This window comes from Tachysurus vachellii, chromosome 4 (genome assembly GCF_030014155.1).
Source record: "Tachysurus vachellii isolate PV-2020 chromosome 4, HZAU_Pvac_v1, whole genome shotgun sequence".
In the NCBI taxonomy this organism is placed as follows: Eukaryota; Metazoa; Chordata; class Actinopteri; order Siluriformes; family Bagridae; genus Tachysurus; species Tachysurus vachellii.
Genome location: NC_083463.1, coordinates 21,108,140 through 21,335,639, shown reverse-complemented (window position 1 = coordinate 21,335,639; position 227,500 = coordinate 21,108,140). Strand labels below are relative to the sequence as shown.

Genomic DNA, 227,500 nt, shown 5'->3' with positions numbered 1-227,500 from the left:
TTGGTTGATTTCAGCAATGTTTCAAAGTTCAGAATGGCTTGCATTTAATGATTTGGTCTTTTAGACACTTGAAAGATATTACAGTTCTTCTTGGTTCTATCAGTTAAATGTACAGATGGCAAGACAAATCATAGGCAGTTGTTTTTCCCCCTTATAAGCTGTCAATATTGTTTCAAAATGACTTGGGTTTATTTTTAAAATAATGTTCACATGAAAATTTAAGAGTTGCTGCAGACTGTTAACATTAAGTGCACATAAAATTTTCACTTATATTTATAAGGCATTACAAAGGAAATTTTGCTATTGTACTCTCGTCTGCCGAGACAGTTTGTTTGAATGACGACCGAAAAATGTTCTATTGTTGCTTGTTTTCTCTTTCTTGTTTGTGCAATTTCTGCCTTGTTTTTTCTGAGTTGACATGGAAACGTAAAGCTTTTTCCCATGTGACCATACTGTAGCACCATGTGCCAAGATATATATCAGAGAACATACTAGTTACATGCTTACAGCGGCCAGCTAAGCTTGGCAGCAGACATAAAGAATTTCTCACAAGAAGAGTCTGGAAATTTTCACTAGCCTGCCCTGTTACTAAAGGAGGCAGATATAAATGACTAAAGCTAAAGACATGAGATAATGAAAGCATGCCTTGTGATATATGCCTTTTAGGGTTGTCGGCTTTGACACGCTCGGCCCGTATTCTTTGCTTTAAAGAGACTTTTTTTGTACTGGTTTAGCCGATTATATATATCCAGAACAACTATTACACACTTTTCAGAAAAAAAGACTTCATCTCTAAAGTCTTATCTGCTTTTAGTGCTGATCGTAGAATTGTAGTTAAACTGCTCACTTAAACATTTAAAAGATGGTTGTAACTTGTTCGGCTGTACATCATGTTGTCAAATACAGCCAGAGGTTCTCAATCAAACGGTACGGAGGTGTGTTATTTTATGGTGGAAAAGAAATTTTAATCTCAAGAATCTGACTTTGATTAGGGCAACACTGACAAAGAAAACAAGAAGCTTTTAGGGGATTATCTCTCGCTAACACTCCCATCAACATTCTTATAGACGCCTAGTGACTAGACCACATCACCATTTGTGTGTGTGTGTGTGTGTGTGTGAGTGTGTGTGTGTGAAGCTGAAAACTGACTCGACCTTCACGAAGAGGAACCCTGCCAGGTCAAGTCAGTTTTCAGCTCCGATGTGTCGGCAAGTTGAGAAGGGAGAGATGCCACTGTCTTTATCGCCCCTTTTCACATTACATGCCGTCTGGGCCGGCAGTGCATCCAAAGAAGCCAAGATAAATCACGTCTCAAGCTTACGGTCTCTGGCTCCTATTTACAGGAGTTTCGATCCCTCTATCATCTCACCGCCAGCTTAAGTTTAGGTGTGTGCCTTCATGCAGGTTTGGATTTCATGTACATTCCTTCTTCTTGCTTTCTCTCCTCTTTCTGCACCCTGAGCACACTTTTTTCCTCCTCCCTGCTTCCTCCTTTTGTTTCCAGAATTCCCACTATTTTGCTCAAAGATAGCCCAGAGGACTTTCAGTGCCCCGCTGCGACCTAAGAGTGTGCTCGTCCATGTAACCACTCAGTTTTGACACGCTGGTGGATTTATGGACATGTTTCTGCATATCATATCCATGTTTAATGGTTAGGAAAACACCTAAGGCGAATTCAACAGTTTGGCAGAAAGAATTCTTTGCTGGTGATTGAAAGCGTCGCTCCAAGCAAATCTTGTGTATGTTGATTTAATTCGGATTCCAGCACTCAAAACGTAGCAGTAGACTCGCATGTTTTAGATGTTGTATTCTTGAAAAGGCAGCATTGAGATTTGCACAGATGTTTGCAGAGTGTCCAGAGCAATGCATAGATTATCATAATGAAAGACTTTGCCTGCTGCAGAATTTCTTTCTTAAGTGCTTGTCTAAGTGTGTAAGTGTTTCTGGCTTCTCCAGTGTAAGCTTTTAATGTGTACGGCAGCCTGAGCTTGCTTAAGTGCCCTGTCTGAACCACGTTGCCGTACATGAAGGTCCCTATTGTTTTTTTTTTTAAGGCGTGGGAGTGTTGAAGCCGCCGCTGTATTATCATCTGAGATATAGGATATGTGAGAAGTTGAAGGAATGACCACACAGACTGAGACTAACACCATGTCTGAAATCACTTGTTCAATATTAACTATACAGACTGTTCTGTATAGAGTGCTATATAGGGCAGTCACGACTGAATACACTGTTAGCTAGTCTAAATGCTCTAAAAGCACATCATCGTGACCTGCTATTACATAAACAACGTGTACATTACAAATTTCATGCCAAACCACAGAAATCCAGACGTGATTTCTTCATAAAATGCACGCATTGACGATATGATGTCCACCCTGACAAGTATATTTTTTAAACTGAAAGCAGTCATTGTGTTACTTAGCGTGGAAGTGTGGATTTGTGTGTGGTGCATTATAGGTAACAACAGTGAACTATTCAAGGAATATAATTTGTCTGTCGAGAGACAACACTGCAGAAAGGCTGTAGACTAACTAGTGTACTATATGGTTAATAAGGAACAAAATTGAGTTGTGTATAGTGTTAGAGTTAGACATAGAGTTGTGTATCAGAGTTGTGTATTTACTCGTCTGGTATATTTCTACCTTTTTGCTTTTGATGGCATTTTGTCATTGATTACGTGTAGGTCAAGAATATAAGAGGGGCTCCAGTGATCTTTGTGTGTGTGTGTGTGTGTGTGTGTGTTTGGGGGGGTTATATATAGACTTGTGTGAGTTAGATCCAAATGACCCTCTGACTTGTGTTGCAGGCAAGATAAGCCCTGATAATAGATTTATAGATTTCTAGCAAAAGCTGCCTCAACTTTTTGCCCTTTGAGAGCTTGTCATCTGAGATAAGTGGTCAGTCTTTAAAGGTTGTTAAGGACAGATTTAAGGCTTGCGTATCTTGCATGTAGTAGCACCCTGTGTGTCTGCAACTCCAGGGCTAATTAAAATAGCACATTTTTTGTTTTTTGCCATAGACTGAAGATATTTGTGTCTAGATGTGTTAATCAATTTAGAACATTGCATCTTTGGTGGAACACCACAAAATATTTAGGTGAGCAAAAGAATTGGAACAGTTAAGTCTTAAGTGCATGTATATCCCTTACTTGCTATAACTGCATCAAAATGTGATTCACAAACAAAACCGACCAAAACGTTAGTTTCTTTTATTGTGATGCTTTTCTAGGCTTTTACCACCACTTCTTTCAGTGGTTGTTTGTTTTGGAGACTTTCTCCCTTCAGTCTCCTCTTCAGGAAGTGAGATGCTGTTCAACTGGGTTAAGGTCTGGTGATTGACTTGTCCAGTCTAAAACCTTCCACAATTTTCTCCAGATAAAGTGTGGGCAGTGTGTTTTGTATTATTGTCTTAGTGCATGATGAAGTTTAACTTGAACGCACTTCTACAGTAAGAATCGATTCTTCTGCAACCATCATGCGTTACGTCCTCAGTAAAGATTAGTGAGTCTGTTCCAGAAGCAGCCATGCAAACCCAAGCCATGACACCACCTACACCGGGCTCGACTGATGAGCTCGTATGTGTTGGATCATGAGCACAACTTCTATTCTCCACAATTTGTGCTTTCCATTGCTTTGGTAGAGTTTCATCTTGATTCCAACACTTTTGTGGTTTCACTATGAATTCCAATCTGGCTTCTGATTCTTTATGTTGATAAGAGTTTTGCATCTTGTGGTATGGCCTCTATATTTCCCCTTTCAAAGTCTTCTTTGAACAATTGTGATATATTCTGCCCTGTGGATGTTCTTGCTAATGACCCTGAATGTTGTTTTGGGTTTTTTTCTTCACAGCACTCACAATGTTTCTGTCATCAACTGCTGTTGGCTGACCTGTTTTGGTGTCTATTGCTCAGTACACCAGTGGTTTATTTCTTTTTCAGGACATTCCATATTCTTATGTTGCCCAAGACAAATGTTGGTGTAACGGCCCTGATTGATTTTCCCTTTTTTCTCATGTTTTTTTTTTTATCCATAGGCAGCCTTCTTGTATTTGTGTTACTTTTTTTCATGTTTAGCAATAAATCTAGTCTTCACAGGTGAAACCCAGGGCTTAAACCAAGAGTAAACATTCAGGGATATTTAATGTTTAAACAATCACTGTAACAAGACACGTCTGGCAGTTACATGTTCTAATATAACTAGTTACTCTAAAAATTATTAGGTCTTCTAATAATTATGAAATATTATTATAATGAATAATTATTTCATTATTTCAATTATTATATTATTTCATAGTAATTATGAAAATGTGTTATGATCCCAGTATGTTTGATTTCAAACCCAAATGTCTTCAGTGCATAGTGAAAAGAGTTTTGGCCTTTCTGTCCTAATACTTTTGGATGAGGCTGTAAAACCAGTTGTGTAAATATTTGTATTTGTAATTTTGCCTCTTGATTGTGGTTGTACAGCAGGACCAGTCTGCTTCTCAGCACAGACAATAAATGATGTATTATCCCTCAGCAGTATGTAAGTTCTAATAGGCTTAGGCAGAATACACCACCTAGGGTTTACATCTGTGACCCCTCTGTCAGGGCTCCGTGTGTGTGTGTCAGAGAGAGAGAGAGAGAGTGAGAGAGAGAGAGAGAGAGAGAGAGAGAGAGAGAGAAAGAGAGAGAGAAATTGGGGTCCACAGTTTACATGTGTGACCTTATCAGGGCATTATGTGTTTGTGTGTTTGAATTTAAGGGGCACCCATTTCTATACCCAAACAAGCACTAATGACCACCCATTTATGTATACCAGAGCCTGGGATTCAGTGTCAATTGCTCCCGGTTTCTGTTTGTTCAAAGTCACTTGAATTCAAAACTCTTAACTCATCTTTCTCCCCCCGTTTCCTGTGTGGTCACTGAAACACCTGGAACCGTAATCTGGCTGCAATCTGAAAAGAGACCCAGCCATGCAGACCCCCAGCTGAAGCATTTAAAAATGATTAGAACATTATTTAAAAATTGTTATTGCCTGTTTCTATGTTTTCTCTTTTGCTTTCTTTATATTAAAACATTGATCGATTTTGAAACTAATTTTCAAACCAACACCTGAATAAATCGAACCAATAACCTCAGTTTTGTCTGGCTGTTTTGCCTGTGTATGGAAAGAAAAGGTCCCAGAATGGGTAGCATAATGGACATATCTGGTGTTCACACATTCTTCCTTCTTCACTAATCTCTTTATCCTGGTCAGCGTCACAGTGATATTGGATGTAGCTTTTGTTAATTGAATCAAGCTAAAAAAGTTTCTGTGTCAGTCCAGACAGTCCCCCGTGGCCATGTTTACGTTTCGATGTATCCAGTTATCCAGTTTCAGCAGTGTATATTTCATGACTTAAGTCATCACACATACAAAAAACTATATTTGTTCCACTTTGTCGCAGCGCTCCTTCATCGACAGACCACAATTTCATCTTCTGTAATATTTTGATGATTTGCTTTTATTTCGGTATGACATAAAAGAGCCGATAAATCCTAAAACCTCATCTGTCTCCTGTCGTCTCTGGAACACATTGGACAGGCAGTTGACAGCACCACTAGCTGTGTCCTTCACACCTTTGACTCTCCAATTATCCTAATTTACTATGTATTAAAATGCCACAGGGCAAAATATACTCATCTGCTTTAGCTGCACAGCTTTGAGACCGAATTGCCTGTCTTTGGCGGCTGTATCTTCAAACTAATAGCGCTATTTTGATACGATCCCACCGTGCGCCTTCTAATTGGCCTGTTGTAATGGTGATATTTATGGAAATGTATTTGCCCCGAAGCGTTGTATTCTCTCTTGCTTTGATGGAACAAGGTGGTGAGGAAGAAAGGAGAAAATGCGGATAAAGTTATTTTGAAGGCATGAATGTTGAGAAAATTGTCTTTCCGTAATAAGCCAAAGGAACAATGAGAGACTCAGTGAATAATGAAGGTAGTTTGTGGGTAAGGAAAAATACTAACAATACCAATAAAGAATATGAGAGACTAGTAGCTGAAAAGATTATACACACTCAGGCACTTTGTGTGCGTGCGTGTGTCTCTGTGAAAGACAAATCTCTGTATTGCTGTTAGGAACATTTCAATAGCCCCTGGTCTGTGAGAGTCTTTCTATCCTACACTAAAGATCTAGCCACAGCTTAGTTAGCTCTCTTTTCACCTGCCTCATTTCAGAAAAGGTGTTACAGAAAGAAAGGGATTATGCTTGTGTTTGGGTGTTTGCATCCGCCTTTGTGTATCTGTCTGCCTGCCTGCCTGCCTCTCCGCGTCTCTGTCTGTCTCTTTGTCTCGGGGGAAAGTCTGGACAGCGTGAATGAGATCCCATTATATCAAAAATCTTTTCCTACACTGTCGCAAATCATCTTCCTTTTGAACTGAACATATTTGCCCCGGGTGACATCATGATTGCCCATCATTAGGCTCCACTTACAGGCCCGGTCGGGTTCTTGCTTTGTAGCCGCAGCCACAGAAATGTGACAGAGCGATATTAATAACCCTGGGAGTTGGGAGGCATCTCTTGCACATTTTTTTGGGGTCGTCCCATGGGCTGCACTCTAATGGAGCTCTTGGCAGCATAATAAACTTAGCCTGCTGACCCTTCCAGGCTCTCTTTCAGTTCTCTCTCTCTCTCTCTCTCTCTCTCTCTCTCTCTCTCTCTCTCTCTGCTAGCTCCCTGCAAGAATCCCCACAGCTCTGTCAGACGTACACGAACACAAGTTCTCTGGATCTGTGTTATTCAGTCAGAAGTTAATTGTTTATAAAACAGGCTCTTTTTCATCCTTGTAATCACATTTAGAGAAAATCAGATTACCTGTCGAGAAATAGCACCCGAATATGTGCGATTATTAGGCGTGGATGGAATGGTATCATTCTGTATTTCCTGGTGGATTTTAGATCTGTATCTGTGTGAGCATGCGAGTTTGAAGGTGGTAGTGGTGCATCCTGGGATCCTGTTCTGCTTTACTGGATCTGAGCTGTCACAGTGAGTCTGCTCTGTGGAGGAAGAGTGAAGGTGACAGCGGCACGGCTAAATATAGAGACCCTACTGTCTCACACCCCCTCTCTTTCTGTCTCTCTCTCTCTTTCTTTCTTCCTCGATCTGTCAGACTTTGGCATTTTATTTGTTTCTTCTCCCTGCTAAACTTCATTTTTTGTTATCTTGGTCACTTTATATTTTATCTTCTATCTTTCCACCCCTGTAACGCCCATCTGTTATCCCAAGTCCTGCGGGACATGTCCTGCCTCTGTATGCATGGGGACATTCCCATGAGAGGAGTTCGGACATTCATTCTGGGTAAGGGCACTCATCCCGGGATGAGTCATTCCAAGCATGTGTTTTGTGGACCACTTTTTAAAAAAAGAAACAGTGAAAGAAACTGTGATGGATGAGAAGCTTTCAGACATCCATCATTTCCAACATGGCCCCATTAATGCTGGAGGCTGGTTGTTTCATCCATCGGAATAAGATCTTTGCTTTCACTGTGCACTTTTGATACTCATGGGAAAAAATAATGAAGTTGGCGTCAAGCGAAATGTCAGTTTCATGGACCCCATGCATTGTGTGCAGACACTGTGGGCTTTGAACTTAACTCTGGCAGATGGTTTATAACAACACTAAAAACGTGTCTTTCATCTCCAGATACAGATTTTTTTTCCACCAATAGCTTTTAATCAGTTCTCTTTGTCTCTTCTTCATGAAGACAAAGCATGCCAAGATTGAACATGTTTCAGATTAGGATGTGGCAATCTGTTGGAAATATTGTATATCAGGGTATTTGGACATGCCAGTTTTGCAGTACTGTGCAAGAACAAATATATCTGTGCTGCCAAGATGGAGCAAATCGTCCAATGAACTACACAAAATAAGTGCTGACAGCTTGGTTTTTGCAATGTGCTGAGACAGAACTGCTTATTATATATCCATTGTATAACTATATAAAGGCTGTATCTAGTACCATAAAGGGTTACTTTTTTTTGACAACGAGCCACATAAAAAGTGATGCGTATGCAATTATTTTTGATAACATTTTACAATTACAGCGTATGAATAATCATGTCCTAATACCTGAATGAATGCTTACTTAAATATGAATTAATGAGGAATGTGCCTTAACTGCCCCTTAACTATAAAGCTAACCTTATCTACGATGATGTAGGAGTAAACTCTAACTTAAACATGCCTCATTTATAGAGTTATATAATAAACAGTTTATATCATTTGTGTACACAAACATCATTGGATAACTCTGGACTACTAGTTTACATTTATCCTTATTAAAAGTAGAAAGACACACCAATAAAAACAGTAATTGTTTCATCTCGACATGGTTTACATCATTTCCCTATTGCACTGGAGTACTAGTACAGTATGTGCTCTGTGTGGCTCGAACCCCAGCGCTGCTCCTTCACCAACAAGAATGAACAACTTGAAATATTTGTTTGTTTAGAGCTTGTTTGATGCCGTAGCTTAGTGGTTAAGGTGTTGGTTTACCGAGTGGAAGGTTGTGAGTTTGAATCCCAGGTTCACCAAGCTGCCACTGCTGGGCCCCTGAGCAAAGCCTTTAACCCTCAATTGCTCACTTGTATGAACTGAGATAAAATATAAGGACGTGTGCCGAGTGTTATTAATAGTCTATTTAATTTACTCTTAAATGTTAATTAATACATAGTTACATAGTTTATAGCTATATATAGTTGAAATGACAATAAAAGAGTTTTGACTCGATTGTTTACGTGCCGTTAAGTTCATGGGTAACGTTTCTAAGGTTGTACCTGATGTTAAAATGACAAACAAAATTAAAAACTTAACTAAAAAAGTAAACCGCATAGGATAGTAGCTTACTTCGCACAGGTCTGCATATATGTACATAAGGCTAGACATTTAATCTTTGTATTGATCCTAGTTGATTTAATCACAAAATCCTGTCATGCTATGTCTCACACAGCATGCATTTTATTGTTATTCCCTACTCTATGGAAGGTGCTATCTCTAGCAGATAGATTTTGGAAGTTTACTACCATGTCAGATTGAACACTAGCATAATACAGAGGAAGGAAATGAAAAATGACCGAGCAACATCACAGGAAATCATGACGTAGGACCAACAACCAATCTTTTAAATTAAAAATGAACAAAGTTTTGTCTGTGCTCAATCCTTCAGTGTGTATGTGACATTCATTCATTCATTCATTCATCTTCTACCGCTTATCCGAACTACCTCGGGTCACGGGGAGCCTGTGCCTATCTCAGGCATCATCGGGCATCAAGGCAGGATACACCCTGGACGGAGTGCCAACCCATCGCAGGGCACACACACACTCTCTCACTCACGCAATCACACACTACGAACAATTTTCCAAAGATGCCAATCAACCTACCATGCATGTCTTTGGACCGGGGAAGGAAACCGGAGTACCCGGAGGAAACCCCCGAGGCACAGGGAGAACATGCAAACTCCACACACACAAGGCGGAGGCGGGAATCAAACCCCCAACCCTGGAGGTGTGAGGCGAACGTGCTAACCACTAAGCCACCGTGCCCCCCTTTGTATGTGACATTATTATTATAATTATTTAGTTGGATCATTTTAGTGTAATAAACATGTTGACCATTTTAAACAAGACTAAACTTGATACTACAATATACTAGTATACATTTACTCCAGACTAAGTGCGGAACTCCATCTGTAACAAAAGACAGAAAACTTGCATCAAACGTCCATAAGGCTTTCTAGGCAAGATAATATTCTATCCCCTACTCTCCAGTAATACTTCATCTAAATCCCAACTTGAGCAAAACTATTGATTCATTTCATGCATGAAGTATTTTTTGGACTCGTTCTAAAATCCATAAATGATCATGGCTTATTTTCCCATGTTCTTTCAGTCCACAGTGGATTTTCAACAGTTTTGTGTCGGTTATCTGCTCCAGACAGATGCTTTGTGTCATTCCGTGTAGCTGTGATTAATTCAGGAAGACAAGAACGAAATGATAAGGCAAGAGTCAGAATTCCGGGTCGAGATGAAAAATCACCTGTAAATGAAAAGTGAGTGTGTTGAAACACGGCCCCTTCATGATGACGGCATTTTCTATCCAGATGGTATCGTGTCAGGCACAATGTAAATAGATTCATGTGCAGTTTTCATCCTCCTACTTTCTACTATTTTTTGCTAGACATCGAAATGACTTGAACCATCAGTGTTTCTCATCCATTTGCTGGTCAGATTAGGGAAATATTTCCCACAGTTGAGGATCATATGTTTTTTTTCAACATCCCTGCTTTTTTTAATACCAGTCTGATAAAATTTCCCAGACGGCCATTCTGCTTTTGCTCAACGTTTCGTTCTCGGCTCCCCTGAATTTGATGTCAAACAATTGTGAAATTGGCTTGACTTTCCCCATTGTAGCCTTTTCTTTTTTGTATAAAAATAGAAGAGCTGTGGGGTCCAGCACATTGCAATTCAATCAAACTCACCCACATTCAGGTTTATTTGTAAGCCAGATTCACAAAAGGCATTGGCACAAAGCAGATGCATAGGGAGTCCCGGCCTAAACCACTGTGCCCTAGCAAGCAAAGACCTTTGTGTGAAACCTTTTGTGAGGAACTAAAATAAAGAACCGGTGTAGAATATAATATGGTGGTGATTGACAGTTCAGTCCAATAAATGTGTGTAAGTGACAAACGTGTTGTATGTGTATCTCTGTCTGTCATCGATCTAGTCATAATACATCTCAAAGTCTTGTGAGAAAATGCCAAATATTCTGTATCTTGATATCTGTCATTGCTTTGTGTGACATTTTAAAAGCTTGGCAATAGTTCCATTTCCATACAGTAGTAAGTGTGCACCAGTCAAAATTATTAGCAGCAGGAAGACCACTATAAGCATTACTGCAAACATCAAGCAAATTATACACATAATCTGTCATCACGGGGGCCTCCTGACATGTTGCATGGTTGGAGGAGTCGTAGCATTGAGGTCAGCAAACTGGGCTTGACCTTGGTCCTGAGACTGGGGTGGGGTGCCAGGGTCAAGGGCACCTCTCTGTGTATGTTGTTTTTGGCTGCCACCATTTATTACCATCTGTCAGTCAACACTGGATGCTGTAACCGTAGCGGAGCGGCGGCTCGGCCAACGATGCATGCCAGTAGACCGAAAACATTATTACATCCAAAGGAAAGAGGGGGGTGTTGACCAATCCACAAGCTGTAGGAAGACAACTAAGTGGTAGCTAACAGCAGGGGGTGAAGGATGGTAAAAGGAAAAATCTGTACTTCCGTCCCACTATGTGGAATTCATTTGACAGGGAGGGAAGTGTTAGGCAAGATAATGAAGAGAAAAATTATACAACAGGGAGACAGAAATGAGCAAACGCTAATGGAGTGTAGGTTATCATTACAGCGGTGAGGTGCAGTGTTAAAACTATTGGAGGCAATAAGCGGGGCTCTTGGAAATACGCAATAATCAGCAATCACTGAGTGACGGATGAGACACACTCTTCTAATCAGAGCTCTGATGCTAAAGAAGGGAGGAGTGATTCGCAGGAGAGAGAGAGAAAGTGATAGAGAAAGACAGAGAGAGCTCAGCAAGCTGTTTGACTGTGAACATTAATGAGCATACACGGTGACGAATTTAAAAGAGGAAATCATACAGAATAGTCAAAAAGAGAGGAAAGAATGAACTGCAAAAAACATATCATATGAATTAGAACATTAAAAATATTAGTGCATATTTACATTTTGGAAGCAAAAGTGCATGTGTCTATATGTAAGTGTTGGCGCGTGTGTGCGTGTGTGTGTGTGTGTGTATGTGTGTGCAAGTCCATTAGCTTGGATGGAGCGTGTGCCGGCATTAAACCTAAAGTCTGTATGTGCATGTGTCTATATGTATTTCTATGCATCTTCCAGGTAATATGCCTGATGCTGTCCAGATGGTGCACTTCAATTCAAGCAGCTGCGCATCTGCATGAGGAGAAATGTGAGCTAGCATGGAGCGCCACATGTGGGCCGGAGCTCAGGCAGCCTGTCTATGGGAAAAACGGGGCTTGCGGTTAGGCCAGATTGAGCTCCGGGTCTCTAGGGACGATCTCAACGATGTGCGAATGCCATGTTTATTCTTTGTGAGCCACATGGGAGTGTGTGTACGAGTGTGTGAGTGGTGAGGATAAAATCATGGGTGTCCTCTGTAATGGCCAGGGACTATACTGGCATTCTCGTGTTCTGTGTACAGATGATGTCACCCCCATTTGTGCAAGTGTGCTCGGATATTCGCAAGGTGGTCTTATTTGGCACATGTTGAGAGTCGCTTATTGTTCTTGTAGAGCTCTTTTTTTCTTTCTTTCCCTCTCAGTCTCACACACACTTGTCATTGCTTCTCAAATCTCTGCGTCTGGTAAGTTCATCTCCTCTCCATAATAAAGTCCAAACATCAGAAGCGATAATGACATCCTTCTGATGGGCTTCATGAACTTTATATACACCGAATAAAAGCAGTGCAGCATGCTTCTACACATTTGGGGTCAGGTTGCTTGCACACTCACAGAGAGAGGGAGAGAGAGAGAGAGAGAGAGAGATGACAGGATTATGTTTTTTTCTCTGGAGAAGGCCCGGCTCTAGTTACTCAGAAAATTCACTTTTAATGAAAAAGACACTGTCAGTCAAAATTTCATGCATGATTATGTGAAGAACCACAGGCTTGGGTTTTAATAAATCCTGAAAGGCCAGCTATCAAAACCAAAAGCATTGTGAGGTAAAAATTAGTTCAACACTGAACAATATAAAGGGCCTATGAAAGTGCTGATGATGTTCTAAAGAGCGAACTATGCTTGCAAGGAAAAAAGTGTGAGAATGTACTGCTTTCATGCTCAAGTAATTTAACAGCAGAGAGCTACTATTCTGAAAAGTGTATTAAAAACAAGTCTGCAGGAACAAAGGAGTCTTTTAGAGGACGTCTGGAAGGTTGTTCTATAGAGATGGAAAGTAACAAGTGACAAGGAGTTTAAAGGTGAAATCCATTCTTCTTCCAGACATTTTTAGGCTGTTCGCATGAAGGTAGTGTGAACGTGTAATGGTGGGATTTTGAGAGCAGCACTTTTCACTTTGAATCATGAGTCCGTGTCACATTAGTCCTTGCGGGAAATTGAACCTCAAGAGAGATACTGTAATATAATGGATAGATACGGTGTCGAAAGGCACAGACAGTAACAGATGCATTTCCAGAGGCAGTAAAAGAGAGTCAGGGATGAGAAGAGAGTAGTAATAACAATATGATACTTGTTATGAAAGTGGTCAGACGTTATAAATATAGACTAAAGTGAGTATTTGGCTAATGATCTTCTTAAAATTGTGATGAACAGTGGCGGAGAGAGTATAAGGGTGATTATGTGGTTCGATGACATCGGTTTTGTCGGATTTTTGAACAGACAGAATGGTCACAGACAGAATGATGTGAAAATGACATTTGTGTGTGTATCGGCAGTTTAGTCTGAAACAGAGTACAGTTTGCACGATAAATTGGTTGTGTGAAAGCTATCATGCAGTCCACGAAGCACACAGCAGTACTGAACCAGAGGCCTCCTATAGGAGGAGGTGCGAGTTCGGTTGTCCTGGAACTGTGGTGCGATTCCTGTGAATGTGACACAACTCGTACTCGGGTACGTACTTGTACAGGCTGTAACTAACCTCCGCATTGGTTTTTGCTGATTACAACATCATCATTTCCACAACACACATGTTCCATAAGTGCAACACAGAAAAGGTGAGATGCCCTACTGGACACCATAGCACCATAAAAATAAAAAAAAAAATAAAAAATGTTGTTACAGTTTTGACCTTTTGTGATATAGACCTATAATAATAATAATATCATTTGTGGTCCAAACTTTACATTCTAGGTTTTTCAGTTTATGCATTTCACACAACATTTGGTCACATAAGCAAAGTTTTGGTACATGGAGGTTTTCTAATCAGGGCTATGACTGTGTACCAGTGTAATTATTACATAGTGTGTTAAGTACTTCACTTGAAGGAAAGATTTAGGGTTTTATAAAGTACTTATTATATGTATGAAGTAAAATACAGAAAAACAGAATTTTAACATTTACACAGATTGCAATAACATGTATAGGATTAACAGCTGCTCTACTGTTTAAATCCATACACATAAAAACTGTGTGAGAATCCTTCATCATGCAGATGCTTACACTATTCTCATTTCTGTACATTATTTCCAGTAAGTAATCATGACCGATGTCTGGTTTATGCCTGATATTTGTTCTAGATATTTATGTTATTAAAATTACACTATAGTAATCACTTTCAATTATTTCCCCATTAACAGTGCCGTATTCCCATAACGCCGTTTCCTCCTTCCTTCAATCCCGGCTTTATCTCTTGGCAAATTTGTTTCACTTGGCACGTGAATTCAGTTAGTATACTGAACAAGTGAAAATCCTATTATACAATTTCATGGCTGCTTTGTTGATAAGTCTCTTCAACATGGATGAATCAGTAGGTCCATTAAAACCGCACACTGGGCCATTTGCTATAGACTAGCTAAAAGGGCATAGCAATCAATCATAGTTAATGAAGCCTTCGAATTAAAAAGACAAGCTGTTTCTGAATTGACTTTGTTAATGATCTTTTTTTTTTTTTCATTAAAATGAAAGGACATTTTGTTTGCTCTTCTTGAATACTCACCCCGTCATGCTGAAACCACAAAGTAATCATCTAATTGACTGCAGCTAATTCCAGATGAATTTATTTTATATAGCTGATTGACTTCTGTAAAATATATCCTATCATTATGTGTATGACACAACAGCAGGATTTATGGAATGATAAAACAAAATAAAATCAGAAAAGGCTAGACAGAAAGGCTGAAATCTTAATCATATCAGTTTTATTTTTCTAAGGTAAAGTGGGCTTTTTGTACCACATGTATTCCATATAAGTCCTAAGATTTTTTATGCTTTTAACTAGGCCAAATAAATGTCATCCTGTTTTGTTGTGTTCTTGTCCAGCACCAGGGGCGGTTCTAGACCTTTTTTAGGCTGGCTCCAGCCCCCCTGTCTGTGATCTCAGCCACCCTAAAACTATAAGTATAATTTTTACTTTAAAAAATAAACAATAAAAATTACGTTAAATGCAGGACATGTCGTCGATGGGAAAGAAAATTATTTATCAGTTTGATCCAAGAGCAAATTTTTTTACTTTGCGTTTACGCACGTGTGTTGTAGTCTTTCAAAAGTGCATCATCAGCTGTCTGCTTTATTAGAACGGAGAAGCATCTATAACGTTAATCAGTGGAAAGACGCAAAGACGGTTATAGAAGGTATTTTATAAATGTTTTTACCTTGTTAGCCTGCCTGGCAGCAGTGCTTTCAGTGTTGTGAATATTTTTTATTAATGACTGCATTCATTGGACACAGTGTTCGTAGAGAATGCACACATACATGAACTGATTTGAATGAAGACTGGCATCATTACATCATGCATTTTAAATAATACCATAACTTTTGGCTTACTATGTAGTCATATAATATATAATATAAAACTCTTCTTGTTTTAAATTCTCACTGAGGGCTAAAACCCCCTAAAGATGACATCCTAGAACCGCCCCTGTGCAGCACTGAATGTCTTTGTCTTTGTCACACTCCACAATGGTGGTTTTTATTTTGTAGTTTTGCATAAATATTTCTGTTTTTTTTTCTAGCCGACAAAGGGCAATATATTCATAGAAAAATTATTAGTAGAAAATTATTCTTTTTTCCGCTCTCTGAGCATCTAAAATTTGTTGGGGTTATCTTCATCCATTAAAATACCGTGTAAGGTTATTCAAACCAAGGGAAAAACATCTCACACTATTATCCAACACTAGTGTCCTGACTAATCATATAGATCAGCGATGAAATAATTCAGAATGTAAAAATGTAAAACAAAATGTAACACCAGTTTACTCATAAAAAGGGTTCAATTCATTTGGAAAGATTCCTGCAAACTAGCCCCGATTACAACTACAACATGAACATTACAAGTACAGCCAGCGTCTTTTGTATTTTATTATACCGTTAAAATGCTTAAGTACAATTTTGATTTATTTGTAGTGGAAAAATTCTGATGTATTGATAGAAAAAAGAACCAACATGTGGTTTTAAAGCCTTGGGACTTGCTTGGCCTCTTGACAATCAGTCTTGTTCATGCTTGAATTTAACATCTGTCTCAGGTGATCCAACCATACATCGACTGCCAAGACAAACAGCTATTCATATGTCTCAAATAGGTCTTTGTTGTCCATTTACAATCGCATTTCCACAGTAGGAAGCTTGCCAAATCTGCCAGAAACAACTAAATGGCACTTTAAAACAAAACCATCAAAATACTAAGCCAATCGCAAATGAAAACTGTTTATGTTTAGCCATCAGATGTCAGTTGCTCAATAGATTGTGCAACATGACAGCTTTATTATAGAAATCCAGTCCAACAAATCCACCTGACAGCTGAATATACAGTACTGTACACTACCCAACTCAACATATCCCTTTCAACCCTATACACTAGTCCAAAATCAAGACCTTTATTGCAAAACTGAATTTTAAATCTGGATTTTGGTTCAAGGTGTAAAAATTAGCATGGCATCACTGGGGACTACGCTGACTTTTCACATTCAGTTCAATTCAGTTTTATTTTTATAACACTTTAATCAGTGGACATTGTCTCAACGCAGCTTTACAGATTATTAGAAATATAGCACAAAAAGTTAGAGATTAATATTAGACTTATATTTAATTGTATGTGTATTTATTCCTAATGAGCAAGCCTGACTCAACTGTTTCAAGGAAGAAACCTTGAGAGGAACCAGACTCAAAAGGGAACCCATCCTCATGTGGGTGACACTGGAGGAGAGTGTTAATTATGAATAATGTCCTTTCTACAGTCATATACAGTCAGACAGTTGTGTATCGATTAGGAGGTTGTTGTCCTTAATGTCCACATGTACATGGCATCTACTCTTTGAATGTCTGAAATGTCTGGAATCCAACTGGAGTTGGTACATCTCTAGGTCACTCAGGATCCTCGCATGGTTGGCATCTTCTCACAGAAGGACTGAAATCTTCATGACACGGAACACAACTGGAGCTGAATGGCTGATACAGTCCGGGTGCATCACAATGCAATTCTGTTCACACTACAAATGCTTAAGAAAACACCTTTGCATGCACTCTGTATGATCGAGTCACAAGACATTTCACAAGACACAAGATCTCGCCACATCTGTATTTAGCGCTGCACTCTCTTGATTACCTGAGACAAATGTGAATACGAAGAGACAATGTGAAATCACACACAGATCTAATGTGGACCTTTGTGAGTCACCAGAAGAAATCTTTCAGACAGAATTGTGCACTGGGTTTTGTGCATGTAAACACAGAAGATCTAGCCAACCACTTAAGCATTCATTCATTCATTCATTTTCTACCGCTTATCCTAACTCTCGGGTCACGGGGAGCCTGTGCCTATCTCAGGCGTCATCGGGCATCAAGGCAGGATACACCCTGGACGGAGTGCCAACCCATCGCAGGGCACACACACACACTCTCATTCACTCACGCAATCACACACTACGGACAATTTTCCAGAGATGCCAATCAACCTACCATGCATGTCTTTGGACCGGGGGAGGAAACCGGAGTACCCGGAGTAAACCCCCGAGGCACATCCGAGGGATGTGAGGGAGAACATGCAAACTCCACACACACAAGGTGGAGGTGGGAATCGAACCCCCAACCCTGGAGGTGTGAGGCAAACGTGCTAACCACTAAGCCACCGTGCCTCCCCTAAGCATTGAATCCTGAATAATTAATTATTACTGGTACGTTTTTTTTGTTAAATTAACATAGATGGATTTTTCAAATGTGTCAAATTGCAGTGTTCAGCTTTGGTTGCTTGCTGTACAACATAATCCAAAGTGTTGCTTAATGACACTTTTACATCTGAGAATTGAGTTGCTTTTCTAGAAGATCAGTTTTCTCAGCACATGCAGTCCCAGCCTGCTTGCATGCTCCATATGGGACACCCATTTGTTGTGGAACAACGACGTATGGGATTGGACTATATAATTACTGGCCTTTCTGAAGGTCCATGACAAATTCTTAAGGGCAGTGGAACCTCATTCATCAGCTGTGACGTCAGCGCTTCTTCCTGATATTTGTTTTTATTTTTACAGCATCGTAAGTGTTCTGTAGCTTATTTCAGTTTTCAGGCGTTTACGTGTGATTACGCAAGCTAGCATCTGCCAATCCTTTCCTCATTAAGGAACACATCAGCAAAGATCCCAAACCAAACGCAGGCAACCCAAATGTTACAAAAGCTTGTGCAATATCGCACGTTAATAGTCTCGACATGATATTCCACTGCCGTGATATCCAGCGGATATTTATTCCAATTATATTATATTATCAGACCTGCCAACTTGTGCAAGAGCTTTGCAAAAGAATGTCAGACTATTCTAGCATTACTCACTCAAACCATGAAGAAAACACATGCACTATAAGACATATGAATCTGGAAAGAGCAGGTGTTTTGAACTCCCCCCTCATCTCATCTCACATGCTGTCGGGACTCTCGGGACTCCCGGGACCTTGATTTCTGTCAAGGTAAATGTTCCTTAATGTGAAATAAAATCCATCAACTTTGTTCAGCTTAGCACACATTAGAAAATGATAGAGTTAATGTCAGTCAAGTATATTTAATGGATGCTACCAGCCAGTAGAGAAAATGGTTTTTGACTTAAAAGGGTTAAACACACTTACAATGAAGTATGTTAAGAATCATATGTTATACTTTAGAGATGTTGCTAAAGGTTGAAGGAATTTAGAGAGTGAATAAATATGCTCTTTTTTTTGACATTGTTGGCAAACTGTTTCAGTTGCATTTCTGGACACTCTACTTGCATGTAGGTGTTCACTGGTAAATCATAAACACACTGGGGAAAAAAAACGTGTTTACGTAATTAAAATCCGTACATCAGATACACTTGATTGAATTGAGGGAAATTAACGATATTAGTTTGCTTACATCCAACATGATTTGAGCGTGTATTTTCGCGGCCCTCAGTGAAATCAAGCACTGAGCAGTCACTAAAACTCACAACACATTTACAACAGACACATTACCGCTGCGCCATTCTACCATGCATGCACAGTTATTCCCAATCAGGGCCAACATCCTCGTGAGAGACCACAATGGTCTTGGTTTAAATTAATGCTACAAGAATTGATCACACTCACTATTACGTATTATTTTTACATAAACTATGCGTAAACTATGAGTAGTATTTTTTCTTAAATCCGACGGACCACATATTCCTTTTTTTTCAGTTCAGGGAAAAATCGATTTTTTTTTTGTTTGTTTTTTTTTTTTTTTTGTATGACTAGCTTGTGTGTAGAAGGTATGCATCTGGAAGTCTAGCCCACTTCCATGCTGAAAAGAAATATGAGGTTTCGTGTTTTCGTAATACTTTCTGCAATTATTTACGATAATGGGATTGTTCTTGTCTTAGAAATTTTTGTAAATTAATTTGAAGAAATAAATGTATATACTGCATGTATTATAGAAATTAAAAAGTGTTCTATCAATATTATAGCATTATTCCTGCTTGCTTAGACATTAGATATGTAGTCTTGCCTCATGGCGTTTAAGAAGTGGTTCGATTTTTGTTTAATTTGCAATTTGCGAAAAATAACTAATTGTCTGTTTTTTTCCAAGCCACAGTCAAGTTAATCTGGTAACAATTTCTTATGGAGTGAGTGGAATAGGATTTTGCCATTCATGTGCATTTTTACTCTCATCTCCCATGAAGAAAAATGCTATTCTCTCATGTGTCCCTTTCCCTGAGGTGTGTGTGTGTGTGTGTGTGTGTGTGTGTGTGTGTGTGTGTGTGTGTGTGTGTGTGTGTGTGTGTGTGTGTGTGGATAAGAGCGACGGAGTGAAAAAGACAGATGCGTTCCTGATGCATTGTGCTGCTCTGCATGCTGTGTTATTGAGAGTTTTTACTCTCTCCTTTTGAATAATGCATGACCGGACAGCTAAACCCCAGCTGATCATGGCTTTTTATTCTGCCACTGATTATAGAATAATATTTTATACAATAACCAAAATGAAATCCCAGTTTTTAACACATCGAACATACCATTTGGTTCACTTATGTGAACAATGCAGGATTTTTATTTATTTATTTATTTATTCATTTATTTATTTATTTATCTTGAGGAGACTGGGGAAAAAAAGCTAATTGTATTAACTTCATTAAAATGCAGACATCGGTTTCACCGGATTGAATTGAGGAACATTAACACGATTACTTTTCGTACATCCAAGCTGAATTGAGTGTGTATATTCAAAGCACTGAATAAAATCTAAACCCAAGCTCAGAAATGAACCCAAAACGCTGGTATTTTGCAGCAGACGCTTTACTACTCCACTATTTTGCATGTTTTGAGCATCTAAATTTAGTCCTATAGCAACATCCTTGTCAGACTTAATAGTGTAACCGGTTTATAGTCGATACTACATAAACTGATCGTTCTCACTGTACATCACTGAATCTAGTGCATAATCCAGTTTAACTGACACAACTGTTTAACTTTAGTTAAGTTTAACCATATCTGTATGAATGCAAGTAAATGCTCAAGTTCAGTTTAAAGATTAGCATCAAACAGCAAAAAGACCTTAAGTACCCTTAAGATTAGGGCATGTCATGGAGCATAAAGGCCACTCTGTGAGCGATTGGACCCTCACTTGCTACTTAAAAGCTCACATGCACCCAGCTGCCATCGTAAAGTGCATGTCTTTGGACTGTCAGATGACATTAGGCTCGACTCCCGGGCTGTGCCGCATTCTGACTAGCAGGCGGTGATCCTTCCTTTGTTTCCATTTGACAGGGGTCAAGTAGGGTGTTCGTTGAGCATTCATAAGGGGTTGGGACAGCACCTCCAGGCCTGATGTAAACAAACTGAGGAGGGACGTCTGAGCTGAATTCTGTAGCTAGTGGTTTGTGGGCTGTGATAACACTCTTGACCCTTGCTCTTGCTAACCAATTTAACCACTAGTGGCTGGATTGAGTGAGATGCTTGTGCTTAGCTTATACCAAAACGTTTGCTTTTCTCTTCTTCACAGAGTTGACATATGAAAAATTGCCTGCTTTTTTAATAATTTTAACAAAAACTTATTTTAACTCTTTTTACCATCGACCAAAAAAGGGAATTGGTGCCTGTTTTGTTGTGTATGTTCAGCATTGAATTTCTTTGTCATGTTACATTCCACAGTGGTGATTGATGGCTCATATGAAATCAGACACTCAACGCTTTAAGAATTTATAGTTTTTCGTATGTTTACGTAGTTCTGTTTACCTAGCGTACTAGGGGCAATATATTTATATAAGTAAAAAAAAAGGTTAGTGTATTTTTTACACAAAGGTTTATATTTTCAAAGTAAATGATGTTATCAAGTTTCTGCTCTCTGAGAGGCTTGAAGTGCTTGCTCATAAGAAAATTTGAAGGCATTATCTTCAACCACTAAACTTCTGTGTAAGGGTAGAGAGAGAACAGAGGGGAAAAAAACATCTCACCCTGAAAACCAACAGTGTTCTAACTAATTTCATATCAGACTTTCAGCAATAAAATAATTTGTTTAATCTGATTGAAAATGTCTGATAAGTCGATTTCCATTTCAAACTGGAACACCAATGTACTGGTACTTAAATAGGTTAATATAAAAGTGCATATATATATATATATATATATATATATATATATATATATATATATATATATATATATATATATATATATATATAAATATATATATATATATATATATATATATATATATATATATATATATATATATATATATATATATATGTATATATATATATATATATATATAGACCTGTTTCTGTTGATAGAATCCAAACCCTACTGAACCCCTTGTTGGAATCTTGTACTATAGCACTTTTTTAACCATATACACAGTTATAGAAGAGAAATTATTTATAATCCCACTATCCAGTGTCACCCAGATGAGGATGGATTCCCTTTGAGACAGGTTTCTCCCAAAATCATCTAAAGAAAGACAGCACCATGGCATCGTCAACTCTAGCTCACAGATTAAGGATAAACTGAGAAATGTATCATTTATTTTCTGAATTTCTATATTTCTGTAAAGCTGCATTGTGACGGTATCCAATTTTAAATGCAAAATACAAATAGTATTGAATTGAAGCTTCATTTGAAGCTTTCATGTGCAGAAAAATGATTTCAGGCAGCCAATAATCATTAAACACAGCTTTTTACAGTTTTATGTTTAACCAGCCTGGTGTCATCATTCATAAACAATTGTACTGATGTAAATTTTGGCATTGTTAAGCAATAACCTTTAGCTATCAGTAGACATAATGCTGGCTGAAAAAATCCATTTATATTCCAGTAATGGTTCCTGTGGTCACACTCACTATTACGTATTATTTTTATATAAACTATGCGTAAACTATGAGTAGTATTCTTTCTTAAATCCGACGGACCACATATTCCTTTTTTTTTTTCAGTTCAGGGTAAATTTGTCTATCTAATAAAAATATGCATAGAGTAGTTTGTGTCTGCGGTAAAAAAAAAAGAAGAACCTTTAAAGAAGAATCAGAAGAAGCACTAAATAAATCAGTGTTGCTTTTTTCCTTTTGCCTTTTGGTTAATATGAGCTCTAAATAAAATCCCAAATCTGATACTAGGCTCGAAGTATTTTTTCATTTGGCGTCTGTCTGCTGTGTTTGTTAATCAGGTTATCTTGCCTGAATTGTGGCAAATTCCTCACTTCTGCTCCCCATCTCTAAACCAGCGACTTTAGGAACATCTCTTATTTTTTTTCTGAGCCAAACTAATCTGTGTGTACTTCTTTTATTAACTTTACACACCTAAACAGTATATATTAATAGCATTTAGAACTACGTTTTTTTAGGATTTGAAGGCACATTTGAGCACAATTTGAGATACAAATGCAAATTTGAGTGCACCAAATTTGAGGCAACATAGTATTTTTTTTTTTTTTTGAGGTAGACGTTTGTTTTTGTTTTTTTATGTTTTTTACCCAGGTAAAGATGGGTTCCTTTTTAAGTCTGGTTCCTAAAAATGTCTTCCTCATGTCATCTCAGGGAGTTTTTCCTTGTTACTGATCCATCTGGCACTCATTATGTATAAATATACATTTAAATTGTAAATTTTAGCATTATTTATTAACATTATATTCTGAATTTTTATATACCTTTACAGCTGCTTCGCAACAATGTCCATTGTCTAAAGCGCTATGCAAATAAAAAAGGAATAAATAGAAATGGATCTTTATGGATGTACACTAGCAAAGTGTGGCTTGTTTAAAAAAAAAATCTTAGTCCCATCACCTTCATATTACTTCACCTAACACTCACGTCTGCTATCTTCCCCTTTTCCAGTAAAAAAAAAAAAAGCAAGCTGATGGAAAAGATGAGAGCGAGTTACAAAAGAAAGAACTTGGCATTACCTGTAATCTGTGTTCTGGTATGCAGAGCAGGGTGCAGAGAAAGCGAGGTCTCAGCCAAGAATGATAACCCTTAAGGATTCCTTTTAATAACAGCCATGCTGCTATGAAATAGGGGAGGAAAGAAAGGAAAGAAAGGAAAATGAGCCTGATTACAAGAAGTACAAACAGGTCAGAGATGTTAATTATCTCCCAGACTGCTCGCTAAAAGATTTGCCCACCGCATGCCAGTGAATGATAATAGAAACTATAATCCGAAAAAGGAAATCGACCCTGTCGACTTCCCTATTTAAACATGAAAGTCATTTCTAGGATGCACCTGAAAAACGTTAATTCATGCTACATTAAATCAGCTGTCACTGAGCTGGTACATCTTTTGTGTCCTGACTTATGGGAAGATTTATTATACTATAAAAACTCATTTAAAGCTAAAGTGCATAGAAGATTGTTTTGTTGTTGTGATGATCAGGGAATAAAAAAAGACTTAATATACTGTAAAGTTTACAAGCTGTTCTGAATTAATCTGACAATCCTGAAATTGCGATTAGTACAAGTACAACAGGAGACTGACAGGAGAGAGAGAGAGAGAGAGAGAGAGAGAGAGAGATACAGAGAGAGAGAGAGATACAGCGAGAGAGAGAGCAAATAAGCATGAAAGAATAAGATACTATAATAGAAATAATGATTTGTGTTTTTTACTTGATGAGCAGTTAAAGCATGTATTTGTTCCCTAATTTGATTAAAAGCTAGCAATCATCAATGCTAGTCAACCAATTTATCCATGGCATGGAGTTTGTATTGTTGAAAGAACTACTGATAGCTGTTGTTAAGTCTCTTTGTGTTTTTTGTATTTTTATCAGGAGAAACAGCGAGTTATCTGAACCCTCTGCTTGCATGACTTCTGTCTTTGCTAGACATCTAATGCTGTCCAGTTCAAGCCAAACATTTTTAAAAGGATAAAATAAACAGAGAACCTAGTTCAGCGTTTAAAAGAATACATTGCAGAGGCTCCTGATTTTTTTTAGTTTGGCATCTAACCAGAAGTGCAATAGGCAGCAAGTGCAAGATGTACAGTATACAATATGATTACAGTATTTACAGTGGGAGCTTGCAGTGTTTTCAAAATTACAGGAGAGTTTACACACATTTGGGCCAAGGCGCATCGTGCGATATCATCACAACACATTCAAACAGGTGCATCAAACATGAGTACAGCTCTCAGCGTAAGTAATCACGTGTGTCTTCACCGGTAGGGGTTGAAAATAAGAATCATGTGCTTTAAATTTCACCAATTCAGTCAGTTTCAGTATCAAGCGTTTTTTTCCCACAATAATGACTATAAAACTTAGCAGTATCCTGGAGGGACTGTCTAGTGCATACAATCAGTATGAGATTATAACAAAGCAACCCCATTTCTTTTTAACCACACTTCTATTTTACTGCTGCTATTAGCCAGTTTTTGCTTTTTTTATGACAGATTCTACCAAATACATTTCATAAGTATTACATCCTCTAATGTTACAATACATCATTCGATTTTATAGAGTAGAAGCCTTTATCTGTCAAATGTGCATTACAATACAGTGACATTCTTTTGTCACATATAGGAAACTGGTGTCAGAGCACAGGTTCAACTATACATCAGCAAACCTGGAACAAATGGGATATGGTTGCTTAGTGGTTGAGGTGTTGGATTACTATTGAGAAGGTTGTGAGTTTGAATCGCAGGTCCACCAAGCTGCCACCACTGAGCCCATGAGCAAGGCCCTTAACCATTACTTACTGAGTTGTATAAAATGAGATAAAAATGTAAGTCGCTCTGGAAAAGGCCGTCTGCTAAATGCCAGAAATGTAAATGTTAAATATGGTTTAAGGGCCTTGGCAGCTTGGCCATGCTGGAGTCTTTAAGTGTTGAGCCACTGCTTCCCACCATGGGTTCTGCTTTTCCAGTGAAAGCACATCTCCATTGCTTGTACAGTGCTGCATGAAAATGTTACCTTAGATGCTGTACCTTAGATGCCTTAGATGGAAAAGCAACAATTCCTGACTAGTCGCTTTAAAAATATTTGGTATTAAACGTCAGATAATTCTTAGCAATCTTGTGTTTATATCTTTCCTGATTTATTGCAGTGTTTTGGGTTTTTGCAGGTGAGTTCTATGTGGTAAGAGGTGGTTATGTGTTAGAGTTACAGAATTTATGCGAGTTACTCAACCTACAAATCAAAGCCTGCTTCAGTTCACATATTTAATATGCCCAGGCTTTTACAGTTGTCTTTTTTCAGGTATTCTAAAGAAATATATTCTTTATCCACTGGTTAAGTTATAGCACCACCCATCCATCTGTTCAACACACTTGATTAATTTGACACCTTAAACGATATGAAGAGAAAAATTAAGATGTTGTTCTTGGCCACATTAAAGATGAAACGCTGAAGTCTAAAGGCAGGAGCTGTAACTCTTGGAATCCTTAATGAAAAATAAATACACGTCACCCCAGCTTATTATTGGACTGGAATCTTGTTATAACAAAACCTGACAACTTCAATAAGCTTCTTCACAGTGCACAAGAAACTGTAGACCACTTTGGGTCATCATGCCAAATGGAGTTATAGCTAATTAGTGCCATGTTTATCTGTTCTTGGGGCTGTTGTTTGAGCTAGAAGCTATTATAAAGGATCAGAGAGGTCAGAGAAATGTGTGATCATGGATTTGCTTAAGACTGTGTGTGTGTGTGTGTGTGTGTGTGTGTGTGTGTGTGTGTTCCTATGAACCACAAACTCCCTGAAGTCAATATTCAAAGCAAACAGTGGCTTTCTCTCTCTCCCTGAGGACAGACAGATGACAGGGCACCTGTTCACACACTTCTCTCTCTTTTCTTTTCTTTTCTTTTCTTTTTCTTTTCTTTTCTTTTTGCCAATTCTTTTTCATCACACTGGCAATGTTTACTCTGTTATGGTTCTCTGCTTTTTAATAATAATAATAATAATAATAATAATAATAATAATAATAATAATAATGATAAATAGTTCCTGTCTGGTTTCTTGGACTGTTTATTTATCAGGGATAAACTTATATTTTTCCTTTTATTTGAAAAAAAACCCTATTTGTTTTGTACTAATTGTGTTGTTTTTTTTATTATATATGTACCTTTATTTTTTTTATATTGTATATCAATATCAAGTGTTATTCATGTAACAGTGCTATATTTACAAGTCCTGTCATTTGAATTATTCTGCATCACAACAATACTAAGCAAAATCAAGCAAAAATGTACACATGCAAATGTAATATTCAGAATCCTTTCATCTCCTATGAAGGAAAACAGTTCTTGCTTCATTCAAAAGATGTGATTTTCATTGTTAATTAACAACCTAAAGCAATTTTCTTTACTTTTCTTGATAAATGATGAAACACTTATTACTAATGCATTTTATAACTTCTTTAATAAGCTGTAAATGTCTGTTTAACTATTCTGTTTGCTTTGCTCTGAATTTCCCGTCTGTGCACGTTGATGGACAGGAGAAGCGAGGGAGAAAAGTCATGTTATCTGACTTGTTAGATTAAATTTCTCAGCTTTAATCGGGCCCTCCTGTCATGCGGAGAAATCAAGGAGCGATAAAGATGATGTGCTAATCCTTTGGCAAGGATGAAGGCTGGTAAAATCGATGTCTCATATAGACTGTTTACTTTGAAGATCGGCGAACAAGCATGTAACAAGTACTAACACACACATACGCACACACATACAAAAAATAAATAAATAAATCTCCCATAACCTCGCTTTCTCCTTCTTCTTCCACCTCTATTTCTCTTTCAATCATACATAGTGGAGTGACAGCTCCTGGAAGGCCAGAGATAAGATCTAATCCTGCGGTGATTATGGGCAATGAAAGCTGTGTGTGTGTGTGTGTGTGTGTGTGTGTGTGTGTGTGTGTGTGTGTGTGTGTGTGTCTGATGCTCGAGTGTCCTCCAATTGTCCCAGGCTTTATCAGTCTTTCCTATCAAAAAAGTCTTTCCTCTCAACCTTTAAAATACGTTGTCTTTTTTAGATTTGAAGGTAATTACGCTGCTTGTATAATGAGCTAAAAATCTAATGTAATTAACTCGATTGACAATGATTGATTAAGTCAAGATTTATTGATCTGTTCTTTATAATAAAGGAACTATTGGAAGTTCTGTTACAAAATGGCTTTGTAATCATCCATGTACAAGCCTTGGCATTGTTTGTCTTCAGACTGACTACATGTTAAAGATTTTATAACCAAATATTTCCTTAAATAGCATATTTTCTTTGTTAGCCCGGGGTAATATTTCAATGTAAATTTCTACCCAATGCCTCAATGCATAAAAGGCACATTTTTAATCAAAATGTCCCGCATTGCATTTATTAGCACTGTAATGACACACTCATGGTATTGGACTTGTTGGAACAAGCTTAATCTGTCCTTGTTTTTAATTGGAATGCTGCAATGAGAGCAGGAAGAATTTTAACTATGCTCTTGAAATGCCCGTACAGGTAAAAAGAGGGTTTTGTGTCTGCTGCTGCACTTTAAATGACTCCATGTGTAAAGATGCTGTCTTTTGGTAGTGCTGTTATATGCTGGTGTACATTTTCCTCCAATTTTATTAGAACAGCAAGGCCAAGTCATATTATATGAGGCAAGAGTTTAGGATTTCAGCTTTTATTTCCTAGTATTTACATTTAGATGTGTTAAACAACATCAAACGTAGAACCTTTTGTATCACATTACCTAATTTTTAGGTGAGCAAAGGTAAAACTTTAGGTCAATTAAAGTAAAACAAATCCATTGCATATCCCTTGTCCAGTATAAAACCTTCCACTTTTTCCCTGTTAAAGTCCTGTGTTATGTTGGCAGTGTGTTTTTCTGCATGATGAAGTTCATCCTAATTTAGAACTAATTCATCACGAGTTACATTATCAATAAAGCTGATGTCCTGCTTCAGAAGCAGCCATGCAAGACGAGACCATGACACTACAACCAGCATGTTTCACAGATAAACTTGTATGTTGTGGTTCATAAGCAGAACCTTGCTTTCTTCAAACATTGCACTTTTCGTTACTTTGGTAAACTTTCATATTGGTTTGTGATATATGGTGCTTATTTTTAAGTAATGAACTCTTGAGTAATGAATTGTGTTACTTCATGCCCTGCCCCACTGACTATTGCAGGGTTTCCCGCAGAAAATTTGTTAGTAAATGCGGTAGGGTTGGGCGGGGCCCGGGGGGGCGGGGCTTCTTCGTTTAACAATTATTAAAAACAGGCACGTGCAACCTAGCTAGCAGTTGAAGAACTCAAAAAAAATCACCAGCTAACTTACTTTAAATTTGCAAGAACTATAGACTAATACAATATCAGGCTTAAATAAACCCAAAACATAAGTCCACTTACAGTTCTCACGGACACGCGTTTTATCAACTGACTAGTTATCCTCCAGACAGTGACGGACCACGTCTTTCCCTCATTTCGGCCATGTGGCGCACGTACCCGCTCGCGGTGTGAAGCGTGTCCGCGCTATTCTCCAAGATGCACTTGACGGCCTTTTGTGCAGCGGAGTTTTTTTTTTGTTTTTTTTTTTGGCGGTTGGGTTTCCCAGCTTAGGCGGGCCGCCCGAACTGCAAAATGCTGCGGGAAACCCTGTATTGTTTGTTTGGTGACTGTTGCTCGGTACACCTGTTGTTTAACAGTACAACAGACACCTGTGTTTGCCACATTGCCGACTCCATCCTCGACTCTTGAGTAAGGATGCTCCAGGCATCGCCTCAAGAACGCTCACTTCATGTTGATTCAGATAATATACATTCCTTTACCAAGCTGGAAAAAAATTCGCTACGATCCAGGACTGTGAATGCAGTGGGAGAAATATTGTCTATACAAGTGACAAACTGTTCTTGGATGTATGATATGCGTATGGTGGAAGTTGACTTTATTGCATAGAACATCGTAGGGGCACATTTCCGTGTCTTGGGTGGAAAGGAAACTGAACAAGGGCAGTTTTTGAATAGCAAAGGATGGGACATTAAAAACTGATGTCAGCATTGCTAGTAAGCCCCTGCTTCCTGCTCCCCCCTTAGGCCAGGGACTACCACAGTTGCTCTTTATCCTGTGAGGTTCCTTCCTGTACCACACATTTTGTTTAGACTGATACCAAAGTCTTCGTCAGACACACATTCAACAGAGTCAGGATTTGTATCAAGCTCCATTATTCTCTGAACAAAGGCATTTGTAGATTCTCACTTGTACATACATGCATCCCTTTCACAAATTCAGAATTCCCCTCAAAGGGAACTATACACGTCTGCTTTATTCGTACTCAGTGTTTTTCAGCCCAAGATCAATAGTTAAAATTGCACGGAGTGACTCTATTATAAAGAGAGTTGATTGGATAATTGTGGTGCGTTGTGTTTACACAGGTGAGATGTGTGTTGTTTTTCTTTTTTATTAACACACTGAGTTATTATTTGACTCAAACATTCATAAAAATGAGACATGATAAATGTGCCAGTGCTTTCACAGGTGCGTGTAGAGTTTTGAGAAAATAGTGCATTGTTTATAATGAAGACAAGACATTTTGTGATAAAATTTACTGGAAGGAATTGATTAGTTTAAATAACTATTCATTCGGTTACAGAGTACATCCAAATGAAAAAAAAACTGTAATAGCCAAAATGTATTTTTAGATTTGATTATATTAATGGTTTTAGAAAGTTAGAAGTAAAAATGATTAGGTCATTTACAGGGCAGGGGTTGTAAGGCTCTGGGTTGTTGATTGGAAGGTTGGGATTCAAGTCTCGCCGTGTAGGATAAGAGCTACAGGAAATGGATTTAGTTATGAAGGACCCAAAATTTTTGCTTCTACTTTTAGCTATAAAGTTTAAAGCTGATTGATTGATTTTGTTTCATTTTTGGCTCTATGTCTGTCATATTTTGATGAACATTTGTCTTCTCTAGAGTAGTCTGGGTTCCCAGACTTTTTTGGCTACTTTTTTGATGAGTTGGACTTAAAGTTATTTCAGTGTGGTGGAACACCACTGGCGTGAAATTGAAAAATATCCTGTTATCTCTGGAGTTTTAGACCACAACAATTTTCTGTAATTCTTCTCCTGATTGGGTTTGCAGGTTGTTATTTGCTGTGGCCCGTTACAGAAAGTGTGTGTGTGTGTGTGTGTGTGTGTGTGTGTGTGTGTGTGTGTGTGTGTGTGTGTGTGTGTGCGCTTTATAAGACAGCTAACAAATAAAAGGTTCAAGAGGTATTGCCTAGCTTTTTTGTGAAGTTTTTTTTTACTGATCAATGAAATTAAAACAGTTCTTTTGATGTACAAGTTAAAATAACTTGAGATTTGTTTATTGTAGCAGTTCCTGATACCGTGCCAAATAGGTGAGAAGAGTCGCTGTATTACGTTTTTTTGGCTTGTTATTTTCTCTTTTGTCTATGAACTTGAATGTAAAATTAGTCTCTGATATGAATTGTCAGGATTATTTCCCAGAATTGAATATGTGTGTTATGTAGCGACTCTTAAATTTGCTCTCACATTGCCTTATCAGGTTCGCATTTTCCACCCAGGACAAGATGTTAGATGATGTTGAGTTACAGTAACATGAGCTGCAGCATTCCGTTCTCTTTGTACACTGTTTCCCTTGCAAGCTGTTGTGCTCACAAATGAGTTGCAATCCAGAATGGACTCTGTGATCTCCATCATAATGTCAGAGCACAATGCAAGAATTGTTGTATTGCATTCATGTATTTAGCCTTCATTTAATGTAAGGTATGGGTTCATTATAATTTAAGATTTAGATATTAACTTTAATGTTCATATTTAGTAACATTGCATCTGTTATTAATAAGAAAAATTAATGATAAAATTATGGCATTCTTGTAAATATCACATTGGGTTCCACTTCTGTCAACCGAGAAATCTGAGGCTATACCGGGCACTGGCTCACCCAAACTGGACAGTTTATGATTGGAAAAGGACTAGGCATTGTTTTACTAGTTTCTGTTAGCCCGTGCTCAGTGTAGCCTCAGATTTCTGTTCTTGGCTGACAGGAGTGGAAACCGATATGGTCTTCTAGCCCATCCACCTCAAGGTTCAGCATATTGTCTGAGATGTCCTTCCGCTTGCTGTGGTTGTAAAAAGTGGCTATTTGGGTTACCGTAGACTTCCTGTCAGCTTGAACTAAAACATTTCTTCCAGGTGGCCAATAGGAGTTTTATTTCTGGCATCAACAATCATGCCAATTTGCCTGTTTAGTGACCTATAACTGAATAATTTGTTGCATTATTTTCCAATAATAATAACCCAATAATTTGCAATGCTACCACACAATTGATTCACTGATTCATTGATTCATTGGATTTCTGGAATTTCAGGAATAGCCAGAGCTGCAAGTGTTCATTTTCTTGCTAACCCTCAATTTGAAACCTTTCAAACATGTTTAAATATTAAGTCTATGCAAGCAAAGCTACATTTTATGATATAATTACATTGTCAAGGTTTCTTGCCAATCACAGATTTAACCTTACAGCCTTCAAGTTACTAGCACATAACCTAAACATTGAGCTGCCACTGTCCTAAGGGTCACTTACACAGGTCACAGTGGAGTTTATTGGAAAATGTTATGTAGTCTTATATGAATATTTGTTTATTATTGTTTTGCTACACAATGAGAGTGCATTCAGATTCCCTTATGATTTTTAAAGATGAATAGTATTCTCTTGGCAGGTTCTCAGGTCCCTCAAAGTGATTAGCTATTGTGTGAAATCCATCGGATCTTTACAAATATTCCACAGTGCAATAATGATTTCACAGGTTTTTACATTGAAACCAAGGACGGTTCATTCTCACATCTTACCAGATTGTTATTGAACAAACTACTTGTGGTTACAGCATTTAGTGATTTGTGCTTTTTCATGGCTCCCCAGTGACAGCCAAAGCCGCTGAGAAAGCTGCACTACAATTACGTTGTTACAATAATAATAACAGAGGATTTTGGCTTTGTTGTTGGCCCTGAGGGAGTCACAGCTGCCAGGGGTGTGTGGATTGGAAAATAGTCAGGTATAGGCAGTTTCAGATAAATAGTTTTATTGCAAGGGTCCAATTACTTGGCTGCTGTTGCTCAGAGGCGAACTTCTGAGGTTTGTACTTGGCTCAGTTTTCTGTTTTTAATGACATGAAGGAATGAAACGCAATAGCCATTATCATGATCATTTATCAGTAAACAATCATCTCTGAGGTGATGATGGATGTGTGTAGGGTCACAGATGCATATTGTTCATCAACATCCTTTTATAGCATACATACACAGATTTATTCATAACAAAAGGTTTTCTAAAAGGCCTCAACTGGCGTTATTCCTAGTTTCTATTAAACCACTTGTGAACGCCAGTGTTTGCTTCTCTTTTTCTTCTCCTCTCTCAGAGCTAAAGTCTACGGGCACGGCACATCACTTTGCCTTCTTGCTCAACTCTACTGACTATAGGGTCCTGCGCATGGATGAGGATCATGACCGTATGTATGTGGGCAGCAAAGACTACATCCTCTCCTTGGACCTAAATGACATCAACAAAGAGCCCCTCATAGTAAGCAAAAGCTTTCTTTTATTCTATACTTACTGTACACTGTCTAACAAACCAAAGACATATGTAAGTTTCACAGTTGATGTTGCATACACAAATACGTTGCCTGACCAATTTCATTGCTCCACTTTTATCTTTGATATTGGAGTACCAATGTTGTGATATTGACTATGCAGCGTTTATGCAACTAGAGTTGCATTCATTTTTGGCTGAGATCTTTTGTTGAGGATGGGAGACGTTAACGTCTTCTCGAGCACATCCTAAAGCCTTCCAAACAGTTTAACATCAGGATTATTTGATGCCCAATTCATGTTTGTAACAATTCAAGATGCTCCATGCTTCAGTCCTTTGTATTACTGTATAATGTTGCTGAGACCATTCTGACCATATCATAAACACAGCCTGCAGAGGCTTGTAGAGTAGGCATAATGCATGACAGGTGCATCTCTTCATGTGCTTCCCTTCTTACCATTAATAGCCCATCACTTTTGGATAGGGTAAATCTGGACTCATTAGACCACATGACCTCCCATTGCTCCATAGTCTAATCTTTATGCTCCCTAGGAAGTTTAAGTTGTTTTTTTTCGCTTAACCTCACTGTTTTGTGGCCACGCAACAGTTTAGTAACAATCCTGTAAATTCTAGTCAAAGTCTGTGTTTTGAAATGCTCTTATATATAGATTATTAACCAAGAATTTTAAGGATCTCTCATTCCGGCCACATTTCTCCTCCCAGGTTTTCCACTATTCTTCCAGGTTTTAATAATGAAGTCCGTTGATTTCAGCAACCTAATTTCGTTCTTCTGAACCACATGGTTGTTTAAGACATGAGAAGCTAATCAGTGCATCAGTCAAGGTTAAATAACTTGTTGCCAACTGAAACATATTAATCACTGGAATAATGATTCAGTCATAGTTAAGCACTGTTAAGTGTTTCCTTATTTAAATCCATATAGCAGCCTGTTTTTTGGCAAGGTAAAGTATGTAACAATTTGTAACTACATTTATTTTTGTCCCAAATCATTCGCTCAGTAGTCCACGAGGCAAGATGTTGCATCGTCCAAATTTCCTGAAGAATATGGGAAGAAGAAAACCTGCATTTTGTTATAGAATTGCATCTGATTAGCTGTCAAGGTTTCTTTTTTATTGATTTTCAATATTGTGATACTGACTGAGTTGATCAATTTGAAAGTGCAACCCTGTTACCCAAATTTTGGAAGTTAAATATTGCATATATATATATATATATATATATATATATATATATATATATATATATATATATATATATATATATATATATGCAATATTTAACTTCCAAAATATATAAAAAAATATATAAAAAAAAATAACTTATAGATATATATATATATCTATATCTAAAGAATTGCATACACTATTAGAATGTCTCCATGTCACTAGCAAGGATGCTACTGTAGATCACCACATTCTGTGTATTTCAAAGTTGATGCAGCCCTGTTCCTTTCAGTCCAGTTACTCATTTAAGAGCAAAATGCAGCCAGGAAAATTTGGAGAAATGGGATTATTTGAATGGTTAAAGGCAAGTTCCATCATCGTGGAAATACCCTGTATGCTTGACTGCAGTGAAACTATTTAACCATGTTTAATATTTGTGTCAATTCTTATCATCATTTTCTGTAATCATTTATTTCTCCCTCTCCTTTTTCAGATCCACTGGCCTGTGGCTCCTCTGAGGAAGAATGAGTGTGTGCTGTCAGGGAAGGACATCAATGTAAGTGTCAATCTATGTTCAGTCATCTTCTTAACATCTTGTTTCATGGTATGTTGTCTGCATCCTAAAGGCATCACTGCATGTGGGTGTGAATTTATTACTATGGCAATACTTCCAAGACCACACAGAAACTTAACAAGACTGTTTGTCAGTAGGAGCCAATTTAAAGCTTTCAACATTTTAAGAAAAAACATAAAACACATTAGTATTACAGCAATTATATAATACAAATTATTCATTCATTTTTGCTGTAGTGGTACATTTTTATGTTCTCTCTGCTTTGCTTCTCTCTGGTTTCCTCCAGGTATTTTGGTTTCCCCAGTGCAAAGACATATGCATATATCTATAAATTGTCTGTAGTGTGTGAATGTGTGTGTGTGGAACTGGCGCATACCCCTATCGCAGGGACCCCTGAGTGCCAACCAAGGCAGGACGGAATAATGTCCTCTGCAATCCTGTGTAGGATTAGCACTACAGAGGATGGATGGATGGATGGATGGATGGATGGATGGATGGATGGATGGATGGATGGATGGATGGATGGATAAATAAATATAGAATTTAATATAATTTTTGATTAAGGTTTGTTATTGTTATTTTGTTGTAACACATTATGTGAAATCATTTAACTTTATTTTATATTCATGCTGATTTAGGGAGAATGCGGAAACTTCATCCGGTTGATCGAACCATGGAACCGGACTCACCTATACGTGTGTGGAACTGGTGCTTACAATCCCATTTGCACCTACGTGGACAGGGGTCAAAAATCTCAGGTAAAACATTGGCCACAGCTGACCTGCTGTCACATCCTGGTTCATGAGATCAAAACTTTCCTCCTTGGTCACAGAATATTATAAAGGAACGCATTCTCTCTGGATTTTTCTGACTCAACACTAACCACATTTGACCATGGCACAGTTTAAGTACAGTCATAAAAACATTTTCATTGGAAAATGGCTCCTGAGAAACTCTACTGCAGGATTTGAATGTTCCTTAAATCCAAGTCTGTGATTTTTAGAATTGGATTTGTTTAGATATTTTTGGTTACTTTACATTGCTTATTATTATTATTATTATTATTATTATTATTATTATTATTATACAAGGATGAGGCAGAGAAATATCTCCCTTTACTTTAAAGTTTGCTTAATTTAAATAATTCAGTTTGATTGTGTATATGCTGTATCTTCTTTTCCCTAATCTAGACAAACAGTACAAACAATCGACACAAACATACACAGAGCGCTTCTTGAAGACACAGAAACTAAGTAATGCGATGTAGATGCCCTTTTACGGTCTTGTTTTTGCACTCTGCTTCCTCACATAACTACCCAAGCTGATAAATCAGTGTGATTTTACACAGAGCTTCAGACACAATTTCCGCAATAGAAGCATTCCCATAACATCGACGATGACGTAGCATCGAGTTCCCTCAAAAGGAAACAGTGCTTTTTATATACAGTTTCCTATAATAGTATTGGAATAGCATGGTCATTTCTATTGTTCTTACTGTATACTGAAGTCATTTGGATTTAAGAGTCAAAGGATGAATGAGCTTTTATTCCTTGAAATGTATATTAAGATATACATAAGTGATAACTGAAGACAGCACCTTTGGTCATAGTGGTTGTTTGTTTTGTGGATTCTCCCTTAGATCTCCTCTTCAGAAGTTAAATTTTTAAATCGGATTAACTTTCCACATTTTCTCCTCTGTTGGGTTGGCAGTGTGTTTTGGATCGTTGTGTTGCTGCATGATAAAGTTCCTCCCAATTAATCTGGATGCATTTCACTGTAAATTGGCAAACTGAATGTTTCTGTAAACTTCTGAAATGATTCTGCTGCTAGCATCATGAGTTACCTCATCAATAAAGATTAGTGAGTCTGTTTCAGAAGCAGACATGCAAACCTACACCATGGTAAGCTTGTATGCTTTAGATCACTAGCAGATACTTTCTTCCTTCACACTTTGGCCTTTCAATCACATTGGTAGAGGTTCATCTTGGTTCTTCCAGAATTTTTGGGATGTATTTCTGTCTTTCTGAATTCTAGCCTGATACTTACTTATGGTGAAAGGCTTTAAAAAAGGTTGACTTGTGATACATTTACCCCTACCATATTGTTGGTGATATCACTGTTATTTTGCAGATTCTGTCATCAACTGCTGTTTTTACATTGGCCTACCTGTTCCAGTAGTTTCTTTTTTTTTTTTTTAGGAGAAATTATTGTATTTTCCGAGTGCTAATGCAATCGTGATTTTTCCCTTTGTCTCAGCTTCAAATGCTGTCTTCACAGTCTAAACCAAGGACTCAAACCAATAAAAGTTATTTATAGCTATTTATCATTTAAACAAACAGTCTAACACCTGGACAACAAGGAACACCTGTCACTTACATATTCCCATATTTTCGACTTGGGAAAAATGTGGGAATAAACAAAAGGTGTCGTTTTCTAAGACATTCAACACCTAGAATTGGTCTTACTCTTCCAATACTTTCAGGATGTGTAGCCTTATGTGTGGTGGCCTGGTGAAACCATTCACATTGTCAAATTTTGACAATTTTCTTCTATGTATACTTCTAAAATCTATTTGCTTTTAGAAACTGAAATATGTTTCTCTTTTGCAAGTATCTCAACCAGTTACTATTGCATTTACAAATACTGTTATGCCAAAAAGTAAAAGAAAATAAAAATAAAATATCAAGATTTCATTCCAGCAACAGCGACATCACAGACTGATTCCAAAGACAGTCTGATTACAAGATGAACTGATTAGTTGCCACATATCGTCGCTGTCGGGCGGAATCCTCGTATCTCCAAAACCATTATTTTTCAGGAAAATAAAAAAACGCCGTTTTTTTTTTTTTGAGTTATTAAACATTGTATCGTTAAAGTTGTTATTATACCTTATATTGCTATCATACTGTTGTGTACCAACATTAACACAACATTTTCCCAAAGTCATGTTTTATCAGAGATACAAGCTTTATGACTTGGGAGCAGGGAGATACGAGATTATGCTGTCATTGATAAGAACAGTACAGACACAGACATCGTTGCTGCCATCAGTGTTCAATAAAGTCTGCGGTCACGTTGAGCTTTTTGACAAGTTACATACATCTTCCTAAATTGTTTTTTAAGGTTTAAGAGCGATAAGTGATGCAATACAAAATAAGATACGATAAGCTGATTAATCTGTCTAATAGGTGGAAATTAGTCTAATCTGTTCGCAAACTTACCTTCGTGGCTCACGGGTTTCCTTCTGCACAAAAGCATTACAGCTATCCAATGGAGTTAGAGATTTGCGCTCAAGCTATTTTCAAGACTTTAGATTGGTTAATAACTTGTAAAAATAACAGACCCACGTGGGAACTGACCAATAGCATCAATATGTGAAAAAAATATGAAATTGACAAAATTTGGACATATGAGGTTTCCGCCCGACAGAGTGAGAGACACGATATCTATCCAGCATGCTGATCAAAGCATGACATGTAGTGCGTGTAGAAATCTTCAGGCGATCTAATGAATTGTATCACTGCTTTTGTAAATATGGCTTCTTACTCAGTAGAATGCTTGCAAGGCAATAATGAAAAGTACATAAATCACATTGTGCACATATCCACATTGTGCTGTTGATATATAAATAATGTAAAGAGGTGTTAACATATGTTACATGTAAACATAATTTCGGCTAAATTTTCTAGTGTTTGGCCACGTGCAGTGGATTTTCCCAGTCCATCATTCACATGTCTGCATGCTCTGCATCTTCAGGATGACAGTAACATTCAAAACCACAGTTTGACAAAGCATGTAATTAGTCACCAGTGTTCTTTGTTTATTTTCACTAAGTACACTGCCTTGTCACTCCTAAACAACAAACTACGGTGTGAAGTGAAAGCTTAACCCACTAACATTGCTTGTCTCTTAGGCTTTGCTCCTGAATCAAAATCTTCGAGCAGGAGGCCGAACAAGTCGTGCAGCAGAACCCAGTGCCTCACCTGAGCCTTATGCACCCAAGGTGGGACACAATATCCTTGCTAAAGCAGGAAAGACACATATTTAACTCTCTTTAAGGGATTTCTGTACATTTTTTGGAAGGTTTTTGGTAGGACAGAAATATTGTTTGAATAACTTCAATGTTTCATATAGACTAGTGTCAAATTTGTGAAAACAAAGAGACAATCAATTTAAAAGCAAAATTTGGTTCCTAATATCATTCTTGATGTGGCACTTGTCTTAATTCAGTGCGGTAGGAAAGGAGACAGTGAGTGTGCACAGAGTAGCAGCTGCTTTCAGGCTGCTGTTAAATGTGTCAGTGGGAAACATAAATAAACATGGAGTAAAAATGCTGATTTTGGATGCCTCATCCTGTCAGGTTTGCCTCCACTTGCCCAAACCCTGCCTTTAGAGACAGTGTATAAAAAATTGCCAAACCCTCATGACACCCACTGATTGTAGGTTATTACAACCTCAAAGAGATGAGTCAGCCAAAAAAATTAATCTGGGCTAAGTGTTAAATCTAAAGCATGCTTGTAAAGTGTCAGAGCAGAGCAAATCCCAAATGGAGGCATTTTCCCCTTATTCAAGGGTGTAACGTAATAGACGATTTGTCGAGACACGAATTTCATGCATAGCAGCTTCTGAATTGTAGATTCACACCGAAACCCACTCGGATGTATGCTTTTATCTTGACGTCGTACATTCATCAAATTCTACATCTCCAACATTCACAACAGATTCTAATCTTATTTTGGAGGAACTTCCATTCTGACAGCTGTTTGAATCATGCAACATCCAGATAAATCTTTATTTACCTCATGGGGAGTGTGCTTCAAAAGCAGGGCCTCTTAGATAACGTTTCAATAGATAAAATTTGTTTTGACTATATGTGTATCCAGTAACACTCAACCAACCACCAAGATCTCATGCTAGAACCAGGATGTGGTGGCAGGTGGGAAAAATGTCTCTTCTAGGTATCTGCACATACGAAATGGACATTTACTGAAAAATGAAACTGCTGCTAACAATATTAATTAGACGAAAAAGATACGTGTGATATACGTGTAGTCAAAACACATTTTATCTGTGGAAAATACATATAAATTTTTTTTTTTCACAAATCGTTTTCTCTAGGATAGATTTTATAACAGCTTGATTTCATTCCAGTGACTCACTGAGGTCATGTTTTTTATTTGCTATCAATTTAAAATTTGGTTTTACTTTTGATTAGTAAATAGATTCGTTGTTGATATAATAATTAATAAGTATATCTATATTATTATTACTAGATTATTACTAGATTATTAATTATAATAATTATTGATTGTTACCAACCCAGGAAGCATGGTGAATTGCTTTATACGCTGTGTTTTTGATATTTGATAGATCAATATGTAACCTAAAACTTTTATCGGTGCTACTGATGAGGAATCTTAACAAAAGACTGGAGTATTTTGCATATGTTTTATGGATTGTGGTTTGCAGAGTGTATTTTGTGCTGCCACATTATGAAAATAAACCTTAGTAAGTAAATAATGAATGCAGTGTGGCTTCATCCAACCAGCCAACCTCTGAACGCTGGATGCATTGCTTTGTCTTATTGAACGGTGTAACCTTATATGTAAAATGTCATACTGAATTTGTTGGGGCTTTTTTTTTTAAAAAAACAGAGTGCAATAAAGTCCAAAAGTTTCTGTGGAAAATATTCACTGAAATGTTACACTTTCAATATGAGACATTATATTATGGGATGTCAGATGGTGACAGTGGGTAAAACAGCAAAGCTCTATGAAGCTAAGACAAGATAACAATCAATAATGTTTCTTCTAATGTACACTGTAGACCCATTAATGTGGACTCTGCATGTTTTCCCTATTCCAGGAATACATCTTTCGTCTGGAGCCGGGTAAAGTGGATTCTGGGAAAGGAAAATGCCCATTTGACCCCAAATTAAACAGTGTGTCTGCGCTGATCAGTAAGGACCTGAGCCATACCTGAGCACTCACTTTTTTTCTTCATCTAGGCCTGCATTTATAGAGCTCTTTACTCATATACTGTAGCTCCACTCGCACAAACGTGCACGTTAATTCATCCTGTGCCTGTGGGATCCAGTTAGAACGTCTTTAATGCTTGTGTATCCATTTCTGTTTCCTCTTCTCTGTTGGTCTCTGTGTCTCTTTGGACAGATGGCCAGCTCTACGCCGGAGTGTATATCGATTTTATGGGAACGGACTCTGCCATTTTCCGTACACTAGGGAAACACACGGCCATGAGGACTGACCAGTACAACTCGCGCTGGCTCAATGGTATGCACATAACACACTGAGGTGCCCTGTGCATGATGTGTTTTTGCATAATCTAGCCTAAGAATTATATACAATTTTATTTTATTACCTGATCAGAGATGCACAGACACGTATCAAAGTTTCTCTCTCTGTGAACAGTACCATAGATATACTACACATAGATACAGTACATACAGTATTATACATACATACATACATACATACTGTGGATGAATAAAGGAATATCTTATCTTATCTTATACATACATACATACATGCATACATACATACATGCATGGACAGAGAGACAGACATATAGACATATAAATGTCTTCACCACTTCTTTCTTGTCATTTTTTCCGTCATGTCTATTTTCCCCAGATCCCACATTTGTCCATGCACAGCTCATACCAGACAGCGCGGAAAAGAACGACGACAAGCTATACTTTTTCTTCCGGGAGAAGGCTTCAGAGATGGGTCAGACCCCCATGACTCAATCCCGAATTGGCAGGATCTGTCTGGTGAGATACACATACATGCACATCACACATCCTATACTAAATACACAGACAGGCATATTCTACATTTAAGCATTTTTTTCATGTAGACATCCCGGAAATTTCACTATTCATATCCTGAGTCAGCTGCTCTAATCTGGTGTTTCACACCTATATAATGAGTCTTAGAGTGATAGTTATCCATGGTCATGTTTATCAGCCATACTGCAATAATTATTCTTATTCTTATTTCCTCAAAAACATTCTTTTCCGCTAGAATGTTTGTAATGAGTGGGTAGTTGTTGGCTGCTGGTCACTGGGCATTGCCATGTCTCATTATTGGAGTTGGCGGCCGTCCATAGCAGATGGGTCTAAGCAGTGCTCAGAGGCAATGTTTACAACCATACCCCACCCCACCCAGGCAGCCCACACATATACTACACCACATGAGTGTGAGAGATTCCTATATAAAACCCTTTGTCTTGTTTTTAACATTAGAAACACAAATGGCACGGTTTGTCTTGGCTCATGAAGATTGGGTCAGATTACTCTATAAAACCTATATGTGCGTTTTAACATTTTAGAAAATGGATGTAAATTCCCTTTCTTTTTTAATAGAGATTTAATAAGCTATTGAAACCTCTGACTGATTCTCACATGCACGTGCAGCCGAGTCCAAAATCTGAGACCGCTAGTGAGTATGAAGGGATAAGACTCATGGAAAATCTGACCTTTCGTACAAAGGAGTTGAAGATGGTCCAAATGACATTTATTTTAAATGGTGAATAGAAATCTTGAATAGACTTGATGTTGCACATTACATGCACATTTTAATGCTTTTAAATGGGATTTTCAATGTTTTCAAAGCATTCAATGACTATAGTATACACCAACACGAACATAACTTCAGTGTCATTATACCAGACCATTTTGTAAAACTCTCTGAATCATACAGAGTGACAGAATAAACAAGCGTAGTGTACATTCAGTTTAACTATATATTGTTATACATCTTTTAACCTAACCTTGCATTTCCCTTGTGTCTTTACAGAATGATGATGGAGGTCACTGTTGTTTGGTTAACAAGTGGAGCACCTTCCTGAAGGCCCGACTAATCTGCTCCGTAACTGGTGCTGATGGCATCGAGACACACTTCGACGAGCTCCGTAAGTTTGTCTCATTTTTCTGCTGTGGGAAGTGGTTGGATTTTGGATCCAATAATATCCAATATAATAATATCAAATATTTTGATTGCTATAAAAAATCTAATTATAAATATATATACACTAACTTCATCCACTTAAAAATAGGGTGTGGTTCAGATGGATGCAATAGATGTGGATGGTGTGTTGCTCAATCCTCCAATCAAATCAACTATTGAGGGACATTTTTTGCTTTAGCTTACTTTAGCTTTTACTTAGAATTTTCATGTCAATTTTTCAGTGGTATTTTACTGGTTGCCGGCTGGCTGGCGTGGATTGAGACATGCGAGGCATGAAAACGTTGTATCAGTGAGGAAAAAGGTGTCCCAGCAGTTTTGTTGAAACTCAATGTGGGTTTTAAAAAAAATCCCAGTGTGCCAGAAGACCTTGAGCATCGCTTCCTCTTGTCCCGCTGCTCCACCTACCTTAGTAAAGAGTCAAAAATAGCAGCTAAAAAAAAAATCCTCTCACAGCCATCAAAATAGCAATACATCCTAATATGTCCTAATATATAATAGCAAGAAATCACGCAGGACAGTAAAACACATATAGCTGATAAAGTGTTTGTGCTATTTGTACTGAAAATAAAATAAAGCTATTTGCTGGCTTTTATATTTTCCAATCCTTCTCAGAGTTAAATCACACATATCTCTCGGCTGTGTGTGTTTTTTTTTTAAACTCATTTTCACATTGTCACTGTGGTGATAGTCATCATCCTACAGACCCATTTTTTTAGATCATTCCTGGAACAGTGCTTTCCCAGTTCAGGAGGTGTTTCATATCTGCTAAATATCTAAATCAGAGGCTATGTGTGTGGAGTTTGCATGTTCTCACCTTTCTTCCGGTATTTGTGCCATGTGCTCCGGTTTCCTCCCCAGTACAGATACATGAGTTATAGGCTGATTGCTGAACTTTAAATGGTCTGTAGGGTGTAAACGGATGGATAAATGGATATCCCCATTACCCATCTGTTCATTTTCTGTACTGCTTATTCAACACAAGGTCTCAGGGAAGCCTCAGTCTATCCCATGTGAGTCAGGGCTCAAAGTGGGGAACATCCTGCATGGGTTGCAAGCCAAATTCAGGGTACAGTCACACACACACTCACACTTATGATGCATGTCTTTGCACTAGTTCAAGGAGTCCCCTGCCCCAATCCCCTGGTATAGACACTCCTCTGAGACCTTGTATAGTTTAAGCAGTACAGAATGTAATTGCCACTCCGTCCAGGGTGTATCCTGCCTTGATGCCCAATGACGCCTGAGATAGGCACAGGCTCCCCATGACCCGAGGTAGTTCGGATAAGCGGTAGAAGATGAATGAATGAATGAAAGAATGTAATTGCTCCCAAAGGTGCTTCAACTAAAGAGTTTGAATGTACTTATGTACATGTCATATTTAAGTTTTTTATTATTCATTCATTCATTCATCTTCTACCGCTTATCCGAACTATCTCGGGTCACGGGGAGCCTGTGCCTATCTCAGGCGTCATTGGGCATCAAGGCAGGATACACCCTGGACGGAGTGCCAACCCATCACAGGGCACACACACACACACACACACACACACTCATTCACTCACGCAATCACACACTAGGGACAATTTTCCAGAGATGCCAATCAACCTACCATGCATGTCTTTGGACTGGGGGAGGAAACCGGACTACCCGGAGGAAACCCCCGAGGCACGGGGAGAACATGCAAACTCCACACACACAAGGTGGAGGCGGGAGGCGGGAGGCGGGGATGCAACCCCGACCCTGGAGGTGTGAGGCGAACGTGCTAACCACTAAGCCACCGGGTCCCCCTTATATATATATATATATATATATAGAGAGAGAGAGAGAGAGAGAGAGAGAGGTTCCACCAAAACCTTGTGTAGGATAAATTGCACAGAAAATAAATGGATATATATGGAGCTGTTTGAGTTCTGCCCCAATTCATTTTTCTATTGAATTGTGTGAATTAAGAGATCTCCAGGGAATAAAGGAAGCCCTGATTCAGCCTCATTTATGTAAAGCATTACAGTTGAATATATTGACTGCTAAAGCTCTCCAGAGTCTTCCATTTGGAAACAGTCTTTTTTGTTCTTTTTTCTCAGGTCAAAGTATTTCTTTTTCTTTCAAGTTAAGTGCTGGAAGTAAAATAACAGGCCAAATGGGTTTCCGATGTCAGAAGGAAATCTCTGGAGTGATCTCCATTCAGTTAGAAATGTAAACCCATAATAATGAAGTACACTTTGGAAAACTGGGTACAGACCTGAAACAGCATAAGCCTTCTTTTACACACTTTTTAATGTGTGTATGCCATTTGTATGTGTTGTTTCTGTGAATGTGTATATGACTGTGTGAATCTGTGAATGTATTTCTTAGCCAGGCTTGCCAGAAGGTAAGGGAGTCTTGCCCAGCTTTTGATTGACAGGGTGAAACAGAATTGGGCAATAAATCCAGCAGAAACAACCAGTCTTCCTCTCTTTTAGCCACAATTGAATCCAAATGTGTGAAGCATGGATTTTTTATCACTTCTGCAGGCGCTCAAATCGGCGAAGTGCTTGCTTCGGGCCCGGTTCATTTCAGTTATCACATTCCATGCCGACTTTTCTCTTCCTCCTCCCTCATCTTGGCCTCCAGCTTTCCTCCTTGCTAGTGTTTATTCTATTTCTGTGATTGTGTTGAAGGAATTCACTCCTGAAAGGACCGTTTGACCTCATGTTTTCCCAAGTCGACTCAGGGCCAGTGAGGATTTTATGTCTGTTTGCTTTTTTGAAGGATGCATTAGCAAGAGTGCTACTTCATATAATGAGCCTGGAGCTTTCAGTGCGGCCCAGGTTTCTGATTAATATGGGTCTGATTATCCGTGACAGTCTTTGCGTCCGTGGTCCTCTCTTGTCTTAGCCTGATAGAATGTCTCAATCTTCTGACTCCTCTTTTTGTCCTTCTGTTTTGTGCCTTTGCCCAATTTATGGTCCTTCTCTGAGAATAGATTCAAATAGATTCCATAATTTGCATGTACTATGATCTGACCCGACACACAAAATAGAGAATATAAGCAAAAAAGCATATGGAATTAAAACAATAATATTAAAGTGACTGCAATGGGGATCCTTGGTTAAATTGGTAGAACCTTCTAGATATTACTTACCCACCCCCATTCTTCATCTCTGTCTCTCTTTCTCTTTCCCTCTTTCTTTCCTTCTCTGCCTCTTTACAGTCTTGTAGCACTCGAGCATGTCCAGCAGTATGTACTTTTCCCTTCTGTCATATTAACCTTCTTTTTTCATTTTGGCTCAGTATACCTTCTCTAGCCCTCAGGGGTTAATTTACTGCGTCTATATGTACCAGAGAGTCAGCAAGAGAGAATATATGAACTTTATGAGAACTTTATAAGATTTTTTTTTTATATTTCACATTTCTTCCTCAGTTCTTTTCCTTGTAGACTCATTTGGCAGTATTGATCCATATCTGATCACAGAATACCTCAAACTAAGCTTGTGCACTTTTTTCAGGGGATGTCTTTATTCAGAAGACTCAAGACACCAAGAATCCAGTCATTTATGGAGTCTTCTCAGTGTCTGGGTAAGTATCAGTGAATGTAGCATAGTCTCGTAGGCTTGAAATAACACTACTCAGTGATCAGACTTATCAGATTGGCAGAAAAGCCTGAATTGGGCTTTCTTTCATATCAAAGCTGCCAGGACAGCAGATTTACTGCAAATGTTTGCAATCTAATATGTTTTGGCCAATCTAGTAGTTTTATACAGGAAACAGTTCGCGTGTCATCAATGGAATGAGAAACAGAATATTTCTCCTTGTATGTTATATCACGGCAATCAGTGTAATGAATGACGTTAGAATTCAGCACGAGCACAGAGGCCTCCAACGGGAACAGCAGGCAGTTTAAGCAAGGTTCACATACGAAGATATATAAATATACGGCGAATAACAGGGATCAGTGTTAGAGAGTTTATTTACAAGTCCTTACATTTCAGATTAAATCAGTGATGCCTTCAGGCTTTGTCTAAGCTTTGTAAAGCCAAACACACACTGCTACATGGTAATGAAAAATGTGTTGTCTTTCTGCTGCAGGGCAGGAGTACTTTCACAGCTTGATTTCTCTCTCTTTCTCTCTCTCTCTCTCTCTCTCTCTCTTTCTGTCACTTTCTCTGTTTATTTCATAATGATCTTGTGTACCTTTCTGCATTTTTTTCTCCTTAAGACCACAAACGAATGTGCACGGGTGAGCAATAATATGTAAACCTTTAATAGCTCAAAATGACTAATGATGAGTCATTAACTCTCTCCTCTACAGGTCAGTGTTTAAAGGTTCAGCCATATGTGTGTATTCCATGGCTGATGTGCGTATGGTCTTTAATGGCCCCTTTGCCCACAAGGAAGGTCCAAACTACCAGTGGATTGCCTACCAGGGAAAAATCCCTTACCCACGGCCTGGGACAGTAAGCATCGCTCTTTTTTTTCTCTCACACATATTTCAGAACACAAAAACAATCCAACAAACCGTAATATGTTTTTTTTTTTTAAATATAGTTTTCCAGTTTAGTGGAACAGCTTGGCAACTATTGCAGGGAAAATGCAATTCTTTCTGTTTTTTCCCCATATGCTACCTTTTGTTTTTCTTTTTTTCCCACGTCATGTGGTGTTTTTTAGTTGTACGTTCTCTATTTTGTTTGTACATTGTTCGTCGTTTGTCTCTGTGCATTGTATAATACAAATTTTGTCATTTAGAAGTTGTCAATGTTGTTTATCTCACAGAACAGCCTTTTTTCTGTTGACAGTTGTTTAATTTTCTAGGGCCACACATGATCTCTAATGATGGTATACATTTCTGGAGATGCCCCTATGAAATTTTGGCTTAAGGGCAGGCTGGGAGCATAGTGAGGAAGCTTGTGTTTACAAATATCCAAATGCATCAGCAAATCATAATAGAAGCAGCGATTAGAAAAAAGGTGACTTGTCCAACCAACAAGCATATGGTAGCATGCCAGAGGATTTTAGAGAGAAAGCCTGTGGGTGTAGTGTTGTTTGCTCTCATTCTCACCACAATTTACTACCAAGTTTTAGAAGGACTGTCTCAGTGAGAGACATGTATTCCCAAGAGAGATCAAGCCTGGAAATGGGAGACTAAATTAGTCTTGTTAGGCATCTAATATAAGTCTGGGTTTGGACAGCATTTATGTGTTTCTAGACTAAATCCCAAATTCCTCTCCTCCTTCTGACAAATGAAAACCAGATTCATTGTGTGTAAGCATCTGAAGCATATGAAAGCATCTGTACTCTAATGTGACATTCAGATATTTTACATTTCTATTATAGCTACCTTTATCCTACATTCTCACTCATTTCCTCTATCTTAACCTGTTTTCTGATGATTTTTCATGTATTCTACTTCATTTGTGCTACTGTAACAATGCTGTCTAATAGATATGAATATACAAGAAGGACACACATACATACACACACACATTGTAGTACACAAACCACTTAGCTTTTGTCTTCTCCACACAGTGTCCAGGAGGGACGTTCACCCCCAACATGAAATCCACTAAAGATTACCCAGATGAGGTGATCAACTTCATGCGGAACCACCCCACCATGTACAATGCCGTGTATCCAGTGCACAAGCGCCCCCTGGTGGTGCGTACCAACGTCGATTACGAGTTCACCACTATCACTGTGGACCAAGTTGCAGCAGCAGATGGCAGTTACGAGGTGCTTTTCTTAGGAACAGGTGAGACAACCGAATATATAAGCATGAGAAATACGATGAGAAATATATGGAGTCGTAAAGAAGCTAGCGTTGACAGTGAACACTAACAGTTACCGTCCACTTTAGCCAGAACAGCTGCTCATTTATCCTGTCAGCCTTTATCCTGTCAGCCAGCTAAATAAAACCGTACAGATACAAGTCAAGAGCTTCTGTTAATGTTCACAGCAAACATCAGAACGGGGTAAAATGGGGTGATCTCAGTGAATTTGATCATGGCATGTGTGTTGGTGCCAGACAGCCTGCTTTGTGTAATTTAGAAACTGATCTCCAGAGATTTTCATTTTGATGAGAAAGGTCAGAGGAAAATAGCCAGACTAGTTTGAGCTGACAGGAAATCTACAGTGACTCGACCAATCTCTACTCCTGGAGTGAGCAGGAAACCATCTTAGATCACAAAATATGTCAAACATTGAGACGAATAGGCCAAACCGAGACGAAATCAGGTTCCACTCGTGTCAGCCAAGCACAGGAATCTGGGTCCACAGTGAGTCTAAACTCACCAAAAACTAGACAGTACAAGATATAAAGGAAATCTAGTCTTTTTTCAATATTCTGTCGTCATCATCAAGATGTTTCCTCTGACAGAGCTTCGCTTACCGGATGTCTTTTTGTTTTCCTCACAATTTTGTGTGAAATCCCAATAGATCAGCGGTGTGTTAATTATTCAAACCAGCCTGTCTGGAACTAACATCCATCAAAGTCACAAAGATCACATTTTTACCATTCTATTGTTTCATGTGAATATTAACTGAAGCTCTTCATCTGCTGGGATATGGTAGCTCAGTGGTTAAGGTGTTGGACTACTGATCGGAAAGGTCATGGGTTCGTACCCCAGAACCAAGCTGCCACTGTTGGGCCCCTGAGCAAGGCCCTTAACCTTCAATTGCTCAGTTGTAAGTCACTCTGCATAAGGGTGTCTGCTAAATGCCGTAAATGTAAATGTAGACCAGCACAATTTTGGACTAGTTGATTGGACAAGTGCAAAAGTGAGCAATGAGTGGCCAAAAAATGGCTGTATTGGACTCAATTTTAATATTGTATTGTTAAATAAATAAAGCAGTAGATTGTTAATACTGGTTCCTTCTATCCTAACGATCAGTTAACCTACGTTCACACGTTTAGTGATTTTATCTCTGCAATTATCCATTCACTGTAACCAGCATTCAACATGACATCAAAATCACTTTCTTGCTGCTAAAGGGAAACATTCTTGATGGAGAGAGTTTGGATATAAATTCAGCAGTGTATATATGCATCACATTATATGAGATGAAGGAGAAGCAGTGGTTGCTCTCTGTCTTCACTCACATTGCTAGTCACTGCACCGATACCTTATTGAAGGTCAACTTTGCTCAATTTTGTCACATCAGTGGATGTGAAGGATATTGTCACTCATGTTGCCAGAAGTCGTCGGCTCTCATTGAAAATGAATGACCTCCTGCTGCTTTGTGCAGTGAGTCGCTGTATGTGTGAACATAGCAGACTTTTCATGGTTTTCTGAGTCATATATTAAAACCACAGACTCTGTTAAATTTCAAATGTACTTTGTTACTACTGTATATACAGACAAAAATATACATAGGTGTATTTATAATTCTTGAAAACCAAAAAACGCCATTAACGCCAATTGTCTATGTACAGTCTAAACCTTCTCATGTGTTACAGACTACTAGAAAAAAAAGAGTCTATAAGTCATTATGCCTCTATATACTGAGTTTTGCTCTGTACAACCACAGACAGAGGTACAGTGCAGAAGGTCATTGTTCTTCCTCGAGATGACCTACAGACTGAGGAACTGGTTCTGGAGGAAGTGGAGGTCTTTAGGGTGAGTTTTTTCCTCTAACACTCTTTAACTATTGTATTTCATGTTCCAGGATTACAGAAAAGATAATAATAACATTATTACTTTATACTGTAGGTCCCAACTCCAATAACCACCATGAAGATTTCTCCAAAACGAGTAAGTATGAACTCTATTGAAAACAACTGAAGTTCTGAACTTAGAGTCTTAAAAGATTTGTTTGTGCACTGAACAGTTATCAGTGAATGGTTAGAGTTCACAGGGCTTGATAAAAATTCACTTTGTAATCATAACAAGGCGATATGGATGAAATAATAGTGGAGTTGGTGCAGGGACAAAGAAAAACAGGAAGATAACACAAAGATTCTCAGCCAGTAAACAACGTGTGTGTTCTGATATCTATAGCAACAGCTATATGTGAGTTCAGCAGTGGGAGTGACTCACCTGGCATTACACAGATGTGATGTGTACGGTGAGGGTTGTGCAGACTGCTGCCTCGCCCGAGACCCTTACTGTGCTTGGGATGGCAAGTCCTGCTCCCGCTACTCCACCAATCACAAGAGGTGAGGGGTGTGTGTGTGTGTGTGTGTGTGTGTGTGTGTGTACAGGCTCTGTAAAAGTGATGACTGTGCGCATGCCTCCTTTACTACAGTGTTGCTCTGGCTGGGTTTTTTATTGACCCTTTATTCCATCTATCCATATTTATTTGTCGAGTCAAGTCAAGACGCTTTTATTGTCATTTCAACCAAATACCATGGGTGCAATACACAGTAAAATTAAAACTGTGATCCTCCATGACCATGGTAAAAGACGGATAACAGCACAGAAGATGTACAAACAGCATTTTGTTTTTGTGTTGTAACAGCCAAAGGAAATGGACAAGAAATTTTAAAGGCAGTGCGATGAATGACAATTGATTATGAATGGGTGGATGCATGGATGGATGGATGAATGACTGTGGGTGTGGGTTTGGGTGGTGTTAGTCCAGTCTCTAGGTATATTATTCAATAGAATTAAATGTAAAGGATAAAAAAGGATTGAACTTAGGTAATTTAGGGGATTATCACTGTGTATACATTAAACAGTATACATTCATTTGGAAACTTCTTATTTTTTACAGTTTCAACTTTACTGGAATACATCAAATCATCAGTGGAAGCACTTTAAATCCATTTTGGGATGCACAACATCTCAGACTTGTCCAATTATGAAAGAGATCGTTGACTTTTTTGTTGATCGGCTCTTATTCTCTGTTCTGCTAGGCGCAGCCGAAGGCAGGATGTGAAGTACGGCAACCCGATTAGACAGTGCAGAGGCTACAATTCCAACGGTAAGGAATGAATTATAGGTAGCAGTATGAGTTACACAGTGTAACTCCTCTTCCATACTTGGCTCTACTAAGCCCTCTTCTTTTCTGTCCTAGCCAATAGAAACACTCTGGAGGCGGTGCAGTATGGAGTAGAGGGAAGCACAGCGTTCCTGGAGTGTCAGGCCAGGTCTCCTCATGTGTCCATCAAATGGCATTTTCAGAAGGAGAACAGTGACAGGAGACGAGAGGTTTGTGTTGTTTCCCGTCACAATCCCATTGCTGCTTTATAAAGTTCACATTTACATAATCCATCATGCTCATTTTATATAGTTATGGTTAGTCGTACATGTGTGAAGGATCTTGGTGACTTCAAGTCAAAGTAATAAGCTGTGTTCTGCATGTGTTTTAAGCATGCTCTTATGACCATGCTTGTACTGTAGCTCTTCTTCTAGCCAAGTTTGTATGAGATTCATAAAACTCACACAAATTTTGCGTAAATACTGGTGATGTTTTTTGCTTTTTTTTTACAATACAATACCTTTATTAGTGACTTTCATTACTTACAATGTGTAGATTCATACACACTGGACAGTGTTGTATAAAGTACTAGAAAACAATACTTGAGTAAAAGTACAAGTATCGTACTAGAAAAAGACTTTGGTAGAAGTGAAAGTTACCTTTTTGAATATTACTCAAAAGTCTTAAAGTATCTGATATATACTGTACTAAAGTATCAAAAGTAATTTTCTGATATTTAATGTACTTAAGTATTTGAAGTATAAGTAAAAAGTAAAATTTCAGTCATTTTTGGTAGGCATAAAAGCAGGGGCGGTTCTAGGATTTCATCTTTAGGGGGGTTTAGCCCTCAGTGAGAATTTAAATTTTATGCATGATGTAATGATGCCAGTCTTGAATCAAATCAGTTTATGTATGTGTGCATTCTCTACAAACAGTATGTCCAATGAATGCAGTCATTAATAAAAAAATATTCAGACAAAGACCAAATCAATAAATGTTATTTTTATTTAGTATTAAATGGATTGTTTGCATTAATATTTTGTTTGTGCCATCAACTCTGGTAATAAGAATAGTGACATTTCACTGCTTTGGTTGCCGTCTTTGCAGCTTTCAGCCAATTAAGGTTATAGATAAACGCCTCCAGCTCTGACTGCACGTGCACGCTGCGCGTGCCTGAGCTTCTCCGTAGAGCATGTGGAGCGTAATGCAATCAAGGAGCAGTGATTTGCCAAAGCTCCCTTATTGCAGTCGCACACATTTCTTTTGCAGTACACATTTTGCAGTAACGAGTAAAGAAGATGCTTAGTGGAAATATAACAGAGTAAAAGTATACATTTTATCTAGGAAATGTAGTGGAGTAAAAGTGAAAGTTGACATAAATTTAAATAGCGAAGTAAAGTACAGATACGTGAAATTTCTACTTAAGTACAGTAACAAAGTATTTGTACTCCGTTACATTACAACACTGACACTGTACTATACCTGCTTGAACTAATTAATAGTTTTTTAACATTTGAATGCAGTCCAATTCTGTCAAGAAACAAAATACAAAGGACCTTGCAACCACTACCTATAGGATTAGACATAAGATAATAAACCATCTAGTGAGATCATAGCTAAAATCCCAAAATACCAAATTACTACAAAAGTACATGTTGGTTGAATGAAATCATAAAATGATGTTTTATGAAGGGTGTTATATTAATACATCTTTGTCAATTATTATTATTATTATTATTGTTATTATTGCTATATTGATATCTTTACACTTTGTTTTACTGACAGATTCGTTCAGATGGTCGTGTATTGCACACAGATCAAGGCCTGCTTTTACGCTCCCTGCAACTCTCAGATGCTGGCACCTACCAGTGCACAGCCACAGAGAAGAACTTCAAGCACACACTGGTCAAGCTGCAGCTGCTTGTGCTCTCAGTGCGCACTGTCAACAACATCCAAATGGAAACAGGAGCCTCTATACCAGCCATGCCTGCTGTTCCCCTTCAAACCAGTGCCTGGACACCCAGTGCTGAGCAGTACAAAGACCTCCTGACCATCCTGAGCCAGCCTGAGATGGGCTTAATCAACCAGTACTGCCAGGACTACTGGCAAATCACTGAGAATGACAAGAAAGACCCATACGAAGCCAAGGAGCAGCGCAAACCACGGAACCGGAGACACCACGAGACCCAGAGGAGCTCAGCCGAGACATGAGGAGGCGGCTGACGAGGCAAGGAACAGAAACACAGACACAAAGAGTACATGCATCCACAAGACTCAAGCAAAAAAAACCTCCAACTCGCTGAAACACGTTACACATAAAAAAAAAGTTAAACCACAGCGTGACCGATGGACTAAATGGACACATTAGAGCAGCAAGAGTAGGCAGTATTTATTGTAGTTTGTACATAGTTAGACTCTGTGGATATCTTTGTACTGAGAGCACAACAAGAGAGAGAAAAACAAACCGTTTTGTGTATATGATTCTTCTGTGCAGATATTTTATTATTGTTATTCTTCGTATAGCATATTTATTATAGTGTTCTTGTCCTAATGAACTGTGTGACTGTATTATGTGGGAAGGAGAAAGCACAGTTGTATATACCGAGTGGATAAACACTCATGGCGCCTCATTTATAAATGAGATCTTGATAAACCACCAGGTAATATACAATAAGACATTAGCTAACACCAACGGTTTTAATTTACCAAGCCATTTCCATGGATACGAGCTGTATTCCTAGTCAGTCACACTTTAGGTATGCTTTAGCTCATTAGGTAACGGGGCACATTACACTTCCTTGTCCAGTGTCCAAAGCTAGACGAAAAACGTAGTCGGTTTGTTAGACCAATAACATATGAGCAGCTCGTCTTCAAGGTGTTTATTCCATCAGCTTTTATTCAGCATTGGGAATGCACAAATGGTTTGAACATGTGCCTCATACAAACCTAACAAGCAATTCATTAAATTTCAGCAATTTCTTTTCCAGATTATGTTTTTTTCATACAGTAGATTAGATACATTTTCACCCTCCGAAACTTTTTCACTTCCCACTGTAATGTTACAATCTGGAACCGAAATAGATTTTATTGATTGATTATAGGACACATTTTAAGCATGCTGATGAAGAGTTTCAAATCATTTTGTCAATATAATATTTTATCAGTAGTTGATGGCCATGAGTTCATTGCTCTATTTTGCCCCCTAGTAAAAAACTATGACTAAATTTTCCAGTTCAATTATGTTTCACAAGAAGATTTCCGTTTAGTGCGAGACTTTTCAAGACAGCCTTTATCCACACCCCTGCTTTATATATCCGTGTAAATGTTTGAATATTTATGTAGTCATAACTAATGTACAATAATATCTCTCTGAACACCTGGCTGAGGAAAGAAAATTCACACAGTCCTTACATGATTAGCATAACACTGAGTACACTTGATCAGCTCTACACAGAAGGTTCAATACATCGGCTTTACGTCTTCGTTATGGTCTTGATCTTCCATGTCTATATGACTACATGTGCAGTAAAAATTCTTAGAAGTCACCAGGTCAGCTTCGAACCCAAATAGACATCCCATGTAGTAACCATATGATTTTACTCATGTTAACAGATGATTTGTAAATAGTACGTACAATTATTGCACGCACAAGAACGATGTACATTAAATTACAGGATGCATAGGATTCAAATCAGGACGTTGGTTTTTTGTTTCCTGAATAAAAAAGGATAATGAAAGACTACACCATATTGTGATAACCTTGTACATCTTTATAACAGAAATCAAGGAAAGCACTTTTAACCACCTAATCCGGTCAGTTAGACTGTCGTCCCAGAGTTTTAGAATTGTTCTCATTTTTGCATGAAATGGTTTTGTACTGTACAGCTTTATTAGTTTAAAACCAGTTACGTTGTTGTGTAGATGTTTATGGATGGTCTTTTATGTAAAAATCACTTTATTCGAAAAACCACAAAGGAACATAGAGATTGATTTAAAGGAACAGAGTACTACTTTATGCACAAGACAAGGTGTTAAGAAGCTAAGTGGACTTCACTCTCATGTCTCTCTTGCCTTAGTCTTGTGTAATTGCTTGACTCGAGGTAAAGCAGGCTGCTTCATATGACTGTTGTACAATATCGGGGGTTTTGTTTGTAATACATTATATACCACTGTGGTTTGTCTATCATTTTGTCTTTTCTAATATTTTTTGTGTATAAAATATTATTGGAAATAGATGTACTTCAAAGTTAATGTTATGGTACTGACTTTACTGTGCTTTTTTTTCTTTTATTGTTGTTGTTGACTAAATAAAGTTCTATATTTTATAACAAAAAAAATCATACGTGTCGTTAATTTGATAATTTGTGTACATACGCGGCTAGGCCCATTTCTGAAAATAATGAATTAATAATATTAACATTTGCAATGGGAAACAAAATTCTTTGTATTATTAGTCAAGGTGTGATAGTTAAAGGACTAAACAAGCAGTGTTACATGTTAGACACACAGATTCACTAAAAAATGAAAAGACATTCTTTCAGAACATGCTTTATTTGCCCTATATATAACAGAGTACGGGCTTGATATAATGTGTAAGACTTGGCACACAATGCACAATATTATGCTACTTTAAAATGCTCTTCCGACCATAGCTTTAAAAAAAATAATATTTTTAACTCTCATGTTTCATTTGAAACAAAAATCGTGTTTCAACACAAAAACACTTCCTGGTTAAGTATCAATTTTTAAAAACATGAGCACATCCTGCGTTTGTCATCCAGCTCCATCTTGTGGTCATGTTTGTTCAGTGCATGTAGGTTAAAATAATTGTCTACTGATCACAAAACAGCAGAACATTTAAAAAAACAATTATTATTATTGTTATTATTGCTGTTGTTTCAACATGATGGCGATGTTGGTGGTGGTGGTTTGTTTAAACGTTGTCCAAAAGGTTATGCAAGAAAATGGAAAATCTACCCAAAGATATAGAAAGAACATCATTGCAAAAAAAAAATAATAAGGAAGTAACGCAACATGAAAAATTCCTGCTCGTGTTACTGCTGTTTTATTGCGCATGCGTGAAATCATTAGGTTTTCCCTCAAAGTTTTGCATTGAGCCGCTTGTGCGTTTATCATCATGTAATATTCATCCAAATTAGGTCTATTTCGCGTTCTTTGTTTGATAGTTTGCAATTAAACACATACTTTAAAGTCTCCATAGGCTTTAATGGCTTATAAGATGTTATATAGTTTTATGTTGTTGTTATGAGTAACTAATATATTCTTCAGAAACATTCTCTTGTTCAGACAACCTGAAGTTTGTTGCAGTCACAAATAAACAAATTGTACGGCACAAAATGCAGTCTGTGTTATTTTATTACTACGTTTTTACAGTTAAGAGGTTTATTTATAAAATTGGTTCCATACAACACATTTTACCCATACAGTACTTCATTCTCTCATACAAGACCACCAAGAAAATTGGTCATTAATTTGTGGAAAGGATGTATCCATGAAACTAAAATTATTCTCTGCAATAAAGTTGTGTTTTTATACAGAAACTGTAAATAATTCATAACTTTAGTTTCATGGAATTTGGTAGACAGCATAATTCATGGTTCCATTTATCACAATAAGTCTTCCTGGTCCTGAAGCAGCAAAACAGACCATCACACTACCACCACCATATTTTACTGTTGGTATGATGTTCTTTTTCTGAGATGCAGTGTTACTTTTACACCAGATGTAATGGGGAACACACCTTCCAAAACATTCAACTTTTGTCTCTTCAATCCACAGAGTATTTTCCCAAAAGTCTTGGAGATCATCAAGATGTTTTCTGGCAAATCTGAGACGAGCCTTTATGTTCTTTTTGCTCAGCAGCGGTTTTCGTCTTGGAACTCTGCCATGCAGGCCATTTTTGCCCTGACTCTTTATGGTGGAGTCATGAACACTGACCTTAACTGAGGCAAGTGAGGCCTGCAGTTCTTTGGATGTTATTGTGGAGTGACTTTTGTGACATCTTTTATGACATCACTGCGCTCTTGGGGTAATTTTGGTCGGCCGGCCACTCCCGGGAAGGTTCACCACTGTTCCATGTTTTCACCATTTGTGGATAATAACTCTCACTGTGCTTCGCTGGAGTCCCAAAGCTTTAGAAATGGCTTTATAACCTTTAACAGACTGATAAATCTCAATTACTTTCTTTCTCATTTGTTCCTAAATTTCTTTGGATCTCGGCATGATGTGTAGCTTTTGAGGATCTTTTACTTCACGTTGTCAGTCAGGTCTTATTTAAGTGATTTCTTGATTGCGTACAGGTGTGACAGTAATCAGGCCTGGGTGTGGCTAGGGAACTTAAACCACGGTTATGTTTTAACAGGGGGCAAATACTTTCTCACACAGGACCATGTAGGTTTGGATTTTGTTTTCCCTTAATAATAAAAACCTTCATTTAAAAACTGCATGTTGTGTTTACTTGTGTTATCTTTGACCAATATTTAAATTTGTTTGATGAACATTAAAGTGTGACAAACGTCAAAGCACTAAAAAATCAGGAAGAGTGCCAACACTTTTTCACACCACTGTATATGACTAACGACACCTTATTTGGATGAAAATTACACGATGATAACAAACGCACGAGCGGTTCAATGCAGAACATTGAGAAAAAAAAACACCTCATGATATGACGCATGCGCACTAAAGGGGAAACTGAATTCTCCAGACCCGTCACTCTGTAAGATTCCTGACAGAAACGAAAGTGAAATATATAAGCTTGCTTTCACTAAACACAGCTGTAACACAGCATATCATTCCACAACCATGGAGCAAAATGACATAGACGAGGGGTTATATTCACGGCAGCTGTGAGTATTATACAATAATATCAGTACCTTCCGTAAACGTCGAATCATGTGGTATCCCAAGTGAATCGGTTCATTTTGAATGAATCTTTTAATGTGACAGCGCACATTAAAGCCACAAAGTTCTTATTTTTCATTGCAAAGGCTTGACGTTCATGATTATCAAGTGTTTTTGAGTAGAAGTTGAGTAACTGGGACTGTTTAAAGCACCTGCTGATATCTGATCTGAGGTCAGCTGAATGGTGTAATTGAGGGTGTCCACTAAGGGTCTGTGTGGATGCAGGTTTTTATTTCAAACAAGCAGAAACCACACATGGGACTAATGAAAGCCAAAAGATCAGTAGCCAAGATCAGAACGGCAGAAACACACACTGACTGTTTACGGGTGCGATTAGACACCCCTGGTGTAATTTATCCTTCTGAACCATCCACACAGATATGTCCTGGGCCATGATGCAATGCGACGTATGGGAGAAGCCAATGTCCTTATTTGTGGGATGAGAGGTCTTGGTGTGGAGGTGGCCAAGAACGTCATTCTGGCAGGAGTTGGTTCAGTCACCATCCAGGATGAGGGGACGACTGAATGGGCCGACCTGTCCTCTCAGGTAGTGAAATTCTCTAATTAAGATTTCATCTAAGACCAGAGAAACATTAACATCCAGAGACTAGCGATAAATGTAGTGATAAACGTAGACGTTGTGACCAAAACAGTACAACAGTATATTCTTTATGTATTCCCATCTTTGTTTCTAATTGTTTTAACTGCATTTTTATCTTCTTTGATTCTCTGTAGTTTTACCTAACAGAAAGTGACCTGGGCAAGAACCGGGCAATTTGTTCTGAAAAACACCTTGCTCGCTTAAACAGCCACGTTCGTCTTTGCACCTATACCGAACCTCCAAATAAGGACTTTTTGCACAAATTCCAGGTGGATGTGTCTTCTTACTTTTTTATGTTTGGAATTTAATATATAGTCCAACAGACATGTTGATTAGTATTAGATTAATATTGAAGATGTTTGCAGATGCAGATAATGTGACTCACTGACTCACTGACCGTGCCAAGGTTATTTGTCCCACCTGAAGAAGAACAAATTACAATTTTACAATAAAAATAGAGCCACAGTGTTATTTTATAACAGTGAACTGAAAATGAATTGTGTACAACTTCTTTCCTTTCTTGCCACTAAAATAAATGACAATAACTGGGTTATTTTGTCAGTGCATGTTTCCATATATAGTTGCTTAATGATTACTTTCATAAAATGTGATTTATTACTTTAAAATAAATAAACAAATAAATAAGATACTATTACAGAGTGTTGCTGCTCCATACTCAAAGGCACCACCATTATTTCATAAGGCATGCAGAAGAGGATTAAAATAATATAGACATCAGGTATGAGGATTGATTTACTAAACCTCTACAGAAGAGCTCACTATGTATATTTACAAGGAAGCTTGCTATCTGAACCTTGGCTAAAGAATTAATAACAAGAAATAAAAGTTTAGAGAGCCCTGCGATGGGTTGGCACTCCGTCCAGGGTGTATCCTGCCTTAATGCCCGATGACGCCTGAGATAGGCACAGGCCCCCCCGTGACCCGAGTAGTTCGGATAAGTGGTAGAAAATGAATGAATGAAAAGTTTAGAGATTTATCTGTGTATAAATTCTGTCCATAATGATTATAGGTGGTGGTTCTGACAGATTCATCATTAGAAGAGCAGCTTTCAGTGGCTGCATTCTGCCACTCCAACAACATCAAATTTATTTTGGCTGATACCAAAGGACTTTGTGGGTAAGGATAACAGTTATTATTATTATTATTATTATTATTATTATTATTATTATTATTATTATTATTATCAAGAATGACTGAGCAAAAAAAATATTTTTAAATGTATGGCCAACTACATCTACATTGTTAGTGATGCATTGTCATTATTTTTTTAGATACCTTGTTTTATTTCATAAGATGAATGTATTCATTTATTTACTTATTTAGTTCCTGTATATTACTTAATTGTAGGCAGTTGTTCTGTGACTTTGGAGAAAATTTTTTGGTCAGAGACACTGATGGGGAGCCACCAAGTGTGTCCATGATTGCCCATGTTTCCAAGGTAAAGGCACAGGACTTTTCCACCATGACACTGCTATATCTGAACGTCAGCCTTACTTTATTCAGAGCCTTCAGGCAAAACTAGTGAGCATACGGTTACTTTAAGGTAGCCCGTGTATTCATGGAACGTACTCATGAGCTGAGAATGCTCCTTAGTGTTATGTGGTTCTATCATTGTTCAGGTCAGCAACAGTATAAACAGTCTGCAATGCAAACAATACGATAAGGAATTCCAAAATAAAGCCAAAATACAGGAGAACAGGTCATGATTGAAAAAAACTGAAGAATGTAGAAATGAAGAAAATGTAGAAAATAATCACTAGGGTTGAATACTTTTTGGAGTTTCTATATATATATAGAAAATATAATATATATATATATATATATATATATATATATATATATATATTTTATTTTTTTTTCTATACATTTCACTTTTTTAAATCTCAAAACATTCCTAAAGAAGATATTTTTACCTAAAGCATTTACCATTATTAAAACACATTAGAACATACCATAAATATTTCTGCGAAACCACACAGACACGTCTTACAAGTCTGCTAACTTCATCTTAGTTACACTGGAAACTTGCAGTATATTAAATATACCGCATTTAGCTAGGTTATGTCAGTAATATTTATAATGCTACTGTTATCTGATTCACCCAAAATATTATATTTTGCACTGTGCCTGAGAGTTAAGGCACAGTAAAATCAGTGAGTACTGATTTTTTTAGTAGAAAAAAATCTTCTTTTTAGAAGAAAAAGGTAGAACATTTATATCTAAAAGCTACTTTCTCTGTTGGCTCAGCTGGTTAGTTTTGTTTTTCAAAATGACTTATTTACATTACATTTACTTATCCAGAGCGAAGTACAAAAGTCCCAAAATTACAGTAATTACAAATAAATACAATATATATTTAAATATATACATATATAATATACATATAACATATAAACATTTTAAATATATACATAAAAAAGAAAAACAGGGAAAATAAGTGTTAGTTTAAGTGTTTCAGGAAGAGGTAGGTCTTCACCTGTCTGTAGATATCCAGTGATTCGGCTGTTCGGACATCCAGGGGAAGTTCACTCCATTTCCTTGGTGCCAGAACAGAAATGAGTCTTGCTGTAATGAGCCTACCTCTTACCCTGAGAGATGGTGGGACAAGTTAAGCAGGGCTAGTAGGTCGGAGGGTGCGGGTGCAGTGCGAGGAGTGATAAGAGCTTTGAGGTAATAGGGAGCTGGTCCATTTTTGGCTTTGTAGGCAAGCATCAGTGTTCTGAATCTGATGCATTGAGCTACTGAAAACCAGTGGAGGGATCGCAGCAGCGGGGTGATATGTGAGAACTCAGGCAGGTTGAAAACAAGTCGTGCAGCTGCATTTTGGATAATTTTCAAACTACGAATTGTGTTCAGTGGTAGACCTGCCAGCAGTGAGTTGCACTAATCCAGTCTTGAAATGACAAGAGACTAAACAAGTACCTGAGCAGCCTGTGTGGATAACAACGGCCGAATCCTTCTGATGTTGCAAAGAAGAAGCCGACATGAGTGTTTCACATTAGCAGCATGCAATGAAAAGGACTGTTGATTGTCTATAGTTACCTTAAGGTTGTGAGCCATGTAGTGATATTGTGTGTAGATGAACTTACTGGAAGTGTGACCTCTGCTCTGCGTATGTGGACGTCTATAAGAGGTGACTAGAGATATGGGTTTGAGGCACATATCCACTGTCAAACAAAAGTAAGATTAAAATATGATTTGGGGAAACAGAACAAGAAGAGTACTAGACACTTATTTAGAATGTGTTAAAGGTCCTGGGGGATAATTACAACCGCTGTGTATATTATATATATTAATGTAATATTATTGTATATGTGTACTGTAATTGCATAGACTGTGTAATGAAATGATGAATAATGGAAAGCAATTCTGTTTTCGCCTTAAGTCATTAATATCGAAGTGCAATTCCAAGTCAGTCTGCTGTATTTTTGCCATTGCTTGGCGCAGTTCACCAGTCACACATAATGAACACACAGGCTAACATTGTGAATTGAGAAATTACTTTGAAAGAAAAATGTCTTTAAGGTGGATTGCAGAGTGTTCCAAATCAACACAATAATAATTCTCAGAAATTAACCACAAATATTTTTGTGTAATTTGCTCTCAGAAAGTGACTGCACCCAAAAAAGGTAACATTCAAAAGGCAATATGAAACCAATCGTGGTTATTAAACTACATGTATACCAGGCAGCTATGGATAGACAAGGTATTTGAGCTAATTGCAACTATGTCGTGAGATGAAAGATAGTGCTGTGAAGTCTAGTTATATATAATTGCTTAAGAAATCAGACTGTAGCAGACAGTGTCACAGAACTGAAGAAGGGTTTGTTGAGTCTGTCATTCCAGTGACTACTGTTACTGATATTTTGGCTTTTATAGTTGGGTCAGTTTAGAGTGGGCTAAGTGGGCTCGTGCTGTGGGTCTGACCGCTGATGGTACTCCCTCAATGTGCGGAATGAAAGCCGGGGTTTTTGTCAAATTCAGGGGGGAAAAAACAGTCCAGTCATGTGCAGGCATTTGTTCATCAAAAATCATGAGTGTGGTTATCAAAACAATGAATTTTATCCATGTGAAAGGACTAAACAACCGTTATTTCTCTGCTTTGCATGATGTTAGACGTGGCTCAATACAGTCAGTACGGTTATTGCTACTGAAGTGTAGGGTTGCCAACTATGTTGACAACAAGCAAAGAGACATGTCCTTTAGACCAATGGCTTTGTGCTTTATGAAGACAGGTTGTGCATAGTCTCAAATATTTTTGTCAGGAATTGGCCTGAACTTTTTCTTGTCTGGACACTAGGGGGACATTGTGCTTTTGTGTCTGTGCCATGTGCTTTTGTTTGTTTTTTGTATCACGTGTATTATCCCCGCTCTTTCCTTCCTTCCTGCTTCTGCACACCTGTTCCTTGTGTTTCAATTATTGTCACCCCTATACCGGTTGTCTTGCTTCTGTTTCTTGACTTTGGTTTGCTGTCTCTCTGGTTTCTTGTCATTTGTATTTGTGTTCTGTGTTTCTAGTTTCCTAGTGTTTCCAGCCCTTTGTTATTTTTACCCTTCAATAGACCCCCTTCATGTTATCCCTGCATATGGGTCTGAATTTGATCTGTGAAGACACCCCTTTCCCTGACAATGTTTAAGAGACAAACATCTGCCTACCTGATTCGTAAATGTTGGTGTGTGCTTTGCTTGTGCTTGCTTTCGATCCCTCTTGTCTAAAGAAATAGGGGAATGACATTGGAGTTGAGTTTACCATTCTTACACTTGCCTACACCTAATCTATAGCCATTTACAGCAAAATACTTTTTAGTTATGTGCCTCTATCACAGACTACCTTTAACTTATAAGAAATATTACAAATCTTAAGACTTCTCTTACTTGGCACTTCCCTTTGCTGCAGCTACCAGAGGCCTCTGTTCTTCAATTAATGACTTCAACACCGTGCAACTCGAATCTGACTTGAATCTCAGGCTTAACCATTGCAGCAGACAGTAACAAAACACTAGAAACACACCTCAATTTTAGCTCCGCTTCATGACAAATTAGCTGCAATATTATTAGAGTCACTGAATATTTTTGCACTGACCTTGTTCCCACACTTAGCAGACAGGTAGTTGTGGCCATGTTGCACAACATTATGACGAAATTGCTTTTGTTTGCCTGGTGATTTGATTGCAACTCTGGTGTTTTTGGTTTAATGTGGTCATCCAAAGTGGTTTAACCAGATTTTAGCTGAACATGAAGAGCATGTAGGGACTTGGCTTGAGCTATGCGGCATAACTTTCATTTTTTTAGCCAGTCTTTATTGAAACAAGATGAAGATTTTAGGTTAACCTCTTTAGTAGGATAATCTTTAGTTCAACACATTCACTGGCACTTCCCATAGAACGCTACTTGTAGTCGCCACCAAGGCTGAGGCGTTACACTGAGTCACATCCCAAGAAAAAAAATGCCCCAGGCCAAATACACAGACAGCATTCTAAATGTGAACAGAAAAGTTAAATATCGATCTAGCCTATTAAAACCGAGACATTCAATTTTCCAGGGGGAGAAAATAAATTTTCCGGGGCTGACTACAGTATAAACAAGGAGAGTCCCAGGAAAACCGGGACATTTGGCAACTCTATTTAAGAGGCATTGTGACTCAACACAAATTAAAAATATCAGGCCTTAAGACTGAATTTCAGCAGTGTTTTCAAGTACTGATTTCAAGTACTGAACTTAAAATCTGTCAGTTTACCTCACCGCTCAGTATTAACCTGTCTGATGGTACTTTGTTGAAAGAAATATTTTCCAGGACACCATTTTACCATACAATTTTACACATTTCACTGAGTAAAATACTCAAAGTTGAGAGCTTTTGCGTTATTGATTTTGTTCGTGTTTTTATACATACTTACATTTGTGAACAAAGTTAAATGACACTATAAAAGTTGCAGTGGCTCAGGGCTAACTGGTTAAAGCGTTAGTTAGAGTAGAGTTAGTGTTAGAGTAAGAGTTAGCTAACAAGAAGGGCTGAACCTCCTACAGTGTACATGCTTGGACTATATAATGTTTTGTGATACTCTGACACCTTACTTCTTTTTCTCAGCAGGCAGTCTGAACTTCATAGGTTATATCAGTTTGATGTATTTGTCAGTTTATTTTCATTTATATAAAATTATAGACAGTAGTAAATCCCGATAGATGTCAATTAATTTGCACTATGTTTGTTTGTCTTTACAGTGAATAGATATGATGTAACACCTAATCTTAAATGATTGTGCTACCCTTTGTATAAAGTGATGCCTTTTTCCTACGTAGGAAAATCCAGGTATAGTCACGTGCACAGATGAACAGGCTGCCTTCTCAGATGGCATGCGTGTTGTCTTCTCTGGGGTTCAGGGCATGACCGAGCTCAACAGCTACGGACCTATTGAAATCAAAATTCTAGGTGAGTACTGTGTAACAGGAAATGGAGTTGTTGTGCTAAACAGCAATGAAAATTAAATATGAAGCTAGTCATTTACCTAAAATAAGGATTGGATTGTATATCTGTGCCTCTCAATTGCTTTTTTTTTTTTTTTTTAGACAACTACTCTTTTAGTATTTGTGACACCTCAAATTTCACTGAATTTGAGAAAGGTGGTGTGGCAACTGAAGTCAAAGCAACAAAGATGCTTAATTTTGTGAGTTTTTTTTACAACAACACATCAGAGCCCTAACAATATCCGAGTTATTTATGATGTAAAGTCTTATACAATGTAGATATAATGTCTCCACTTTAATAGGAACATGTGTACTCATGCCTACTCATTTATGCAGTTGTGTGTCCCGTGGCTGAAGCACAATACATAAATTCCAGCAGATGCAGGTCAAGAGCTTCGGTTAATGTTCACATCGAACATCAGAATGAAGAACAAGCTCTCTGTGACTTTAACCGTGGCATGGTTTGTGTTGCCAGATGGGCTGGTTTGAGGATTTCAGAAACTGATGATTTCCTGAGATTTCTACATACAACAGTCTCTAGAGTTTATTCAGAGTACCAAAAAAATACAAAAAGATTCTGCAGGCTGAAACACTTTGTTGATGAGATAGATCAGAGGAGATTTACCAGACTGACACGAAGTCTGTTGTCATTCAATAAAGCACACTATTTATCACCACAGTGAGCAGAATAAATAAATCTAAATACACAACATATAAAACCTTGTGATGGATGCGATAATCTTCATCTGTCCAGTTTGGGTGAGTCTGTGCAACCTTCATCATCATAGTCTGCATCATCACAGTTATAAAGAGTGATTATGTGAGTTACTGTATACTTCCATGTATCCAGCAGTTTTCCTCTGATTTCTCTTATCAACATAGCATTTTCTCAGACACAGCAGTTGCTAACTCAATGTTTTTAATGTGTAATCAAGAATGATAACATTCTGTGTAATATCTGGAGACTGCTGTGTGTGAAAATCTTAGTAGATCGGCTGTCTCTGAAAAACTCAAACTAGTACATCTAGTATTAACAACCATGCCACAGTTAAAGTCACAGAAATCAGACTTTTCCCCCATTCTGATGTCAGCTGTAAACATTGAGTTCTTATCCTGCATCTGTGTTGATTTTATACATTGTGCTGCTGCCATATGATTGGGTCCATGGATATCTGCATAAATCTGCAGGTGTTTCTAATAAAGTGGAAGTTTAAGCATGTGTATGTGTTGGACATGTCAGATACCTCTAGATGTTGCTTTGGAGAAAGTGATGCAAGATCAGGAGCTACTGGTGCCCACTGATCATGGAAAAGTTCAGAGACATCAATCTCTTCACTTGGGCTTCCGTGCACTGCAAGAGTTTCAACAGAAATACAATCGACTGCCCAAACCTAGGAACCAGGTCAGTAGTGAATATTCTGATGAACTGCTAACGTTACCCAGATGGACAGCGTGACATTTCATTGTTTATGGTATTGTGACATTCATTTCTGTCCACTGATTGCTTATAAGAACTTTTTTTTTTTAAAAAAAAAAAAAAAAAAAAAACAGACTTGGCTGTTATTCTAGGATTCATTAGCAATGATCATATAATGTAAATGAATTTTATCAGCCTGGATTGATCTCCAGAGAAAAGTTCCAAAGTACAATGAATTTATTACTGTATTTTATTCTGGTTTCAGTCTCTAACGTTTACTACATCTCAAAAGTAAAATCTCTTCATTCTGCTCTCTACCTATTCAAACACCACAACAATACTATACAACATAAACTATGCTATTTCTCTTTAATCGTATACAGTATCTGTAAAGTCCTACAGTGACATTTCAGCATGAGGAAGCTTCAAGGAGTCTATCTCAGTTTTTAACAAATGCAAATCTGTTGCTTTGTATTTACTCTTTATTTAGTAAAACTACATACAGGGAGTGCATAATTATTAGGGAAGTTGTATTTTTGAGGATTAATTTTATTATTGAACAACAACCATGTTCTCAATGAACCCAAAAAACTCATTAATAGCAAAGCTGAATATTTTTGGAAGTAGTTTTAGCTATTTTAGGAGGATATCTGTGTGTGCAGGTGACTATTACTGTGCATAATTATTAGGCAACTTAACAAAAAACAAATATATACCCATTTCAATTATTTATTTTCACCAGTGAAACCAATATTACATCTCAACATTCACTAATATACATTTCTGACATTCAAAAACAAAACAAAAACAAATCAGTGACCAATATAGCCACCTTTCTTTGCAAGGACACTCAAAAGCCTGCCATCCATGGATTCTGTCAGTGTTTTGATCTGTTCACCGTCAACATTGCGTGCAGCAGCAACCACAGCCTCCCAGACACTCTTCAGAGAGGTGTACTGTTTTCCCTCCTTGTAAATCTCACATTTGATGATGGACCACAGGTTCTCTATGGGGTTCAGATCAGGTGAACAAGGAGGCCATGTCATTAGTTTTTCTTCTTTTAGACCCTTTCTTGCCAGCCACGCTGTGGAGTACTTGGACGCGTGTGATGGAGCATTGTCCTGCATGAAAATCATGTTTTTCTTGAAGGATGCAGACTTCTTCCTGTACCACTGCTTGAAGAAGGTGTCTTCCAGAAACTGGCAGTAGGACTGGGAGTTGAGCTTGACCCCATCCTCAACCCGAAAAGGCCCCACAAGCTCATCTTTGATGATACCAGCCCAAACCAGTACTCCACCTCCACCTTGCTGGCGTCTCAGTCGGACTGGAGCTCTCTGCCCTTTACCGATCCAGCCACGAGCCCATCCATCTGGCCCATCAAGACTCACTCTCATTTCATCAGTCCATAAAACCTTAGAAAAATCAGTCTTCAGATATTTCTTGGCCCAGTCTTGACGTTTCAGCTTGTGTGTCTTGTTCAGTGGTGGTCGTTTTTCAGCCTTTCTTACCTTGGCCATGTCTCTGAGTATTGCACACCTTGTGCTTTTGGGCACTCCAGTGATGTTGCAGCTCTGAAATATGGCAAAACTGGTGGCAAGTGGCATCTTGGCAGCTGCACGCTTGACTTTTCTCAGTTCATGGGCAGTTATTTTGCGCCTTGGTTTTTCCACACTACTTCTTGTTGACTACTTCTTGTTGACCCTGTTGACTATTTTGAATGAAACGCTTGATTGTTCGATGATCACGCTTCAGAAGCTTGGCAATTTTAAGAGTGCTGCATCCCTCTGCAAGATATCTCACTATTTTTGACTTTTCGGAGCCTGTCAAGTCCTTCTTTTGACCCATTTTGCCAAAGGAAAGGAAGTTGCCTAATAATTATGCACACCTGATATAGGGTGTAGATGTCATTAGACCACACCCCTTCTCATTACAGAGATGCACATCACCTAATATGCTTAATTGGTTGTAGGCTTTCGAGCCTATACAGCTTGGAGTAAGACAACATGCATAAAGAGGATGATGTGGTCAAAATACTCATTTGCCTAATAATTCTGCACTCCCTGTATATTGTATCAGCTAGTTAGTAGCGTTAGGCTGTGTGTGCGCACGTGCGTGTGTTTTTCTGTGTGTATGTGTGTTTCAATGTGTGTGTGTTGTGTGTGTGTGTCCGTGCACATACCTGTGTTTGTGTGTGTGTGAGAGATTCTGTGTCTGTGTGGGTGTTTGTGTGTGTGTGATTCTGTGTCTGAGTGTGGGTGTGTGTGTTTGTGTGTGTGTGTGTGTGTGTGTGTGTGTGTGTGTGTGTGTGTGTGCATGCACATACCTGTGTGTGTGTGTGTGTGTGTGTGTGTGTGTGTGCATGCACATACCTGTGTGTGTGTGTGTGTGTGTGTGTGTGTGTGTGTGTGTGTGTGTGTGTGTGTGTGCGTCTGCATGCACATACCTGTGTGTGTGTGTGTGTGTGTGTGTGCGTCTGCATGCACATACCTGTGTGTGTGTGTGTGTGTGTGTGTGTGTGTGTGCGTCTGCATGCACATACCTGTGTGTGTGTGTGTGTGTGTGTCTGTGTCTGTGTGCGTGCGTGCGTGTGTGTTTGTGTGTGCATGTGCGCATCCGTGCTTGTGTATGTTTTCTTTGCTTGCTCTTAACACCACTGATTAACACCTCTCCTATTAAGCACTACACAAGAATTGTGTTTATTGGTCAATAACTTTAAAGTCAAGCCGTTATCATGTGACTGAGATACAGAGGTAATGAGGTAATGAGGAGATATTGATATACTATATATCCACTATTGTATACAAAGAGGGTAAAGAATTACAGCAACGTCAGTGTTATGTTGTTTTCTTAACCAGTCGGATGCTGAGCTACTGCTTGCCATGACGAAGCAGCTCAGTGCAGCTGTACACTTTGACAGTCTTGAAGAAGATGTCGTGAGGAAACTGTCTCTTACAGCCAGGGGCAGTTTGGCTCCCATCAATGCTTTCATTGGAGGTCTGGCTGCCCAGGAGGTGATGAAGGTGAGATGGTATCGGGAAAGGTTTTAAATAAAATGTAATTCTTGTCATTTTATTTTCTGTACCTTTGTTAAATTGCTGTTTAGTAAACTTTTGATTATGTTGTGCAGGCTTGCAGCGGTAAATTCACTCCACTCAAACAGTGGCTCTACTTCGATGCTCTGGAATGCCTTCCTGAGCAGGAGAACTGTGATGGAGGACTGACAGAAAATGACTGTGCTCCGGTAAGCAATAATTCCTCTTCTTATTCATATTGCTGAGGCAGGATATATACTTACTGAGTTCTTTATTAGGAAACCTCTCACTCACACACTCATTTTCTACCGCTTATCCGAACTACCTCGGGTCACGGGGAGCCTGTGCCTATCTCAGGCGTCATTGGGTATCAAGGCAGGATTCACCCTGGACGGAGTGCCAACCCATCGCAGGGCACACACACACTCATTCACTCACGCAATCACACACTAGCCTACCATGCATGTCTTTGCATGGTAGGAAACCGGAGTACCCGGAGGAACCCCCGAGGCACGGGGAGAACATGCAAACTCCACACACACACAAGGCGGAGGCAGGAATCGAACACCCAACCCTGGAGGTGTGAGGCGATCGTGCTAACCACTAAGCCACCGTGCCCCCAGTTAAAGATTAGAAAAATACAATTACCAGACTGTCACTCAAATCAATTTTCTCTCAATTCTGATATTTTATGAAAACATTATCTGAAGCTCTTCATCTGTATCTGCATGATTATGCAAATGTGTACCAATGTTCCTAATAAAGTGCACTAACCTGTTGTAATCAATTCCCATTGGCCATTATATGGTGTGATTACCCATGAGCTGCATGGTCAAGCTGATGGTATTTGATATGACATTATTTCTGTTATTTCCTTCACAGAGAGACAGTCGCTATGATGGACAGATCGCTGTGTTTGGCTCTGAATTCCAAGAGAAACTCAAGAAACAGAGATATTTTCTGGTGAGTGCTGTTCCTCCTTTTCTCCACAAGAGAGCACCAATAACCTTCGTTAATCTACTTGCTTACAGTACAGTTCCTAAAGATTGTGTGAGGGGAGACATTCATGGAGGAAACGGTTCTCAGGATGCAGATCCTGTACTTACAGTTCACAGCAGGATGCAACCACAGCTGTAGAAACGTAGTGAAGAGTTTGAGTCAATAGCCTTTTTTTCCTGCTGAGCACTTAGCACATACTTCTCAAGTATTATGACACTCACACCTTGTTCAGAATGTAAATTATGAGAAGATTACATGAAGTATAAATACATATAAAATAAAAAGTAGAGTCAAATATGAATAAAACAAAATTAAATTCCAGTTTCCTCTTCCAGTCCAAAGTGTGTGTGTGTGCGTGTGTGTGCGTGTGTGTGCGTGTGTGTGTGTGTGCGTGAGTGCATGTGTGCGTGTGATTGTGCCCTTGTGCCCCAAGTCCCCTGGGATAGACTCCAGGTTTCCTGTGACCATGTGTAACATAAGCAGTACAGTTCATTGCGAAGTGCTTGTTGTATAACTGTTGTACCGACTGCTTTCAGAGAGCATGTTATGCATTAGTTGTAGTTTCATGAATTTTCCACCTGAATATTTTGGAGAAGATTGCACTGACAGAGATGTTTATGGTCACTATGGTAACACTGTTGTTTAATAATATTAATCTTCACACTGAATGCTCCTTGTATGAAATCTCCCCAACCAATGAAAAGATCTTGTATAATGATATAATGAGTTATTTTAAGATATTATATTGTTATTTTGACTTAAGTATTTAGTTCACTCACCATTTGCCCTAATTCAGCATACGCTCACTGCATTTAGACTGCAGAATGTTTTTGTATTCACTAGAAGAATATGACATGGCTTCTTTTTCATTCATTAAAAACAGAAATGTGTCTTAAATTATGTACTTTGTCTGATTTGGCTACACACTGTACTGGTAATAGTTATCTGAACCAAAATATTTGTGTGGAATAAGGTGGGTGCTGGTGCCATTGGCTGTGAGCTTCTGAAAAACTTTGCCCTGATTGGCCTCGGTGCTGGAGAGGGCGGGCACATCACAGTGACGGACATGGATTCGATTGAGAGGTCCAATCTGAATCGTCAGTTCCTGTTTAGGTCAGAGGATATTGGGGTGAGAAAATAAGAAAATCATTATATTTTATTGTATGCAGGACTTATATTACCGCAACATAAATATGATGAATTTATAATAGGGTTGTATATACTGAACAAAATTATAAACGCAACACTTTTGTTTTTGCCCCCATTTTTTATGAGCTGAACTCGAATATCTGAGACTTTTTCTATTTACACAAAAGGTCTATTTCTCTCAAATATTGTTCACAAATCTGTGTAAGTCTGTGTTAGTGAGCACTTCTCCTTTCATCCAGCTCACAGGTCTGGCATATCAACATGCTGATTAGACAGCATGATTATTGCACAGGTGTGCCTTAGACTGGCCACAATAAAAGACCACTCTAATATGCCACACATTTAGACCAGCTACACTTGGATCAGCTGCTCAAAATCTGCATTTTTTTCTCTCTTTCTCATCTCCCTCTTATACAGAGGCAGAAATCAGAGGTGGCAGCTGAGGCCGTGCATGAAATAAACCCCAGCATAAACATCACGTCTCACCAGAACCGTGTGGGTCAGGAGAGCGAGAGCATCTACACACACCAGTTCTACAGCAGCCTGGATGGAGTGGCAGCAGCTCTGGATAATGTGGAAGCCAGTGAGTAATATTGCAGCAGTGTTGCTGTTCTAGAGAAACACTGCATCTGTGCATAGTTTGAGGGAGTCATTTGGTCATGCTATTATGAATAATAACGACAGATGTGGTGTCTGCAATCGGCTCAGGAAGTACTTAAGAATGCATTTTAGATCAGTTTATGACTAATATCAAAAATTATGACCAGCTGGCTGTCAGTGGCTTTACTTATAAAAGTTATTAATCCTGCGTAACATACAATATTTATAAAAGCATGTATATCATTTTACTTTCAAAGTGCATTTGACAAAATGAGAGTAGCCCAAGCCATAGCATCTACTGACAGTTCACGATATGAGCTTAATATATTATACAATAACCGTTAACATGATACTGTCTTTGTGGATGTACAGGAGTGTATTTGGATGAGCGCTGTGTGCAGTACCGGAAGCCTCTGTTAGAAGGGGGGACTCTGGGTGGTAAAGCTCATACACTTGTGGTAGTTCCACACCTGACTGAATCCTATGGACCAGCAACATCTTCCGGACAGAAAGCTATTCCGTTGTGCACACTGAAGCACTTCCCTCATCGTATAGAACACACACTGCAGGTAAAAAACACGTCCCAGATCACATCATTATATTATAGTCTCAAGACACTGATCATCCGTCTCCATAAAAAAGAGGATAGTGTTTGAGTTAGAGTTACACATGCTTGTGTTACAGTTCTAACTTAAACAAAAAGAATTTGATCACATGCCCTAAAAAGTCTAACAACATTTGTGTGTATTTTAGTGACTTAGTAGTAATGATTAGTAATGATTTGCAAAAATTTACACTCAACTTTGCTTTTATTTTTAATTCCTCCCCCTGCAAAGCAAAGTGCAATACCACAACTGTATTTATTTTTTAAGCTGATTGGACAGAAACTGTTGATTAGACAAATCTGACACTGACAGACAAAACACAAGTCTATATTATATTAATGCATTCATTCTAATAGGCTATATTGAATGTTAACAGTTGTGTAGCTAATAATTCTACACATTTCTTTGTTAAAACATTTAATTGATGTGTTAGGCCATTTATTTGGACACATTTTTTTTTTTTATCTTTCAAGAAGTCTCCAATTTCATTGTCTTGTAACAATCAGCATGTGAAGACTGCAGGACAGAATAATCTATGCTTTCCAGCTTTTTTTTCATAGTTTTAGAAAAATCTAAAACACTAAAATGGATTCAGGTGAAAATAATACAAATATATTCACAGTATTTGGTAGACACTCATTCAGAGTGACTTTTATTTGTACAACTGACCACCTGAGGGTTAAGGACCTGGCTCAGGGGCCTAGGAGAAGCTGCTTGATGGACCTGGGATTGAAACTCACAACCATCTGATTTGTCCAGCACCTTAACCACTGAGCTACCGTTTTCAAACAAGATCAGGCTTCTCTGAAAATCCCTCATAGCATAAAAAATAGTTTAATAAAGTAAAATGGAATTTTTACCTTCCTCACAACAAATTACAAGATAACGCAGCCTGGCACAGGAAAGATGTAGACCAAATAACACAATGAGGCATTTAATAAGGCTAATCATCACCCAGTGTCTTTATCACTCAGCCAGGCCATATCCCATCACTCAGTCACTGACTGCTGTAACAACACATCTCCAAGTTTTATTCCTTACCTAGAGCATGCTGAATGTAGCACTTATGATGTGTGTAAATATTACTGCAGATTGATAAACTCTCATTTCAGTGGGCCAGAGAACAGTTTGAGGGCCTGTTCAACCAAACACCAGAGCATGTGAACCAGTATCTAAGGTATGTTGAATCTCTACTATTCAGTAACTGTTAGAAGAATACAAACAGACTGCGATAAATAAATAGAAGTAGAAATCTGCTTGTAAAATTGCATATTATTCACACACACACACACACACACACACACACACACACACACACACACACACACACACACACACATAAACCTTCTGACCTGTGCATGTCTGTAGCTTAATAACACTGATAACACTTAATAACCTCAACACTGATTATTAACTTCATTAACTTGAAGGAAATCTTTTGACTTTCAAAATATTGATATTTCTATCACTTTGGAACAAAAAGCTAGATTCTAGCATCTCTCACACACATGTATGCTAAAATATCCAGATAAAGCGCTTAGCTTAATTTGGACCTGTTTTCTGACTTCTTGTGATAAATCTTAGTACAAACCAGATCTTTAAAAGTAAAAGAGGGAAGTTTTGTAAGAAAGGAGCTCACACATTTGCACAGGAAGAGGTGGCTTATGGTGCATGCAGATAATGCATGGTGACTGCTGCAGTGTGCTTCCCTTAAAGGCAACTACTTCCTGTTAGGTAACTGCATCATTTACAGCAATACCTACATGCAAACTCAGCCAATATTACGCTTAAAGTCTTGCATTAACATGTAAAGTGTAGGCCAAGAATCACCGCATTTCTTTAGTTTACTCTAGAGAGGAGTTTTAATGCTCCTAGTACCAGTAGTGATTTGGCAGTGTTTGCAGTTACTTCTTTTTTTTTTTTTTTTATTGCACTTTGAACAATAGATATCGTCATTAACAGTTTTACAGAAATCAGGATGTAGATTTAGATCCCTAATGCCAGGAAGAACTTCCCGAGATGACATGAGTAAGAAAACAGACTCAAATAGGAGCCCATCCCCTTCAGGGACGGAAAATCATTACAGTATACATACAGCTGTAGAAGAGTAAAGTCAGTGCTGGGTCAGTATATAGGTACGAATGTACAGTGCTGAGATGAGAACTTTCAAAGTCATAATGGGATTTGGACAAATACAGTTCTTCTAGAGATCCAAAAAAAAGTTTACAGATGTGCAGTTCATCTGTTATTTGTACTTGAAAAAGCATGTGTCTGCGTATAACTATATGTCGTATACAATGCTACAGCTATCTATCCATCGATTTTCGCTATCACTTATCCTACATGTGGTTATGATGCACCTGGAGACTTTCAGATCGTACTCAAGGTACAGGACAAACTGGGCAGGGTGTCAGTCCATCACAGGGCACCATCACACACTATTGACAATTTAGAGATGCAAATAAGCCTACAACACCTCTTTGCGCTTGTGGATGAAACCCCTGCAACACAGGGAGTAATCCAAACTCTATACACCTTGGAAGTGTGAGGCAAACATGCCATCCAGTAAGCCACCATGCTCCCAGCACATGATGTATAAACTATCTAGAATATGATTCTGATAGAATTCTTGCTTTTATTCCTAGCTTGGGGTACTGTTATCCAGTTATCCAGTATACTTAAATCTCCCAAAAACATAGGTAGATTCGTGACACTACATTGCCCCTAGATGTAAATGAGTGTGAGAATGTGTGGTGCCATCTGGAGTGAATTTATCTACCTTGTGTCCAAGGTTGCCAGGATAAACGCTGGATTCACATGGACCCTGAATGAATTACACGTCATATATTCCACTGTGCTGTTGTTAAACACAAGGGCTCCATTATAACTCGTATAGTTCAAATTTCAGCCATTAGAAACCATGATAATCACACCGTTTCCTCCTGTTGTAATATTTGCCATGTTTTCCCCTGACAGCGATGCTGATTTCTGGGCTCGCACTGCTGGCCGAGGGGAGGCCGAGGCCGCCGAGGTGGTGGAGGTGGTGTATAGAAGTCTGAAGGACAGACCCCGTAACTGGCAGGATTGTGTGGCTTGGGCTCGTTTGCAGTGGGAGAGCTTTTACAACAATGATATCGCACAGCTGCTCTACTGCTTCCCTCCTGACCATGTATTACACACACACACACACACACACACACACACACACACATATATATATACACACACAACTACATTCATTTAGTATAATGTAAATGTATGTTGACAGCCTGTGTATTAGAGTAGAAGATGACTATGAACAGTTGGCTGGTTCTTAGGTTGGTTCAGTGCCAAGCTTGCAGCTGGGTTCAGAGCGTCCAGTTTCAATGTGAAACCTGCAGAGGGCGCTGTGGCCTACAAAACCACAACTGATATACTATAAGGTCATTCTAGCTCTGAAAGATGTGGTGCTGTTCATTATATGGCTTACTACATGCCACACCAGAATACACACTAAACTGTATACTATTCCTCTTAGCAATATGTAATAGTTATAGTTCATGTCATGCTCTCTAGTCAGTACCAGTAAGTGAAATTCATGTGTGGATGCAGTTAGCTCAATTATATGAATAACCGACTTAATTTTTTTTAATGAATTCTTCTTATTATTCTATGCTAACAAGGAATAAAAACAAGTTAAGGTATTTAGTCATTGATACAGATTATTAATTGTTTATTATTACTTTGCTCTTACTTATAACTATTACCTTAATAATAGTAAGGTACGTTTCTTTAACTTGCCTGCAACAACAACAAAAAAACAACAAAAGAAAGCACAAAAACAGATTAAATAAATAATAGGTGCCACTGTTGTTGTCTTTGCTAATGTTCGGCTTGTATTTTGGTATATTAACAAATTCATTAGGAACTAATATTAATTAATTAACATTAATATTGTTCACATACTGCATACTACCTACGACTTATGAGGATGGTTTTTAAACAGCAGGAACAGTACCAGTAAACTATCTATATAGACACAGCATGATAAATACAACAAATAATTGTGTAAGTCTTATTTCTTATGGTACAGTTTACCTACATTATAAACTTTCTTAATTTTTAGCAGCGTCATGATCTTGTGACTTTGATGAAGGAATGTCCTCTCTCTCTCTCTCTCTCTCTCTCTCTCTCTCTCTTACATACACACACCTTATCTTAACTTAACTAGATGTAACCCTACAACAGTAGGTTTGTGGGGACTCCTGCTAGTTTCATTTCACGACTAGATGTTATTTGGCCATATTTTGAGGAAGCTTGTCAGGGCTGCAGCTGGAGATAAAGCTTGCATGCATCATCACTGCTTATAACTATTTAACATATAAGTGAATAAGCAAATAAATGAATCGGTAAGGGAAGTTGTAGTGACATCTCATTCAGCAATTGTAAAAGTGTTTCCTTTTGTTCATGACACAGCGTGATATAGTTCAGTAAATAAAATCGATATGCATACAGTAGGTGTCTGAGCAGAAGACCAAGCCACATTCGTTATCTCATCGCTCATCTTGCAAGACTCAGAAAATCTAGGTGACGGCTCATTCTAAAACTTTTGTAATACTGCATACATTTGTAAACAGAGATCAGGTTTGTAAATGCTGGGAGGCAGAGATTGCTTAGCACATGCAAGACTATGAAGAGACAAAGGACTGTGTGATCAAACCCTGACTGAGATTCTTCATCACAACAAAACAATCACGGCTGCAAACAACGATTAGTGAAGATTCTACACCAAAGTTGTGTGCACCTTTGTTTGAAGTTTTTATTAAGGCATATACAGTTCTAATAAATAGGCATTTAGTTTGATTGTAAATTTCCTTTCACTGAATTTGTTACACACTTGCTTACTTTTACTCATTTTAGGGGGTTGATTAAGTGATCAGTCGCTAAAGCTAATACCAATATGAACTCGGTAATAAATTTAAGCCATTTGATTTTGCTGGGTTGTGATTTCCACCACCATACAAAAAAAAACTCCTGTACCCCCTGAATATACTAATATAACCCTAGGGGGTCTTCAGACTGCTGATGAGTTCTGTGCTCTATCTGATTTTAGTAGATCAGCCCTCAGCCCCAACACTGATCTTTCTGCTGCAGCACAGTTAGTTCAAAGGAGTCCACAGCAACTGTCTCCTGTTTCTCTAAGCAGAGCCTCTCTGTTCCTTTATCACAGGACAAATTGCGTTAAACACACACACACACACACACACACACACACACACACCCCTGATAAACTCATTAAGAGCCTGAGCAAAAGGTATTTGGAGACAAGAGCTTTGCAGACATTCAGTCTACCTTGTATTTCTTTTGACACAGGCTTGTGAACATCTGCAGACTTTGTCCATGTCTCCATTTCCAATTCATATTGTCATATTTATCATATTGTCACATTGTCATATAGTTTTCTTTTACTGGATCGTGCCTTTTGCCAAATGTGTATTTGTTTATTAAGAAATTATCTTATATTTCTTTTACCAGGTAACTAGTTCAAATCTGCCTTTCTGGATGGGAGCTAAAAGATGTCCTCACCCCTTAACCTTTGACCCAGCCAATGTAAGTGGGAGTCCTGCGTGTCCAGGGTTTGGGTTCTGCTGCTTTTCCCTCAGGACAAGAATGCCTGGAATATCTTTCTATCATTTGATAACGGCTTATGATTTCTCTCCTGCTGTGAACTGAGACCTTATATTTAAATGATGATTAAGTAAACATTCGACACTTCAATGCTCTAATTAAAGCTTTTGTTTGTTTTCAACAGACATTTTATCCATCCATCATTTATGACCTTTTGTCTAACTGTCAGTGTTATCAGGGTTTCTCCCACTTAAGCCATCTGAATTCTATGGTATTAGACAGGGAACTGAAACTGAAGATTGTGAATGTTGCAAATTTTTACAAAAGTTTGCACCCATCATGCTTTTGGAAAATAATCATTAAAAAAGGGAGGATTCACAAGTGATGATTCAGAGGATGCACAAGAAATTTGGAGGCAGGTATAAAACGTAAAGGGAAGACATTACTTTTAGAAATGAAGAAAGATGGAGCCTTTGACCTGATATCATTTTGACTGTCCACATCGTAAAAACAGAATCGCGATAGAACAAAAATAGACTTAAGAATTAAATTACAATTAAAATATAATTTTACTCTACAGGCAAAAAGGGGGAAATATATATATATATAAAAAAAAATACAAAAATATAGTATATGAATGCGGATTAGTAGCAGAACAGACTGAGTTTTATGAATAAATCAACTGCAGATGTACAGATATGTACAGATATGTTATGATAAACCTAATCTAAACTAATCACTGTCCAGTATGTTTTATTGTAATAAATAAATCTTCTCAGTAACACAATCTAAACCCCACCGATTGCATTTGTTTATCTTACACCTTCAGTTATATCATTATTTAGCTTATGGTTGTGGTTTCTGCTGTGAGGAGATTTACTGAAGGTGTATTTAGATGCTCTTTTACTTTCTAGACCACCCATGTGGATTTTATCGTGGCCTCCGCTAACCTGTATGGGCAGGTTTATGGGATTGAGGGATCGACAGACCGTGCTGAAATCCTGAAGCTCCTGAAAGGAGTGCGTGTGCCACCGTTTCACCCAAAATCTAGTGTGAAGATTGCAGTGGAGGACGAGGAAAGGAAGGAAAGCACGGAAGAGAGAAATGATGAGGGTGAGCAAGCAGGAGGATGAAAGAAAAAGGGATGGCTCTGTTGTCTTCCAAATGGAGACGTAAAAGATTATGCTTTCTTAAGCATGTCAAATAATTTCCATGGCCTTGATGAGTACAACCAGGTTAGAGCTTCTCATTAACCGTTCTATCTGTTTCTCTCAGACCAAGCCAAGATGGATGAGTTAAAGCAGAAACTGTCAAGCCTCCAGCCTGCTGGCCAGCAGGGTCGGATGTTCCCTCTAGAATTTGAAAAGGTAGTGTTTACGTGTGTGTGTGTGTGTCTCTGTAGACTTTATACATATGCATTTGTGTGTTCTGTCTCTGCGTCAGACACACTGGCGACCATCCCCAGGTAGGAGGTCTAACAGAGCCACAAATCTGTGCTTCTAGCCATCTGCCCTACACTGACGTGATTACTGATCCTTATCCAACACCATCCCTAACTAGCCCTAATGGAGCACAAAGAACAGTAGAGTTCACTGTTAAGGCAAAATTCCACCCTTCATTTGGACACTTTTCAGGAGAGAAAAACATGTTGAGAAAAGCATAAGGAAGAAGATCCTGGATCTCCTTCATTCTGGGGTATAAATGTGTGACAGATTTGCTCAGTGAAGTAGGGGAGAGATCATAGCACACACACACACAAACATGTTTGGCAGTAGTTTCTTACTCTTTGCCATTTTTTTAAACAGAGTTTTGACTTCTTTAATGATTATTTCTTTGGAGAACTTTTTTTCTGAGTATGTAATCACTTACACTGACATCACAAAAAAAGAAAATACAGCTACTGAGCACAAGGTCAGGGGTTCAAGACCTAGCGCTGCCAAGCTGCCACTGTTGGGCCTTAACTCTCTCTACCCCAGGGTGCTGTATCATGCCTGACCCCGTGCTATGACCCCAAGTTTCACTGTGCTGTGAATGTATATGTGACATAAATTCTTCTCTTAACTGCATACAAAACAATAAAGATGAAAATTTGTCATTTACAGAAAAAGATAAATATATTAGTCATGCATTGTAAACATTTGTGATGTCTTCACTATGGGAAACCTGATTAGGCTTTGTGTTCAGATGTGTGAAAGCCCGGGATGAGTGGAGTGATGAGTGGTGTGATGAGGTAGTGTAATCTGGCAATTTGATGCTTGTGGAATGTCCTAGAAAACCTCGCTCAGGTATATTAAGTTAACTGCCAATGAGTGTGTCACTGCTGTAGTGGGGATTAGGTTTGAGTTTCACAGTTGTGCACACACACACACACACATAGACGCATTCACACAAGCACACACATACAGGAAACTTTCTCTCAGAATAATAAAGTATTCAAATGTGACAAATGTCTTAATTCTCTGTCTTTCCCAATTAACTGCCTAATGAGTTTAGAAATTATAGAATAATTATCTCAAACATTCAAATTTCGGGACCACCAAGCTGCCCATGTCGGGCCCTTAAGCAAGACCTTTAACCCTGAAGTGATGTATAAATGAGATAAATGTAAGTTGTTCTAAATAAAGGAGTCTGCCAAATGCCGTAAACGTAATATAACTATTAAACATTAACTATATTCCTAATCAGAAGAATCCTAATAACTACCATCAGAGATTAAATATAGATGACACAGTGTTACATGGAACAATGTAATTAGAATAACACTTTTAATTTGTGCATCATCCTAGTCATCATGCCTTAAAGCCAGTACAGTCACAGAGAGCCAAGGTTGCCAACGTGCACCCCCTCAAATCCCCTCCGGTCACAGATGCCTTTTAAAGAGTCAACATGCTTCAAGTATGACTTCATGCACACTGTCACCTCAAAGGGAATTCAATTTGGGATACAATAGGAGCTCCAGTGACAAATGACGGGTTTAAAACACACATTTTCTCTGTACCTTAATTCATTACAGCAGAAACAAGTAGACAAGAATCGTCATCATACAAATCGAAAACAATCATGGAACAGCTGGGCTCTAGAGATGATATAATGGTAGACAAAGCAAGGCCACTGTATGTGATTTTCCTAACACCTGAGAGTCTATTGCTTGTGCTAACTGATCTGTTCACACTGAGTGAGGAATGTTGTTTATGGCTCAGTGTTCAATCTGCTTTCAGGATGATGACAGTAATTTCCACATGGACTTTATAGTGGCAGCGTCTAACCTTAGGGCAGAGAATTATGATATACCAGCAGCAGATCGGCACAAGGTAGGAAACTAGAGTTAATGCCAGTTAGTGTGTGTTTGTGTTGGATGTAATTCTCATTTAATGATTGCAACATCAAACACACACTAAACTATAAACTATACCGTAAAATAAACCCATGCACAGAAACACACCCTACTCCAATGAATAACATTTCCATGTTGTTGTTTTTTTTGCTTATACAGAGCAAGCTCATTGCTGGTCGCATCATCCCTGCTATCGCCACAACCACAGCAGCAACATCAGGCCTTATGTGTCTAGAGCTGTATAAGCTTGTGCAGGGCCACCAACAAATCAGCTCCTTCCGTACTTCATTCCTTAACATGGCAGCCAGTTACTACTTGATGTCACAGCCATTCGAGGAACCAGTGTTCACAGTGAGTACTGCTGCTGCTTACAAAGACGCTTGACCAAATCTGTTTATCTGTGATTAGGGTTCAATGTATAAATAAATCTAATCCATTCCAATTCATACATTCAAATTACTTTACAAATACAGGCATATTTGGACAAACTGAGTTGCCAAATATAGCATTTTTGTGTTTTATAATTTAATGTGTGTGTGTATATATATACAGTATATATAGTAACTTGTATATGTATGATTATTGGTCTGTTTTTTTTTTTAAACATCAGTCTTACTAGATGGCACAATTCAAGTATCCTGAAATATAACTAACACTGTCTTTAATAAATAGTCTAATCACTTAATCAAAACCAATTTGAAGCCTTTGTTTGCTTCTTTAGTTTTGTACTAGAGCAATCACATTAAAATAGACTTGCATTGAAAAAAAAAAGATAAAGATGTTTAACTCTCTTTGCTACTATCAGAATTTATCAAGCATTTACTGTTAAATAATGTCTTAAGGCAGATTAGTTTAAGACTTTGCAACCAAGAACAACACTAGCGATGTTTGTAAGAACAGTAAACAGAACGGGATAAAGGAATGAATTTGGGCCGATTCTTTCCTCCATTTTCACTGCTATATTACATCTCACTTTGTTTATACATCTGTAATACATCATCAACAGTGATTGAGATGGTGCACATAAAATACAGTCATGGGCTGATCATTAACTCTATTATCCTTTTCTTTTTGCCCAAAACTGTTTTTGGACAGCAACAGAATTTTTTTCTGTAATAGTGTGTATAATAGTGTGATAGTCCATTTGGATTTAGCTTTCAGCCATCCAATATAATATCATGACCAGTAGTCACTGCTACTTATGTAATAGCTGTTTATGCAATATTTTTACTTGTTTTATTTAATTCTATATATTTTCTAGAACAGAACTCGGATAGTGTGTGTGTGTGTGTGTGTGTGTGTCTGTGTCTGTGTCTGTGTCTGTGTGTTAGTGGAGCCGCAGTCTGGACCTAAATCAGCCCAGGCTTAAGTGATCCTGTCTTTATCCTGAAGGGCTTACAACATTTAGTAAATGTACACCCTCACACAGACCTCACTTTAGGGAGCTTCATATGTTCACTCATTCTGAGGGACGTTCAGCAAAAATCAGATTGTTCCGAGTCTAGAAACTGAGAATCCCTACAGTGAATTCGGGTGAACTTTTAAAATATAAGTTTTGTGTGCTGTCTCCATGTAGTTAAGACTATAAATCAAGAGCCAAACTTGTGCTTCTGAGAAAGGAGAAGGGGAGGGGTCAAGCCCGATGAAGTAATGCGTCACAGTTGCTTAAATTGTGGAGGAGGAGGGGAGGTGTGTGTCTTTATACCCCCTGTCAATGTGGAGGGTCAGAGATTTTTTGACCCAAGGGTACAGCCATTGAACTTTGCTTTGAAACACACCAGCTTGGGTTACTAGAGGGTTATGACAGCGAGCTGAAGTGCTTGGGATGTTCTGCTTTTGCCACACACACACACACACACACACACACACACATACACACAAAGCATAACAGATTTTGTTCCTCTTATTTTCATTTGCAGATATAATACTGTTTTATTTTTGTATTCCTAGAAACGCCTGCATTCAGCATTTCAACTCTCAGGTCTCTTTTTGTCTTCCATCTTTCCCTTTCTCTCCCTCCAGCACTTAGATTGCCTTTGTCTCCTGGGCTCATATGTCTGGCAGCTGTCTGGTTTAGAGAGAAGCTGTACTTTCCACAGGTGGGATTAGTTAGGAAACAGCTAGAGAGCACTGCATGTTGGCAGTCCAGTGCTGTATTACTGCACTCGTTTTGGCAGAATGCTGTGTGTGTGTTTGTGTGTATTGGTGTAGTGTGTGTGTTCCCATTTTATGTTTGTGGTGATTAAATGTCCCCATACGCATATGAATGTCTGATCATGGGGCATTTGGTTGATTGCTCATAAATAGCAGTTTGATTATCATAAATAATTATATCAGGGAAATGTTCTCAAAAGGAAGGACGTGCGTGTGTAATGAGAGAAACGCTTAGGTAAGGGAAAGGTTTTTTAGCATTAAGAGAAGAGTAGGATAAAGCAGCATGTGCAGATATGAAAGAAACAGCACACAGACACATGATTGGTGTATGCTAGTCAGGATGATGTACTTTTCCCATGGTGAAGTACATGCAGAAGACAGATTTGCAGCATCCTGTTGCACCCACAGTGCCTGCTATCTGTTATATTAATTCAATTATGTCAAGAAATACTATACATACACTATAAGGCCTATGGTTTGAGGACAGCTGACCATCGCACCCATACGTGGTTCTTCCCCAAACTGTTACCACAAAGTTGGAAGCAAAAAATTGTCTAGAATGACAATGTCTATGTGCACAAAGCGAGCTCCACGAAGACATGGTGTGCCGAGCCTGGAGTGAAAGAACTCAAGTGTCCTGTATAGAGCGGTAACCGCAACCCCACTGCACACCTTTGTGTTGCATGAACTAGAACAACGACTGCACCCCATGTGTCCTTGCCTCAATTCATTGCCTGGCTTCACTAATGCTCTTGTGTTTGAATGATCACAAATCCCCTCAGACATGCTCCAAAATGTACTGGAAAGCCTTACTAAAAGAGTGGAGGTTATTATAACAGTGAAGGGAGAATAAACTGGAATGGGAGACATATGAGACCTGCACACCTTTCACCATATTGTGTAGTTTTGCCTAGGCAACTATATTAAAATGTTCATACTAATTGTTAATTGTACTTTAATTAAAACGAATTAATTAATTAAGTTCTAATATCATTTTCATTAAAATGTAAAGTTTTTTTTTTTTTTTTTTAATCAACATTTAAAACATACCAATATAGATTATATTTCTGCAAATACTGTCTTCATAAATTAAAGTTTTAAAAAAGGATTAGCTAAATTAAGAGCCTGGACAAATCAGTTGAATAAGTGTGATTTGATTGGATTTTGTATCGATTCTCATGGAATGGAAAATTAGAAAGCACAAATTTTATTCCAGATGTGTTCTAGCCAAGGTTTTGGAAAGATCATCTCTACTTTTTTTAAGACTTTAATTCTTTCCACTAACGTTCATTAGTCTTAAAAAGAATGTATTTATTTCCATTGCAGTGTCAGTGTTAAATCACTAACAGACTTGACTAATCAAAACATGTGCTGGATCTATAATAGTACACTCCAAATCGACTGCTATCTGTATTTGCTATCAGTACCATCCGCAGAATTACAAAACACAAAGAACAGACCTCAATGTATAACCAACATCTGCGTGGCTAATAGTTTAAATGTTTTTTTTTTTTCATCCGTTGTAGCATTGGTTATCACATAATTTCTCAGTGAAATCATTATATGTTCTTTTCTTTATTGTAATAGTATAATATGAACGTTACTTTAAGGAAAGCTAGTTCTTGATTTCTACTTCAAGCCCACAGATGTGGGAGTAAATATTGAGTTACTGGTCTTCTAATCTGGATTTCTACTTGGTGATTGTTTTTCAGTGCATGTACGGTTTATTGGAGAGAAAAGCAGGGTTGAGTTCGCAGTAACACATTGAGCTGAAGTTGTATGAAAGAAGATCTTAGCGCAAAGGGGTTTCTGGGAGCTTTTGAGGCATAGCTGTGGGCAGAAACTAACCACATGGTTCCATTTCCCAGGTGTCCAATGTGAAGGACCGAACATCTATAGCTCTTTCCTGTGAGTTGAACCTTGGGTCTCATTTGTCACACTCACCCTCTTAAGTTTGTCCTCCATTTCAATTTGGGCTTCATCAGTATATGTTAACAACCTTAAATGAAAATCCGGTCTCTTCCTGTAGTGTGTACTCTATCACAGAGCACTTAGACTATAGACTATAGACTATACTATTTCAGGGTTGGGTCTCGCTTTGCTCTCCAATCAGCCTCAGTTCGTTGTTGGATTGGATTCCACAAGATATTGGAAACATGCATTTCAGATTCTGGTCCTTGTTGGTACGATTGCATCTCGCAATTCTGCAGGTTTTTCAGGTGAACTGTCATGCTATTAATCTCCTGTTTTACAATATCACAAAGGTTTTCTATTGTATTCAGAGCCGGGCAATGCGAATGCCTCTGAAGAACACTGAACTCATTGTGATGTTGAAGAAACCAGATTGAGATGACTTTTGCTTTGTTGTCCTTGTGCATTAACCAGCAGAAGATGTTGATCTTCATCAGCTTCCTAGTGTTGCCTGACAGATCCCATTTTGATATTCTGCTGTTGTGCAAGGTTTGACATGTTGTGCATTATTAGATTTTTTTCTACTCACCAGAATTGTATCAGAGTTACTATATCCTTTCTGTCAGATCGGACCAGTCAGACTATTTTCCATTGAGCTCTCATCAACCAGCCGTTTCTGTTCACACAATTGTCATCAAAATCATTAAGATCGCATTTTTCTCCATTTTGATGGTTGATGTGAACGTTAACTGAAGCCACTGGCCCGTATCTGCATGATTTTCTGCACTGTACTGCGGTCATGATTATATAAACCACAGACTGTGGCTTCTCTGATTTTCTGAACACCTACAACTTAAAGCACCCCAAAGCGGTGGTCTGTGTGTGTGTGTGTGTGTGTGTGTGTGTGTGTGTGTGTGTGTGTGTGTGTGTGTGTGTGTGTGTGTGTGTGTGAGCGTGCATATATATGCAAAAATGACTGCTATTTCCTGTTATCACAGGAAGCCTCTCTATTGAAACCAGATTTCCTTCGGAGCAGCATTATGGTGTGGCTGCAGTTTTTATTTCCTTAATCATTCACAGCTTCGGAAGGCTAGAAGGAGGAAGGGAGAGATGAACAGGCCTGGTGTTAAGGCTTCAAAGCCCATGTGTGAAGTTTTGTTTTTCTTTCTTACTCCCTTCCCTGCTGGAAAAGCTTTTGCTTACTGGGTTATTACACCTTTTTTCCAAATATTTAGTGGGTTTGGAAGTCATAATGCATTAAAAATATTTCTACATAATCCTTCATATATAAATCTAAACTTCAGAACTGTAGATTACGTGTGACCTTTTGTTAAAAAACATTACGTATACGTTATTGAAATGCCTTCGATTGTAAGAGAAAATATAGCATGTTGATCATTAGTCTTGGCTTTGACCCAGTGGCCTTTAGAGTTTAGAACTGAGTCTCATATTCCAGTGTGGTATGTTTGTGTTAAGTCTCCATTACCAGCACTTAACTGCATGTACATCTCAGTGCTGCTGAATTCTCAAACCTGATAGGTGAACAGATGTTGTTTCATTTTCTATTCTCCTAATTTCTATGAATACATTTTTATGAAGCTATGACAGTAATGCTGGCTTTAAGACAAATCACAGATTTATATTTCATGTATGTGTTAAAATACTTCTGTAGTAACAACTTTCACAAAGACGTGTATGGCGGACGCGTCACGTAAACGGGTTAAAAAATGTGTGTTATTGTTAAAATGTAAACACTTTCTCTGTGTTCACTTTCTCTTTCTCACTTTCTTTAGCATTTTTGGACAGCTTTGTGCTCGGGTATTGATCAGTGAACATTTGAAAACTTCAGCAGGAAGGAATTAGTTATAAGTCTGTAATCAACTCAAAAATTTCCCTGGCCTATTAGTTATCGTTTGCACAATTCCATGCGACTATAAATTATTGTAGACAGGACTTTATGTATATTTTCATTATTTTCTCTACAGTTTCATCCAAATCAGGATGGGTTCCCTTCTGAGCCCACTCAATGTTTCATCCTTATGTCATCTCAGGGAGTTTTTCCTTGCCACTGTCACCTGAGGTTTGCTCATTAGGGATAGATTTTAGAGATACAAAGTCAGTTGTTAAAAGTGCTATAGAAATTGAATTGAATTAAGAGTTTCCAGTGTCAGCACTTTGTAACAAATGTAACAGCTGTATAAAATAACATCAGGTTTCTGACTTGGGAGATTCTTCATGGCAATGAGCTTGGGATGAGTTCAGGACGGTCCTTATTAGTAGTTGTGTTTGGTTTATAAGTCAACCTGAGGTTTGTCTGTGATTATTACGATTGTTTATACTAATTCCTTTAATAACGTTAATGCTGAGTTTGCACATTTAGTGCATTCACACATGCTGTATGATGTTTATTAATATTGTTGGTATCTTCACCCAACCTATTTATATGTTACTGATGATTATTTTAGGTTAATAATTGAGTAGCGTATTGGGCACTGTGATACTCATTGCCAAGATCTAATTTCAGTTTGACTTGATGAATATGTTTTATAAAAAGCACAGTGCCATATTTCAATGCTTTTTGTTTATTGAGAATTTATTTGACATTTATTTTACATGTAGGTTTATATTGTGTATAGCAACGTGGTAGTTTTGACATAAAACAGTCACGTCTAATTATTTTCTTATTTATATTAATCGAAGAAACACACACACACAATCACAATCACATCTATTTAATCCTCTTGAAATGCAATAAAGCATCTGATTTAAACACCCCAAGAGGAAGGCTATAGAACTTCCTCAGATCACGATGTTATACTAAATATCATAAGTCTTGGAACACTGCTTGTCTGTTGTATAACAAGAAATAAATTATTTCGCAGATATTCAACAACATTAAGCATCACTAGAATAATTTGCAATAAATAAATAAAAATTATGGGGTCTTTAATTGATAAAAAAATTGTAATCCATAGAAAATTGCAGTTAAAAGACTTCCATACATGTTGCTATAGGAAAATAATCTTCCTTGTGTCAACAATGATTATATTCGTAACAGATCACGCCTTCTTAGTGTTTTATTCCTTACTTAAACTCTGTAAGCTCCATATGAGTCTTGATCATTGAAACCCTTTTCATTAATAGGTTTTGCTTACAGATTGTTTATGTTTACACAGTGACTGTGTGCTCTGTGCTTTTAGCAGCTACAAATTCCATACCTTTAAGTCCTATTTTATTTCTCAATATGGCACATGCTATACTATTGATTCAACTGCAGAGTAAGAAGGTAAAAGTAAGACAAAGAGAAAAGGCAGATTTGCCTTTGCTCCCAGGGGAGTGTGTGCATGACAAAGAGTATAAAAACTCAACAAAAGTGACAGTCACTCTGCAGGATAGTTTTCCACATGGTTGCTTAGTGTATTACTTTTCCTTTCATTGATCATTGATCAGTTTTTGTCTTTAAGAACTGTGATTTTTGTTTGAGTAACAATCAAGTAAGATAAGCAGTAGGAAAAATAGTTGAGAGACTTAATTACACACTGCTAAAAGCTGTAGTTGTTGTTGTTGGTCTTGTTTTTTTCCTCTTTATTTTTGTCTTGCACTGTTTGCACTAAGTTGCACAGATGCCCTTTATGTTGCTAAGACTAACTTACTTAAGTCCTTAGCTCTGTGTTGGTCCTGGAGAAACCTTGTCTCCTTTAGCAGTACTGCATCAGTTAGATATGGTTAAAATGACAATAAGAGCTTCTTGACTTGACTTTACTTGACTTAAAAGAACAGACTTGAGTCCTAAGCTGTTTTTATCACCAACTAGAAAGAGTTAGTGTGTTTTAGGATCTTCGGACAACCAGGCCTAGACATCCTAAAAAGATCAGGGTACTAAATAGTCCTTTGTTGGATTAAGGTCTAATCAAGAACCCTCCATTGTTAATGTTATCTGAATTCAGTGGAGCTTTCAATACATTACACTATCATTACATTTGTTATTTCTGTCACTGAATATATTTTGCTAATCAATTATTCCATGAACTGAGTGATGGATTATAGCTAATGTAATGACTTTTGTAGTTACTTTCTAAAACTTCCATTTCATCTGTTGTTCCTGTTACACTGTTCCATTTTGATAACCGTGGAGGAATGTGGTAATAAAAAAAGAAAAAGTCAGAAGAAAACACTTATTTAATCAAAGATCTTTCCATGCAGCTTTATCCCCCCCCCAGGAATCCCAGCGAGTCCGATTAAAACCGCAACATCCTTAATAGGCAGCGCTAGTCTTTCCAACACAGCCAGTAAAAACAAGGAATGCAACATGAACAATGGCTCGGAATAAGAAGAATGAACTTTTGTGCAAATCAAAGCAGATGAACAGAATCCATCTAATCCTTCACCGTGCGTACTTTTCATTTTTCTGTATAATGTTGGTTCATTAACGTGCGCTTGTGTTCATGTTTTAAAGAGAAGTTTCTAAGACATGTTGTTAAGTTCAGGGAAAATCCATAAACATGCTTGAGACCTTTTGATTTTAGTACACAAAATAAGACTCTGGAATTTATGGACGTTTCCCATCGGGTGAACTGGGAGTAGAGACACTGGAACATTCAGTATGAACCTGAGCTCTGAGTTAAGTAACTGCACATGTTCAAGCACATGAGCCATGGTCAGAGTAAGCAATATGTTGTAGTTTCTTTTATGTCTAGAATAAAAGAAGATTTAATGAAAGACTTTGACCTTGTCAACACCTTTGGATTAAGCTGTTGGGGTTATTTCTACCTAAACTGACCCATGAAGCTGTTTTCCTGTCAGGAAAAAGAAGCAAAAGCATTTTGACTGGTTTCCAGAAATCCCAGCCCTTTACTGGACTGGGTTTATTATGTCACATCAATAAGAACATGGTTCTGAAGCCTAGATCTCTGATCCTCTATCCAAATGCTTCACTCCCTGTGTCTTTCCTTTTCCAAACCACACCTCGCTCATCATCCTCTCTTCTGTTATCATAAACACTTTCTACACCTCTTTTTCTTCTGTAGTCTGTCCATCATTCTGTTTCCAACCAATGACATATGTTGTTGATTAAGGCATTTGTTAGTGAACTTTCACCCCAAGGAAATAAAATCTCACAAATTGTTCTCTCTCTTGTGTGTGTGTGTGTGTGTGTGTGTGTGTGTGTGTGTGTGTGTGTGTGTGTGCGCGCTCGTGAGTGTGTTGGTCGTTGCCTGAATTGATGTTGTTTCTTTATAATGTAAGTACCTACTGTATAGGGAGTCTAGAAAATAAAATTCCAGTATTAAATGCTTTGTCTGTGAATCCTCCTGCAGCCTATGACATAATTTAAGGCTTAAATTACAAATGTACAATTATAATGAATATTACTAGTGAAAAATGCAGGAGACAGAAAGTGTTCCTGTATATGGTGTTCATTAAGATGTAAGATGCAGACATGCATATGCAAAGTCCTGTGAAGGTAGATAAGGATTTGGTGCTGATTTGCATTGCTTATGTAGTCTGTAGTGTAATGATTGCTTATGTAGTCTGTAGTGTAATGATTGCTTATGTAGTCTGTAGTGTAACGATTGCTTATGTAGTCTGTAGTGTAATGAATGCTTATGTAGTCTGTAGTGTAATGATTGCTTATGTAGTCTGCAGTGTAATGATTGCTTATGTAGTCTGTAGTGTAAGGAATACAGATGTAGTCTGTAGTGTAATGAATGCTTATGTAGTCTGAAGTGTAATGAATTCAGATGTAGTCTGTAGTGTAATGAATACAGATGTAGTCTGTAGTGTAATAAATGCTTATGTAGTCTGAAGTGTAATGATTACAGATGTAGTCTGTAGTGTAATAAATACAGATGTAGTCTGTAGTGTAATGATTGCTTATGTAGTCTGCAGTGTAATGATTGCTTATGTAGTCTGTAGTGTAAGGAATACAGATGTAGTCTGTAGTGTAATGAATGCTTATGTAGTCTGAAGTGTAATGAATACAGATGTAGTCTGTAGCGTAATGAATACAGATGTAGTCTGTAGTGTAATGAATGCTTATGTAGTCTGTAGTGTAAGGAATACAGATGTAGTCTGTAGTGTAATGAATGCTTATGTAGTCTGAAGTGTAATGAATACAGATGTAGTCTGTAGCGTAATGAATACAGATGTAGTCTGTAGTGTAATGAATACAGATGTAGTCTGTAGTGTAATGAATGCTTATGTAGTCTGTAGTGTAATGAATACAGATGTAGTCTGTAGCGTAATGAATACAGATGTAGTCTGTAGTGTAATGAATGCTTATGTAGTCTGTAGTGTAAGGAATACAGATGTAGTCTGTAGTGTAATGAATGCTTATGTAGTCTGAAGTGTAATGAATACAGATGTAGTCTGTAGCGTAATGAATACAGATGTAGTCTGTAGTGTAATGAATACAGATGTAGTCTGTAGTTTAATGAATGCTTATGTAGTCTGTAGTGTAATGAATACAGATGTAGTCTGTAGCGTAATGAATACAGATGTAGTCTGTAGTGTAATGAATACAGATGTAGTCTGTAGTGTAATGAATGCTTATGTAGTCTGTAGTGTAATGATTGCTTATGTAGTCTGAAGTGTAATGAATACAGATGTAGTCTGTAGTGTAATGAATACAGATGTAGTCTGTAGTGTAATGAATGCTTATGTAGTCTGTAGTGTAATGATTGCTTATGTAGTCTGAAGTGTAATGAATACAGATGTAGTCTGTAGTGTAATGAATACAGATGTAGTCTGTAGTGTAATGAATGCTTATGTAGTCTGTAGTGTAATGATTGCTTATGCAGTCTGAAGTGTAATGAATACAGATGTAGTCTGTAGTGTAATGAATGTAATGTAATGTACAGTTATATTCTAAAATCTTGTTCAACTAGTAGTCTTTCTTAATACATTGTTTTTGTTTTTTTGTTTTTATTTAATGTGATGTCACTCAGCATGTTATGATCAGATGCTGTTAGCCCAGTTCACAACTACATGCTAATGCTAATGTCTATGTAATATTTCATTCTTAGAGTGCTTTCTGTTATGCTACATACATTTCTCTGCCACTTCTCACTTCTGGCACCATGTTATTGGATTTGTCCCTGTTTCAGTGCCTTGAAATGAAACACACATTTTTCTGGATTATTTTTGGACTCTTTCTTGTTGATTTTAGGTGATCTGTTGGAGTTTACATTACATTTATCTTCCACTGCTGGATTCTAACCAAAGATGCTGTAGATGTTTTTTGATTAACCTCCACTTCACCTCACTTCATACATCCACTGCAAGGCTGCTCTCTGTGTATCTTACACCTCTCACCCACCCTTAATGACCCTGGTTCTGGCACTCATTATCATCTGCCTACATGTATTTGCTTAAAAAAAACTTTAATTTGCTGCTGTGTATGTGTGTGCGTGTATGTGTGCTTATGTGTTTGTGTGTCATTCTCAGTCAGTTAGTTCTAATAATTTTTCCTCTTTCCAATTCACAAAGAATTATTTGTGCAACAAAGCAAAAGCAAATAAATATAAAAATAAATGTGTTGACCTGTTGGCACATGTTAAGCTGTTTTTATTATCTACATAACTTCTGTTTTTATTTAAGATAATGATTATTGCTAGGCAATACGTTGGGAGTCAAAAATCAAACAGGAAGTATGTCGCCAGAACCTTGGAGAAGACTTCAGTCCTATGTTTTGATTTTAATAACGCTTAAATCCTTTATAAGGATTTAATATAGGAATGACCTATCCATCCAACCAATCCATCCATCCATCCATCTATTTTCTGAAATGTTTATCCTTCACAGGGTCACAAGGAGCCTGGACTCCATTCCAGGGGACACCTTGGACTTGGTGCCAGTCTTTCGCAGGGCACAAACACACACTCACACCCATTCACACACTACAGACAGTTTAGAGATGGCAGGCAGCCTAACACAAGTTTTTATACTGGGGAGGAAACCCAGAGGAAGTCCTCGAAGCGCAGGGGAAACATGCAAACTCCTCACACAGGGCAGAGGCAAGAATCAAACCCCTAACCATGGATGTTTGATGAAAATGTACTGCATTACCAAAACTTTTTTTATAAAATCCATTTCTTTTCTAACACAATCTACACTGCTGTAACACATGTTACCTAACAGAACTGTTACTTGGGTCTAATGTTTCGATGTTCTGCTTGAGTTGCAGGTCTTTTAGTCTTTTAGCATCCATGATATGCAAATTGCTTCCATAAGCCATATATATGTACATATATAGATGTAGATTGTGTTAGAAAAGAAATGGATTTTATAAAAAACTTTTTGGAAATGCAGTACATTTTCATCAAACATCCATGGTTAGGGGTTTGATTCTTGCCTCTGCCCTGTGTGAGGAGTTTGCATGTATATATATATATATATATATATATATATATATATATATATATATATATATATATATATATATATATATTTTTTTTTAGTAGTGCCATAACTCTCATTTGTCATTCATGTGACCTTTACTTTTTATCCTATTCTTAAATGTCTCCATCTTATACCTAAATACCATGTGTAATTATTGTCCTTGTTTAACAAAGCACACCAAATCCTAAGAACAACCCTTTTATTGATTAATTAACTTATAACTAATTATTAATATGTAACTGTCATTCTGCTTTTGCCCAACAAAGATTCTGCGGATGACATTTGTTTGTGTGTAGCTGAAAGGTTTAATTTCCAAAAATAGGAAGTACATCTGGCATGGGACACGTTTTTACACCATTGTCTTTAACAGCTTCATATAACGCACGTAAACAACGTGTTAACCTTATGGAGAAAAAGGAACCCCATCCTGAGAGAAGAACTAAACCACACAGAGATCATTGTTTGCTGAGAATGTCTAGTAAATATATTTAGTGATTTCATTGTGTGTGGTGTGCTTGCATTAGTTAGCTAAGGAAGTTGTGTTTTTCCAGTAAACACAGGCTGTTTTTACCGCGTTATATTTGTAACTTTCTGAGCGCCAGCGCTCTTGCATTTGCTTCAGAATTTTAACTGGAATTTTAACTGGGATTTTATGAACCTTACCCAAAAAAGCAAGCATAACAATTTGATTTATTTGACAAAAAGTAAGAATGACCTGGTTAACCTCACACTTGCAATAAATAAAGTGTGTGAGCCATACCAATGGATCTGATCTCACTAAGCCACGACAAACCATTAGACACAGCCATTCGGGCAGCAGCAGCCACATCTACACCCCCTCACCCCCAAACTGCCTTCATTTCCTGTTCACTCCAATCTCAAACCCTGCACTTTTGACACTCGACACCAGTCAAGCCAGGTGTTATCACCACTTTATATAATTACCTTGTCTGTGAGAAAAGCAGATAGGAATGAGTTTCAAGAGTTTTCGATTTCCTGGTGGAGCCTGTTAAAGAATCCCAGCTGTAGCTAATACAAACAATTAACTACATGTCATGGCCGTGCTTTACACAACTGAACAGCAGTTGGCTTCAATATCCTTTGAATAGAACAAAATTCGTCCTGTGCTTCTTCATGACAACAGCTTATTTAGGAAGTAACAGCTATTAATATGAAACAATTGTAATGATCCATATAGTAATATAGTTATTTCTTTATTTCACACCCATTTGTAGGTTTGACTTGTGCAAATGTATAATTCTGCAATCTAAATGTCATATGTGTTCATGTTGGACTTTATAGCAACACAGTATATTCTTGTATGAGAGATTCTGTGAATTTCTTTACCTTTCTATTCGTTCACTCTCTTTTTTACTGGTTCTGTTGTGGATGGCCTGTCCAACTGTTCTAACCTGACAATAAGAAAATTAAATCACTAAAAGTGATTTACATAGTCACAACTGTAGCCGCAATATGGAAGTAAACCTAGCAATAAGGTCTGTGTTACTTATATTTAGCTCTAAGTTATATAATTGATTGACTATATGAAACAGAATAAATACAAAATATATATGTGTATATTGATTCTGATGTAATCAAATGTACTAAATCATTATTAGGAATAAATGGACGTTCTTTTTTTTCTTCTTCTTCTTTTTCTCTGAAAGTTTCTCAGGAAATCTGGTTGAGATTAGAGTAGTCGGAGATTCCCAGTGCTTGGATTGGAAATTTTTTTTTTTAACATTTTAGTTCTTACAGCAGTCAATAGAACAGCTAGATAGTTTGTAAGTAATTCATTTTTGTATTGGTTATTCCAATATCTCTTGGTAAAGTAGTTTATACAACACATATCTTATTTATTTTATCCAAATTTGTGAGCAGTTATTTAAATTAAGTCAATTATTTTGAAAGGTAGTCCATTTCAGTTCTCTATATCACAATATAAGTTAACAAAAATTGTGTTCACCAACACAAGGTTCATTGTATTCAGTACACTGAATGTTATCTATACCAGTCAGCTACTTTATTTTGAATCCTGGTCAGTGATATATTTAGTATTAGGTTAGAATTCACCTAAAATAGAGCCTAGAATTTTACCTAGATTTATACCCAAACTTTTCTGGACGCATGACCATCACATGCATATGTAGTTCTTCCCCAACTTGTTGCAAACAAGTTATAATACCATTGTGAAATATGGCTTTGTCAATAAGATTTCCTGTCACTGGAACTAAGAGGCCAAAACATGTTGCATCATGACACTGCCCTTGTGCACAAAGCAAGTTCCATGAAGAAATGGTTTGCCAAATTTGATATAGAAGATTCCCGAATACCCGTGCAGAGCCCTGACCTCAGTGCCTGACCTTTATTAATGTTTTTGTAGCTCAACAGGCAAACAGCACTCCAAAAATCTAGTGGAAAACCTTTCCAGAAAAATGCAGCTCATTATAACAGCAAATTGTGACAGAAAATTAAACTGAATATTGGAACTTTTGGCCCTCTACTATACATGCAGTCAGTTTGTTTTTTTGTGGGGCAACTCAGGAATATTTAGTAATGCATATAGTCCCATATGATACATCTAGCTTTAGTTATACCTTATGTAAGGTTGGAGCAATCAGCCAATGGTGTGTGGCACAGATGTACAGATCACAGCGCTAATTGTTCACTGTCAGAAAACATAAAGCCATGTGTAGGTCTTTGAATGACCATGTGATCACCGACTGCACAAAAGTTGTTTACACTTAACGAGATGACATTTATGAGGCCCTGTGTTCTAAAGAATCAATACTGACCAATGTTGTTGATGAGTTAGCCAGTTATTATTGATCCTGCTTTTACCTTCCTATTTCAATTCTACATAGGTGAACTGTTATGTCTGTGGAAAATCAGTACATAAAGAGCGAAACATATCAGCTGCAACAGGAGAGCTATCCTAGACATTTTTTTATTATGACCAGCTTTATTTGTCACATTTTGGTTTCTGTTAGAACCTGTAGAAACATGTCCCTATGTCATTGGTAATCAATGCCCTACATTTATACGACTATTGATTTTTTCATAAGGGATGAGACTCTGTCCCCAGATGGACACGAGACTGATATATGGGTCTTGTTTTCAGCTGTGTGTAGAAGGACCCCTCAGGCAAACTGCGCCATTTGTTTGCAGCCTGTATTGATGGAGTCCTTCTGGCACGAGTCGTCAGTATAGTGAAGAGACCCTCATTGGCAAGACAATTGCTCCAACTTCTGTTTGCTATTTAACACGTCAAAAGGCCCGATGAATAGAAGGCAGTGGCTGGAGTGTAAGTGTCAAATCTTCAGAAGACAAACACCATTCTGTCAACCGTCTCCCTCCTTTGTTCAGCTTCTTTACTGGATTGCTGAATATGCAAGGCAGAGATAAGAGAGGTTAAAGGGTAAATGAATTAGGGCTTGGATGGGGGTGAACCTAAAAAAAAAAAAAGGTCTGTGTGCTGTAACGAAATCAAACCAGGAATCACATTTCTTGTTTTTTTTTTTCTTCTTTTCTGATAATTTTATGTATGTAGCATTCATCTCAGCTATATTAAAAGATATTATAATATATAGCTGTACAGTGACACAAAAGATCTGTAATGCAGTAATACTACAAAGCAGTGCTAAAGAAAGTGTTTGGTTGCTGACATCTGTCACTGTAAAGTCACTCCACTGACTCAGGTCACTCAGCACCTCCTAATTGTGGACACACTTTCTATTCGTTCGCTTTCTTTTTTACTGGTTCTGTTGTGGAAGGCCTGTCCATCTGTTCTAACCTGACAATTAGATAATAAAATGACTAAAAATGAGTGAACACGGTGGATTTACATAGTCACAACTGTAAGCCGCAATATGGAAGTAAACCTTGCAATAAGGTATGTGTTACTTATATTTAGCTCTAAGTTATATAATTGATTGACTATATATTTACTATATTGACTATATATACTTATATTGATTCTGATGTAATCAAATGTACTAAATCATTATTCGGAATGAACGGATGTTCTTTTTTTTCTTCTTATTCTTATTTTTCTCTGAAAGATTCTCAGGAAATCTGCAATCTGCATCTGAAGTCTGCTAGTATATTTCTAAATTAGGAAATAGAACCAACAAAATTGACTGGAAATACTGAAGTTATCATGAAGTTGTCATGGAGATCAGGTTGAGGTAGAAGTCACAGACCATGCGAAAGTCTTGACATTTCTACTTTAGGGATTTTTCTAATGGTTTCCAGTAGAGTGTTTCTAGAGTCATCATGACAAGGATCCTATTTAATAAATTTTCCAAAAAAAAATCCCATGCAAACAAACACATAAAAAGAAACCTTCAGGTATAGGCCAGACCACCTTAAAGGGCAGAAATCTAAATATAGATATAGATCAGTTTTGTCTCTGTTATGTATCAGCTGATTTTCCAGTGTTTATCATCCCATGCCATGTATTGACTTTAGTAGACTCTCTGTGTTAAAGGTCTCTGTTATAGCAGTAGACTAACCATCCTTAAATGGCAGTGTGGTTTATGTCAAACTGACGTGTTTAAATACATAAGAACAGCAGGCTCACATGAGAGAGAAAGAGGAAACAGATTGTTCTTTTTTCCGCCTGTCAAGCGCCATGTATTTTCTGAGTTGGCTGTTGTTTATACAAACAAAGCTGAGTAGTGATGACATGGCACCATAGTTTGCGTCTCTGTGAACAGAATTTTACATCACCACACTTTAATAAGCATGCTTATTATATCCAAGGCCAAGCAATTTTAACTGTGAACCATCTACTTCTCAACTCAACAGAGTTTACACAGTGTGTAGGGGATTTAATGTCATCTTATATTATTATGTATATCCTGTTAGATAGATTTGATCGTTACTTTTTCTGTTATTTTTATCTGAATTCAGGATGCCATAATTTAGCTTGATTTACAGTGAGAGAAACTCGCTGTAACTTTTCAGTCTTGAGGCTTTTCCTGGATTAGATTTGATCATTGTGTTAAAAACTACATTGTACACTTGGCAGTAAAGTAGTTAGGGTTAGTATTTATATATAAAATAATTGAATCATTTCAAGTTACACAGTGGATCTGGAGTCTATCTTTGGAACACTGTGCCTGGGAAAGGAATTCACACTTCTTGTTTATTGTTTTAATTTAGATTTTGTAGGGAATGACGTGTTTGTTGTGTTTCCTGTGGTGAGATCTACTGCAAATATGCACCCATTTAACAGGAAAAATTATTGTCTGGTAACAGTAAGAACGGAAATTGTTAGTCTTTTTGCATAGTAGATGTTTGGGTGCTGTAGATTTTGCATGACTGGGAAAATTCATAAAGCACTGAAGTGTTCGGTTGTAACCAGAAGGCTTTTGGACACATTTTCAATCCCTCCAGGATTCTGCGATTGCTTAAATTAATGCAAAATCATGCAAACAATGCAATTTTCTGAGGAGATTGCCCTTTTTTAAAATTACCACAGATTTTCCACAGAAAAAAAAACACTGAAAAAAGACACATCGCAAATTTAGAAAAAGAAAGTAAACATAAATATATATATAAACTTCTTTTTGCAATAATTGCAAAAAATCAGATCTTTTTCACTTTTAAAATCAAAGTTTATTCATCCATCTAAAGTAACGACTTTATCCTAGGGTCACAGTGAAAGCAAAGTCTATCGCCGTAGAACCAGGCAAAAAGTTGGGGAATTCACCCTGAATCACCGCTGGTACACCACAGGGCTCCGTGTGCACACACACACACATTCACGCCTGTACTCATCCTGCTAGAATGTTTGTTTTTGGACAGTAAGAAGAAGCCGGAGAACCCAGAGGAAACCAATGTGACAGTGTGTGTTCAGATCAGTCTGTCAAAACTGTGCATCGTGCGTCTGTCCGATAACATTGAATAATATAATAGAGAACTTGTGCTTTCTATCACGTTCCACGTCCTGGCATGGCTTGAGTAAGGACACATGGTGAAGTCAGAAAGCCCTGATTACAATGTAGCCTCTGATATGAGCAGAACAGATGACAGTTTTGGCTCCTGTCCATTTGGCGAGCAATAACCTCAAGCCTCAAGCTCCAATTCAACATTGTTGCATGTTTTGAACTAGAAATAGAGCAATACCTATTTACTACACATTTTTCTATACTATATATAGATATAGTGTTAGGATTCAGGCTGCATTGCTTTAAAGCATATTCAGTGATCACTTACTAAAAACCTACCTATAGTTCCAGACTCTTCCTAAGGCGGACATTTTTTCAGGCTGTGAGAAAATGAAAAACAAAAAAAGACTGTACGAGATTTGAAGGAATGTTTTAATGGTTTCCAGGGAATGTCTGGATTCCGGTGTTCTTGCTTATTTTTAAACCCCTGTGGAGCGGGTAAAGTAGCTGGCATCACATTCCCACATGTGTGGCTGCTGATCCTCAGCTCTGGTTGGCTGCAAATGCTCTGTGGCCTTTCGTGATGAAGTGCATGGCAAACGTCCAACCTATCTTCCAAACAGTCTCTTCTTGCAAGAGTTAAGGAGGACAGGGCGAATATGATTTTGTTTACTCTCTGTTTAAATGTATTGCGAGATAAAAGAATGTTGCATTGATTTAATCAGGACATGGTGGAAATGATTAGATTATAAATAGTACAAAGAATAATATTCTATTCCTGGATTATTGTGTCAACAATCATGATGGGGGAAAATCCATTAGGTTGATATACAGTATATGACAATAAATTGGTCAAAGACTGGACAGTTATACGACTAAATTGCCTTAATTTCCCCCCAACTGCTTAGATTTATTTGCAGGTTGCACTAAACACAAGACTCTGCCTGATGTAGAAGTGTTAATTTATTGTTAAGGACTGAAGTGATTATCAGAGGAAAGAAGACTGTGTTGCAGCGGGGAAGCCTCACAGCTGCAGGGTCTGCGGTTCAAACCTAAGCTCAGGTTACTGTCTGTTCTGCAGTTCTCCTCTGTTTTCTCCGCTTTCCTCTCACCTCCCAAACAGATCAGTAGGTGGATTGACTAGTGTAAATTACTTCTAGGTCTGAAAGAGTCCAATCCAAAATCACCACAATTCTGAGCAGGAGAAAGCTGTTTACAGATGACTGAATGAATGTATGATTTGAAGCCATATGCTGGTGGAGCTATTGATTGTTCAAGTGCACTGTGTCCTCCTCTGTCTAGTGCATAAAGTGTAGAACTGTCGTATCATCTCAACTGGAAAACAAACATGAAGTATAAGCCATTTCTCAGTTCTGATTGGTGTCAAAAGCATGTAAAAGAACATCACTAGTTTTAGCAGAATATAATGAATTTTTAAAAACATTGGAAAATATCACATAGCATGGGCTAACTGATAAAATGTCGTGTCTGGTGGACAGTGCATGGTAAACCTTCTCTTCTATCTCCTTCTCTCTTCCCCTATGGAAGCAAATCTGTGAGCGTTGAGTGCATGAAGTGTCCAATATTTCACTACTTGTTTTTTCAATTTGAATAAATGCATGATCCCGAAACACTTCTTCTTGTTTGGATATTCTACTTACGCTGTTAAAAAAAAATGCCATAGAATAGTAGCATAAGTATGCGATTTAGGACACACAAACTCATGCCTTTACAACATGGTTTTGAAATTATTACTGTAAATAAATTACTATAAATATAAACTTAATATGTGTGTGCTCGCATCAGGGCTGGTTTCAGCTAATTATATTAGTGTGAGCTGGTACAAATAATAGGTGGGCAATCAGTATTAATCGCCTGGATTGCTTTGGGGCATTTGTTGAGGACTGGGGATGAGCAGTGCTTGTGGAAGGTAAAACGAAGTTAGCTGTATCCTCTGATGTGCTAGCTACAGAGACACAGGCAGCACCAGTATTACTTTTTTACGATAATTTTCAATACGATAATTGTCCGTCAAATTATGAGCATTTGTTAGCTGCTGCACAGCAATCACAAAATGAAAAAAGTAGGTAAACTTTAAAAAAAAAAAAACCCTCAGTACTGAGTTACAGCCTGTAAGCGCATCGAAACTATTCTGTGCCTGAAGAATGCTTATTATATAGTTCTGTGGGACTGCAGACAGATCATTGCCTGGTGGCTGTAGGCTGTGCACTCAATAAGAAGTCATGCTGTGTATTTTCTGTGATATTTTTGGCTAAAATTAAAAAAATCTATCTTAGATTGGTTGGGCAAGACCCAAAATTGCCCAGGCTCAAATAAACACACTCTCTCTCTCTCTCTCTCTCTCTCTCTCTCTCACTCACAAACACACACACACACACACACACACATACGCACACAGTTTACTAGATGAGAAAGTCTGGAGTCAACAAGTATCAAGTGTCAGCACTGTGGTTAATGGGCAGGTGCTGCAGTAAAAAAAGATCTACTGATTGAACCAACAAATCTGGGGTTGAGATGAAGATATGCAGCAATAAATATACTGGTCATGTACTGCTACAGTCTCCCAGTATATCCAAACAGAGCAGCTGTTGGTTATAGTTACAGTAGTCTCTATACATATTTACACTACAGATTTTTTTTTTCTAGATGAATATAAATGTAATGAATGCTGAAAATATCTTTTGGCAGCTAGATGGTTGCTGGAACCGACAGTTTAGAATAGACATGGGGTGGGGAAGATAAACTGTGCTGCATGAATGCATTCTTTGATAGACTTTGTGTGGCTGGAATCGACAAGTGTGTGTCTTTGGCCAGAATCAAGCACATCCTGTGGATCTGGGCATAGGACTCGATGTGTAATAATTTGTTCCACACTGTAAGCCAAATGCACACAGACACTCTTACAAAGACGCAAATGTTCTGGATGAATGCTGAGCTTTATGGGTGCAGTGGGCCTTAAATCTAAATATATACAGTACATTTGTGAAAGAAAAAAAAAACTAAAAATCTCGAATTACGTTATTCATGGCTAGCATACTTAACCTGATGAAGTGAGACAAAAAAATGTTAACGTTATTTCAAATTTGTAGGTGATGTAAAGATTACATTATATAGTAAGAGAAGTCCTTGACTCCTTGGTGTTTTCCGTGGCTTTTTTCTATTGTTTGCCCAAAATATTTGTGGGACTTTTTTTTATCTCGTCCTACATTTGGTCATTTTTTTTTTATTTCCAGCCTTTGCCTGTGGTCCTCCATTATAGCTCCCTTAGGATGTGACCTCCGAGCCCAGGGAGGCCTGTGTTTGGACTACTCTCCAGACTTGTGGATGAACAATTATACTGTTAAAAACGACAGAATGTCATTCAGACTGTTTTTTTTGGTCATGTTTTTTTTTCTGCTCCCGCTCATTCTTTTGCTCTCTATATCCTTTGTCATGTCTGATCATCTGGTCATTTTTTACAAATAATTCCATTTCCTTCACAGAAGCAGATTGGCAGATGTTGGTGTTCTTTCCTGATGTGCTTGCTGTGGAGTGTGCTTGTGTGTTAAGAACTGATGTGATGTGTCTCTCGGCAGGTTGCGGGGAAAGAGTATTCCCTCTGGGACCAGTTCCTGGTGCAGGGAAGAAAAGAAGGACAGGAGGAAATGACAGTGGAAGAGCTTCTGAAATACGTCAAGGTTAAACCGCACACACACACACACACACACACAGACACACACACACACAGACACACATAAATCTGTTTAAGCTGAATATCACACCACACACAGATCATTGTGTAGCAAATTATGGCTCTATTTCTCCACCTCACTTTCTTTTTAGCGAACTTGATTTCCAGTTGCCAGGTACAGGGTGGTGCTTATAGTATAAAGGCAGCTATGGCTACCTGGAAGAGAAAATTCCTAGCGCTCCATACTCCTTCTGGGGTAATCGGGTTTGGTGCTGGTGGCATGGGCGTCATGTGGTTGGTTGAGTTGGTCCAGGTGTATAGCGTGTGGCTAAAGATGCAGGCCATCCTCATGTGGCTGTGAACACATGAGCTTAATTGCTCTATGCCAATGCCCAAAGTGTCTTTATTGTTAGTAGATAAATGTTAAGCTGGACAGTCTTTAAAATGTTTCCCTCCACACTATCAGAAGCTGCACTTTGGCATGCTAGGCCGTTCTTCTTTATTTAATTTTCTTGATTTCACATATCTGTTGGGGCTTAGAGTTTTAATTGTGAGGTTATCGTTTCTTTGTATATTGTTATTATTTGCTTTATTTTGTTCCTTTGTGTTCATTTTCTGTTGTGCGTTGGCTATTTAACACATGTTGTTGGTTGCGTAAGATTGTGTGTATGTGCTATATTTTTTAATTACATTGGGCCAGTGGGGCTGTAGACAGTTTACCAAGTGTTTGCCAAGGAGCAGAAGAAGATAAGTAGTTCCTGAATAATTAGCAGGGAGTTGATATTAGCTAACTTTAGTCTCCGTACTGACAGTTATTTCTTACTTTCTGTTAAGCTGTGTGCTTAAGTGAGTGGCCCGTTGACTTTACAGTTGTAGAGCTTCCTTCTCTTATCTTGTGCTGTCGTTCACTCAGGGTGTTTTCCATTATGTATTTGGTGTGCTGCTTACTTGTGGTGTGCCTTCCAGGAAACCTAACCCCCCCACCCCTGCGCACACACACACACACACACACACACACACAAACGTACACACACACACACAAACACACACACCCCACCCACCTCCTTTAGAGCAGCATCATGTGCCCTGCTTCAGTTTTTTTTTTTTTTTGGGCGTATCTTTAATGTTGTTATGACTTTTAGTGTGACAATAAAGATTGCTCTTCTTTTTGGAAATCATGTCTTTGACTGATCAGTGAAAACAACCATTGTGACCTACTTTGGATAAATTTGTTAATTGATAAAAACAATTTCCTGGCGCAAAATACCCTAGTTGGTGTAGTCGGAACTATACATGTTTTTGCCGAGCTGCGTTTTTCCAATTAGTCTTTCTCGACCCTGCTCTTACCACGCAAGCTTTCATTCTCTCCATTAGCACCCAAAGTTGAAATGCCCAGGTGACCCCATCTTCCTTCTCATCAGGGCCAGCTGGTACATTTCACTCACACACACACACACATGCACCTGAATCTTTCATAATCATGAACATCATGAATGAGTTGGTATGAGGTAAAATGTGCTATATATAATTTACATTTTTTATAATTTTGTAGTAATGTATTATAATATTTTTCTATGTGTAATATATATATATATATATATATATATATATATATATATATATATATATATATATATATATATATATATATAATATTTCTTTCATGCAAGACTCCCACATTGTGATCCTGTTGTTCCTGTAAAAGTTTGTTGTGTTTTCTCTAAATTTCAGGAAAACTATCACTTGACCATCACAGCTCTGTTTTATGGACCTGCACTGTTATACTCCAATCACTCAGATCGACTTAAACAGAGGTGGGGATTTTTCTACACGTTCCCATTTCTAGCTTTGTAAATCAACTCAAACTGATTTATTTCATACATTTCTGATTAAAAAAAAATATTATACACTTACAGTTATGGAGGCTTCTCATTGAGCTATCTTTCTTATTTTTATTGGAGCTATTAGATGTGATTAAAATGTATGCTTTGTGAACAATTCTGTACTTTACAGACTTCCTTTTTTTGCACTTTCAGAAAAACAGACTCTTGAAATGCCTTGTGTAAATGTTTTTATTTTAGTGATGGAAAGAAAATATGTCTTTAAAGAGATACAGTAGTCAATTTGGGTGCAGGATGAGCAATTTTGGCAGGGATTAAAAAAAGATCAACTGTGTTGCTCAAGGATTAAGTAGGTCCTTGGGCTACAGTTCAGTTCAGTGTAGTTTAAACCACAATGCTCTGTTGTCTTAAACCCATAAGAACAATTATCATGAAAATGTATCTTTGTACTAGATTGGCTAAAAGTATATCAAATACCAAATGTCTTCGTTTGGTCTTCATGGCTAGATCTGCTCTGCTTCTGCTGAGCGAATGCTGAGGCTGACTGTGGACCTGCTGCAACATAGAGATATTGAGAGATATTCTGGAGAGGAGGAGGGTGAGAAATGAATTCTGGGGTCTAGCCTGGGTGTTGGACAGGATAATAAAGGGCTACATAGTTGAGGAAGCGTGGCTATAAGCTGTGACGAGGGCATTTGGAGAACCAATGAGTGTTGGAGAAAGAGTGAATCAAAGTCCTTTCTAACGACTTTAAAATCCCTAAGACTGTTCACATCTTACCAGCTTTAAATGATGAACAGCTTGTTATTCGTCAGTCATCATCTTAACCTTCAGGTCTTTCCAGGTCTTTTCACCTGTCGAAAGAGCTCCAGCTTCTGTCAGGGATGCCTTTCCTCTTCCAGATCTGATCTTCGTAACCAAATGTGAAGACAAAGCAATCAGAGTCATTTGTAGCTTCTGTGCCATGTGTTGTTTTCTCTCTGTACCACAACAGCAGCAGCCATATTCTGTGTTTACACGCATATGTTAGCCAATGTCAGGGCGTTAACGAGTAACAATAAAGGAAAGCCTGTGTAACACCTCATCCAGGAATACCACTTTCAGCTGCTCTGGAACTTTCATTCGCTTGTACTTTATACAAACAGTTTAGCACGTGGCTGCAGGAAATTCTGCACAGAACACAAGCACCATAACAGAGATTTCCTCTGTTTTGCTGGCATGAGGGTGACCTCCCTCTTCCTCTGTGATCATTTACAGCACAAATATTCTCCATGTGAGCTCTCAGTACAGTTTACAGTGGTAGTTGTGTCCTACTGAGAGAAATGTTTTCTTTTCTGCAGAGTGTCAGACGTTGTCCTGATGGTCACCAAGAATGAGCTTCCTGTTCATATGCAGATGCTGGAGCTCATACCTTCTTTTGCTGAGGATGAGGACTGTGAGAAGGTTCCACCAGTTAGGTACATCTTTAGATGAGGTCAGCAAGATGGAAATGCAAAAAAAAGTCAACTTTATTTAATGTCAGCCTTATTACATTGTTCTGCTGAAACCCTATTCATTCTCTTTAGAGTAGTTTCATTAATTAGCTATAATTAGTTACTTTAATGTGCTTTGTGATTTTTCTTTATTACTTTCTCTCTCCATACATCCACCCATCTCTCTCTCTCTCTCTCTCTCTCTCTCTGTCTTTCTCTCTCTCTGTTTCTCTCTCTCTCTCTCTCTCTCTCTCTCTCTCTCTCTCACTCTCTCTGTCTTTCTCTCTCTCTGTTTCTCTCTCTCTCTCTCTCTCTCTCTCTCTCTCTCTCTCTCTCTCTCTCTCTCTCCAAAAATCTGAGACCACACTGAAAATCTGGGGGTTTCTTTTAATTTTAAGGAAATAAAAGGAAGGTCTTAGCATTTTTTAAATATTTAAAAGGTTTAATAGCTTGAATATTTGACAATATTTAAGATATTTAAGATCCTGCACTTTTTCAATCTCCCTATTTATTGGAAGCAAGTTGGTGATGTTGTGAGGAAGGTCAGATTTTCTCCATGTTTAATCTCTTCTGCTGAAACTAATGTGTAATCTCTTCTAATGTGATATTATGATGGATCTAATCTGAAATGGACCGTAGTTAAATGCACACTGTCATTAAAACAAAAAAAACAAAAAAAAACAAGGGGGGATTCCACTTTTCACTCAAGTTGTTGTCAGTAATATCATTTGTAATGAAATGTGTTGTATTCAATTGGGATAGAATGCAAACGAGAAACATTTTTACGAAAGAGAGGTTAGTGATATATACTGAGCCAAAATTCTCTCTAACATTCAGTATACTGTCAAAGATCGTCATGAAATGCAGAAATTTCAGTAAAAAGCAGCAGACAGGAGTTAGATAGCTGCTGACTGCTTTGTGTGTCCTCTTGTTAGTGAGACACTGAGACACCTGTAACACTGCCAGTCTTTGTCATGTACTGATTATCACACACTGCTATCAGCTTATCACATTATATAATGTAAAGACTATAAAGAACAGTCTAATCTTGTCTGCTCCATTTTATTTAAGTTGTACATTGTCAAAGCACTTTGCTACTCTCATGTCCTGCATTTGAATATAATATGGAGGGCGGGTGCATGCATTGTGGGTAATTATACTGGGAATGACTGAAACAATAGCACAGGACACTTATTAAAGCTGTGTACATATATTTTTGTCATGCACAGCATAAGACCATAAAAGATATATCATATTAAACCTTACCCCATGTCTATTGTTTGACTTATATGGACCAGTGTCATAAGATGACAGAAAAAATAAAATTTTCTCAAATCTGATTGGTCAGAAGGTGTCTGTTAGTTTTATATCATTAATTCGGACTGTTCCGTGAACGATTATCATTTTTTCTTCTGCACAGACAATTCCAGGGCAATAGTTTTGCCACTCCCCTCTGGGGTTTGATTCCTGCCTTCACCCTTTGTGTGGGGAGATTGTATATTCTCCCTGTACTCTGTATATTCTCCCTGTATTATCTCCCTGTACTTCCTCCAGGTACTCCGGGTTCCTCCCCAGGATAAATATAAGTGTTGTATACTGATTGACATCTCTTACATTTTCCATTGTGTGTGATTGCACCCAGTGACAGTTGGCACCCTGTCCAGGGTGTCCCCCATCTTCTGCCCCCATTGATAGACTCCAGGTTCTCTAGAGTTCTCTTTAATATAAGAGAGAACAGGAAATCATGTCTCAACAATGTTCCTTTACATTGACCAATTAAAATGAACTCACGGGCAAATCACAGTAGTGTAAATGAGTATACAGGGGTTTGCTTCAGGGTGGTAATCACTCTTGGCTTTAAGTCTGGCCACATTTCACCCCCATTTGTGCTTTATTCCTTACACAGCAATCATCTATTCATCAGATCATTTATTCATGGCAGAGGATGAGGTTTGTCACTGATGTGGTCTACACCAACTCTGCTAAACTCAACCTTCTAAAAGACCTCAACATCTGAATCTGTTTTAAGAGAATCGTCTGTGTATGTGTGCGCACACGTGATGGATTGTAGTTTTTTAAAAAAAGAGGGTAAGTGAGTTTGTTCAAGGTTCAGGCTTTCTTTTTATACCATCTGGACCCAGCCGACTGATCCAGCCACACTCCCCCATCTGAGAACACACACCCAAAACACACAATGACCTTCTTACTGAGGAGACAAGCTGCTCAAAAACCCTCCACCACAGGCATCTCCAGTGAGGTGTTGACACGAGCATCCTCTTCATCGTCAAACATAAACAGAACTGCGGGTCTCCGTTCTTCCTTTGAAACTCGTAGCCAAGCAGACGCGCCATCAGCAGACCTGACATGAGTGCTGGGTTAATCACATTCACACACAGCTGCAATGGCACAGTCAGACCAACACACAGTTGCTATGACAGCTGTGTACAGAAATTTCTAGGAGAGTTGTTTGTTTTTCATACAGGAATAAATGTAAATGTTATTTAATGGGCTCAATAGGATGGTGATTTTGGACACATTGTGATATTTTGGGGGAATGTGGTAGCTTAGTGGCTATGTTGCTCGACTACCAGTGGGATTCAAGCTGTGAGCTCGAATCCCAGGTCCACTAAGCTACCACCACTGGGCCTTTGAGAAGGGCCCTTAACCCTCAATTGCTCAGTTGTTTAAAATGAGATTAAAAAAATTTCAAGTTGCTCTGGGTGTCTGCCAAATGCCATAAATGTAATGTCATTTTTTTTTTATTTTCAACCTGCAGTATCACTTGTATTTTAAGAGACATCTTCTGCTGAAGTTGTACATCCAGGACCAGATTCCGTATCTTATTGCCAATTATACATGTAAATCTAGACTAGATTTTAGAAAAGTCACAGCACTACAACAAACATGACCTGAGACAAGGATTATAATCATACAGTGATTAAAACCTGGAAAATCAGATCTCATGCTCATGACATTGATATACTGTGTGAATTTCTGTGCATATTTTGTGTTTCATTTCAATACATATAGCAAGTTTAACAATGGACGTTGTCACAAATCAGCTATTCAGAAATAAATACATTCAGGATCTAAATTAGAAATGTAATTTTTATTCCAAATGAGCAAGCCAGAATTTACAGAAGGAAAGAACTCCCTGAGACTCAAAAGGAAAGCCATCCTCATCTGGATGACACCAGTTGACACAATTGCCTTCTATAACTGTGTAATATGTGGTATGAAAGTGCGAATCTGTATGCAAAAAATGTATTCTAATTTTAACCTGAAGCCTTAATCTGTTGAACTGTTCACTGATGGAGAATCAAGTCCACAACTGTTTGTGGCAGCTGTAGTCAACCTTTACATGCCTGAAATAATTTTTCAAAGTCTTCATTCTGTTTTTTTATTTTCCAAAAAACATTTATTCTGCCTTACATTTTATTTACACATACTTTTGTAAAAAAAAATAATTATGCAAATTATTATCCAGTTTTAGTATCCTTCTTTATGGCAAGACCTTAGATATAGCCAATAATGTCATTGCATATAATAGGCTGTCTGCTCCCACTCTTCATGAGGGCACTGAACTGGTAAAAGTCTGTTTCCAACTGGTGCAGTCCAGTGTGTGACTGGTGAAAGAAAGGCTTTGGAATCTGAAACCCTACAGGACATGACATCCGCTTTGTGCAAGGCTCAGCAGACTTTCCTCGTCCATCTATTCCCTTAGACATGATGGCTAGTTTCCGTCTCACGTTAACCAGAAAGTCTTTGGCTAGTTTGCTGCTTGAGTTTGGTTTTACATCAGTGACGTCAGGACATTCGGGAAGGTCCATCCAGTTTTTAATGAGGTCGGCAAAGCTGTTGTCTCCCAGCACGAGAGGCTGCCTGTTGCGGCCTCTAGTCAAAAGGGATGCGGTCCAGTCCTCGGGTTCACTGGCCTCAAATGAGGTCCAGCGTTCCAGGCATGCATCCGAGGTCGATTTGGGCCGAATGCGGTTAGTGCGGACACAGGCAGAGGATGAAACCCGTACGTTCCTTGTGCGGCGCAGAACCACACCCTCATCTTGCCAGGATGCCTCTGAATATCCTGAATCGAAGTCCACGCTCTTCTCACTACATGGTGAACCCTGAGGCAGATGACCAACTGTATCTTCCTCGTCCTGTTCTTCCTCCAGTGGACTCGCCAGACAGCAAGCTGAGTCATAAGTGCTGCCATCGCTGGACTGAGAGATCCGCAGTCGGGCCAGGTGTTCCCGCTGTTTCGCTCTCCGATGGCAAGCGCGTGTCACTGCGTAAGAGCGCTTGCTGGGTTCACCAGGCTCCCGCAGCTGCTTCAGGTCCTGCATCGAGCGGATCATGTACCGCATCTGGTCCCTGAAGCAGTCACCCGAATTCCGCACACACAACTGTTTAAAACAAGAACGGAAAGAAAAAGGGTCATAAAACAAAGAAGCTTTAGAACATATAAGTGTTCAATATATGACTAACCTTTTCCATTTATTCACATAAAAGGAGTCCAAAGTAAGCTAGTGCTTTGAACAGCTGCACTTAACAAGCCTTAGAGCAGATAACCACAGAACATTTGGCATCCATATAAAGACAGCCAGCCATTTTAGTAGGAGAAAAGTAAAAAAAAAAAAAATAGAGGGAGTGTGTAAGATTCAGTGCGTAGGGAATGTAGACATATCAGAATTGGCTGTGGGAGCAGGATGTGGAGAGGAGAGGAAAAGGTGGAAAGTGAAGCATGACAAACCCCTGTACCACAGACCCACGGGTCATGAGGGGAAATGACATCACTTTTGAACGACGCTGTACAATGTAGGTCACAGTTGAGATTCTTTCTTTAAGAGTGGAGCTAGGAACTAAATCAGTGCTTCCTAGAATAACATGTTGCATAAAAAAGTGATCTTTCATTTTCAAAAACAAAGCAAAAGATTCAAATGCAGTGTTATGACCCAGTCACTTGATCATATCTGTAACTACATGGCCACACTAAAACAATAACTCTTCCTAGCCCCTTCCTTTCAGATATGAATCTACAATGCAGCATGGGGGCTTTTTCAAACTATCCCTAAACAGTGGGTCTGTTTTTCTTACAAATGCAATTCTGCTACCATTATTTGACGCTTGTGCTTTAGTGGAATCTCGGGGCTTTGCATTGGTACGTTTAGTTTATAGCCTGCGGTGAGACTTTAGGAGGCACAGTTTGGAGACCAGTTTGGAGGCTTGTTATCACAGCTGTGAGGAATTAAGTGTTTGGCTCTAAATGTGATTAAGCCAGCTGTGGCTTATGGCCATGTAAAATGTATACAGTTGGGTGGAGGTTTGTTTTTAACTAAACTTAAATGCTGTTCCAATCAATCACATACATTTAATGTAGTTTGTTCTTTTACTTCAAGCTGATTCCAAAAAAAAAAAATCCCAAACTGAGAAAATAGCAAGAAAATAATGTGCGTGTAAAATGAAACTATTCATTAATTAAATATTGCATTCACAATATATCTGAAAACTGATGAGGTAGTAGTCAATATTTCACTGTATTCATTTAAGCAGATGTTCTATGTTGGTTGGTCACGATGCTACGATGCTTAAGTGCACAGAAACATCTGTTATAAAGCTGGGAATTCGGAGGTTTTTGCATGCAAAACAAATGAACACGTTATAAAGTCATATGAAGCCCTGCATATAAATAGTAAGTACAAAAGGAACTGAGGCAGTTTGTTTCTCTACCGTTTGGTGCGTCCAACAGAACACACACACACACACACACACACACACACACACACACGCACTGAAATGATGCTTTAGGGCAAATTCAGAACTTAAAAATGTGATACTTACCATTTTGTGTCTGTGCCTTTTTTGAGTCTTCACGTTGCACTGGTGTGTGGATACTAACTCAGCTCCAAAGTTAGATAAAGGTGGACTTTTGATAGTGTGTATGTGTATTAACACCGCACGCGCTCCAACCCTCAGCACCCTAGTCACCCCTCACACTGCTGCGCGAGCGCATATTTGAGCGCACCGTTCGTTTGCAGTAACTGCAGCCTCAGCCAATCAATAGGGACCATCCTCCAGCCAGCCAATCAACAGCGAGCTGAAATATAAGGCAGAAAATAACACTTCTCACCTGGAGGAGGGGGGATTCGGGGGGGGGGGGGGGCACTGATAACATGTGGCACAAACACTGATATAAATCTATATTTCATGTATTTTATTTTAAATAAAAAAACAATGTGCATTCTAACGTAGTCCCACATGTGGGATGTGTTTCACATAATAATTATTTTATTAGTTCGTATTAATTTTTTTAAATAATTTAATAATATTATTGATTAGAAATAAGATTATATTGATCGTGATTTATTTATTTTCCTATATAAATATCGTGCCTATGTTGAATCTAATAAATCTATGATTATTTTGGATGGTTTTTAAACTTGTTCTTAATGTTTTCATTAAAAAAACATATTTTTATTCATTGCGCATTTTATTTTAAAATGTATTAAAAGTTGCAAATTATTTGGACATTTGGCCTGATGACAAGCTGGTAATGTTTTTGTGTTGTGATTTTAATTCAGTGAATCTTTTTTTATTTTTAGATAAATAGTTTTATTATTAATATTAACAAAACTGGAATAACATTTTACCTGAAATAAAATACGTAAATTTCATTAAACCTAAAGCTATGTGAATATCACGTGATAGAAAAAAATATTAAAATTGTTGGGTGAGTGCTTCATGATTTTATTACTATTTTTTGTCTTCGGCTTAATTTCAAAGAGATTAAACAGATCTTAAACTAAACACAAGTGTTACTTTTAGTAATAGAAAAAAACACAGAAGTAATAAATAATTAAAGTTATTAAAGAAATAATTACTTTGCCCAAAGACAACAGGCCTGGAACATGGAGGGATTTCTGCACACTGCTGCCACCTTGTGTTTATCCGGCGCTATTACAGAAACCTTCAGCATACTGCAACACTTCACACATATAACACCCATAAAATCCCTCGATAATAATATGAATGTAAAGCAACAACAATGTCCTCAAATATCATTGTGCTTAACTACACACTATCTTACAAATGTCCCCAGGATTAGCATCAACACCTCCACACATTCCACACATTCCTCTGCTCCTGAGGCTGGAGATTAAAGATGCAAATACAGACCCAATGATGTCCCTACAGTTAGACCTCTGGACATCTATCCCACATTTGTAAAGTAGAGGAAAACTGTTTTGACTAGATACTATTTCAGTATAATTGTATTTTTTTTTTAATTCAGATGATTAAATCTGCAGCTTCACCAAGTGATAAATCAGGAGCAATGCAACAGATGTAGACAATTTTTTTACACTATATTTAAAAATGTAAGTGCTATACACTCTTTACTGTTCTGACGTATAGTAAATGGCTCGGCAATTTAAAAGCAACCAACTAACACTTCCAACATATGGACATTGAATGGCTAGAGGTTTGCATTTGAATGGTGAAGCTCGTCATCCTAAAGGACTACACACTAAACAAGATAAATAGTTAGAGGATGCATGTGAGGAACAAGTGCCCATTTCAGAATGAGTGATTTTTATCTGCTTTGTATATCTTTCCATGCATCTATTTACGGACACTTACATGTCTGATCAGTGTTTTTAAAACTGACCAACTGACCAACAAAAGCAGTTATGTTGGCTAACATATTAATTACTTGGAAAAAAATATCAACAACTTATGAAGTTATGAAGCAAATGAGATTTGTCTAATTCTGGTTATGGAGTTAGAACCCCTAGCTTTATCTGCAGCTCACCATTTGTATTACTCACTCACTCACTCACTCATCTTCTACCGCTTATCCGAACTACCTCGGGTCACGGGGAGCCTGTGCCTATCTCAGGCGTCATCGGGCATCAAGGCAGGATACACACTGGACGGAGTGCCAACCCATCGCAGGGCACACACACACTCATTCAGTCACTCACGCAATCACACACTACGGACAATTTTCCAGAGATGCCAATCAACCTACCATGTATGTCTTTGGACCGAGGGAGGAAACCGGAGCACCCGGAGGAAACCCCCGAGACATGGGGAGAACATGCAAACTCCACACACACAAGGAGGAGGTGGGAATCGAATCCCCAACCCTGGAGGTGTGAGGCGAACGTGCTAACCACTAAGCCACCGTGCCCCCCCCCCCCCCCCCCATTTATTTTGTTGTTTGTATTACATTTTGCACAATCACATTATGTATCTACTATTAGAACAATATAGGCATATCTGCTACTCTTTACTGGCTATGTGTACAGTATGAATGACAGTTGTTTATTGTATTCAGTATCATTCTTTCAATTCAATTAAGTGTTATTCGTATAGCAGTAAACATTGTCACAAAGCTGCTTTACAGAAATATATCAACTCAGGATATAAGTATTACATTTATAAATGTATATATTTATCTCTAATGTGCTAGCAAGAGGCAACACCAGTGAGGAAAAACACCCTGAGATGATAATGAGGAAGAAACCATGAGAGAAACCAGGCAGTAAAGGGATTCCTTCCTCATTTGGGTTACACAGAATAGAGCGATTATAAATAATTTCTCTTCTATAACTGTGTACTATCTTCGTCTTCAGCAAATCCACAGCAAATCATCTGTTTCCACATAACGCTATCCTCGGCATCCTCTACTCTCGCACCAATTAACTTCATGTCCTCTTTCAACACATCCATATATCTCCTCTTTGGCCTTCCTCTTGACCTCTTATCTGTCAGCTCCATCTCTAACATCCTTCTACCAATTTAACCATCTCCCTCCTCTGTACATGTCCAAACCATCTCAATCTAGCCTGTCTGACCTTGTCCTCAAAACAGCCAACCTGAGCTGTCTCTCTGATGTGCTCCTTCCTAATCCTGTCCATCCTCGTCACTCCTAAAGACAACCTCATCATCCTCATCTCTGCCTCATGTCTTTTCCTCACTGCTACAGTCTCTAACCCATACAGCAGAGCTGCTCTCACTACTGTCTTGTACACCTTTTCTTTGAGTCTTGCTGACACTCTTCTGTAACACAACACTCCTGATTCTTTTCTCCACCCAGGAGATATAAATAATTTCTCTTCTATAACTGTACTATATGCTCAATAGGTGCAATTATGTAACCAGCAAATTCATTCTAGTTTAAACATGAAATCTATTTTGTTGGTAAATGATGAAGACTTAAGTGCAAAGCAAATGATATCAGTTGCAGATCCATGCCATCTTCATGGTTTCTAAGTGTTACCATCCACAGTAATCTCATATATCTTTAGCCTTTCTTTGTGGGCTCATCCTCAGAAGTGTGTATTTTCCATGGGATTTACACACACTATTTCTGTTTATATCTGAGGCTAGCTAAACTTTATTGTGTCAAATTATTATGCCAGTGTCTATGTGCAATATCAGGAAAATAAAGTTGAACTAAATTGAATCAGATGTTTCCAGTTTATACTAAAGTGTTGGTGTTTAGTGTAGTTGTTCTCAAAGTCCACCAGACACTCCACATCTTTCATCATCTCTATAACTGCTTGAGTTGGTTAAGAGTAAAAAATGTGCAGCGTCTGGTGACCATGAAGATTTGTAAACCACTGTTGTAGGGCAGCGAGGCTTACCAGATCTGTGTTAGAAACCAGAAGGTTGTGAAATCAAATCTCAAGACTGCTAATCTGCCTTTTGAATTCTTTTCCTGTTCTGAACTTGTTCCATCCTGATGTCCTACTTCAGTTTGGAGTTTCCATCAGTTGAAAATTTCTCGTTGCTGCTGAGGAGGAGGCTGCACACAGACACCCTAAAGATCACCAAGAGATTCCTTTGAAAGAAAGCGCAATAATGGTCTAGAAGACAAAGATAGCTGTGGATGTTCTTCCTTGGATAGTCTGAGAGTTGCAATTGTTAAGATTTTGCACCCAAGTCAGCATTATTGAATAACTGATAACATTTCAATACGATAGACCTGGAGTTAGTACTGAACATGGACAAGGATTGAATCCTTGACTATATAGTGTCAGTTATAGAAGGGAAACGATTTATAATCACTTATATAACGATTTATAATACACTTATCACTTATAATCATTTATAGACACTCTCCGGTGTCACCAAGATAAAGATGTGTTCCAATGTGTCTGGTTCCTCTCAAGGTTTCTTCCTCATGTTATCTCAGGGAGTTTTTCTTACCACCGTGTCATCTGGCTTGCTCATTAGGAATACATGTATATCCTGACTATGTATTTCTACAAAACTGCATTGTGACAATATCTGTTGCTGAAAGCACAATACAAATAAAATGAAACTGAATTTTGAGCTGGAACCTTCAAGCGATAGATGTTTGGATTGTGTTGGTTTGTATGAACATTAACAACAAAGTAGTCAGACAACTGAGTGTTCGTTCCCCTTTCATTCTGACAGTGTTACCAAAACAGTATCTTAGAAACGCAGCCTTAAATAGACTTTACCTCAGACTGCAAGATGATGCCAAGAACATGATCTATGCTTATGCTTTTGTTCTTCAGTGTTTGGATGATTCACAATGAACATTTCACTGGTTTAGCTCCTAAACACAAGGCTGGAGTGACTGCAGCTGGACCAGAGGACCAGACCACAGCATCATGAGTGCTCTTTCAACGGCACTTTACTGGCTGCCTGTTGGACGCAATACACTAAGGAAGTGGAAGCTCACAGGTTAAAATGCAGGGCATTGGAAGGTTGTGAGTTCAAGACGTAGGACCCCCAAGGTGCAACAGCTGGGCCCTTGAGCAAGGCTCTCAACCTTTACCCGTTCAGTTTTTTGTATAAAAAATGAGATAACATGAGATAAAGTAAATCCGTCTGGATGAGCAATGCAATAAATGCAAATGTGTTTGAATGGGCTAACACCACTGTGTCCAGTCGAATGGCTAGTTAAATACACATCAAAGTGATTTCCCAAACCTCTTCCCAGTAGACATATTCAGCAAACAATGTTGAAGTTTCAGCATTTGGAAGACGCCATTACAAAACCACAGCAAGTTACATTCATCTAATTTATACAACCGAGGCTTAAAGGCTTTGCTGTAAAGTCTAGTAGTGGCCACTCTGTGCTCCTGGGATATGAACTCAATCTTCTGATCAAGAGTACAACATCTTAACTACTTATCCAAGTACCTAACCAACTAATTAGTTATCAATCAGCTTCTTACATATCATTTCACACTATTACATGTTATCATTGATAAGCTATACATTACTCTACTGCACTGTAACATTACATAACATAAGATTATGTAATATGTTACTAACCCTTCCACAAAAACCTTTCCACCTTTACGTCTTTTTTATCATCATTCCTTTAACCTTGTGTTGTTTTTAAGCTTCATTTAATTGTATGAAAGATACTTAACCCCTTCTATCCTAGAACCAGGACAAAAATTATAAATCCTTTTCTTAAGCATACAAAGCCTGAATGTATCTAGACATGCAGCATAGCAGAAGTATGTGAAGCTCAGCTATAAGAATACAAAGAACATTTCCACCTAAACAAAACAATTCCGACACCAAGCAGCTAAATGAACCGACAGAAAAAATAAGTAAAGTTTGCGTACGCAACAAAACTGACACAAGCAACCGGCCATTACACGATACAAACACAACCTGCGGATTTCAACAGTACAAGTTCGAGCACACTGTGAGCAAAACCTACAAAACCAGGAGCAAAAATATACTTCTTTTATTAACCACCAATATAATGGTAATTATATATATATATATATATATATATATATATATATATATATATATATATATATATACATATACATACACATATACATATATATATATATACACATACACACACTCAATCTAAGCGCCAGAAGTCTTTAAATACACCTTGTAATTTTTTACTCATTTTAAATTGCGCATGTCGTTTTCAAGCAATAGGCTCAATAATAGGCCGAGGATCGAACAGGTTGAGCAAAGCAACAGCGAAGAAATCCGAATGTGAAAATACTGTTTAAATGAGCAATACAATTCATATAGAAATGATATAAACACTACAATGGATCTGTATGTTCAATGTTAGTAGCTTTTCTTAACAACCACTAGCACAACTTTGCTTTTGTGAATTGCATATTAATTGTGACTAATTTAATTACCAGACCAACTGGAATAATCTCTTCTTTTAAACACTGTTTAATTGTTCAATATTTCTGATGGCATTAGATTTAGAGTCAAATTTCCCATGTTTAATGTAACTACTAGAAAAGAAGAGAAAGAAGGAAGCCAACAGGGGTTCACAGTTGTGAAATCAAGTTTTATTTTCAATAAAACATTTCATGGCATTTTTCATATTCATCAGATGGCGGTCGCGTTTTAATTGTCTCCTAAAACCACAAACCTCATATTTAACTTCATTATATACTGCAAACAGAAATTGCTCTAAACTCTACAGACATCATGGAAAAAAACAAATAAACAAAAACAAAACAAAAAAAAAAAACAGAGGTCAAGGCACAAAACAGAAGAAGGAGAGAGTTGGGGCAGGAACACAAAAGAGACGAGAGAAGACAGTTATGTATCATACGCATTAATCACAGTTGTACAGTGTTGAGCAAAAGTGAAGCGAGGATCTCAAAGTTAAATGCCTAAGACAAAACGACTGAGAGAGCGTCACACTGTGGCTGAACCAGAGCAAGCTATTTGTTCTTTTTCTTTTATCATCGTCATTCGTTTTGTTGTACAGTTAAACCAGGAATGTGAAATCCAAAGGTAAGTAGTAAAAAAAAAAAAAAAAAAAAAAAGATAATAAAAGACCAAAGCAAAAGTTGTATCGATCCCAATCTGTGCTTACATAGCTTTTACAAAAGACATATTACCCAGGAACGTTTATTGAGATTGATGCATCTTCTAAAGAAAAAAAACATTTATTTATCAAATACAACCCCCCCTAATCTCTTCTTTCGCACTGTAGTACTCAAACAAACGAACAAACAAAAACAAAAGTCAAGGAGCAAAGAGAAAACAGCAGAACGAAAATAACCTCGAAAATATTTACAAAAAAAATAAAGGAATAAAAATTAGGTCCCCTGAAAGGGTATTTTGGAATTGGGACCTGTGGATTTCTGCAATATAGAATTTCTCTTTTTCTGTGGTTTTTGGTCAAACCCCCCTCCCCTTCCCCAAAAAGATATTAGATGAAATTTCAGCGTTTGTCTGGATGGCTGTAGGCAGTCTGGCACTGTGATGATGACCAACGCTAATGCAGGTGCACCACACAGCTTAGCTCTCCCTGAACAATACACAGGGGGGAAAAATACAAAGAAACAATTGAACACAACATTTATACACACACACACAGGGTGAGAACGTTCTGGTGAGTGGTTATCTTCTTCGTGTTAACTCTGTACGTGTGCGTGTGTGTGTGTGTACGTGTACCTTGGTATGTTCCCTGACTTTGTCATTAGAAAAGCCCGCAGTCCTTCAGGTTGTTTTTGATGATGACGTCAGTGACGGCATCGAACACAAACTGCACGTTCTTGGTGTCGGTGGCGCAGGTAAAGTGGGTGTAGATCTCTTTTGTATCCTTCTTCTTGTTCAGGTCCTCAAACTTGGTCTGGATATAGCTCGCTGCTTCGTCATATTTGTTGGCTCCTAAACAATAGGAACAGGAAGATGGGGGGAAAACATCAGCGTGAGCAGAACGAGCAGTAAGAAACTCTGCTGCCATGGAAAGAAAGAGTTCACTCAAAAACTCTATTGAGCAGTCAGTATGGAGCAATCTCCTTATGAGATTAGAGAATTATATTAACATTCAACTAAATCAGACCTTCACTTTTACAGGACTGAAGATTACGTTGTAGAAAATCGACCTAAAATGCATCCCGATGTTTACAGCACATCTATTATAAGTTCTAAGCAGCATATTCAGATGAAAAGGCAAATCCACCTTGGAGTCTAGTATTATAAGATACTAATTGAGCTGTTTTGTTTTAGGATAGCTGAAATGTCAAAGTCTGAAGTGTACAGTAGTGTAATCTACATATACAAAGCAACAAAGTAAGGTCAAGTAATGCTGTCCATTTCACATGAAGTAAACATTCTATCTGAATAAATGCCAAATATTAATCTAATTTATTTCTGTGAACGTGGAGGAAATTTTCAAAACAAGTATTAATCCAAAACATATAAATAATTAGTAATGGGCCAGTGATAAAGCTTATAACATTGAAGTCAGAAACAAAATGCAAAAACAAAATCATCGCATAGCTGAAGAGCAACAAGCATAAATGTGAAGTATTATAAAAACAAACGGCTGGATTCTGTGGTTGTGTGTTTGGTTTTCCAGACCTGTGTACTCAGGGAAGCAGATGGTGAGAGGGCTGCGTGTGATCTTCTCCTCAAACAGATCCTTCTTATTGAGAAAGAGGATGATTGAGGTCTCTGTGAACCATTTATTGTTGCAGATAGAGTCAAAGAGCTTCATGCTCTCATGCATACGGTTCTGGGGACAAAGATAAAGAAAGAAAAGAAAGAAAAGATAAAAGTGAGAGACTAAACCGGAGAAATTACACAGTAAAGTGGCCACAAGGGGGAGCCACTACTTCATACTTCTTCCTCTCAGTTCTGGAAAAATAGCTCAAGGTTTGTCATGAACAAGTACTAATTTCCTCCTAATGTTTAAGAAAGCCCTAAATCAAGTGCTCATGATGGCCAAAGAGTTATTGTCCTTACCATCTCTTCATCTTCAGCCAGCATCAGGTCGTAGGCGCTTAGAGCCACGCAGAAGATGATGGCAGTCACTCCTTCAAAACAATGGATCCATTTCTTCCTCTCTGATCTCTGGCCCCCAACATCAAACATCCTTCAGACAGACAGACAGACAGACAGAGAGACAGAGAGACAGAGACAGAGAGAGAGAGAGAGAGAGAGAGAGAGAGAGAGAGAGAGAGACACAGAGAGACATTGATCATCGTTAAGATTTCATTAAGCTACATTAGCAGAGAGCTTCTAAAGCCTCTGCTTCAGGTAATGACACCAACCAACACAATGGAGGAAATCTCACAACTTCTTTATGGCTGTCTTTCAGATTAGGTGGTGTAAAAAAATGTGTGTATTATAATAAACACTTTCACAGATTTGACATGTGCAGTCCATCTGTCCAGTCAACAACTGAGCCTGTATTACTGTCACCAACATTTTTAGGAGAAAAGTTTCTATGGTTACGGGAACTGGGACAAGTGCAGAAGCAACCGTTCGGACTCCTTCTATTGATTATGATGTATTATAAAAAAAAAATTATAATATTATAAAATTATCAGCTTTTTATTTTCCTCTCCATGTTTTTCACTGTGTACTGCAACTGCTATATATGGCTGAAATGACAGTAAAAGCTTCTTTTTCATTCATTCATTCATTCATTCATCTTCTACCGCTTACTCGAACTACCTCGGGTCACGGGGAACCTGTGCTTATCTCAGGTGTCATCAGGCATCAAGGCAGGATACACCCTGGACGGAGTGCCAACCTATCGCAGGGCACGCACACACTCTCATTCACTCACGCAATCACACACTACGGACAATTTTCTCCAGAGATGCCAATCAACCTACCATGCATGTCTTTGGACCGGGGGAGGAAACCGGAGCACCCGGAGTAAACCCCCGAGGCACGGGGAGAACATGCAAACTCCACACACACAAGGCGGAGATCGAACCCCGACCCTGGAGGTGTGAGGCGAACGTGCTAACCACTAAGCCACCGTGCCCCCCCCAAAAGCTTCTTGACCTGACTTAATTGTCTTACTACTATAACAAAATAAAATTGAAACATCTACAGGCAAAATGTCAAGACAAAAGATTAGTGGCTAAAACTCCTAAGAAGGCCTAGTAGCAGAGAGGGGGAAGAAAGAAAGACAGAAAAAAAAAATGACCACAAAATGGGTGGGACGATCAATTGCAGACGTTTGAATTCATAAAGCGACCGGTTGATGAGCTTATTTTATACAACTGTTTCGACAGGAACAGAAGCATGCTTTCAGTCTGCAATCCTCCATGTCACATAATACAACATCTAATAAAAATCCTGCACTTTTATTACCAAACACAGATACATTGACATTTTCAGTATGAAAAGCACGTTTTTTCTATGCAGTTGTGTTTTCTAGCAGGAAGTGTGACTGTTCAGTTGATGGCAGCAGTAACAGTATGTCGGTTATGACAGGTGTCATCTCTTCTCTAGAAAGATTCAAAGTCAGAGGTAACTAGCTTTTCCTTTTTCTATACAAGAGCAAGAACAAAATTAAGCAAGACCGAGGCAAAATGAGTTCAATTAACAGCTCCTTTAACCAAACCTAAAAGATCATAATCCTGCCTTTATCTTTTCTACTGGCTCAGTCACTGTGAAGCAGAATGAACCGCTGACAGAAACAAAATTTTCACATCCTGTGTCCTTTCCCCTACAGAGAACTGGCATTTCCGCCGTGCGAATTGTACTCGTGTTTGTTCTGACCACATTTTGAACTGAAAAAGCAGAAAAGTCTTGTTTTCAGGTGTCTTGTGGTATCAGAGGGTGAAAAAAAAGCAAAAGCTTTAGTTAAATCATAGAGGTTGACACCTCTGCATAAGAGTGTAAAGTGTGTCTGCATGGTGTCTCACTTGAAGTGAAGGTCCTTAAAAGTGAAGTGTGTCTCGACGATACCGGTAGTTTTCACTCTGGTCCTCAACACGTCCTGTTGGGTGGGGATGTAGTCTGCTCGTGCTATCCTCTCAAGATCATTCAAATAACTACACACACACACACACACACACACACACACACACACACACACACACACACACAGTTATATCATTAGCTTTATTTAGTCAGATAAATAAGTGCACATCTGTGAGAAATAATTAACACAAACACATAAAAAGGTTTGACCCAAAATAGCCTTCTTCTCCTCCCCTGGCCTTACACACACCTACAACAACCCATAATGATTTAATTTCTTAATGAGAGAAAGACGCAATCCAATGTAATCCAACCCAAACAGCACAAACAGGTTTCAAGGCCACTGTAGCTGGCAATGTGGCAGAAACAGGCTCTCATGTGGGCCAGAAATAACCCTGTTAGCTCATTGAGCCATCTCTAACGGACGTGCTATAGTCCTGCACACTTTGCTAAGTGAGACCATTTCTATGGCAACGTTGGCTTGCTTTCTCTTTCTCTCTCTCTCTTCTTTGTTCCCTTTCTCATTTATCACGCTGACTGGTTATACGCGTTACTCCTGCCTGAAAGATGAGCACTGCAGAAGGTGAGGCTGTGGTTTAGGAGAAGAGTTCAGATTTGGAGCATCTTGGGTCAGAATTATTCGCAACACTTAGAGGGGAAAAAAACAACAACCCATCTGCAATATGAAAGGAGGCACTAAAATCTGTGCTGTGAAACACTGATCGCTAGGATACAACTCAACACACTCTTGAAGTAACTCGGGATCTCGGGTTAGAGGGCTGGCAGTCAGAGTGACGGGCTTCTCAGCAGGGACAGCACACATTCTCAGCTGTGTACCCTGCGATGGTGAACAACACAAACCTGTAAGATGCTAAACAGCCCTTTGTGTTTGCTGTTCCACACTGAAGCCATCTGCAGGAAGTCAGTGTTGCTGTTCAAAAGCTAATCTAAATGTGACAGCTGGGGGATGGGTTTATTTACATTAACTTAGGTTAGAGGTTAAGATAAACCGGCACCATGCAACCGTTGGAGCTGCTAAGGATACAGGTCATCTGAAAATGATAACATGGTTAATCATTTCCAAAAGCTAGCAGGGAGGAATTAGCATGAAAAACATCAATGGTGAACTTCTGATCAGTGATGAAATGAATTAACTAATCATTCAACCATCCTCACAAAATGCACAGAAAATCCACCATCTGAGCACATCCATTGTCATTATAACCACCATTTGTCATTACCATCCATCCATCTGTCTGTCCATCCATTCATCCATCCATCCAATCGTCCATCCGTCTGTCTGTCTTTCTATCCATCCATTCAATCATCCGTCCATCCAACCACCCAATCGTCCACCTGGCTCTCCATCCATCCAATCATCCATCCAGCTGTCTGTCCATCCAAACATCCATTCATCCACCCAAACAATTCACCCATCCTCACAAAAAGCATGGCAAAATCCACCATCTGAGCACGTCCTTATGAACGTTATTATGAATTAGCTAGAAAACGAATCACTTCTTTGATCACAAGGTGAATGAATCGCATCTAATCCCAACACCGCCTTCTTCAACAAGGCATTCCCATTTTTTATTTCAAACAAGAGGGCCCTCGGTGGACTTGACAATAATTTTCATTACCAATTGCCCAGTCAGGCTGAATTTCTTAGGAAGATTTCAAACATCACTGTTCCGGAGCGGACGGCGGTAGACTGGGGTCTCAAGAGCATTGCAAGAAGGTTAAAGAGGAACATTAGCTGAGAAGTCATGCTGGATGAAGCACAACGCATCCGTCTGCATCAATTAATGCTCAGTGCCAACAGAAATCAGTCAACAGTAATGGATTTTGGTTGTGTAGGGATGCAGAGAACGTTAGCGATATTAACGGTTGTTATCTACATCTACCTCTATCTACCTTTAAAGCATATTTAAGATGAAATCTGACAAAAAATAAGGCTGAACTCTAAATCCTTTGTGCTACAGCAAGCAGTATGTTCTGCTCAACAAAATCCCAATCGCTTTACCTTTGCTCTGACTTTTCATTCACCTTCATTTCACATTTGTTAAAGCAAACGAGGAAAAGTGGACTGAGTTAAGCTGAGTGAGGAATGCGTAGGTAATGTTGATTGTGGATATGCAGGAAGGAATAAATCAATGAGCGCAAACTTAACTAGAGTGAGATGGAGGCATGAAAAGGATTTCTCTAACATTAACATATATAGTGGCAGAGGTGTTATGCAAGTGTGCATATTGTGATTGTATGAGGCATCTCGCTTTGGTCAACTTCCCTCACTGTGACGGATACAAGGTTAACAATCCAGAGAGCTTCCTGTCTGAAGTAGGAACATGCACATATACTTTGTGGGAATACGGATATGATCTAATTGACAGAGAACAGGGTAATTTGTCACAGTTGAACAATGTGTGTATGCTCACTAGGCAGCAGAGTCATTGAGCTGGTACTCTCTAGAGCGGGTGAAACAACCCTGCACCCCGCTGTCAGCCCACAGTCTGCGGATCACGTTGGCCAAGTCGTCTGGGAGGATTCCCTGCTCTTCTGCTGCGGCAGACAGTGCAAAGAGCTGTCTTGCATCATCCTACGGACAGACAGGCAGACAGACACACAAAAAACGGATGGGTGGGCGGACACACGGAGACATGAACGGATAGACACACAGACACAATGACGGTCGAACGGACACGAACAGATGGATTGACAGACACAGACATGGATGGACGAACAGACGGACATACACACACACGCGCAGACACACAGAGAGACAGACACACACCAAATTGTCAGTCTGGAAAAGTGAATACAATCAGTAAATAACCTTTAGCTCTAATATTAAACTGTACACTCATGAGCTTCGGTTGTGATTCACTGTATAGTAGAAAATGAATCGCTCAAAACCACAAATCATTCTGTGGGTGAGCCGCTGTTAATATGCCTTAATATCAAGAAATCTCTCAGATGTTCCGCTTTTAATTTTAAAACCTCTTTCTTGTAGAGAACATTAAATGGACAGTTTTTTTTCTAGCATGGAACATTGAACAATTTAAAAAAAGCGGCTTTGAGCATTTAACCTTATTAATCCAAGCAGTTTAAATATTTGGGGGGAAAAAAAAAAAGGCAGAATGGTCTACCGCTAGTTTACATTCCAGTAAGCTACAAATCAACTTCACTGGTTTATTGAAACCATTCAATTTTCTTACCGTTCTCGCTGAATCTCCATAATCGATCTTGAGGTTACTCATGGCTTTGATGATGGCCATTATAGACTGGATGGTGTTGCTGTACACCACAGCTCTGTACTGCTTGCATTCGTCTTCCGAGTAGCCGTCTTCGTGGATGATTCTGGAAGTTGAAAGATATCAGGCATGAGACAGGAGAACGGCTTTTCGGCCAACGAAGCCTTCGGTGCCTGAAGATTGTGTAGTGTTTCACGCTGCACAATTACAGACACAATGGGGAAAGACTGGTTGTGGGTTACATTACAGTACAGCATCACTTGAAGTACATGAAAACTTCACCCTGAAACTCATTTAATATGCTGTTTATTAAAGTATTTGTTATCTGCATAGAGTTTCTGATGCTAAATTGGTGAATGGTGCTGTATTTTCATTATTCGTTAATGTTCTTTATCGCAGCTGCACAAATTATCGGCCCAGATGAAGTTTTTCCATGCGAGAGCCTATTAGCGCGATGGTGCAGATTAACGTGACGTGTCGCCACTATTCAAATTGGAAAGGTGAACAGATTAAGTGACTAAAGCTCTGCTGCATCACTCTCTTTGAATGTCATTGTGGGTAATGTAGGAATCATTAACAGAAGTGAAAACAGACTTGCAAATCACTGATACTAATTTAGTCATTTTATTACCAAATAAGTCAACCGCTGTTATTATTAAAGATTTAGAAGCTCTTGAGCAAATGTATCTCTAAATCTACACAACCACCAAAAAAAGAACGATTAGAAGGGTAGATTTGCTCAGGAACTTCCAAATCCCAGCTTCATACAAGCCAGTTGGCAGATACAGGGTTAACAGAAAACAAAAGGGATAATAGAGACTTTGCTTACGAGCCCACAGATCCCAACATATCTGTTACTTCCCCAACATATAACTACAGCAGAGGAAGAAATATGGACCAGTAGTGGGCTATTATTTTTCCTCTGTAACATTATGTGGCCTGTAGCAATGACAGGACGGAGGTAATGTCTGTGCAAGCTGCTCTGTGGCCATTTTTATCTTTCTGAAGTGTAATAATCTGGGTTTTGAGCTTTTTACGTTCCCTTCTCATAAAAAATGGATCTGGAGCCTAACTGCCCCAGAGTAATGTGAATTATTAAACCATTCAAGGCCATCTGAGTGCTCGCCTGCATGTACACGTGTGTGTGTGTGTGTGTGTGTGTGAGAGAGAGAGAGTAACCACAGCCTTTTAATTGCATTGACAGTATTAAACAAAAGCAAATGAATCACAGAGACAGAGTGGTGGGGGTGGAGGGATGGGAGCCTGCTTTAAATAATAAACCTGAATAAAATGTACATTATTCATGCTGACTTTCCAAAATAAAAGGACCATCAAACTGCAGTCGTTTGTTTTTCAAAAATAAACAGCTACCAAGTGCTTGGATCATCTTCGTCTCTGCGTGTCAACGGTTTCTTTTATAAACAGCTGCATCTTTATATTCATAGATCTGCTAGAACTGAATGCTTTTTGACAATAGTAGAATCACAGCACTGCCAAAAACCATCAGGTTGATTAGAGCAGTAGCGCTCATCAGATGGTAAAAAAAGTCTAGACAGCCGATTCTTAATATCCTGTGGAAAGGCGCGTTTGTTTATGATGATTCATCATAGCGTCCGGTCCACCCAGCAAGCCACATAAGTTATTATTTCACGTAATATACGCCGGCTAAACTAAAGGGTGGGGATTAGTGGCTGCTCCTGTAGATGAGCATGACCCTGAGACCTCTTCAGTGTGGTTACAGTAAAGGTTCCTCGAGGTAAATCGAAGCTGAAGCAAGAGCCACTCAGAGCGCATTTGCTCTCTCTTTAGCAAGTCGATACAAATCTAGAAGGATGAAATGAAAAAAAGGCCAGTGAGCTCCTATTCATCATGCTGCTGGATTTTTACTGAGCCTGACAGATCCATATGGTTTATACAGTTTCAATTGAATTAGACTCCATTTAGATTGATTGATGAGTTTCTTTCCAAAATGCAGCACACAAACTCACCTGCGATTCTGCCTTTAATTATAAAGTACGTAAAAATAAAGTACGCTCGTCCGTTTGTTTTTGCTTTTAACAAATGCTAGGAGACTCACTCGAGAGCGAATCTCAACCGTTTTATAGAGAAGTACAAGAAGCAAAAATCATGTATAAATTGTTCCAGTTTGCATATATAATTTTCTAGGGCAGGGAGTCTTTATAAACACCCTTAATAAAATGGCGGTCAATACAGAGCTCCATGCTCGCACTCGTGCACATTCATTGCTGTGGGAAATATATAGCAGCCACTACATCTACTGGCAACTACTGATTTTCCGGAAGAAACCGGAGAACCTGGAGCTCGAGCTCAGGATTGAAATCAAGAACCAAGAGCTGTGAGAAGGCAAAACTAGCCACTGCACCCTCCCCACTTAACTCTTATATTACACTCAATGACCACTTTATTAGGAACACCTATACATTCATCTAATTACCCAGTCTGCTAATCGCATGTACAATCGTGCAGACGAAGAGCTTCAGTTAATGTTCACATAAAACATCAGAATGGTGAACAGATCTCATCTCAGTGACTTTGACCTTGGCATGGTTGTTGATGCCAGACAGGCTGGTTTGAGTATTTCAGAGACTGTTAATCTGCTGGGACACAACAGTTTGAGGCTATAAGAGAGGACAGAATCACCGAAACAGGACAGAGCAACACTGGAAAATGGCCTTTTCCGCCCCTCATAGTGTTCCTAATGTAGTCTCAGCTTTTTAAACGTGGCCGACAGGAGTGGAACCCAATGTGGTCTTCTGCTACTGTAACTCATCCACTTTAAGGTTCAGTGTGAAGTGTGTTCTGAGATTTTCAGATTTTTGGTGGTGGTGGGGGGTGGGGGGTGGGTGGTCTCACTAATGCTCTTTTCAACACCCACAGGCCTGTTACTCACTTGATGATTTTAGTTTTTCACACATTTTTCCCCCACTTGTATGAAAGGGTCTCAGGAGATCAGCAGTCACAGATTTACTCAAAGCAGCATTTCTGGCACTTACATCCATGCCACAGTCAAATCACTGATCATATTCCCCCATTCTGCTGGGTTATGTAAATAATACCTGAAGCTCCTGACCAGTATCTGCTTGTTTTGGGCCAAATAACATGGTGAATAGATCATTGGTAGAATGAGCAGGTGTATTTAGGTGTTCCTAAATAAACTGCATGGAAACAAATTCAATATATTATGATATATTAATCTTGGGGATGTAATTAGTCTTCTCAGGCCGCTACACCTATATTATGATAAGTTCCCTCGCATAACAACAATGGTCAGATAAGCAGCAACAAAACTTTTCAGAGTCATAAAAACACATTAACTTTCATTAATCATGAGCAAAGCAATTAGCTAAAAGCTCAGTAACAAAGGTCTTTAGTTTGGAAGAGTGCAGCATCTGGAAACACTGGGCTACAAAGGAAATTCAGGTCCAAGATAAGCGTTGTAGTGCTATAAATCTCCACATTTAATGATCATTCTACTGATGTCGCTCGTTCCCTCTCTCCCTCCCTCCTTCGCTCCATGAAAACATTTTACTCACTTCATCTGCTTCACAATGGTGCTCTTCCCAGACTCCCCTGCACCTGCAAAGATAAGAACAGAAACCTAGATTTTAAAAAAAAAAGTAAACATGAACTCGACTTTAAAACTATTCAAACTTTACGCCTTTAACTCTACGCGAAAGCCGGCTTCAATAAAAACAAATGATGGTGAAAAGACACAAAGAAGAAATTAGTCACAACAATGATGAAAATGTTTTCAATGGAAAGCTGCTAATTTATTTATGATTTTAAATGATGTATAATTGTGTGTATATTGTGCAATCATTCCCTAAACCATGACGTCTTGGCGCTCCTGTGAGGAGGAAAAAAATAGACACAGAAAAGCTTTCACTCCTCCGTCATTATTTGCTCAGGAGATACTGCACAGTCAGCTAGAGCAGCGTGGGAAATTCACCTAAGCAGTAATAGCATGCACATCTGTAGCAAATACATAAAGTCATTAATGTACTTTTGTTAAATAGTTCAAATTGACTCATCGACCAGTGTGGCTGACTTCACTGGTGTGCACGGTGTGTATTGTGTAGACCATCAAGTTACACCGTGTTAAGTGGTAAACAGGAAGCAATGTGGCATTTGGTCTAACTGCATGTTAGCATGACTTGACCGCACTTGAAGAATACCACTGATGGTGATGGAGGTGTTTTACACTAGAGCATTTGTGAGATCAGGTAGTGAAGTCAATTGAGGATACCTGGTGTCGTTGAGGTTGAGGTTTCTACTTGACAAACCATGTATTTATGGAGCTCGCTTTGTGCACAGGGGTATTGTCATGTAGGAACATGTTTGAACCTCTTAGGTCCAAAGACATTGTAAACAACTCTATACCTTCAGCTGTGTGCTAATAGCTTGGTTGGCGGTGATGGCCAAGTGTCTAAAAACATTTAGCCATATAAGTTAGTTAATGTTCATGAACACAGGAGCATACTGGACACGTCTTCAGTATAGTCTTTATCTTGGTTAGGGTCACTCTGGTTTATATGACTAATTTGTTTAATATTTTAGAAATAGAACCAAGTAAGCTATTTTTAAAATGTTATGACACAAACAAAAATAATGACAGAAGGAGCAAACAGAATCGGTCAGTATTCATTTGGGTGTGTGTGTGTGTGTGTGTGTGTGTGTGTGTGTGTGTGTGTGTGTAGAGTCCTACTAGAGTTTTTATTTATTTTATATATTTTTTTTGACAATACTGGTTTTTAATAATCCAATACATTGTCAGGTAAGACATATTATAGTCTTTAATGTATCACATCATATCATTATAATAGAAGAACTTCAGTGCATCAGTTGATTGGACCATCTAACCATCTAAAAGAATCTGCACACTGTTTTTATTTGAATTTGTCTCATACTGACTACACTGCTGGGAGACGACTCGAGAGTCCTGAACACTTCTTGTATTGACTCGCCACACGAAACGATTAGATCAAGCAGTTACAAAATGTTCTTGCACAAGCTGATTGCAAAAACATGGCAACCAGAGAGGTTTCCAAAACCCAAAATGCCCCAGATTTGCTTTGTTTTATCTAGTGTTTGTGCACAGCAGAAATATAAGACAAAGAAACAAGAAAGCGTTTTGATGGCAGTGTGTCAGCTATATGTTTAAACAGCTGAACCGGTCGACCTTTGCTGTATCGGCAAAGCGCTAAAATTGTTCGAGGTGTGTGTTTTAAGATGAGAAAAACAAACCTGGTCGTGTAGTTTTATTACACAGAGGACTGAATTAGGCTTAGTGCACTAGGAATAAAGAGACTGAGAGAGAAACAAAAGAGAAAGAGTTATTTGAGGGTATTTGTAGCCCATCCCTGGTGTCCACCTGCCCCAGGTGTGTCACTGCAGTTCTGTCAGATTCAGTCGTAGCGACTCATGTCGCCTCATGTACACCCGTCACAACCTCAACTCGGCGTCTCGATCTCTCTGCCTTGCTTTTCACGACCTCAAAGGAAAAAAAGGCTGATAAACGGCCCGAGAAGACATGAGAAGGCTCAGGGTACACGCACAAAGAATGTGAATGCTCCATCTTGGAACATCACATCTATTCATTTTCGAAGGGAAGTGTGTGTGTGTGCGTGTGTGTGTGTGTGTGGGGGGGGGGGGGGGGAGATTTGCAAAGGATTATGGGATGGTCAGCTGATGCTACTTAATTCACCAAACTACGCCGCAAGCTCATTTCTTGATAAATTAGAAATTCTCTCTTTTATTACGTAGGTTCATTTGTGAGCCTTTCTACATCGATAAAAAAGACCCAAGTGTACCTGTGGCATGAATATTGAGCTCTGCGGCGTTCAGCCTGACATGCAAAATGCCAGTAGCTCTTGGTGCAAGAGGTGTGTGCTGTTTTTTTTTTTTTTTTAAACATGTCGTCACAACTCACAATACCACAATATCTCACCTTAAAATGAATGTGCATGAAATATCGAATGGCGAATACGTGTTGAGCGTACACGCACCCTTAAGGACAAACCTTCACTCCTAAACTACACTTCACACTATCTTTCCAGCCCACTCATGATTCAGTAGAAATCGAGACTCGTTTGCTGCACAGTGCTGCTGGCAGTCCTCTCTTAAATCAGTGTGAGAAAACGCACTCCCTCCCATCACAGCCATCTGGTAAAGCTGAGCAACAAGGCTGGACCAAATGCTAATTCATCCTACATGGTGCATGATGAAGCACTTCCTACTTACCCAAAGAGAGGAGAAGGAAACGTACAGCTAGCTAAATACACAGGTATCGAGTTGTCCTGGAGTCGAGTATAACTCCTGCGTATATACACTTTAGATTCTTTTACTTCAGAGGACGAGTACATGTCATTGCTCAGAAAAATTAATAAATAAAAAAATTTATTTAAAAAAAACCACCCAATAGATTAATTAGTTTGTTCCAATCCACCAACACAAATGTAGTACAGTAGTACAAGTGACATCAGCAGACAGGGCAACTGATAGTATTTAGGTTTTTTTTGTTGCTTGTACAATATGAAAGATGAAAAGGAAGAAGAGACACAGATTTTACCGACAGCACCTTTAACAGGAACGCATCAATCCCCGAGAGCTAATCCGAGCCAACGTCATATAGAAGCGTGGCTTCTTCGGGGTCCGTTTTCGCTAGCAAAGCAAAGATAAACAGAACAATTGCCACTCGCAATTGCAATAACGCACTCGCAACTGTGCGGTTATAATGAACATCAGCTCTGCTGTGATTAGCTGTGGCATTCAGCCTGCGGTTTCATGACTACAGCTGAAACACAGCTGTGCTGATAATAAGTAGAACTGCACAATTATTCGTATGATATTCTCTGGGAGTTAAAGTACCCATATACAGTGTAGATGATCTCTCACATTGGAGCCATAACCGGAGAGAGGTCCTTTTAGATATCTCGCCAAAAGTATTTATATTTCACTTACAATTTCACTTTGCAGAAAGTACAATTTAGTCTAGCGATTAACGTAGCGTACAAGCTAATTAAATAAAGGAACGAGTCGAGTTAAATACATTCTTCATTTCGTGATCTCATGCATGGAGAAAAAAAATTAAATAATAAAAATAAATAAATAAATACAGGCCATAAAAAACTGGTTTAATATTTATTTTATTGCATACTTCCTTATTGGCTGCTTCTTCCTTGATTTCCTCTGAAGCTGGGGATTTCCACTCATTACGAGCGAGCGTGTTGTGGCTTATAAACACGAGTATCGACGGCATGGTATCATCTGAGGTCGAATAAAGATCTGACAGTAGAACAGGTTGTGTACATGACAGGACTGTGTAAACGCTTATTGTAGTATCCTTGTTGCTTTAGATATCATTGAACACAAAGGAAACTGTCTGGTCTACTGTCAACTTTAAATGAGGAATAGGATAATATCAGGGTTTTAATAACTCGCATGTGATCGCACTTTTTTCAGTTAATGGATAACTTTATTACTACTTTATACATCTTATTAAACAGAGCTGTATTTTTTTGATGCAGTTTAAACTGTACAAACAGCCACAAAAACACTAGAAATTACTACATTTTTATCCTCCTTATATTTTATCCTACAATGTCTACACAATTGTTGGTCACTGTTAATAGATTATATTATGCTGGTGAAGCTCAGCTGACAAAAATAAACACTAATAAATGAGTTTGTATTATTTAAAGTAACAGAATAGACAGAATTGTTGTGTTGCAGAACACAACAGAAGTGCACTGTAACCTGTAACTTGATGCTGTATACACGATGGTAGAGGTTTAAGGGCAAAGTACGCCAGTTTTCATGTTGTGGTAGCGGGCTTGTTGCAGCCATGTTTACAAAAATAACCGGCCTACACGGGGGAAAAAAGATGAAAAAAATACTGAAGCACTACTTATTTATTAGGGTAATTACAGTTGTGTCTAACTAATGGCTAGGAGTCAATGACTTCACTGAACAGTCATTCATTTAAGTGGAAACTCAAGAAGGTCTTTCGGTGACTTACAAAATAATACTCTCTAGCAGTTAGAGACTGCTTCTTGTCCAGACTCCAAAAAAAAAAGGTCTAAATCAGTAGTGGACAGTGTAACACTTAACGCAAGAAGCTCTAATATTTATTTTGATCTGCTGTGTGATCGTCTTGTTCTTAATCAGTAGAGAAAGCACAATGGTTAAAAGACTAACTTTAAAATGTTTCCAGAACTGATAACACTGTGTCAATGTGGAGATAGACAATAATGTGAAATGCACAAAGAGGAGAGAAAACCTCGAAATAACAAGTGGCAAGTGTTTTGAAAGTAGCCGAATAACTGAATTAAAGTAAAACTCTTTACTATTGCAAATGATTAGGAACAAAGGAGAATCATAAAGTCAGCAAAAAAAACAAATACCAAGTCATGGATAACAAACATAACAGTTCCAAATAAAATACAGTGGTTTATTTTAAACAATACATTTTTAACCAGATGTTCTGTTATGTTGCTTTTGGTTAACCAAGACTAGGTAAACCTACACCAACTCTAACCATAACCAAAACATATTGTACCAAAACAAAAAGGACAAACAATGACGCACAACCGGTACCCCCTTAGACACAAAGTCAAATATTTACATCCCACAACAGACACCCTCGAGAGCAAAGGTGTTAAGCCATGGAGCATAACACCACCTCTCTAGAGATCTAAGGTACAATGCTAATGCTCACTAATGGCCAAAAACCACAGCGCTTATAATTGATCTCCGAGGAACATAATGGAAACAATTACCTTGTTTATTCGCTTTTCCCAACCTGATGTAAATAGCAAAACAGAGTTTAATTGGATGTGATCTGTGTGTTATTGTCCATGGAGGACCAATTAATTAAAACTGAAAGAATATTCATTATTTTTATTACTTAACTGAGAGCAGGAAAGTGGAGAACTGAGCTCAGGTGAGAAGGAAATGTAATCAAGCGACTGACTCGTCTAATTAACAAGAGGTCAAATTTACCAAAATCGCCAGTCACCCATGTGGCTAAAATGGATGGGACTAGGACAGGGATAGCCCAGTTACAGCAGCTGCATGTGATATGAGCCCAATGCAAATTCATGTATGAGGTACCAATACAGATTGAAAGCCTCCTGAGAGAGAGAGAGAGAGAGAGAGAGAGAGAGAGAGGCGCAAAGAGAGAAGGATGATTGTATGTCCGGGTCTTACTTCACAAAGGCCTCTGTGAACTTGCCTGGCAAAGTAGACAGGCCTCTTCTGTTTGGTGTCATTTGGATCAGCAACAATAAGCATCTAAATGAGATCCCAAAAGGCTCTATAGCAATTAGTGGTGGGAGATGACCACAGTGTCCACACTTTTACCTCAGCCAACAAAAGACAGAAGACACCCTTCAGAGGCTTCGTGTGAAATCATTCATCATTCAACCAGCTGCAATGCAACACCCAAGTTCGGATCCAAAAAAACTGACACTTGACACTAGTCATTAACATATTTGGATAATCTAATTCAGCTCTGAAATGTGATTAATGAAGCCTCGTTTTCTAAAAGACCGTTCTGTAATTCTCCAACTGTTTTCAAAGAACCCGCTTGAGTATATTGGACTGCTAGCAATACTCCCACAGCTAGGTGCTTTGGCATTCAAAGACACTCTTTAACTACCCAAGAGAGCGGTCACATGCTCTTAATCCAATTCAGCAAGCTGAGTGAATAGAGACAAGATGCCTGTTGGTACATGTGTGTTTGTATGTTTACGTAGGTTCCCCAAGGCTCTCAAACTATTAGCTCCCGATAATTAACAGAGCAGAAGTGTTCGGTCAGGCTAGTGCCTTTATTCCTAGCAGGGTGCCACCAGCACAAGCTGCTGCCTTTTGCTTTTACTCGACATGCGATGATGAAGCAGGTTGGAGACTGAGAGATAGACGGTGTTATAAAGGTTATCCTTGTTTCTCTCTAATGCAGGATTAACAAACTGAGAAGGAAGGATGCTATTTGCCCCATCCATTCTGCTTCATTCATCAGACCAACTGGGAGACGTGTTGTAACATGCTCGGTGTAGATCACATTCGATGAAGTGCGACTGAGACGTACGATCGGGAGGATGTAAAATGGAGGACAGAGATAGATCATTAAAAAAAAAAAAAAAAAGTATGGTAGAAGCCAACTAGGGAAAAGGTAAATGGCAAGCGAGATTAAATGTGAGAAGATGGAGCTGGAAGGAAAAGCAGAGAAAATTATTAATGGAAATGTGGAGTGCGGAGGACTGAGACAGGGGAAGGAAAGGAAATGATATTGATACAAGTGGAAAAAAGGGAAAAGGGAAAAGAACAAAGAGAGATTGATGTACAAAGCAAATGACAAAGGGGAGTGTTTGAATTCTTACATAATCATTATAAAGTAAAAGCAATGTTGTGGGTTTTTTTCCCCTTCTTCTAAAATCTATTCTTGTGTCGCAGCTCTGCGTAGTTCAGTAATGTGTGGTGTCGCAGCAGTGTTTCATTTCATCAAGTTAGTGGTCCAGAATACACTCACAGAGCACATTGACCCTCAGAACAGGCGGAAAATGTCTTCAGTTATTCTGACCATGGCATGATTGCTGATGCTTAACAGGCTGGTTAGAATATTTCACTAACAGCTATTTCCTGACATTTTTACACACAAGAGTCTTTCAAGTTTACTCAAAATGGCACAATAAAGAAAATCCAATGAGCTGGAAGAAATTGTGAGAGGTCAATAAACAATGGCTAGACTGGTTCAAGCTGATTTAAGCTCACATCAAACCTCGAGGCAAATGGGCTACAACAGCAGATAGTCGAGGCTGTGGAAGGCACAGGCTCACCAGACATACTAGTTTTAATCTAGAAAAACATCCTGGTCTGATGAATCTCGATTTCTGCTGAGACACACAGATAGTGGGGTCAGAATTTGGTTTGAACAGCATGAATCCATGAACCCAAGCTGCCTTGTGTAAACAGTCCAGGCTGGTGGAGGTGGTGTAATGGTGTGGGGAATGTTTTGCCTTGTGACCTGGTTCTTTATCCTGCAGTTAAAGTTGTCTCAGTCTAGTTTCATGAGTTTTCAGTGCTCTTCCCAATCAAGGGATCTGAATCCAGTAGAAGACCTTTGGGATGTGGTAGAACTAGAGATTCACAGCATAGAAGTGCACCTGAATCTACAGGAATTGCATGATGCAGTCATATCAACATGGACCCAGATCTCACAGGAACATTTCCAGCGTCAGGTAGAAACTGTGACAAAGAACCGAAGCTATTCTGAGAACAAAGGAAGACACTATGCAGTATTAGTATAGTATTCCTAATAAAGTGCTCTCTATTGCAATTTTGGTTTCTGCTATATCCATGTCAGAAGCATACAGCATGCAGATGAGCCCTTTAACAAATAAAAATATCTGCAAGCACTCAGACAAACCTCAGAGGTTCCAGGTTTCCTATGAGGATACAGTGCGCTATATCAGTACGCTGTACAAGACACCTTAAGTTTATGACCACCAGACCCTCAGACACACACATCAAACTCTTCCCCAAACTGAAGTACAAATGTCTTCACCATTTTATCCTCTGCACATTCTGACGGTATATTAGGTTGAAATACCAATAAAAAAACATGACTTAACAAATCAACACAAGTGTATTTTTGCAATTTTATTCCCAAAGAAGGATTCCATGACTGTGTTGCTATATCATGTGATTTGAATCAAGACGACAACCATTTTCTCATTTGTGATAAGACTCTTACATCAGCTCTTTTTGAACAATGTGATATCGGCTTCAGTGTTTTACAAAACTGTTAACTTAATTGCGGCTCTGCTGCTAACATTAACACACTCCACACAGCTGGAACTCTCACATTAATCCCTAAAGTGTTAGATTTAAAAAAAAAAAAAAAAATCATGGCATCTGCTGCTGAAATAAGGCCTGTAGATAAACAAAGCTACGCGACTAGGATTTCTACTCGGAATGAAAGCAGACTAAACATTAGGAGACTATAATGATGCTATATTAAGAAAAACAGGCAAGACAGCAAAAAGTCTGCATTGCTTTAATAAATCAGACCTTCACTAGACTCGTTTATTCATCTTGTTCTCTCCGGCAGATAAATATGTAGGATTTGCGTTAGTTTTCTTTATAGTCACAGTTGCCTGGTAGATTAGCAAATAGGTTCAACAACTCTTATAAGACTTCAAAGTCTTATTGACTTACAAAACTGAGGTTGGAGGAAAGAGGGAAGAAGAAAAAAAAAAAAAAAAAAAAAAAAAGTATAACTAGCTGGCACTTATACTTCATTACATTACTATAGCTACCACTTTAAGCTGAATTAGGATTCTGGGCACCAAAACACTAAGCTTTCAACCTGCCTGGTTGGGTAGCTTGTAAACGTATTATAGAATAGAATTGAATTAAGGCTCTCATTTAAAAGGTGGACACATTCACGTGAGCAGGTGATACAAAAAGTGTATAGCGTGAACACAGAAATGAAGATGTAAAAATATCTAAATGTAAACAGATGGTACAAAATGCAATTGTAAACAGATGTACAATAGCAGCTATGAGCAGAAATGTACATAAAATATATTAAAATAATTAAAAAGAGAAGGATTAAAGAATATATGTCTATTGGCAAGAAGAGAGTTTATTGCACATCTAGTGGTTGGTTGGTTGCTTGTTGTATGTCTAGTATGTTGGGAGTGTTTTGAGTGGAGTGATATTGTCTTCATCGACTGCAGTTTAGTTCTATAAATAGCGCTTGGGTAGAAACTATTTCGAAAACTATTTGTCTACTCCTGAGTAATACAATGAGATGTTAAGAAGGTGGCATACAACACACACTATGGAAGGAATTGGAGCTAATAATGCTGCACACGCCCCATGCACTAAGGCTCACCGTGCTGTAACAGGAGTGAAACTCGGACAGATCTTGTAATGTGGCGTCACTTACAGACACTGAGCGCTGTTGCTTATTACAGATCGTTTGCAATAAGCTTCCCTGCTGGTGTCAGCGGCAGTCTGTCACAGGACAAAGCTAGTTAAGCTAATTAAAAAGAACATGTATGTTGTCTTTATATAAATGAGTTAAAGTCTAGCTTCTGTACTGTCAAGAAGAGGTTGTGGACCGGGAGCGAAGCACAACGAGGTTGTGGACCGGGAGCGAAGCACAACGAGGTTGTGGACCGGGAGCGAAGCACAACGAGGTTGTGGACCGGGAGCGAAGCACAACGAGGTTGTGGACCGGGAGCGAAGCACAACCAGGTTGTGGACCGGGAGGGAAGCACAACCAGGTTGTGGACCGGGAGCGAAGCACAACCAGGTTGTGGACCGGGAGCGAAGCACAACCAGGTTGTGGACCGGGAGCGAAGCACAACCAGGTTGTGGACCGGGAGCGAAGCACAACCAGGTTGTGGACCGGGAGCGAAGCACAACCAGGTTGTGGACCGGGAGCGAAGCACAACCAGGTTGTGGACCGGGAGCGAAGCACAACCAGGTTGTGGACCGGGAGCGAAGCACAACCAGGTTGTGGACCGGGAGCGAAGCACAACCAGGTTGTGGACCGGGAGCGAAGCACAACCAGGTTGTGGACCGGGAGCGAAGCACAACCAGGTTGTGGACCGGGAGCGAAGCACAACCAGGTTGTGGACCGGGAGCGAAGCACAACCAGGTTGTGGACCGGGAGCGAAGCACAACCAGGTTGTGGACCGGGAGCGAAGCACAACCAGGTTGTGGACCGGGAGCGAAGCACAACCAGGTTGTGGACCGGGAGCGAAGCACAACCAGGTTGTGGACCGGGAGCGAAGCACAACCAGGTTGTGGACCGGGAGCGAAGCACAACCAGGTTGTGGACCGGGAGCGAAGCACAACCAGGTTGTGGACCGGGAGCGAAGCACAACGAGGTTGTGGACCGGGAGCGAAGCACAACGAGGTTGTGGACCGGGAGCGAAGCACAACGAGGTTGTGGACCGGGAGCGAAGCACAACGAGGTTGTGGACCGGGAGCGAAGCACAACGAGGTTGTGGACCGGGAGCGAAGCACAACCAGGTTGTGGACCGGGAGCAAAGCACAACCAGGTTGTGGACCGGGAGCAAAGCACAACCAGGTTGTGGATGGGAGTGACGCACAATTCAGTTGTGGATTGGACTGAAGAACATTTAAGTTGTGGATTGGACTGGGCTTTTAATGGTTGTTTTAGGAAACCAGTCGTCATTCCTTGAGTCTCTGGCTGCCCTGCAAACCACCTCATTCTTCTTCTCTCACCCGTTTCCCCCCTCCTTCTCTTTCTCTCTGTTACTCCCTGAGGGAACACGGCCACATCCCTCAAATGTTCATGTGGACGATCATCAAGCATGCCTGTCTTATCAGATCAAAGTTCACAGAGTGAAAGTGCAATCATGCAGGCATTCACACACAGGGGTGGAGAGAAGAAACAAAAACAAGTCCAACAAACAGAGCTCGGTGAAGGCGACGCAAAGGGCTCACAAGGACGCGTCTTCTCAGAAATTCGGCTTACAACCTTCAACGTTAAAAAACATAAACCCGATCTAGCATTAGCACTAATAAATATTAATGCTTTCCTAAGGGAGCAGCCAAGACAAGACTTTGAGAAATTGTTTATCGTGCTTACATGAAGAGGCGGCACGGATCTGATATTCAGCACTGGTATCAATGCCAGCGCAAAAAAACAACAACAAACAAACAAAAAACCCACATGGATATAAAGAGCTTTATTTACGCATGCGTAATTTTATTGATTTTTTTTCAGACTCCCTGTATTTCTAATATTTAAAACGTAAAAAAAAAGTTATGTTAGAGTTTAACATTAAAAAACAAATAAAAGGAAAGAAAAACAATAATAAAGGACGTGGGCTGATACTCGAGGTTTCAGTATTGGTATCGGAACAGAAAAGATGTACTGTGCTACTTGAACTTTACTGAACTGTAATTCCAAAGGCATGGCTCAGTCATACTGAACAAGACCTGGTTTTATGACCTCCTGAGTGGAGAGCTGTTGAAGCATACAAGTGATCTGAGAATCTATTGAAACACCGTTAACTCTTGGTCTTTCCGATTCGTCTACCCACCAGTGAAAACAAGAAAAAAAATTCTCTTTAAGGCAGCTGAAGATCAGTAATGTAGGAGCAAGCTCAAAGAACTTCAATCTTGTATCCTAGATCAAAAGTACTACTACTACTACTATTAATAATAATAATAATAATAATAATAATAATAATAATAATAATAATAATAATAATAATAACAACAAAAAAAGCAAATTGAATCAACACTGTACTCATTTTTAATGCTTATATACCAGCCTGACATCCTTTAGTCCCCTAAATTCTTAATCTTGTATATCTTTTACTAACCCCTACTCATCAGGCATGTAAAGACCCGAGCCCTCACATGATGTTGAGCATAAAGACAGTACTAAATAAACGAGCGATGGTTTGCAAACATGACATTAACCTTTGCACTGACTTTTTGCCATTACCGCTTGGCAAAGCAACGGAATAAAGAACCCAGAATTCCCTGTCGTTCTGTTTCCCGCTTGACCTTTCCTGTTTAAAGTGCTAGTCTCAGGTTATTCAAGTTCAACTAGCGCATCAACACGTGCTCAAACATCATAAGTGTCCGAGAAGTTTATTACCGCCGTGCGGTTTCTGACATTTCTTCAAATGTAATTTGCAGCCGTGACTCACAGAGAGATGTGAAGCAAAGCTATTATCTGTGCTACACCTCCGAACGGCTGACGCTCAATACTCTAAGCAAAGAGGGGGAATAAATCTGCCGGTTTCTCACCGCACAGCTGTTAGGACTGTATGGGTAAGTTGATCAGGCCAGATTTTGCTCTCTATATGAACTGGAGGAGCACTTGATTATATCCCTCAGCCTTGCACTCGCGCTCTGCTGCTCTGTTGCAGGTGTCCCCGCAGACTGGAGCTGTAATGATGTCTCCAGGGCATCACGAGCGATTCGTGTCTCCAGAGTCTTTATAATCAGCCAACTTAAACCAAGCCTGGAGGGAATGCTTGATTAAAACCGCTGCTGCTCTGAGAGGTTTACTTCACTTTATTTTATTATTCCTTCGCACGTTCTGCTATAGTTTTCTCATTAACCGCTTTCTGCCATGATGATCTGGAAAACCTCGGGCTGACGTATATAGTCTTCTGTTACATACGGATGTAAAGCTTGACGGTTCTCGCATTATGATAATTTGGGCCTTCTTGTCTTTCATGCTCATTTTAAAGACAGAATATTCTGCTTCTCTGAGCTCACGTCTTTAAGGCTTAAAGGAAAGTGGTGCTCAGTTCTCCTTCGCTGAATTACAGCTTGCGTCTCTTAGGCTACACTGCTATTAAATGAACTTAAGTTTGACTTGTTTCCGACTTAAAATTGCAGGTTCACTCACGCGCTCGCTGCCGAGTGTTCAATCAAGAGTGAAAAGCTTACACCCTAAAGAATTTTTGTTGCTGTGGTAACAGTTAGACCATACGCAACGATAACCAGCTTTGTTGCAGAAGAATATTTAGCCAATCGTGTGACAGCAGTGCAATGTATAAAATCAGGCAGTTGTGCTCAGATTAATGATCATGTCACACATACAGAATGGGGATAATTTACAGTGGCATGGTCCTTAGTGTCGATCGAGATGCTTTCTGTATTTTACTAAAATCTGATCTGGATTTTCACAACCAAGCATCCGGTAAGCATCGGTTCTGTAGACGGAAACGCCTTGTTCAGAGATCAGGGCGCTGGATATTTGTACTATATTTCTTATGTTCTGTAAAGCTGAGACGATGTCCAGTGTTAAAAGCACTACACAAAGCTGAATTGAATGTTTGCTTAAATCACCTGCAATAGGAGGTCCTCCAGACAGCATGAGGCCAAACGGCAGATGGAAAAAATTAGCAGATGAAACCATTAAAAAAAAACACGCTTGTTTTAGTAAATCTGCCAAAATAAATAAATAAATAGATAGATAAATTAAAAAGTCCATAAAACTGAATCATGTTTTTTTTTTAACCTGCCTAGCGCCTAGCTACAATGTAAGCCTTTATAGACTGTAGTGAGCGCTTTCTAGCTGAAGAGATTCTGAATATTTTCTGTGAATCAATAAAATGATTACATCTATACAGATTTTTATTGTGAAACAGTTGTTGGTTTCCACACAATAACCAGTTTTAAATCTGCTGCACTAAACAGTGCAGGAAATTACAAAAGGAAAAAAAGGAAATTACAAAAATTGGAGGAAAAAAAAAAAAAAAACAACAACAACAACGCACACGAAACCAAGGTCCCTGTAATGCAACTTCCTGAAATTCAGAGTCAGGATTCAAACTGTATGTTCTGAGTGACAAATAAAATCCTCTCGTGCACAGAAAGCAGTTTGTGGGTGGGATGAATAGTGAAGTGCAACAAATGATTGCGAAAGAGAAAGTGGGTCAGAAGCCCATGGCTGCCCAAGTCCTCACTACAGCACTGCAACAAAGCAGCGTGGATCCTCCTCCACTTCTGCTTACACCATTTTTACTAAGCCGTGAAAACGCAGTAGCGTCGTGCATGCTGCTTAATGGCTCTGGGCCATCATTTCCCAGCCTCGCTTTCGTCAGCAACCTGCCTAGATGAGTTTCTCCGATTGGCATTCTTACAGAAGTGAGGCACTAGAAAACACTGAGAAATGCAAGTGAAGGAGGAACTGTTTCTCTGGCGAGTTAAAGTGCTGGCTTGATGCCTGTACAAATAGGGAATTGGTTCAAATCTGAGAAGTGCGGAGAGTCTCGGCTTATTAATCAATTTACCATCTGCATTATGAAAGGAAGCTGCTACGCTAATTCCTCTCCACTGCTTCTCTTTTTCTTCCCATCCCGAGGCATCCAGAGATTGTACCAGCTCCAGTTGTGTTCCGTGTCATGAAGATTTCGGACCTTCATTGAGATGAGACTGACCCTGTGAGTATCCTGAGGCATCTAGAGATGTACCAGCTCCAGTTGGACTCTGCATTATGAAGTATTCAGACATTCTGAGAGGAGACGCCGACTACATGTGGTCTTTAAGGACAACAACCTCCTCATCAATAAAAACTGTCTGACTGTATATTTATAATCACACTCTCCAGTGTCACCCAAATGAGGATGAGGTTCTCTTTTGAGTCTGGTTCCTCTCAAGGTTTCTTCCTCTTCCATCAAAGGGAGTTTTTCCTCACCACAGTCACCTCAGTCACCTCAGGCTTATTCATTGGGGATAAATACAAACACATTTAAATATAAATCTAATATTAATCTTAAATCTTTGTATTGTAAAATGAACTTTTTTGGTATTATGTGTCTTATGTTTTGTGAAGCTGCTTTGAGACAATGTCCATTGTTAAAAGCGCTATACAAATGGGAAGTCCTGGTCTACCCCGTCTTCGACTTTTAAGCGTTTTCCTTGCTTACAATACACCTGATTAACTAATTAACAATTAATACACGGATTAATACACTAATCAGCTAATTAACTGTCCTAAGTGAGGTGAAGTGGTGTGTTAGCTTGAGCAGAAGCAGGGTTGAAAACCAAAAAGGATGGAAAATCTTTTGTAAATCTAAACACCAAAATAAGAACCTATGACGTCTGTTATGCAAAGTATTAGCGGATGATGTCGTACTTGGGAAAACTAAGCCACAGAATTGGGTAAGCCAGGCAGGTATCTCAGATATATTTTCCTGAACGTAACGTAATGAAAACTGAGACTCTGGTCATACCTTCTTTAAATGCTTCTTTAAAGTCTTTAAATTCCTCTGAAGAGAATGTATTGGAATCAGCAGCTGAAATTTCTGATAACACATGTCTAGGTAGCAATGTGGCTTCAAAAAAAAAAAACCCTCCAATGTCTATGAAACTAGTGCAGAACCTTTTTTCTTTTGAGTCTTGAGTCTTTCTGGCCAGCCTTTCCTGTTTCAGTATGTCCCTACTTTCTGGGTGTGCAGGTATGTCTTGTATTGATAAGCTCCATTTAACTATAGGCTTGGGAAGACTGATGATAAAATTCAGAGTCTCTCAAGAATCAGACAGAACCATTACAATGGTCATAAATCAGGCCTTTAAATGTCTGTCGAAAAAATGTAATTTCAGCCATTTTGTATCCTAGACACACCTTGTTTACCTGATGCTTGAGCAACAAAACATTTCTCAGACAGGGTTTGTTCAACACAAACCGTACATATATGCAGTTATCATAATTTGATTAATTATGCCGAATAAAGTATCTTGCTTGTAGTATACAGAGATTTTAAACTTATGGACTTTCAATCTTATGATGGACAACAAAATTGGCTAAATATTTCATGCGGCAGGCATTCGTATCAGAGTATGTGGTACGACATGTTGGGCTACTGCCTTGTCGCCATGCGAGATGCCTCGCCTCAGTCTTTCTAGCAATCGAAGCATGCAGTTGCTCCTTTAGCATCGCCATCCTCATCTTCTAATGACCAAGTTAATGTGGCCATCAACAACCTAATGTTGTTCAGGTCTTCAGACGTAGGACAGAATCTTGGCGAGTACAATACGACATGATACTTCAACGCATGTATGATACGTAGCTTTACCACCAATGTTAAAGTTTCTATAGCAGATTGGATTATTTACTGAAGAAATTTCCTACTAGATTGCATTAGCAAAATGTTCTGTAATTTGTTCAATTATTAAGAAATTACAGTGTACTACCCCACACTGATCACCATTCTTTACGACTCCTGGGCAGGCTAGGTCATGGTTCGTCTTGGAACCATACAGCTAGTGCCAGAGATACAAAGGAGATGCGTCCTGATGATCCCCATCGTGACGCATCTCCTTTGTATCTCTGGCACTAGCTGTATTTTACAATAACGACTTAATTTGTACATGATGCTCATTACGCACGTCTGGCCACACCCACTTCCAAAGCCATCGTCAAATCAGTGATCGTTATTAACTAGCTCGGAAAATGATCTACGCAAAATCTACACTACAGGGTGTATTGAACCAAATGAAGCAGCCAGCAGTGACAGTAACCACAAGTCGATAACTAACCGTACTGTTCTTTGGTTTTGGTGAATAAATTAGCACTTAGTTCAACACTTAGTTCAAAACAGCATCATTTTTAGTGGTTTAATATGACATTCAGGGGTAATTTAAATGAGTAACAAATGCTGCTAGACACTCGCCCACTCAGTACTTGCTTTATTCCAAACTATGACTAATTAGAAATTTAAAATCTCAACACAAACCTCATCATTACTGTCTAACGGATCGTAAACAATAAAGATAAATGAAGGGCCTTGGTTGAGACATCAGTGAAATGCTTTTCTTTGCAAATTCCAAATGAGGAGCTTGGGAACGGAGCGCAGGAACAGCTATGATACAGCGCCCCGGAGAAGGGAGGGTTAAGAGCAGAGACCAATTGCACAACAGTGGCAGCTTGGCAGTGCTGAGTCTTGAACCCTGACCTTTTGATCAACAACCCAGGGCCTTAACCACTTGAGCCACCACTGCACTTGCGAGAAAGAGGAGAGCATGAATGCAGTCCCCCACCATTCGAAATGATCCATTTGAGATTCGAGTTTGCAAAAGTCAGCACAACCCATGTGCAAAGGCAGAGCCTCGCTTTGGGCAAACGACCTCCCTGGTTATGGTATTCCCCCTGCCAGGTAAACATGTGCCCATATCATCCTCTGTTAGTCTCACAGTCCATAAAGATCTATCAAAAATAGTAGCAGCACAAAAAGAAAAGTTCATTGATTTCGTATTGCAAGTTAGTATAATAATCTCATAAAGCGAAATTATGGATTGTTTCCTTAAATATTAATTTCATATAAAAAAAAAAAAAAACCTACATAATAGTCATCCGCGTTTCCGTGTTCGTTCTTGGCGAGCATGCTTAGTTAGGCAAAGCTTTAAGGCAGGATCCGCATTTCATTTTTAGACAGGAAGGAAGCATTGCTTGTGTTCTTTTAGGAGAAAGTGACTAACAAGAAAGCTCGGAGTTTAGAAGGAAAAAAAATAATAAAAGAAACAAATATTGGACAAAAACTGCTACTTAGGAATACATTTCTGTAACGTAAAATAAATCCCCCTACATGGCAACCCACAGGGACTTAACTTGATATGAATTTTTTACGTTTATATTTAAATCAGCCCACTAGACGTTTGCTTCTGCAGGTTTGCCAAAGTCTCTTCTCTTCTCATTAAAACGTCCAGAGACTAAGCTCCTGTCTGACATTATCCCACCACTACACCTTCGAGAATACAGTTAAAAACTGTTGGCACCCTGTGGGTGGAGGTCTGACTCACCATTGCCTACGTTTGAAAAACCAACATCCTGACATAAACACACACACACACCTTTCATTTCCTTCTGTTCAAACCAGATACCAGAGTGCCACACAAACAACATACAACACTGGGCTCCTTTTATGGTGTTGAAGCGTGTAATAAGGGTGTCTTCATTCGTACGGATGTGCTTTGCAGTCGGATCACGTTGCTTGCTTTATTAGCTTGTCCTCACGTTATTGGGAAACGTGCGTGCTTATATCCTGCTGAGCATCTTCTGCTAAATAGAGATGATGTTCCGATTGTAACTGCATGAATATCTGCAGTCGATTGACCTCATTAACGTCGCTTCATAAGGCTTTGCTCCAGTCATAGCTTAACACAAGTAATAATCTGTTCAGAAAACATCTGTCTCATGTTTGGTTCCCATTAAATCAGCTCTGACTGGTGCATGCGCTTTGGAACAGTTACTGTAAATAAGTCTTATGGGTTCAGCAGTACGGCGTATCGTATTCCAGACTTTCGATTTACTACGTCGCTGAAGCAGGAAAAACAAGCTGCATATTAAAGTAAGCTACAGCTTGTACATTAAATCAAGCCCCACTTCCACCTCTGAAACAGTAGCTTCCTCTTTTTCAGAAATCAGGACAGGCTACAGTGGATTTCAAAACAACAACAACAGCCTTCTCCTAAACACACTGTGAAATTCTAGAAAACTAGGTTTGGGGGGAAAAAAAAAAAAAACAAAAACTGAAAGATATCCTGAGATTTTTTAAATGGCACTTTGGGGGAAATAAAAAGCTCACTTAATTAACATGCGTATATCAGCTCCACTTGACTGAACTGAGTAACATGAATACAATTAGTCTGAGTCATGAATACAATTAGTCAAAATTTAATCTCTTAATCTTCTAGCTCCCATCAGCACCAACGTCCATGTGAGACACCAACGTCCATGTGAGACTGTGTGAATTGCTCACGCTCGCTCTATATCATTCACTTAGAGATCTGATTTCAATTTGCATTAGATTTTTAAGTTTTTCTTCTTCTTATTTTTTTTTTTTAAATCTGACTTGCACCATATTTTTCCCCAGTGTGGCAATTTACGAGTCTGACAGCCAGTGAGCAGTGGACCGAAACATTACACCATGCCACATCCGCTAAATATTCATACAACACTAATATCACACACACACACACACACACACACACACACACACACACACACGCTGATTCAATCTAGACTAAAAGAAATCATCTGAGAACTAGGAAGGACATATTTGGTATTGGAGGACACAGGATTCACACTGAAGGATACAGTCAGTTACAGGACTCAAACACTGGGCTTTTCTTATTCTACTGTTTATAAAGTGGTAGACACTTTACACGCCCCCTCGCGTGGTGGCACACCAAAGCCTAACCGTTTCATTTTTCATTCCGATACATAGCTTGTCATTAAATATCAATTAACGTACATATAGAAATGTAAGCCATTTATGACTCACAGGGCGCACGCACACACGGGGCACATGCACACGCACACACGGGGCACACGCACACACGGGGCACACGCACACACGGGGCACATGCACACGCACACACGGGGCACACGCACACACGGGGCACACGCACACGCACACACGGGGCACACGCACACACGGGGCACATGCACACGCACACACGGGGCACATGCACACGCACACACGGGGCACACGCACACACGGGGCACATGCACACGCACACACGGGGCACACGCACACGCACACACGGGGCACACGCACACGCACACACGGGGCACACGCACACGCGGGGCACACGCACACGCACACACGGGGCACACGCACACGCACACACGGGGCACACGCACACGCACACACGGGGCACACGCACGCACACACGGGGCACACGGGGCGCACGCACGGGGCACACGCACACGGGGCGCACGCACACACACACACACGGGGCGCACGCACACACACACACACGGGGCGCACGCACACACACACACACGGGGCACACGCACACACACACGGGGCGCACGCACACACACACACACACGGGGCGCACGCACACACACACACACACACGGGGCGCACGCACACACACACACACACGGGGCGCACGCACACACACACACACACACACACGGGGCGCACGCACACACACACACACACACACGGGGCGCACGCACACACACACACACACGGGGCGCACGCACACACACACACACGGGGCGCACGCACACACACACACACACACGGGGCGCACGCACACACACACACACACACGGGGCGCACGCACACACACACACACACACGGGGCGCACGCACACACACACACACACACGGGGCGCACGCGCACACACGGGGCGCACGCGCACACACGGGGCGCACGCGCACACACGGGGCGCACGCACGCACACGGGGCGCACGCACACACACGGGGCGCACGCACACACACGGGGCGCACGCACACACACACGGGGCGCACGCACACACACACGGGGCGCACGCACACACACACGGGGCGCACGCACACACACACGGGGCGCACGCACACACACACGGGGCGCACGCACACACACACGGGGCGCACGCACACACACACACACACGGGGCGCACGCACACACACACACACACGGGGCGCACGCACACACACACACACACGGGGCGCACGCACACACACACACACACGGGGCGCACGCACACACACACACACACGGGGCGCACGCACACACACACACACGGGGCGCACGCACACACACACACACGGGGCGCACGCACACACACACGGGGCGCACGCACACACACACACACGGGGCGCACGCACACACACACACACGGGGCGCACGCACACACACACGGGGCGCACGCACACACACACGGGGCGCACGCACACACACACGGGGCGCACGCACACACACACGGGGCGCACGCACACACACACACACGGGGCGCACGCGCACACACACACACACGGGGCGCACGCACGCACACACGGGGTGCACGCACACACGGGACGCACGCACACACGGGACGCACGCACAAACACAGGGCACATGCTATCAGGGCAATACTTTGAAACTTGCTCTTGATCAGTCAATGGTCTGAACTATTTCTAGAGGCACTATTTAAGTCCATGTTAGCAGACATGGTTCTTCGTCAAGAAGGTGAACCAGATTCAGCAAGGGTATTTATTTATGGTATGATCCAGATGATAGTGGAAACACTGGCGAAATGCAAAGTCACTGGAAAGTCATTTTCCCTCCATGCAGTGTATAAGCACCGTAACACAATGATGCTGTAATACTGTAATCATAGGCCTCAGCTCTGTGTGCGTTTAGAGATTAAATGAATACTTCGTTTAGAATTAGTTGAACATGTCGACTGTTATGGATGACGTTAATAATTATGGTTTTGGTAAGAAAATATGGCCAAACTAAATGCCAGGACCACTGTGCAGAGCCCATGTAGAAGGAGAAGTCCTTAGCAAGCTAATATTTTTATAAAAGCTGGAATCTGGTTGCTATGAAATGGTGTGATGTCACTAACAAACCCCCCAAATGCAGGTTGTACACCGGCACCTCTGATGATAATATTGAAACTTCAAAATCTTTCTAAAAGCTTCATTATTCAAAAAAGCACTTTAAAAGTGCATTAGATAAGCCACAGAGCATCAGCTTAGCGTCCTTAATGAGCTTTCTGTTACACTGCCTCAGGTATATTTATTATAATATAAATATACCTGACCGAAAAGTTAGGATTTTGTCAAAAACACGGCACGCTCTTAAATTTAAGAACGCCACAAAATAAATGCTCACAAATGCATTTGCAGACCATCAACATGCCAGCAAGTAGCAATATATAATTACATACTTTAGTGCCATATAACCTTTGCAACCACTCAAGTATACACTTTGCGCATTAACAAAAGCACATCTGGAGACGTTATCACTTATTCGTCAATAATTGAAAATTATTGACGAATAAAATATTTAAAAAAAAAAAAAAGTTGAGTAATAAATCTTTTCTAACATAAGCACTACCAAAATAAATATAATAAATAAATAAATAAATAAATAAATAAATAAAACATCACCAAAACCCAACAAATATTAATGGAGCATCCATAATAAATGGAGCTACAAGGACATACAGACAGGCAGCACAACACATAATGGGCATTGCTATGATGCCAGCTTGGAATGATAAAAGATCTATACTGGCCTTATTGGCTAAAATAAATGATAAACGTAACGTTCCTGCTACCGATCTGAAGCCACGGTTACCTGAAGCTGAAAACCGAGTTAATGGGTTCAGATCTGACCTGGACTTGATCTGGTTTCTCCTACTGGAGCAAAAGTCTAGTCTCCACAAGCTGGACTCCTGGCTATGTCATTGGCCAATGCTCTCTAGATAGGAGGGACGGTGTACTCTCACACGGTCACTTAACGCATGCCGTCAACGTACTAAAATATACTAGCAATAAAAAAAATTCAATATACTATTTCTGTATTCCACATAATTATCCTCCCATTTTCTCCCTTGCCTTAACTGCTTTAATGTGAATTAAATGACCGTCTCTATTTTGAACTAATTTTGCCAACAGTACATTAGAGGAGACACAGAGAGCATCAAAAGCAGCAAGTGGACTATTGTATTCAGCTATTCTGAGCCAAGCACAAGCTCAGTAAAATCCCCATTCGTTTAGAGAAGGGAGAAGGCTGTCTGCACCTTGCTGAAAGAGCAGCTACTTCCTACAGCATTGAACAGATTCCAGCAGGTACCGCAAGACAGCTGCACAAAAGACGGGAGCGAGCTAGACAGCATGAAATATGAGCAAAGAAGAGTATGAACAGATGTGTCCACAACTAGGGAGTGAAAATTATTTACTGGCAGCACCGCACATCATCAGGTTCCATTAAATCCGATTAAAAAAAGAAAGAAAAAAAAAAGAAAAAACAAGACACTTTTGGGAAAGATGGATCCAAAAGAAAAGAAAAAAAAATAAAAAAAAAAAAAAAAAGATGCCACGTTGGACTGAATGAGGAGGTCTGGCTCTACAGTACGCGCTGCAAAACCGGGACTTCTTCCAATTATGGCTGCTGCCAGGCATGGAGGTTTGTTGGTTTCTCCATCCCTCCTGCTCGCTTTCTCGGATTATAAAGCTTCTCTACTCTGTAGCATTTTATGAGGTAGTTACTAGCCACATATGCTGAACAGCTGCTTCCTTAAACACAGGATTCAGAAAGTTCTCGGTTATATATAACCCACCTCTCATCGTCTCGTTTGAGAACAGAGAAGTAGCAGCTTTTCTGCGACTTGGAATCTGCTACCTGAAATGAGTGCGGATTAAATTATTGCTAAAAATACGTGGGATTTAATGAAGTTTCCCCCGTGGCATGCGTTTAGGATGGTTGAGCACCTTTTCTGTGTGTTCTAACTACGACCTTGATGCGCGTATAAGACACAGGGTAGGAGCTCGGGGTGGGAGTTCGGTTGTGTGTGATGGATGAGCTCATGCTGGCACATTGCTCAAACTAAGCCAAAGCTAATGATCAGAGGACACTTCATGCTGTCCTGGAGATGGACACGCATCACCACGGTGACTCACACACATCACCAGGCTATGTTGGGGGGGGGGGGGGGGGGGGGCGCGGTTATGTAATCGAGGTGCATAAAACCACACACATACATACGGACATAATTAAGAAACAGCATTCAGCTGAACAAACTACTCTCTAGTCTATAAATAGTTGGACTCTGACAAAGTACCTGTTTATTTAGCACCGTTTTAAGGGACCGAAGGTAACTGGACAACTGGCTGCTCAGCTGTTCTGTCTGAGGTGTGTGTGTTATTCCCTCATTATTAGACACCCTCAAACAAACACAAACCCCTTCTAGGAGGTAGTATTTGTGTAAGTCAACAAGATGTAAATCGCACTAAACCTCAAAATGGGAAGAGCATATTATTCATTTTAAAATAAAAAAAAGCCCGTACAGTTCTGGAACAAAATCCTATTAAAGGATGAGACAAAGAGCAACTTGTCCCAGAGGAAAAGAGTATGGAGAAGAGAACGAACTGCTCATGATCTGAAGAATACCATCTCATTACAGCATGAACAAGTCTGTCTGCCACTGGTACTGGTTTGCTTTATCAAGTACTTCCTGGCGAGTGCTGACAAAAGCAGCAGGATGAATTCTGATGTGTAAAATGACTAGTAGTTTCCAGCTGACGTTCAGCCAAATGCTTCACAACTCATCAGACGGTGCGTCACACTTTAGGTGAACGGGGACCAGAAGTATACTTCGAAAGCAGCCTAAGACTGTTAGGTAATTGAGCAGCCAACAGGAAGTGAAGACAACGACACTCGGCTGGCAGAACATGTCCGAATGTCAATGTCCATGTATTTGTGTGTCTGACTGTACGTTCATCGTGTTAGCATTCCATTCAGACCAAAAGTCATTCAAATATACTGATTTACATTAAAGTTCCCGGCTTGTTCCTACTAGATAGGATACGAACCCCAAATGGCCCAGCAGCTTTCTGCCAAGTGTGGCACAAAGTTATTCAATCTTACGGCAGATAAATATTGTTTTTGCCAGAGTTGCATACTGCTGTGCATACTGCTCCTTAAAGCAGGTCTTCATCGTTGGGATGTGTGTGTGTGGAAAGGTAATCATACCACTATACAAATCACCTTGTGCTCACTCTGCAAGTCCTGCAACAGCTCCATGAGCTCGGGAAACTTGGGTGTGACCAGACACAGCATGTGCCACCCGATTTCTATCGTTTCCTTCAAAAACACGCCTCACCCACGTCCTCACCCTTACCACCATTGTAATCTGCATCATAGGCCTAATAATTCAAGAAGAAGAAGAAGAAGAAGACCATCTGAGATAGCTGAACTAATGGAACCATGGAGATCTATTCAAATTCTGAGTTTGATTCAAGCCAGGTTGTTCCAAAAGGCTCGTCTCGGAAATATCATTTATGGTTGCTATAGCAACATGATACACAATAAAAACCCCTACAACTGGAATAAACTAATCCACTCTACCGAATAATCTGTAACCACTCATTAAAACTGAACAAAACCCTTCTCTCAGCCCTGTACATTTTCTTATTTATTCAAAAGAAGTTCTAACCCTAAGAACTGAGAAAAGCCTTATATTTTGTCCTTATAACGCTTTCCTTGGGAGGACAAACCTCACTCTCTCCATCTCGTACCGTATTCTTCTCCGCGTTTATAATCAGCTTTGACTGCGTCGCACGAAAGGCGACTGACCTCGACTTCGAGTGCAAAGGGAGGTTCAAGTTTGCCGAGAGAAAATAGAGATGATGTGTTTCCAGCATCTCCTTTATATTTCATCACCTTCATGACATGCTGTGGATTTGGAGGAATTACAGTGTCTGTGTAACATGCAATCAGACACACAGCCACTGAGCCATTTTAAGCCAAGACTGTCTGAACACCACACAGGATACACACACCCCGTTTTATTGTTGGAAAAATGTGGGTGTACAAGACATGCTTTAAAAAGAAAGAAAGAAAAGCAAAATAACCCTAACTGCCTGGTTATAAAAGTGGATTTAGTGACGGTGTATGGGTAAGATATTAAGTATCACTATTATATTGCTGTGTAAGACAGTGCTATGTGAACCCGTGCTACGTGACATAAAAGATTATTAAAAAAAAAATCTGAAATCAGAATATTGATGAAATAAGCAAGTTTGTATAACCTTTTATCATTGTTGAACTTTGTCTGCATTTGGCTCAAATTTAATGTCAAGGTGGGGCAACTCTTTTTATAGCTTGCAGCTAAACTTCCTACAGACATCATACTACCTGTGTTGTGCTGGTTGTTTCACAGAACATTTAAAACTGCAGTCGTCATTTCCCCCCTCACAGGTCACAAGCAATGGGATAAGATATGAGATAAAGGTGGAAGAGTTTTGCAGCTACATCTGTGAAGCTACATCTTTCCCCCTAATAACATATATACAAATACACACACACACACACAGACCAACCGACCCACACATAGACCGACCGACCGACCGACACACGCACACACACAGACCAACCGACAGACAGACAGACCCACACAGAGACAGACCCACACACACAGAGACAGACCCACACACACAGAGACAGACCCACACACACAGAGACAGACCCACACACACAGAGACAGACCAACCGACAGACACACACACGCACACTAGACCAACCGACAGACACACACACACACTAAACCAACCGACAGACACCCACACACACACTAAACCAACCGACAGACACCCACACGCACACAGTCCCACCGACAGACAGATATATAAACACGCACACACACAGACAGACAGACACACACACACACTAGACCAACCTACACACACACACACACACTAGACAAACCGACAGACAGACACACACACACACACACACACACACACACACACACACACACACACACACACTAGACCAACCGACAGACAGACACACACGCACAGAGACACACGCGCACAGAGACAGACAGACACACACACACACACTCACAGACAGACACGCACAGACAGACACACAGTTTTGGCCTAAATACTGCAACTTTAACTGTAACTTCCCCCTAAACTGGGTTAATTTCTCAGAGAGCATGTTCAGGCTCGGCAAAAGGTAACCTTTAAATATGGATTAGATAATCATTTAAAATGAGCAATGATACCCTGATTAATGAGCCTATTGCAAAAAAAAAAACTATGCCCATGTTCTACAGTAGCATGTTTGTGTACAAATGTACATTATATACATCAGTTACAGGATAAAATAAAGTCTGAGATCTCAAACATATCCAATAAATAGAAGAATTTCAGTTACATTGATGTTCTACACGTTTCTACACTATATGGCCACCTGAGCCTGAGCGTCACGGTCATGTGTGTTTCTTCCTCAAACCTTTGCCACAACACAGGAACCACACAACTGTCTGAAACCTTCATGTGCTGTAGTATTAAAATTTCCCTTCACTGGATCTAAAGGGTTTTTAAGAAGACGTGGCCTGGTGTAGAAGTCGTCGAGCGTCCTGCACACAGGGGACTAAATCTACAGTGGGATTTTCAAACAGCAGCCCCGAGTGTGATGGTCAGGTGTCTACAAACGTTTGGCCATATAATGTATTTAAACTGCTTGGTGTATTTCAGCTGATGATTGGGTCCTCCTCGTCTACCATATATTTAGTAACTGCAGTCAGTCAGTGTATAGACAGTCAGGCTACAGGAGCACCATAATGATGTGTGCTGTAATGAGTGGTTACTTACACTGCTGCTTAGTGCTTCAAGCTGAGGTTTCTCTACACTGCCAGCTGTCAGGTAGGGCAAATTAGGGGACAGGGCAAATTTACATTTCTAATAACATGCCTTTAAGGGCACTACAGAGATCAATTCATGCCTCCACTGCTTAGCTGTATGAGCGGATATCGCTGCGATGTGACCTTTCGGTATAAGGACCGTGTCTGTTTCGAACAGAAACATGGCAGAAACGTTTAAAGATATTCCCGTGGCAGAAACACAATAGGTCTAAAAGTTGACCTATTAGAGCGGTCCCTCTGAGATTTCATGATCTTGGATAGTGACGTAAAAATCATGCAAACTCAGACATCTGCAGGATATTTTGAATCGTTTGTTCACGATTACCGCAGATTAGAGCCAAGACATGTCGTTTGGCATCACAATACGCATTCAGCCGTGTGCCTCGAACGTGAGCACGGCTATAATCTACGGTAACATCGTGTGTCTGACCCAATTTCACCAATTAAAGTAGTTTTCTGTACAAAAATCTCTGCGACAAAACTGTGGAAATACCAAGCATTCTTGGTCAGAACGATCATTAAAGTCCTGGACTGACCGTCAGGTTGACGCTGAAGCTACTACGAGATAGTAAGAAGCTTGGATCGATCGTTTCTTGTTTAAAGAAGATATAATGGGGCATTTCAGAGCTTGGTGGTTTACATGTCAAAGTCAACATGCAACCTGAAACTATTTCCCAAAACTACCGCCAGTGTCTGTCCTTTCCATGCACAGAACAACCTGTCTGAGACAAATTGACTAACCTGATATCAAGGAAATGATGGAGTGATAACATTGGAGGACTAATTTAGCCTGGCGCTTAAGTCAGGGCGCTGCTATGAATTAATTATACCAGAGAAAATCAAACTCGGGGCAGCTCAATAAAAGACTTGAGGAGGGCAAACAGAGCCCTGTGATACTCTGTGGAACTATATGGATGTCACGTGTACGCGCTACGAAAGCAAACACTTTAACGAGGCTGGTTTAATACGTTTCAGCGATGCATGTGTAACGTTATTATCAGGTTGATCTATGAAAATAGATGAAGAAACAAGATGCTTATTTCGCAGTGGTTACATCAGGCACAAAATGAGGAACTCCTGTTTGCCATGTAAATATTAGCTGCTTTCGATTACCATTCACTGGACATTAGCACCACTGAAATGTCCTGTTCAAGGCAACACAAGACTTCGACGGTGTCTTTTACATGCGTTATTAAAATGTGAGTGGATAATTACTGTTCACTTCTTGCACACTTACACCTTGTGTCTTAGCACTATTGTGTTCTTCTCAGCTCGTTAGCTTCGTTTCAGGTAACTGAATAAATAAGACTTTTGTCCTTCGAGTCATCGCAAAACACAAATCCGCGTACTTTGGATTTGCCACCTACTGTTTCTGAAGCGTGAACGAGTGCGAGCAAAACCGAGCGGAAAGGCGTCGTCACCTTGATGAGTCTTTCCGGCAGTTACACCTTCAGAAGTTACAGGATCAGGTGCTATTTTTAATCAGTCTGCAACCTCAGTGCCAATTTCTTTCTCTTATTTATTTATTTATTTATTTATTTATTTTCACTCAGCTGTTTCGAGAAAGGAAACAAAACGCTTGAATTTCGTCGGTCTTCTTTGACCTTCGTCGGTCTTCTTTGACCTTCACGTTTTATCTGGGATGCAACAACCACAAACGGCTGTAACGTAGAGCTGCTGATCGTAAACCATGTTACATTTACGTTATTATTATTACAATGAGTAGAAATGATGAAGTGGAAAAAGTAAAACATGGGCCAGTATTACCAATTCCAGCATTAAATACTAACTGAATATATTTTAGATCTCTACCTTTAAAATGTCTCTCAGGTTGTTCAGTCAAATATTTTGGCGTTGCGTTACTGCAAATACGTCGAGACTTTGGAGGAAATTATACAAATCGTTCTGAGGATTAGAAAACAGATGTTAAAAAGACTTGACCCCTGATAAACCCCTGAATTTTAAATAAGGCATGTCTGTTGGCAGGGGATAAAAAGGAAGTGAATGTGAAGAACATGCAACTGAACTGCAACATGTGCAAGAGGAGCTGTGTGTGTATAGACTGTTGGAATAGGTGAGTAGATGTTGCACGGCAGTGTGTGTACGCCATTAACGTAAAAGTGTTCGGTCTGAACGTAGATCGGAAACCATGTCCTGAGGTCTTCAGGGGATGTTAGACAATCTTCTGAAATAAAGTATTGAATTATTATTAGTTCAGACCGAACTCAGTTGTTTTTTTTTTTATTATTATTATTTATTTATTTTTATTTTTTAAATCGGTAGTGTGTTGAAGAAATCTGCTCCGGGCATTGCAGTGTGTACGCTTTCCTGCCGCGAGCGCATGGAGACTGTAATGGTTTCTGAAAGGCTATGAGCAAGCATAGAACCTCAAGCTGAATCTATTTAAGTAAGACGTTGCTCAAACAACTACAGCAAGAGTGCTTACATGCACACACACTCGAATTAGAGCTGCTTCAATACTGCTGATGGTTTGCTGTCTGTGTGTGTGAGTGTGTGCGCGTGCACGCTTTACAGAAAGACTCCATTAGTGCACAAAGGAGTACACTAATTGGTGCCTATGGCCCAAAAAAAAAAAATAAATAAAAAAAAAATAAAAAAACAACTTTGACCCACACACAATACCTCCCTTTTTATTTCAAACTAATGCTGTGACTAGAAAATATGACAAAAAAAGATCATATGATAATCAAAGACACCATAATACTTCAGTTACCTACAAACAGGGAACAAAACATCTTAAAGGCTAAATAGCAAAATTGAACACTGCAAGGAAGGAAAAAAAAATTCAAATGTCAGCATCATCATTTTAAACTCAATTCCGTTCTTAAGGGGGAAAAATGGTGTATAATAAATATAAAGCATCATGATATATGATAGTCATATTATCCAGCTTTAATTGTGCCTTTAATTCATTTTAAGTGGTAAAATGGAGTGGTACAAATTTGGCCAGAAACTGGAACAGGCCTTGTTTTGAACAAACAGCACTAGGATTCTTCCAGTTTGGGGTCATAACCTTGACACGTCGAGTGTTTTGAGAGACAACACTTGCTGGCAAGCGTGTGGACATGTTTCTGTAGACATCTAAAAACAAAGCTTGTACGCGTCTTTTCTCAGGGCCGCGCACACGTTAACTCTATGACCCGCTTCACCAGAGGATCTCCATTAGGGCAAAAAGATTGGCCTGCTCTCTTTCTTTAAACTCCTCTTCCTCTTTTCGTTTTTTGTCGTCCTCTGCGTTATAACAATAGCTGTTGGGCCGGTTAAAAACAGCACCTCGGGGACACGAGAAAGGACGAAGGTCGACAAACGTCACCATCATTGTGAAAAGACAAGGCTTTAAGGAACACGTGACGCCTTCCTTCATGCCCGTTCGCCCGCCTCAGCTTACTTTTGTATGCTGGCTAGCAATTTGCCTTGAAACTGATGCTGAGCAGATCTCTGGAAAAATCTATTATTAAGACAGTAAACCTTGAGGTAATCTCCATTATCACAGTTTCTACAGAAGTCTGTTATGGCAGCATGCAGAGCTTTTAACATACGTTACGTATTGGAGTGTACGTCTGGGCGCATGGGGATCTGAATACTCGGTTAAAGGTTCCTGAAATCACCGTTTGGGTTTTCCTTAAGCTATTTGTTCACATGAACCTGTAGGAACGGCAGGATTTTGGTGCAGAGCGTGTGTCAGGACTAACAAAAGGAGTCTCGGGAGAGGGAGGTTTTAACTCTCATGTGAGTGGGAGCAGGCATGATTGCAGCACAAGGCAGAGATAATACATTTCCAATAGCGGTCAATACAAATGCAGTAAAAATTTACAACACGGCCCATTTTGGAGCTCGCCCAAGTTGCTGCGCTTTTCATTTTGCACTGAGTTCATTTGCGTCGTTGGTCACTGGTTTATTAAACAGAACACGATAATACCTACATCAACCATCTGATTATTCTTTAAAAAACATAAATAAAAGCAACGCCACTGTGATCACAAAGTCCATTAATCCGATGACATTTTCAAACATCCTGCTGACAAATATCAAAGTGGTGAAGCCTTTTAAAGTCCAGCAGTTTAATTTGACCAAATGCTAAAGCGTACACTGCTACACAAGGCCTGTAGGCTTGACATTCACTCGAGCTTTTGCTGTGGGTTATGATATTTCCGTTCATTAATGCGCTATGCTTTATCTTTTCCACGCACCGCCGGCCAGACGGATATCTAATTGCTGTGGAAAAACGGCGCTCTGTTTTGCAGAATCCCCTCTCACAGCAGCTAACTGAATATTCAATCATTAACTCTTTAAAGAAGATCAAATATTTACGTTTTGCCGATTCCCAGTAAGTCGGCTTCTCCTGCCTTACGGAAAATTAGTTCGTTTCAGATAAACACGTGGAAACGTTCGAGTCATGTGTGAAGAACATTCTCATGAGTCTCATATAGAAGCTTACTGGTGGAATCCGTTATGCAACGCAGGACCGGGCTTTTACAGAACCGCAAATCGACTTTGCGATACGATACGTTTTAAACGTACTGGAATGATTTTGTGAAAGTGTAAGATGTTGGTGATCTTGTCATGATCTCAGAGAAAGGCATCTACAATTCAAAGCTCAATTCAACCTTTTTTTTTGCTTTCTATTCCCAAGAATATGGGGTGGCAATGCAGGACTGGATGAAATAAAATAAAATAAATCTTAGAAATTGACATTTCTTTAAAAAATGTATACTTTTCAGTCTGTAATTCACTGTATATGGTCATTAATGGCTCCAACCAGCTGCCAAACAATGCAATACACCATCACTGGTTCACAGGTTTCATTCAAGTATTATTTTATTAAGCTACTGATTGCACCTGCAGAAGAACCCAAACTACGCTCGAGACACCTTCTGTGCTCCATTGAGCCACATTTCCCACCAAGGCAGTACTGCACTTTTACGCTCCAGGACATGGATAGTTACGTCATCTTTGTAATTTGATGTTGCAACCTTATGCAGTTGCACCACTTTTCCCCCCATAATTACACAAAGCTTACTTACACCACACCAACCAGGGGAGTCAGTGACCTTTGCATGATCTATGATTGCGGGAAGTGAGCCACACGTGAATAAAACAACATTTTGATTAAACTACAGCACACCAAGGATTTCGATACTGCTGGGATTAAACTGTGTTCCATTTAACTTTCCTATCGAGTTATGCCCTTTTACTGATTAAACCCATGACCTGGGTTCTAAGCCATCAAATCCAGTAGTGTCTTCATAGAAGAGTCTTCTTTGCAACTTTGCAAGTGCACGATGCCATGAATTTGTGGAACAACTCGTTTGAATTGGCACAAGGGCTGATTGTGAGATATTGCCTCCAAACCGATCCGATCGAGGTGCATCGGACAATCTATGGATAAGACATCGTATCTCTTTCATTCATTCATCTTCTACCGCTTATCCAAACTACCTCGGGTCACGGGGATCTCAGGCGTCATTGGGCATCAAGGCAGGATACACCCTGGACGGAGTGCCAACCCATCGCAGGGCACACACACACACACACACACACACACACACACACACACACTCATTCACTAGGGACAATTTTTCCAGAGATGCCAAATCAACCTACCATGCATGTCTTTGGACCGGGGGAGGAAACCGGAGTACCCGGAGGAAACCCCTGAGGCACGGGGAGAACATGCAAACTCCACACACACAAGGTGGAGGCGGGAATCGAACCCCGACCCTGGAGGTGTGAGGCGAACGTGCTAACCACTAAGCCACCGTGCCCCCCATCGTATCTCTTATTATATGGAAATGTGATAGAAAGAATTCTCTCTTTTCCCACCGTCCAGCTTGTTCACCTCTCGTTTTCTTTCACTCTCATGTTCCACGTCTGAAGGGAAGACTATATTTGCTTTGTGGCTCTCTGATCTATAGCTCTATAGCACTTCAGAATTGTGAGAGACTGCTACTCAGAAGGACGCAGTCATTTTTCCATCCCTAGCTTTCTGTAGTCTGTACGCTTGTAATAAGTTCAGGAACCAACCCTGGCAATTATACACCAGGACAGGCAATGGAACCACCCAAATGAGAGTATAATTTTACACTCTACAGTGTACACCCAATGAGCCATACGACTGGTATTGCAGCCTGGAGAGTGCAGACGTTTTATCATATCTGTGGTTTTCGTGAAGGTTCTGTTCTGTATTTAAACTCACACCTACCTGAAAGTCAATAAATAACCAGGGTTTCCACAGTTAACTCATAAAATCTCATATGCTAGTTAACAGTCCCCAAGCACGAACATTACAGACACACCAAAGAAACGTGGATAAGAAAGCAGAAGCACTTTAAGGAAGTGCATGAAGGAGAACCTCAAAGCCTCGTCTTTAGCTAAACATTCGTCTACGCTAACTCTTGGTACGGATTCAACAGAGAACTGCAGGATTTCACAGCCAGTTATTTCTGACCTGATGAGGTTTTGAGATTTTACTGCCTTATGTCTGGCTAAAAACATGCGACCACAGCGTGTCCACCATCACATAATGACACGGTATGAAAAATAGCACAGAAGAGGCAGCTGGAAGAGCAAGCATCTAGCTGGTTTGGCGGTGACTTTGTAAAGTTTAGGAAGGGTAAAAATAATAATCTGATGTCATAAGAGCCTCATGTGCCACCATAAAAGTTAATTATTAACAGGTGTCCATGCAGGAGAGATTCCAGAAGATATCCAGAATACATTTATTGGAAAAATCTAGTCATGTTTTTTTCAAGCTTTTTGTTTTTTTTAAAGGGAATAAGAGAGTCTTGATCATCCTTGTTCAATCTGTACAGTGTGTGTAAGAAAGTCAAGGTTCTGCTGTGCGCACACACACACACACACACACGACAGGAAACCCACAAATATTGGGGTGTGTGTGTGTGAGTGAGTGAGTGTGAGTGAGTGAGTGTGTGTGAGAGAGAGAGAGAGAGAGAGAGAGAGGGAGGAAGGGAGGGGTGCTGATCTTTCATGCAGTGCTACTTTTCCTTGCCTCAGTAATGACAGTGTTTGAGATCTACACATGAGGCCTGTAAACAGTTTGAAAACAAAAACACTGAACGGTTTTTCCTCAAAAATGGTGGTTTATATAAAAGAGCAGAGACATTAACAGCTACACAGCAGGAGATTAACGAGTGTCGGGTGTACAGACCTGCTCATGTGTACATTTATTAACACCGTGTGTGAATTAAATTGTAATAAAATGCCGTTGGTGTTAATTCCCAACCGGAAGTGACCCCCCTCACTGACGCCCCCATCCCTGCGGCGCGTGCGGTGACTTACCGAGCAGCAGCAGCTTCACTTCTCTCGCCGCCTTCTCGCCATCTTCACGGAGGTTTTTGTCGATCATTTTCGACCTTTCGGCGGCCGCCTTGTCCTCGGCGCTCACCGTACAGCCCATGGCTCCGAGTAAATTACCAGCTCGATGCACAACTGCGCTTTTAAAAGGCAAAAATCTAATGAAAAAAATGAAAGGCAAGCCGACGGTGTGTCGAGCCGGAAAGCGTGCGGCTCGAGCGCAGCAGTTATTTAACTGTTTTTTCTCAAAGGAGCGGAAGAAGAAGGCGCAGTGTGAGAAGGTTGAGTCACGAATTTAAAAAGTTGCACTCGGGAAACGGCAAACAGAAAGCCTGCGACGTCCCGTGAACAAAAACGACATCAGAAATCCAAACAGCAGTCACTCAAAGTTGCCGTAAAGCAGTTTCACAGATCGATAGTCTCGCGCGCTGAAGCCTAAACACAGCGACAGTTACATTCAGAGTGAAGCGCGCGCGCACTCCAAACGACGCACTGATCAGTTAAAACGCACAAAAACACTCTCTACCACCCGCTCTCATCTGTCCTATCCGCGCTCATTAAACAGCTGACATCACAGATATCACACACATACGTAACTTGACCAAAAAAAATCCCCAAACAAGTCGCTCATAAACCTATGGTTCAGTGCAGCCACGCCCGAAGCGCTGAACTTTATATATGCGGAATGAACACAGCGCGCGAGCCCGCTGAGGAAAGCCTACTGCGCATGCGCCTACCAGCCAGCTGCTGGTGTACTGTGGGAATGCAGAAATTGCTTGTAAAATATATCTTTTTTTTCCCCTTCGTCGTGTAAACGCGTTTCCAAACACGGATGTTGTTTATACTGTGGACGCGAACACACACGGTTAAAACACAAAGGTTACAAAGAAGCTCCGAAACATCTAGTCTAACGCGCCATAATGTGCAAGTAAAGTGACTTGTTGGCGCCCTCTTGTGTATGAAACTGTCACTGCGATTCGCCATGGAGTTCATGTGTTAAACTACTAATAGAGAAGATGGGCAGAATGCACCAGTCCATGATCTCACAAGTCACAGACAGACAGACAGACTGTGCTCCCCAATTCATTTTCATCCTTTCAACCACTGACTTTAAGTACAAGTCGGAACTCTGTCGCTCGCAGAAGTTCTCTGAAGACTCTGTGACGGTCGGGTGTATCGGGTACGGACAGGAAAGGGAGTACAGGGACCTTGTTGATCTGTGTGAGAGGAACCATATACTCTTCAGTGTACCTAAGACTGAGCAGATGGTGGGAAACAGCCAGACTGCATGTGACAGGATGTTGAGCTTGTTCACACCTACAAACATCTTGGTGACTATTTTGACAACAGACCGGACTGGAAGGTCAACACAGATGCTATGTAAAGGACCAGGAGGTACAGAGTCTATTTGCAGACAATGCTTTAATGTTACCAGCAAGGTGCCCTAGCTCTTTTAACAGTCTGTTGTTGCAAATGTGGTGGCAAAGTGGTTGGAAATATGTGGCTGAGGAGGCACAGAGAAGCTTTGGAGGCTCAATTAACCGATAAAGAATACTGGGTCTGCCCTGGAATGCTCTGGACAGTTTTGAAGTGGATGGGACGTGGAAAGCCCACTAAGCAAATTTTTCTCCTGAACAATGCATCACATCCCATTCAAGCTCAACTGGTCAAACAATGGAGCACTTTTAGTGAAAGACTTCATTGTAGCAAGGAATGAAACAGGAGGACATTCTTACCAACAGCGATCACTATTCTTAAAATAATATTGAAATGGGTGACTAAATAACTACTGCACTCATGCTGTTCATCGTATTATTTCACTTTACAACTACACAACTATTATCACTCTGTTGATCTCATCTGTGGTTCCATAACCTGCTGTTTTGCACCATTGGCACAATACATAACACTGATCAATCAATACAAAGCTGACTATAAAGTTGAGTGTTGGATGAACTGTATGTCCATGTTGATTAGAAATTAAATTCTAATGAAATCCACTAATTTTTTTTTCTTTTGTTTTTGACTACATAAACAGCACACATGGTTTGTGTAGTTGACAGATCAGTGTCAATGCATCTGGATTGTACAAGCACATTACTAGATAAGCAACATTATTGTATTGCATTGTATTGTAGCAATAAGCATTGTCTTGTACAGTATTGAATAATCTATATTCTTCCAAAAAATAGTTTATCGAATGATGTTTTGATGATGATGATGGAACATGTTTACTATATACGATGATCTGTAATCTCCTGTAGGTGTTTAGTTGGGTATCATTTCTATAAAGGCAAAGGCTATAGCATATGATTTACATCATTCCTTCATGCTCTGTTGATGGAGGATTGTCATATCGAAGAAACTATTCCCATCAATCAAAAAAAAACTTTGTATTGTTTTGCATCAACCATTTTCTCTAAGAAGACCCAAATTATGCTGGCAAAACATATGTCACTATGGATAAGAGTTTCTGCCAAATGCTGTGAATGTAAACGAGACATCAGTGATTCGACCAGCTGTTACTCTACTACAAAAAGGGAAGGCCTAAGCTTCCTTGTTTAACCAAAAAAAAAATAAAATGGCCTACTGGAAAACTGTCCAAATTACCTCCATTGAACTGTGATGTCACTCTACTTTGTTCTGCAAGGTTCATGAGTGTGGCAGTCAACACCTTTCCAGGCAGTAGAATGTGGTTCATTTACTCATAAGATTGTGACATGTTATTCATGTGATATTCACTGCACCTGGCTAGTAGGGTGAACTCATTAAGGAGCAAGTGGCTATATATCAGCCATTCAACAGATATCTAGTATCTTATGATGATATAAGTACTTATTCACTAACAGAAATCATTTCACAGACAGAACAGTTCTTTTGTGTTTTTTGTAAATAAATTGGGCTGGAAATTATGCTGGAATCTGGAATGCCTGGATAATGATTATTAGCTCTATATTCAGTATAAATCTTTCTGGCAGTGGAAATCACACACCCGCTGTACCGAGCTTAGTCAAACAAATGTGGGTCTAAAACCATTCCAAATGAGCTGCTAGATAGTACGATGGATGATTTTACCTTCTCAACTTTCAACTGCCTACTACAGGGCTGCGATAAAACTTCATTTTGTTCCACATTATCCTGCCCCACCAAAATCTATGGTCATACGCAGCTGCCGGCTGAAACACAACACTACAGACATACATAACTGTGTTTCTATAAATACTGGATACACACCAAGGTCCTGTCATTCAAAATCAGTGCAGATTCACCAGAAACCTGGCAAAAATATTATAGATAAATGAGGACCACTGACAATCATATTTATATCAAAAACTATAACAGATGGTCACTCTGTGACTTTGTTGAAGGTCTCAGCATGTGTGTACACACATGGATAAAAAAGGTATCCAGGTCATTCTCAGCACCACTGCTTGTTATGCTGTGTACAAGGTTGCACAAGGGAACAAGGTTAGCATACTAAGTATTTTCATAGAATTTTCAGGCACCTCGTGTATCTAAAACAAACGAATCGGATATCTGTAATGGCCCTCCACAGTATGAACAATATAATAATAACGACAATTATTGTATGTATTGTGGAATCGTGAAGTATTCAGACCCCCTTCACATTTTTTTTACACTTTGTTATATTGCAGCCTGATACTACCATCATTTAAATTCACACAGTTCCCCATAATGACAAAGTGAAAACAGAATTCTAGAAATGTCTGTAAATGTATTAAAAAGAAAAAAACTGAAATGTCTCATGTACAAAAGTACATTCAGACCCTTTACTCAGTACTTAGTTGAAGCAATTACAGCCTTCGAGTCTTTTTATGTATGATGCTTTGCACACCTGTATTGGGGGATTTTCTGCCCTTCTTCTTTGCAAATCCTCTCGAGCTAGGCTCAAGCTCGTATATTTTGTATATTAAAATAATAATTTGACCTATATGTAAGAAAAAAATAATCACACAAGCATGGGCTAGAAACAACTATATATTTTTTTCTTTATTGATAATCTAAAACCAGTTCTGCTATTTACACTATACAAGCTTCACAGGCATAAACAGAAGGGCTGTTTACATGTGTGTATTATTACCATGTAGTCACAAAACAAAAAGGCAATAATTGTGGATTCATGGCAATTAACAACCGTACAAGTTCAGGCTTCCTGATGGGCATGAAGAGAATTTGGTTAAATGCACAAGAGAAAAGATTTGCAGTCTATAGAAGAAGGACCTCAGAAAAAGGTCAAAATAGGCCATAACAGCCATTACATAATACAAACACACATAACATTAGTTTTAAAATAAGTGACATAAATGAGCCAAAGTCACATTAACATTAACAAAATTAACATTTTTACTGCATATAGTACAGCATGTGAACGGAGCATAGAGTCAATACTCAAGGGCAAAAATTTGTGAATTATGTAAATGTAATATAGCATTTAAAAAAACAACAACATTAACTGGTTAAATCCTGGTCATTAAATTTCTATTTGTCTTACACTATACTGTATATTACAGCAGTATTATTTCTTTAGTGAACTCTAAATTCTTCTTATCCATGTTCTCTCACAGTCAAGCAAGCATAAAATGATTTAACGTCATTAACACCAGATCCTCTCTATACCGCTTGGATGTAAAAGCATGTGTATGGAAATAACTATAGCCTTTTTTTTTAATGCATAATCACGATCACTGCTGGTGTCGATCATCTTTAAATATCTTTGCAAGCTGGTTTCACAGTGAAACAACCTAAAGACAGAATAGCGACAATAACGGACCTCTTAACATTTGTATGTCATGAATGCCGCAATGTGATCCCGATAAATTTGAATTCAGAAGGATCACTAAATCAGCAGCTTTGGTATGCAGAAGTTATTATGTAAAGTTAATATCTCAACTTATCGAGATAGAATCAAAACAAACGCTTTGAAATGAAAAATTAATTAACTAAGGCTTATCATGAATATATTTGTTTTAAATATTAAACGTTTTAAATAAGAAGGGTGCGATTTACCACACAGTAACTGGTCTAATGTTAAAAGTAGAGTGAGGAAGATAATCTGTTGTGATCCTCCTGGACTGGATCGAACCGGATCTGATAGTTTGACTGTTTGCATTGTAAGTCTGAAAACTGGTTTCTCTTTACTTTCCTACTAGACCTTTTTCAAAATAATGCGGTGTCTATAAGTCTCAGCAGCAAAAAAGTAGTAGATTTCTAGTTTCTTTTCATTACATCAAGCTAGCGTAAAATTATTATTATATCGCTCAAAGCCAAAAATATTTGCGTCGAAGCATCTGTATGAAAACTGCCCTAGCTATTAGCTACTGTTCTTCATCAATGCCGACTGACTCGGAACGACTCATGTCATTTCCGCCACCATGATGCGTTTTACATCTAAACTTTGTTTGGATGTAAATTTCCCACACGTTTAAACAGAGCCCTTTTAAATGGCACCTTTGACCCAACAGTATGGATATCGAACGCTATGGAAGTGCACAGTCGTTGTTGCTGCCCCTAAAACAAAAATCCCACAGACACCAAGAACATTTCAGAACACAACTTTACACAACTAGCGCTAATCATGTACCACTCATTATACTTGAGTATCCTTTACTGAGAATGTCAATAAGGCACAATTCACATGAAACACCTTAAAAACAGCACAGGTACAGGAAGAAAAGTGGAGGTGAGGTTTTCTTTAATCCATAAAAAAAAAAATACACAAACAAGTTATTCCGACATGTCTTATTCTGTCCAGATTCATGAGAGCAGCTTGGTGTATGATCTGCATACGTTTAGCCGTAAATATATACAAGATATTTCTTCTTAAACCTTCTGAATAAATCCCTTAGTTCATCTTAATACTGAAAAAAAAAAAAAACATGTTTATATGATTAAATACACTCTACACACTTTTGTGGTGTGGCCTTAAAAAATACTTCATACATCAGAATAAATATTTCTTAACTTATTGGTTATGTAGGTGTGAATCTCCTTTCATATTGTACACTTGGCAGGTACTGAAGGAGCTTTTGTACTTTGTGAGTGTCATATATTTAAGATACATTCAGCACCACAGACCTGTTTGTCTAACAGCAGCTGATATTGGTCTATAAAAACACGTGCGCCTGCTCCTTTTATAATCGATGCTGACACTTAAGAGCATGAAGGAAAGGAATGCTCAAAAAGATCACTCCTGCTAGCGCTGAAGCTGCTACTAGTCAGTTAGTTGGGGAACAAACTGAAGTTTCCAACATGTGACTCCATCTTTATCCAGTCCTTCATTCTGCAAAACATATCTTAAGGGTCTATACTAAGTTTCGAAACTTTCCATACCATGTCACACGTATGGGTGACTTCTTAAAAAAAAAAAAAAAGAAGAAGAATATTAAACGTTTTTATATATAATATATATATTTTTGTTCTGTTTCTTATTATTATTATCTATGATCCTGTAAGAAGCATTGAAAAATTCTGCTATACAGAGCTAGCTGCAGAACAGAAAATGAAACCTTTTGAAAGGGAGAAAGCATGAAGAAAAAACAAGAGTAGAGCATTCTGAAAGGCAGGTGAGGACCGCTTAAAAAAATAGATAACACTGAATTACCTGAAGCGTAAAACCTGACTGTTCGGAGCCATGGCGAGTTGCATTTTCTCTCGAACAGCTAGTCAAGGCAATCAGGCAACCTGCTACGTTTTGTCCTGAACTCTTGGGAATCTAATGCACCCTGAATCCAAAAGCTTCCAATCCCTGCCCTTAAGAGCCCTCACCTTCTACCAATTTCATTTCTATATTGGTTAGTCTTTATTTACTTGTTATTTATGCTGATAACCTGCTTCAGATGAGTGTGGTGCTGGAACAGAGAGCTACACTAAAAACAAAAAAATGAAAGATACAAAAATGTGCTTCAGTTGAGCCTCGCTCAACCTGCTATATAACATTAATGTTTTTCAATACACTCTCCTCATTACTCTCTCTCCCTCTCTCTCTCTCTCTCTCTCTCTCTCTCATGCACACAAGCACACACACACAATTTTTAACCCTCCTCTAGTGGCCACCAGCAGAATTGCTGCTTCCTGTAGTCCAGTCGATGATGATAAAGCTCAAACTCATTGTCATAAACAGCACACCCAAAGCAGCGAAACAGGCAGCCTGAGAGAAGGAGAGAGAGAGAGAGAGAGAGAGAGAGAGAGAGAGAGAGAGAGAGAGAAATTCTTATAAACTGTCTGGCTAAAAAAAATCAATTTGACTACCAGTCAGATTCATGAGCCGCTTTAACTGATAAGGTTTATTCGAAGTAAAGCCGCAAGCAAGTTTTCCTTGGACAAGTCTGTCTAACGTCCACACTCTAATTATTTACATTAATAGAAAAATGTTTAAAAATGAGAGTACAGCAAATACCAGGGGATCTTTAAAAAAACAGTGAATCATAACTCTTGTGTCAAACCACAAGCTTTTCAAACTGATGCCTAAAAAGCAGCTCACCAGGATTTTGGATGTGGAGCGCATGGGTTCGTCCTCTTCGGGGACGATGCGGATGTAAAAGACAGCAGGGAAGATGAAGATAAGGCAGGGAGCAGAAGTAGCACCTGAAAGAGGAAGAGGATGATGTAGATGTCAGAGGGCAAGTTTGACAAAATATAAATACAGTTAATCAGAAAGAAAGACAGAAAGAAAGAAAAATGTAATTATTAAGTCATATATCTATCCCAATAGCTCAGGACTTTCTCTGGACCTATTTTCCTACAGTATAGTTAATTCTATTATTACTGCAAATTCTATTCTACCTCTTTATCTATCCATTTGATTCTAGTTTATTTGACACAGTAGGAAAAAACCTTACAGAAGGATATGGGAAAATCTGGACTGAAGAGAACAATAAGTTGAGCTTTTTTTATATATACACTAAAGGCCTATATGCATGGTTGTGTTTTATGGTAGAATATTAGGAACAGCTCAGCTCATTTTTTTTTTAGGGCGTGACAGAGAAAATATTGTTTTAACATCTCTTTCTTCCTCAAGGCCCTTGACCGACCGGTCAAACAGAACCTGTTGCCGGCCCATGAGCATCCACAAGGATACAGAACATACAAGTGTGGCTGCATAAAGTAAACTGTACTTCTGCCATTTATTTTAATTCAGTTTGCTCTAACTGGATCCCTGGCGATGACTGAAAGCCTCACCGATAATTCCGAAGATGCCGAGGATGTTCGGTGCAAAGATGACGAGCATGTTGATGAAGGTGAGGAGGATGACGGCGATGATGATGTGCCGGATCCAGTTGAATGTCTTGTTGGGGAAGATCATCTGCTGAATGGCCCGGCGCACCTGGTGCGTGCAGAAGCGTGAAGGAAGAAAAGAGGATTCAGATAAACGTACAGATGTTAAAAACCTGCTCTTTGTGTGCATACTCACCGGGAACAGCACGATTGGCACGGTCAGCGTGACGGCGGTGAGCACAGCCAATCGCACACACAGGATCAGAGTGTCGTAGGGTTCAATCCTGCTGTAGGTGTGCAGCAGCTCGGCTTCAACGTTTCCTGCGAGAAAAGAAGAAGGATAAGAATAGAAGCCTTTATTTTGTCATTACAGCACAGTGAAATTCTTTCTTCATATATACCAACTTTATAGGATGGGCTCAGGGCCAGCCATCATACAGCATGATATAGAGATGATTAAGGGCCTTGCTCAAGGGCCCAACAGTGGCAGCCTGGCAGTGCTGGTGCTTGAACCCCTGATTCTCTGATCAACGACCCAGAGTCTTAACTGCTTGATCATGCACCACATGGAATATACAGGTAACTGTTAACTGGTTCAGGTTCAGTCTTGACGGGCATTTAAAAATCCCAGAGAACGAGAGAACAACGCTTATACCATGGCACTGCTGAATTCTTGGTCCTGCTTGATCAGAGACTGATTCATTTGAAATGAAAACGAACCAAAGAACAACCCCAGCAACTCTAAGAACATTTACACCCATGTACACAAATAAAATGAAAACAAAAGGCAATAATTATAAGAATAATGTAGTAAATAAATGGGTCAAATCAGCACAGGTAAAGTAAACCTTACTAAAAAATGGACATTGCATTATGATATGTCCATCCACTGTCCATACACACTCAACTGAACTGACCTAAAAAAGAAGGGGATTGATCATACTCTATAATAAACTCACTGCTATTCCTGCATGATCAACTCATCCAGATCTTATTAAACAGATCAGATTGAGAGCTGGGGATTTGGAGACCATGACTTTTTTTTCTTGAACTCTTTGTCATGTTATAATTTATGCAGCCATTACAATCACTTTTAATTGCACGATAATGGCGATATAATGTTATTCGCTTCACCTCTTATTGGCTTTAATGTTATAGCTGCTACTATAATAATGAACAATGGCAATAATGGATTAAAAGCCTTGTTGCGTCATAAGATGAATGCTTCAAATGCTCCAAACTGTCAACATAGGATTGTTCCAGAAGTTCAAGAAAGAATAGTTTTTCATTTTCTTATTCTTTCACCATCATCATCATCATCATCATCATCATTATTACTACATTTAACAATAAACATGAATGTTCATTAAACATTAACATTATATTATTGTTCTGAATTCTTGTGCCATTTCTACAAGCTGGTACACTGATACTGAAACTTCAGGCTCCTGCTGCTATCCTTCAAGTCCTGATGTCCATTGTGATTACATGAAACTAAAGAAATAAAATGTTCACCTGTTTTTGGTTGTCCGTATTCAGAATTGAATTGTATGGTCATCTCATACTCCACAGTTGTTGTTTTTTTTTACTACAAAGTTTGTTTGTCTTTTCCATTTTTACATAGAAAAGTTCCAAAAAAGATATCTTTGGAAAATCTCTTTTTTTACACAAATGTTTCTATCTTTAATATAAATTTCAAACCCATTTCTGCTCTCTGAGAGGCCCCAAGTGCTTGTTCATAGGAGCGTTTTAAGGCGTTATCTTCTAAACTATCCACTATAATACTGTGCAATGTTCCTGACAGAGATAAAAACATCTCAGACTGAAAGCCAACAGTGTCAAATTCATTCAAATTGCGACAAATTCATTAATTGTTCACAGTGATTGCAAATGTCTGAACATTTTTTTTAATCCTGTCTTCTACAACTCTTCATTCATTCATTCATCTTCTACCGCTTATCCAAACTACCTCAGGTCACGGGGAGCCTGTGCCTATCTCAGGCGTCATTGGGCATCAAGGCAGGATACACCCTGGACGGAGTGCCAACCTATCGCAGGGCACACACACTCTCATTCACACACTAGGGACAATTTTTCCAGAGATGCCAATCAACCTACCATGCATGTCTTTGGACCGGGGGAGGAAACGGGAGGACCCGGAGGAAACCCCTGAGGCACGGGGAGAACATGCAAACTCCACACACACAAGGTGGAGGCGGGAATCGAACCCCGACCCTGGAGGTGTGAGGCGAACGTGCTAACCACTAAGCCACCGTGCCCCCCACAACTCTTCAATATCTTCAAATTAACTTTGAACATTATCACCTGATACTATTAGGATTCTTATAAGTGTAAGTTGGTGAGGTTTCCTTGGGCATGTCTTCATGGTGATCAGGCATTATCTGTACTATAAAAGCGTACGGTTTTACTGGTTTAAACTAAAAAGCACATGATGTCTGCAGGGTCTGAAGAGCTTAATGTGTACGTACTGTACATTATCATTTCTACAGCAACTTCTCATTCACAGGAACTTCTATGGTCACTGCTCCACATAGTCTAGGGCTAATAATAAATGATGTGGAAAAAATAAGCAAGAAAAAAAGGATAATCATCAACGTGGTGAGGATTTCTGTATGAAGATGTTTAAGCAACATTTATAGTGTTATAAATGTCTTCTGTGTCAGTGCATTTCATGTTAATCTGCATGTTCGAAATAGGGAAAGAAACAGAGGCTGGCAAGGGATCGATCTAGTAATGTAAGTGATTAACAGGAACGGACTTGGTTTGCAAACGACAGGCGATATTAAATACAAAAATACAACCATCGTGGGATTAAAAGCGTGACAATTCCTTCTGCAATAAAGAGAAATTTTAATAAACGGAATCGACCGTTTATTGTTAATGATGTGTCCCACCAAGCTACGCCATGCTTATTGAGGGTTAATTAGTTCAGACTAGAATTATTTCATTTGCTACGTGATCACTATTCTATTCTTAGCAATTCATTAAGTCAGTTCATGGGTTTCGACTGCCCACAATTCATTACCTCATATAACTGCTGCTATTATATTAAGTGCATTATATTAAATGTACTGTAGAATATACAGTATGTACTCTGGCCTGCCCTGCGTTTGTTTTGTCTATGTGTAATGTCTTGTAATGTTTTGTATTGTTTGTTTACACCAGGTCACACAGATGCACTTTATGTATCCAGGACTAACTTACTAAGTCCTTATAGCTCTGTCTTTGTTTTATGTAGCACCAGGATCCTGGAGAAACGTTGTCTCATTTCACTGCGTACTACAACAGCTATATATGGTTGTAATGACAATAAAAGCTTCTTGACTTGACTTGACTTGATTTGTCCTAAGGGCTAGGATTGTCAAGGATTGTCAAGAAGAATGTAGCAGTTGTCTGCAATGCTCTAAGGTCTGAAAGGGACAAAAGTCAACTGTGTCTCACCGTAGAAGGTCAGATAGCCAAACAGGGCAGCCAGGAAGTACATGACATACATAATGAAGATGGAGATGTTGGAGACCTGCTGCATTTTCTTTTTAGATGGGCTGAAATCAGACAAACAGCATTTCGATTATTTCGATTAAAAAACCTGCATGATAACCTTGTACATGTTGCTTGTAACCTTGTAGATGACAATGGAACATATTAAATAGAATAAAACATTAAAGGTGACTATGTCAGCGGGATAGATGGACGTGTTGACGGGTTGATGGATGGACAGCTAGACAGATAACTCACTTGCGCAGCTCAGTATAGATGGGCAGCACTTCAGGGTGGCACACAAAGGCGAAGGCAAGAATCGGGATGGTGTATGCAGTCTGGGACGAGGATTAAACAATCAATATTCCACAATATCTTACTTGTTCTGTCCATAATTTAATTAGAAAGGTCAGGCAGGCTTTCCTGCTATTAAAGTGAAACTACACAACAGCAGACAGTACCTGAGAGTTGATTGTAAACATTCGGGGAAAGCAGTGTTCATCGTCCACCACGTGTCCATCATGATGACTGTCGGTCAATGGCAGCTTGGTCGTGAGCAGATGGACGGCTGTGTTATTAGCTGAGAACTCCTCGAATGGGCAAGCGATGTGGAATTTCTTATAGGTGACCTGAATTGAGAGAGAAGCGAGACACAGGAAAAGTGCATTCAGAATCTTTACATTTTATTGTTTAGTCATGATTTTGTCATTTCCAAATGGACCACCAGAAGACCAATGAGAACCAGCTATGATCTGGATGATTCAAATATTCTTACCACAGCCTTGGCACACATATAAAATGGCATAGTAATCATATACAATGATCTCCAGTGGATGTTTAAGCCTTTCAGACACAAATTATAGAACAGATCCGGATTTCTAAATGGGTTTATTACTCATAAACGCATCTACATTCAAATTTATTTCGACTTTTTTCTAAAAATCACTAAAAGCAACTGAAGTCAAAAGCCATCAAAAGACATCAAGACACCTTTTCAGTAACTTGGTGTCCCACAATTAGAAATAAGTTCCACCGTATTTTACTAATATAGCAATTGTGCAGTTTAGGAAACTTTGACAAACAAATAAATAAATGCCGAGAGTGACTGAGCCGCGACGTACCGAAATGAGGAAGAAAACCATGCAACTGAGAGAGAAGCCACTGGTGTAACCAAGGTAACCTGTCAGGTAGAAAACATGGAAGCGTGTCAGTGTTGCACCATCACAGACAAAACAGGACTTTCATAACGTCTCCTCCCAGTTAAAAGTGAAGCTCAATGAGAACACTTTATCTATATTTTTAATAACAACTAACATTTATCATGAATGTGCATCCAAAACCAGCTTGGCCTCATGTGACGTATTAGTAGCTAAATCAGATTAATAAATCTGCACAGAACAAAATGCACAGCATTGTTTGGCTTTACATTTACATTTCTGGCATTTAGCAGACACCGTTATCCAGAATGACTTACATTTTTTATTTGGCTGACTCTTAGCCCAAGCTATATTGTTCTTTGTTATACCGCTGTGCTGTTCAATTCTCAAATCTGATTGGTCAGGAGGTGTTAGTTAATTCATCAAATTTATGAGATTATTTGTAGCTGTATTTCAAAATAACAGCTTTAGGTTAATGCCCTTGTTCTAATGTCTCTAGTGGTTAAGGTGTTGGACTACTGATTGGAAGGTTGCAAGTCTGAATCCCAGGAAGGAGTCATGAGTGTCAGGGCTTTGTAACGGTCAGTAAATTTTCTGCCACTGGACCACTGAGTCAACTTCACGCTTGGCTGCTGTGTAACATGACAAGCTGCTGACTGTTTATAGTTGCTATAAAGCAGGTGATAACAGGAAATAGCTTGTTTCGTAGTTGTTTTGCCACGTTAACTCTAGCTATAAACAATTCATAGATTTGATATTCATAGAAAGTCTGTCTGTATTACTTGAATTCACTACCCAAAAAGTTAGAATAACTAACAATTGAAACAATTATTCTAGCATGGACGATTCAACTGAATAGTGCTACTATGCAAATACTTCTCTGATGTTGTTATTAATGTTTGCATTTTAAAGAAAAGCGGGTGTACTGACTGTGACTATAGGAAAGAGAAGGCTTCACTCACCGAGCTGCTTCATGAGGGCCAAAGGCAAAATCACAGATATAGAGACCAAAATCACCAGGTAGTTGCCATTCAGATACCACTCTCTAAATCAGACAGGAAAATAATAAGTGTGACAAAACATATACATTTGCATTCTGGGCTCAGCTTGTGTTGCGTATTGTGTATGCTAATTCGTTTGTTTTCATTTTTCATTTCGCAGGTCGTTTTGAGACACGAGTCAGTCCCTACAGGATTTCCCAGGATTTTATTTTGTCTAAAATACTGTCAGTGAGGATAGATATGTAATTACTTTCTGTGAAAGCTGTACTCGTGTTTGATGCAACTGAATCTTTGGCTGAATGAGTTTTGTGAAGATTTTCACACGGGACATCTTGGCACGAGTCTGTTGTAATTTTGGAAAATATATTTTTGATTGTGATGGCAAAACTGAGATATCCTGAAGGGTCTGACGACGCAATCGATGCATCTAGCTGAGCATTTGAGAATGAGAAGTCTTTAAGTCAAGGACACAACTGTGGCCCTTTGTCAGTGATGGGGTTTAAATTTACAAATTGCAGGTCGCTAATGGATCACTAATGCTGGACTATCATGATGACTGTTCAGTTTCATTTTCCAATCTATTCTTTGTCTTTCATCAGTACATGTTTAGAACTATTGTCCTATAAATATTCAATAGAAATGTGAGCAATTCTCATGCTTAAAGAAATGGTGTGCAAAACGGACATAAATCACATGGATCCCAGAGTCAAGAGCATAACTGTAAACTGTTTAACTAGAGCAAAACTGCATCAGATGACAGCATCTTCTATTTATGCAGTGCTGATTATTTATGTCCCTGTTACTGTAAGCGAGATGGGTGCAGGACAAATCTGGCCTGCCGTTGAATAAAGCGTAGCTGTTGCGTCCACCAGAGACCTTGAGTAACCTCCTGTATACAGATATTCAAGGAGTCTGCGAGGGGATTTGGAGTTGCACCATGTGTTAGGTGCGGGTCTATTTTCAGCCGTCGCTTTGTGCTCCTGGCGCAGGAAAATGACACCCGAGCATATCAAAAAACACTAGGATTCAATGAATTTATCAACCAATGGAAAGGCATACTATGTGCTAGCATGCAGTAGTGACTGTATCCATGTACAGATCATCCTCAGTAGCACAAAAAACAACATCTAAAGACTAAACTAAAACCAAAACAGTGACAGAGTCATTATAGTGTTGCTGTCAGGTGTAGTTCTGTGCCAGACCACCAGGTGGACCTGGCAAATGGTTTATTCATGTATTCAGTGTGCCACGCCCTTTCCGAATGTTTTGGAACGTTTGCGATGTAACGTTGTGTGTGAGCCTTAATGCCAGACACCATGATATCCAGGTTATTATAGCAGTAATGTTTAGTTCAGGTGATCTAGGTTTCCAAGACACCATCAGCGGCGTTCATCCTCGAGGGTCACAGTTATCATATTTGTCTTTTAAAGGTAGTCATCTTTTTAGTCAAACCAAGTGAAAGGAAAGACCATTACAACACTCTACCATGCATACCAATCAAACCAAGTCATATCATAGCTGCCAAACTACATCATCATCATCATCATCACAGTGTTTCTGCAAAAATATTCCTTGGCCATTATACTATAGCTATCTATCTAATATTAGCATTGTACTTTAATACCAAAACCAGGTGTTTAAAAAGAAATGAAAAAGAAAAAATTCATATGTGTGCTACGCAGAGATTTGCTCCAACTGTACAGAATCCGCATGAACAGCATTAGTTTTGTGTTCCATCACAGTCGCATCCCGTGCAATGAAGCAATGGTCACTGACTGTAACCGTACACCGTATACGAAGGCTAGATCTTAGAGAGCTTAATCTGAAAAACATTCAAGAACACTGAGCTACTTTTTTTGTCTCTCTCACACACATACACACACACACATACACACACACTCCTAATCCCTACATTATCAATCAGGCCACTATATCTAGGGCTATACTTGAGGAAGGTGTTACCGATGTGTTAATGTGGGTTTGTGTGTACTTTGTATAGAAGGCAGATTTCCTGGAAGTAAATCATTTTTATAGACTACTTTTTTTTTATAGACCTGGTGTTTCTATGTTATGTACATTTCAAGTTCTACCAAATCTTGTGTGCAGAAAATGTGCAGGAAACTGCTATTTTCACACTGTCGTATCAAACATCATAGAAAATACAGGCTACTTAATGTTCGTTTAGTTTTTGAGGGACATCTGCTGTCCTCAGATGATCTATGCTAACATGAATGTAAACAGTGTAATTACAGATTGTATGCACCTAGATTCCACTCCAATATACACATCGGAAAGAGTTCATTCCTATGTTTAGAACTCTAAATGAATGAACTTGATTAAATCGTTAGTATGGGAGCGGCAGCAGGACATCAAGGACCGCCACTAACAAAGGGTCTACGTGACCGTCATTTAAAGTGACCATTTGGGTGATAACAACTGTAACAATACCAAGCCAAGGTGCACGTGACCATGATTAACATTTAAAGACATCTGGCTAGACAGCAGTGTGTATACACATTAAATACACATTCAAAGCGAAACCTCGTTTAAACTACAAAAAGGGAAAACAGTATAAAATGCTTGAGCATGATTTGTCCTGGGTTCTTACTGACTCCGATAAACCCAAAGTACTTCATGTATTTTGTCACTGCTACGTTGGAATAAACTTCTTGTTCTTCATTAAGATCTTCACCCTCATCCTTTAATTTTCTTTCATTTTTTATTTCTTACAACAGAGAGAAAGAGGCTGACTACAGCTACAGGAAAGCATTTGATTTCAGCTTCCAAAAAAATTTTAAATAAAAAAAGAAAGAGTGAGAGCAGGGGGAGGATCAGACACACATCTAAATCACGTTAATGCTACGACAGCAGCTGCTGTTATGATCGTTGACATTAGGAGTGGGACAGAGGAGTGGCAGTACCGTGCCAATCAGATGCTGAGCTTCAAATAGCTGTCCAATTCTAGTTCAATTCTGCTGCCACACCTCCTTTTCGTACTTGTTTGAAACCTTTGGGTGCAGACCCTGACAGATCACAGGTATTTACCCTCAGTAGTACCAAGGGCAAAAAAAAAGATAGTAAGTGGATGCCTTACTGAATTAAAATCTATAACTCACAGAATGTATGACAAAGTTAAAATATCTTGCTAAATAACACAGAGCTGGTAATTTGCTAACTAATCTGACACGTCATCAATAGACTTCAGGGAACTAATTCAGCATTGTAGGTAAACACTTAAATGGCTAAAGGTTTGTAGACACCTGACCATCAGACACACATGTGGGCCTTCCTCATGCTCTTGCCACAAATGTGGACGCACACAATAGTAAGGAATGTCTTCGTACAGTCGTGTGTCCAAGCTTGTAACCATACGGTGTGCATGGTTCCTAAACAGAGTCAAAATGTCTGTGTAAACTAGAAAGAGATGATAATGATAGACGAGTCTGGTCCGCTAATCAAAGTCTTAGGTTAGATTTAGATTCTATAGAGCAGTAGATCGCCAGACTTGGAGCTGAACTGGACACCTCACATACACACCAGGTACATGGTGTGATTTCTTTTCTTTTTTTTCTTTGTATTTACTTCCAGGAAAGACGTTCCACCATTACACCACAATTTCCACTCACCTGACCTTGCTAATACTTTTTACTTGCTAAGACATTTCTTTAACAAAGCGTCAATCGAGGCTTGTCGATCACTTACCCAGAGTTGACGTCTGCCCGCAAGAAGGCCTGGATGACCAGAGGAAACTCGGATTTGACAATAAACAGGTAGCTGGACATAGCTGTCAATCATAAAACAATGTGTCAGAGTTTTTTTGGAGATTGGATATAACACTGCACACAACCTGCTTTTCTGCACAATATTGCTGTAAGGAACATTTTAATGGATGGTTTCTTATGGCAGTGGATGAGTAAAGCCCAGCAAAGGGCAAAGTTTAAAGATCAGAAAACAAAGGATGAAATTCAATGAATCAGATAATCAAACTGTTTATACTTTAATTAAAAAGTATAAATGTATGAGTGGTGATTTCTCCCATGTGGTAGCTAATACTCTTCTAATATTAAATATAATACTTCTAATACATAATTGGTCTGTATTTTCTGTTCCCTTTTTCAATATTGGTGAACCAAGGCCCTAAAAAACGTAGTATGAATTTGCCCTTGTGTTCTGATGACTGTTGTGTGCAGGTAGTGGGCATGGGATTTAGGAAGACTGCATGAATGGAGTCGAGTGAAAAGGGAAAATATGGAAATAAATCCCTCGGTATTGTTCCAAATGGCCTCAAAGAGATCTCCGGGAAGAACAAAGCGGAACTCATCACACACATGCGTAACTGTATTTAAAGACATAACGCTCTCATTGTTAAGATGCTGTAAATGGTGCAATTTTCTTCAAAAGGCAGAAACCTCAAACCATCCGCAAATTGAATACCTGTCCTTCCATAAACTTACTGCTTTACAGCTTATGAAGCTGTAAGAACAAATGAATGCCAATATAATCACAGCTCTATTCCTTTTCAATACAGTTTAGTGTAACATGGAAAAAATCCTCTCCAGAAACCACTCATTCCATGTTTCTGTATACAAGCTACAGATTTACACGATATGGATAAATTAAGAAATCACAAACGCACAGCTCAGAATATAAGTACACAGAACAATCCAGTGCATGAGGTTCTTCTCACCTCCGATGTTCTGCAGTGTTATAGCAATTCCAGCTGCCATTTTGCCAGGTGTCCCAAAAGCCCGGAAGCCCAACTGCTCATAGGCTCTGATTCCTGGAAGCGTTGTTGGAATACGAAAAAATAACCTCTGAACATTTAATCAAGCCCCAAATAATGAAGAGCTTGTTACAGGATCAGAAGATTAGAGTCACAGAACCAGGTATGAACTTACCTACAACCCCAGAGGCTTTTAGCAATAGGTGAATGGAGTAGGACGAAAGAACAGCAACTGCTGTGAGGAGGAACCTGACCAGAAAACACAGAAAAAAAAACATTTGCATATAACTGAATTCATAGTAGCCTAAAGAATTTCCGGGGAAAACTATACGCATTTTGAAAATACTCATGTTATAGTATTGTCTTATGATGCGGCTTGCAGGACTGAATGTGAGTAGTTTATGTAGAAGTCTCATCGCATCGCATGAAAACCACAAAATGTACGTGTGAAGTTAGCAAGAAGAAATAATTGCTTTGGTGCAGTTGCTCGGAACTGAACAGCCTAATGTTATTAGCGGTGGAGTTAATCAGTTGTGAATAAAATATTGTTAAAACAATATCCCAGAACCACCAAGCCACCACTTTTGGGCCCTTGAGCAAGGCACTTAACCCACAACTGGTCTGTTGTATGAATGAGAGAAATGCAAGTCGCTCTGTGTCTTCCAAATGCTCTAAATATGAATGTGAATGTAAACCTCTTAGTGTTCAGTTCTCTACTGTACTGCTGTAATGCTTTGATTAATCTGCTCATGTTGGCACTGAAGCAAGGGTTCATAAGTTAGGACACAAGCATACACGTGTTTAAAAGAGGAAAATAAAGGTTGACAGTCTTAAGAGTCTTAGCAATATAAACTGGCTCTTGTGTTTTATTTTACAGGATGGTGTAATAATACTGTAATAATATTGTAAAAATGGCTCCACGTTTTGATTCAGCAACCTAGACTTTTTATCGTTGAAAGAGAAATTACCTAGAGATTACAGCAGATGTCCCTCAAAAACTAAACGAACATTAATACCTAGAGAAATCATCGTTGAGCGTCCAGCCGAGTCAGTTCGTTTTTGTTAACCAGGGACACAGTGGACTTAGTGTGAGAAGAGAACACGCAACAGAAACGCTCACTTCTCTCATAACCCCGGTGAGACCTCATCGGCCAACACGTACTTTACTGCTACAAGGCTACACCTGAGGCATGCAGTGGGACGTCCTTTAAATATAGTCCATGCCTAAAAAAAAATTTATGAGAAACTGTAATGAGCATTTTTAAAAAAAAGAACAGTTCAGAATATATGAACTAGTTTAACCCAACTGAAATGAGTAGGTGTTCAGAAGGCACAGTAATTCTGTGAGAAATTGTGCAGTAGATATTCTATTGGCCCACTTGTGGTTCGAGAGCATTTCCCATGACCCTTTGTGTTCACAACCCAGTGCCAAGGTTTGGATGAAGCAATGAGTTGCCTGCCGTGACCTACTAGCTGAAAGCAGAAATTTCATCACTCAGCAGTCCTGAAAATGTTAGAGTCACCGCCATTCCCAGTACAGCGATTTATCCCACTGATGCCCTCGTGTCGTGTTCTATGCTGGAGTGTGTGCGTAGGCAGATGCTTGTGACGTTAATGCCTGACACACGGGCTGATAAACGAATTTCCACTTAGAACAATTGTGAGAAATGAAGTTTGCTGATGATTATGGGAAAGCCACAGCTGAATTAATGTTTGATTAGTGATTGATCTGTAGTGCTGTGGGAGACGGTAGGAGGCATGTGAAAAGCTCTATTAAACTTGCATAACTCCCGTGACAATTGTGGTATGGACGGATTACCGGCTTCGGCTGGGTCTAGCTGAGAATTCAGTGTTTCACTGCTGGCACAGATGGCAGTCGTCCGCATGTCTAGCTGAAGTCATAACTCATTTGCCTTTCACACTGAAACAAATTCTGACTTGATCTTCTCACCGCATCCAAAACTACACAAAGCATGTGGGATTGGTTTGTAACGTGTAGTCCATTGCTTCATGTGGTGACTGTCCCAATACTACTCCAAAGTTCATACAATTTCAGTGACTTCATAGATTTTTTATGTCAAACTTTAACTGCATTTTTCAACTGGATCCAAATTGCTGTAATACTGCAATGTGCCAATGTCAGCAGTCAAAACTGACATGATTTAGGGTGAAAATTCCAATCAAATTTCCAAACAGACATCTGCTTTATGCATTCGGCCAAGTATGAACGTATAGTTGATGTGACTGCAAGTCAGGTTGTGCTCTTAAGTAGAAGGATCAACCTTCTAGGTAATCAGAGCCATGGTGTCCAGTGGCATGTGTGATACAAAAGATACCTAAGCTTGATTTCAGTTCTGCTGTCTAAGCCAGACCTAGACTGACAGTGAATCCAGTCAGATGGGCGAATGAGATCTGATGGCCATATAAGGGGAGGGGGCGAGGCTTTGCTGAAGGGGGGAGAGGTGGTTTGGGAGAGGAGCGCAAGGACTATTTCAGACTTGGCCTTTCCAGGCACAGAAGGGGCAGGAGCAACAGATGGAAAGTTTTCATGGGTAGACGGATAACCCTAAACACAGGACAGACACTGAGTCATGGAAACTTTTCAGGAGGAGGGGCTTTGGCCAGCAGGTAAAGCTGAGCTGTATGATGGAAAACTGTGGAGGGAGGGGCAGAGAGTTGCCTGACATCCTGGAGGACATGCCTTTTCCTCTCCTCTTTAGGAAACAAGGTCGCTACTCGTGATAGATGCCATTCCTTAAGGTCAGGGGCGAGTGTGTTGTTAAGCATACCTATTTGTCAATTCCCTCTGCCATCACTAGCAGCATTAAACACAGAAGGGGCTTTAAATACAAGTCTGATTTAGTAGATATATTATCAGAAAGTAATTACTGACTTTCTAAATGCATTTTGAGATGCAGTTGCTGTCATTTAAATCTATTTTTTTAATTGGTGTGGAAATACAAAAAGAAGGCATTTAGACCTTGGTGTTGCTTATGCCTTTGTGTTTGTGATCTAGAGAAACTAGTTTCAGACTTACAAAAAGAGGACGATGCCGGTGTTGGACATGGCATAAGCCAAACCCAGAATCCCGCTGCCCATAATGGCATTGCCAAGATTGAAGACGGACATGCCAAAAGAGGTCTTCCCTTCAAACTGGATATAAACATAGAAAGTCAAAATAAACATCAAAATAAACATAGAAAGAATGAGAAAAAAAATCCAGTATATATATTACTCAAATACATATTTGATATGTACTTCATATGTACACTTGGCATTACATACAGGCTTAGCACCCTCATGGCAATAAATCGTTATTTCTGTAAGAAGACACTGGCCTCGGTATTTGGCTTTACTGCACTTACATCGGTGAAACGTGGCTTTTTGCCCTCGCCGCCAGGCAGAAACTCCACATTTTCAGCCAGGGTTCCATCAGGATCGTCATATCTATCAGACAGCAGCACAGGAAATGTGTTAGGTCTGTAATTCTAACGTAAGATGGAATTTGATTAAGATTCAGCTCAGGTGCAGCAACCTCAGGTTTAGTTAGTCTAGATTTCAAATGAACTTCAAGCATTTAAAGCACTTTAACATACCTGTTCTGAGTGCCATTCCTGAGGGTAGGCAGCAAGACACGGTCCATTGTCCAACGTAAGCACAAAAACAAGGCAAACATGCAATGCACTTAGAAATGACACAATCAAGAAAACTCACTATTCCAGCAGGATTCAACATGCTGTAACTATATAAACATTCAGACACGAGGTATAGTAGTACACGTCAAAAATACAAACGATTAGAATCTGAACATATATCATCTTAAAACTTAATCAAAGCAAGACTAATCTTATGTTTGCACATTCGCTGAAATTCAGATAACAGATGTGAATATAATCATTCGCTTTGGGTTGCAGGGTTCCAAATAAAAATGAAGGAAAAATAAAGCATCACATTCTGGTGCTGCTCAGACCAAACCAAGATTGGACACTCGCAGATAATCGAAGCAGTAACAAAGAGCCAGTTGTAATAATGACGAATATGAAAAGAATCACTTCATCTACTGAACAAATCAATGTAAACTAATGAAACAAGAACTGGATTTAGGTGTCATTCTTAAATTATATATTTAGGAAGCCTTAAAAAGAAAAAAAACACACTCATCTTAAGCTATAAGATGGTAAGCTATAAGCAGGACGGGGTTTAAGAATTATTACATCATTTACATAAAAAAACAAGCACGATTTAGTGCCCCAGTTTGTAGTTTAATGACAAACAAGGCAAGAGCGCTTTTACACTGAGACATGCAGCATGTGTACTAAATGAAATATGCAAAGGATCATTAGAATGATTAATAAAAGCATGCTTACGCGTCGTCCTCTATAATTGTCTTCATCTGCACATTCATATCATCCCCAAGGTCATGACCCTTCCCGTTAACCAGGATGGTCATCTCTGATTGGACAGCCTCCATGCAAGAAATAATAGGTACCAGGTTCTGTATGTGCGAGTGTTCAACGCGTCTCCCACCTCTGCAATGCAAAAAAAGTCTCTTAGCTGACACTATTAGCAGTCTTTATGTAGAAGCCAGCCATGAGCATCAGATCATATAATATACATGAAGTGATAAATCGTGTCACCATGCATTTTCATCAGATATGACTGCTTAGGAAGTTTTCAAACTCAATGTATCTGTGTCCCTGACTGCCTCAGATTCCTCTTCTTGACTCATAGGAATGGAGCCCAATGTGGTTTCTACTGTTGCAGCCCATCCAACTCAAATTTTGATGTTTTGTGTGTTCTGACTTTACCGCAGTTTTATAGTGTGAGCTACAGTTATGTAATGTTGGCTTGAACCAATCTGGCCATTTTCCTCTGACTTCTCTTACCAACAAGGCATTTCCAGTAACAAAAAATTATAGGTAAACTTTAGAGACTGTTGTGTGAGAAGATCTCATTGGATTCTCAGACACAACAGTCTAGAAGGTTTTCAGACACAACAGTCTAGAAGGTTTTTATTTTTCATTATTCAGCAGCAATATGATTGGCTAATCAGATAATTCCGTTACTGTGTATGAGTGTATGTGCTCCTATTGGTGATATATATATTATTGGTATATATATAACTCCACATTTGAAGATACCTTAAGTGAGTGTATATACACCTACACATTTAAAGATATCCAGCTCAGGGGCTAATTATCACCTCCACTAGCTGGATCAGAAACCTAAAACCATGCAGGATAGTGGGCCTCCAGTGGGAGAAGAGTTGAGAGGCCCTGGTTAAACAATCAAGGTTACTAATGCAAAACAGACATGAACCTCTGTACTAATGACCTCCTCAAAGATAACTGCATTTATGTGACCCGATCGGTTTGGCCGTTCTGACGGCTTCTCAATCAGCCAAGTAAATCATTTATGAGTGCATGAAATTCTGTATTGCTGCAGATACATCTGTAACTGACTCTTACTAGACCTTTAATAGAATTTGGCTGAGAGCACTGGAGCCCCCAGTGAAACTCTGGAAGAAGCAGAGAACAGTCCAGCCATTGACAGGGAACTACCCAGCTGTTGAGCCATATTTTAACCTAGCCTTCTCTTCAGCACGGCTAAACCCTGCTGCCTCACTTGCATAGAGCGACATGGAGAGTATCTTTCTTCCATTATCCTATTCATGCATTCAATTACAATGTGAAATACAACATATATCATTCAATTAAATATATTGAATTGTTTTAAATGTAAACTTAATTTTTCATTTGAGGATTTGTCTTTCACTATTTGTTTAGTACATACTGAGGCCTTGAAACCATGAAAAAGTCAAAATTTTCAATATCATCGCTCAATGCTAATAACAGTCTAATGTTTAATTGTATGTCGCTTTGGCCTGTGGCTCTGTGCACGGTGTTCTCTGATGTTAGCTAAATGTGTACTTTTAATATCCAACTGTTTAAGCTTTGTCAGAGTCCAGAATGAACTTCGGAAAGCCCTGAGAATTTATAGTGCACTTGTTTAACAGGTAAATAAAATGACGACTCTGGCTGAGACGAGAACATTGCCGCGGTTGCTGTGGCCTCAACAGGAGATATTTATACAGAATCGCATGTGACAACTGAAGCGTGGTTCAAAGCTTCTGAATAATTATTGTCATACTCTTTCCGTTTGCTGAATATGGAAAAAAAAACTACTGAAAAATTTAAGCACTCCAAAAAAGACTTATTCCATAAAAGGCAGCTCCAACTGACACACGTATTCTTCTTAATGGCAGAGTAGAGGAGACAAACGCATCAATATAGTTTCTATGTTTATGATATAAGTGGTTATGTAAATTCGAAGTATCTGTCATAATAGAAGAATGAAGTTATAATGTATTATTGATGGCCCTGCTCTGCATATGCCAGTGACCTAGAGCAACCTGTACCAGTGCCTTAAATACTGATATCCACCATTTTCTACATGATATGCTGCTAAATAATGTAAGCCAACAAGCAATCTGAGGCTCGTTCACATATGCTGGTAAATTTAGCACGGCACTGTGAGCTTCTGAAAATCAAGGTGGCATGACAGAGTCACGGGCCGTTCAGTTGGCGTAGACAGAAGGTCAAACCTGGGACAGAGCAAGTTTAAACAAAGGATATCCAATAAAGAGCAGTCACAATCACTGTTCAGAGAATAAGAGTCAGATCAGAGACAGAAATAACACTGTAGATGCCAGGATTAATGGTACATTTCAAGAGAATCAGTTGCATGTCTCAGCTGGAAAATTTTAAGTTGATGTGCTCTGTAAACTTCAATCGTCTTTATTTCAGAACATGTAGATGGTGAATTTTATGCTTAGGTGGTGAAATGAGGTTACGTTTTTCACATCTGTACCCGAGGATATACATCTGTTTCACGATATCAATCTTTAAATAGTCACAATAAACCTAATAAAACACTTTATATTTGCATAATGCAGATGTAAACTTACTGTGTAGTAAGTAAACTTACTGTGTACAACACAGTGTTTTTTCCACTAGGCAGTAATCTTTTTTCCTAAAAAATATTCATCGATGGCTAAATGCTTGTTAATCATTTCCTTTAGGATTTCCCAGGGTTATTTTTTTGTGATTGTTGCATCAAAAAAAATCTTGATTTTGCTGCTTTTTATTTTTTATTTACCTGAACTGGCAAAACTACAAGCACAGGATTCAAATCTATCCCAAATGTGTTCTTCCACTCCAAAGCATGTGTTCATGGAGCTCTGTTGTGCATATAAAGCATATAAAGATATCCTATACAGATGTTTGCTCTCAACTTTGTGGGATATGTGTATGATGGTCAGGTGTCCCACAAACCTTTTGGCAATATTATGCACATTTTTATTACTTGAATTACTAAATCCTTTTGGACATGATCTATCTCATTCAGTGGACTGATTAAGACAATGAGACCAGTTTGAGATTATTCAGAGATTTCCATCATTTGCATGGAATAGTAATTTTAAACATGCACTTTATAGAAAATCGTGATTAATAGCTATTTTTACATTGCTCACACATTGTCTTGTCAGCCTTAGACAGCTGCAAGAGCAGGTTTCAAACCATGTCAACTGTTTCCACACTGCATAGACAGCTAAGGTAAAATAACATTGGTTATTCTAATGGCTTACCAATAACCAACATGTCTACAATACCAAGATATGGTAAAAAAAAAAAAATCACAGATCAGCTTGTTTTTTTTCCTGACAGGAAGATGTGCCAAACTGAGAGAAACGGTTATAAAACCGTTATTACTACTACTGTGCTTGAGAGGTGATCAGTATTTTCCAGTCATTGGGAAAACCTGACTCTAGTGTAACTTGGAAGTAAGTTTTCTTGAGAAATTTGAGTCCACACTTTGTACACGTCAGAGCTACTTGTGGATAGAGTTAACGTATTATAGCACACCCAAACAAACAGAGTCACAGGCAGGTCTTGCATAGTGTGGAGAGCTTGAAATAAAGAAGGGTCTCATACCAGAACAAGTACCTCATCAGCTTAAAAAAAAACTGTGGAAGGGACTGTGTAATAAGGGACTTGGGCCAAAAGCCCAGCATAAACTAGCACTTTAACAACACCATTTTGACATCATGTTAGTATGCTGGCACTTCAACAATCCATGACTTTCTAAAACATTCACCAGACTAGACTCTCAAAACATTTTCTTGGGTCCAGTTTGATTAATATGGTCAGGCAAAAGAAGACTTGTATTGTATTCTAAAACACCACTAACTCTAAGTTCTAAATCACCTCCAACGGTCATCCTTTTAGCTCTGGAAGAATTTATCGATAAGTTAAATTGTACTAAACAAATTCCATAAAATATGGAAATATGGTCCATCTCATTGTGACTTTCCTTGGATACCTATTTAGCAAATAGCACTAAACATTTTGTTGTGGAAGTGTCCTATAATTTGTAGCTCAATATGTGTTTAGTATTCCCCGGCAGTAGAAGCAGATTTAAAATCGATAAGTAACAAAATATTGCTCATGTTTTTGGATTGTTAATACAATCAAATAGGGGCCTACACTTGCAGTTAAAGCGTAAGCTGTCCCAACTTGCCATCATTCTTCCCTTCAAAACTATCAATAGCTGAGTATTTTGTATTAAATCTAAGCCAGGATATCTGACTAGACATTTGTTCATTTATTTGGAGAGGTTTCCCCTTAATGTTCCTGACAACTGTGGTGGCTTTCAGACAGCGAGGAACAGCGAGGAAACTGTGTACAGGAGCCATATTTGAGACATTGCTTATCTACCACCAATACAAAACAGCCACCTGCTTATCTTCCTCTAAGAAACAAGCAACATGGCTGCAAGTTTGGTTAAAGCATTGAAATATCCAGGCCTATGCTTTCATATTTGCACTAGTGAGAAGGTCATGCATCAAAGCCTTGTTCTTGTGCCCAATGAGCAATATTGTCGATTCTACCTTTCCGAAGGTCCCACACTTGCATTAAAGTTGATACACATTCTTGGAAACAGAGAACGTGTTTGCAAATCAGCAAATGCTTTCTGATCACTGCTGGTTCCATACCAGCATAATTTAGTGTCTGATCTGAAGCAGTTTTTTTGTTGCAGTGGAAAAGCACAGAATTGTTATACTGTCATTAGGAAAGAGCAATAGGAGGAACTGAGTTTGTCTCTCACAGTTTGACAGAACTACCATAAAAGTGGGAGTTCACGGTTTTACAATTTCAATTGCTCAACATTCATTCATTTCCATCGTTTCTTCCGAGAGCAATCTCCTGAACCTGTGCCTCACCCTTTAACGATTATACCAGTCTAAACTGCAGCAGGACCGTTTGCACGTTCCTAATATTTATTTGTTACCTTTACCTTTAGGCTAACTTCTCCGGCAGTTCTTAGCAGTGCCCCTGATCACACATTTCTTGTAACTTAATAGATACACAGAGCTATGAAGGCTTGATAACCACTGACCTAAAAGGTAGCAAAAGGAGCACCGCAACACACCTGTTTTGTAAATATTGACCATTCTTTATTAAACCAGTCCTACATAGTTAATTATAATGCGCGAACACTGCAACTATCTACACCCAGGTAGTCCTAATGGGCACCATTTAGTTTTGATCTTTAGTACCAAAGAACAGCGGACACCCAACCGCCACCTCAATGTAAGGATGTACCCATTGGCTCTGGAAACATCAACAGAAAACTGTTTTTGTTGTCTTCCAGAGGAATTTTATTATCTTTTTTAATCATCCAAACAGAAGATCCTAATATGAGGCAAAACAATGTAATGAGCTAGAATATTCATAGCAATTAATAATTGAGAATATGATAACAATGGCTTTCTGAAAACACAGTTAAAAAAACAAGGCTTGGCTCCCCATAAACAATGTAAGACAAATATTGACTCTTTCTCCAAAAGAAGCTAGACTAAGATTAGTTACATCAAAGTCCAACGTGTTTTGGCCCATGGTGGCATGTGCATACACATACATTTAATTCCCACCTCAGTGTACAAAATATTAAAAAAACAACCATTCAATCGCCTCATTTGGCTTGTCTTATTTATTCTGAAGCAAGTAGACAAGGGTTTGGGATCATAGTACAGACATGTATGTGCTTTAGTGATGTTTGCACAACCACACTGCCTCAGACTGGTTCACATAAACCGAACATGCCCTTACCTATCAGAAGTGGTTCAATGACTACTTGTTTGTCGACAGATTCTGAACATTGACCCTCACGAAACCAGCATCCTGTTGCAATGCCATGATCAGCATAGCATACTTATATGCTATAAATATTCAAAGAAAATATACAGATTTACATAAGATCAATACACCAGTTTGGCACTGTGTCTTGAGTTTCCAAACATAAATAGATTCCTTATTATTATTAAATTGTCTTTGTTAATTATTAAAGCAATTCCAGTTCCAGTGTGGTGTTAAACCACATGGTGTCCAGTGTCTTGTGCACAGAACTCAGAACTGTATCCAAGCAGTGGCTTGCCTCTTTATATAGGTCTCAGGCAACGGAGAAGGTCTCGGACTGACACAAAAAAGTCATCCGCTGACACTGCTACGAATCTTAATATCTAGCAGCCCTTCTGCCAGGAGGGTTAAACTGGGTCTGTCCCAGGCCCTGGCTTCGTCGGGGTCCAGGGGATCCTCTGATAAGTGAGGCAGCATACATTAAAAAAAACAAAACAAAAAACAATTACTTATCGTCTATGTCATCCTCGGTTTTACAAAAAAATTCTTTCAATTCGACATTTTTCATAAAAATTTTTGACCTCTTTTGCTTTTTTGATATTACCCACAATGCAGTTCGCCTGCCATCTGATAGTGACAGCAGTGGGAATTCAACTCTATCTCAAGAGACCAGTGCAGCAGTGCTTTTATCCTTTAACCTATCCAGCTCTCCCGGCTCCTCATCTGTTCACTCTGCTCAAACACAAAGGGTTCCAAAGGTTCAATTTCCATATTAATACCACCATCCTCAATCAACGTCATCGTGCTAACCCATCTCATACATGTCTTTGCTGTGTCTGAGCACAACTTTCATGTCCACTTTATGCCAAAAAATTATGTAGACAACCGACCATCACACACATCTATGACCGTTTTACAGACGTAGGCATTACTATGTAATTGCCCCAACCCCCACCCCCTTTGCTAATGGCCTCCACTCTTCAGGGAGGCTTTCCGCTAGATTTTGAAGCGTTGTTGTGGGGATTTGTGCTCAATCAGCCACATGAGCATTATTGGGGTCAGGCACTGATGCTGATGTGAAATCTGCCATCTCCCCATGACTAAACATTACAAAATGGTAAATAAGAAAAGAAGCATTTGCTATGTTGTTTTTATGACCTAACAGTGAAACATATCTATTATGCTTTATGTTTGAAGTCAACTTTCTCTTACTAAATGTCATTTTAAAAGCATTATGTCCCCCTGTGACCTCAAAAGGGCGCACAACAGCTCATGATAACTAAACTGAAGCGCAAAGTAACAATTTAGCACAGATATTTCAATTGAAACATATTTCATACATGTGTATCAGGGTGCAGTTTCTCTTTAAATCTCTGTCACACATTAGTTGTCTCAGTCTTTGCTAGACTAGGAGTAGCAAACAAAACCATGTTGTTAGACTCGGGTTGCCCTTAACTTCTTAATGGATACAACAAACAACAATAAAAAAAAAACTTTAACTTTTAACCGACTCTAAAGGTGGTAAAACTCAGCTAACTGCTGCTATAATACTGTGTTCATTCCAGTATTTCTGCACACGCAATACTGTTTGAACATACAGTATTTACACTTTTGTTTATTGTCTTTTGTGTATTGTCTTGCATTTTTTGTCCTGCACTGTCTTTCTGTCATTTTGTCTTGTCTTGTATTTTTTGTCCTGCACTGTCTTTCTGTCTTTTTGTCTTGTCTTGTATTTTTTGTCCTGCACTGTCTTTCTGTCTTGTCTTGTATTTTTTGTCCTGCACTGTCTTTCTGTCTTTTTGTCTTGTCTTGTATTTTTTGTCCTGCACTGTCTTTCTGTCATTTTGTCTTGTCTTGTATTTTTTGTCCTGCACTGTCTTTCTGTCATTTTGTCTTGTCTTATATTTTTTGTCCTGCACTGTCTTTCTGTCTTTTGTCCTGCACTGTTGCACAGATGCACTTTATGTGGCTAGGACTACTTACTAAGTCCTTATAGCCCTGTCTTTGTTTTATGTAACCCCACGATCCTGGAGAAACGTTGTGTCATTTCACTGCGTACTACAACAGCTATATATGGTTGTAATGACAATAAAAGCTTCTTGACTTGACTTGAGAACTTTGGTTTTACATTAAAAAACGTGAGGTGTGTGGTAGCCCAGTGGTTTTTTGCACATATGTTTATTAAAAAATAAATAAATAAATACATTTTAAAAACTTGAACAATGTTTTAGACTCATGGTATCTTAAGCATGTGACCTAGTGAACCAGAGTTAATGTATCCAATGATAGAGACTTAAGCACTTCTGTACATCGCTCTGCATAAAGGCATCTGCAAAATGCTGTAAATCTAAATGGTTAAGGTGTTGGGCTACCAATCAGAAGGTTTTGAGTTCAATCCCACATCCACCAGCTAACACCTTTGGGCCCCTGAACAAGGCCCTTAACACTCAATTGCTCAGGTGTATTAAAAAAATGAGATAATGTAAGTCACTCTGGATAAATTCTGGGAATGTACAAACAAAAACCTTTATACTATTAACCTACAGAACAGAACAGAGACACGATCATCTCCATCACCTCTCACTCACTCAGACAGAAAACCTACTGTCCTCTGATTCCTAAAGCGGAAGCTCGTGTTCTAGCACTGAGTCTCATCCACGCGGTACAGGCGTGTGAAATAAACCTCAATAAAAACCTTTCATTGGGGTCACAGACAGGAAACGTGCCTTTAATTGCATACACAAACGAGCAACATGTTGTCGTTCCATCGTGCGTAAAATGCGTCTCTACGAACCGCTCGGTGTGTTTAAGCGCTTTAGACACGATGTATACATACAAAGAAAAAGCGCACTGTGGACTTTATATACACGCAGTAAAAGTGGGTTTAGTTCACTTCACTGTATATCCTCTATAATTAACACAAAAACCTAAACAAAGTGCGTTATTTAAACCGGGAGACGTCGATTTAACCGTTTAAACCACTGAACACATGGATATGACACTCAAAGGAATCGGTTCCGACTCAAACAAAGAGTGTAAATTCACTTTCCTTCTTCTATTCCATAAGCCTTCTTATAATTTATCAGGTATTAAAATATATCGAATGGCGAAATGTACATCTATGTATATATGTATGCATATATATATATGTATATACCTTTTCTACATGTTAGTGGTTTTAAGCTACTTACTTTTTATTAATGATAAGTGAGTCAAAATGTAAAATGTGTTCTTACCAGTAGACGAAGACTTTTACTTCCTCTGCTTGTTCCAGACGCCTTTTTATTTATAGAGAAGGTGGTTTTCGCTTTGTGGAGCTGGATGTGTCCTTAAAATTGCAGCTTGCTTCCTTTTGTGTTACACATCAAATGTTTTGAGAAATTAACTAAATTCGGAGATGCTCTTTACTTCAGAAATGGGAGGGGCGATGTAGGTCCCGCCCTCTTTGAACTGTCCAATCAGGGTCGCGTATTGGTTAACAGACAGGTCACAAAGCGCACGCTACGGTACTAAACACTACGTTAAAATAGTACGTGTAATGGCTAATACAAACAGTGGAGTAATAATGAGACAGCTTGCTGTTTGCTTAACAAATGCTCAAGCCACGTGTTATAAGATTTATCAAGGACAGTCTAAGAAAATAAATGTACCAGAGATACATTTTTTTTATCTGGGAATTTCATAGTAAAGCTTTGTTTATATAAAAGCTTTTATATAAAACACACACACATATATATATATATATATATATATATATATATATATATGTGTGTGTGTGTGTGTGTGTGTGTGTGTGTGTGTGTGTGTGTGTGTGTGTGTTATATAAAAGCTTTTATATAAACCAAGCTTTACTAATATATAGATAGATAGATAGATAGATAGATAACTAGATGGGCACGGTGGCTTAGTGGTTAGCATGTTTGCCTCACACCTCCAGGGTCAGGGTTCAATTCCGGCCTCCACCTTTTGTGTGTGGAGTTTGCATGTTCTCCCCATGCCTCGGGGGTTTCCTCTGGGTACTCCGGTTTCCTCCCCCGGCCCAAAGACATGCATGGTAGGTTGGTTGGCATCTCTGGAAAATTGTCCCTAGCGTGTGATTGCGTGAGTGAATGAGAGTGTGTGTGTTTGCCCTGCGATGGGTTGGCAACTCCGTCCAGGGTGTATCCTGCCTTCATGCCCAATGACGCCTGAGATAGGCACAGGCTCCCCGTGACCCGAGGTAGTTCGGATAAGCGGTAGAAGATGAATGAATGAATATATATATATATATATATATATATATATATATATATATATATATATATATATATATATATTTATAAATCTTATGTAAATAAGCTAAATATTTTTAACGTTACATTGTATTCAAGATAGATACTAAAGATATTTAAGATATAAAGTATTTGTTGTAATGATTCAAACCAAGAAACAAGTAAATGTACAGTTTGTGACCTTTTCCTGAGATTTTACTTTTTAGCAAAACTCAAAACACACAACCCATGGACTTTGGGACTAGATTCATTTAACCAACACTTCTTCAATGATTTCAAAGTTCGGGGAAAAAAAATTACAAAACTATGGTAGTATTTAACACACATCATTTCTAATCCCATTGTAGGCAAAATAGAGTGACCTAAAAGAGGATGGTTTTTTCTGGCGTATTTCAGGTCTTTTCTTTTTTGAGTCTTGTTCTCTCAGTAGATTGCTTCTTGTTGTTTTTACTTTCTCAGTGAGATTGTCCTTGCCCTGTCACGTCTCAGTTGTTTCTTTGAGATTTAAATCTGCACCCTTATTTCTGTAAATCTGCTTAATGTCAATATCTATTGTACAAAGGGCTATATACCTGCATACATATTAAACCAAATTTGGAATAAACTGTATGACTTTATGGACAGTTATTCATTAATCCTAACCTAAACAGTCAGTGTGCCTAGGTCATGGCTACTTTACAAAAACCTTTTCAGTGTAAATTGTGGTTTAGATGTTATATCAACCCTTTTATATATGTGGGCTTTGGAGCTTGTATATGTGAATTAAGTGTTATTTGGTATTTATATGACAGATTTATATTCAGGTATGCAAAATGTGCTGAGGACATGGACTAGGGTTAGCTTGTCGCATAGAAAACATGATAAAAAAAACAGTTTAGCATTTATATATATGTAAAATATTATATTACAAAGCTTACCTGAGTTTTAATGAACAACAAAAGCAGAACCAAAACAAAGCAGTGTAATTTCAATCAAATGTACCTTATTCGGGCCTTGTATGTATTTTCCACTTGGTTAGCATTACATAACGGAGCAAGATTCCATGCAGGATGCCCTCATTCTATTGAAACAGCAACAGCTGAATTTTTTCAACTGAACTGCAGCACCCCATGAATTTTAGTAGAGTATTGTTGTTCCCTTTGGTCTCAACCTACATTAGACCCTGTCAGTCCTGTGCTGACATTAGGAAACATGAAGTTTAGCACCAACTGCTAAGGCATACAAGGCCTTACAAAAATAGTGTAACACAACAGAGTCATAAATCTAACTGAACAATATCACTGTACTTACTGTATGACAATCACAATATAACCAAGAGAGCAAACCTCATTTTCCAGGATTCACACATTTGTGTTTTTCAAACATTATGGTACTACTTTAAATCCATATTTACAAATATCGCTACACCAAAAAAATTTTTATGCACTCACAGCCCTCACCTATGGTCAAAAAATGCAGCTCAGTGTTTATGGACTATATCCAGTACACGACAACGGAACTGTTCTTGTTTACTGTCAATGCCCTGCATAGCTATTAGTGTGTCGTGTGTTAAAGTGATACTCTGGCACAGTGTCACTCAATACATGCTTTTCACATGGACTTTGAATAATGTGTTTGGGCAGCTTTCTGCCATGAGCTACTATACAAAATAATATACACAGCTAAGTGATGGAGACATACTTAAGTATTTCGAGAAGTCTCCCATCATCAATATTAATTAGATTAGATTAGTGTTTGTATTATACTGCAAGCTGATACTCAATGCATTCTTTCTCACATTGCTTTGCATCTATCTGCTTTACATTCACACACACACACACACACACACACACACACACACACACACACACACACACACACACACACACACACACACACACACACACACACACACACACGCACACACATATAGGAGATGTGTTGCACTGCATGAGGCAAATGGTGGTCACACCAGATACTGGCTGGTTTTCGGACCCCCCAGTACAGTAAAACTGCACATATTAGAGTGGCCTTTTATTGTGGGCAGTCTAAGGCACACCTGTGCAATAATCATGCTGTCTAATCAGCATGTTGATATGCCAGACCTGTGAGCTGGATGATTATCTTGGCAAAGGAGAAGTGCTCACTAACACAGACTTACACAGATTTGTGAACAATATTTGAGAGAAAGAGACCTTTTGTGTAAATAGAAAAAGTCTTAGATCTTTGAGTTCAGCTTATTAAAAATGGGGGCAAAATAATAGTGTTTAACAATAGATTATATACAGTATATATATATATATATATATATATATATATATATATATATATATATATATATATATATATATATATGACTATTAGGACATCCCATTAAATATTAAGTTATTTATTAAGAAATGTCAATTTAATTTCTACCTGTAGATGAAAGTGATGTAATTGCTTGTAAACAACAACAAAAACACTTTTCCCTTATTAAACAAAAGAAAAGAAAAAAGATAGTATTTAGTATTTAAATGTTTGTTATTTATTGTAACTATCTACCAATTTCTGACATGGACTGGAAGCAAGTTTCCCCCATTGCTCGATGAAGAATTCTTTCAGCTTTGTGATGTTTGAGGGGTTTCTTGCATGCACGGTTCATTTCAAATCACCACACAAGATCTCAATAGGATTTAGATCTGGGCTTTGACTTGGAAATCCCAGAATTCTGTTTTTTACTTTTCAGTGAGTCCTTGGAGGATTTAATGGTATGTCTCCTTCAAAATACTCTGTAACAATATTATAATAACCTGTAGGCAATTTTATCCAATTTAAGTACAAATAAATGTGAGGGCGTCCTTACTTTTCCTCACAAGAAATTAGATTTTTTTATTATTATTATTATTATTATATTTTATAAATCATTAAAAAAAACTTTTCTTTGGTTTTATTTGTTTAGTTCTATTACATGAATCTTCTAATATTGTTAAAATGAAGATAAAATGCCCATATGAGTAACTATTTAAAAAAAAACACAGGCTTTAATAGGGTGTCCTAATTTTTTCACATGACTATATATATAGACCTAGCACATGTGCAGTGTGTGTGTAGAACTGTTCCTTCAGATTTTGCTCTCCTCAGTGCAGCTGTCTTCATTCTACTTGAGTTGGAGATTGCTATCTGGCTTAAATTGAGAGGACATGGGATATTGACAAGATGTACCCACTTTAACCTGTATAAAAAGCACAAGCATTTAATACAGGATGTGCAGGGTGCACATTGTCTCATTTGTGATCACAGTAGTATGTAGCTGTTAGTGGATATTATATATACTTATTTCTGTGCCCTTTCACCACCTCTACGGGAGCATATACACACCCTCTGTAAGTGGTTACCATGCCAGCTCATTAGATTCTGAACCCAGCCCTTCGTCCTTGCCTCTTCAGAGCTGAAAGCCTTGCAATTACTTTTCCATTATAGAGGAAAACAGCAGCTGGACATAGCTTTGGTTTGTGTCTGACTATGACAGCTACAGTAAGTTTAAATTGTGCTTCAGCTCTGTTCTGCCCACTAATAGTTTAATAGTTATGAGCTTACAGAATTCTCACAGAGCTCCGATTTTTAAAAAAAAAATGAAAGACGACATGATCTTATCAGAATATTTCTCTATGTTGCCTAGTAGTTACAACCAAGAGCTGCATTGGACAGAAGGCCCTGTACATTCTTTTATCTACTAACATAATCAGGGATTGATGAATTTAACTAATCACATGTTTAGCTCCCATTATCCCATATTCTGACATTAATTGTCACTCACATATTTTACATAGAGAAGATTGGCATGTGCATTACAATAGAAAAAGCCTGATTCTGTTGTACTTTTGCTTTTAATTAGGAATTGTTCATCTAGAAACCTGTGAACAAAATTGTGTTTGATTGCTCTGCTTTCTCACTATAATTTAGTAAGTATAACTTGAGAATTTGAATATAAACTGTTATAAAAATCCATCCATGTATTTTCTATAACATAGCTCACACAATCTGCAAGGCACAATCACTCACTCACTCACTCACTCACACACACACGCACAGACACACACACACACACACACACACACACACACACACACAACACGGCAGAGGTGGGAATCAAACCCTCAACTCCTACCATCAACACTAGGTTCAAGTAAAGCTTATTAGCCTGATAAGATCTTTATTTCTATACTCATTAGCAGGTCAAAAAGACTTCCTCTTTTTATTATAGGCCTTGACAACACAATTAAACATTTCACCAAACCCTAAATGTACATTGATTAACATGGCTGCCACAGTTGCACTAGGCACAGGGTTTTATTAGCTTTATAAGAATCAGCTTGTTCAGTTTGGCCAAAGAATTGGATGTCAAACAGTTGTGCCACAGTCAAATATTGGAAGAATTTGAAGACCTGAAGAGATCAAATTAATCTGAATAGAACTGATATCAGAAATAAAGATCGAGGCTCTTGGTTTAGGATTTTATTGTAGAGATAAACGAAGATCTTAGATTTTCACGTGAGTTCAGATTTTCAGAACTTCTAACGTGATAGAGTTTAGTGTTGTTTTGACCAAAGGCACTTCAGTGTCTGAAACATTTTCATTAAAATCTCAGTTCATGACTGCAGCTACATAATTAATCTGAAAGACACCAATAGAAGAATGGGATAGCATTAAACAATAAGTATGGGACACATAGAAATATAACAGCAATGGCAAAATGAAATCCATAAATGACACCAGACTATAAGATTATATGTGTTTGAGACCAGAAGAGCCCAGATTACACTGACTGATGATGTAAACAAAAATTAAATGCAGGTTTGTCATGTAAAGCTTTAAAAAAAAAAAAAAAAAGTCACACAGCTATAGAATTAATCCAAGAATTTATTAGCCGGGATAGTGTTGTAAAATGTGACAAGTTTTTAAATTATTCCAAGAATTATTGTGCAAATCTAAAAGAAACATTTAATTCAGTTTGATGACCTATGAAAATATTTAAATATTATAATAATGTAATCCTTAGTCATTAATTTTGCCATTTCTGAGCAAGGACCTCAATCCTCAATTGCTCAGTTGTATAAAATGAGATAAAATATAAGTCACTCTGGATAATAGTGTCTGCCAAATGCAGTAAATGTAAATTCAAAGGTAAATGTAAATTCACTGCAAACCCTCCTGCCTACCTGGATTGCAGAATGCAGTGACGCCTCATGTGTTTTACTATGACTTGTATTGTACTGTTTGTGGAGGCAAGAGGGCACACTGGATGGTTAGTTGGTTAAGCTGCATAAACCTAGGCAATTATCCTATCAGGGAATGCTTCCCTTCTTCTAACTGGGAGAGTTTTACTCAAATACTAAACTGTGTATTAGAAGTGAAGCAGATATGGGATGTACTGGAAATGTTATCGTCTTTGGTTTTCAAGTCAAGTCAAGTCAAGAAGCTTTTTTTGTCATTTCAACCATATATAGCTGTTGTAGTACGCAGTAAAACGAGACAACGTTTCTCCAGGATCCTGGTGCTACATAAAACAAAGACAGAGCTATAAGGACTTAGTAAGTTAGTCCTAGTTACATACAGTGCCTTTCAAAAGTATTCATACCCACTGAACCTTTTCACATTTTTTACACGTTACAACCACAAACAAAAATGTATTTTATTAGGATTTTATGTGATAGACAAACACAAAGTGGCACATAATTGTGAAGTGGAAGGAAAATGATGAATGGTGTCCAAATCTTTTTTTACAAATAAATCTGAAAAGTGTGGCATGCATTTGTATTCAGCCCCACTGAGTCAATACATTGTAGAACCATCTTTCACTGCAATAACAGCTACCAGTCTTTTGGGGTATGTCTCTACCAGCTTTGCACATCTAGAGAGTGACATTTTTGTCCATTCTTTTTCGCAAAATAGCTCAAGCTCAGTCAGATTGGATGGCGAGCATCTGTGAACAGCGATTTTCAAGTAATTTTAGGTCTAGACTTTGACTGGGCCATTCTAACACATGAATATGCTTTGAGCTAAACCACTCCTTTGTAGCTCTGGCTGTATGTTTAGGGTCATTGTCTTGCTGAAATTGCCCTGTATTTGGCTCCATCCACCTTCCCATCAACTCTGACCAGCTTCCCTGTCCCTGCTGAAGAAAAGCATCCCCACAACATGATGCTGCTACCACCATGTTTCACGGTAGGGATGGTGTGTTCAGCGTGATGTGCAGTGTTAGGTTTCCGCCACACATAACGTTTTGAATTTTGGCCAAAAAGTTCAATTTTGGTCTCATCTGACCAGAGCACCTTCTTCCACATGCTTGCTGTGTCCCCTTGTTGTTCACAAATGGCAAACATGATTTCTTGTGCCTTTCTTTCAACAATCGCTTTCTTCTTGCCACTCTTCCATAAAGACCAGATTTGTGGACAGATTCTCCCACCTGAGCTGTGGATCTCTGCAGCTCCTCCAGAGTTACCATGGGCCTCTTGGCTGCTTCTCTGATTAATGCTCTCCTTGCACGGTCTGTCAGTTTAGGTGGACGGCCATGTCTTGGTAGGTCACCTTTTGAATAATGTGTCATTGTGCAAGCTTTTAGTGAAAGATCTTGCAGCTCACACCTAATATTGCCATGTGGATTACTTGTGATCATCAGTGTCCGTTTACTGAGGCTAATGCATTTATAAGCAATAGTTTGTATACGTCTTACAAATTAAAGGAAGGAAGTAAAGTGAAGAAACAGTGAACGTTTTTCAGATACCTGCGTTTAATAGCACGCAATACTTAGGCCACAAAATAGGCATATTAATACGACAATAATGTTATTTAGCATACATTTGTGAATTAGCAGCTAGACTGATAGCTAGCTAAGTAATTCTCTGCATATTACAATCTAACAGTTATCACGTTTGAAAAGAAACAATTCAAAGTAACTGTGGGTATAAAAAATTATATATATATATATATATATATATCATTTTTTAGTGAATTAAATATACAGAGGTTGCTCAAAACCTCCAGTAAAAAAGTATTTTAGAGTCTTAGTAGTCAGAGAAACTATTTGCTACCTGATAAATTGGTATTAAACCTGTCTGCCATCTAGTGGTAAGACTAATTAAGACGTATAAAAGCATTAGCACAAAATAGGGTTTAATTATTCATTCATTCACTCACTCATTTTCTACCGCTTATCCGAACTACTCGGGTCATGGGGAGCCTGTGCCTATCTCAGGTGTCATCGGGCATCAAGGCAGGATACACCCTGGACAGAGTGCCAACCCATCGCAGGGCAAACACACACACTCATTCACTCACACACTCACACACTACGGACAATTTTCCAGAGATGCCAATCAACCTACCATGCATGTCTTTGGACCGGGGAGGAAACCCTGGGACCCGGAGGAAACCCCCGAGGCACGGGGAGAACATGCAAACTCCACACACATTTTAGCCTACGGGCTACATTATATAAGTCCCATGTCATGTGGTCCAGACCAAGCAAAAAAAAATCAACAACAAAACAAAACAGTACGATAGCTAATAGCAGTACATCCATCAGTAGCTACTGAATAAGTAACACAGACTTGACTGGATCCAGCTAGTTGTTCCGAGAGATCTGAAATGTTTGTAATGTTTTTCTTCAGACTGATGCTAACAAATGCGCCATGAGTTGTTACTACTTCAGCAACCGTCCTCATCACTTGTGTCCTGGTTATGAATAAAAAGGCTCCTTTTTCTTCTGTTTTATCTCTTTCCTCAGTTATGCTTGCAAATTAGCAAAACAGTCTGATAATGGTGTTGAATATTATATTTTTCAGGCATTTCTGTGGCATTTGCACCTATTAAACACTGGCTTCCACTTATTTCAGTGAAAAAGAAGGTCTGTATTTTTCTTGGAAGACTCAACACTCTTCTTCTTTTCTTGCAAGGCTCTGTCCACTTTTTCTTATTTGTAAAGAGACACGGTTACAGCTTGCTAACGAAGAATTATATAATCACTAGCACATTTTATCAGTAGGTCTATCTGAGTTAACAGATTATCACACCACCCGTAACAGGGTGGTGTGATAAGGAACAACATGTAACACTGTGGGTTATTTTCCTATGACAGAAGATCTTTGTGTGTTGTAGTGTTTTATTCCTCTTTTACCAGCTATGCGTGTCGTTCCCTCACCAGCCTCTTTTTTTTCTCTCTGTCCTGACATTGATGAGACAAAACAATATACAGATTTTCATGTTTATTGAGTAACCTAATTAAGGTCCATTGTCTGGAAGACTTTGACATTTGAGATTCCTTCTATGAAGGTTTACTTGTATATAAATGTCTGCTTATACAAAATAATACAAAACTAATTTATAACTCATTCACGATTAGCCTTATGTGGCGCGTCTGTCATACATACAAGATAATGTATACTCATACAATGAGTTGTTATCATGCAATGATACAGATGATATATTGTACATGACAAGTGATTTAATTACAGCAAGAACTTTTCTGTTCACATTTAACAGTTTTCAGTGTACTGTGGTAAAAAATATTTTGCTTACTATATTCATGGTTGAACGATTACTACAGAATACACCAATCGTAAATGTAGAACAATGTCGTCTCCAGATTTGATCACTTTATCATCACTTCTTGAAAAGACTTCCAAATTCATCTTTCATATCCTCATGTTGTAGAGTGCACACCACATATACCTTAACCACAAAGGCACAAAGATATGAGATAAATGATAGTCTGCTAAACATGAATGGAATCCCTTCTGCACTGAGTGCACACAGGAGGTACCAAGATGGTAGACTCTATCCTCCTCGAAATAGAAGAAATTTGAAACCAACAACAGTCTTCCTAGATCTGGTTGTTAATTATAGCTTTGGTCACACAGTTAACCAAGAACCCAATGGCCCCAGTTATTCAAGAATAGATTGAAAGACAAATGAAGAAACATATAGAACATTCCGGGTAAAAACCTTTTCCAAATAATAGTCTAGAAACGTGATAATAGCTGTGCACAGACGCTCCCCATCCATCTTGGCTGAGCTTGAATGATTCTTTCAAGATGAATGTGGAAAATGTCCCAAGAAGGCTTAAGGCTGCATTGCTGCCAAATATGCTTTGACCAAGTACTAGGTGGTGTTAAATACTTACATGACTGAGACAAAAAACTGTTTCTGCTTTGTCATTGTGAAGTATTGCGAGTATCCATGAAAAGATACCAAAGTATATTTTTCCCCAAATGGTTCTTCAATCAAAATCTCTTGAGATAATGATACGTCATACAATAAAAAAATAAGATGTAAAAAGGTTCAATACAAAACATGGGCATGACATTTATTATTTTCTTTAACAGAGACAAAGATAAGAGTTTTTATTGAATCTTAATACATGAGTTATCATTAATAATGCTATCTTTAAAATGTTATTAATAGCTAACCATATTAAAGCCCATTTCTGATGGATTTATTATTGATTTTATTTTAGTGTTGAAGTTTATTGTTGATCATTTGCCCTAAAAAGCCTCACATAGTACCATGTACTATTGACACGCAGTACTTACAGGAACACATCATGTCTGTGGTGGGAATGTAAATGGCCTGATTTTATCAATTACAGTCAACACTGACAGAGACAAATGTGTGAAGATCAGGGAGAACAGGACAAGCCATAGCAAGCTTTGTGTTACAGTACCCAGATGGGAAGTGTAGAAAAACTGATGTCTTCATCTAGGAGAAACTCAGATGGTATTTGTCTAGTGAGAGTACACTTTTTCTTCCTTCCTTACTTCATACATCATGTGAGATTCAAACAGTTTTATTCCTAAATCATTTGCAGAAGCATTTAAACAAGGAATCTGCAATGCATCATTGATTTTTTGAGAAGAAAAAGTTCACATACCACTTAGTGGTTAGCACGTTCGCCTCACACCTCCAGGGTCGGGGTTCGATTCCCGCCTCCGCCTTGTGTGTGTGTGTTCTCCCCGTGCCTCGGGGGTTTCCTCCGGGTACTCCGGTTTCCTCCCCCGGTCCAAAGACATGCATGGTAGGTTGATTGGCATCTCTGGAAAATTGTCCCTATTGTGTGATTGCGTGAGTGAATGAGAGAGTGTGTGTGCCCTGCGATGGGTTGCCACTCTGCCCAGGGTGTATCCTGCCTTGATGCCCAATGATGCCTGAGATAGGCACAGGCTCCCCGTGACCCGAGAAGTTCGGATAAGCGGTAGAAGATGAATGAATGAATGAATGAATGAAGTTCATATCCCCGTGTTTCTGATGCATAAGAATACTAACACACTTACCGCCCACCCTAATACACACCTGTACACCTGCTAATTTATGAGGTTATTCAGTCATGTTCTTGGACAGGAGTGAAACATAATGTATCCTGTTGTTGTTGTTCGTCCACGCCGAGGTTCAGTTTTGTGCATGCCGAGATGCTTTTTGCTCACCATGATTTTAAAGGGTGATTAAGTTACCATGACCTTCCCAGCAGCTCAAACCAATTTGGCACATTTTCCTCCTACCTCGCTGATCAACACACAATCCCTTACTCAGTGATTTGCATAAACTCTGTAAAGATCTGGAAATTACTGAAATGCTTAAACCAGTATGTCTGGCACCATCAATCAGGCCATGACTGCAAAATGCTGACTGGGAGGGAAAGTGCACTTATGGTCCTGTCATAGGCCTCATTAACAGGGCAGGCAATGCAATCGATCGCTCACTGCACGTCAAACACAATCTTCCAGCAGCCTTTATAATCTCTGACAATGATATCAGATGAAACAAGGGATAGTTAAGCAGAAATCATTGCAGCGATGTCTTGTTTACTCTGTTATAAATCTGACTTCCAGAGGAATGTGATGGGGAGTATAATGCATATACAGTATAAATCAGTGAAAGGAAAAATAAAGTCTATTTATTTTAATAATGTGCTAAAATGACGGATTACTAGCAGCGTCTGTACTAACCACATGAATATTCTGTTTTCAGTTTAAAGTTTAATTTGTAATTCAAGTCTTTTTGGAAAAGATAACTAAAAAGTCACCTAAATTTGTACGTGAGTGACGTAAAACTAAACTGTAAATGGGTGTGACCTCACTGTACTGATGAATCTGACCTCACTGTACTGATGAATTGAGTTTTTCACAATATCGCCCTCTTGTGGTGGTGTAAGAAATTGTGTTGGCCAAATTACAAAGCATTTTCTCCCAAATATAAAAGCTGTAAAAACACAAAAAATTAAGTAAATAAGACACCAAATATCTAAAGTAACAGAATTTAACATTTTATTCCTCTATGTACAAACCCAAAAAGTGTACAAACTTTACAGTTTTCAGTTTATTTGAGGACAATGGTCCTCTGCAATGAACAAAACAAAAAAAATAATTCACATTTTTCAAGACACGCTATACACACACAAATATATATATTATATACAACATACACACACGCGCGCACTCTTGTCCATCCAATCCACCATCTATACAGATTCCCCAACCACCCCCTCAGATCATAAAGCAGACAACGCAGTGAAATAATGCAAGGACATAACAGTTCATTCAATTTCAGTGAATCGCGCAAACATGGCTTTCCTCACGGCATCCTTGTAGGTATCTGAAGCCGATAGGGTGTAATTACTGCCTTTGGTGCCCAACCCTGCTCCCTTTGTTCTCATCTGGGCCTGTAGGTTAATGAAAGAAAAAAAAAAAAAGAAAAGAAAAAAAGTGTGATTAATAAAGCTCCGAGACAGCCACAAAAACAAATAAATTAAAGCCAGAGCAGACTAACAGACCTCTATAGGTGCTGTGATGCCTTGCTGATTTCTGCCAAGGCCTTTTCCCTCCTTCCAGCCCATAGCCTGCAACATCTTATTGCCAATGTTGTCGCTGTTCAAGCCGTCCTTTGTTGGCTGTTCGTAATTGCTGCTGAGGAGGAGAAGTGGATTTACTTACAAAGCATTATGCTTTTGGTTTACAGCAAGGGTGTCCAATCTTATCCACAAAGGGCCGGTGTGGGTGCAGGTTTTTATACCAATCAAGCAGAAGCCACACCTGATTCACCCGTTTAATCAGCTGTTCTTGGCTTTTAGTAGACTCTGGTGCGGCTTCTATTTGGTTGAAAGCAAAAATGAGAACCCGCACCATACCGGCCCTTTCCAGATAAGATTGGACACGGCTGGTTTACAGACATCTATAATTAAAAAGGAAAATGTATTCCAACAAGCTACAAGTCAGTGATCAGTCAGTTATTGTGATCAGGAGTATTAACTTACACCACTGGTGCAGGCTGTGTGAACTTCCTCTTTTTTGGTGCTGGAGGCTCAGGAATGCCATACTTCTCTCTTCTTTCAGCTGCTCTGTCTCTATATTTCATCTGGACACAGGAAATATAAATGATTTATTATAGAATTATAGAATATTTTGCGTATAAAAGAAAACCATCCACTCCAGGGAAAGGAAACAATAGGTTGGAGGGGTTGCATATACAGTCAAGCTCAAAAACCTCAGTCTCTTTCCTCTCCAACTCCTCCAGCTCGGCTTCACTCAACTTGGATCTTCTGTGAACCTCTAGGTTTTGCTAAGGGGGAGAAAAGAAAAATTAAAAAACAAAAAAAAAACCACCATATAAGTGGTACATTTCTTGCTTATTAGCTCTATGCTGAAACCAAAGTGAGTATAGGTACCTTGTGAAGGTCTGAGAGCTGTTGATGGCGGATTAAGGCTTCCTTGCTGGGGAACTGTCTCCTGCAGAGCAGGCAGGCAATTTTTTTCCAGTCTGTCAATTTGTCGTCTTTTTCCTCACATTCCGGATTCTCTTCAGGCTCACTGTCGCCACTGTATGCTGCCACAAGTCCCACCTGCAAAATAAAGTCATTCAGGTTACAAAACTAAAAGAACAATTGGTAGTTTAAATATTTTGTGAATGCCCATAAGCCAAAAGAACTAGCCTTTGAAGACGAACTTTCCTCTTCTGTGGTCTTCACTGCCTCTGATACAAGCCTCTCCAAACCAGTAACCTGCTTTAAAAAACAAAAATGCGTTTAATTTTATTAATGTGAGTGAACACACGTGACATGCCAAAGTGCATAGATTTAGCATGTTTATGATTAGAAGGTTACCTTTTTCTCAAACAGTGTGAAACCAGCATCTGCTGCTGCTGCCTCTTTCCTCTCTTCCTGGCTGATGGGCTGGAAGCTGCTCTTGAAGTTCTCCTTCTGCTTATTCAGACTCTTAGCCCAACGTTCCATATCCTTTGCAATCTAACATACAAAAAGAAGTACTGCAGACTTAGCTGATTATACAAATACGTTGTCATTTCTTCATCAGAAATATCTTCCATTCTTGATTTTTTTTTAAAGTAAATTTAAACACAAAAGTAACCTGCTGAGCAGTTTTGCTTTTTGGCTTCTCCTTCTTCTCTTTGCCCTCTTTAGCAGGGGTGGAGGAACTAGAAGCAGTGCCACTGTAGTCGGTTGCAGGCACATATGCCTGCTTCTCACTGTCCCAGTAAAGGTACTGCTGCGTGTATGAGTTATAGTAGTACTGCAGAACAACAATTACTTTATTAAATCTACTGAACATATGGTCTCTCTACTGCAAAGATAACTTAATAAAAGGGGGGGGGGGGGTGGAATACCCAAGGCAACCTACATGTGTGTTGGGGTCATAATAGAGACTAGTTTGAGGATCATAGTAGTAGCCAGATGACTCATCAAACTGGTAGGTGGAGATATCAGGGGCAGCTGGAAGAGGTACAGAAGTGAGTAAGGAAAACAAACCACTGTGCTGATCAGTCTTCGAGCCAGCTTCAGTGTGTTTTTAGTCTTACAATATTTAGCGTCTAAAGTGGGAGCTGTGGAGGTAGCTGCAGGAGTCGCTGTAGTTGTGGCAGAAATGTCTACTGCAGACGTTGCTGCGGCAGAGATGGTGGCAGCTGCTGTGATGGTTGCAGCCTGCATTGTCTGCAAAAGACAGACCCACTGTCAAAAACAGGAACACAATACATGTAAAAAACAAACAAATGTGGGGCAATATTACCTGTGTGGCTGGCTGGCTGATGATATGGGGTTGATAAACATGAGCACCCTGAGAAATGACCACTGCTCCAGCTGAAGGGAGAACCTTCATTCCAGGAGCCGCTACACACAAAAAAAAGAAAAAACACCCAAGAGAGTCAGGCTTAATGTTTGAAAAGCTTGCAAAATCATTAAACAGCTTTCTATTGTCAGGCTATAAATGTCTTACCTCCAAGTATGCCATTAGCCTGAGAAGGGTCTGTTGCTCCTGCCTGCTGTTGATACTGAGCCTGATATTCCTATAACAATATGCACACACAAAAATAAATAAATCAATCAAACAAACAAAATGTGTCTAATACACTTTAGTAATGGTGGTCATAATTAAAAAGCAAAATGAATTCTGCTAACCTGTGAATAAGGCAGATAGCCTTCCTGCAGGTAGCTGTACTCAGATGCTGGTTCCACACTTTGCTGTGGCTGTTAGATTTAAGAGCACATGGACATGATTTAGTTAAAGCAGCAGTTGGTATACAACGTTACGGTTGAAACAAAGTTACAAGTTGCATTAACCTGGCTAGAAGACCACTGGGCAGCGGCGATAGCTGTGCTGGCTACAGAGAAAGCACTGATTCGGTTCCCATCTGGCAACAGCAAGTCCCTACAGACAGCAGCAAATCAGTTCTCCATCTGATTGTGTGTCATCGGTAGACAAATAAACTACAACAAACAATAGGTGATTGAAGCACATACTTCCGAGCACTCTTGGCGTAGTCGACCCCGATGGTCTTCCCATCCAGTTTAAGCGGAGGCTGCAAGCCCTGCAGGATGGTGAGGAGCTGTGATGCCTCCTACAAAAGCAAGAGCAGAAATGAATATGTGGATGACATCAACCAATGCAAAGCTTTAATATAAATATGATGCAAAATGACTCCAGAAAATAGTTTCATTTTGTCTGCATTTTGACAAATTCTGAGGGGTGACTCAATGAGTACATACCAGAGGAGAGGACAGCTGGACAAAGGCAAAACCTCTATTCTGTCCAGTCTGTTTGTCCTTGATAAGCCGGATATTGCTGGGTGACAAATTAGCATATGGTGCCAGTGCTGCCATAATGCCCTCAACAGTAGAGAGAGGAGCAATGTTCCTCAGGATGATTGCTGTAACACACAATCGGCTGCCTGATGACTTGGACACTTATGTATTTACATACAGTATTTTGTCTAATTCATATGTCTATTTAAAAAAAAAAAGAAAGAAAGAAAAAAAAATTCTTACTGTCTCCATAGTAATCACCACTTGGTTGGGTTTCTGTGCTTCCAGCAGTTACACTGCTTTCTGAATCTGTGGAGAAAACAGAAAATGGCATCCCATCAGTTTCCTGAAGCACAACAAACAAAAACCCTTCCTTATGCTCTCTGACTGGACAGACAACACATTAATCATAGTCTAATAAATTTACATGCTACAATTACCTGAGAAATTGAATACTTATTGCCCAACTATATTTGGCTATCCATATAAACATCTGTCCCTGCCCCTGGTAAACAAAAGATACAGATGGGTACAAGCAACGGATTACCAAGCGTAAAAGTTACTTACCTGCTTTAGCAGCACCACATCTAAAACACTTAAGCCTCCTTCGAAAATTGTACAGGCCACACTACAAGCAAACGATCATAGCATTTAATTTTTTTACACCTCTGCTATAGTTCGTGAGGTGGCAAATATCACTAGAGAGGTTTGCTGAACACGCTGTAACTTACCGAATTGCAAAGCCAGTCTTCAAACTTGTGTCGTGTGTTACTGTAGTGCATGGCAACAGTCTTGCCCTGTATGGTCAGCAGCTTCTGTGAAAGAAATACAAAACCAGGGTTAATACCTCATCTATAGATCGTTCCTGATCTCAGCCCATGAACAAGCACTAAAGCAGCCACAAGGGTTTAAGGGAGGATCGCCCAGGAAGACTCAGTGTATGAGTGTAACAGTGGGTGCTTGTGTTCATGCTGTTTGGGACCCGAGTGTCCGGATGGGGCCGGAGCAGAGTGTAAAAGGTAGAGAACCTTGGGACGACGTATCGACACCACAGAACGGATTGTAAATACTCTTAGTCTTTCATCATAAGGAAACTTTGTTTTTCTCCTCAATCACTAGACATATGATAAAACATTCTCTTCAAAACACAAGTCGGTAAAATGTATTGCCTTCTTTAGCCAGAAAAAACAAAACTTTCCTTTTTGATTAATTATGTTTAATATTAACAATATTCTAAGTATATGTATATACATTAGCGAATGCACTTGCATATCAACATATCTAAAATCTTTAATCTTGAGTTTCTATATTAATGCATAACTATAAACATTAAAGCCATTGACCCTATTTGTCACCTCACAAAGTCCATAAAATGCCCCTCTTTAAGTCACACCATGCCTTCGAAAAAAGAGGGGAATGGTCCAATGTCCATTTTGTTTTCTGGGGTAGCACTTTATTTATTTTTTTTTTTTTAAAGAAAATTGCATCATTCCCCAGGGTAAAAGCTAGACTTGGTGATTAGGAAGCAACCTGATTGGTCTCCATCCATCGGGTAGCATCTTGCAAGTGATAAAACTCCACGAAGGCGAAACCTCGGCTTATACCTAGAGAGGCATTCAGATATACAGACGGGAGGCGTGTTAGTCTTAATGGTTCAGTCGTATAACATTCACACTCTGTCACAAACTGCTTCATGACCCCCAGCGACCCAGAGAGGTCAATTGGTTGGGAGTGTGCCAGAAAAAATCTTTTGCCATAGCAAGATAATCCTAAAAACAAAATCACATTGTACTAGATTTAAAATTATACTCTGGAACTGACTGCATCAAATTTGTAAAACTGAACAGACACACAGTTGCATTAACCTCATCATTCTATGCACACAACCTAGAAATATTCTGTTATGCGTGGCTTTATTGCAAATAAAAGTTTACCTCTTAGTGTTGTCACCATCATCAGATAAAACCAGTTCACACATGCTATGATATCCAACCTTAATTTGTCTATGGAAATTTTGAGCTAACATCACAATCTTACTTTCAACTTACCTCAGTGTTTCTTTATACCAGGCTAAAATTATATCGGAATCATTTGATTACTGTAAACAGAGCTTTGAGAATGCAAAGATAAAAAAAATTGCTATGGCAAAAGGCATTTGAGCAGAAGCAGGTTGGCCCATTGGTCACAGGTTTGGCAGAGGAAGGAACCATGGTACACCGGCCTCACCTGTTCTCTTTTTCATTAACCGCACATCCATTGGCTGTGGCCCCTCCAACTGGTCTATGGCTGCTCGAATCTGAGCAAGTGAAATGAAAATATAAATAACAATTAAACCTTAGCAATAGAAATGAAAAAATCACATTATAGAACATTTTAATTTCTTTTCACATATAGGCACTTACATCTGTCTCTGTGATGTTCACTGGCAGACCACGAAGCATAATGGTCTTGCTCTCCTTTTCATCAGCTGGGTCTCCCCTATAGTCATGCTCAGAATAATCACCATCTGAGTGGTGACCTTCATCAGAACAGTCACTGATACGCCGCTTCCTGCCTCGCTAGAAGTACGAATATACGTAAAATGAACTTAACTTTTAAAAAGACAAATTAAAGCTAAAGAAACTGAAAACAAAATATATGCTTGGTCGAAGTTATACATTTTATTGCACATACAGCCTTGAAAAACATAAGAACAACAAACCTCAGGGCTGTCTCGGCTCCAGTAGCGATCGCTACGATCCCCTCGGTCTCCATCGTAGCGATCACTACGCCGATCGTCATTCCAACGGTGAGAGTCGTATCCACGATCATCACGATCTCGCCGGTCTCGTCTGTCGTCATCCCGTGACTGCTCTGAACCGTACCTGCCGCTTCGCTCCGTACGGCTAACCCTAAACCATCATATCACAGCAGTATTAAGTAATGTAACAAATCTTAATGTTTTGTGTGCCATGGAGTTCATAGCAACTGACCAAGACTCACCTTTTATCTGCACCCATCTCCGTGTCACCTAATGAGAGGCCTGCCAAAAGAGGGGGAATAATATATATGAATAAAAAAAATAACATTAAAAATATTATGCAGTGATCTAATCTGCCAGTGTGTTATGCTGATGTCATTGACATCTGAGCAACAGGTTAAATGTTGTGTAAAATGCTGTCAGCAACTACTGCATGCCTTCAGAGAGACAGATCTAAAAAATAAAGATATCGTTTGACAATATCTCACCATACTAATTCCTCTTAGTTCTAGAACAACTTAGTATGTTTTTTTTTTTAATCTACAGAATCATCACAGCCTTAATGAGACTGCATATTTCCCACATACCCGAGAATGCAGTCACAGTGTCACAAACGTGGTTCACACTCTCAATCGTTACTTCTCCTAGTTTTTTAAGCCTCGTTGTAGGTTTTAACGTAAAAAAAAATCGTGGCTTTCATGTGTACTTATAATCATCTTCCGCGTTATAACATTAAAGCCATCTTGGCTGCAAAAGCACGCAAAGTTAAACAGCTGAAAGAGCTTTAAGATCAATTAAAGTCGGTTCGCTTAAAAACAGCAGCTCGCTTATCTGTGCTAAACCCCATCATCCAGTGACAGACTCTTACTGTTCAGTGGCCTGTAGGACTGGGGCTTATATATGAAAAACAGTTTGGTTTAATAATAACCGCAATAGGATTTTTAAAAAAAACAAAAAACCTCCTTTTGACCTCCAACAGTTTATTTCAATCGATACAACACAAATGACTATTTCACGCAGCCATACAAACAAACCCAGGCTTTTTTTTATTTTTCACAACAATTAAATCATATAAATCTTTTAGCGCAACACTAGACCATTATAAGTAGTTGTAACTTTAGGTAAAGGTACTAGTTATGTAGCTAGCATGGCGGCTAAGCTGTGCTATCTAACGCGTCACTAAAATGGACCCTAACAACAGAACCTGAAGTCTGAACGCGCTCGAATTTTGCCTATACACAAAAAAAGTCTATTGCACAACATTAACTTACCAGCTAAAGTGTAATAAAAGGTTAATTTACACCCAAACGTAAGGTCGACAAGTTAAACGTGTCTTCGTGAAAACTTGAAAACGACCGTCTTCTTTCTGTCGACCGCATCAGCACCTAAAATGGTTCTACTACAACCTTCTCTTTCCCAGAATGCTTTGAGAAATAAAGCCACCCGCGGCATTATGGGTATTGGAGTTCTTAAGTATTCAGGAAGGTTTACAAATTTTATTGCAACTCTTCAGCGGAAAGTGTTGAATGTGTATTTTTTATTCTGTCTTCGCGGTCTTAACTGCTCAATTGAGCGATGTAGTTTTCTACAACATTTATAACGACGATGCCATAAACGTTTGTTTGTAGTCCTGAATTGCGGAAGTGACGCATGTCGTGTGGCAACCGATAGTTCCTAACAACGAATAGCTCCAACACTGCCCCGATTCATTTAAAGTGTTTCTCAAACACACTCGATGGATTGAAAATTCGAATGCGTTACATGGCCTCCTATGAATCTAGTTGTGTGTTGTTTTATATAGGTATCATTAGTTAATGTTTAGCTAGCATTAGCAACACTACTCACTCACTCACACACTCATCTTCTACCGCTTATCCGAACTACCTCGGGTCACGGGGAGCCTGTGCCTATCTCAGGCGTCATTGGGCATCAAGGCAGGATACACCCTGGACGGAGTGCCAACCCATCGCAGGGCACACACACACTCTCAATCACACACTACGGACAATTTTCCAGAGATGCCAATCAACCTACCATGCATGTCTTTGGACCGGGGTTCCGCCCCGGTCTGGAGTACCCGGAGGAAACCCCCGAGGCACGGGGAGAACATGCAAACTCCACACACACACACACACACACAAGATGGAGGCCCTGGAGGTGTGAGGCGAACGTGCTAACCACTAAGCCACCATGCCCCCCTAACAACACTACACTAGTTAAAATAACCAGATGTCAGTTGACCTGCATCAAGCTGAGAACATCAAATTAAAAGCATTTATTGGTGTTCATTAACATACAAATTTGCAGTTGAGTGCAGTTTCCATACCCCACCAAAAATAACCCAAATATGTAAAGTATTGTACAAGCTTTTTTTTTGCATTCATTCATTTTCACTTATTGTACATGCTTATGTGAATGTCTTCATATAATAGCATTAGGATGTGAGTAAGTTTTTTGAATGCACACATACCGTTCGCGATGGTGCCGAACACTGCGCCACAGTGCTTCACTCTCCAGTTTACACTAAAACAAAGAACTTGTATGCACAAGAATAATTGGCAATAAAGCTCCTTCTCATTCTGATTCTGTAAATGTTCTATGTGAGCAGTCCCCTTCCCTTCAGAATTACACAGAGAAAACTGATTTGTGCTGCTTCACCATCACTCTACAGAAAACATGGTACTACATGTAGTTAAATTAGTAATCAATGCACATTTTGTGTCTGGAACCATTGTAAGCTACATGAACCACATGATTGTGTTGAGACGAGGATGACACTGACCCTTGGGATGAAAGAAACTCAGAGGTGATTCAATCCTGAATTCAATAAAGAAAAGTTTTAATGTAACCGATCATTAATAAATCCAGATATGTCTTGGCATACATAGCCTTTTAGGATACTAGCTGTATAAGAAGGCATGAGTAATTCTATTCAGCTTCACTTTGTCGATGCTCACAAGTTTAACATTTGTGTGCTTTGTGTTTTTACTGTGAATAGTGTTTCTGTTTATTAAGCTGTACCTGTCCTGATTTCCATCTTCATCTGCCCCTTCTGTTTTGGCTACTTTGATTTTGTCAATAACCACACCATTATATATTGCAAATATTACCATGTTGTGTATATTTCACAAGCATTTTGGTATGGGGCTTTAGCTCTGTTTTTTTAAGTTTAGGAAAGAGAATTGTCTTTTGCTTGTATGTGTTTTATTTATTTATTTATTTATTTATTTTTGATGAGGTAAAATTTTCAAAACTCACAATGTTTGTGTACTCCAATATTCACCACTTAGTACTATGGCTACTGCTTGTCTTAACTAATCCTTGACTGGTACACTTTGATGTGTGGACACAGAATGAGTTTTGACCAGGAAGGTGTGAGGCACACACATATACACACACACACAAACACACACACAAACACACATACACACACATACACACACACACACACACACACACACACACACACACACACACACACACACACACACACACACACACACACCATGCTATCAACCTGAGCCACCACAAAGATTTGGGCTCACTTACTAAACTCTCTCATAACAAGATTGTTGGGTACACACATCCTTTGGTATGTCTTCATTACTCACAAAGATGAACTGTTTTTGGGAAGTGCACCGCTGATCAGTTGCCTGAAATGGTTCTGCAAAATGGTACATTTAGAGTTACATTTACATTACATTTGCATTTACAGCATTTGTCAGATGCCTTTATCCAGAGTGACATACAAAAGTACTTTTGAACGATAATACTATATGTATAGAATATTCTAGGATATGTACTCAGAATACAATCAGTCTGAAACTATATTGGCAGGAAATAGAGCAACATTTTATAAGTAAAAGTACAAAACATAAAACTTAAAATTTAAGCTTAAAAATGTTCTAGTTTAAATATTCCAGGAAAAGGTAGGGCTTCAAAAGCCATGGCAAGACTGGCAATGACTCAGCTGACTCACCCACCGAGGTGGCAGAACAAATAAGAGTCTTGATGCTTGTCTTTCTTGTAAAGATTTTGGAACCGGTCAAGCAGTACTGAAAGATCGAAATTCGCATGGTGCTTAGACTTATGTGGAAAACAAATAAGCTCTAAGATAAAAAAAAAAACTCCACTTCTAAAATTAATGCATGCAAATTGTGCATGTCCTTTTTTTTTTTTACTGTTGTGATGGAAATTTTTACTAAGAAGCTGTTTGTGAGGTTCTGACCTTCTGTGTGCAGGACTAGAAGTTGGTTTTGACTAGAAATTGTTAACATGTATCCAATTCTGTTCAGATGTATTAATTCTTGAACATTCATAATTTTCAAAATGATTCCAAATGAACACGGCAGATATTAAATAAGGAGTTCCAAATTTTAGCTTCTAAGTAAATATCATGTTTATCCACACATTTTGCTCAAACATTCCTCTTCAACAAGGGCTTCTTGATCTTTTAATTCAATTATAACCCAAATTTTCAGGGTCTTTGGCACCTTTCATCAACACCAGTCCTGCATCCCAAAACTTAAACAGGTTCACAGTGACATCAACAATCAGGGCACCCATTGGAAGAGTGAGATTAAAGGTGTATACCTATATTTGGTGGAGTGAAGTGCAGTTCCTCTAGCTTGTAGCATGTTAATGTTCTATATTTCTGAAGATAAAGTCCATCCTTTCCTAAGAAGTCAGTGTTTTATAAACAGTCACTTAATATAAACTGTGAGGAGGTACTGCTGCATGGTTTTGATTGTAGACAAAAATCTTTAATTCTACATTCACGGTCACCAAAGACATGCCTTGATCTATGATGAAAAAAGAGAGCAAGAGAAATAAACTTAACAATGTTTAAATACAGGCTGTTAATGCTACATCCCAGCCTCACTGTCTTCAGCATTTTTGTTAAGCTTGCCAAAAGTGTGATGGAAAAAGAGTTTCACAGTCCAGGACATTAGTTATTTTGGTTAATATAATAAAAATTAAAACCTCTACAAAAACAGTCAGCGAAATCAACTCAATAGAGACTGTCATGGAAGATGTTAATGAGCCGTGAATTCAAATCTACCAACATATTTGAATCCTTATCATGGTAGACCCTCCGCCTTGTTCCACTTCCTGCCTTACCCACAGCATACAAGAACTTGATGTTTGCATTTTAGCACGTTTTCAGATACATCAGTATCCCAGAGAACATGGTGTTAAACCAAGGACTAGTGTTCTCAAATACGGAAATATTTATGATTTAACTATGGATATGCCTAAGTTTGGCCTCTGGATATCACCACCAAAAACTGAAGAGAACTAAGCGACAAACTGGCAGAATCCTGTCCACCCTCTGTTTAACCACCCAGTGTAGATGTTTCCAGTGACAAAAGCAATAAATTAAAAACAGATAAGCTAAAATCATAACAAGGAATTAACACACTACTAAAACTGTCATTAACATAGCTCGGTGACGTTTTCTGATTTTCAGAACTCCCATGAGCCACCCACATTACATGACTTCCAGTCAAGCTTCTTTAAACCCAAACCACTGTAACTTTGCAATGTTGCTAATCATTTGCTGGCTCACAATCTATTAGTAGTGTTTCCCACTATGTTTTGGGTTGCTACATTATTTTATTAACCCAGAGAACCAGTATTTTTGGTCATAAATCAGCCAACATGGATTATAGCTACAGCCAATTAGTAATGCTGTCAAATATCCTATTCTAGTTCATATGATGATTACTGTTATACCATCCATTTATCCATCCCAAAGGACAAAGGATGGGGGACACCCTGGACGAGGTGCCAACCCATCATCAGGCACAACCTACAATGTCTTTTAACTGGGGAAGAAACTGGAGTACCCAGAGGAAAACCCCAAAGTAATTCCTTATGACAGATTGCAAATGTTACTGATTACAACTAAGTCACATACATTAATCTTGTCTTTCTGAGCTCTTTGTTCATGTTGTACAATTTCCTATACATCAAATATGCAATATGCATCATATAATTCTGTATAGAATGTGTATACAGAATGTGTGTATGAAATAATAATATCAAAAAATAAACAGTACATTTCCCTAAACCTAAATTGTTCTTAATTTCTTTTAGTTTTCTATAAAAACTATTAATTGAAAGAGTTTTGCTCTTCTTCAATATAAACTGCCTATGTATTTCTATGAGCAGTGAAGTCTTAATGTGAAAATAAGGTCTTTCACGTAAGCTGGCGATGCCTTACTTAAACCCCAACTTAAACCTTGTAAACCTGTCATTTCTTCTTTACTATTATTTACTATATTTATTCATGTTTATAAATCATTGGTGTTCATTTGCCTAAAAAGCACTCTTAGCATTCTTTTCTCATGACCTTTTTGTTAGCATTAACAGTTTTTGTTTACTGGTAAGGTCCCTAAGGGAGATGATTTTCAGGCCACTTAAATCCAGATTTAAGAATTATCTTCAGATTGAATGAGAAGAGAAAAAGTACACGTAAATTGTGCTGCTGTAAGCTTTACTTGATATTCTTTTATCACAATCATGCTTTTTTTTTTTTAAATATACTCATGCGTGTATGGAATGTGAGTCAGTTGATAAGCCCTCACGTTTGTTTGTAGATTTTTCAAGAAGATAAAGACTAGGGAAATAATCACGAAACAAAGCAGAGAGTAATGTATAAAGTATTATTTGAAAGTGTAATGCTCATGATGTAAATAGTCTACACATAACAATATTGACAGTAATATGAATATTTGAATATTAAACAAAAAGGCAATGCTGACATTAATAACTGGTCGACGGTCGGTGTGTTGCGTTGGCCGTTGTCTAAACATTTAGGCATGTGTTTTTGTTGACATTAATTTTTTTTAAGCCACTCCTTTTATTGTAGTTGGTTTAACATTCCAGACCTTGGAAGTGTTTCACAGCTTGGTCATGTATGTTGTGCTTACTGGTATTTCTGTTCCTTTGCTCTGCTAGATAGCGAAAGTTATATTGTCGAGGCTGAACTGTTGATGGGGGGCACATGGCTTAGTGGTTAGCACATTCGCCTCACACCTCCAGGGTTGGGGGTTCGATTCCCGCCTCCGCCTTGTGTGTGTAGAGTTTGCATGTTCTCCCCGTGCCTCGGGGGTTTCCTCCGGGTACTCCGGTCCCCCCCCGGTCCAAAGACATGCATGGTAGGTTGATTAGCATCTCTGGAAAATGGTCCGTAGTGTGTGATTGCGTGTGTGAATGAGAGTGTGTGTGTGTGTGTGTGCCCTGCGATGGGTTGGCACTCTGCCCAGGGTGTATCCTGCCTTGATGCCCAATGATGCCTGAGGCTCCCCGTGACCCGAGAAGTTCGGATAAGCGGTAGAAGATGAGTGAGTGAGTGAGAGTGTTGAATATGTGCTGTGGTTTGTAATGTGGTTTTGTGGCATTGACATCTTGACTGGCAAATTATTACTAGTATGAGTTATAGGTTTTAAAGCTTGAATGTCAAGGTCATATATTATAATGCTTTATAATACCCTGTATTAGATTTATTTTTTCTTAAAAATGGGACTTTTACCAATAAAATGGTGTGATCAGTGTCATCCATTAAAATTTTTTTGCATACATTTGGGTGTATTGAAAAAGAAATCCGCCCTTAAGCTTTTGCCGTATATTATTGTCAACTGTGTGCCTTGCTAAACAATGCTGCTAAACTCTTGGTACCAAATAACACAGCACACCCTCAGGTGACAGGTCATGTTTTGTTAGTACAAGGGGGAACTACACAACATTAGCCAGGTAGTTTTAATGTTATGGCTGATTAATGGAAAGTTGAGTGTAAGTTGATTCTTGTTACAGAGTTCCTAATAAGCAGTCAGTAAAGAAGAGTAGACTTAGTAGAACAAGGTAACACTGCGTATGATGGAGAAGTGTGTATAAAATATATGGTATAATACTAATATAAACTATGTATATGTATAGGACTGAGAGAAATAAATAAATATTTACATAATACATAATAACAAAGTAAACAAAGTGACAATTGCAACAGTAAGCTTCGTGCAATTTGTCGAGTGCAATCTTCAGGCAGTTATAAAATTATATATTTCAGATTTTTAATTCTCATGAGATGATTATGATCCGAAGCGTAGCCTTTATCATTCTCTAATTGTAGTAGATCACTCATCTAGTTTATTTCTCTGTTCTTCAGGTGCTACTGACTATCAAGCATTTAATATTTTATTTATTTGCAAGATACACACACATTCTCATGATTTTGCAGTTTAGAGGCCACAATAAATTTTGCAGCAATGATCTTTATTTTCCACAGGTTTTGTAGAAAACTCTTTTCCAATGTCAAGAATTGCATGGGATTTTTGTATCCAATGTGGCTTTACTGTAAACGCTTTATCCTTCTTTAATAGAATTTCATTTTTAGCAGTCAAAAGGCAAAAGCAGTTGCACTTTATAGAAAAGCTGGAAGCAACCAGACCAGAGAAAATAGACATGGATTGTATCCAAGATGTTAGATCAAAATCTCCTGTAGGTGTACAGTTGGACTAAGATCTGATGTGACTGAGAAGGTCATGCAGTTGCCATTGGAACCGTCAAAACATTTGGTGACCCCCTCATACCCCATGAATATTACTATCCTTGAAGAGACCTCTATTTTGATGAGAATGGTCGCTGCAAATCATTACAAAGTTATTGCTATTATGAACCTTTTCATATTCTCATATAGTTATTGCTATTATGAACCTTATATTGATTTACAGTAGCCATTCCCCCTAAATCCCCCATAACACTACCAAGAGCAAACATTCTTACAGTGTATACCACACATGTAATCACCAATTTGTCGAGAATATGGTGAGTTTTCTGACAATTTTTCTTTCATCTATGTAGTCCCATGTGCCACAATCGATTGCAGGTGTTTCTCCAGACAAAACGTTTAGATCAAATTCGAAAATTAGCATTTCAGTGTGAACCTGGCTGATGTGCTTGGTCATATTGCTACAGGTCCTTGGTTTGTACCAAAGATGGTGTAGTCTGATTTAAAGTAAGGGAACACTTGAAATCTTCCAGCTATTTTTTATTAAAAAAACCAATCCATCAAATAATTTATTGATCTTGGTATTCTCACTCAGTTGGTGACCAAAAATCTTGATTAGCCAACATGGAAGAAAGGAATTGTATTTAGTTTATGGGAACTATAAATGAATAAATGAGTGAACGTCTCTTGGTATTTTTTAGAATTGTATTTTAGTTGAAATAAGTGTGATCTTTTAAGGTTGTTCTTAAAAAAGCCTTTGGATTATTTTGTTGTCCCTCTTGAGGAACTTTTGAAGCCTGTATATTAAACCCTACAACAGTGTGTTTGCTATCAGATACGTAGAACCAGGTGCACCAAGTATTCACCCTTTGGGCATTTCTTGGTAAAACAGCATTTGGCTACAACTATTCCAGGGTTATGTCTCTAACCAGCTTTGCACATCTGGATCCTGCTATTTTTAGCCATTCCTTTTGAGAAAATTTCTCAAGCTCTGTGCCGTTGGAAGGAGAATGTTGGTGAACCACAACTGCCACTCGTTCTCAGTTGGATTAAGGTTTATACTTTGTGTAGGACATTTCAGCTCTTGGATCTGGACCACTACAATATAGAAAAAAGTATTCCTAATTTTCTATTAGATGAACCTATACTCTAGTCTCAATAATTTTGAAGACTGGAAAAGGGTTTCTTCTTCAACTCAAAGTTACTGTTGATGAAAACCTTCTCCACTGCATGATCCTACCATCATCAGGCTTCACTGTGGTGCACCCAAAGTGATTAGCTGAGTTATGCCAAATATAATGTTTTATATGTAAATCTGATGCCGAGGCTAAAAAGTACAAAAAAGAAAAATATTTTGACGTTCATTACCTGGCAATGAACCTGATTCTGATTCTGATAGTGAGAAGACAAAAATTTTGCATACATTCTTAATTTAAATGTCTTGTTTGAATTCCACATTTCAAATCAATAGCATACAAAATCCTTCTTTGTGGTTAGAGTGATATTTCTTATGATAATTTGTCAAATAAATAAAGTTAATGAGGAGTTTTTGTATGCTTCTCTTGTGAATCATTCAATGTGTAAATAGTTAAGGAACCCCTATTTTAGGAAACTGATTAGCACTTCCAGAGAACTGTCAGTGTACCTTTACTTCATAAACAACCGGCTCAGGTTTACGTTACATACTGCTGTCTGAGTTAAGGGGAGACTCGACACAACACTGCACTCCGAATGAAGACGAGAGGATTTTATGCACAAACTGGATCTGGAAAGGAAATGTCCACTCTAATAGTCCTAATCCTTATGACTATTAGGAGGCTTTTAGAACAACGGCTGTCCCGTGTTCCTCATGTTTACAATCGACAATGTGTTTATACATACAACCCAATGTAAACCTTCTATAAACCTGTTTATAATCAGTTTATAAACTGATTAAAAAAATAAGTTAAAAATTAAAAATAAGTGGATTGTACAAATTAAGTTAAATTTTATATTTGATTAACACATATAAAATTGAACTTAATTTGTACAATCCACTTATTTTTAATAAAATACTGTACATTACTGTGAGCAGTTACAAGTTCTTTGCTGAGATGAAAAAGCACACTTTTTAAAGACTTTCAAAGAGTTTGAATATTTTCTGAATTTATTAAATAAAATGAAAACCATTACCAGTAGT

At 38.9% G+C, this 227,500-nt stretch overlaps 6 protein-coding genes across 10 annotated transcripts in view; 2 read left to right on the top strand and 4 right to left on the bottom strand.

Annotated features, from left to right (window-relative positions):
* The window catches only part of sema3fa (sema domain, immunoglobulin domain (Ig), short basic domain, secreted, (semaphorin) 3Fa), a 58,529-nt gene extending 2,399 nt beyond the window's left edge, over positions 1-56,130 (top strand). The window contains exons 3-19 of one of the 2 annotated variants that reach the window (XM_060868323.1): positions 33,035-33,195; positions 34,882-34,944; positions 35,601-35,720; positions 38,876-38,965; positions 40,828-40,921; positions 41,133-41,252; positions 41,613-41,752; positions 42,780-42,894; positions 46,436-46,505; positions 47,239-47,383; positions 48,453-48,675; positions 50,451-50,539; positions 50,633-50,674; positions 50,921-51,078; positions 51,778-51,845; positions 51,939-52,072; positions 53,628-56,130. In XM_060868323.1, coding sequence (XP_060724306.1) covers positions 33,035-33,195; positions 34,882-34,944; positions 35,601-35,720; positions 38,876-38,965; positions 40,828-40,921; positions 41,133-41,252; positions 41,613-41,752; positions 42,780-42,894; positions 46,436-46,505; positions 47,239-47,383; positions 48,453-48,675; positions 50,451-50,539; positions 50,633-50,674; positions 50,921-51,078; positions 51,778-51,845; positions 51,939-52,072; positions 53,628-54,053 — 2,258 coding nt within the window. In that variant the 3' untranslated portion in view covers positions 54,054-56,130. The remainder of the gene's footprint in view (positions 1-33,034; positions 33,196-34,881; positions 34,945-35,600; positions 35,721-38,875; positions 38,966-40,827; positions 40,922-41,132; positions 41,253-41,612; positions 41,753-42,779; positions 42,895-46,435; positions 46,506-47,238; positions 47,384-48,452; positions 48,676-50,450; positions 50,540-50,632; positions 50,675-50,920; positions 51,079-51,777; positions 51,846-51,938; positions 52,073-53,627) is intronic. The other variant, XM_060868324.1, reaches the window with a different exon arrangement.
* A 2,431-nt stretch (positions 56,131-58,561) lies between these two features.
* On the top strand, positions 58,562-109,296 carry uba7 (ubiquitin-like modifier activating enzyme 7). The gene is made up of 24 exons (XM_060868322.1): positions 58,562-58,711; positions 59,145-59,313; positions 59,502-59,636; positions 60,398-60,504; positions 60,736-60,826; positions 65,689-65,818; positions 65,956-66,053; positions 67,094-67,255; positions 70,126-70,290; positions 70,398-70,511; positions 71,185-71,265; positions 72,275-72,430; positions 72,868-73,033; positions 73,423-73,619; positions 74,768-74,832; positions 76,632-76,824; positions 79,170-79,244; positions 80,177-80,375; positions 80,538-80,629; positions 82,481-82,573; positions 82,756-82,947; positions 104,549-104,650; positions 106,375-106,457; positions 107,825-109,296. The coding sequence occupies exons 1-24, from the start codon at positions 58,668-58,670 to the stop codon at positions 107,955-107,957; spliced, it is 3,042 nt and encodes a 1,013-aa protein (XP_060724305.1). The 5' UTR covers positions 58,562-58,667; the 3' UTR covers positions 107,958-109,296.
* A 1,778-nt stretch (positions 109,297-111,074) lies between these two features.
* Positions 111,075-114,033, bottom strand: inka1b (inka box actin regulator 1b). The gene is made up of 2 exons (XM_060868321.1): positions 113,795-114,033; positions 111,075-112,359 (listed from the first exon to the last, which is right to left on the bottom strand). The coding sequence occupies exons 1-2, from the start codon at positions 113,795-113,797 to the stop codon at positions 111,472-111,474; spliced, it is 891 nt and encodes a 296-aa protein (XP_060724304.1). The 5' UTR covers positions 113,798-114,033; the 3' UTR covers positions 111,075-111,471.
* Positions 114,034-120,260: 6,227 nt separating this feature from the next.
* Positions 120,261-166,615, bottom strand: gnai2b (guanine nucleotide binding protein (G protein), alpha inhibiting activity polypeptide 2b). Its single transcript, XM_060868320.1, has 9 exons — positions 165,928-166,615; positions 131,484-131,526; positions 127,894-128,035; positions 127,114-127,274; positions 124,621-124,749; positions 122,699-122,828; positions 122,315-122,468; positions 121,403-121,618; positions 120,261-121,256 (listed from the first exon to the last, which is right to left on the bottom strand). Exons 1-8 carry the CDS (start codon positions 166,043-166,045, stop codon positions 121,428-121,430), a joined length of 1,068 nt encoding a protein of 355 aa, XP_060724303.1. The 5' UTR covers positions 166,046-166,615; the 3' UTR covers positions 120,261-121,256; positions 121,403-121,427.
* A 3,313-nt stretch (positions 166,616-169,928) lies between these two features.
* slc38a3b (solute carrier family 38 member 3b) lies at positions 169,929-198,141 on the bottom strand. Its single transcript, XM_060868319.1, has 17 exons — positions 197,992-198,141; positions 188,924-189,085; positions 188,153-188,170; positions 187,922-188,003; positions 187,594-187,709; positions 184,732-184,805; positions 184,521-184,613; positions 183,536-183,617; positions 179,795-179,877; positions 178,797-178,855; positions 178,137-178,304; positions 177,934-178,013; positions 177,640-177,740; positions 174,374-174,498; positions 174,142-174,286; positions 173,444-173,547; positions 169,929-173,110 (listed from the first exon to the last, which is right to left on the bottom strand). Exons 2-17 carry the CDS (start codon positions 189,025-189,027, stop codon positions 173,006-173,008), a joined length of 1,539 nt encoding a protein of 512 aa, XP_060724302.1. The 5' UTR covers positions 189,028-189,085; positions 197,992-198,141; the 3' UTR covers positions 169,929-173,005.
* A 12,147-nt stretch (positions 198,142-210,288) lies between these two features.
* Positions 210,289-218,240, bottom strand: rbm5 (RNA binding motif protein 5). Of its 4 annotated transcripts, none has more exons than XM_060868305.1 (25): positions 218,081-218,240; positions 217,052-217,091; positions 216,771-216,960; positions 216,472-216,627; positions 216,296-216,365; positions 215,600-215,673; positions 214,801-214,884; positions 214,637-214,697; positions 214,313-214,378; positions 214,034-214,194; positions 213,788-213,885; positions 213,608-213,695; positions 213,446-213,514; positions 213,264-213,333; positions 213,057-213,157; positions 212,848-212,980; positions 212,670-212,761; positions 212,400-212,561; positions 212,138-212,278; positions 211,967-212,038; positions 211,703-211,876; positions 211,522-211,596; positions 211,292-211,392; positions 210,812-210,944; positions 210,289-210,700 (listed from the first exon to the last, which is right to left on the bottom strand). In XM_060868305.1, exons 2-25 carry the CDS (start codon positions 217,066-217,068, stop codon positions 210,575-210,577), a joined length of 2,514 nt encoding a protein of 837 aa, XP_060724288.1. In that variant the 5' UTR covers positions 217,069-217,091; positions 218,081-218,240; the 3' UTR covers positions 210,289-210,574. The 4 variants fall into 4 exon arrangements, with proteins under 4 accessions (XP_060724288.1, XP_060724289.1, XP_060724290.1 ...); XM_060868306.1 differs by having other exon boundaries at positions 210,812-210,941; XM_060868307.1 differs by having other exon boundaries at positions 211,967-212,035.
* Positions 218,241-227,500: the final 9,260 nt, after the last annotated feature.

Excerpts from the sequence above, each read along its gene's own strand:
- uba7 (XM_060868322.1), top strand. The coding sequence starts at position 58,668 with ATGGAGCAAAATGACATAGACGAGGGGTTATATTCACGGCAGCT. Across the intron at positions 60,827-65,688 it reads TGATTGCCCATGTTTCCAAG|GAAAATCCAGGTATAGTCAC; the intron begins GTAAAGGCACAG and ends TTTCCTACGTAG. Across the intron at positions 66,054-67,093 it reads CAACAAAGATGCTTAATTTT|ATACCTCTAGATGTTGCTTT; the intron begins GTGAGTTTTTTT and ends TGGACATGTCAG.
- gnai2b (XM_060868320.1), bottom strand. The coding sequence starts at position 166,045 with ATGGGCTGTACGGTGAGCGCCGAGGACAAGGCGGCCGCCGAAAGGTCG. Across the intron at positions 122,829-124,620 it reads TTTAAGGACCTTCACTTCAA|GATGTTTGATGTTGGGGGCC; the intron begins GTGAGACACCAT and ends GTCTGTCTGAAG. Across the intron at positions 122,469-122,698 it reads TGGCTGAAGATGAAGAGATG|AACCGTATGCATGAGAGCAT; the intron begins GTAAGGACAATA and ends CTTTGTCCCCAG.
- slc38a3b (XM_060868319.1), bottom strand. The coding sequence starts at position 189,027 with ATGGAGGCTGTCCAATCAGAGATGACCATCCTGGTTAACGGGAAGGGT. Across the intron at positions 178,014-178,136 it reads TGTTTACAATCAACTCTCAG|ACTGCATACACCATCCCGAT; the intron begins GTACTGTCTGCT and ends TCCTCGTCCCAG. Across the intron at positions 173,548-174,141 it reads CGGCATCTTCGGAATTATCG|GTGCTACTTCTGCTCCCTGC; the intron begins GTGAGGCTTTCA and ends TTCCTCTTTCAG.
- rbm5 (XM_060868305.1), bottom strand. Across the intron at positions 213,334-213,445 it reads GCTATCTGCCTTATTCACAG|GAATATCAGGCTCAGTATCA; the intron begins GTTAGCAGAATT and ends ATATTGTTATAG. Across the intron at positions 210,945-211,291 it reads ACACAGCCTGCACCAGTGGT|CAGCAATTACGAACAGCCAA; the intron begins GTAAGTTAATAC and ends TCTCCTCCTCAG.